This window comes from Leopardus geoffroyi, chromosome B4, assembly GCF_018350155.1.
Source record: "Leopardus geoffroyi isolate Oge1 chromosome B4, O.geoffroyi_Oge1_pat1.0, whole genome shotgun sequence".
Lineage (NCBI taxonomy): Eukaryota > Metazoa > Chordata > Mammalia > Carnivora > Felidae > Leopardus > Leopardus geoffroyi.
Window position 1 is genome coordinate 68,368,280 of NC_059341.1, and position 288,358 is coordinate 68,656,637.

A 288,358-nucleotide genomic window follows, 5' to 3' on the forward strand; every position below is an offset into this window, starting at 1 on the left:
GAGAGAGAGAATCCCAAACAGGCTCCACGCTGGCAGTGCAGGGTTCAAACCCACAGACTGTGAGATCATGACCTGGGCCGAAGTTGGACCCTTCGCTGACTGAGCCACCAGGCACTCTGATGAGTAATATGTTTAAGATCTTTATACATTACAATTTTTGCCAGACTTAGAAATAACTACTTGATACAGTGGCTTAAGCCTTCTTACGTCTTTCATAATACATCTTTAATACCGCTAAATTGCAAACAGCATTTATTTTCAATAATCTTTTTCAGTTATATTCTACATGTTTTTTGAGCACTTACTATAGGAAGAACATCATGCTAAATGCTGATGCCGAATTTCATGCTTCATATTTAAAACTGATTCAAAGTGCCTTCAGTTTTGGACTCCTTGTTTAGTTACGGAGGTATAGAGAGAAATATACAGACATTATTTGAAAATATTTCCTTGACAACAAAGCAGTGAATCTTAAACTGTTGTCAAACAGCAATCAGGAGTCAGAATGATAAATATAGCTTTTTCCCCCTTAGATGCTGATGAGTTTGTAACAGCCTATTTAAAAAGTGCTGCGATGCTCATATTTTACATTTCTTTTCTTCCAAAGATCTTAAAATAAGTCATAAACACTAAAGAGATTTTACTTCTGGAAGAGCCTCCTGATGGTGAGATGTGGATGCCCTGGAAAGAATAAGTCATCTGTTGTGGCATTGGCAGCCTCTGGTGGAAGTTCCAGCTAACAAAACTCAAGGGGTCCCTCAGCTCTGCCAGCTGCCAATATGACTGTCAGCAAATGCTGACTGCAGTTAGTTTTACATTCTCAAAGTAATTTCAAGCACAATACATAGTAGGTTCAAAAGCAACATGGTTGGAAATGAAATTTTAAAATAATTAATAATAATTAATATTAATTAATTATTATATAGCTGGCTCAGTCAGAAGAGTATGTGACTCTAGATCTCGAAGTTGAGAGTTCAAGCCCCACCTTGGATGTAGAGATTTCTTAAATAAATAAAACTTTAACATAATTACTATATGTCATTAAAATAAGATAAATGTCATTTATTAAGTCAATCTTATATATATTACTTAATCAATTCCAGCACTTACTACCTAAAGTTTAGTGTAAAAGAATTTTTAAAAACTTGAATAAGCTGCCAGATATTGATAAATAAATAAATAAACAAAGTGTAGCAAACAGTAAAGCTGGGGTCACAAAGCAGATGTTTGACTCCAGAGCTTCTGATGTTAATCATTATGGTAATAAAGCTTAATATTGATGAGTGCCTACTACATGTTCTAATGCTTCCTGTACGTATTATCATTACATCCTCAGGACAACCCTGAAAGGTGGATACTGTTTCATTGGCACCTAGGGGTTTAGCATGACTGCCCCCAGAGCCACCGAACTAGAAACCAGCTCATTATTATACCTCACTCTTTGGTTGAATAACAAAGTTAGCTTAAAGGACTTTTATCTAGTCCTGCCCCACAGCTGATGCCTGAAGTCTTCCTCTAACTGCCTTTCTGAGAATGTCTAGCTGATATTTCCAGGGGTGAGTAAATTACAGCTTCCCAAGGCAACCTATTCCATCTCTGGAATATTTGTCTTCCGTGAGTTTATCTCCACTGGTCAGAGTTTTACCTCTTAGGACAATATAAAGTATCTTCCCTCTTCTAATTTACAACTGAATATGAAGTTGGACTTCTGTTTTTTCACATGACTTACTGATGTTTGGAATCACAAGATGAATTTAAGTGTCTTTAGCATATTTATATTAACTAAGATTTGTAAGCTTCCTCTGCCTTGTGTGATTTATTGATCCCTTACTTTAGGTTATATTTATACTCTTTTTAAGAAATTTAAAATGTCCCTTTATCTCAAAAATGTATGCTAACTAGCTTGGATGTAAACTAAAAAAATAAATTAAAAAAAAGTAAAAAAAAATTTCATTATTAAAACTCTCAAAATGTACAGTAAGACTAAATGTATCAGTAACTTAAAATTAATAATTATCAAAGTTTTGCCACATATGCTTTGTCCATCCATTTTTCCTTCTTTTACTATTAAGTCTTTTAAAGCAAATAATACATATTTTGTCATTCCAGCCCTACATATAAAATTATAGATATTACTGTACATAATCACAATATGTTCTTTCCATTTTGAAAATGTGAAGCTGATTTTGGAAAAGATTGCTTCTAAGCTGCTTAAACTCCGCACTTTGGGAGAAAGTTCAGCTTAAATACTTCTAAAAGTTGTATCATGGTTTGAAGAATTTTTTAAAAGATTTTAATATTTTTTTCATTTCTAACTGAATCAACAGCTTAGTAATCTTACTATTAAGTATTCATTGAATTACTTCCCCCCCCCCTTTTTTTACGTTGAAATTGCAAGAAAAACATAGGATTTTCAGAGCTGTATACCGTTTGTGAACAGCTTCCTTTTTCCTCTGAATGACTAATATGAGAGAAAAAAGCTTTAACTAGCTTGTGGCTCCCCACCGGAAGTGTGGGGAATAAAGTTAATTGTGTAAAATATTACACGCATTTTCAAAAAAGAGAACAAATAGAAAAGAAACACAATAAGCTTCTAGCTTTTAATGGTCTAACTTCCAAGTCCTATATTTTCTTCCAGAGTTTTGTTTGGGGCATTCTGTTAAATTTTACAAATCTGTTTCAACCTTTTTTTCCTAATGTGTCACACCCTTTAATTGTAGAAATAATGAGATGTCTATGCTACAGACAAGTTTTAATAAATGACAACAACAATAAACAGAAGAGATTAAATAATTCACAAATGCCAATATCCAAAAATAACCAGATGTCAATGCTATATAATAGATAATAGGTAGATTTAATAATACTGTTTCTACACCTCAACATCATATTATGCACTGTGTCACTTATACTATTTCAACTTATACTTGCAATATGATATTTGTCTAACCTTTTAAAATTTTTTTGGATATTGGTTTTTTCCCTCTTATTTGCTATCAGACATACTGTTTTTAAAATCTTTATTGAGATATAACTCAATACTATACTATACAGTATAACCATTTAAAGTGTGCAATACAGGGCGCCTGGGTGGCTCAGTCGGTCAAGCCTCAGCCTCTTCTTTTTGGGTTAGGTAATGATCGCGTGGTTTTGTGAGTTCGAGCCCTCAACAGACTGGGCTGACGGTGCTGCAGAGCCTGATTGGGATTCTCAATCTCTCTTCTCTCTCTCTCTCTCTCTCTCTCTCTCTGCCCCTCCGCCAACTCACCTTGTCTCTATCTCTCTCAAAATACATAAATAAATTAAAAAAAAAATTGTGCAATTCAGTGGTTTTTAGAATATTTATGAGTGTGGGCAGCCATCACCACAGTCAATTTGAGAACATTTTCATCATAAAAGAAATTTCACCATCTCATTCCCCAACCCTAAACAACCACCAATGCTCCACTTGGTCTTCTGTGACTGGCTTCTTTCAATTGGTATAATGCTTTCAAGGATCATCTAAGGTGTAGCATGTATTAGAACTTTATTCCACTGGATGTACTACTTTGCGTTTATCCACTTGTCAGTTGGTGGTATACATAATGTTTGAAAATAAATCATCTTACACTCAGATCTTGGCATTACTATTATTATTGTTATTTTTAATATTGGAATTTTAAAAACAAAATTACTTGAATCAAGGGTATGTGTTCTTTCAGGGCTTTTAACACAAACTGTCAAGTATGTCAAGTTTTTAGAACAAAATTGATACCTCAACTGCTGGTTCAATTTGCATTTCTTTGATTATTTGGGAGGCTGAGCAATTGTTATGTTCTCTGATTCATATTCTGTGAATTTTAGTGTATTTTGCCTAATTTTATTTTGTGACCGCCAATTTTTTGTTGTTGTTGATTTTCAGAGTTCTTTATAAAGTGAATATCTTGCCTTTGCACATGTGTATTTATATGTAAATCTGCTCATTCTTCATTTCTCAATTTAATGGCCACTTCTCCCAGCTAGCCTCCCTACACTCTTCCGTTCAGGTTAAGTACTCCCTACTCCTTTCTGCCTTTCATCCTTATATTGGAATTGTTCAGTTGAGCTTTTTGCCTGTTTAGCTGTGAATGGGCGAGTGGAGGGTCCCCAGATTGGGCTGTACATGTATTTTGCCCTGGGGGCACCAACAAGGAAAGCCAGTGAAGCCTGAAATCCAGCCCTTCTTAATTCCACAATTTGCCAACAGTGCACCTCTTAATCCAGTTTCCACTGAGGTACCCTGAGGTAGCAGCAGTCGCAGGGACAAAATCTATGTTGTTTGCCATTGCATTTTCAATTTCTACTCATTGTTGGCCAAAGCTGAATACATGCTTATTGTAGGAGAGCAAGGAGGAAAGAAAAGAAGAAAGGAAATCAACCTTTTACCCACCACGTATTTTACAAATGTATTCCCTCTGTCCCTTGCTAAATAAAATTCTAGTGTATTTTTGTGTACAGGATTTTAAAAAATTTTAAATTCAATTAAATGTAATATTCCTTTTTATGGTAGAATTAAAAAACATGTACAATTAGAAAGCAGTTCTGCATTTTTAGTTTTTACATTTAGTCCGATAATCCATCTGGAATTTATTGTGATGTACGTTGCGAGAAATAAACTTGATACCCTCCTTCAGTAATTTGAATTTCTTTAGAGCTATTTAATAATTCGTTTCTTCCCTATTGATTCATGGTTTCCCTGATCACTGCTAAACTCTCATCTACACTAAGCTCTCTTTTAGATCAATTGTTTCATTGTCTAACAATATTTGCAATGCTTGTCTACTCTTCTATTATTTTTGCCTTATAATATACTTTCAGGTCTAATAGGGCAAATCTCCCAAAATTTCCACTTTTCAAAATTTTCTTAGTTTTTCTCACAAAGTTGCCTGCTTACTGAACTTTTAGAAACATCATGTTTAGTTCCACTAAAGGAATAAAACCAATGACATTTTGACTGAGATTATGTTAAATTTGTAAGTTAGTTTGGGATGAATTAATATCTTCACAGATCTTTATTATTTAATTTTTTTTATCCAGAAACATAACATATTCATTTACTTCCATCTCATCATATATTTTAGTAATTTTAAGGGTCTTTTCTGTGTGTGTGTATGTGTGTGTATATACGTATTTAGGTATTTAATAGGCCCTGTACACATTTGTTAGAGAAATCCCTAGGGTTTTTTGTTTTTTTTAAATTTTTTTCTATTTATTGTTTTGTTGTTATTTATGTAAACTCTTTTTTTCTATTATGTATACAAACTCTTCACTGCTGTTATATTGCAAACTATTTTTTAACATAAAGCTTTAATTCTATCACTTTAATAAATTCTTACCAACTCTAAAAGATTTGTAATTATTCACTTAGGTTTCCCAGACTTGTGAATGTATTACTTGCGAATAATGAAACTCTTGTAAATAGTTAATTTTTTTGTAATTTCTGTTTATCCTAGCTGTATCCAAAATTTCCAAAAGAATGCTAAATGATGTTAGCTGTTTTCCTCATTAGACATTGAAGTATGTCTCTGATAATAAATAATAAGGGATTCTGAATTCCTTGAGAGAAGAACTCATGCTTTTTTTTTTTTTTAAGCTTCAGCACCCATCACAACACCTAGAATAAGAGAGGTGCACTATAAAAAATTTTCATCAACAAGTTTGTTTAAATAAATAGGTATGTCTCTTTGGGTAAATACCTAGCAATGCGATTGCTTGATTACAAGGTAGTTTTATTTTTAACTTTCTGAGGAAACTCCACATTGTTTTTCAGAATGGTTGCACCAGTTTGCATTCCCACCAACAGTGCCAAAGGACTCCCCTTTCTCCCCATCTTTGCCAACACCTGTTGTTTCTTGCATCATTGATTTGAGCCGTTCTGACAAATGTGAGATGATATCTCACTGCAGTTTTGATTTGCATTTCCCTGATGATGTTTGATGTTGAGCATCTTTTCATGGGTCTGTTGGCTATCTGTATGTTTCTTTGGAAAAATGTCTATTTATGTCTTCTGCCTATTTTTTATTTGGATTATTCATTTTTTTTGCATGTTGAGTTGTATCGGTTCTTTATATATTTTGGATAACTAACCCTTTATCAGATATGTCATTTGCAAATATCTTCTCCTATTCCATAGGTCGCCTTTTAGTTTTGTTTAGTTTTGTTGTTTCCTTCACTGTACAGAAGCATTTTGTTTTGATGTAACAGCCCAAGTTTCCATCACTGATGAATGGATAAAGAAGAAGTGGTATATTTATATATAATGGAATATTACTTAGCCATAAAAATCAATGAAATCTTGCTATTTGTAATGGCATGATGGAGGTAGAGAATATTATGCTAAATGAAATAAATCAGAGAAAGACAAATACCATATGATTTCACTCATATGTGGAATTTAAGAAACAAAACAAGTGAGCAGAGGGAAAAAAGAGAGAGAGGGGCAAATCAAGAAACATACTCTTAACTATCGAGAACAAACTGATGGTTACCAGAGGGAAGGCGGGTGGGGGGATGGGTTAAATAGGTGATGGGGATTAAGGAGCATACTTGTTGTGAAGAGCCCCAGGTGATGTATAGAAGTGTTGAACCTCTACATTGTATGCCTGAAACTAAGATGACACTGGATGTTAACTAACTGGAATTTAAATAAAAACTTTAAGAAAGTTAAAAAAAAATAGGAATGTCTATAAGGTTTCCCCATTGATTATGATCCACATTAAGGGTATATCTTTCTATTCCCAAATTTACGAGTTTGTTTTTTAAGTGATATTTTTGAAAAAGCTTCCTAATTACAAGAGTAGGAATTGCCAGAACTGATTAGAGAATTATTCACTAAAATATAGATAATCTGCATGTTCTTTTTTAGGATAAACTTTACAGTAGGAGTTTATGCCAATAAAAAGAAATCTACTAAGTACCTATTAATACAAGTATGCTTTGTTCATGATGCATTCAGTCCTCAGTAATGTAATCTATACTAATATAGATTGAAGGATTATATGTCTTTGCCCAATGACATAGGAATATAATTAGTTTTTCAGGTTTAAATAAATAAATAATGACCACAACAATTTTAAGCATATTTTGAAATGTTTTAATTTATTTTTGAGAGAGAGAGAGTGCTCATGGGAGAGGAGCAGAGAGAGAGGGAGACAGAGGGTCCAAAGCAGGATCTGCGCTGACAGCAGAAGTCATGATGTGGGGCTCAAACTCATGAACCATGAGATCATGATCTGAGCGGAAGTCAGATGCTTAACCGACTGAGCCACTCAGGCACCCCATCATTCTAAGCATAGTTTAGATACTTTTCTGGGTGTTTTACCAATGTTATTTTTTTGTTATTGTTATTAATTTCATCAAAGGACTGTGATGAACACATTTTGAGATTTTAAACTACTTTTTAAATGTCACCTGTAGATCCATTTTTGTAAAGCTGTCTTCAAAAGACTCATACTCTTCCAGGTAAATGATAATCTGTAAACCCATGTATTTCAGACAGATGCAGTAGAGATGGGCATTGTGACTAATAATTGTTTTGTGATCTTTTTGTGCATCCCTAGTGTCAATAAATTTCTTGGGTTGGATTTACTCAAGAGCTCTATATTTTAACTCAGCTTTAGAGAAAGCTCCTTTTTAATAAAACTCTAATGATACTCCAACATAATTATTTCTTTCTGTATAGCATTCAACTCTAACGTAAGTCTAACTTAGCAGTTTCTTTGCTTACATTTCTATAAACCCCTGGCTTCCAGTTGTTTCGCCCAGAGGTTTCTAAACCTATACTTTGTTGGAATGAGAGATCCCCCCCCCTTTTCTCCCCATTGTTTATTAATGTAAGAGATCACAATGACCACTTTCCTCAAACTCTGGCTTTAGAAGGAGCTCCCATTAGGAGAGCCACAGCGAAGTCATGAACAACTGTGGTTGGAAGCTGTGCTTCTCTATCACCCAGCAGTGAGCATCAAGTGTTCCGTCTCGTCTCTTATCCTGGAAGATGGCCAGTGTGTGATGGCTCCCACCTCACCGACACAATTGAAATCAGAATTGCTAGGCTATGTCAGTGACCCCAACAAAACCGTAAACTCACTGCTTTCAAGGATTGAAACACATGAAGCGTCCACGGCCACGCAGGCCCCTCACACAGGCTACCTAGTCCCCTCACAGAAGACCAGACCGTGTGTTAGTGGATATTAGGCACAGTTACACAGTATAGGCCTTTGTCATGAGTACCTAATGGATGACACGGCTGGATACTACAGAGCAGGGAACATAAGGTATTTATATGAACTCTAGCAGTCCACATCAAGAATCCCATACGGAATTCACCCATGCTGGCAGAGTTCAAATATAACAAAGTATTAGATAAGTTTTCAAGCTAAATGGGCACAAAAGCCTATCACCTTACACATTAATTTCACTCTCTCGCTGGCTAGGATACTATTGTGTAGGTTGACTTCTTTTTTCAATTTGCCTCTTGACACTCAGAAGTACAAAAAAAAGTTTGAGATACCTTTTTGCATCCATTGTCTGCTCTCAAATGTTTGTAACTTTCTTTAAACTTTGAGTGGCAACTCTGTGACGCACGGTGAATATAAACTCAGCTGAATAATGACAGCTTGTTCATCCAACTGCCTTGAACAGGTCGAGCATTCATTGGAATCTTTCCAGCCCTTGGAAAATGGAAATTTTTAGTGATGGGTAAGGTGACACTCTTAAGCATTTTACCCAGTGACTTGAAAGTTAATGTTTAAGCTATCTTCAACTTTTCAAGTGCTGGTGGCATAGTTGAAAGAAGATTTACACAAATATGACCATGTAACATTTTTACCATAGGAGGGTGTATGTTAGTTATCCTGCCCTTGAGCAAACTGCTCACCAGTGCTAAGACCATGGGGCCTGAGCCTCTGTAGTTCTGGGTGGGTCGTCAGGCTTCTGCCTAATTGCGTAAATCAGTTAATCCGGTTAGTTTTTAAATTCAAGCTGTTTTTCAGAACTGAAATATTAAAAGGTGAGGGCACAAAACTAAATTGAAAGTAGAAGCAGTTTTTCCCTTCCTTATTTCATACAGAAGCGGACCCGAGCTGCTGCAATCTTGGGGATGTTCGCTGTTGCAACAAAGGAAGCAAAACAGAGATAAAAGAATCCTGTGCAAGGAGGGGCTGTTTTCAGGTCATAGCCAGATTGCAAACTGCTCTTTTCTCGTTAAAAACATTTGTGACTCATAAAACTTCCTTCACTGTTTATTTACTGCATAGCACAGCTCTGAGTGAAACGAAGACACAAACCAGGAAATTTGCAAATCAGAAAGGCGCTTCTGGTTGCTTCCATAGCTGTGGCCACTTATGTGTGCAAAATGCAGTGGAAGAAAGAAAACCTCTTTCAGAAACCTGAAGAAAATTTGTCCTAGATATGACAAGTTTGAGCAATCACTTGAAAGCCCAAGTCCCTTCACATTGCTTTCAAAGCCATTGGTAATTTGGACTAATCACTTGGTGGCTTCTCTGGGCTCCAGATTATCTCCCCTTCTCCAGTACTCAGCGCACTCTCTCCTGCGCACGCCCCATTCCAAAAGGAACATTCTCTTGTCTGCTCCCTGACTCAAGTAGCCTCCTATATCTCCCCTAATTAGCTTACCTTACCCTATCATTATTCTTAGCGCCCTGTGTTGAATTCCATTTACTGGTTTACCTGCTGCTGGGCTGCAAGCTCTGGCCTCTCTGTCCCGTTCGCCATTGTATCCCAAATGCCTGGCACTTAGAAGTGCTTCAATCAGTGTTTGTTCAATGAGTGAATTCATTGCAGATGTATTAAAGAATTTTTACATTTAAAATTTTACAAATAATAGCAGGGTCAGATTTCAGGTTGGGCAAACATTATGACTGTCTTTATTATCTTTAAATCAACTGAATTCTAACTCCAAACTGTAGTTCTACCAGATGGCAGAAAAGTCAGTCTGTGTCACTTAGGGCCTGGATCCAGCCCTGTGGATCAGGAGGTTTGCACAGGATCAGGAGGTTTATATGTGATCAAGGAAATGGCAGAAAGGGCTCTGGGAGTCCTTCTGGGGCTGCCCAGTCCTAGCCTACAGGTGTCCTGCCGGTCCCTGCTCTTGGGTTCCACAGGGATTCAGGAGTCTGAGCTGCTTTTAGGAGTCCCCACACCAGAGCCCAGCTTTCCTAGTCACTCCCAAAAGGAATCTGCTTTGAAGCCTGATCATGCCTCCTCTGTCCCCACTCTCCCACCCCTCAATTTTGACATTTCTTTTAAATCTTAGGAAAATTGCACTTACCCCACTCTCTTTCCCCTTTCCCCTTTCCCCTCAGATAATACCTCACTTTCCTTGGCACTTAGCTTAATCTCTTAAAAGAGGACAGCCTTAGAATAATGAAAGCTGGGAAGGAGTCTTCTCTCTGAGCTCATAAATCTTGTGCAAGAAACACAAAGAGCATAAACAACCAGTTAGAAATGGGAAGTGGAAGGAAAAATACTGAGAGCAAAATTCCAACATAATTTCCAACAATGATGACGATTACAAAATCCTGCTACCTCTTGACCCACCTAGGTGATGATTTGGGCCAGGGGACCCAGGATGTAAATAACAATAGGTACAGGATTACTCAATAATGCAGATGGGCAAACACGATAGGAACTATTTCCCTCAGGTACAAGCTAAGGTGGGCACCAATTTCGAGAAAGGAATATCTGGAAATTAAAACCCCAAGCACACTGTATTGTATTTAAACTTGTTTTCTCTCTTTTCTCTTATATATATAAGAATTATAAATATATAAAATATAAATATGGTATATTAATATAAATATGTTAATATAAATATATTAATAGATATATATTATAATATATGTTAATAATATATAATATAGTATATTATAATATAATAATATATTATATACATGATAATATAATAATATTATATATTATATATAATATAATAATGTTATTATAATAATATTATATATATTATATATTATAATATAATACATAACATACTATAATATGTCAATAAATATATATAATAAATATATATAAATAAATTAATATAAATATATAAGTATATAAATATGGTATATTATGAATAATATATAAATATATAACATAAAATAATAAATTATATATTATATATAATAAAATAAATGCAAAAGGTACTACATATGTTATTATATTGTAGACACATATGAATATATACATACATATGCATGTGTTTAAAAGCTTATATATAATAAACAAGTACATTTATAATAGACTTAAGAATGGTTATTCTAAGAGGAAAAAGGTATGTCCCACTATTCAAAGTTAGTGGCACAAAATTTAGAGGGTGAGGTTTTTCTGAGAATAGCACAGTATCTGTGGCCTGGCCTTTAGACTGAAGCAGAAAACAAGAGGATGGCAGAAATCAGGTAAATAAAAACTAAAATCACAGTATCATGAATATCATTTGTGGGGTATTCACTGCATAAGAGTGTCTGTAGCTTTAGTATCAGGAGAATTTGGCCACAGTAAGAGGACATGCCTGCTGTTTCGGAGGGACTAGAGATGGCCTCCTGGGCTCAGGCAGCAGCGGCCACGGTGCCCTCAGTCATGTAGTGAGAATTAATCATCTACCTTTTGCCATGTCAGAAACAGGGGTTCCCATTCACTTAATATTTATGGATTGTCTTCATGAATTAAGAAATTTGACTAAGCTCTGAGGATGCAAGAGTGAGAAAAAACTCACTGAGTATCATGGACTTTATAGTTGAATCAATGAAGAACAGAAAAAAATACAGTTTAGTCCTACTTGGTAGCCAAAAAAAAAATACATTGGGGGGTACATGAGATAAATATCTTAGGGACACAAGGCATATATGGGAGAATATGGGTGACCGCTCCAGAAAACTGCTGTTTGCCTGCTATGAGTCTCTGTGGATCCCTAGTCTGGTGTGGCCAACAAAATGTGAGTTACATTTTATGATACGTAAATTAACTGTGTAGGAATCCAAATTTCAATCTCATTTTTTACAATAAATCTCATTTTGTTGTCTCTAAGTCATGAGTTAAAGTCAAAGAGACTCTTATCTAAGGTTTTGATATGCTCTCAGCCAAAACAAATCTTGATTGCAATTATGATCTAGACCCCAGACCTGCCACATCACTGGGTACTTCTTTTCTGTCTCTATACAGTGATGGCCTTACACGGCCTGGTCCTTCATGGTGAGAACTGTTTCCAAGTTACACAGTTATGTGTTGGAGTACCAGCTTCCGGTATCGTACTTAGACAATGTATAACTTCTCAAACACTACTTCTTTAAAAATAGGAATAACAGCTGCCTCCTAGGGTTGTTGAGCTTAAACACGTCATACATATAAAATGTCTTGAGTAAAGTAGTATTCATAGGTGCTCAATAAATTTTGTTTCCCTTTATTTCCAACTGCCCATCCCTCTTTATTTTCTATGTAGCCATCTAAACTGTAGCAAGAAATCCTTCCTGCCCTACATAATCATTGCTGAACATTGGAGAAAATGGCTTTAAGCTTTACCAAAGATGTTTCCATAATGTCCTTGAGCCAGAAGTATGAAGAAATATCATACTAGGAAAGCACTGTCACTGTCTCACATAGTTCTACATTTTCAAGGTGTGGTTTCTCTTTCTCTTTCCACTTCGGCCGTAGCAAGTGCTTTGGACATTAAGATGTTAGCCTTTTAAAAAATTTTTACCCCTCTTTAGGGTCATTGTAGACTGTGTGTGTGTGTGTGTGTGTGTGTGTGTGTGTGTGTGTAGAATGCATAGCAATAAGAAAAAAACCTGACTTGGTTTTGATAGCTAGTAGAAATACTGTTTCTCTTTCTTCTTCTCTATTTCTTACTGGCACCAGAGCTCTACTATAGAATATGGTGGTATGTGTGTTTTAGTATTATATCCCTTGTTACTTGCTTTTTTAGTAGTCCTTTTTTAGCCTTGTGGCTAGAGATCTTGTTATAGTATCCCTAAAGAATGTAATACATTTTGATGATAAAATCCCACTCTGGAAGCTTATATTAATTTATTATTATTATTGTTACTATTTTTATTGAGATTTATCTTTCAGTTGCAACATTGTATTTAAATGTCTTCTATCATTCTCTTCTATTCTTCACATCAGAAAAATAAGGCCCGTAATTCATCGATGCCTTATCCAACTTTTTTTTATGTTTATTTATTTTTGAGAGACAAAGACAGAGCATGAGCGGGGGAGGGGCAGAGAGAGAGAGGGAGACACAGAATCCAAAGCAGGCTCCAGGCTCTGAGCTGTCAGCACAGACCCTGTTGCAGTGTTTGAACCCACCAATCGAAAGATCATGACATGAGCCGAAGTCAGATGCTTAACTGACTGAGCCACCCAGGTGCCCCTATCCAACTTACTTTTTAAGCAACATAATTTCCTTTTTACAAGATTCTTTAGTACCTTCATGTTATTTTCTATGGTAAATATGGCACAAGACTTTTCCATTAATCTCTGTCAATTGTTCAGCAATTGGATTGAGTCACAGAACTTTGTCAGTAAGAGAGATGCAGTTGGATATCCTTTCTAGTCTGTCCTATTATTCCTTCTGCAAACTTTTGATCTTGGCAATATTTGGAGCAGATGCTGCAAGGAATGGAGCTAATCTTACTTGCTCCTACCATCTTCCCAGTAGGTAGTGGGTGATCAATGATACTTACTGAATGAGAAAATAAAGTGATGAACTGATGTGGCTTAAAAAAAATTTTTTTAACGTTTATTTTTGAGAAAGAGACAGTAGGGGAGAGGCAGCGAGAGAGCGAGACACAGAATCTGAAACAGGGTCAAGTCTCTGAGCTGTTAGTACAGGGCCCGACTTGGGGCTCGAACCCACAAACTGTGAGACCATGGCCTGAGGTCAGACGTTTAACCAACTGAGCCACCCAGGTGCCCCTATAATGTGCCTTTTAGAGAAGATGGCTGCCTTGACTGTGATTACATCAGCCATTTTATTCTGTTTTCTACCAAATTTTTCCCTTTGCGATTCTTTGCTTTTGGAATGGACCTAAACTGTTTTCTGTATCTTGTTGTGATACTTCCAGTTCTATTTACCCTAGTTTGGCTCTGGTTTTGGGTTTTCCCATCATTGAGCAGTATATGAAATTCAAGACAGAGGAAAGTCAAGATAGGAATAGTCTGGTTGGCCGTCCTCCCAGACACCTTCCTCAGAGTGCACGGCAAACCTGATATTGTCCCATGTGATCCTGGACCTGATGGCACTGATACTTGCCCTCTCTAGTCAACACGTTCTCATTGAACTTGTTCAAGGACATTCACATCAGTCAAACTCATCATTCCTTCCAAGGAGTATAAAACAAAAACTGATTTAGAGTAAGAAATACAACGGCTATGTGTGCCAGAATACACATATCATCCTGCATGGGGCATTTTCTTCCCTGCAATAATAACAATCACCATAACAATAACAAATTTTATTTAATTGACTAATTAATTAATTAATTAATAGAGTGAGCAGAGGAGAGAGGCCTGGGGAGAGAGAGAATCTTAAGCGGGCTCGCTACTGCTTGAGGGATCATGATCCAGGGATCTTAACCTGAGCTGAAATCAAGGGTGTAATTAATGCTCAAGTGATTGAGCCACCCAGGCACCTGAATAGCAAAATTTTTTCAGAGAACTCTAGGAAGTCAGTGTAACCCTAGCTGCTTGATGAACATGAAATCAGAAAAATGAGTAGGTGATTTAAATGTTTAGAAGCAATAGGCTACCTCCATAAGGTGTTTTCCCATTCAACACAAATTCAAACTTTCTTTCTTCTAATCACCAGCTCTAATCCCTCCCTGATCCTTCATACTCACAAGTGATCTCATTCATCTCCTACTTTTGCAGTGGGAACTCTTATTTCCTATTACTCCACCTACAAACTTACCTGTCTCCACAGGTACCCCTTCCTCCTTCCTTTAGATTACTCTAAAATCTTCCTAAGGTCACTTCTAACCCTGTTATTTATACTCCAAGTTGCATGCCCATAGGGCCTCCACTTGGAGTTCGTTCAATAGATTATTCCCTCAGCCCTTTGCTCTAACTTTCTATATCATAAGAAAATACAAAGTACCTTACTCTTTAAAAAAATGTTTTTTAAATTTTTATTTATTTTGAGAGAAGGAGAGAGAACAAGCAGGGGAGGGGCAGAGACAGAGGGGGACAGAGGATCTGAAGCAGGCTCTATGCTGACAGCAGAGAGCCCAATGAGGGGCTTGAACTCATGAGCCATGAGATCATGGCTTGAGCCGAATTCGGATGCTTAACCGACTGAGCCACCCAGGTGCCCCTGAAGTACCCTCCTCTTGAGGCCATCCCAACACCACCTCCAGGATATATGCTTTATTGGCCAGAGTTGAATTTTGAGTTGAACTCACTGACTCTTGACCCCTGTGGTCTGGCTTCAGCCCACACCACTCTTCTGGCATCGCTCTCAGAAGGGAACCACTGATCTCCCTGCCACGAATGCAGACACATGGTGGCACACATGTCCCTTGAGCTCATTGTCTCCCTGGTCTCTCACTGCTCATTTTTCAGGCATGTTCCTCCTAACTCTTTGGCTACTCCTTATCATCTTTTTTGGATTCCTCCTTTCTTGTCTTAAGTGCTCCTTTGCTACTATATTTTTATTTTTATTTTTTCCTGGAAGATTTCATTTTTTTCTCTGAGTCATTTATTATTTTTAAGTTGGAAAAAAACCTATCTATAGCCCACTTTTTCCTCTTAGCTTCTGACCCATAGGTATAACCACTTACCATTTGTATGTTGCTACAGACACACAACTATGATTCTAAAACTGAACTTGTTCCCTGCCTCCTTTCCCCTCCGTGCTAAGCCTTGCTCCATTTCTGGTGGTTGTTGGCTTGATAAATAGCACTGCCCTCACTTAAAAAAAATAATGTTTATTTTTGAGAGAGAGAAAGAGCACGAGCAGGGGAGGGACAGAAAGCGGGAGACACAGGATCCCAAGCAGCCTCCAGGCTCTGAGCTGTCTGCACAGAGCCCAACCTGGGGCTTGAACTCAGGAACCGTGAGATCATGACCTGAGCTGAAGTCGTATGCTACTGGCTGAGTCGCCCAGGTGCCCCAACACTGTTCTCACTGAATTGGTAAAGTTTCATATTTCCTCCTTCGTACCTTTACGTCAAATTAATAACCAAATTCAATCTATTCTGTGATGAAAGCTTCTTTCAAATCCATTGAATCCATCCATCCATCCTTCATCAAATCCATCCTTACTGCCAAGGCCTTATTCAGGCTACCATAATCTCTCTCCTGGATTCCTTCACAAGTCTCCAAACACAATCTTCTTTCTTCCAGTTTGATCCTTCAATCTCTTTTCCACCCTAAAACATTACCCTGCCATAGGGATCACTCGAAAACGCAAACCTTTGTACATCACTAGTTTAAGCAAAACTCTGCAGTACCCACTCTGTTGTTCTTAGGTTAAGTCCGAAGTCGCTGGCTTACAAGGCCCTCCATGATGTGGTTTTGGCTCACCTTCCCAGATTTATCTCCCATCTCTCTTGTGATCATGCTGTGATTAAACTACTAGATCTGCCTTGAGGACTGGAAAGCTTTCTTCTGCCAGCTACAGGGACTATTGTTAGCAGACAGCCCTCAGCTGTAGTCCCTTCTCAGAATTATCTTAGCTGAAGAGAATTCTCTTACACAAGGTCGGCCCTCTCCACTACAAAAATTGCCTCTATCCAATGGCTGGTCTGCATAGAGTAATAAAGACTTGGTCTCATTATCACAACTCACAAAAACCCTGAGGGCCAGCTCAGTTCCAGAGCTTTTGGGGGGTTTGTTTGGCCTTCTGTCATCTTACTTTTCTATCCAAAAAGTTCCTCTTTTTAATATATTCTTTTTTTTTTTAAATTTTTTTTTCAACGTTTATTTATTTTTGGGACAGAGAGAGACAGAGCATGAACGGGGGAGGGGCAGAGAGAGAGGGAGACACAGAATCGGAAACAGGCTCCAGGATCTGAGCCATCAGCCCAGAGCCTGACGCGGGGCTCGAACTCACGGACCGCGAGATCGTGACCTGGCTGAAGTTGGACGCTTAACCGACTGCGCCACCCAGGCGCCCCAATTCTTACAGTAACTTATACATCCCTCATTACAGTACTTGCTACTCAGCACTGTAAAGTCCCTAGATTGTAAACTCTATGTTTAGTTTTAACTAAACAGTTATGTTATATGCCTAGCACTTAACAGATACTCACTAAACAACTGTTGAAGTAATTTATTTATTCATAGGTTCCTTCCTTTTTTCCTTTCTGCCTTCCTGCCTTCATCTTGGTAATAGCATAACTTCATCAGAGGGTCCAAAACTAATGGTCAAGACATGCTATCCAACAGGGCAGTCTGCTTTTGCTTCACCGTTCTGTCAGAGTTTATCCGAACAATGACTTCTTTTGGATGAGCACTAAAGTTTACCTATTTTGTTCTTCACCTATATTTCCCTAGTTGACCTCCAATACCAATCGGATAAATACATTTGTTCTTTAGATATGTTAATATATTTCATTAGGTAAATATAGTGTTGCTAATCTGGGTGAAGGTGTTTCTCTGAAATGATTTCCGTGTATTATTTTGGTCTTTTCTGCTTTTGTTGATTTTGTGCCTCATTTTTCCCCAAGTTCTTACGGGGGTTGGGAGCTCCCCTCTCTGGTTCCCATGTTCTGACTGCCAGTAACAACATACCCCTGGGGTGTAAGGGACTGTGTCAATATTTTTCTCTCTTGGTTCTTTTTCTAGCTCACAATAAAACAAATAAATTTTCCAACTGTTGGTGGCAACTTAGGTTTTGTGTTTTTTTGTTTTTTGTTTTTTTTTTTAAGCAGGAGTTTTACTTGTAAATGGAAAGAAATGCTAATTTAGGGGGAAAGGTTAACATTCCAATATGGAGATAATCAGAGGCAAGAATTAGAGTCGTCTTACAGACATATGCAATGTGAAAAACAACACCTCAGTAATATCCAAATAATACCTGAAGACTAACACCACTTGTAAAACACTCATGCATTCCCATCTCTGTAATTGAGCTTTAGATTTCACCACTGTGCAGAACTGTTCTCCGGTGTTACCCAATTCAAAGGGTACTTTTAAGTCTTTCCTGCTCTTGACCTTACTGGTAAACACTTCCCCTTCCACATACTTTCCTCCGTTCTCCCCTATTTTTCCTTTCACTCCCTCACTGTGTACCTCTTGGGCCATTTGTTTCTCTTTCACTCCTCACATTCCAGGGTCCCCTCTCTTCCTCTGTTTACATGCATGGTGATTTCGTCAAGCCTCAAACATTTGCTAGGCAGTCTTGGTCCTTTCCTTTCTTCCATTAGAATAATTACTGTGTTGTATTGCTTCACAATTGTCTGAAAATTGGTCTCACTAGACTATGAGCTACTATAGAGTACAGATTGTGTCTTTTGGGTCGCTAAGACACAATGCAGAGCTCAAACTGGGTAGGTATACAATATAGCAGTCCTCTCTTATCTGCGGGGGATATGTTCCAAGACTCACTGAATGGCTAAAACTGCAAATACTACTGAGCCCTCTATTCAGGCATACCTTGTTTTATTGTGCTTCACAGATTCTACATTTTTTTCCCCTTAATTAAGGTTTTTGGCTACCCTGCAAAGACAAGTCTATCAGCACCATTTCCCCAACAGCATTTGTTCATTTCGTGTCTCTATGTCACATTTGCGTAATTCTCCAACATTTCAAACTTTTTCATTATTATTATATTTGTTATGGTGATCTGTGATTATGACTTGATGAAAGCTCAGATGATGGTAAACCTACTTTAGCAATAGAGTATTTTTTAATTAAGTATGTGCATTTTTTTAAGACATTATGCTATTGCACACTTAATAGGCTGTGGTATATGATAAACGTAAGTTTTATATGCACTGGGAAACAAAAATATTAATTTGACTCACTTTATTGAAATATTCACTTTATTGTGATGGTCTGGAGCTGAACCTGCAATACCTCTGAGGTAACATACCTATATAAAGTTTAATTCATAAATTAAGTACAGTAAGAAATTAGCATACTAACTATAAAAGTACAATTATAACAGCATACTATAATAAAAGTTATGTGAATGTGGTCTCTCTCAAAATATCTTATTGTACTGTATTCAACTGTCTTCTTGTGCTAATGTGGAAGATAAAATGCCCCTGAGCTAGATGAAGTATAGTGAAAGACTCAGGCAGGCATTGTGATGTACCCTTAGGCTGCTTTTGACCTACCCACGGAGGATCCTCTACTTCCTGTCTGCAGTTGACCATAGGTAACTGAAATTGCGGAAAGTGAAACTGCAGATTAAAGGGGCCTACTGTAGTTGTTGACTTACTGACTGAATATCCGGGAATATTCTTCTGTTTATGGTCCAAATTTGTCTTCTTACTAATCTCAAAAACTACTGCAAACTAATTCGACAATAAAAATTTTTAAATAGTGTAGAAAGATGTATGCTCCTTACAACAGATTTAAATAAAATCATCCACTTAGGGAGCACCTGAGTGGCCCAGTTGGTTAAGTGTCTGATTCTTGATCTCAGCTCAGGTCTTGATCTCAGGGTTGTGAGTTCTAAGCCCCACGGTGGGCTCAATGCTGATCATGCAGTCTACTTAAAAAAAAAAAAAAAAAAAAAAATCATCCACTTAGGATAGTCATCTAAATTTTCCAGAAACTAGTATTAGTGGTGGAAGATAGGATTAATATATATCTCTTCATTTGGAACCCAAGTATGTATGTGCCTTTATATTATAACTATCTTTGTTAGGGATATGAAACTATGTTCTTTTTTTGTTTGTTTGTTTTAATGTTTGTTTTTGAGAGAGAGAGAGAGAGAGAGAGTGGGGGAAGGGTGGAGAGAGAAGGAGACACAGAATTCCAAGCAGGCTTCAGGCTCTGAGCTGTCAGCACAGAGCCCAATGCATGGCTTGAACCTATGAACCGTGAAATCATTACCTGAGCTGAAGTCTGACACTCAACCGACTGAGCCACCCAGGTGCCCCATGAAACTATTTTCTAAAGATACCATTTATTTATCAGGTGGTAAAAACAATGTTTCTCCTAAAATGAAATTTTTAGTAGCTTTTTTTTTCTTATAAAAGAATGTAATAATAAATATTAATCATTTCATTATTTTTATTCTTAACATTATTTTACCAGCAGAGGTTAAGTACCGTGATCAAGAATTTATTTTATTTAATCCCCCAAATATTTTTAATTACTTATAAGGTGCCCAGCGTCATATGGACAATGATCTATTGTGGGTGAAATAGATATTGGGTTAATTTTTTATGCTTTTGTTTCTGTTTTTCTATGGCACTCTTAATATATATATGCACTTCTAAAAGTTTTAAACAAGGATATGATAACAGCATATAAATTTGGAAGGCTGCTTTCCTGAGCAAACCAAGCATGAAGACTACAGATATTCTGCTGTTATAATCTCAGAGTATCAGATTTGACTTTAATGAGAGATTATTTCAACTGATAGGAAAATATCATATTATGAGCACAGCTGTAATTTTTATCTGTAGTTCAGAAACCAGAAAAGAAAGTTGCTTTCTGAATAAATAAGGCACAGATGATAAAGGGTAAGTGTGGGTTCAGTGATTAGATAGCCTGTCTCTGGCTTAATGAAACTCACCAAAAAAAAAAAAAAACAAGAAAAAAACAAAGTGATGGAAAAAGTCTGGACGCAGAGTCTAAGAACTCAATGTGATGCAGTTCAGCTCTGCCTTCTAGTGATGACTCTGGGAAGATCATTTTACTCCTCTGGTCTGCCACTGCCATTCATTCACTTATTCCACCAAGTACCGGAAACTCATGGAAGGGTTGTTCTGTTCCAGAGACTCTTTTGTCAGGGTGTGGGTATAGAACGAAATCCAAGATGTTCTGTGGAATATACGACATCCATGAACTATTTCTGAGAATTAGACTACATTACTTGGGTTATCATCTGTGGGCTATGTAGACTTTTGAATTATAGCACATATCCAATGAGTCCACTGGACTTCAGTAAGTCATATTCTCCAAATAAGTTTTCTACTTTTAAGGTAAAAAAATTGTATTTTGTAAATTTCTTTGCCTTATTTCTTGTTGTAATACACATTTACTGTGGAGAACTTGAAAAACACAGAAAAAGTATAAATACCATAAAAATCACTTGTAATTCTATCATCTAACAAGAACCGCTGTTACACATGAGTTTATCTTATCTACTTTCAGCAGTTTCATTAGGCAGGTACATTTTTATTATTTGTTAGCAAAATTTGGATCAAAATTCTATAAATTTATGTCATACTTTTATGTTATGAATAACTTATTATGTCCTCATGTACAAGCTCACAAATTTCAAAGACTTATTAGTTAATTTGGTGAGTAAAAAGAATTAATCTGTTGCTTTATTGATTATTTTGAGCACCAGGGAAGTTGCATATACATCTGATTGTTTTTATTATGAAATAAGTTAGAAATATAGAGTATAGATAATAATATAATGAACATTCATGTATCCAATAATAAGCTTAAGAGAAAAAGGTTACAGACATAATTGTAGCTTCCAATTCTTCTTGGATGTGTTTCTACTTTCCTTTCCCCAGAGATAACCACTAGCTAGAATTTATTATTCCCATGTATAATTTTTGTACTGTTACTACATATGTATATATCCCTAAAGTCGATGCAACTTTGCATGTTTTATAACATTAGAGTATTGATATCATAGTAGAATATGTATCCTACTGTAACTTTTATAAAAGCCTAGTATTATACTTTCTGCTATTTAGTCATGTTGATACATGGAGCTCTACTTCAATAATTTTCACAGGTTTATATAAGTCCGTTATATAAATATATGCAATATAAGTGTTGATGGGGCATTTAAGTGGTTTTCATTTTCATTATAAGCAAAAATGTTGCACTGAACATTTTTTTAGTCTTTTTAAAAAAAATTTTTAATGTTTATTTATTTCTGAGAGAGAAAGAAAAAGAGACAGAGAGAGAGAGAGAGTAAGAAGGGGAGGGGCAGAGAGAGAGTGAGACACAGAATCTGAAGCTGGCTCCAGGTTCAGAGCTGTCAACACAGAGCCTAATGTGGGGCTTGAACTCATGGACAGCAAGATCATGCCCTTAGCTGAAGTCAGATGCTCAGCTGACTGAGCCACCCAGGCACCGTTGCACTGAACATTTTTATACAACTTCCCTTGTGCATATGTGAGTGTCCCCATGGGATATCTGTGGAGAGAAAGTGCTGGGTCATAGGATGCACACATCTTCAGCTTTACTAGATACTGTCATATTGGTTTCCAAAGTGATTGTCCTGATTTACACCCCTACCAGTTCTGTGTAAGTATTCTGGTTGCTCCATATCCCACCCAATCATTGGTACTTTTTTTCCTCTGGAAAATTAACAAAAGGCAATGGAGGTCCTGACTCAATGTTTAATTGAGCAATTCTCTCACTTTGTCCTTCTTCAAAAGTGTCTTGGATATTCTAGGTCCTTCATTCTTGTTTAAATCTATAACTTTTTTTTTTTTTTTTTTTTTTTGCTGAGATTTTCATTAGACTTGCATTGTTTTTATTACCTTGTGGAGAACTACCATCCTTTTGATATTTAATCTTCTCATTAATTGACATGGTCCATCTATTTATTTATCCCTTATTAATGCCTTTTAACATAGTTTAATAATTTCTTCATAAGGATTTATTTATTATTATTTTTTATGTTTATTTATTCTTTTTTTTTTTAAATTTTTTTTTCAACGTTTATTTATTTTTGGGACAGAGAGAGACAGAGCATGAACGGGGGAGGGGCAGAGAGAGAGGGAGACACAGAATCGGAAACAGGCTCCAGGCTCTGAGCCATCAGCCCAGAGCCTGACGTGGGGCTCGAACTCACGGACCGCGAGATCGTGACCTGGCTGAAGTCGGACGCTTAACCGACTGCGCCACCCAGGCGCCCCTATGTTTATTTATTCTTGAGAGAGGAGAACACACCCGATAGTGGGGGAGGGGCAGAGAGTGAGAGAAAGGGAGACACAGAATCCGAAGCAGGCTCCAGGCTCTGAGCTGTTAGCACAGAGCCTGACGCGGGGCTCGAACCCAGGAGCTGTGAGATCAATCAAGACCCAAGCTGAAGTCAGAAGCTCAACGGACTGAGCCAGCCAGGCCCCCCTCTTCATAAGTGATTTAAAAAATGTTACATCTATTCTCAAGTTCTCTTACTTTCTCACTATTGTTATTGTACACACATACACACAGAATTACATTGTATCATTGTATGTTACTAATGTTGAGGAATACAATTTTTTGTATAGTTATGAACATAGTTTTTTTTTTTTTGTCCATTCATAGTGAATGTCCTGTTCAGATCTTTAACCCATTTTTTTCCTGGGATATCTGTGGAGTGCCTTTCCTCCTCCCACTGCCACCCCCTCCCCCAGTGATTTGTAAGAACTTTTAAAAGATTAAGTCTAATTGTTTTTTTTTTTTTATATGTATTGTCCCCTTTTTTAAGTTTATCCTTTGCTTTTTACTCCTATTTTTTTTCCTTGACAGTAGAAAATTTAAGTTCTTAAGGAGTCACATATACTAATCTTCTGTGCTTTTTTTCTTAGCTTTTATGTTTCCCCATAAAATTTTGATTAAATAACTATTATCTATAGTTTCTCTTTAAAATAATTTTCATTTAACATTTTTATCCACGTGGAATTTGTTTTAGTGTTTGCTGTAATTAGCCATGTGTTTTATTTTTTTCTTCCCAGGAAGTTAGCCAAATACTCCAGCACCATTTTATTCTCCACTGAACACCACCCCTATCAAGAATTTTTGCCTGTAGCCTTCCTTTTCAGTCCTATTAACTATCTGCAGAGTTAATGTGTCTTGGGATTTTAGTTAATCAATTTAACATTTTTGAAAGCTAAGCAGATACTTTACCTGACCACTGCAGTAGTTTGACAGAATGCTTGCAGCAGAGAATTTATGTTTCTGTATTACCTCTCCGACAATCCGGGTAACACACAGTATTCAATAGTCAAGAGGTGGATGAAAGAATTGCGGACAAGAGGAGACACTTTTTTATTTAGATTTATTTTTCTTTGGAAGGGAGGTAGTTTTTGATTTTTTGCAAGAAAATATCCAGCAGACTGGGGAGGAGAAACAGAATCAGAGGAAAGGGGAGGAAGGCATGGAAGGGAGAATTTTTAGGAATGTTTGGAGATATTGATTGGTTAGTCAGAAGTTGAAACAAGTTCAGAAACCAATTAGAAAAGGATGTAATGCAGGTAAGATAAAGATAACAATGTTGAGAGTTTTTTGTTTTGTTTTCATTGTGGAAAATTTATACAGAGTAAATAGTGCCATAGACCACATGAACCCATCACCTATGTTCAACAACTATCAATTCAAAAGTTAGTATTATTTCATCTCTACCTCAATCTATATCACCCCTTTCTTCACTCCTGGATTACTCTGAAGCAAATCCTAGCAGTTCTCTCATTTGAACTGAAATTTTAGCATGTGTCTGTGAAAGATAAAAAAAGTTTTTATGACAACATAGCATATTCACAATATTGAGATTGAATTAGAATTTGCAAATTTACTAACATATTAGGAAACCTAGCTCATTTTGATTAAAGGGGTAGAGTGTAAAGAACCTTCAGCTTGGCATTAAGAGAACTACCTGGGTCAAGGCTCTCAGCTTCCGATCCGTGAGTGCGACTCTTACAATAGTCTTATCTTATCAACTCTAAATCTCAATGTCCTCATTAGTACAAGAAGGATAAGTAGTCCTCTTATCCGTTTCAGAATTGTCATCAGGACAAAGCAACTAAAGCAAAAGAAACCATCTAAAGCTGCAGAGCTAACTTCTGTGTATGACCCCCAGGACAGATCATCTGAAGGCAGTAGTTCATCTTTGTCTAGCCTTGTCGACACCGGCTCTTGCTTTCTTGCTTAGGTTTCTCCTCCTAAAAAACACTTTACTTTGGTACTTTTTATTTTTTCTTTTTCTACTTTAGGGTTACAGACACTACTAAGTTTTTTTCAGTACCAACGTAACAATGTATCGGATTGTATGTTTCACCCTTTCTGGTTTTCTGTTTTTATTTTCATTTCCCCAGTGTTTCTCTTTAGTTTTAATAGTGCTGAGGACTGATTATTTTGGAGTGCCCTGATTACGAAGACCCTACAGAGTGCGAACTGAAATTTTCCTGAAAAGTTTAGTGGACTTACTTAAGCCAACGAGAGCTTACTTACTAAGCCAACAGAGCTTAGACAAGTGTGTGTGTGTGATTATTTCCTTCCCTACAAAAAGCCACAACAACCATAGAAAAAAGTCTTCAGTTGGGCTCATTTTGATTGCAAAAATCTCTCTCCATCCCTGGGAGGGGGGGAGGTAGAGAATTACTCATCTCCCTATAGGGGGAACATGTTTTCCTAAAAGGGGCCAACTGGGCGGTGTCCTCCTTTCCCAACACCCAGATTTCTATTCTTAGATCTGAGATAGGCGGAGGCTTTCATTTTCCTTTTTTCTAGTTTCCAGACCCTCCGAGGGGCAGAAGGAGCTCAGGCGGTCGGGGTGGGGCGGGTCGCCCGCCGGGCTGCAGACCGCGCGCCTCCTCCCGCCGCGGCTGCGGGGCTCCGGGCCTGGGAGCCCGCCGAGCGCGCTGAGTCAGTTTCTTCCTCCGCGACTCCTGGCTGCGCCGCCACGGCGAGCGGGATCCGGTCCCGGGAGGCGGCGCCCTCCGGGGGTCGGGGGTCGGGTCTCGGGTCTCGGCCCGCGCGGGGGCCAGGGCCGCGGTCCCCCGGCGGGGCCCCGCTCAGGCGGCGACCCGCACGCCCGCCGCGGTACTGCCGGGCGCCGTACCCCGGCCGAGCCTCGCGCAGGCCCCTGAGCTCGTGTTTGGGGCCTGGGTGGGGGAGGAGGAAGCCGAGGAGGAGGGCTGCAGAGAGGGAGGGCAGAGCTGGGCGGGGAGCCGCCGCCTTCCTCATAAACAGGCGGGCGCGGGTGCGGATGGGGCCGGCGGGGAGCGCTGGCTGCGGGTCGTGAACTGCGCTCGTCCCCGAGAGCCGCCGCGGCGCCCCTGCGCCTTGCCCGGGCCGCCGGCCTTCGTGCGGGAGGGAAGGTCGGCTTGGAGCAGGGTGCATCATGGCCAGTGGTAGCTGTCAGGGGTGCGAGGAGGAGGACGAGGAAACTCTGAAGAAGTTGATAGTCAGGCTGAACAATGTCCAGGAAGGAAAACAGATAGAGACCCTGGTCCAAATTCTGGAGGATTTGCTGGTGTTCACGTACGCGGACCACGGTAATCATCTGCAAGCAAACTGTTTGCTTCCCCCCATCCCCCACCCCCGCGCTGCCTCTTCTGCAAACTTTCTCTCTCGCACTTTGGAGCTGCACAGACCTGGACTCTCGAGAAGCCACAAACGCTCTGTACTCCTTAGGGCAAGAAAGGAGCTGAGAACACCAGGAAGGTCTTGCGCCCACTTTTGTGTCCGACCCAGAAGGGGGTGCGTGAATCCTCACTTTGCTTCTTTTCCCTTACCCCCTTCTTTTCCAGCCTCCAAGTTATTTCAAGGCAGAAATGTCCACGTGCCTGTGTTGATCGTCTTGGACTTGTATATGAGAGTCGCTAGTGTGCAGCAGGTAAAGGAACTGTTTTCATGTTGCCCATTCCCCCTTCTCTTTGGAAATAGATGTTTTTCTGTCAATATTATGTACCCAGAAGTGCTGGGTTATTTCTGACATTTGGCTTGACAGACCACTGACTGTGACTTTAAGAAGGAAGGGTTGTCAAATCATTATCAAATGTTAGTGGTTCGAAAGGGCCCACTGAATGCCCCCTAATGGTTTTGTAGAGATGAATTTATACCACAGACTTACAGAACATGGTTGGTGGTGGGCAGGAAATACTAATGGGTTGAGATTTAGTTCTGTTATTGGCTGGATGAGTTCATCAGCATTTAATCAAATTATTCTAAGAATCTGTACCAATGTACAGCATGTCTTAGAGATGACACAAGAGTGAATAGTTTGGGAAAGGAAAATAAGTAACAGTAAGAAAGTTTAGTAATAGTTAAATTAATAAAAAGACGTAACTGGCAAATTTGCTAAATACCTCAAATATGTTAGAAAAAAGGGGGTCCTGAGGTGATAGTTAAGGATGATTTACAGTCAAAACAAATTATTGCCTAATGTATTAACTTCCTTTGTAGATTTTGAGATTTAGAGAACTGAAAGCAGCTTTGTCATTTGCATGCTGCTAGGTGCTAGAGGGAAAGAGATTTGAACTTTGAATTCTGTGAAGGTGTAGTCAGAAAGCCAGTGTTTTTTAATACTGAAGAGGTTAAACAGAAGTAAGAAATTATCTGGAGATCTCCAAATCTGTGTCTATCTGCCTTCATCTTTTATGTTCATCTCTGTATCCAGCTATGTCTGGTCTGGATGAACCATACACCTACCTTCCTTTATCTTTATTTATTTTTAAAAATATTTTTTAATGTTTATTATTTTGAAAGAGAGAAAGCGAGAAAGCATGAGAGGTAAAAAGAGAGGGAGACACAGAATTCGAGGCGGGTCCAGGCTCTGAGCTGTCACTGAGCCTGATGCGACGCCTGAACCCACAGACCCCAGGATCGTGACCTGAGCTCAAGTCGACTGCTTAACCCAGACGCCCCATTCTGTGAGGATATTTCTACCTGGGATAAATGGTTATTTTAATTTTTCTTCAACTGAAATATTTCCCATCTGACTATTGATTTTCAGTTGTTAGCAGACAAAATCATGAATAGATGGAGGCATGATAAAGACAGTGTTCCATTTAGCACCCAGTGTCTGAATTTTGCCCATGAAATATGAGTCACATTGCTCTCCACCCACATCATCCCTTCTTACTTGCCTCTGCTTTGGTGTTCAAAAGTGCCTTGTCTGGCAGCCTGTCTTCCTTGGATTCCATGCTCGATAGAGAGAGTCCCCTTGTTGGGTGAAACTCAGAATCCTCAGGGCCCTGGGAGGGCTTGGTCTGCAGGGTGCAGAGGAGACAGTGCTAAACTTGAGAATCCAGGGGAAGCTGGAACATACGCACCATTTCATTCTTTGTTTTAGAAGCTGCCCAAGCCTGGACATGTTTGTCTGGAGTAGTTATGAATGTCACTTGATATCCTTGCCCAGTGGGTACCAGAGACAAAGGATGCAAGGAAATAAGGAATTGTCTTTTGATTTGGTATTTAATGGAATGAAATTATTAGTTTTAGCGCCATACGTGTATCAGTGTGCAAAATGCGTTATGTATTTGACATCATTTGATTCTCACTGGAATCTCCGTGTCCTTTCAGAAATCTCACTGGCCACTTTTACCTCAGAGTTAAGTAGCTCAGTTAGGATCACAAAGCTAATGACAGAGCCAGGACTCAAGTCTTCATATATCTTCAGATTCACTTTCCACCTTGTAGTCCACTAGCTGCTGAATTCACAAGCTTTTTGTGCAAGTAAGAAACAGAGTGGTTTGCTGCAAATACCGTGGCCAACCCAGGCACTATTACATTATCAATTTTAATTATCATGGGTCTTATGAAAGAGATGTAGAAACAGGTCTTTCTACTGATATTTAAACATTTTTTTATGTTTATTTATTTTTGAGAGAGAGAGAGAGAGAGAGAGAGCGAGCAGGGGAGGGGCAGAGAGAGGGACACACACACACAGAATCTGAAGCAGGCTGAATTGTCAGCACAGAGCCCGACGCAAGGCTTGAACTCACAGACCCTGAGATCATGACTTCTCACCTGCGTGAGATTGGACCCTTAACTAAGCCACCCAGGCGCCCCTCTCTACTGATATTTTAATACCCCATTTAAAAGGAAGTGAGTTTTTTTTTGTTTCAAATTTCTTCATATTTGTGGCATAATTAATACAGATATTCTTTTTTTTTTTAAATTTTTTTTCAACGTTTATTTATTTTTGGGACAGAGAGAGACAGAGCATGAACGGGGGAGGGGCAGAGAGAGAGGGAGACACAGAATTGGAAACAGGCTCCAGGCTCTGAGCCATCAGCCCAGAGCCTGACGCGGGGCTCGAACTCACGGGCCGCGAGATCGTGACCTGGCTGAAGTCGGGCGCTTAACCGACTGCGCCACCCAGGCGCCCCAGTACAGATATTCTTTAGTGCTTTCTACGTTGAATTAGTTGGAAGTGCGGAATTGAAACTTATTGAATGATGAATTTAAGAAGGTAAGGTGAATTCAAAAGTAAATATTAAAGTTTGTTTCCAGGGACACCTGGGTGACTCAGTTGATTAAGTGTCTGACTTTGGTTCAGGTCATGATCTCATAGCTCGAGAGTTCAAGCCCGGCATCGGGCTCTGTGCTGACAGCTTGGAGCCTGGAGCCTGCTTCAGATTCTGTGTCTCCCCCTCTCTCTCTGCCCCTCCTCCACATAGGCTCTGTCTGTCTCTCAAACATAATTAAATATTAAAAAAATAAAAAAAAAAAGTTTGTTTTCAGAGTTCATTTAACATGATATTCCAGATTCCAAATTTGCATTTTCAAGGTCTTTTTTATATTTTATTAATGCCCCTTAATAAATGACAGTCTTTAGGGAATTAGCAGTTAGGCTAGCTGTCTTGTATTTTCCTTTTTCTGACAGGCATCTCATTATATCTCTGTGCTCCTTAATTTTACGTTACTTGTATTTATCCACAGTTTCAACGTTTGAAGTAAGGGAGCAAAATAAATGAGAGTGACTAAAATTGCCTTTAACCCCTAGACTCTTTGCCATTGTGCATTAATTAGATGCTGGAATTTACGGAATAATTACAATAAGTGAAACTACCAATTTAATTGTATTATAACTGCATGGGATAGGAGCCTTCTCTCTGGAAGATAAGCTTTTAATTGAGTAGGTTAATGGGTCACCTGTTACCTCTGCTCTGCTGCCAGTGATTCTCTTTAATCCTAGAGGTTCAGTTGCCTCAGTCTTTTTGCAAAGCAATTACTGATGCTCCTTATTCACCAGCCAAAACAAAACAGGTTTTCTCCTTGAGCCAGTCATGCAGGTACAGAAGTGAGTAGTGCATTCTATGTGATTTGTGATTTATTTTCCACTGGAAGCTGTTCCGAATGTTATTTTCTTAGATACTTGGGAAAAATTCTCAGTGTGTTTTACGCAAGCACAAAAATAGCCAGTTTCTATGACAGCTGGATTGTCAATGTCTCTTCAGCTTACATGGAGGAGGATGTCCTACTTAAATATAGGTAAAAATAGCTGTCAGAAATTGCTGCCTTTTCAAGCAATTTGACATTATGTAAAAGGATGTAATGACAGAGTAAAGCAATTCATGCTTAATTCAGAAAACATTAAGAAATAATGTTGTAAAGAGATCTTGTGGAATCATTTTTATTTTAGGAAATATACCTTGTTTATTCCTGTAAACAACAAACTTGTGCCATTATCCCTCATTGGATGCACAGAAATTCTCATGCTGTTATTGAGCTCTGATTCACTTGGGTTCGTTTATGCATCCGGTTTTGTCTAGCAAGAGCCCTCCCGCAGCCCTATCTTTACCATTCAGCACCTTACTCTCCCTACAGCTTATCAGTTTCACAGGCTTCCATTTCCCTTTTTGAATGCCCAGGCTTCTAATTCCTTTGAAATCTGGCTCAAGTCCTACCTTTCCTATTTTGTATTGTTCTCTGGGTAATTCTGACCAACAGTGAATCCCACTGTCAGGATTCATATAATATCGGCATTTATCACACATCATACTTAGACACTTTTTCATAAATCTCTAGAGGCTACAGATTTATGCATTTTCTATTTGGGTTTTCTTTTTTCTGACTATATCAAATCTGGTTCTGTAGTATAGGAGAAAGAATGGAGGATTCCTTAAATTTAGAAAGGACTACATAGCGGAATGAGTTAAATTTAATCTCGTTTGAAATTCAAATACCACATTTTAAAAAAAAGTTGTATTTAAAAAAATTGTATTTTTCCAGAAGTAATGAGCAGCTTATTCAAGTTGGTATCATGTGAACGTACTGAAAGAAGATATATTTAAAATACATCAGTAAGATCATATTTCACTTGGAAATGTGAAAAAGTCTAGGGGCATTTCTGATGCCGACATCTCATCAACTCATATTTAGATGTTCTAAAGAAACCTAGAGGGATCCATTGATAAATTCTACCTGCTGTCTTTCTTACAGCACCTTTCTCTTCTTCCTGTAACAGACATTAGCTTGCCATCAGACAGTTCTACTTCTCTGCTAATTATTCTAGCTACCCTACCTGCGCGGGCAGTCTTTCCTAATAACTTACTTTGCTATCAAATCTCCAACTTCCTCTAATCCTCCATTTCAACCACTTCATTTTTTTCCTACCACCAACTGTCAGGTAGATGTGACTTGAAAATCTTGTACTTCCGTAATCTTGGTATGTCCTCTGAAACTACTTTTTGTGTTTCATTTCATTTCTTTTTATTTAGATAATAGACCGTCTATTTCCTTCATCATTCAGAAACGCTTTACTATTTTTTTGTATGCACTTTTGGTATGATATTTGGAGAAAAATGTATTTTAATTATATGGCTTGCTTTCCTCAGTAAGCATTTTAGGATATCATTTTGTTTTAAAATAATTATTTAAAAATATTGTAGTCACCTATTCCACTTAGAATGAATCTGTTCCATTAGCATGTTTAAAAGATGTGAATATTTGATTTTCTTGTTTTCAGGTGGGTTGGTCACTTCTATGCAAATTGATAGAAATCTGTCCAAATACAATGCAAAGCTTAATGGGACCACAGGATATTGGACGTGATTGGGAAGTACTTGGGATCCACCAGTAAGTATGACAGATGTGTAAAAACAAACTTTGTTATTTACCTGTACATATGACAACCCCACCTTTTATATATCATATATTTGTAATCCAAGCCAATCTGGTAAAATCCTTTAAAATGTGGGTATTTTTTCTGAACCAATGGCTTACATTTATAGAGAGCTTTCGACTCAGGAGTATGTTCTCTATTTGAATTAGAAAGCCAGTATTTGAGGTAGAATTTAGGTGCTATTACTATTTTAATAATGTAATGATGCAGTTATGCAGTTGATTAAGTTTTAGATTTTTGATGACTACTTATGAACTCAAACCGAGAAGTATTTTAATTTTTAATTGTAGAACTGATATAAGCCACTAGTTGTTAAAAAAATGAAGGGTACTGAAAAGTTCTGTAAATAGTAATTTTAAAGTTTATGCTTTACTGTCTTTAAAAAGTACCTTCCTCTATATTCATACATCTATATCTATGAGCTTAAACCACAGCTTTCAAAATGAAGAAAAAAGAGGAAATTACCTTTTAGCACATTTGCAGCTGAATCTTGATAGCTGTTTTACCAGCTATGTTGGTTACGGCAATTTGCAACACAGTGACTTCATGGATGAGACCACTTCTTTAGCCATAATTAGTTAAGAAAAAATTTTCTGAAGAAAAAAGTGTTTCCAGGAAAATCCCTTTTGGATAGCTTTTTTCCTTGACATTTAAAAATTGTCTTCTGGCATTAACCTTAGGTGTTCCGGGTAACTAATGTGACTTTTGTTTACCACAGAGAAGTGAATACCGATTGCTTTCAATGACATAATATCTTGTAAAAAACGTTTTTTTTTTTTTATGCAAAACAAATGTAACATCTTTGTATTGTTTGTTAGTATCAACCATTGCTGCAAATCTAAACAGATCAGAGCTGTTTGTTCATAGGTGACCCTATCTGTGCTTGTTTTTCCATCTTTGAAGTTTTATGTGTTGTTGTTCTTCAGTTTCCAGGATCTAAAGAGTGTTTTGAAAAGGACATATTCACATTTACTGTATGCTAATCATCTCCAAACCAATTTCTGAGATTCTATGAGTCAGTTCTAAAGTATATGGCATTTAATGTGGAATTATATAAAATTTAACTGTAATTAGTAACTGAAATGTTACATGTCCCTTGGGTTGGTTGAGAATTTCCAAAATCCCCAAAGATTAGCAATCTATAACTTAGGGAGTTTTAGAAAACTTATCTAGTCATATTCCAGTACAAACCGACTGTTCAAATTAAATTACATGAACATTCCTATAGGGAGTCTCATTGACTCATTCATTCATTTATTCAGTTACCCTCCATTCATCATTTATTCACTCCTACTTTAGGCCTGAAGTAGTGTGAACAAGGTAGACACACTGCTTTCTGTAGTGGAGCATATTAGATCATTCCCAGCAAACTTTATTGTAAAACATAATCTCCCCATATTCAAGGACTTTTCTCCACCAAAGGCTTATAGTACCAAAGAAGAAATCTGGTGTAGAGATGAAGTCAGGCGTGGGGGTGTGGTGCAGGGGCTTGCAGGGCAATGCGGGTTGGAAGAGAATTGACAGGGAATAGAGGGACAGAGTGTCTCAATTTCTCACCTTGCCAACTGGTGAATGTCACCAGGCTCTGTCTTCTTCTAATGATGTAAAGCTAAATACTAGTAGGTAGAGATAGACTAAAAATTGTATATTTTAGAAATGATTAGCTCAGGGAGAAATTTAATGAATTTGAACTAATTGAATATTGTTGAGTAATACTGAGTTCACTATGATAAAATATTATTAATTCCTCTTTCAAAATTAGTAAAGATGAATGATTTAATTATTCATGTGGATTGTTAATTATCTGTACAAACTAACATCTTTATTACACCTCTGTATATTTTAATATATCAACATGCATGACATGTAATTCGCAAGTTTATATCACATAAAAATGAGCTTCATCTCTTGATGTATATAATTCTTTGTGATACTTTGGATATGGAGTTGAGTAAAAGTAATTAATAATTGAATTTGAATATTCATAGGAAAAAGGCATCACTTCTTTATTGAGACTCATAATATTGCCCTCTTAATTGTTATAAGTCTGGCTCAGTTTTAATGGAAGTAAAACTACACAAGATTCAATGTAGGGAATGAAATACAATGAGATGAATGAAAATATAGGTGACTGAAACACAATATCTGAAAAAGCAAACATCTAGATATGATAATTCGCTCTTATCTTCTTTTCTGTTTTTAATTACAGACTGATTCTTAAAATGCTAACAGTTCATAATGCCAGTGTAAACCTGTTAACAGTTGGACTAAAGGCCTTAGATCTCCTCCTAACTTCAGGTAATATATACACATGTATATTTTTAATGCTGACTCAAAGAAGTATTTTAAACGATTTGCCAAATGTCGTTTTAAAGAATAAGAATATAACCTAAATATCTGACTTCCAAAATTCTTTCTGTTTTCTCATCTTATCTCTTTTGCATATACTTTTTCCCTCAAAAATCCCACCCAATATATTTGGCTTTAAGCATCACCTTATGTGTTTTTCCCAAACCTAATTTCTGTCCCCAGCTTTGCTCCCCAACCTGGCCCTACACGTCACATTCCCATTAGCTTGTTGGCTAAACATGACCTTGTCATTATTACCTTTCTTCGTTATATTTCTAATATGTTTTCTGTATATTCTAGGGTATGACATAATAGTAATGTTTTAAAACTACATAACATTACTTCTTGAGTGCATGTTAGATGCCGGGCTTCACATGTAAAATACTTCACATGCTTTTACAAACGTAATCCTCAGAATGTCTCTTGAGATAGGTATTGATCTCAGTTTTCTAGTGAGGGACATTTAAACACAAAGAGGTTGCCTCAGCCAATAACTAGTAGAAACAGGGTCTGAGTCCACATATCAGGTTCTTTCCTTGAGGACACTTCTGCTTGGAGGATTATGTACCTGAAAACAAAGAATCTTGGTTCAGTGCAATAGTTGTGATCATTGCTGTGATGGACACTTGCTATTATATAAGGTTCTGACAAGAAAGGTTGCTCACAGGGGAGCTAATCATGGTGATAGGGAGGGGTTTTCCCCCTCAAAGTGGTGGAGGGTGCTTTAGGTCGAGAGAGTAGCATGCAAATACCCAGGAAGATACCTATCATGCTAAGCATGATAAGGGTTGAACCTGTTGGGTGGAAAGATTTTAAATGCCCTCACTGGCCCTGTTAAGTAATGAGGACAAGATGGGAGAAAGAGGAAGAAGGAGGGTGAAGTTCAGAGTATGAGAGGAGAGGGGTCGGAGAGGCCAGAAGGTCCTCAACACAGCCTTTTATTACAATATACAGTGGGATGTGCCAGCTAGTCTTAACCATGATTTATTTTAAACCCATCCTTGGGAGCCTTTTTTTCTTTTTTGTTTGTTTTCCTTTCGCAATGGACAGGAAACTGAGAGTTTATGAATTTGAAAAATCTCCCAACGCTGGAATATATTGAAGTCAGCAATGTGCAGACAATTAGAAAATTTTACATGGGTCTTGAAAAGACTGGTTACATTAGTATTTTCCATATGACATGTAGAATTTTGCACTGTAAGACCATTTTTAATGTGTTTTAAAGTTCATTTCAGATACTTATCCGAGGTTAACTTATGGATTGTTTTTATTGTTTGGCTTATTAGTTAATTGATTTAGTAGCTGTTGGGCACTTACAGTTGTGCTTGCTATCAGAGAATTCTAAGGCAGATGAGGCAACCTTCTTACAGTGTAGAAGTTCACAGTCCAGCACCAGAGTCTAATATAACTTTTTGCAATGAAGGAAATGTTGCACCTTTCAGTATCATGGCAAGTAGCCATACGTGCTATCGAACACTTGAAACGTAGGAAACTGAATTTTAATTTAATCTATTTTTAATTAATTTAAATTTTAGTTTAAAAAGCCACATGTGCTTAGTGGCTACTGAATTGGACAGGACAGGCAAAGACATAAAAAGTAGTATAAGAAATCATTTCAATTTAATGAGTAAAGTCTTACAACAGGGAAAGGACAGAAACCACTGCAGGAACATTAGAGAAGAAGAGAGTAGCCAAACCCATTCAAAGGACTTACGAGTATGGACATAAATTGCCTAAGGAATCCAACTCTGCTTCTTATTAGTTGTTGGACCTTGAACAGAGTCACTTTGGGTCACTTAACCTTTCTGTGCTTTAGTCTTCTTGTCTCTAACATGGGGATCGCACCTACCTTATGGAGTCGTGGTGGGTTTACATGTGTCGTTAGAGTGATCTGCTTTAACCCGTGGATGACATGTGATGTGCCAGATGTGTGTTTACTACTACTAACACTCCTATTCTGGTACTTGTGTTTATTAACAGGATGGGTGCTGTGTGTGGTTATCTCTTGAATTATGGCAGGCATATGTTTGGTGTGGGAAGGGGCAAGGGCATTCAATGCAGCAGGTGCAAATGCAAAGAGATATCCAAGAAAGTGTTTAGTGGTAAGCAGAAGACTTTAGCATGTGTGGGGTTGAGGCAATGCATAGAATGAGTGGGGCTGATGAGGTTCATGAAGTGAGTTTGTAAAGGGTCTTGTTTGTCAGGCTGAACAGTATGAAAAGACCTTAGAAGATTTTAGCATGGGATTTATAGGGTCACATTTGTGTTTTAGAAATACAGTGCAGGGCATAAGCCAGTTAGGGAGGGATTTCAGCCTAGCAAAGCATTAAACAATTGGGTTTGCATTTCAAATGAGAGATGATGAGGTCCTGGATACAATAGGAATGGGGGGGGGGGGCTACTTCAAAGGGGATTTTTAAGATAGTTAGAAGATAGACTTGAAGGACTTGGTAATGAGTTGATTGGTAGGTAGACCAGTTTTGGTAGACCAATTACCTACTTTGCTTAGGTAGACTGTAAGAAGAGAGAGGGAGGATGGAAGAAGGAAGATGAGTTGGTAGTTTCTCTCTTGGGTAACTTGGGTGATCGTATCACCAAAGATGATATGGAGCAGGATCAGGCTAGATATGGGGGTGCCCATGGAATAGTCAAATGATGTTGTCTAAAAGGCAGATAGAAATGTGTTTCAGGAGTTGAGGGAAAGAAGTCTTGCCTACAGGTATTGACTAGGAATCATAGAATTATAGTAAAGTGTACTGAGAATTTATTTTACTTAGAAAGATCATAGAGCTTGATAGGTCTAACATCTGGGGAATTAAGTGGTTTATCAAAAAGAAGAGTCCACAGACTATAGTCATCGTGTAAAAACCAACACATTAAATGTTAAAGCAGCTATTTATCTGGGACATGTTTTTTTTTTTTTTTTTTTTTTTTTCCCAAATAGGTAAAATCACTTTGCTGATATTGGATGAAGAGACTGATATTTTCTTGTTAATTTTTGATTCCATGCGCACATTTTCAGCCAATGACGAAGTCCAAAAACTTGGATGCAAAGCTTTACGTGTGCTGTTTGAAAGAGGTATTTAAAAATGTCAAAATCTCTGTTTTTATTTTTATAGAAGAAGCAAGGGTTTATTATGGGAAAAGTAAAATGTAATTACGATAATAAGAAGGTATGTAAAATTTTATTCTTTTTTTTTTTTTTTTTTAAATTTTTTTTTTTCAACGTTTATTTATTTTTGGGACAGAGAGAGACAGAGCATGAACGGGGGAGGGGCAGAGAGAGAGGGAGACACAGAATCGGAAACAGGCTCCAGGCTCTGAGCCATCAGCCCAGAGCCTGATGTGGGGCTCGAACTCACGGACCGTGAGATCGTGACCTGGCTGAAGTCGGACGCTTAACCGACTGCGCCACCCAGGCGCCCCTAAAATTTCATTCTTTATTAAGAAGTGGGAACTGTCAGTCTAGGATACATAGTGGGGTTAATTAAGAAATATTGCTTGTTTTGTGGAATGAATTTTATTCATAGGTTATAAATTATGCCATTGTAGTAGACTGTCTTCCATTGCTTAACAAGGCATAAGATTCTCTTTGCAAACCGGATGCGTAGGAGTTAAAAGAAAAAATAAAACTGTGAAGCCAAAGCATAGATTAAATTCGGATTTATGGTGTTGAGTCATCACCAGGGGTTTTAGAAATTGCTAGAGGCTCAGTATAAAGAACCAAGAGGTTTACAAAGTACCTCTTAGGAAAAAGACAAATAGGTATTTTATGGCATGGCACTAAGATTGATAACAGAGATTATTGTGTAATTTTGGACTTGGTTGGGACCAGTAGTCCTTCCATCGGCTTGGTGACGAAATGGATTGGAGAGGTGACATGAACAACGTGCCCACGGGCACACAGCTAGCCAGCACCACTGCAGTTCAATTTACCACCAATTTTCCGAGCATGTTCTGCATCATTAGGAGAACCAACAGTGCTGGAGGTTTAGGATAAGAATAACTTATGTGGGTTCTGTGTCTCTGTCAGTTTGCCATTTTAGTTTCTGGCAGCTCCAGAAATGGAGCTATTTAATTCCCTGTCTCGTTCCAGAAGGACTTTAAACAGCTTATAGTTATTTATAATAAAGGAGAGAAAAATGGATGAGGAAATGTATGAAGGGGAAACAATATAAAGCCTGGTTAAATTTACTAGTTACTTCAGGTCCTGTATACTTGCAGAAATCTGGCTCTCTGCTTCCTATGAGGCAAAGAGTTAAACATCGTCTGTTACAAAGTTACTTGAGATAAAAATAAACCCATTTATCAGGAGAAGTGATCAGTGTCACCGGAGACCTGAGGAAATACTCCCTTGGCTTTCCCTGGATGAGATGATAAAGTACACACATTTTATAAGGAGTACAAAGTGTATTTCAGTGAAAGAGATTCTATTAATAGTCAGAACAGCATGGTCCTGGAACCCAGCTCTCTGAAGATCAGGCTTGATGGAGAAGACAGTTTACTGTGAGTGGGGAATCGGGGAACATCTTTTGGGATATCTTCTATAAATGTTGTATCTTGGAACTAAGCTTTTGAAGAGAACCAGGCAGAATGAGTCTTGCAAGGCCTGTAATCTTCTGTGTTGCAGTTTAAGGGCATGGTCTCATTCATGGAAGAAGGGCTAACATCATTCTCTCCCCAGCATTGTGGGACCCATCCAGAACATATGGAGAAGGACCAGGGAATGTTAAAAGGAAGCCCTTATTCAATAGAAATATCATCAGTGCTGACAGTGTTATGATTATAAATATGGAGTAGAAAAATTTCTGAATTTCCCAGGAAATCAAGTTCTCTGGATGTATTGGCACCTGTGAAGTGAATTTTCAAAATTTGAGAGTAGACTGTGGAAACTGTACCATAAAATGAGAAAGTTCCATGATACTCATTTATTAGAACCTAACCAATATCATATCATTTTACATGTACCGTTGGTATCAAGTTGAAAAATAAGAAAAGTAAGGTTGATCCTGAAGAGTGCTGAGTTTTCCAACATTTTTGTCAGCACAATTCTCAGGCTAGATAAACCAGACTTTTATACATGTTTTTGAGTTACCCACCCAATAAAATGACTCCAAATGGAACTCATTGGCTTGATCAAACTATTTTCATTATGAAAATTAATGATAATTCTGATGAAATCAAGGCCATTTAGATAGAGTATTTTGAAGTCTACGTAGTTGTCATTTGCCAAAGTTCACCCCTCTTGGACTGATGGATTTAGCTGAGCTGCCTTTCAACAGTGTACCATTAACCACTCCTTTGAAGTATTGTGATATGTTCGCTTCCAGTAGGCCATTTAAAATTATTTTTTTATTGTTTAAGTTTATTTATTTATTTTGGGAAAGAGAGAGAGCAGGGGAAGGGCAGAGAGAGAGGAAGAGAGAGAATCCCAAGCAGTCTCCGTGTTGTCAGCATAGAGCCTGATTCGAGACTCAAACTCACGAAACCTGAGCTGAAACCAAGAGTTGGATGCTTAACCAACTGAGTCACCCAGGTGCCCCTCCAGTAGGCCATCTTTATTAGTCCTTGGTCAGTTTTCTCTATAATCTCCCAAATGCAATTATAAATAATTTTGTTTTTTTATAGAATTGTTTGGTCACTAATACTTCTGCATTTTAAAATATGGAGTAACTTATATAGGTCAAAAAGAAATTATTTTAATCTCAGTAGCTTTTTTTTCCCATTATGAAATTCTTAGGAAGGATTTTGCTGAAATATGTATTTTAAAATTATGTCTGTTGTATTTACTGTATCTCATGATTGACATGAATATTATGTTTTTGAGTAAGTAAACTTTAAGCTTTTCAGTATTTTGTCTTTATTTTTCTAGTTTCAGAGGAGCAGCTGACTGAATTTGTTGAGAATAAAGATTATATGATCTTGCTAAATGCATTAAAAAATTTTAAAGATGAAGAGGAAATTGTGCTTCATGTAGTGCACTGTTTACATTCCCTAGCAATTCCTTGTAAGTACCCCATGTGCATGATTTCTTTTTTCTATATGAAAAATTACAGTTTACCTCCTTTCTGAGTCCATTTTTTTATGTTTATTTTTTGACAGAGACAGAGAGAGAGAGAGAGCAAGCTAGGGAGGGGGAGAGAGAGAAGGAGAGAGAGAGAGAATCCCAAGCAGGCTCTGCACTGTCAGCACAGAGCCTGATGTGGGGCTTGATCTCAAGAACTGTGAGATCCTGAGCTGAGCCGAAATCAGGAGTTGGATGTTTCGTTGACTGAGCCACCCAGGCACCCCCTTTCTAAGTCCATTAAATTTTTTTTTTTTGATTTTGTAGAAACTTGTAGATACAAAACCCATTTCTTTATTCATTTGGTTAATTTTTATTTATTGATACTCTCCTGTAGCTGGTTCCTGTGCTGGGAAACAGTAGCAGAAAATACAGACATATTTCTTGCCTTCTCAGAACCCATGGTGTACCATGCCAGATATGGATAAGTATGTAGGTGATTACAATGTATTGTAAGGCAAGTGTTGGCACAAGTGGCTGGCGTTATGAGAGAAAAAGAAGGGAGGCAGGATCTCTTGGTAGAGACTTTGAGGAGGTCTTTGAGGAGAGCTTTGTGTGTAGGGATGTCTGAGGTGAAGTGGAAGGTGTAGGCAGAGTGTCCCAAGCAGTGAGCATCCTGTGTCAAGATCCTGGAGGAAGAGAGAGCAAGAGGGTAGAAGTGGCTTAGGAAACTTGTGCACTTAAGAGTGTGTGTGTGTGCATATGTGTGTGCATGTGCATGCCCAGCGCTGAGCAGAGGGTGTCTGCTTGTGTGTCATTTAATGGAAGCAGGGGAAGGGCTTGATAAGAGTCAGTGGATGAGGCTGGAGACACAAGCAGATCTTGAAGAGCTTGAAAAGCCACAGGAAGGAGTTTGAACTTTATAGGGATGCTTGTTGAGCGTTTCCTTGATGCTTTGAAATCTAGGCACTTTTATCACAAAATAAGTACAAATAAGAAGAAATTAATTTGCTGTGTATGCTACTAGTGATTGTCAATGGGCTGGAATAATGCTTCAGATTCTGTTACTTTTGTTTTGTAAGTGCATGTGAGCATTTTGTCACCATTCATGTATCGCCTGTGCCGGTTCATGCAGGAGGTACACGTGCATTTATCTAGTGATGCTTTCATCTTCACACATGTGAAGTTGTGAGGATTAAATGGTGAAATGAGTTCGAAAATACGGAATAGTACCTGGTGTGTAATAAGTGTAAAAACGTTTGATAGTATTTATTACATAATTTGTACTTCATTCATGTGCACTCTAATGTGTTACGTATAATACACATACATGGTTTCAGACATGCATATCTGCTGATATCTGCTGAGTCTTCAGTAAAAACCCAGTCCCTTTATGAAGTAATGCTCTTTCTTCATGATTGTTATAAAATCCATCATTTTCTTTTCCGTGGGAAATTAAACATTTGAAAGTAGATGGAGTTGCATTACAGTTGAGGATGGACATACTTTAAAATTTCTGAGCCATCCACTGTCAACAAACTGAATATGTTTCTCATTTTACTTTTCGTCAGCTATATTTATATACTTATTTATTTGTTTTGGGCTGGCTGCTTTGAAATTCATTGTTTTCCACCCACATCTGACGTAACTGCAGTGAAAAATGTGTCGATTCATCATACAAAGGTCAAAGGAGGCGTCTAAAAATAAGAAAAATGAAATGTTTTAAACACTGAATCTTCTTTTTGTATTTTTTTCTATTTAAATCCAAGTTAGTTAATATGCAGTGTAGTAATGGTTTCAGAATTTAGTGAATCATCACTTACATATCATACCCAGTGCTCATCACAGCAAGTGCCCTCCTTAATGCCCATCACCCAGTTAGCCCATCCGCTCACAAACGTCCCCTCTAGCAGCCCTCAGTTTGTTCTCTGTATTTGAGTCTCTTATGGTTTTCCTCCCTCTCTGTTTTTATTTTATTTTTCCTTCCCTTTCCCTGTGTTCATCTATTTTGTTTCTTAAATTCCACCTATAAGTGAAATCATATGATATTTGTCTTTCTTTGACTTATTTCGCTTGGCATAATACACTGTAGCTCCATCCATGTTGTTGCAAATGGCAAGATTTCATTCTTTTTGATGCTGAGTAATATTCCATTATATGTATACATACCACATCTTCTTTATCCATTCATCAGTCTGTAAACACTGATTCTAACTGAAAGATGTTTGCCTTTGGGTCTTAGAGCAAATCATGTCTCATATTCTGAGTAAAGCAAATAATTATTTTCAGAAGCCATTTCTTTTCATTACAACATGTTTTCAATGCTCTTTAAAATACAGTTACACATTAAAAACATATTTTTTGAAAAACAATTGGTTGGTTTGGTTATGCCAAAAAAGGCAGAAAAATGTTCTGTAAACACCTTTTCTGTTTGTTTTAATAATAGTCAACATTATTAAATATAGTTCACACACTCACTCTTTCTGTTGGCTACCTACCTTTCCCAGTAGATTCTTTCCTTCCTTTCTGGTTCACCCGTGTTTGTCTCTTACTTACACATCCCCTGAGTCCCCCATTCTTTTCTCCATCTATCTCAGAGCCTTCAGGAAGCTTGATTTCGTTTCCTGGTACACTGGCTGCTCTGCTGCCTTTCTGAAATAGACAGGAAATAAGTCATAGCTGACTTTGGCTGTTCTGTTATGTGACATGATTTTGATTTTCTTTCTGTTGGTTTGAGGGAGAGGAACAATGTAAAAGCCATTATCCAAAGGAGTAGTGCCTCATTAGGGAAAGGCCCCACATTCATTTATTTGAAAACTTTTGGCCAAGACATTACGTTTTTAGACTTACATAAAAACACTCTCAATTATCCCTGTATTTTAAGGTTTTAAGCCTAGAAACAGGAGTAAATCAATTTTCCCTTAATGCTAGAGAAGAGTCCTAAATCCTATTATATTAGCAATGAACATGGTATTTTTTACAGCTATTGAGAGAACACTGACAGAACAGTATTGACAGAACATGGTACTTAAATTTGGAAATAGAGCCATTATCCTGCCATAGATTTGCAAAATGTATAGGGTGTTTTTGTATGTATTTTTCAAGTGGGAAATTACTACCTTGTGGGTAATTATTATTTCTTTAAATTTAGGCAGTAATGTTGAAGTCCTCATGAGTGGCAACGTGAGGTGTTACAATATTGTGGTAGAAGCCATGAAAGCATTCCCTGACAATGAAAAAATTCAAGAAGTGAGTTGCTGCTTGCTCCATAGGCTTACCTTAGGTGAGTTCTAATTCTTGGTTAATTTGCTGTCACGGTTTATATGATGTAAGTGTATATACCATACATATGGAGGTTGTATGTTGGATAAGTAGCATATTGACATACACTGGATGGAAGTATTATAAAGTAGCAAACTATCCTGCCATGCTTAGAATTTTTCTTTATTTTTTGAGAGAGCGAGAGAGAGCACGTGCGTGTGTGCTATATTTAAAGTATAACTATGTATATAGCTGATCCATACAAAAGAATAAGCATAACATGTAGAAAACGTGAAGCACAATGCAGAGGAATGCCCCACCCACCTGAAGTATTAGTACATTACCAATGCTGGTGAAGGTCCCCTGGGCTGCTTCTTCTCCCTGCTTTCCCTATAGAGTTAACACTATCCAGTATTACAAAGCCATCAACTTGATCTTCAGATAAGGATACCTTTCTTTCTTATTCATCTGTTAATGGATTATTTTTTCCATTTAATGACTAGAGAATTTATTGCCCCTGTTACTGTTTCAAAAGAAGCTTAACTTTCTCTTCATAATTAAAAAACCCAAAGTCAACGAATAAATATTTAGCATTTTGTCAAATTATGTAACCTTATTATGGGTTTAATGCACATAAAGGCGTTATATAATTTGCTATGTATTTTCATGTAAACTGTCTGAAAGTAAGATAAGGCCAGTTTCCCTGGTATTTGCCCAGAGTCTCATAGAGTTGGTGGATGGTAGAGCAGTTGTTGGCAGTGGTGTGGCAGGGAAGACAAGGTGAAGGGACAATGCAGGTTTAGAGAAGTTGGTAAAAGTAGAGGAGAATCTTTTGAAATGACTTTCCAAGACTAGATATCACTAAGGGCGGGGGGTATGTCTGCTTAGTGGGTGGATGTGAAAGAGGTAAGAACGTAAGAAGGTGTTGAAAGAAGAGTTATACCTGATTAAGCTGCCTTTTGATATGGAAGCTGTTGATTGATATTTAGTGTGGGCTTTAGGCTTTTCAGATATATGATCTTTTCCAATTCTGGCTTTGTGTCCTAAGGATTATTTAGTTAGACTTACAGCTAAATAGGAGTTTCTTTCTTATTTCTGGAAGGAAACTGGTGACTGTTGTAGAGTTAGAAATAAGCTTAAATGGAAGGAGGCACGTATTTCTGGAATATTTAAAAATTCCTTCCTCATAATGACTTAGATTTTTGGATTGTGTGTTGATTTCAGAAGAATGAGTGTAAAAAGGTGTGAGATTTCTTTCTGGTTTGGTTTAGAAGTGGTGAAGTGTTCTCTTACTCTTTTTTTCTAAAATCATCGCAGACAAAATCAAGTAACAACGTGTGCCAGTGGCTTTTCTGAGCAGTATTCCTTTAAGCGAAAGAAGAGTTCAGCAAAAGCGTTTAATGATGAGGGAGGGAGTTTTTCTCCATCTTTACAAAATTAAGCCATTTTGTACAATGAATATTGTAGTGCCATGCATAACAGATACCATTGTTTTATGGGATGACAGGAGAAGGCATCAAAGAACAAAAAAATTAACGTAATCCAAACATATCATTATTTTTACCTGGTCAGTTCCGTTGTCTAAGATAAATGAATGACTACATGAAATAAATTTTCAAAACTTTATGCAGTTATACTAAGCTACTTAAATTACGTATATTTTAATGTCATTAAAAATATTTACTACTCGAATTTGTTGATTTAAATACTGTTATACAATTCAAAGTAATTTAGGTTTCACGGATGAGAATTCAGCTAAAATCTCACTTACCTTTTAGGTAATTTTTTTAATATTCTTGTATTAAACGATGTACATGAGTTTGTGGTGAAAGCTGTGCGGCGGTATTCAGAGAACGCCACGTTACAAATTGCAGCGCTCAGCTGTTTAGCACTCCTCAGTAAGTAACATTACTAAACAAGAAATTGTTATGGGGCATTTGATCTTGAATGGGAACCTTATAACAAGACAACATTATCGAGACAGTCATATGTAGGGAAGGAAGCATTAAATGCCTTTTCTGTCCTTATGTAATTTCTTTTCTTTTAAAAAATTATGTTGAGTTTGTTTATTGTGAGGGAGAGAGAGGAGGGGGAGGGACAGAGAGAGGGAGAGAATCCCAGGCAGGCTCCCTGCTACCAACGCAGAGGCAGGTGCGGGGTTTGATCTCATGCACCTTGAGATCATGACCTGAGCCAAAATCAAGAGTCAGATGCTTAACTGACTGAGCCACCCAGGCGCCCCTGTAGTTTGTTTTCTCATAGAAGATACTTTCAAGGGAACTAACAGTTGTGATTAGTACACCTTTCCTCTTCATACATGAGTAATTACATCCTTGATTTAGCTTTGTTAGCAGGCAGTTAATCTCAGTTCATCTTCCTCTAGTCTGTTAGTTTTGTTTGGTGTCCTCTTCCTCATTTGATCATTTGACTAACTGGAATAGCATTATTATGAGGTGTGTAATGTATTTTTTAAGGTCTTTGTAATGAATCAAGACCACTACTAAGGAATACCTCACTTCGTTCATAATGTTTCAAAATAGGGACTTCAAGTTGGTCATTCAGACTGTAAGTAAGTCATATACTTAAATTTTTTCAAGCTGAGACCATTTTCCTAAATCAAGATTTGGAGGAAAAGAATGAAAATCAGGAGAATGATGATGAGGAAGAAGAAAAGTTGTTTTGGTTGGAAGCCTGTTACAAAGCGTTGACGTGGCACAGAAAGAACAAGCACGTGCAGGTCGGACACTGTTGTAAATATTATAGTTACTCACAATTGTGCTTGTTCAGTAATTTATATTTTGACAGGTTCCTTTTTTCTCCCCTGATCCAGGAAGCTGCATGCTGGGCCCTAAACAATCTCCTCATGTACCAAAACAGTCTCCATGAGAAGATCGGAGACGAAGACGGCCAGTCAGTAGTTTTGATTTTACATGATAGAGAATTTCAGTTACATTTTTAATCAATCCATATAAAATACCGTAATTGTAACTTTTATTTTTAGAAATATTTTTGATGTAGGCACATATGTTTTAAGTGTTGCCACAGAATAGTGGTGCATCCATAATATTTTGATCCCTAGTGTGATTGAGAATTATTACCCAGCGATTTGGAATCAAGCATCATTCAGAAATTATGGGTCATCGAGAAAGAACCTTTCAGTTTTCTAGCTGATCATTAAAAATGCTGTATTAATTAATCTCAGGTGACAGAGATTGCAGAGCCATCTGTGACCTTCTCTGTTGCAGTGACTAGCCAGCAGGTTGTCGATATCAGGAGTTCAGTGTGGTCAGAAGCCTCCAAATTGATTCCCTACTTGATGTTGCAGTGTTGATGTGTCTTCTCTTTAGAGGCTTATTTGTAGCTGTCAGCTCTGGAGGAGGCTTTCTATGGGAGTGCCATTCAAGCCTCCTAAGAGCAGCCCTCTCTCTCAAAGATACAAACTGTAAACAGGAGTTTGGTGTGTTTCAGAGTTGTTTCATGGCCGCAAGGCTCTGTGCTTTATGGCAATGCTTATACGTGTGATGTTTGCCCTGGGTATGCTCCTGCTTTAAGAACTTTTGAATGACTTTTCTTGGAAACTTAAATAGTGAGAGCGTACATCTCAAATCCTGAAAACCTGGATGCATATGGGTCCGTTGCCCGTCGGGAGAGAATTAATGACACAAATGCTATTTAATTATATATCTCCATTTAAAATTTTTTTTTTTTTAACGTTTATTTATTTTTGAGACAGAGAGAGACAGAGCATGAATGGGGGAGGGTCAGAGAGAGGGAGACACAGAATCTGAAACAGGCTCCAGGCTCTGAGCTGTCAGCACAGAGCCCGACGCGGGGCTCGAACTCACAGACCGTGAGATCATGACCTGAGCTGAAGCCGGCCGCCCAACCGACTGAGCCACCCAGGCGCCCCTATATCTCCATTTTAAAAGTCAACAGTAATACTTTAGAAAACTGTATGTTAAACCAGCATCCTAATCCACTTTGAGCAATCTTTTTAAGATTAAGTTCTTGTTGCAGTTTATAAATTTCAGCTCATAGCACACTGATTTCCTTAATATCCATAGGAGACCTTTAAAATATATTATTAAAAGAATATATATTATGCTCTACACTTTTAAAACTCATGCTGTTTCTTTATGATTTTTATTTTTTTCTTGTTTCCATTCTTTTTCTCACTTTATCTTTTTACTCTTAACACCTCTTTGTATATTTGCTGAATCTTTTTCCCCCTTTACTGCTTATCAACTTTGAAGGAACAGAGAAATACTAATTTATTAGTATTTAGTGGATTTGAACTACCTTTTAAATGTAAAAACTGTTTACCTGTAATTCACAAAGTGACTTGTTAAAGTGGAGGTGACATGAAATCCTGTTTAAAGGCCTTGTTTGTTGTTAGAGTAGATAATGATAAGGGAATATTTGAACTAATTATTCAAAAGGTTCCCGTTAATATTGTGATTGAATTTGTGAAAGGTTCCCAGCTCATAGGGAAGTGATGCTCTCCATGCTGATGCATTCTTCATCGAAAGAAGTCTTCCAGGCCTCTGCAAATGCGTTGTCCACTCTGTTAGAACAAAATGGTAAGGAGTACATCATTTTTGAATAAAAGGAAATGCATTTTGTATTGTTTTAAACTTGTAAAGGTAATACATTACAAAAAATTCGCATAAGTAGATATTTACCTGATATGTAGATGTATTGATATATAGGTAAAAAGATAAAGAAGAAAAAAAACATTTTGATTTTTTTCCTGAATTTCTATGTGTGTAGTCACACATAACATGTATTGTATATATGTACAACATACATATATACAATATGTACAATATATTGTATATTTTCTATGTTTACAGAAATGGGATAATATTAATAATTTTATAAGCAGGTTGTATATGTTTTCTTTTTTGTGTTGATAAATGTAAAATTTTGTATTATCATTTTTAATAGCAGTGTAGCTTCCCACATACACCTATACTCTATTTTATGAACCATTTTCCCATTGATAGACTTTTACTTTGTGTTGAGTGGGATTTTTTTTTTTTTTGGTACCTATAATAAACACCAAATGGTCACTTTTTTCCATTTTCTTTCATGTACTGTTCCTGTTATTTTTTTTTTTAAAGAAAACTTTCTAGATAATGCAATGTGTAGAGAGATAGTCACCATGGTAAAATCTGTTAAAATTGTCCTTTACATGTAAGCGTTCTGTTATTAGGGAGAGAAAAATGGCTGTTATACCTTTGGAAAGACTCTGAGGTTTAAAATTGAGGCTCTGGATGTTCAGATTCCAGGCTCCCATGAACAGGAAATCCTGCCAGAAAATCTTGGGAGAAAACTCATCATAAAGGCATTTGGACTTGGCAGCTCTTTCAGAATATTTTTAGAGGGAGCAAAATAGAGAAAAACACTGAAAGCCCGAACCAGAGACCAGTGTTTGCACCACCTGTTAGCAGAGAACCTCCATAGAAGTGAAGGGAATCAACAAACCAGTCCATGCATGTTTCTCAATGCTGTTATTTAAGTCGAATCAAGAGGAAAATAATTTATTCTTCCTTTTCCTTCTTTCTCACTTTACCTCTCAGGTGGCATTTTATTTATTTATTTATTTGTTTGTTTATTTATTTATTTATTTATTTTTAAATGTTTGTTTTTATTTTTGAGAGAGAGAGAGAGAGCGGGAGAGGGTCAGAGAGAGAGGGAGACCCAGAATCCAAAATAGGCTCCAGGCTCTGCGCTTGTCAGCACAGAGACTGATGCAGGGCTTGAACCCACAAACTGTGAGAGCATGACCTGAGCCTAAGTCAGACGCTTAACAGACTGAGTCACCCAGGTGCCCCTCAGGTGGCACTTTAATAAAAAAACTTGAGCTGGGAAGAGCCCTCACAGACAGATAGGGGTTGCCCTCTAGGATAGTAAGTCAGAGCAGGAGTGTTAGGAAAGGGAATTGCTGCCCTTAAATCTCCCATCTTCTACTGTGCAGAGACCTGGATTGGGATCTCCCTCCTGAAAATGAGGACCAGAGCCTCACTTGGTTGCTTTTGTGTGGCACATCGAGGAGAGGAGAGTAACCTTGGCCATATACAAATGTTGTGCTGGTGCTGTTGTTCTTTGCCCTGTGGAAATCTTTGATATGCCAACAAAACGACCAGTGTCTGAGGATTAGTTACATGGGGAGTCAGCCTTGATTTTGATCAGAATCAGTGCCCTGCTCTTCCTTGTTCCTTACTTCTTTGTTCTTGGCCACCTGCTAGGTAAACTGTACTCAGATCCCTTGTATTATTCTTGGAGTTCTGCCTTAGGAGAGTATTAAGACCTTGAGCAGCTTGGTCACCAACCTCTGTGGGCAACTTCTCATTGAAAGACACTTGGAAACATGGAGTATGCAGGGTTGGAATGGGTTTTCTTGAAAAACAACAGGACTGGCAGGCAGAACTGGTTTCTGCCATGACGTTACCCAGGCCAAAGCTTGAACATCTTGTGTGACATTTCCCTCAATTAATTAATTATCTACTTAATGAATTAAGTTAATATTTATTGAGCTCCTGCTAGACAGTGACCTAGGCATTTGGATTATCATATAAATAGGATACTCCCAGGTTCAGGGAGCTTCAACTCTAGTGGGGAAGACAGATAATAAGATTAAATAACATATGTGTGAGGTAACTACGAAAGAAGAAAATGAATCAGAGAAGAAGGATGTGTGTGAGGGGTCAGAGGAGATAAAATGGTGACGAGGCAGCCAGGGAAGAAGGTGAATATTGGATAAAGAGCTGCAGGAAGTTACATATTATTATTGACCTTTTAAAGCAGATAATTTATTACTAAAATGGAGCAGAAGAGGTCAGGACTTTATGCAGATACAAGGTAAAGGAGATAAGGTGTCTAAAATGTTCTGTGAACTTTGAAGTCACTGCATGATGTAATTTCTGTTAGGTCCAGTGTTTGATGAAATTTCTGTTCTCAATTTTTAAGTCAAAGGTTAGGTGAATGTCTAGGACAGTATGGTGCCTGGACCAGTAACATCTCCAGGAAACTTGTTAAAAATGTAAATTCTAGGGCCCTGTTCAGACCTGCTGAATCACAACCTCTGGGGTTAGACCCAGCAATCTGTTTTTCAGCAAGCCTTCTGAGTGGTTCCAAGTTTCTCTGCAGTTCGAGCACTGCTGGTGTAGAGGGACTTCCATCTTTTAAAAGTATCCTCTTGGTTAGAAGTTAGCCACTTTAGGAGGGGTTATTGAACCTTCTGACGTGACCAAGCAAAATAACCCAACTTATCATATTTTAGTGTGTGTTATTCTGGGTGTCTTTAAAAGGTATGAATTTTTCAGATTTTGGCAGTATTTTAGAATGTGTATATCAATTCCACTTATTTCTGACTTTTCCCGATTTTCTATCATTTCTTCCTGTCCCAATTTGAGGTTGATAACTCATTTTCAAAATACAGATCTTTCTTGACTTATGATGATGGGGTTTTGTCCAATAAACCTGTCATAAGTAGAAAATGTTGAAAGTTGAAAATGCATCTAATACACCTAACCTACTGATCGTTATAGTTTAGCTTTGCTGAACTGAAATGTGCTCAGAAGACTTATGTTGGCCTGTAGTTGGGCAAAATCATCTAACGTGAAGCCTGTTTTATAACAAAGTGTTGAATGTTTCACGTAACTTACTGAATGCTGTACTGAAAGTGAAAAACAGGATGAGAGGTAGAGTGTAAGTGCATCGGTTGTTTACTCTTGTTATTTTGTGGCTTGCGGCCACTCCCCAGCATTAAGAAAGAGTATTGTACTCTGCCTGAGAAAAGATCAAAATTCAAAATTTGAAGTATGGATTCTACTAAACGTGTATCACTTTCACACCATCACAAAGGTCGAAAAATCGTTGGTCGAGCCATCTGAAGTCGGGACCCTCTGTGGTACTTAATCTAAGTTTCATTTCCTGCCACTTTCAGAGTGTTGACTTGCAATGTGTAATGTTGGAATGATATTTATACAGAGTCTTCAAGACAGTTTATACTTAAATAGACAGTATAAGATAATGTGCATTTAGTGAAGGAAGTTTATAACAAAGAAAAATTATTCGGTAATCATTATTGCTGGGATATAGTTATCTTCCCACATAGAGTAGAAAATCAGTTGTAAAGCATATTTATTAAGCTTTGGCATTGCTTTGTGAAATTATGTAATAATTTTGTCAGTGCTTTCCGTCCCTTTGCACATGATGGTGTACCTATAAATAATGTTTGTACAGTTCGCTGGGATGAATGGAGAAGGTAGCTCAAGGCTGAAGGCAGCCTGACATGGTTCCAGCCCCTGTCCCACCCTACTCCCCCTGCCCCCGCAAGGTTTGAGTGGATGGTCAGTACCTGCATGCACCTATAACTTATTCCCAGCTCACTAGTGTCTAACGTGCCTAGTAAGTCTGTGTAAGTGCGGTTATTTTGTGACACTGTTATAAATATTAGAATGAAATGTAACTTTCATTCTTATTTTGGAGGGCATTATTTTAAAATATTTTCCTGCAAAAACACTCCTGTCACATGGATAGGATTATATTGGAACCAGTCTTGTCTATGAATAAAACTTTAAAAATCAAAACCTCAACTGAAATTGTGAATAAGTGTGAAAAATTGAAAATGGTGCACATTTGAAAGATAAACATTAATGATCTTTAAGTTGCAGTGAAATATAAATTCTACATGTACTTTTCTATGAATTTGGACTATCTTAGCATTTTGTGTCTACTGCAGAATTATGAAAGTGTGCTTTTATTTCTATGAGTAACGTTAAAAACATTTTATAGTTAATTTCAGAAAAATCCTCTTGTCAAAAGGAATATACCTGAATGTATTGGAGTTAATGCAGAAGCATATACATTCTCCTGAGGTTGCAGAAAGCGGATGTAAAATGCTAAATCATCTTTTTGAAGGAAGGTAATACAGATTCATGAACTTATGCAGAATATATAAGGTTGGGCCAGGAATATATCAATGTTTCAAGCATATTTCTAAGAGTTAAAAGAAAAGCATAAGACATTTGCAGATTGAAACATTGTGGAATATAATCTTATATCACCAATACTGTAGATTTATTTTATCTGACTGTGGAAAGGGATGGCAGAGATTGTAGAAACATGTTGAATTGGCTTTTGTACTTTGTGGTTGGTGCTGACCACATTTTGGAAAATGGCAGTTGTACAATTAATTTTTCAAATTATTGTGTATGAAAGGCATGAGATAAAATCAGAATATGGCTTCTGTTTTTTTTCACAACAAATATTTATTGCGATTCTTTCATTTGAATTAACCTGGTCTTCTCTTCCTGCTCTCATTCCTTAGCTGGGAAGTCCAAAGATGTTAAGATTCCATGGCTGGTTAGAGGCACAACAGGACCAGATCTGGGGGTGGACGATAGGGCAGGGTTGGGGGGGTAGAGTGGTGAGTGGGGGGGCTTAAGAAAAACCTGTTTAAAAGGCTAAAACTGAATTATGTACAGAAGGTGCCTACTGCAGGATACGCTCAGTGCCTTTTTGCATTTTATTAGGCCAAAGAATGGGAAGTAACTTTGGCCTAATCTGTGTGAATCTCAAGCAAAAAAATAAGCTCTCTAGGAAACTGTAATGTGTAAAAGAAAAAATAATTAGCACAAATGTTGCAGTAGAAAATGATTTTGTGTCCTGGCTTTCCCACTAATTTGAGCCAGCCATTTGATGTCTAAACATCAGGTTCCTCTTTGGTAAAGAGGGATAAATAGTAATAACCTCATCAGTTGTAAGTTTATAATGTAAATATTAAATCACTTACTTCTTACAAAGTTAAGATAATGCCTATACATTGTAAGCACTCAATAAATCACAGCTATTATTATTAATACTGTTCTTAAATATGAATAAATGAAATGCAAATAGCATGGTAAAATGTATGTAGCACATTGGTAGGCTTTTAAGGAATAAGGTTATGTTGTTTTTAACATCCATCCAGCTAATTTATTTATGTTTATATATATCATATCTTTGAGTCATATTTCTTTTATTTAAATGTTGCTATTGAATATTTGAATGCAAAGTTGATCTCCAATGATGATTTTTATGGTCCCGGAAGTGTGCAAACCTTTATAAATGAGACAAAAACACCATAGAATAATCTACCCTTTAAGATTCTGTAGTTTATGTGCAATTAATGCTTCTGGCATTTCCTCATAGGTAAAATATACAGTTTTAGTCCTGGGGATTCAAAGATAACTATGACAGTGGGCGTGCCACTAAAAAACCCACTGTCTAGTTGGGGAGACTGATGTGTAAAGAGACAGTTACAGTAAATACTGTGTGATAATGCAGTGGCAGGGATGAGTAAGGGCACAGTGGTTAGAGGAGAGTGAATGAAGTGGGATGACCAAACAAGAGAAGCTTACCGTGACCACAGAACCACGTGAAGTGAGGGCTTGGTTGGAATAATGCACAGGTTTCGGTTAACATGGCACTGTGCAAAGCAAGGACTGCCTGTTTTACAGTTTGTGGTACCTACTGAAATCTAATCCAGTGGCATTTCTTCATATGGAAGAGAAAGAATAGCCAAAATACCTTAGAGAAACTTAAGACTTCAACGCAAATGAAACTAATTAAGAATACCATACAGGGAGTCCAGTGGTGTTAATTTGGAAGAGGCAGGTTGGTATGCTCTAAAGATCCCTGACCTTGGAGCTCTGACAGTTTTTGTGTTCCAGTCCTGGCTCTGTCACATTCTAGTTACAGGACATTGATACGTCACCTCTGTCAGCCTAAACTCTTCATCTGGAAAATGCAGATAATAACACCTACCTTCTCAGGGTTGTTGCCAGTGACCCATGTGCAGATCAGAAGGGAGATGTGTCTTGTGAAACTAAATAAAAGAATTCCCAGGTTATTAGGAATTCCACTTCTTGAGGTCAGGGTTTAATTAAATAATAATTAAAATAGGTGTGCTCATACTACTGAATGTAAATGCATTTCCATATCGCCTTTTCTGGTAAAATAGAATGGTTCTGTTTTCCTGTACTTGTTTCAACTGGGTGTTTGTACAATGGAATAAGGTTGTACTTTTAATAAGTGTTTCAATCTTATATTTCCAGTAATGCTTCCATGGATACAATGGTAGTAGTGGCCCCCAAAATAATAACAGTTATGAAATATCATGAGGCATCATTATCAGTGCAGCTGGAGGCACTTCGAGCTATTTTACATTTTATAGTTCCAGGTAAGTCACATAATGGATATGGGAAGAGATGGCACTTTCAATGGATTTTTTTGACTTTTTCTGAAATACCAACTTTCTAGGCAAAAATGAAAGGACCAGCTTTTCTCAACCAAAAGCAAATCTTCCTGCTAATCCAAAAGTAAAAAGAGAGGAAAAATGATGACGTGGAAGGGTCAGATTGATTTATAAGGAAATTGGATAATTTATTTATACAAGCAATCACTATAATATAAAGTATGAAGCTTTGCTTCCAAGGAGAGTGTCAACCTCTGATAATTTTTTCTATTTCTGTTGCCATCCAAGTTTTGTTTTGTTTCTTGTCTGAACTATAAACATAGCTAACTAATTTTCACACTTTCTCTTTTGCCTCTTTCCGGTCCTTCTTTTACTCTGTGGTTGAATGAATCGTTCTCAAATATAACCCTGTGGCTTTTATTTATTAACCTCAGTAGCTTCTGTTCTCTCCCCTTTACCCCCTGCTTACATCTGTTGTGACCTCACTTGTCCTTCCAAGCCTGTTTATTTTGTATTTATTTATTTTAATTTATTTTATGTTTTATATTTGAGAGAGAGAGAGAGAGACAGAATGTGAGCAGGGGAGGGGCAGAGAGATGGAGACAGAATCTGTAGCAGACTCCAGGCTCCAAGCTGTCAGCACAGAACCCGACGCAGGGCTTGAACTCGCGAATGGTGAGATCATGACCTGAGCCGAAGTCAGACACTTAACTGTCTGAGCCACCCAGGCACCCCCAAAGCCCATTTAAAACAACTGCTCCTCCATTCATTCCGTATATATTTATTAAGAACCTCCTTCGTTCTAAATATTGTGATGGCTGCCCAATGATGAAAAATGAATGAAGAAGGCATTATGGTACTATTATTGGAGCTTAGAGGTAGATGGATATGTAAATAGATAATTACCAGACAGTATGAGCAGAGCTGTTACTGCCATAGTATAAAAGGCTGTGAGAATATTGGTGGAGGCACAAGTAATTTAATCAAAGGAGTAGGTCGAGATTGAGATATTTGAAGTTGAAGGGTGTGTGAAGCTGACCAGGTAGGAAGGTTGGGCAGGACCCTTCAGGCAGAAGGACAGAGTGCACATGGTCTTGGGTGAGTAAGGTGTGAGGAGATCAGTGCCTGTGGATGAATGTGGAAGGACTGGCGGAGGCCTGAGGTTAAGGGCCTGACCACAGCACTGAGCAAGTGTGTGGCTTTTTTGAACAGAAGTCATTTCAGATTTATGGAAAGTGTTCAAAAACTTCAGTGTCATGAACAAGTCTGCAGTTTATAGTGAAAGCGCTGTGCTGTGGAGGATGATTGGCAGGGAGAAAGCCTCCTCCAGGGAGATTGCGTTGGAGGCCATGATGGTCAGGTGAGACATGGTGGGGGCCCAGCGATGGAAGCAGGGGAGACGGTGGATCTGAGAGACAGTGAGGACATACGTTTGATAGGACTTTCCGACTGCTGAATATCAGGGACGTAATCACTTTTTGTTGCTCTGTAAAATTCCTATTCTTTTACAGCCCAGGTTTTTTTTTTTTTTTTTTTTGTACACACTGTTTTTAAATGAAATCCTCATAAATCTACCACTATCTTTAATCATAATCGTATTTTATGTTTCTAAGAATAAAAGTATACTCGGTACAAGAATATACATTTTTTCAAGGAGGGGGCTTTCTTCAGTCGTCGTCGTTGTCATTGTTGTTTTTAATCCCCTGGCATATTGAACTAAAATAGCTGTTCAATTAGTAGATTTTGAATTGAATCATGATGTGCTATTCATAGTTGTCATGCAACATTTAAGGTATAATTTAACAGACATAATTTTGCTTGAAAATATTATTACAATTTTTTTTTGAACTTTGTAGATTGTAAAAAACAAAACAGAACCATTTTGATCATCCTTAAAGGTGCCAGCCTTAATCTTTTAAATTTTAAAGGTAAGCAGAAGACTTTCAGAACCAAATCTGTTAGTTAATAAAATAATATTCTTTTGGTTAAGAAACAAGTTTTGGGGGTGCCTTCAAGGCTGTCAGTTAAGTGTCCAACTTTGGCCTATGTCATGATCTTGCAGTCTGTGAGTTCAAGCCCCACGTCAGGCTCTGTGCTGACAGCTCAGAGCCTGGAGCCTCCTTCAGATTCTGTGTCTCCCTCGCTCTCTGCCCCTCCCCCACTCTCTCTCTCTCTCTCTCTCTCTCTCTCTCAAAAATAAATAAATATTTAAAAAAATCATACTGGGGTCGCCTGGGTGGCTCAGTTGGTTAAGCGTCCGACTTCGGCTCAGGTCATGATCTCACAGTTCGTGAGTTTGAGCCCCGCCTCAGGCTCTGTGCTGACAGCTCAGAGCCTGGGCCCTGCTTCCATTCTGTGTCTCCCTCTCTCTCTGCCCTGCCCCACTCACACTCCATCTTTCTCTCTCTCAAAAATAAATAAACATTAAAACATTTTTTGAAGATAATTTTTTTATTGTTTTTAGAATTGACTCTGAAGCCACATTGATAGCAATAATCATTAGATGTGTGAACTTATGTATTTAAAAGGTCAATTAAATGATTTTCTTATAATGATGTTTAGATGTATTAATGGGTACCCTTGGAAATAATTTTATAATTTTAGGGTTGTATTTCATGTGTAGAAATACATATTTGTTGACACATTTATAAACATATCATTATATAAATACATTTCTTTATTGTTATCTATTTTATTCTATGCTCCCATACCGTATTACTATACCATACTACACCGTAATTTGCTATACTGTATCTTAACCATTCTATGTATCAATGAGTTAACTATAGTATCAGTACCCCAGTAGTTTTGAGGTTGAGTATGATTCTGGTTTGAGCATGTTAAGTTGAGGTAGGTGCCTATAATATCTCAGTTCATTTATTTACTAGCCCATATTCAGGTTCTCTTAATTGTAACAAAGGTGTGTGTTATAGCAAATTTATATAATTCAGTGTCCAGTTCAGGCCCACATATGCATATGGGCTGTTAGGTTTCTTAAACTTCTTTCAATGTAGTAGTTTTCAATTTTTCCTCTTTTTTGGAACAATAAGTTACTGAAGTGATTGACCCGGTAGCTTTGTAAGATTTGTTTTTTTAATGTTTACTTATTTTTGAGAGAAAGAGAGGCAGAGCACGAGCAGGGGAGGGCAGAGAAAGAGAGGGAGACACAGAATCCGAAGCAGGCTCCAGGCTCTGAGCTGTCAGCACAGAGCCTGGGGTGGGGCTCGAACTCACACACCACAAGATCATGGATGCTTAACTGACTGAGCCACCCAGGGGTCCCTCCAGTTTCTTCATTTTTTAAGATGAAGTAAACTTCACTTTACTCTACCCAAACTCCTTATAGTTTCTACAAATCTTGGGCACCTGACTTCATTTCTTTTGGTCATTACTTCTTCTTTCCCTTTTATTATTTGCATACACCTCTATTTTGTTAACCACTATAATAGTTTATTTACATATGTGTTCTAAAGCTAAGCATTGGGCTCGAGAAAGGCAGAAACTAGGTCTTCCTGTTCTATTTCAGCTACTAACACAAACCAGGATGAGAGTAGACCCTCAACTGTCTCTTTGAATGAAATGGTAGAAAGCATATGTGCAAAAACAGAACTTTTAGCAACTTTACCTATTACCCTTCAGAGGTACAAGATCAGAGTTGATATAATTTCTCTCTTCATTTTATTTTTTTATCAATGTGGACTGAGCTTAAAAAATGGAAGTCTAAATTTTTTTTTTTACATTTTTTTAATGTTTATTTATTTCTGAGACACAGAATGTGAGCGGGGGAGGGACAGAGAAAGAGGGAGACACAGAATCCGAAGCAGGCTCCAGGCTCTGAGCTGTCAGCACAGAGCCCAGCACAGGGCTTGAACCCACAAACCACGAGATCATGACCTGAGCCGAAGTCAGATGCTCAATGGACTGCGCCACCCAGGTGCCTGACTCTGTGGCTTTAATAAAATGATAAGACAGCTATTTTAAGAAAATATTGCATTGGTTATTTTTCTTGACTTGGTGTCAGATCTAGAAGGAATAATGTAAAATTCTTTAAGAAAGGACTTATGCAAATTGGGAATTATATAGAGGAAGGTGATTATGAGTATAAAACCACATCTGAAAGAACATTAAGAGAAACTGAATTTGTTTAATCAGGAGATGGCTTAGGATGCTATGAAAACTGTAAAACACCCCATTCATTTGTAGTTAGTAACAGTATGCTGAAAAACATGAAGAATTAAAATGTGTCAGGCATTGTTCGAAGTGCTTGATGTGTATGAATTTTTAAAATTCTCATAGCAACCCATGAGGCAGATACCTGTTTTTGTGTGTGTGCCATTTTACACATGATGAAACAAGCATGAGAAGTAGAGGTTTGAAGGTCACAACTTGTATAATGGAGTCAGGTATTCAACCTATGCAGCCTGACTCCTGAGTAGGCACTTCTATATATGTATTTGTGCAACAAGCATACATTGAATAACAGATCTAAAACACTATGATTGGAACTCTTGGTGATCTGGAGATGATTAGGTTATGGATCCTGCCCTCAAAATTTTGCAGTATGTACAATTTAAAGGACTGTTACATGGAGAGGAAATTATATCCTTTATGGATAGTAGAAACTCAAGTGATATAACAAAGACCAGAGATGAAATTTATGGTAATGTTCATTTGGCCTTAATGTAAGAAGGATGTTTATTAAGACTTATTACATGTGATAAAGTTTTTATTACTCAACAGGCCTCCTCTTAGTGGTTACATCTGCTTGCGATGTAATCGGCCGTTTCAGAAATTAACGTGGGCTTGGTTACTGAAAATAAGGCAGAGAGAGTTTAAGCGACTTGCCTAAGGTCATACAGCTGTAGTGAATGTCTGAACCTGTCTGAATATATTCTAAAATGAGGACTGAAAGCTCCAGGAGGGTGGAGATCCACCCAGCCTTTGTTATTCATTGTGTTATTCCCAACATGTAGCAACAACTCTGGCATGTAGTTAGCATTTAAGTTTTTTTTGTTGTTGTTAGGTAAATGAAAAGCTATATATGCAGCCAGTTAATAGTTTGGGTTAATAAAAATAATTTAAAAAAATATTTTTTAATGTTTACTTTTAAGAGAGAACGAGCACAGGGGAGGGGTAGAGAGAGAGGGAGACACAGAATCGAAAGCAGGCTCCAGGCTCCAGGCTATCAGCACAAAGCCTGATGTGGAGCTGGAACTCAAGAAACACGAGATCATGACCTGGGCCAAAGTCTGACGCTTAACTGACTGAGCCACCCAGGTGCCCCTATTAAAGTGAAAGATTATAGAAAGAACTGCTTATTAATAATTATTTCTATAGGCATAGGTTTTGGAGACATCATCCATTCATAATAATTGTAGTATGTAGTATCAATTAACCACTATTTTTTGACTTCTTATTTTTTAACAGTTTTCGGATAGTTTAATTACCATGTAGCTTAATAAGGAATATGTTTCCTGTGAGTAACTTAATACTATTATACAGCCTTAGAGGACTTTTAACAAAAGTACATGCTCTTTACCACCATAACACTGAAACTGAAATCTTTTTTCTTTTCACTGTTGTTCCAGCTGTTCTTTTATGTCTGCATTTCATATCTGACCTTTTTATGTTGTAGCCCAAATAACTGAGCTTTGCTCAAGCTGTCCATTGTTGCATAAAAATCTTGTATGAATACAGAGTATTCATACAAAAAAAGTATTGTTTGCTCTAGAAAACCTCTCCAGGTAGTAGCTCTTGCTATTTTAAATTCAGTAAACACCCACACACGTTGCATCTATTTTACATTCAATGATAAACTTTTTATAATTTCTGTAAAGATAAGGGTTGTTTCTTTGATAAGGAACTATGCATTAGAAAATAGTACAACATGTGTATGTATTGTTAAGTTAATTATGATCATTTCTAGGAAGTGACAATCTGCTCAGCCTAAATCTTTATGAGAAACTTATTATTTATTTGTTTACTTATTTAGGCATGCCAGAAGAGTCCAAGGAAGATACAGAATATCAACATAAGCTGCATATGGTTAAAAAACAGTGTTTCAGGAATGATATTCACAAACTGGTCCTAGTAGCGTTGAACAGGGTATGTACAATATAAGTTTTCTGCCTTTATACCATTAACTGGACTATGGGATTTGGAGAAATAGAAGGGCTGTTTCAGTTTCAGTTTTCCATCTTCTGTTTACTATGATAGTAGGAAGTTATGTGGGTGGAGATGTAAGATGCCAACAGGGATGCAAGGTGTGAAGAGATGTACCATTCCAGCTGAGGGGAGTGTACTATTGACCACGCATGTGGACAGGTTCTTTAGATTGCTGGTAACATAAATCCACTCCAGTCTACTCAATCAGAGAGAGAACTAAAAGCTAGATGTTAAGCTAAGCCTCATGAGTGATGTCAGGAACTGTGGCTGCTGTTGTCTTTCTTTTGGGTCTTTTCTGGTCTGAAAGGTTCAGTCCATGAAGACACAGGGCACAACATTAAAAGCTTCTTGGATTGCCTGGGCTCACTTTCATTGCTCTCCTCAGAGATAACCTCTGAAATGGTTCGGTGTGCATTGTTTCTGCCCATTTTTAGATATTTACATATCTATATGCATTTACATGTATTACATATATTTACATATCTATCTACATTTGCAATAATATAATTACTATAATCAACAATCATACTAAGTATGAAAAAAGCAGGGAATTAAATTTACATTGTGAAATGCAAAAGGAATTGATGGAATTAAGATGGTTTGGAGGCTTAATGTAAGATGAATTGGTCTTTATAAAAGATACAAGAGTAAAGATGTAAAGAATGATTAGAGTTAATGTTTTCATGAGAGGAAGAGAGCAGTCAAGATGATTAATGGAAATGATTCCTTGTGATTTAGTATACTTTGAAAAATGTCATAAATCAGAATAGCCTGTAGAGAGATCTCCTTTAACAATTCAATTTAAACTGAACTTTATAATGTAATTGTCTATGATACATTTGAGTCATTTGTACTGAAACCTTAGTATGATTTTTGAGTATAGCAATATAATGGCTTGAATTCAATTCCAGAAATATTTGATGAAAACAAGTATGTGGAAGGAACTGTGTTAGGCACTGGGAAGACAAAAATGAACATGATTTGTGCCCTTCTGTCTTGGATCTCACAGTTGGGTGAGGGGAATAACAACAACAGCCATGCGTAAACCACATGTTCTGCATTGGGACTTACGAACTATACTGGCTTTATGGAAAATAGGCATGTAGAGGAGGGGGTGGTTAATTTTATTCATGGTATATGTTGGTGAGAAGCAAGAGGTACCAGAACAACTTTACAGGTAACTGTAGCCCATCTTTTCTAAAGTTATTGACTATAAGTGTGATATAGTAGAAGGAGTCAGCGATCAGGAGACCCCACCCTGTCAGTAAATACCGTGACGCCAAGAAAAGCACTCAGCTCCCAGGTCTTCCTTTCTTTTGCTTGCTACTTCCAGAAGCAGTGGTTGAGAAGCCTACCACTGCCTCCCCTATGTGTTCCGCCATTTCAACAGCTGAGCAATGACAAGGCATCTCACTAAACAGCGACTGTCATTTGGAGTTAAGGTCAGGGGGAAATAGAAGTGACAGTGTTTAAGTTTTAAAAACCTCCCCTGTTTTGAATTCCTAAAAGTTATTCCCCTAATTCCTCACCACTTTTGAGGGAAAAAAAATACTCTAAAAGAGGAATATAAGTATTTCTTTAGGTCTAAAATTCTGTGATTGCCTGTCTCACTCTGAATAAATGTTACAAAGCATCAGAGATTTTGGGCCCAAATACTGCAGACACCTGAAATGAATCACCTTCAAAAGTAAGTCTATTCTTGGAAAGCAGAATTCCCAATTAGATAGAATTTGAGATTCAACTAAGGTTACAATGCAAAGACTCTTAAGAGTATTTATTTACTTATTGGTTTTTATTTTTTTAATGTTTTAATGTTTTTATTTTTTTACTTTTGAGAAAGAGAGAGAGCAAGAGCGGGGGGGGGGGGGGGGGCGGGCGGAGGGAGGGAGAGGGGGGCAGAGGATCCGAAGCAGGCTTTGCACTGACAGCAGAGAGCCCAGTGTGGGGCTGAAACCCATGAACCAGGAGATCATGACCTGAGCTGAAGTTGGACACTTAACCGACTAAGCCACCCAGGCGCCCTGGAAAGTATTTATTAAAGTGAATTTATGTTTGGATATATATAAAACTCCAGTAACATTCAGACTGAAGTTCGAATCTGTTGTTCAAATGCTTTATATTTGAACTCTTGAAAAAATAGTTTGGTTGGGTGTAAAATATTGGGGTTTTTTTTCTTTAAAAACTTGTAGGCATTTCACTGTCTTTTAGTGCTGAATGTTTTAGGGGAAAAGTCTAAAACCAGCTTGATTTTTTTTTTCTCACTTTAAAATGAGTGATATTTTCACCTGGATACCAAAGGATTCTTTTTCTTGAAATCCAGATATTTTATTACGTTGTATCTTAATTTTAGTCCTGGACTATGGTGTCTTCTTTTTAGCTATACATTCCATATTTTTATTTTTTCTGGGAAGTTTTCTTGAATTGCAGTTGACGTAGCTGGCAGCTAGGAAAGAGACTATTTTTGAACCAGGTGACTTGAGCTGGCTAGCTAGCTCATTGAGGAAACCATTTTAATTATTTATGTATTTTCTGAAAAACTTGGAAAATTGTGGGGCATAGGCAATAAGATGTTTCTGTTTAACATCTGTATGTGTCCTTCCACTGGCATTTCCCAAAATCTCATTCGGATAACATTGCTAAGTATAAACTAGTAAACTGATTTTAATTTCCATTTGAACAGCAATACATTATATCACTATTTTCAAGACAGAATATTTGATAACTGAAAGAAAAGACTACTGTAAGCTTGTAAATATAAATATATACATGTAACATACTTTTATAAGTTTATTTGGTGGCGGGGGGAGAGGCTGAGAGAGAGAGGGAGAGAAAGAGAGAATCCCAAGCAGGCTCTGGGCTGACAGCGTGGGGCTTGGTCTCACGAACTGTGAGATCATGACCTGAGCTGAAATCAAGAGTTGGGAGCTTAACTGACTGAGCCACCCAGGTGCCCCTGTATAAATATTTTCAGACTTATGAATCGGTCAGAAGTCAAATACCACTATTTTAAATTATCCAACAGTTTATCTGCGCTGCATCGTATGTAGTAATGTGAAGCTGTCATTCTCTTTGCATGGACCAATCACAGGTTTCCTGATGTAGGGGAGTCGTTAGTCATCATCCAACTGTACCTGAAATAAATAGTTCAAGATTAGAGGAGTTTAAGGTAGCAGAACCAATAGTTGAGTAGAAACTTGTTAGAGGGATGGTATTAAGAACAAATATGTATGCTTTATAAATATCTTTTTGATTTAATTTTTAGCATAAAAAAATAAGCCTATGATGCATTTTGAGGTTAGGACTGGCTACCTGATTTGTGGGGCCCAGAACAAAATGAAAATGCAGGACTCCTTGCTTAAAAACTAAGAATTTCAAGATGGTGGTAGCAGAGCATTATACCGAGTGTGGGGCCCTTGGAAGCACAGAGAACTATGGCTGCGCAGGTGCGTACGCAGGAGGCTGGCCCTGCCTAGGAAGTAGGAAGGGTGGTACTATTCACCACACAGAAAGTTCAGACAGTCTACAATCTAACATTTTCCTTTTTCTGCTTTCCTGATAAGTTAATAAACTTTTAGCTTTGAACATCCGAGTTTAAGATACTAGCGTCAAGCGTAAAGTAATGCGGGCTTAGAGCTTAAGAGACTTTAAACTTGTGCTCTGAGTTATCTGCTTAAAGGATTCCGAGTCTCAATTTTTTTCATCAATGACATAGGGCTAATCATGGTGTTTCTACATTATAGGGTTATTGTGAGGATTACATGGGTTAATATATAAGAAGCGCTTAAAAGGATCTCTGGCACATAGCGAGTGCTGCATAGATTTTGGCATTATTGTTGTGGTTGTTGCTATTGTTACGGTGACATGAACCATGTTAGTGTACGAAGTCCCATCCATAAATAGAAGGGTTTTAAGAAAAGAACTTTGGACAAAGTTTGACATTGAAAGAAGAGATTGTAAAGGAGATGGGCAAATGAATGGTTTTAAAGTTTGAGAATAATTAGGGGTGTACCATGTCATGGAAATTAAGGGAGGAAAAAGCAGCAGTTTGGTTGTTAAAGGACTTTTTTCTTTGAATGGTTTTAATTCAGAGTGGTAAGGACAGAAGTCTGATTATATGAAATTAAGGGGTAGGGAGAATGTGGAGACAGTGGGTGTAGATGTTTCTATTAATAAGTTTAGAAATGGAGGAGAAATGGTAGCTTGATGGAATGGAAGACCAATTAAGGGACATTCTGTCTCCCGTTAGAAGTTTTTCATCTATGAGGAGGGTGGTTAGCCCAAGGCCTGAACCGTGGCCATCACTCAGGGTTTGTTGCACAGACAGTGAGTCATCTCATTTCATCCTCATAACAACCCCCGATTTTTAGGATCAGTTTAAGGTGAGGAGGCAGAGACACATGAGCCATCCCTCCAGCTTCACTTTGAACTACTTTGAATTTCTTTTCATTTCTTGAATAATACCTTCTGAGTAAATACCACTTCTGAGTAAATGTTATTTCATTAATTTTTAATGGAACTATTAAGTGAAAAGAGGCAGAATTTAAACCTAAATTTAACTGGCTCCAAATTGCTACCCAGAGAGTTGGTAAGATGGAAACAATGACAGGAAAGAGTATGAAGCGGGGCAAGGATATGAGTGTGTTGTTGAAATGATAGATGAACTGATGTCCAAGCTGAGCAATTAGGGTGGAAGAGAAAGGCACAGGATGACAAAGTGATGCTTCTCCTCATACCCTATAAAGAAAAAAAGATGCTGAATAAGGACAATTGAGAGGCATTGGAGGACTAGATTGGAAAGGAATGAAAGTCTGTTCGTTGACAGTATGGAAGTGAGAAAGGTTGGAGGGTAGATGGCTTTGGTTGAAAAAGCTGTAAGAGAGCTTGAGATCTGACTTGAAGCTCTCAGCTCCGTGGTGTATACCCACAGTAGTGCCAATCACACATTTGGAGTAGAGATACCATGAAACCAGTGTCTGTGTAAACAAAAGTGCTGTGAAGGATAGCATTGTAATTTTTGAAAGGAAAGCTATTAGGTGGGCATTCATATCATGGAAAACATTATGGAAAAGCAGAGATGGCCCATCCCATATAAGAGTTAGCTATATGTCACGGGCTTTTAAGAGAGAAGGTGTAACTGTGATTGTCTGTGGTTGGAAAGTGTATTGACTGTTTCTTCTTAGTTAATAAGTAGGATAGTTTGGAAAAAGAAGTGGCCTGTATTAGGATACCAGTAAATGATGTCGAATCATCTGGAAGAGTTGAGGTTAAAAAGTTGGAAGAGGTAGCGATTAACCTCCTGTGCTTTCTTTTCTTTTTCTTCTTCCTCTTCTTCTTTTTTTGTTTTTTGTTTTTGTTTTTGTTTTTGGCTCCTGAGTTTTTAAGGGAGACACATTTATATTAAAGTCCTAGACCTGACACATACTAGCTTTGTGATTTGAGCTCTTCATGTTCCCATATCTTTGAAATTTGGTGAATCTATCACATGAGGCTGTTGAGGGGTAATAAATGAGACATGACATATAAAACACTTAAAGAGTAGATTCTCGATTAGTATTTTCTGTAGGTGAGTGTCAGCATTGCATTTTACTGGCTAAATACACAGTATACAGGTGAAGGGCTCCAACATCCCTGATTTGGTCTCATCTCAGCAATGGACAATCTGTGTGACTTTAGGAATATGCAACCCCTCTAACCCGCAGTAAACTCATCTGCTATTGGGAGTGATATTAGTATGGACTTTAGATTCGTGTGAAAAGAAAATGCGTGTAAAGTACTTAGCATGCTGTGTGGCACAGAAGAGGTACTCGGTATTAAAATGGTAGCTCTTGTCCTTAATCATAATTAAAAAGTAATTAGTAATGTAAGGCAAAATCAAAGGTAATAATCTTTATTTGGACTAGTTTGTATTTTGTCAGTCTGTAGCTGGCTTTAACTGAAGTAAGTATTAATAATTCATTTTAAATAGAAAATATCTATTGTCCTTTTGATTTCAGTTCATTGGAAATCCTGGGATTCAGAAATGTGGATTGAAAGTAATTTCTTCTCTAGCACATTTTCCTGATGCATTACAAGTATTATCCCTGGAAGGTGCTATTGATTCGGTACTTCACACACTTCAGATGTATCCAGATGACCAAGGTTGGTACCATTTGAAGTCAGGATTTAGGATAGATTTTTTTAATGGTTTTATTTATTTATTTTTGAGAGAGAGAGACAGAGAGACAGACAGAGAGAGAGGGAGACACAGAATCCAAAGCAGGCTCCAGGCTTCAAGCTGTCAGCACAGAGCCCGATGCAGGGCTCGAACCCATGGACCACAAGGTCATGACCTGAGCCGAAGTTGGATGCTTAACCGACTGAGCCACCCAGGCACTCTTAGGATAGGTTTTTTTTAATGTTTATTTATTTATTTTGGAACGGCAGGGAGGGGCGAGCGGGTGAGGGGCAGAGAGCATCCCAAGCAGGCTCCCTGCTGTCAGTGCAGAGTCAGTGCAGAGCCTTATGCAGGGTTCGATCTTGTGGGTGAGATCATGACCTGAGCCAAAATCAAGAGTTGAATGCTTAACTGACTGAGCCAGGCACCCCAGGATTTAGGATAGATTTTGTATAAGCCTTTAGCTATTGGCTGGGTATCTTCAAATTTTTTCTTTAGTTTTGAGATTTAAAACCACTAATTTTATTACTTTTTTCTTTTATTTTTCTAGAAATTCAATGTCTGGGTTTAGGTCTTATAGGATGCTTGATTACAAAGAAGAATTTATGCATAGGAACTGGGCATCTGCTGGCAAAAATTCTGGTTTCCAGTTTACAACGATTTAAGGATATGGCTGAAGTACAGATTAAAGTATGTGCATTATCTTGAAAGGAATTTGGGATCTTGTGAAGATTTCTCTTTCAGAGCAGCTGGTACAATTCCCACTTTGCATTAATGGAGATAGTCTAGTTAATTGAAACCTATTTATCATTTTGTAGTATTTTAATTATAGGTGAAGAGAATTGGATTGAATTGCAGAGATCCTGTGATTTATTATTAAATCTCTAAAATCAGCATATTTATTTGCCATTTGTCTTTTTCATGAAAGGGCAGAGAATGTGCTAGAGAAAGTCCAGCCAGCTGAGCTTTACTTGTTTAGATTTTAGGTAAATAGAAGTTATAATTTTTCAAGGTTTGTCATTCTCAATGTTTTATTATGGGATGCTTACCTCTAGTAGTTTTTCTCCTTGATATTTTTTTTTTCTTGCAGTAAAATATTTTAAGTATTTTTCATCAAACAACATTTCACATGTGATATATAATAAGTGTTCCTTATTAAGAATGAAAGATGTTGACTTAGGGGAGATTAAGAAAGAAATTGGCTCAGATTTTTTTCCTATCACATATTTATTTTTATTGAAATATAATTGACATACAATATCCTATTTTTTTGTTAATGTTTATTTATTTTTGAGAGGGAGAGATCATGACCTGAGCCAAAGTCAGGTGCTCAACTGACTGAGCCACCCAGGCGCCCTGACATACATTATCCTATTAATTTTGCATAGTGATTTGATATTTTTATATATTACAAAATGATCTCCAATTTAAATCTAGTTACCATTTATCATCATATAAAGTTACTACAAAATTATTGACTATATTCACCATGCTATATGTTATATCCCCATGACTTATTTATTTTATTACTGGAAGTGTGTACCTCTTAATCCCCTTGACCTATTTCACCTGCCCCCAACCCCTCCCCACTGTGATACCGACAGTTTTTCCCTTTTATCTATGAGTCTGTTTCTGTTTTGCATTTTTTGTTCATTCGTTTTGGTTTTTAGATTCCACGTATAAGTGAAATCATATGGTATTTGTCTTTCTCTGTTTGACTTGTTCCACTTAGCATAATACCCTCTAGGTCCATCTATGTTGTTGTAAACGGCAAGATTTCATTCCTTTTATGTTTGAGTAGTGTTCAATTTTGTGTATACGTGTGTACCCCATCTTCTTTATCGATACATTTGTCCATCAATGGACACTTAGGTTCTCATATTGGCTATTATAAATAATGCAGAAATGAACATAGGGATGCATATATCTCTTTGAATTGATGTTTTTATTTTCTTCGGGTAAATACCCAAGAGTGGAATTGCTGGGTCATATGATATGGGTATCTTTAATATTTTGAGGAACCTCCCTACTGTTCTCTATAGTGGCCACCCTAATTTACATTCTCGTCAACAGTGTACAAGGGTTCACATTTCTCTGCATATTTAAGAACATTTATTTTTTGTCTTTTTGATAATAGCCAATCTGATAGGTGTGAGGTGATATCTCATTATAGTTTTGATTTGTGTTTCCCTGATAATTAGTGATGTTGAGCAGATCAGCATCAACAGACATTGACCACATGTCTGTCTTCTTTGGAAAGATGTCTATTCAAGTCCTCTGCTCATGTTTTAATTGGGTTGTTTGTCTTTTTGGTTTTAAGTTGTATAAGTTCTTTATATATTTTGGACATTAACCCCATATTGGATGTATGATTTACGCATATCTTCTCCTATTCATTAGATTATATTTTCATTTTGTTGATGGCTTCCCTAGCTGTGCAGAAGCTGTTTGGTTTGATGCAGTCTCATTTGTTTATTATAGCTTTTGTTGCCCTTTCCTGAAGAGTATGGTCCAAAAAAATATTGCTAAAGCTGATGTCAAAGAGTTTACTGCTTGTGTTTTATGGTTTCAGGTCTTGCATTCAAGTCTTTAATCTATTTTGAATTCATTTTGTATGTGGTGTAAGATAGTGATCCAGTTTCATTCTTTTGCATGTAAGCTGGTCCAGTTTTCCCAACACCATTTATTGAAGAGACTGTCTTTTCCCCATTGTGTGTTATTGGTTAATTAATTGATCATATATACATGGGTTTATTTCTGGGCTCTCTGTTGTATATTATTGACCTATGTGTCTGCTTTCATCCCAGTACCATACTGTTTTGATTACTATAGCTTTGTAGTATAGTTTGAAGTCAGGGAGTGTGATACCTTCAACTTAATTTTTCTATCTCAAGACTGCTTTGGCTATTCAAGGTCTTCTGTGGTTCTATACAAATTTTAGAGTTCTTTGTTCTAGTTCTGTGAAAAATGCCATTGGTATTTTCATGGGGAATGCATTTAAGCTGTAGATTGCTTAGGCCAGTATGGATATTTTGACCACATCGATTATTCCATTCTATGAGTATGGGGTATCTTTCCATTTATTTGTATTTACTTCAATTTCTTTCATCAGCGTTTTATAGTTTTCAGTGCAAAGGTCTTTCATCTTTTTGGTTAAATTTATTTTTAAGTGTCTTATTCTTTTTCATATAAATATAAATAGGATTCATTTCTTAATTACTCTTTCTGATAACTCATAATTAGTGTCTAGACATATAATCAATTTGTGTATTTTAATTTGTGTCCTACAACTTTACTGAATTCATTTATTCTAATGGTTTTCTGGTGGTGTCTTTAGGGTTTTCTATGTATAATATCAAATGATCTGCAAGTAATGACAGCTTAAATTCTTCCTTTCTAACTTGGATGCCTTTTATTTCTTTTTCTTGTCTAATTGTGGTGACTAGGATTTTTAATACTATGTTGAACAAAAGTGGTGAAAGTGGGCATCCTTGTCCTGATCTTAGAGGAAAAGCTTTCCGCTTTTCACCATTGAGTATGATGTTAGCTATGGGTTTGTCATATATAGCTTTTATTATGTTGAGGTAGGTTCCTTCCATATCCACTTTGCTTTGAGTTAAAAAAATTTTTTTTAATGTTAGCAAAACAAGTAGTCTCTTTAAGAGTTTCTGCTTTGGTTGTGTTTTTTTGTTTGTTCGTTTGTTTTGTTTTGTTTTGGTAATGGAATTTGCAGCTTTCATAAACCACACTCAACAAATGTTTTCATAAATGGCAGAATTGACCAGGAATAAAAAAAAAATCCAGGCTATAACCTTGTCGCAGACATTACTAGTAAATGAGATACTGTATGTAAAGTTTTTAATTATAAAGTGCTGAACATGCAGCATTCTTAGATTAAAAACAATAATGTGCTATATAAATCTGATTTTTATAATGTGCCTCAGGCAAGGATGACTAAAGCCAAGCCAGAACTGATTAAAAGTAATCCTAGAAAAAGGAGATAAATCTGTACAGCTATAGAGCTCTCAGTTTACTCCGGTATTAATACATAAAGGTGTAAATGTTAGGATCTCTGTAGTAGAGGTTTTCAACTATTGACCAGTCTGCTAAATTTGGCCTGTCAACATATTTTATTTGGTCAGTTCAGTGTTTATAAGTTTTTATTTTGAATTATGTGCCTTGTGCACATTTGTATTACTTGCTTTTCTGGTGCATTCATTTGAATTTGCAGGGACCTCTAGTCTAGTGGTGGGTGGACCACATGTCCCTCAGACCTGCAAAAATTAAGACTACTTCTCTTATCAAATGTTAGTATTTGTCGAGATTCAGCATCTTAAAACCACAAAATAGTAACTATTAGACAATTTCATTAACATATTATATTGAAAGATAATAAAAATTTTTTAGGTTAAATTGATCTTTGATGAGTTTACCCAAGCTAAATAATAGTAAATTCCAAAGCTCATTCTTTCCTGAAACTCTCTCACGTGTGGAGAGCCCAGAAAACTCTTAGGAATATGCTTGAGGTGGTTCTGAAAAGTAATGATGTGACTGACTAGTTCTTTATAAATAATTTGCTGCAGAGGTGTAAACCTCAGACTGCCTTTAGAGCTTTTCTCAACTATATTCAACATGAATGAAATCTAGGAGCTCATATTCATCTTTTGCAGCTGAAATTTCACAAGAAGGCACCAAAATGTTAGCGAAATGCTAGGCTATCTAGAGAACCTAATCTGTAGTCTTGTAATAAGAAATACACTTTGCTGGCTGATTTGGGTATGTCGCTCTGCTGATTCAGCTCTTCTAATATTAATTAATATCTTGCTTTCATCCTGTGAGTATGGCTTATTTTTAATTCATTAGGGATTTTTTCTGCCTTGCTAGACAATGGCTTGTTAGCTTGCCTTTTATTCTCTGTGTGCCTGCTCTATTTGTTAGTAATGAGAGAGCAAGGTTTGCTTATGGGAATGTTCCAAGATTTATAGCTTTTAAGTACAAACCCAATAAATATTATCTAGTTAGTTATCACATACAAATTATCTGTTTTATACTATTTATTTTTTATTCTTTTGGCCCAGAATTGCTTATGTTATTATTTTGGTCCCACTTTCAGGGATTTCAGACAATCTTAACAATACTGGAATTGTCAGTGTCTTTTTCCAACCTGCTGGTGCATCATTCCTTTGATTCGGTGATATTCCATCAGATGTCTTCCAGTATCATGGAACAAAAGGATAAACAGGTACAGTGTTTCTCACCTGTATGCTAACTGTTAATGGATTTAGCTCACTCTAATCCTCGTTTCCATTCTTTTTAGTTTCTAAACCTTTGTTGCAAGTGCTTTGCAAAATTAGCTATGGACGATGAGTTAAAAAGCGTGATGTTAGAGAAAGCGTGTGATCAGAATAACAGTATCATGGTTGAATGCTTGCTTCTATTGGGAGCAGACGCCAATCGAACAAAGGAGGCAACTTCTTTAATTTGTCAGGTAAATATTCAAGGCCTAACTTTGGTCTTTCTCTGTTATTTGACTCTACCATTGTACAGCTCTTGCTTACATCCTGTTATTCTTTACTACAGAATTCACCAGTTTATTTCACAATTGCTTGTGATTTGTAGTAGGAATTTAGATTCACAGAATTTCAGAGGTAATAGGGTCCTTTAGGCATATCCGGTATAATCCTTCATTTTTTTTTTTAATTTTTAATTTTTTTTTTAACGTTTATTTATTTTTGAGACAGAGAGAGAAAGAGCATGAACGGGGGAGGGTCAGAGAGAGAGAGAGGGAGACATAGAATCTGAAACAGGATCCAGGCTCTGAGCCATCAGCCCAGAGCCCGATGCGGGGCTCGAACTCACGGACCGCGAGATCATGACCTGAGCCGAAGTCGGCCGCTTAACCAACTGAGCCACCCAGGCGCCCCAATATAATCCTTCATTTTACTTGTTTACCTACCTTGTTATATTGTTAATAACTTTCCAAATGTGTCTCCTACAATGCATCTCTGTCCAAATTCTTTTCCAGGCACACTCCACACAACATACGGTTCGGTTTGGTAATCTTTCAACCGTTTTCTCTCTGTTTCCAGTTTCTCTGATAGCAAATTCTCTCCTCAGTTGTACTGCATGTGGCCATGCAGGCGGTTACTACACCCCCTTGGGGACACTGTTCACGTTGGCATCCCCTGCCATTGACCACCCCCTTGGTTGTGTAGCACTGTGGTCCTGCCTTCCTTCCCTCCCTTCACTCATGCACTGGGCAAGCACCTCTATCTAAATGTTCTACTTTACCTTCAAAATCCAACCCAAATGCCCTTTCCTCAATAAAGCCCTCCCGGCACCCCTGACCTCCATACAAAATAAAAGATTTACTTCTGTTGAGTCCATGACAATATATGTGATATACACAATATATCTTTTATATTTTGTTAGTTGTATGAAAGTGGAAATGTACAGTGTTCATCTTTATGTCATTTAGAATAACTAACTCATTGCTTTACATACAGTGTGAATTTAGTAAGTATTTATTAAAGTGCATTACATGTTATTTCAGGGTTATCATTGCATAAATTTCAGTTTATAATAGCATTTGGGTAGCACCATGTATATTTTCTAGAAATTAATAATATTTCTAACAAAGCAATTATGCAGTGATTTAATGTACATTATTAAATAACCAACAGAGTACTGTACTTTCCAGTAATTTACTTTAAAAGCCTTACTTTATTTAATTTCCCACTTGCCTATGGATTCAATTCAATTTGTCAACTGTAAATTAAGTTAGTACTAATTAGTACTCTACATAAAAAGAAACTGAACCTGTAACTTATTTTCATGCACAATTAATGTGTACATTAAGACCAAATAAATAATCAAATTACTTACATTTAGTCAAATTTCATTTAAGAAATCCACCTTAAATATAATTGCTTCTCTATTATTAAAAGTAATTAAATTATTTCCCTCAATAATATAATACATTTTTATTGTGTATCTTTTGTGTGATCTGCACATCTTTGCACTAATATTACTGGAATATGCCAAGGAACTAAAAAGAAATTTCCCCTTCAAATTTTTTTTAGGGAAATAGCGTACCCAAAGCACCCGAGTGTAATAATTTTAAATCTCTGACAGGAAATGCTTCCTGCTCTTCTCTCAATTTACCTAAATCTTTGTATAGGAGCTTTTTATTTTATTCTTCTTCTTGCATTCTTTTGGATTTAAGCACCTATTTATATATTTTTAAGCAAAATCAGATCTTTGCCTCCATGGGTATGTTAAATTTAAAGAATTTATCATACTTGTCAGAGATTATTTGCCTCAAAAAAATATTGATTAAATTTTGTGGATAGATTGAACATACATTATTTTAGATACCAGTGTAAAATGAGGTAATCACTATTTATGTACCAATGCTGTTTAATTAAGGACTATTCGGAGCAAAGATGGAGTTAATCTTGTTAGGCTTTCTGAGGAGAATTTAATGATGTAATATACATGATTCATATAGAAGAATATGGAAGACTGATACTGGGCATGAAAATACATGGATAGAGATCCAAAGATGAAAACCATCAGATCATGGTAGGAAGAACAACTGTGATGAAGTCTGAATAAAAGTAATAACAAACTGTTGTGGTATTCATTACCACCTGGGCACTGCTCTGAGTCCTTTACACAATTTAACCCTTGCAACAACCTTAGAAGTGGGTTCTAGTATTATTCCCATTTTACAGGGAAGGAATTGAGGCACAGAGAGGTTAAGTAACTTGCCTAAGGACACTCTCCTGGTAAGTAGTGGAAAGTCGGCTTCCCAAATGCATGCTTTAATCTCGTCTATACCATAGATTCTTGGTAGTGGTGGTGATAGGGAGGGGAGTAGGGAGAGTTGCTCACTGATTCTCAAAGGCTAGTCTAAAATATTTGGTTTTGGTCATGGGCTGCATTATTGATAAATTTGAAGATGAGAGAGAAGATTGCAAAAGATAGTAAATTATACAGTTTTTAAAAGTTTATTTATCTTGGGAGAGAGACAGAGCATAAGCAGGGAGACAGAGGATCCCACGCAGGCTCCAAGCTGTCAGCACAGAGCCTGACATGGGGCTTAAACTCATGAACCATGAGATCATGACCTGAGCTGAAACCAAGAGTTGGACACTCAACCAACTTGTCTTTTGTCTGATACACTTTCTTATACATCTCTGGCTTCATCCCCATGTACCTAAAGTCAGCTGGGATCTTTTGGGCCCTCAAGGAAAATACTCTTTAAAAGTGTATTGAGCAATTTCTAGGTGGAGGGCACAGTGCTAGATAAGTAGTAAAGAATATACAAGGGTTTTTCTGTTTCTGGATGGTTTCTTTCTAAGTGTGTATTGGGAAAGGAGAGAGGATAAAGTGTAAATCATTTTAATATGAGGTAGGCAGTAAGTGCCAATTTAGACCTAAAAAATTTGCTAGAACACAGAGAGGGCATTTGTGATTGAGTTTTTTGGCCCCTCTGTCCCTCCATCTTCCTTCCTCCCACTCCTTTTAAATTTCCTGTGGGCTTTTAAATAGGATATTAGTGATTTGTTAGTTAAATGAAATATATTTCCTAGGCATTGTACTAGGCTATGGAGGTACAAATTGAATTGCAATAGCATCCAAGCCTTTCATTCTACTTTTAAAACTGATAGGCGTTTTTGGTTTAGTGTGCTACGTGCTATGTGTAAGCAAATGGGACAGGAGTCTGGAGGAGGAAGAGTGTGTGTGGCTTGGGAGCTTAGTAGCAAGGACTTACCGTACAAGAGATTATGAAGCTGTTCCTTCAAGAATGAACATCTTTTGGGGTGCCTGAGTGGCTCAGTGAGTTGAGCATCCACATCTTGGTTTTCGCTCAGGTAATGATCCCTGGGTCATGGGACTGAGCCCTGCATTGGGCTCTGCACTGAGCCTGGAGCCTGCTTGAGATACTTTCTCTCCCACTCACGCTGTCTCTCTCCCTCTCTCTCTCTCTCTCTCTTTCTCAAAAAAACAAACAAAAAAACAACAACAACAAAAAAAGGAATGAACATCTTTTTGCTGGATGCAGAGTAGAATTAGATATTTAGGGCAGTAGAAATAGTATAAATGAAGGTAATGAAGTTTTAGAAAAACCTCATGTTGTGTTTGGGGGAATGTCTTAGAGCAGAGGGGTTTAGAAGATTTCCGGGCAGTGACCTCCTCATATCTAAAGTAGAAAGGTATGATAGTGGCTCTGGGGAGAATGGGTTGAAGGTAGGTAACCTGGAGACTGGTGGGCATTGAGTTGGTGCCATGGAACCACAGAATGATCCCCTCAAATCTCTTGAACATACATTAATTCTAGAGAATTCAGGAATTTCCCCCAGTCTCCTTCCCCTCACCTGGTACCTTAAATCTTAGGGCCTTGTCTTGAAAAGAAAGAAAAGAAAGGAGAAAAGAAAAAAAAAAAAAGAAAAGAAAAAAGAAAAGAAAAAAAATTAATCCTTAATTGTGGGCAGTGAAAGGAGCACAGGCTTGGCTTGAAATCCAAGTCTGTTGTTGATTACCTCTAATAGGTTTGGAAAAATCACATACTTTTTCTAAATATTCATCTGTAAAATGGGGATAATAATTTTTATGACATAGAATTTTTTTTAATGTTTATTTTGAGAGAGAGACAGAGCAGAGAGAGAGGGAGACACAGAATCTGAAGCAGGATCCAGGCTGAGCTGTGAGCACAGAGTCCAAAATGGGGCTCAAACCCATGAACCGTGAGATCATGACCTGAGCCGAAGTCAGATGCTAAACTGACTGAGCCACCCGGCGCCCCTGACAAAGGGTTTTTAATAAGGATTAGAAATCAAGTGTATACAGAATTTAGCACAGTTCCTGACATACAATATTTCTATTATTTATTACTTTGATCTTCTTGTTAGCAGACCATCATTCCTTCACCTTTTAGAAGCTGCTTCTGTGTAGGCCAGTATGCTGTAGGTTGCTAAGCCTTCCCTCTGCTTACTGTGGTCACTGTAGTTTTTGTAGCACCCAGCACGCGAACCTACCTTGAGCACATGCTCTGAAAACAGCATTCAGGGGAAGGTAGAAAACAGATAGGAAATTTCTTTGTGGAAATTCAGGGTCTTGTGCTGGAAAGCCAGAAGCCTTTGTATGTGGCATTTACAAGTTTTATGATGTTCATATTCTCATTTAGATATTCTATATCATGAATGAAGGCAGGGCAGTGGCCTTTACTGTGTATGGTACTAGTTTCCCAGATGTCTTACAAGGAGCAGACGGAATCCCAGAAGGTGTAAGCAATGTGTATCATTGGTGAAGCCTCAGCTTTCTTAAGTCAGGTGTTAAGAGCTTTTTCTCCATATGATGGTGTCTTTTTCATAGTACCTGACTCATGTGGCAGATTATTTGGCTTCTGCTACTCTGATATTTGTGGTGCTAACCTTACTGTATTTTCCTAATCTATTTCAAGGATGAATTTTGCCTTATTTTATTTTATTTCTATCTAAATGAGGGTGTAGAGAAAAATCACACCAAATTCAATTTACATGTCTACCAAAAGGAAGAAATACAGGCTTTTAATATGGTCACCTTCTTTTTTCCTTTAATAGGTATGTGAGAAAGCAAGCAGTCCCAAATTGGTGGAACTGTTACTGAATGGTGGTTCCCGTGAACAGGATGTCCGGAAAGCTCTGACAATAAGCATTGGAAAAGGTGACAGCCAGATCATCAGCTTACTCTTACGGAGACTCGCCCTGGATCTGGCCAATAATAGCATTTGCCTTGGAGGATTTTGTATAGGAAAAATCGAACCTTCATGGCTTGGTCCTTTGTTTCCAGATAGGACATCTAATTTAAGAAAAGAAACAAGTGAGTATTACCAGGACGATTTTGTCCAAGTCTGGTTTTTATTAGTATTTAAAAAAATTTTTTTTTAACGTTTATTTATTTTTAGACAGAAAGAGAGAGCATGAACGGGGGAGGGTCAGAGAGAGAGGGAGACACAGAATCAGAAACAGGCTCCAGTCTCTGAGCTGTCAGCACAGAGCTCGATGAGGGACTTGAACTCACGGACAGTGAGATGACCTGAGCCGAAGTTGGATGCTCAACCGACTGAGCCACCCAGGCGCCCCTATTAGTATTTTTTTTTAAGTCACTAATATTTTCATTAGGTTTATTTCAATTTGGTACAACTTAAGCCAAAAATATTGTGAAGGTTTGGGTATCTTTTTGTTGTTGTTGTTGTTGTTGTTGTTGTTGATATCTTTTTTTTTTTTTTTTTGGTTATGAAATGCTTGAAAGTGATATTGTATTTAATTCTTTGTTTCCTAGCAAATGTTTTATAAAGATAGAGTGGGACAGTGGGATGTTTCTGAGCAGTTGCTTTTTAAAGAAACATATATTTTTTTATTATAAAACTAATCCATGCTCATTTTAAGAATAGGAAAACACATAAAAACTATAAGAAAGAAAATGACTATTTTGTCCCTTATCAATGTAGATTTTCTTGCCAGATTTTTTATATGCTTACATATACATATGCATTAAAATGTATATGCAGAAACTTATACACATATATACTTTGAAAAAAAATTTTTTTACATTTATTTATTTTTGAGAGACAGAAAGGGACAGAGTATAAGTGGGGGAGGGGCAGAGAGAGGAGGAGACACAGAATCTGAAGCAGGCTGCAGGCTCTGAGCTGTCAGCACAGAGCTTGACGCGGGGCTCGAACTCGTCAACCATGAGATCATGACCTGGGCTGAAGTCGGACATTTAACTGACTGAGCCACCCAGGTGCCCCACTCATATATACTTTGCATCTTCATATTAACATATTTAGTTTTCAGTTTTTCAATATTTCAGCTAAAAAGGTACTTTCTTGAAATTTTTGAGTTAATATATGTTTTGTACATATTAAATATATTAATGACAAGTTAGCATCATCCTCTGTTAAGATTTCTGTCATTTCAGATGTCAGTCACTCACACTAAATGTGTTCTTAAAGTTTGAGCTCCCTATTTCCCTCTGTTAAGTTAACTTCCATGCCTGCTTCCTTCCCTACAGTGATCTTCACCTTAAGTACTCTCTTGTTAACAACATGTTAGCTTTCCTGTCATTTTTCTGGTGCATTTACCTGGCAATATCCTATTCCTGTTCAGTCCAGTGGTCTGCTTTTTCCCTTCCCTTCACCAAGGTTGCTGAAAATGCTGCTGGAAGAAAGTATCCATCCATGCTTATTAGTGCCTCTACAAATTCCAGGTTTGCAACATTCTGGTGGGCCCTAGAAGATCCAGTCAGGCTAATTTCCCTAAGTTTCTCTCTTTTTTTTTTTTTTTTAAAGTAGGCTTCATGTCCAGTGTAGAGCCCAACACGAGGCTTGAACTCATGACCTTGAGATCAAGACCTGAGCTGATATCAAGGGTCAGATGCTTAACTGACTGAGCCACCCAGGCTCTCCTTCCCTCGGTTTCTAAAATGTGTCAAAAAATGTGTCTAAATGTGTCATGTGTCTTCCAGTGTTAATCTAGCTACCTGCCTGCCTTACCTTCTGTCCACTTGTCTGTCTCTTCATTTCTATTTTTTTTTTTTTTTTTTGCTTCAGCCCCAAATCACTTTTTAGAAGAAAACATTCCTGCCCATATGAAGTCTGTGTGGAAGACCATCCCCCATATTCCTGTCGCACCTTGTTTCTTACCTGTAGTAGCATTTATTACATTATATAATTGTATTTTTTCTTTTTATGATCTACCTTTTGGTAGATTATATGCATCATGAAGTCAATGTCATTTTTTTCCAGTGTTGTAACTTTAGCATCTAACTAGTACTGTGCATATAGTAGGGCTAATTAAATATTCATAATATTGGCAAAAATAAAAAATTGGTAATTGGGTAAACATAAGTGGAAATAGGCATTTCACACATTATTGATATGAATTCAAATTATCCTCTTTTGAGGACAATCTGGCAACATCCATTAATATTTTAAATGCACATCCATGCTTTTTTGACCAGCTACATACTGATAGGAATCCGTAATGCAGGGGTGCAAGGGTGCACAATAAAATATTGTTTATAATAGCCAGAGATTAGGGGAAAAATTCTAAGTATCCTTCAAAAGGAAGTATTTGAATCAATCATGGGACATTCATGCAGTGGAATGCTTTGCAGTCATTGGAGAAAAAACCATCTAACAAATCCAAATGGTCAGATAGAGAGTGCATTATTAAGTAAAAAAAAAATAAAAATAAAAAAGGACAGAGCAGTGTTTTTAGTATACTGATGTTGGTGAGATATGGTAGTCATAAATGTTTGAATATGAAAAGACTCTGTCACAAGAAAACCCCAGAAATGTATTACTTGGTTTCCCTCTGGGGACTTTGGAAACTAATGAAATATGATTAGATCCCATGTTCTATCACTTCAGTCTCCTGCCAGCAACCTGTTTACTTAAATCTCTGATTTCTGATGGACACTGGAGAGGGAAGAAGGGAGATTTCCTATCCACTGTATTCTCTTTGTTCTACATGAAGTTTTTTACCTTTGATAAGTCTCACCTAATTAAAAAAATACAGTCATGTCATTGGTTGATTGGAGGGTATGACCGTAATTATATTAGCGGTTCGTCTGAGTAAAGAACATTTTGAATTCATAGCTTCAAAACATCTTTCAGGTACTACTTGACTGAGTCTCATACACGTCAGTCATGTGAGCTATGGAAGTAATATTTGAAGAGATTTTCCAGGCTGTACATAACACAATGAGAGTTCTGCCAACTAATTTCTTCATAACCAAGCATAATATAAGATGTAATAAAATAGGATGTTAACTTTTGAATTTCGCCAAATTTCCCAGTAGAATGAATCACTTAGCAAATAGTTTATAAAAAAGTAACTATATCATTTATTGAGCGTCTTCTGTGTTCTAAGCATTGTGCTAAGTAAACATTTTATTTGCACCATTTCCTTTAATCTTTTCCATAATCCTACGTTGTCATCTCCATTTCCCAAGTGAGGAAACTAACACTCAGAGAGCTTATGTAACTTGCAAGTGCTGTTACTGTTATTTGAGCACAGGTCTGTGTGGCTTCAAAGCCCAGGCTCTTTCCCGGGTCAAGTTCGTGTCATAAATATTCAGTTTTGTCACTTCCACCAAAGCTTTGAGTAAATTTTTATGATTTCTAAAAAATTTAAATTCACTGCCTGCTTTTTATGCAATATCATGGTTACAAAGTGACTTTGGAAAGAGGAATAAAAATTTCTCTGGAAAGAACTTTGGTATGATTTGTGTTTATGTTTGTTGATTTGTAACTTGCTGGTGTATCTTTTTATTGTAGATATAGGATCCACCCTAGCAAGAATGGTGCTCAGATATCAGATGAAAAGTGTTGTGGAAGAAGGAGCAGCCTCAGGCAGCGATGGGAATTTTCCTGAAGAAGTTCTTGATAAATTTGATGAATGGACCTTCATTCCAGACTCTTGTGTAGACAGTGTGTTTGGTCAAAGTGACGACCTGGATAGTGAAGGTATGTATTCCAAAGAAATATTCCCTTAATGTTTTAAAACATTTACGCACTGGTGTTGAACGACAGAAACTGAGACAAAAATCTGATTTAATTCATTTGTAAAACTTGAGGAAACATGTGTTCATCATTGGAAATAGTTAATGCTCACTAATTCCAGTTAAGGCAATGACTCAAGAAAATGTATCTGCACTTCCAAAGTATTAGAATATTAACCATGATCAGTTAATTGTGACTAATGTAGTGAAAACACTGAATCAGACTAGAATTGGATTCCATGTTCCATCATTGACAAGGTCCCTTTGTGGGTTTATATGCTCCTCACTCTTATTGAAGATAGTGTTGCAAATCTTCCAGCACTAGAAAAAATGTAGGTAAAATGTCTGGGAGAGTGCTTGCCAAATAGGAAATGCTTCATTAAAACATTTTTACCTTTAGAGGAAATAAAGTAATTTTAATATTTTAATAATTCCTCTGAAATAACTTAAAATAATTGACATGGCAATATATTTAATGACAGTAACTAGGGTGGACATATTTAACATTATGCAATTTGGTAAAAATGGGGTGTAGTGCTTTTTTATTAACAGTATGATTGAAAACTTTGGGTGACCCATAAAGGTATTTGAGAGGGCAAACAGTAAGAGTTCTCCCCAAATCTCAAAATCTCTGGGCCACGTATTTTCTTTTTTGGCCCAAGTATTTTTTAAAACCAATTTTATTTATATATAATTAATATGAAATAAAATGCACCCATTTTAAGTGTGTGTTTTCATGGGTTTTGAAAAATTTGTACATCCATGCAATCATCACCACTATTAAGTTATGCAACATTTCTATCATCTATAAAAGTTCCTTTTATGCCTTTTCACAAATCCCCCAATCCTTGGTCCCTGTAACTACTGATCTTTTTGTCACTATAGATTAAATTAGTATTTTCTTAAGTTTTATATGAATAGGATGATACAGTATGTTCTCTTTTATGTCTGGTTGTTTTCCAAAGTAGTTACACCATGTACATTTCCTTCAGCAATATGAACTCTCTAGTTGCTGTACATCTTTGTCACACTATACTGCTTGATATCATCAGGCACTTTAATTTTAGCCGTTCTAGTGAATGTGTAGTCCTAACTCATTTGGGCTTAATTTTCATTCCCTGATGACTATAGATATTGAGAATATTTTCATGTTTTTATTGACAATTCACATTTGTTTTTGCAAAGTATCTTTTCAGAACTTTTGCTGACTTTTAGTTGGGTTGTTGTCTTACTATTGTATTATAAGAGTTCTTTATGTCATAAAGAGTTCTTCATATTTAGGTAGAATTCCTTTGACAATATATAAATTGCAAATATTTTCTCCCTGTCATAGTTTGTCTTTCATTTTGTTAATGTTATTTTTTAAAGAGCATAGATTTTAAATTTAGATAAAGTACAGGTTTTGAGTTTTTTCTTTTATGGTTTGTGTTTTTTATTACTTTTAAGAAATATTTCCTATCCCAAATTTGTGACTATTTTTCCCGTGTTTCCTCATAGAAGTGTTAAAACCTTAGCTTTTACATTTAGTCTATAATCCATTTTAAGTAATTTTCATGTATGTCACTGAAGGATTGACAGTACTTTTTTTTACATATGGATATCCAGTTTTTAAACATCATTTTGTGAAAACACTATATTTCTTCATTGAATTAATGGCATTTTTGTCCAACTTAATTGACCATGTAAGCGTAGTTCTATTTCTGCATTCTTTATTCTGTGGGATTAATTTATGTCTTCATCCTTATGCTGATGCCATACTGCCTTGATTACTTTAGCTTAATGGTAGGCCTTGAAATCAGATAGTGTAAATCCTCTGGTGTTTTTTGTTTGTTTGTTTTTTCCAAAATTGCTCTCACTATTCTAGGTTTGTTGCATATCCATATACATTTTGAGTCAACAAATTAATTTTGTGCTGGAGTTTTTATTAGAATTAAATACATACATTTAATGTAGAATTACCCTATTAATTATATACTATTAATATTACATAATATAGAATTAACACATGAATAATTTCTTCAGATAAATCTATAATAAATCTAGGAGAATTGATATCTTAATATGAGTCTTTTGACATATAAATGTATATATTTTCATTTATTATTTTAAGTTTCTCTAACCAATTTGTTTTATTGTATATTTTCTGATGGTATTGTAAATAGTATTGTATTTGAATTCCAATTTCCAATAGTTCACTGATGGCATAGAGAAATACAGTTGATTTCTTTGTATATTAATACTGTATTTTGTGGACTTACTTGTTTAACGTGTGTCTCTAACAGCTTGTTGTTGACTCCACAGTTTTCTATGTTCACAATAAGGCCAATTGCTAATAAAGACAGATCTCTTCCTTTCTAATCTATATGTCTTTTTTGTTTTTCTTGTCTTATTGCATTGACTAGGACTTCTAGTACTATGTTGAATAGAAGTGTTCAGAGTAGGCATTGTTTCTGGTTTCCAAATTTAGGGGGAAAGCATTCAGTCTCTCATCATTAAGTATGATATTATCTGTAGTTTTTTTCATAGATAGCCTTCATCAAGTAGAGGAAGTTCCTTTCAACTAATTGTTTGCTGAGCCTTTTTATTACTAATGGGTTTTGGAAAATGCTTTTTTGCATCTGTTGAAATGGGCATATTTCCCCCCTTTATTCTATTAATATGGCTAGTTATGTTGATTGACTTTCTAATGTTAAACTAAACTTGCATTTGTGGGATAAATCTCACCTGGTATGATACATTATCCTTTTTTATATATTATTGGATTTGATCGTCTAAAATGTTGTTAAAGCATTTTGCATCTGTGAGGAGTATTGGTCTGTAGTTTTATGTTTTCTTATAATTATGAGAGTAATGCTAGCCTCTTTTAAATGAGTTGGGAAGTGTTTCCAACTCCACCATTGTCTTTAAAATTTTGTATAAGAGAGGTATTATTTCCTTCTTAAATGTTTGATAGGCTTCACCAGTAAAGCTATGTAGGTTTGGAAATTTATTTGAGGGGGGGGGCTATTTTTATCATAAATTTAATAAGTTTAATAGCTTTATGGTTATTTTGATTTTCTATTACTTCTTGCTTCAGTTTTTGTAATTTTCAACTTTCAAGTAATTTGTCCATTTTACATAAGTTGCCAAACTTGTATTTAATGTCATTCATAATAATTCTCCTACTGTCCTGTTAACCTTTGTAAGAGATACCTGATCTTTAATTCTTTTTTTCAAGAACATTTATACATCTTTTTTATTAGATTAGCTTTAAAAGGAATTTGAGAGCTCTTTCATAATGAAACACTGCTTTTCAAATTGCATGACTTTATTGTCTATCTGTATATGAGTCCTGAAATTCTTTACCTGGTGTTGATAAAGGTCTGGGTTTTACAACTGGTTACTGTGTTGAGTTAGAAGCTTCCTCTTCAATCAGGATTAAACATATATAGGCCACAAGTAGTTTTAAATTTGTTTTAAAAGAGTTCTGCTTGGTGACAAGCTAATGGTCCCACTTAAATGAGCAGATTTTAAATGGATATTTAAAAAAAATGGCTATTCTGGATTTCTTGATCCATTCACAGTGATCTCCAAGAAATTAAATAAAAATTTCCAAAAAATACACAATATAGATCTGCCTAGAAAGCACAATGTACGGATAGTATAATGTGACACTTTGTACAACTCAGAGTTAGATATTTGAATGACACAGGGGCTCCCAGATAAAAAGGCTGTTGGAGTACACCTTTGCAATCACACAGACCAGCCCCCGCCCCCAATCAACAGAACACAATTTCTACTAGACCTCAAAATGCTTTAAATCTTGACATTGGTAATTTGTGTCTTTCCCTTTGTATGTTCTTTGTCTCAAGTTTATTAATTTGATTGATGTTTTCAAAGAATCCGCGTTTTGTTTCATTGATTCTTCTCTGTCATTTGTCCATTTTCTTTTTTACTGATTTTTGCTTTAATCTTTGTTTCCTTTGTTTTACTTATTTTCATTTGATTTGGCTTTATCTTTTTAAAGATTCTTTTAAAGAATCTTTTTAAAGATTCTTAATGTGGATGCTTAGAACACTGATTTTTAGACCTTTTTGTTATTTTCTAGTATAAACATTTAAGACCAATACAAATTCTTTTGGGGACCATGTTAGCTGCATCCCACAATTTTTGTATGTTCTGTTTATATTCAGGGTTGAAAATTTTCTGATTTCCTTTGTGATATTTTTGGAGTCATGGATTATTTAGGAGAGTGTTGTTTGTTTTCCATATATTTGGAAACTTTTCCAATATCCCCTTGTTATTGATATCATATATAACTTTGTTGTGGTCAGAGAATCTAATGATTTATAGTCTTTTTAATTTATTGAGACTTGATTTTTGGACTAGTGTCTGATCTGTGTTGGTGAATGTTCTATGTGTCACTTAAAAGAATGTGTATTCCGCTATTGTGGGGTCAATTAGGTCAAATTGGTAGTATTTTTTAGGTCTTCTATATCTTTACTAATTTTTCTCTCTATTGTATTTGATGAATATATGTTGAAATTGTAACCATGGATTTGTTAATTCTTCTTTTAATTCCATCTGTTTATGCTTTCTGTGTTATGGAGCTTTGTTATTGAATGCACAAAAATTAAGGATTGTAATTTTTTGGTGACTTAAACCCTCCATGTGATCCATCTAGTATCTTTTTTTTCCTCTTGAAGAACTCCTGTTTACATTTCTTATAGTGCAAATCTGCTGGAAACCCCTGTGCCAATTACTGAAGCTCTTTTTTCAAGACTCTGCCCAGAGCTCTCAGCTTAGTTAGTCTCCATGAGCATTGATCTCCACCTCTTCATCTCAGGAAAACCATTGGGCTTTGTTTAAATTCCTTTCCCTGTGCCTGTGGCCCTTAATGGTCTTCAGGCAGAAAGCCAGGGTGAGCATAAGGCTTATATAATTTGTTTCCCTTCTTTCAGGCACTACACCATCCTGAACCTTTTGTTGGTTGCCTAGTGTTTGAAATCAGTTGTTCAAAATATTTCTTCCAAGTTTCTAGTTGTCTGTGGGGAGAGTTGTCAGGTTAGCTGTCTGTTACTCCATCATGCCTGAAAGAAGAATTCTCATTATGTATTTTTAAATAAAGAAAAATGTTAGAATTGCTGACATAAAAATAATTATAAAATACCTTTGTTGCTTCTATAAACAATATGCTCATAGAACTTTCACAAACATAAAGTGGGATAATTATGAAAATGTAATAATTATAAGATACAAAAATATAATTAACTTTGAAGTCTATTTTATTAAGTTCCTTAAGCATGAAATAATTAAAATTATAGGGTAAATTAAATTTTAATAGTGAACCAAGTAGGAGTATCTGTTTCAATTTTAAGATTTATATAAATATTACAAAATTGATTTTTGGATATGTAGATTTTATAATTTGTTTTGAAACTTAAAATTCATTCTTTATGCTTATAAGATAGAGTGCTAGGATTTATGATCTCATAATTTTTCAGTAATATATTTTGTCCTTAAAAATATATTTATTGATTCTTATTTTGTTGAAAATGAGTAATTTTTTTTTTTTGAGAGAGTGCTAGCAAGGGAGGGGAAGAGGAAAGAGAGAGAGAGAGAGAGAGAGAGAGAGAGAGAGAGAGTGAATCTCAAGCAGTCTCCATGTTCAGTGTGGAGACCGCTGCGGGCCTCAGTTTACAACCATGAGATCACGACCTGAGCAGAAATCAAAAGTCACTCAGCCAACTGAGCAATCCAGGAGTCCTGAAAATCCATAATTTTAAAAGTAGTTCTTCTCAGGGTGCCTGGGTGGCTCAGCTGGTTGGGCGCCTGACTCTTGATTTCGGCTCAGGTCATGATCTCACAGTTTCATGAGTTTGAGCCTCATGTTAGACTTTGTGCTGACAGCGCAGAGCCTGTTTGGGATTCTTCCTCTCTTTCTGCCCTTCTCCCGCTTGCGATCTTTCTGTCTCTCTCAAAATAAATAAATACACATTACATTAAAAACATCTTTTTAATGTGTATTTATTTTTGAAAGAGAGAGAGAGAGCGTGAGTGGGGGAGGGACAGAGAGAGAGGGAGACACAGACTCTGAGGCAGGCTCCAGGCTCTGAGCTATCAGCACAGAGCCAGATGTGGGGCTCAAACCCACAGTGAGATCATGACCTGATCTGAAGTCAGACACTTAACCGACTGAGTCACCCAGGTGTCCTTAAATAAAATTTTTTAAAAGAGAAGTAGTGCTCCTCTCCTCTATCTCAGCAGAATATTGACAACTAAACTCATTATTTTACTTTAACGTCATTCGATAAATGAAACCATATAATATGAAATTTAAATAGAGATGTTGTCAAGATTGCTGAATATTAAATAATTTAGTGTGATCCCAATATTTAAATAAAATTTGAAAATTTGCTAAAAGCATTTCAAAGAAACCAAGAAGAATAACATTGATCAGATTTTTCTGTAAACTTTCTTTGCTTCCTGTACATACATGTATTTATTATAGCATGTAACTATTTTTTTAGTTGGCTTTTCCTACTGTACTATGAACTCAGATGAGGCATGGATTGTTTTTCCTGCTTATCTTTATTCTGCACTTATTCAGTATCTGGTCTAAGATAGCCATTCAGTAAATATTTATGGATGACGAGAAATGTAGCTGAATTTTGAAAATGAAAAGCCAACATAGTTTATTATTTCTATTGTAAAACTGTTACAGTGGGAATTGGGAAATTTCCATCAATGAATATATGTGTTATCTTTTATGATTGTACTATGATACTAGCATCTTATGATTGAGTCAGCATTTCTTATTTGCCTTTATTTTATCATTTAAAAATAGGAAGTGAAGGCTCATTTCTTGTGAAAAGAAAATCCAATTCAATTAGTGTGGGAGAATTTTACCGAGATCGTGCCTTACAGCGTTGCTCACCAAATTTGCAGAGACATTCCAACTCATTGGTAAGTTATGATTAATTGTGATTATGTTGTGTGTTTTGTTATTGGTATTCTCTTGATAACTGAAATTATGTGTCAAGCTAGGAGCTACTGGTACAGCAATTCCCTAATATTTGAAAACTTTATATACAGAATATATATATATCTATATATCTATATATCTATATATATATATACACATATACATATACGTATAAACCATTTTAAATGTACATTTCTTGAGCTTTTGGGACCATATGTGTACTAAGTACACTTCAAAATGATTTATCTTTTTTTTTTTTTTTTTTTTTTTTTCAGAGCTCCGTATCTATGGAGCCCAGGCTAGGTCTCTCTGTCTTATGGTGTGGCTTGGTCCTCTGAGTACTTTTGCTGGAAGTCTTACAGTGATCCTTAAGGAAACCAGATAGGAAACTGTTCTCTTCGCTGCAAGAAATGATAGTGATTTTATTATAAATATCTATTTGTTTAATAGGGACCCATTTTCGATCATGAAGATTTACTGAGGCGAAAAAGAAAAATATTGTCTTCAGATGACTCACTCAGTAAGTATTTGACAATAATCGTAAATAAATAGATATTTTGAGGAGAATACAGTACTTTGTTAAATTTCCTCTGTTCAATTTTTTTGGGTGTTGATTTCATCGTACATAACCTTCAAATTCTGTGTACCTAATGATATCACACACTGTAGAAAAATGAAATACAGTTATAGATTTAAAACTTTACCTTTTACGATGCTATGTAGGACTGACTCTTTTATCCTTTCTACTACTTACTGAAATGTAAATAGTACTGTCACCAATGCAACTCTTCATCTCTTGTTTTTTTTTTTTTACACTACTTATACCATTTTATTAAATATGTATTATTTATTGTCCACCTCTGCCACTGGAATGTAAGCTCTGTAGTTTGTTTTCTACTGAATCTCCAGTGCCTGGAAGGGATCCTGACAGTAGTAGGTGATCAGTAAATATTTACCAAGTGAACTTAAATTACTTGCTTATGTTTCCATTGTTTGTTTGTTTTTGACAAAAGGATCATCAAAACTTCAATCCCATATGAGGCATTCAGACAGCATTTCTTCCCTCGCTTCTGAGAGAGAGTATATTACATCATTAGACCTTTCAGCAAATGAACTAAGAGACATTGATGCCCTAAGCCAGAAATGCTGTATAAGTGGTCATTTGGAGCATCTTGAAAAGCTGGAGCTTCACCAGAATGGACTCACGAACTTTCCACAACAACTGTGTGAAGTAAATTTAATTTATCCTTATAACTCTCAGGATATTTGAAGAGCTTTTGCAGTTTGATCTAATTTGCATGGTTAAATCTTTACAAAGAAGGATCTGCTTCTGCTTCATTGGATAGTAATTCCCCCTTTCTTGTAGTTGTCACATTAGTATCAGTCTGTGTGGTGTTCAAGAACATCTTTGAGGATGGGGACCTGATGAAAAGGATTGCTAGGTTCTGTCCTGATGATACATGTGTACATGGTAGGATGTATCAAGGCTATACATTCAGTTATTTACTTCTAGAAGACAACTTAAACTGTTTAAAGTAGGTAGACTGTTACACCTGGTTTAGTGGCACTGGCTCTGGCTTAGCTACCAGCTGTTTAAAAATAAGTGTTACTTTGGCTGCTCTAAGCTTTCATTTCCTTACCTGCAGAAATACAGAGTCTCAGCTAAACTATCCGTAAGGCATTTATCGAGTTTTAAAATTATATGAGACTTAAAAGTTGATTCTTTTTGCTCAAAGTTCCTATTTTCAAAAACTGAAGTATTAAATGATCTGCCAATAGAATAGTCCTCTGAATATTGACTTTGTTCATCATTTTTATGTACTATAGACAAGAGCCAAAGATACACTGATGAATTAAAATAATCTTTTTTTTTAAATTTTTTTTTTCAACGTTTATTTGTTTTTGGGACAGAGAGAGACAGAGCATGAACGGGGGAGGGGCAGAGAGAGAGGGAGACACAGAATCGGAAACAGGCTCCAGGCTCTGAGCCATCAGCCCAGAGCCTGACGTGGGGCTCGAACTCACGGACCACGAGATCGTGACCTGGCTGAAGTTGGACGCTTAACCGACTGCGCCACCCAGGCGCCCCTAAAATAATCTTAATAAAACATTTAAATTATTAAACTGAATTCTTAGACTGAACTGCAAAGTTTGATGAAAAAACTGTATTTTTCTTCCCTTTTCTTACCTATAAAGCTTACGATAATTTTGAGACTTTTTAAAGCAACATTAACGTTGCGTTTTTTAAGTATATTTAAGTGGTGTCTTTCCTTTAAAGTGTGTGTATTTGGAGAAAGGGAGGACAGTCTTCTTGCAATCCATGTCTGAAATGTATTCACTCTCTCCTTCTCCCCCTCTTCGCCAGTCTAAATCCACCAAGTCACAAGGGTCCTTACCCTTTTCTTTTCTTCTCCTCTTCATCCCTCCAGACCAGGTTGGCTACACACCCGGTTTACATTTCCATGGCATCCATGTTTTTCCCCCAGTGCTCATTCACTTATAAATTTTGATCTAAGGTATATTCTCTTCACTAAATTGTCAACTTCCTGAGAACAGGAACTGTTTCAGGCTTGTTCATGTCTGTTCTCAGTGCCTCATAATGTCTTCCATACAGTAGAGCCTTAATAGATGATTATTGAATTAATTCATGAAGGAATTAATGACTGACACTTGGTACACCTTCAATAAGTATTAGTTACAAAGTAAAATAGGACTAGAATATAGCTTAGCTAAAAAAAAAAAAAAGAGGATTTGAAAAGAGCATGACAGGTTGAAAAACATCAGGGTATTTAAAGACCAGACCAGCTCAGAATCTCTTAAGGAAATTTTAAATTGGCACCAATAGATGGGCAGTTTTTAAAATCACCGCTTGTAGGTGTCTATGCCAAAAAATTTCCTGGTTAAAATTTGGGAATGAATAATGTAAAAATACATTTTTTTTTTTGAATAATCTGGTAGGATCTGAAACAGTGACAGATATTTTGAAACAACTTCTGGGGCAAAGATCCATTAATATAAGCTTTATAATCATGTCAAACTCTAGATTTCTGTGAGGATAAATATATTGGTATATAACGAAGAGCAGAGAGAAGAGATTATTTTTTATATTGTAGCCCTTTGATGACAATCCATACCAAAGATTTAAAACATTGACATATAAATGGAAAGTTTCTTATTGTCATGGTAAAATTAGAAAGTGCTTAAAAATGGAAAATAGAGATTTGAAACAAAAAGTTTTATAAAAAAGAGGAAGTCCTAAAATGAAACCTGTATACAATGACTACTTTTTTGGTTAAGTCATATGTATATTAAAATGTATAGGGGCGCCTGGGTGGCGCAGTCGGTTAAGCGTCCGACTTCAGCCAGGTCACGATCTCGCGGTCCGGGAGTTCGAGCCCCGCGTCAGGCTCTGGGCTGATGGCTCAGAGCCTGGAGCCTGTTTCCGATTCTGTGTCTCCCTCTCTCTCTGCCCCTCCCCCGTTCATGCTCTGTCTCTCTCTGTCCCAAAAATAAATAAACGTTGAAAAAAAAAAAATTAAAAAAAATAAAATGTATAACAGTTTCTAAAAGCTAGTATTTAAAAATGTATTCCCAGGATTATGTCATACTGTTTATTCATTAATTAATTCAAATATTTGTTGAGGCTTATTCTGCTTCCATTTCACTCTTTGCGGGAATAATTTGCAAAAACAAAACAAAACTGAAATAAGCTCTTAACCCTGTTTTTCTGAATTGCTTTTGACAGTTACCTGTTATGTTTTCCTGGTTTTTACCCATTTAATAGCAGGGATGGTTGGATTAGTCATTATACTGAGGCTCTCTTATGGATTGTGTTTTCAGGTTTTTGGAAAATTCTTAATGGTTCTAGTTACCAGCGGTATGGAAGGCAGAAATATTAGCTAATTTGAAGTTTTTCAGATGGTTTTCAGATGGTTAGAGAATTTTAAAATATTGTCTTTCCAGACCCTGAAGTGTTTGACACATTTGGACTTGCACAGTAATAAATTTACATCATTTCCCTCTTACTTGTTGAAAATGAATTGTATTGCCAACCTTGATATCTCTCGAAACGACATCAACCCCTCAGTAGTTTTGGATCCTGCAGTGAAGTGCCCAACCTTGAAGCAGTTTAACTTGTCATATAATCAGCTGTCTTCTTTTCCTGAGAACCTTGGTGATGTGGTCGAGAAATTGGAACAGCTCATTTTAGAAGGGTAAGAAAGGGGCTCATTAAATACAAAAGGGTTGCCTTACATTGAAGTTTCATAAGAGTGACAAAATATGCTGACATTATTTCTATAGTAATGGGTTTTAAACCATAATATGAGAAGAGACTGAAGGAATTAATATTATAGTTTCTATCAGTTGACTTAAATTTTTACAACTAATTTAAAACTTAATCAGTCTGCTTTGATGCTATTCTTTGAAGGCAAATTGTTTTGATTTTTTTCTTCAAAGCATATGAATTTATGCAATTTAATCCTCATTTTGTTTCTTATAACTAGAAATAAAATATCAGGAATATGTTCCCACTTAAGCCTGAAGGAACTGAAAATTTTAAACCTTAGTAAAAACCACATTACATCCCTATCAGAAGATTTCCTTGAGGCGTGTCCTAAAGTGGAGAGTTTCAGTGCCAGAATGAATTATCTTGGTAAGTATCCTGTGGGAATTTCCTTTTAACCAGTATTAGAGGATGAGTCATACATGGGGATAAGGTGGGGATATAAAGGTGGCATTTCAATTTAAATGTAATGGGGGAATTTCAGATATAAAGTTAACAGGTCAGTGATTAAAAAAATGAGTTTTCAAGCCATGAAAACATGGAAGAAACTTAAACGCATATTGCTGCATGAAAGAAGCCAATCTGAAGAGGCTACATGCTATATGATTCCAACTATATGACATTTTGGATAAGACAGAACTGTGGGGACAGTAAAATAACCAGTGATGGTCAGGAGTTTGGAGGGAGGGAGAGAGGAATGAGGAGGTGAGTGGGATTTTTAGGACAGTGAAACTATTCTGTGTGACGCTGTAAAGTGGGTACGTGTCATCATACATTTGTCCTAGAGGACATACAACATGAAGAGTGAACTTTATTGTAAATGATGACTTTTAGTTAATAATAACGTATTAATATTGGCTTACCAATTATAACAAATACACCAAGCTATGCAAGTTATTAGTCATAAGAATAAAAATGTGTGTGTGTGGGGAGGGGGAGTGATGGTGAAGAGAGAAGGGCTTTAAGGGAACTCTTCGTACTTTCTGCTCAATTCTTCTGTACACCTGAAGCTACCCTAAAAACTAGTTTATTTTTAAATTCTAAAACATAAAAATTTTTAATACTGAAAAAATTTTCAATTTAAAAAATTACAGCAGATTGCTGTTGTCATAGACTAAAATGACATTTCTTTGGACTCCCAGAGAGTCCTTTATACTGTGGTTCATTTTAGTCTGGAAAACTAAAAATGCATATGGCTGCATGAACTGGTTGAAGCCAGAATACTGAGTGCCCAACTGAGGTTTACTCAATTTTTTGGATTATAAATATAGTTACTGTTATTATTTCTTTTAGAAATAAAATTAATCAGTTAACAGTTTTCAAATTAGTAAGGTTAATGTGTATTCATTGAGCACTTGCTCTGATACTACAAGATATTCTAGTAATACAGAATATGATCATCACTTTTATTAAAAGTTGGGGAATACTCCATTTTCTCTTAGCATGTGAGATAGCAGGGAATTATGTTTATTTGTAGTCTATCTGAACATTCTAGTATTAAGGGACAAAATACTTTTATGGAAATATATGGGGACTAGGCTCATATCCAGACTGTGGAGACAGGGAAAGGTTTCTGTGTCTCTGACACTTAAGTTGGATCTGGAAAGAAGAGCATCCCAAGAAACCTGAGGCTTGATTCATACGTCATCTCAGCTGAATCTCATAAAAATCCTATAGGGTAGGATAGGTATGATCTCTGATAGACTGAGATTTTTGTGTGACATAGAGGTGTAGAATGAATTAACTAGTTGTAGTGGAAACTTGAATATAACCAAGTTCAAAAATCTGTTTGCTTTGCACTACAACAACTGTGTAGTTTTAGGGTCTTTCATTTGGAAAGATGCCCTAGGAAGGTGATATCTGAGCAGAACCACTAACCATTACAAATAATCCCACATGAAATATAGTTTCAGTCCTTTGACTTTATGAGTATCTTTTCCATACAGCATCTGAACCTCTTAATTCTTAAGAGGAGAATCATTTATTTTGCCACAAATACTTTTCAGATATAGGTAAAAAATAATAGCATGTTCCTTTTCAGCCTCTCAGGAAAACAGCTTCGAGCAGTGTTTTGGAACACTTTGACTCTTGAAGATTTTACTAGAGAAAGTATAACCCATTGAAAATGCTAAGAAGTAATTTCTCAAGCCACTTTCATAGAACCACAGAGCTTTAGATATCTGAAGAATCTCAGAATTCATCTAGTGTAGCTGCACTATTTTACAGATAAAAAATAGGCTGAATGATTTGCTCAGTTTCCAAAATTGTGTCCACAGAGTTTTATTATACTTCATACTGTATTTCCTTTTTGGAAGTTCATAAAATATATGAGAATATTGAGGACGCTGAGATATTTCACCTTCTTTTACTTAAATGTTTCCCCAATCTCTTAAGATCATATGATCAAAGAATACTTTTATTAAGTAACATCCACTGTTGTTGCATAGAACACTCTTTATTAGGTGGTACTGTAAAGAATTTTTATCTTTACGTTGTATTGTGTATTAGTTTTCAAAGTGTTTTGTTATATTTACTTAAGAGTAATATGAATTAATTTATAATTTATGTACACATAATAATATCACATAATTTGGAATGAATATTCTAATAATTTTTACTCTGTACAGATGTTGGGCATAGATTTGTGTTCAGATAATTGTTTAGATTTCAGATGAAAATATTCTTATAAGGATGGTGTATTATTTTAATGTTCAGTGTTAGGAGTAAGGATATTACCTTATTTTAAAAGTCAGCATGAAAATGGAAATTGAATTAAGTGACAGGTCCTTGGTAGCTGTTCTTACTGTCAAATCTAATGGAAATCTAGTTAAAATGATTAAAATGTCCCTTATCTTACTTTTATTTTCTTTTAGCTGCTGTGCCTTTTTTGCCTTCTTCTCTGACAAGCCTAAAATTGTCCCAAAACAGATTTACATGTGTTCCTGAAGCAATTTTAAATCTTCCACAGTAAGTTTGCTATTTTAATTTTAAAACCACATGAGCTGGAACAAAGCCCTCAGAAACATGGTTTTGATTTAGGCATATCAATTGATTTATAATTCATAATTGATTTCTAAAGCTATTCAGTTTAATGTTCTTAAATCTATGAATGTTTGTTTTTTACTAGGCAAAACACCCAAGTTGCTATTTGTGTTTTCTTTAACTTTTATATCAGGATGCTATTGTTTTGAAACAATTTAATGTTAATTAATGTTTGCACCATTACAAACAATTGAGGTTACAGTGGCTATCACTTTAACTTTAAAATTTTGCTTGCTCTCAGAGGTTGATATGCTACTAAGATATTATTAACCTTGAAATTATACTTATGTTTGAGTAAAAACTGGAGAAAGAGTGGTTCCCTCACTAATGAGCAAAGCAAACCCAGTCTCTGTCCTCAGGGAATAAGTAATTAGGTTCAGAAGACAGGCATTCAATAACTAAGCTACATGCTGTGAGGAAAAGTTGAGGGTTATACAAGGGTACCTCGGGGAGGATCTCATCCAGACTGTGGAGGCAAGGAAATGTTTGGCGAAGACATTTTTGGTGAGGATTAGGACAATTTATATAGCTCTAGGTATTTGGGGATGTTTCTAGTTAGTTTCATTAAAAAAATGAAAGCTTCCTACGTTATCTTAAATACCATTATAACTGTGTTGTATATATTATAAACCAAATCCATAAGTGTATATATATATATATATATATATATATATATATATATATATGTATGTGTGTATGTATGTATAGGCAAATAATGCTTAGTTATAATCTAGCCATAGAAGATGTCAAACAGACATATAATAATTTCAATCTGGCTTTAGAATGTGTTAGACACTGTTTTAAGTGCTCAATGGTGGATGCTGCCTTTAATTGTCCTAATAAAACTGGAAATAGGTGCTGTTATTATCTCCACTTTGTAATGAGAATATGATTTTATTAAAGAGATGAAGTAACTTGCCTAAAGTCACAATTCATAAACTCTGGTGGCTCAACCTTCTAGTCTTAACTCATGTATACAGGCACCTCTAGAATACAGGTGGTCTTATATTTTAAACATAATATGTTCCTGGGGTGCCTGGGTGGCTCAGTCAGTTGAGCGTCTGACTTTGGCTCTGGTCATGATCTCATGGTTTGTGAGTTTGAGCCCCGCGTTAAGCTCTGTGCTGACAGCTCAGAACCTGGAGCCTGTTTCAGATCTGTGTCTCCCTCTCTCTCTGCCCCTCCGCCACTCATGCTCTGTCTCTCTCTCTCTCTCTCAAAAATAAATAAACATTAAAAAATAAAAATAAAAAAACCATAATATGTTCCTGACAATGTGTTTGAAAGTCAAATATTTATGAAAGTTAATTAGTAGATATATTACCATAAAGGTTTCTTCCCAAATAACTAAAAATATTATTCAGTCCTTAATTACTCTATACTTTTAGACAACATCTCCAGATATACATTTCTAGCATTTTGTATATATTTCTTTAAAACAATTTTCTGTGAAACAAAAGAATATGCAGTTGGCCAGCTTAAGTTCCCATTGAGGCTAAAAAGGATTGCTTTTGAACAGTCTGGTGATTCTTGGCTTTATCTAAGTTGTATGGTTTGTTAGATATTTACATCTTTTCTCCAAAGCAGTCCAATTAATTTTCTTATTTTCACACATCTTTATGAGATAGTTAGGGCAGAATCCAGGATAATTGTAAAATGAGAGCAAAAACGTGTAGACCTGAATCTTGGTGTAGAAGGTTGTACGACTACGTGAGCTTAGGTAGAACCAATTCATCATGGTTCAGATATGCTGCATGAAAGGGGTCAGTATATAACTGCAAAAGTCCAGGTAACCTTTACATGGTCAAATATATCACCATCACTGACTGTGTATTCTTCCTACACATGTACGCTTATATGTGACATGTGTTTTTCTGTCGTTTCCTGCAAACTTTGGGGAGTGTATTCCTGCATGAAAGCAACCAATTTGCATTGGGCCTACCACATGCAAGACATCATGTTCAGTGTTGAGATATTTATCATACTGAGACAAGCTGTTAAAAGGTTATGCTCCTGCATGTTATTAATTAGCTCCAGGACATAACCTCTGAAGAATCCTCCCAGTAACGAGGGAAATTGAAAAGAGAAGCGGGGAGCTACATATTTGTAACCCTTGTATAGAAGGCATATTTATAAATCTTGTATAGAAATGACCATTTTTGCCTTTGTTAATTATGATTTCTCATGCATCATAAACATTGGTAAACACTTGCTGTTTCATTCTAAGATTGACATTTTCATGGTTCTGAAGTAAGGAAGTTATGCTTCAGTTTTGTTTTTAATGGTCCTTATTCATTTAAATGTTGTTCCTAGTGAGACATACTTTTTTCTAGCCCATATATGTCTCTATGAACACACAAGAACACATGCATACTTAAATATAAATAATGTTAGTTTTAAAGTTGTTTCTCTGGTGAAAATTGCTTGTGATATTATCTCACGTGTTGTGGAAGCACTCATTTGGCTTTTATGTTGACATTGTATTGTTCTAGCTTACGGTCCTTAGATATGAGCAGCAATGATATTCAATATCTACCGAGTCCTGCACACTGGAAATCTTTGAACTTAAGGGAACTCTTGTTCAGTTTTAATCAGATCAGCGTCTTGGACTTGAGCGAAAAAGCACAAGTGTGGTCAAGAGTAGAGAAACTGCATCTTGCTCATAATAAACTGAAAGAGGTAAGAGGTCATCCTATTTGTTTAAAATGATTGCCGATTTAATAATGTGCTTTTGTGATTTGAAAACATCACGGATTGGCCATTTTGAAATATGTTTGATATTTCTTATCTTTGAATAACATCCAATTCTACCATGAAGTAAATGGGCATATTAGCGTAAGTTAACTTTCTTAAAAATCACTTTGTGTTCTAGTTTTGAAGAATTATATGGATATATATATTTAATTATGAATATGTGTAATGCTCTAAGTGTTTTATTTTTCGCTAAATCTCTGATCTCATCACAGACTCACAGATACTCTGTATTTCCCAAGTTGTTGCTGAGCCATACGCAGTATGTGTTTTTCAGCTGACTTTCCTATTTTCTTAAACTTGTGCATGCCTCCATCATGCTGCCCTTTACCCCAGTGGGTCAGCCTTCTTTGCTTCACTCCATTGCCTCTGTTGTAAATCTAAAACTGATTTTTCCATTCATCCGAGAAAAAAAATATGTTTTTGCCAACTTCCAAGTTTTTTTGTATATGAAAGCCAAAAAGAATTAAGTTCAGAAAAACTATGGGGGCATCTGGGTGGCTCAATCAAGTGTTTGACTTCAGTCCAGGTCATTATCTCACGGTTCATGAGTTCAAGCCCTGCATCAGGCTCTGTGCTGACAGCTCAGAGCCTGGAGCTTGCTTCAGATTCTGTGTCTCCCTCTCTCTCTGCCCCTCTCCTGCTCACACTCTGTCTCTCTCTCAAAAATAAACATTAAAAAAATTAAAAAAAAAGAAACTGTGAATATTTTTTGCTACTTTTTTTATTTTGTCAGCAAATCAATGTTTTCTGTTGTAAAAGTAATGCACACTGCTTAACAATTTGGAAGAGGAGAAAATAAAAAGACCTCCTACCAGGATACTACCTAAAGTGTAAACATTTAGTTATATTTTTAGAACATTATGTTGTATGTAAGTTTATAACTAGATCTTTATAGTTTTACTGAAGAACATAGTGTAAAGGAACAGACTGAAGTCACAGATGACTGGATTTAGATAAATATAAAAAATTTCTTTACTTTCAGTGTTGTGAGGAGGAGATGTTTACCAAGGGAGAATGGGTTTTTAAAAGATTATAAATAAGTGATATATATTGTTTTGGGTAAGTCATTTATACTTGCATATATTTGTATTGACAACTATGACAGATTCTGCTGAGAGATTATTCAAGTTGCAGATAGGCTCTCTGAGCCTTTCTCATTTCCTAGTAAGCACCTTGTTTCTTGGCAACACACATTTCTTCCTTCCTACCAACAGGATTTGCCCTTTTTTTTTTTTTATCTCATTAAGATTCCTCCTGAGATTGGCTGTCTTGAAAACCTGACCTCCTTTGATGTCAGTTACAATCTGGAACTGAGATCCTTTCCTAATGAAATGGGGAAATTAAGCAAAATATGGGATCTTCCTTTGGATGAACTACGTCTTAATTTTGATTTTAAACATGTAGGATGTAAAGCCAAAGACATCATAAGGTTAGATAATTTTATTTCCATTTTTAAAATTAAGTTTGCTTCAGATGTTTTCTGGTCTGTGACTTTGATGGGTATAATAGTTATGATTTAGGAAATAATGCATAGTACTGTTTCATGGTAATATGCTATGTGTCATTTGCCTTTTATTTAATAAATGGGTTCATTTGGTGCCACAGAAGAGCTTTTCATTTTCTCCTAGCCAAGCTGATGTGGAGAGAATGGCTTTCCCTTCTTATCCATGCTTTTCATTAGAAATGGACTCTAAAAGGAAATTATGGCTATTTGGTCTCTTGTTACAAATATATGTTCTAAAGAAATAGTGCAAAGTATAATGACTTCTCAAGCTGCATTTCATATAGTGAATAGTTACCATGTGTCTGTTATATCTTAAAGCATTATAGATACTTAAATGATATAAAATTACTAACTTCGATTTTGCCTGTGAGGGTGAATAGCCTACTAACCCTGGTCATTTTTGAAACCACCAAAGCTCTCCAGACATCACTGCTTGTGGTCTTCACACATTATGAACTTCAAATATCTTTGGTAATGGACTGTATCTTACTCTCTGTCACCACTTCAGTGTGTCAGTCTTACTATTACCTACTTGTAAAGTTATTTAATCCCATTTCCACCAAATTACTCCTGTCTATATTTATCTTGCAGGCTTCAGCTCATTTGTCACCTCTCTGTATCCATGACTTGACTATAATATCCAGCAGGGCAGGGACCATGGCTGCATTCACTCATAGTGTGATTCTTGTCACCTAACACAAAGCCTGGCATAAATTGATCATTGTTGAATTACCAGTGAACTACATACTTACTTAATTCTCTTATGCTTAAATTTTCTTAAATTACATTTTACTTTTTATCTTTTTATGAGGAAAGATTTGGTTTTCTGTTCCCCTAGACTTGATTTAATTTGCAAAGAAAGGCTTTGTCACTAGCTAAACTAAACATGACTACCTTTTATTCTACCTGATTGTTTCCCATGATTTTCTCTCCTGAAACTGGATAGATGTTCAAATTAAAATCGGTTCAATTCTTGGTAAACATTTAGCAGAACTACTTTTTAGTGTAATATGCTGTATGATGAAGCCACTATATCTACTTGTAAATGTGTTTAACATTTTGAGTAGGGGAGACTGGAGTACTTTAAAAATTGTAGGCATCATTTCCTTTTTTGAAGGATGACTTTTTCAAAGTGTGCTGACTTCTTACTAGACATTTGGGCCATCGATATTCTTGCTTATTGATAATAAAAACAGAGGGGTGCTTGGGTGGCTCAGTCGGTTGAACATCCGACTTCGGCTCAGGTCATGATCTCGCAGTCTGTGAGTTCAAGCCCCGCGTCGGGCTCTGTGCTGACAGCTCAGAGCCTGGAGCCTGTTTCAGATTCTGTCTCCCTCTCTCTCTGCCCCTCCCCCGCTCATGCTTTGTCTCTTTCTGTCAAAAATATATAAACACTAAAAAAATTTAAAAAAACAAAAACAAAACAGCGTAAGTTGTATGTGAGAAAATGATTTCAATAATAACAGGCACAATATCTGATCTGTCAGGTTGTATTTTCTCAAGCATCGAATTAAATCATGAAAAGTAATGATGCCTTTTGTTCAGATCCTTGAGAATGTTGGTCAGAATCCTATTAGATTCTGGATCTAATGGATCAGTCAATATTCCCTCAAATTGACATATTACTTAATTTGCTCCTTTAATTTTAGTTTTTAATGTTTATTCATTTTTGAGAGACAGAGAGAGAGCACGAGCAGGGGAGGGGCAGAGAGAGAGGGAGACACAGCATCCGAAGCAGGCTCCAGGCTTTGAGCTGTCAGCACAGAGCCCGACATGGGCCTCGAACTCATGGACCATGAGATCATGACCTGAGACTAGGTCGGACACTCAACCGACTGAGCCACCCAGGTGTCTCAGTTTTGCTCCTTTAAATTTAAACTGTGGCAACATTTCAACATAGTTAAAAATATGACTTTCTATATCCAACATATTTTTAAGAACATTTAAAATCTAGTATTAATTTAAAGGTGGTTTGCTTAGCTACCTACACCACTTCGAATTAGTTTCAATTATTTTTTTCATTAAGATTGTTAGAAAAAGGAACATATTATCTGCTGATAGTATAATAGTTTACATGTATTAATTTATAATATAACCAATATGTTCTCAGTTTCCATTTGTACTATATATATGTATGTATGATATATATGATGTATACATTATATATACAATATATAGTATATATACAGTATATATACATACACGCACACACACAGGCACATATAATATATCCAGTGAGACCTCACTATCAAAGTTTAGTATAACAGTATGCATATATACTCTATCTTCATTCTCTGTCATAGGGGCTTTGTAAAATTTTATACCTTGTAATTTTTAGGGTTTTATCTGTGTTATTTAAAGAAATTCATATATATATATATATATATATATATATATGTATACACATATATATGTACATATATATACACACAATGCTAATTACTTCATAATTATTAGCATTCTAATTAGTGTTGCAACATATTTTGATTATTTCTGGTGATAGTATAACAGGTCATTTTTTTTGATAATGCTACCAGTCATTATCAACTACAATAACATCGCTCACAAAATATATGCACTAACAGTGTGTTGAAAGACATGTGCCCTTATTAGGTCCATGAGCTAAGCAGTGTTTGGCACTATATTTTAGAACAGTCTGGTATTTTAAAAATTTCAACACCTAAGAATTCACCTATATGTTAAGTAACAGTGTTAAGCAGCTTATTATTTTACTTTTGTCTTTCAAATACCAGGTTTCTTCAGCAGCGGTTAAAAAAGGCTGTGCCCTATAACCGAATGAAACTTATGATTGTGGGAAATACTGGGAGTGGTAAAACCACCTTATTGCAGCAGCTAACGAAAAGCAAGAAATCAGATCCTGGGGTGCAAAGCGCCACAGTTGGTATAGATGTGAAGGACTGGCCTATCCAAATAAGAGGCAAAGGGAAGAAAGACCTCATTCTAAATGTGTGGGATTTTGCAGGTATTTCTTTCACTAGAATATTTTATTCACATTTATCTTTTACTTAGGAGAGGGATTTAAAAGCCGAGATTTTGTTCCAGTACTGTAGCGAGACCTGGTGGATCCTACAGAATTATTCCAAAGCCATTTACTTTAATTTTACCCTTGCCACCAGGGTGAATTCCATGGAGGGAAATGTTAGGAACCAATAGGAGCCAGCTAAAGCTTAAATACTTGGTTTGGTAGCTGACATATATGCTGAAACTTGTCAATCCCTAGTAAAAACCCAGTATAGTCTTCTAAACATGGTCTGTTGGCTGTTTTCCTCTCTCTCTCTTTGTATGAAAGTGATATTATCACCTAAAACAATGGCTCCAATCTTTATTTAGGTCGTGAGGAATTCTACAGCACTCATCCTCACTTCATGACACAGCGGGCCCTCTACCTGGCTGTCTATGACCTCAGCAAAGGGCAGGCTGAAGTCGATGCCATGAAGCCTTGGCTCTTCAATATAAAGGTCGTCTATTCTAATTGTTTGAAAATAGAAAGTAACATTTATTTTAATCGTTTGAAAATAGAAAATAACATTTATTTTTGTATGTGTAAGGTAATTTATTTTGGACAAACAGTTGCTTCAAACAGTCTCCTCACTTTTTAAAAATGAAGTTGGAAGCACTGAAATTTGGGGGCACCTGGCTGTCTCTCTGTTGGTTAAGCATCTGACTCTTGATTTCAGCTCAATGCTTGGGATTCTCTCTCTGCCCCTCCTCTGCTCATACTCTCTTTCTCTGTCTCTTCTCTCTCAAAATAAGTAAATAAACATTAAAAAAATTTAAAACTAGGAAGCACTAAAATTTTGAGTTGGGGACTTTTTAGTGTAATTAGGCTGTGACAAGAAAATAGTGTGTTCCATATTGATGAATGTTAAAGATACTTAAAACCCTTTTAAGCTACAAAAATTGAAAATATATACATTATATATATATGTGTGTATATATATAATGGATATATATATAATCTTTTTAATCATTTTATTTCCTTTTTAAAAAATTTTTTAATGTTTATATATTTTTGAGAGAGAGAGAGAGAGAGACAGAGAGAGAGAAAGTGAGGGGGGGGCAGAGAGAGAGGGAGACGCAGCATCCAAAGCAGGCTCCAGGCTCTGAGTGGTCAGCACAGAGCCCAATGCACGGCTCAAACTCACAAGCCGTGAGATCATGACGTGACCCAAAGCTGGATGCTTAACCAACTGAGCCACCCAGGCACCCCAATCACTTTATTTCTTAAACGAAGGACAAACCTCCCTAATTTAAAATAAACTACACTAAACAAAAGCAATCCATGAATCATTAGCTGTGCCCTCATTGGCGATTTAGTAGGAAGTCCTTCAGATCTTACACTTTTAAATGGCACCCTATTAATATGCTCTTATATTTGGAATCTCTTTTTGTAATTTTTCCATTTTGTCCCTTGCTGTCATGCTGTTAGCTATTCCTTGATGTAGTACTTACTGGTTGTTAGAATTGAAATAAAGTAGGAGTGATGCTCTTTGAATGAAGCTTCAGTGGACTCTTCTGTGAGTCAAGTCCTTAAAAAGGTTTGTGTTAGGACGTTTTAGCAGATATTTTCGCCGCATACAAGCTCATTTTGTAATTTTGGTAATTTTTTTTAACTTCCTTGTATTGGTCAGAATTAGCCCAAGTGAATAGTGGCAGTGATACTTTAGTGCCTTTTTTTCTTGTTCATGTAGACTAAAAATTGGATGAGTTTAAAATGAATTCAGGAGATTGACTTTACAGATAAGGAGGAGAAAATATAAACCATATTATGTCACTTTGATATGGTCTTGCATTTATTAAATGCTTATTTGGTTTAGAAGTCCAAAGTACACTTAGAGAATAACCCATTTTAAGGCATAAAAGAAAAGAAAAACAGACCACTAGTCTTATACAGGCCACCTGAAAAAATGATAAAAATTGGAATAAGAAGGGGCATAAAAATGACTTCAAAATTTTGTTAAAGTTACATTTTTTCCCCCTAGGTTTAAGGAAGGAAAGACAGTTGACGTTTTCTTCTTCTTGACGTGTTTGAGTTTTTCATTTCCTTTCAGCTGAATTTCATAAAAACTGAATGTGAATAGAACTGTAAGCAGTCTTGATTTTAAAACAAACACAAGAGTATTTTGTATCATTTCCTGTAGGCCCGTGCTTCTTCTTCCCCTGTGATTCTTGTTGGCACACATTTGGATGTTTCCGATGAAAAGCAGCGCAAAGCCTGCATAAGTAAAATCACCAAGGAACTGCTGAACAAGCGAGGGTTTCCTGCAATAAGAGATTACCACTTTGTGAATGCCACAGAGGAATCTGATGCTTTGGCAAAGCTTCGGAAAACCATCATAAATGAGAGTCTTAATTTCAAGGTAACGTGGTTAATGCCTATTGTGGGCTGGTGGGTAAACATAATTTATTAACTCTCATGCTACACAACTGCTTAGAAATGTCAGAAGTCTTGAGAAAAGAACAACTGTCTTAAAATTGTGGTTTTTTCATAGTTGTTAGCATTATTAAAGCGCTTTCAGTTTTAAAATTACTTATGCCATATCTCATTTAAAATGCATAGAAATGAGAATAAACATCATTAGAGGATCCTGAAGGACAAACACTAAGAATGTCTGGGAGACTGAGAGAATGTTTCTGAGAGAATCTGAGAACGTTTCTGATGCCCTTTTTCTGACTTTTTGTCGTGGTGATTCAAAGAATACACATGAATATTGGGATCTTGGGATCATCATCCCTCTGTTGTTCTTTGTTGTTTCACTTGCTCTTTTCTTTCAGAGTTCCTGTTCTAGGTGCTTTTTGATCTATGTGCTGTTCCTTTTGTCTCTTGTCACTGTGACGATACCCATTCCACCTTTTTTCCTCCCCCTCAGTATTGTGAGATGGTTCTTTGATGTGGTTGCCGAGGTCATGAATTTGATTTTCAACAATGCCTAAACAATTTTTAGTACGTATAAACTGGGTTTTCCATTTTAGAAATTATGGTTTGATTTCCAAAGTTCGGGTAAGCCAAATGTAATTCATAGGGTTCATAAAGCACAAATAAGTTGGTTATCCAGGAGAAATGTTATTTTTAATACTTGCAGGAAAAAGAAATCTTTCCTGAGTTCTGCAGATACTGTGGTATAAAATGCACTGAAAATTCCTCAAATAGTTCAATGTGACAAACACAATGGTGAATTTCATTGTTAGTCCCTGGTGGTTTCGTTCATTAGCACTAATGATCAAGGCCATGGCTTATAACTAGGGTCCTGTGTAGCCTGGGCATTCCCAGCATAATTAATAGTGTCCTACTACACTCTCAAAAGCATTCCAATTTGGATGATAAATTACACAGTCACCCTGGTTATAATGTGTTGGCCAGGTAGCTTAGTTCTCTTCCATTTGCACAGATTATGCTCCTATCTAAAACCTAATGAGCCATTTATAAATGTGTTGGTCTTTGTGATGCCCAGGGGGAGAATTTGCATGTTTGTGTCTTTCAACACATTTGTCACCATCACTAAAAGGTTTTTACCAATGGTGGGTCAGTAGTGGCATCTTATGTAAGAAGAATGATACATTATTTATTTGCAAATTTTCCTACTCTCTAATTGGACATAGGATTAGAAAGTACTGTGACTTGTAAGAAACGAATACACAAAATTCAGACATCCAATTAAATATTCTCTTTATGCAGGCGGTTTCCTTCTGAGACTGTACCTATACATACAGAACTTTGTTTTTACTTATTATGTTTTTTTTTTTTTTTTAATTTTTTTTTTTCAACGTTTATTTATTTTTGGGACAGAGAGAGACAGAGCATGAACGGGGGAGGGGCAGAGAGAGAGGGAGACACAGAATCGGAAACAGGCTCCAGGCTCTGAGCCATCAGCCCAGAGCCCGACGCGGGGCTCGAACTCAGGGACCGTGAGATCGTACCCTGGCTGAAGTCGGACGCTTAACCGACTGTGCCACCCAGGCACCCCTTTACTTATTATGTTTTAATAGCTCCTATTTTCATCATTTATGTTGGACCATATATCATATTTTTAAAAAGACTTTTTCAAGAATGAGTTTGTTTTGAAAAAGCCTGAATTTGGTGGCAACAAATAGATAAAGTACGGATAGTTTAGTTGAAGTATGGATAAACTGGTTGGTTCAGCTAGCTGGACTAGTACTGCTTTAGTGTAAAGCAATTTATCACTGTCCATCAACAAGACCTGTTTTCCTCCTGAGCTTATGACTGATCACTGAGGCTGATACAAGGAGGTAAAAGAAATGCTTTGAGAAATGGCCATATATTGCTATGGGTGTATATTGTTAATGGCTGCACCATTCTGGCATTTTGGTTTGAAAATCCATTTGATTGCTTTGTAGAATTCTGGCTTTTTCAGGATCACCCAGAATCAATTAGCCTGCCGGAACTAGAATATTCTTTCCTCCTTGAGATGCTTCAACTTGTATTCAAATAGCAGCTTTGAATTTACTGGAGATCACTTTTTGCCCTCTCATTTGATTTTCATTTTCTCCTTCTCTCTTGGCTCTTCTCTAATCTTTCCCTGTGTTGCCCTTATTAACACGTGCCTTTGCAGACTCTAAAATAGATTTTTTTTTTATTGGCTGTTGGGGACCTCATAATCAAGCTAAAAGGAGAAGTAGGACAAAACAGAGTTCATTGCCAACATTGCCTCTTTCAAACTTGTCCAGCCCATTAGCAGTGGGATCTTTTGCTGGCCCTGTAACTCAGCCATAAAAAGTTCATCCCTTTGCTGTGTAATTTGCTTTCTGTGAGAACCCCTGTGTACTTCCATATGTAGGTTTTCTTTCTTGAGTTAGAACACAAACTTCAATATGAATTTCTATTTTATCTTAATTTACGAATGATGAGGAAGGTGAATATGAAAAGTGAAGATTAGTGAAATTGTATTTAATTTACTAGGAGGGCATTGGATACAGGAAAACAGTGTTCTGAATGACTGTTTGGAGGTGAATATGTAAGTAATAGTATGACTGTTTAAATAAAGCCCCTTAAAGTTCTAGTTAGGAGTAGAAAAAGAGCAAGTTAAATTTGCATGTGTGTGTGATAAAACCCCATTTCTGTTTATAATAAGTTTAAGAAATTAAGTAGAAATTCTCAGGTAAAAAGAATATAGAAGAATATATACATGGGTTGAGAAATGGGGAGAGTTTGCCACCTGGTGGTTTTCAGAGGCATTTTAGTTACTGTTGTTTCAGTGGCATTTCTATTTAAAATTAGATTTTCCTGGAAAAAAGAAAAAATTGGAAAAGATGTTTTATCATAGAAACTATCATCTTAAAGCTATTCTTTAAAAGTTGTTATTTTGTATATGTAAGTAAGTAGACAATGATTATATTGTAAATGTAACAGACCAAAAATCATCCTCTCATGTCAAAATTGTTGGCGTGTAGATAGTTTATTATTTTCCCAAATTTAAAATTCCATGAAAAAGGATTTCTTGGGTGAGGAGATTTTGTGTCTCCTCCTGGGGAGACATGGAATATACACATATCAGGTACATTTTGTAAATAACAAGCACAAAATTTAATGTTTTACTTTGGGGCATGGATATTTTCATCTAATAAATAAGGCCCCAAAGCTCTTGTAATACTTCCTGACTTATTATGGTAGCATATCTATTGCATATATGTTTAATGTCTTAGAAAATAAAAAATCCTTTCTTTATGATTAGTGATTTATCCTGGAGTATATCATGGATTTTTTTGGGTAGTTAGATAAATATTTCCATATTATTTTGTTTGATAGTTATTTATAAATTGGCTTCTGTGTTTATATTTTTTTCTTATTTTAGTATCATTTTATTTATCCTTCACAGCTTAAATAGTTTTACATCACACTTGAATAATATATCACTTTCTGAACAACTATTAGTACTGAATTTACCAACCACCTTCAGGCAGATGAATAAAATGGATTTTTACAGCTTGTCATTTGTAATTACACAGATCCGAGATCAGCCTGTAGTTGGGCAGCTGATTCCAGACTGCTATGTAGAACTTGAGAAAATCATTTTATCGGAACGTAAAAATGTGCCAATTGAATTTCCTGTAATCGACCGGAAACGATTATTACAACTCGTAAAAGAAAATCAGCTACAGTTGGATGAAAATGAGCTTCCTCATGCGGTTCACTTCCTAAATGAATCAGGTTAGTATGTTTGTTACATATTTTTTCAAAACTCCACTGTAGTCATTGTAAAAATGTATCTGAACCTTGTATAGAATTTGCATTCAAAATTTAACAGAATATGGGGCGCCTGGGTGGCACAGTCGGTTAAGCGTCCGACTTCAGCCAGGTCACGATCTCACGGTCCCTGAGTTCGAGCCCTGCGTCGGGCTCTGGGCTGATGGCTCAGAGCCTGGAGCCTGTTTCCGATTCTGTGTCTCCCTCTCTCTCTGCCCCTCCCCCGTTCATGCTCTGTCTCTCTCTGTCCCAAAAATAAATAAACGTTAAAAAAAAATTAAAAAAAAAATTCAAAATTTAACAGAATATCTACAAAATTCTTTGACCACTGACTTTTTCCTTTTGAAAGGTCATCATGTACAATGACATTGAATCATATGTCATGCCATAGGAAAAAAAACATTTAGGAAACCATCTAAGGGCAGTGGTGGGAAAAGTATCTGAGTAGGAGTTAAAACATGTGGGTTCTAGAAATTGACTTAACTACTGAGGCGCTTTGGGACCCCAAGCACAAGCCATATCCTTTCATGGTATCAATTGAATTTACTGTGTGTGGAAGTTATTTATATACTCTAAAGGGTAAGTATTATTGGGATGGTCTAACTGGGCACTTAGAGAATCAGTGGTTACCTGAGACACTAAACCTATTGAATGGCAGATCTTGCCTGTTGCATCACTCATTGTCAGCATGGTCTCACAGATAAAGATGCTTATAGTGGCTTCTGCGCTATTTGTGTACTTGATCAGTATAACCCTGCTAAAAACGTGTGAGTTAATTTGTAGTACTAGGGTAAGTGACTACAGCTGCTTTTAATCCCTAGATTCTGTTGTATGAAAAATTACCTTCACATGGATTATAATCTGTTCCTTTCCCTCCATTATTCTTAAACTAGTAGCTTTCTGCAATATCCTATGTTTCTTACCTATATTTGAAAATAAGATGGCTTGTAGAATATGTTTAGAAAGCCAAAACGTTTTGTGAATTTTTGATTATTGGTAAATATATGAAAGACAGTGCATGCAATTATCTCAAATATGCTTATATATGGTCATTTTATGTAGTTCCAAAAATACTTTCTAATACTTGGACTTTAGGGATTGGAAACTGGGATGCTCAGGTTCTAGCCTCAGCTCTTCTGCCAACAGTGCTGAGGTTTCCTCATCTGTAAAATGAGGAGGTTGGACTAGATTCTCTCCAAAGTCCCTTGATATTTGTATCTTCTAGATTCCATGTTTCACGGTTTGATTTTTACTACAGGGGTCCTTCTTCATTTTCAAGACCCAGCGCTGCAGTTAAGTGACTTATATTTTGTGGAACCCAAGTGGCTTTGTAAAGTCATGGCACAGGTTGGTATTTTGTATTTTTGTGGCATAAGGGCAATGACTGAAGAGAGGAACAAGTGACACCCAGAGAACTGAGCATTATAGAGTTTGTATTCAGTTAAAGTAGAAAATCCTATAAATGTAGACTACTGTAGAGCAGTTCATGTAGAAGACTGCATAAAGAAGAGCTTCATGGAAGAAGGGAAAATGTCTGAGAGTTCACTTTAATGTCTTTGTTTCCAACTTGCGAACAGATGTTGTACCACTCTGTTCCACAGTGCTTTTTCTAGATCCTTATGACCCTTTAGTTTGGTTATTGATATAGTCAGTTGAATGGAAGCTTTGTGAAAATCCTTGGGGCAAATATACATAAGAAAATTGAGTCTATGGATGTAAAACCTTTAACTGGACAACATGGAGAGGAGTTTTGACTCTTGAGTGGATTATAAGCTGTAAACATTTATTGTTTTGAAAACTTTGGGTGGTGGTGGTTATGGCTGTTTTTTCTCCATTTATATTTCATATGGAAAGATTTTTTCTTCTGCCAGTGATAATTACCAATGAGATTATCTTAATTAGTTAGCATAACCCATCTCTACAGGTTTGCCACAGAAAGCCATTCAATCAGAACGCACTAGCTCAGAGTTTCTCAGTGTCGGCAATATTGACATTTTGGGCCAGATAATTATTTGTTGTGCATTATAGGATGATAGCAGCATCTTTAGTCTCTACCCTCTAGGTGCCAGTAGTACTGACCCAATATGACAAGCATAAATGTGTCCAAAGATCGCCAAACATCAGCGGGGGTGCACAATCACCCTGGTTGAGAACAGCTGCATCTAGCTTAATCATGAACTGAAGAGAGCTTGGGGAGGCCGTCTCCAGCACATGTATTCACTGGCAACTATTTTGAGTGTGGGCATAATTTAGAGTTTTGCATGTGACTCCCTGAGACCCTAAAATGATTCTATCTGTTTACATTAGAATCATCTCTTCTAATTAAACCGTAATAGTCATTAAATTCCCTCAGATAATTTTGAATGATAGTTCCTAAATTTTATCTAAAGAAAAAAAAGGCAGGTAGTTTGAAGAGGGAACTCATTTTGGCCTAAATCCTATATCATGGACCTTGAGAGCATATTGAAATGTATTGCAATTGGCAATTGTAATGTGACAGTAATACCTATTTTGGTAGATATTTTTTAAGTAAATTTTCATCCCTCTGAACATATGCCCTGGAAAGTGTGTTTCCACTCATCTGCTAAATGAGAATGGAGCTGGTAACGTTGACTGGTCTGGAGCACAAGCTCTGTAGTCCGCATGACCCGTGTTCAAATCTCTTCTATATCCATCCCAACACTGTGACATTTCTTAATATTTTAAGCCTTTGTTTCTTCACTTGTAAAATAAGGATAATAACAATATTATCTTCTACATTGCTTCTCTAATTCAGTGTAAGTGAGAAGTAACTTAGCTAATCTTATGTTTGACCTATTTAGTAATTTAAGGATATTATTTTAGGTAATAAAAAAATTTTTCAAAATTGTAAAGATGTATCCATGTAGTTTTAGAATGTGTGTCAGGTATGGGGCTAAATAAAACATATGTGTAGGTGGGTGCCAAGGGAGTTTTTAAAATTTTTTTTATTTTTTAAATATTTATTCTTGAGAGAGAGAGAGACAGAGCATGAGCAGGGGAGGGGCAGAGAAAGAGGGAGATACAGAATCTGAAGCAGGCTTCAGGCTTTGAGCTGTCAGCACAGAGCCTGACATGGGACTGGAACTCATGAGCCATGAGATCATGACCTGAGCCGAAGTTGGATGCTTAACCTACTGGGCCACCCAGGAGCCCCAGATATAGCAAAGGGAGTTTTAAATATACCCTGAAGATTTTATTGTCCTGTGTGCCACACTATATCAGAAAATGACTAAACTCTATATAGTCAAGGAAAGGCTAAAGTTGCCCCCCAAAATGATGTGTTTCCCTGTGAATTGGGAATATTTAAAGTTGTACAGATGTGGGTAGTATTAGGGTGTGCGTATCTTCTTCAGTAGAATAAAGAAGTGATTTGTTTCAGAATCACCATCTTCTAACAAAAGCAGCCTTCCACTATTACCACAATACAATTCCTGAAGATTCATGGAGTGATTAAGTTGAAACTCTTATCAGCATAGTTTTACTATAAACATGATAATTTAAGTGAAAATTAAGTCAATAATTTGAACAGTCCAAAGTTATATTGAGAGATAGATCTAAAGAGTCAGTATGATATTAACTTGAATTTTTTAATAATTTTATAAGTACTATATTTTTATTTATGCTGATATATTAAAATATAATGTCATTTTCACGAACACTTGAGGAGAACGAAAGCTATAAATAATCAAATGAAAACAAGAATGACTTATCTGATACCCATCAACAAAAATAAATAGGGGTATTCACCTCCGTGAATCATCAAAGGAAGGGCAGAAATAATTTCATGGTGCAAAAGCTCTAATGAGCCTCCTACCTTCTCTGTGACCCAGACTATTAGGTCACTAAACTTATTAAAGACATTTCCATCACTGCACAGAGAAGTTTACAAAACTCATTTAAATGTATGATAAAAGAAATATGAAATACACTTATTGAGTTAATCAGGTGGAACATTAAAAAGCTTGCATGGCAATTTAATCTTGATAAAAACTTGGGTGAGGAATCTGGAAAATTCTCTTTTTTGCATAAGCGCATAAGTTAGCATTATAAGTTACTAGGCTGAAGGAATATTAGGTCTTTGAAAGGTGATAAAATTAAGGCAGTGTTTTAGTTTTTTATTGCTATGAAACAAGATACCCCAAAACTTGAGTAAACAAGTAAACTTCAGGTAAAACATCAACACTTTATTGTTTCTCACTTTTCTGTGGATTGACTGTGCTCAGCTGGGTGGTTCTGCTCCACATGGCATTGGCAAGGGTCATTCACTTGGCTTCCTTGATTGAGCGAGGCTGGAAAGTCTAAAAATGCCACTCTCACATTTTTGGTATGTTGGTCTTCCTCTGTGTGGCCCCTCATATGACCAGTACTCGCAAAGTTTAGGCCCAGAACTGGTAAAATATCAGTTCTGCTACTAGTGACCAGAGTAACCACAAAGCCCGTCCAGATCCAAGAGGAGGAGAATGGATGGATTTAATTTCTCAAAGGATTGAACACCATGCATGTAGAAGATGAGAAGATACTGATGTGTCTATATTTGTAAACTATCTACTACAAACAGTGGCAGCACACCATAGATCTACTAAAAAATCAAGCACAAACCACCTATTTTAAAATCAATGTGTCTAAATAAAATAAATTAGAATAGTATACAATAATGGCTAACATACAAGGGGTTAGTTATGTGCTAATTTAAACATTTTCTCTTGTAATTCTCAGAACAGCTATTTTAATGGTACTATACTAGTCCCCATTTTGAAGATGAAGAAATTGATGGACAGAGAGGTTAAATAATTTATCCAAAGTTAAACATTCAGGAAGAAGTATTAGGATTTCAAACCAAGTAGTTTGACTCCAGTGTCTAAAAAACTAACCCCAGGATAAAATGCTCCAAACTTCATTTTACCCGAATTTACTCATCCAACAATATTGACTTGACAACTACAATGTTCCTGATATTGTTCTGCAGGGAACAAGTTTCCTGCATTCATGAAGCTGACATTCAAGTTGAAGGAAACAACCAACAACTAAACTCTTACAGTGTCAGATGGTAGAGTGCTATAAAGCAAATATAAAATATGGTTAGGGATAGAGAGTGAGTTGTGAGACAAGGAAACTTTAAGAATGCCAGAACAGGGGCACGTGGGTGGCTCAGTCGGTTAAGCGCCAGCTGCAGTGTATTCTTTAATGACCCATTATATATTGTCATTAGACACCATTATGTTCAGTCAGTCATGCATTCATTGATTCAATAAACATTATATGTACCAAATAGAGAAATAGAGATGAGTGAGACAAGTCCCTGGGCCTAAGGATTTTGCAATCTAGTGTTTCACCCAACTGCATGATAATGTTCATCATGTTTGCTCCTATTTAGCCCTTGAACGTTACAGATCTACCAAAGAAATTACGCACAACCTCTTTTAAAAATTAGTTTGGGTAAATGAAATGTGATTTCATTTCATTCATCAAGGAATATGTGGATGGTAATGGCTGACATATGAGGGCATACTATATGCTAAAAATTGTCATATGCACTTTGCACGCCTTACGTATGTTACCTTATTTCAGTGTTATGGCAGTCTAAGAAGCAGTCACTGTTATTATCTCATTTAAATTGTGGCTTAAGGAAGTTATATACCTTTCTCAAGGTAACAGAGATGGTAGTAGAGCCTGGATATGACCTGGGTTCTTCTGAATTTCTACTTTTAACTCATGATGATAATCAAAGCTCAAAGTATGATCTCTACACTAGAGTCATATGAGTTTCCTGTTAAACAGATTCTCAAGCTTTATCCCAGACCTATTTCCAACTGAGTGGAGTCCAGCAAAATTCTGTAGTTGCTTTGTTTGAGGACCACAAAACTGTACTATACTGCCTCTCTTCCCATTGATAGAAACCATTTCCTATTATATAAACGTAAAGTAACATTTCTGTGGCAAACCTGTAGTGAGAACAGTCTGGAAGATAATTTCCCTATGAATGTATCATTGATGAGACTATAATAAGGATGAGGGGTGTTGGATTGATCTGTTAATTGGATCTAGGAAAGCTTAAGATTCATTGATTTCAGAGGATATCTATAACTTCTGATCTGAATTCACTCCCTTAATTTCATAAATTTTCTGTGGAAGAGTGGTTGTCCCGCTGGGCTTCTAGTAAAGAAATGAGGTCCCATGTTGTACTTGACAATGTTAAAATTGTTCTGATCATTTTCACTGAGCAAAGAGATACAAAATGCTTTAAATTCAGAACTTTTCAGAAAATAAATTGGAGTGATTATTTACAACTTTAAATCTTTCAGATTTTGACAGTGAAAGTGGAAGGCTATCCAAAACATCCTAAGGGAATCATTTCACGCAGAGATGTGGAAAAATTTCTTTCAAAGAAAAAGAGGTTTCCAAAGAACTACATGTCACAGTACTTTAAACTCCTAGAAAAATTCCAGATTGCCCTGCCAATAGGAGAAGAATATTTGCTGGTTCCAAGCAGGTAAACCTAAACTTAAAATTTCAATTACCTTGTGGAAACTCACCATCTGTTATATATTTTAACTGTCAAAATAACTTTTGTTTATGATAAATGTACTAATTTTATTTTGCTTCTGGTGTACACATTCTACTGAAGTATAACATTTACTTTTAATGAAAACACTGCATTTGACATTTTAAAGATACAGTGAAACTTATTTTATGTATATAATTAGTTTGGTTTACTACTGCTTAAATTACTTAAAGGTAAATAGTGATTATTCTGTGTGTGTTCATGTGTGTTCTTACATGGCATTGAGAGATTTATATTAGACAGGTTCTGGGAAGATACTGAGTTTTCATCAGAAGAATTTATGGCAATGAATTTTCAGTGGGAGCGGCAACACAGTGGAGGCCTTGGTTCTAACCTTTTATTATAGAAGGTTGCTTTATATGTTATTAGTAGGAAATGTTATAAGGTATGTGATATTGAAAAGTGTAAATTGCATTGATTGCTACATGATATACAATTCCAAAAATACATATATACTTTTTTTTCTAGGACTTGGATTTTTTAAGTTTTATATAACCGCTTCAAACTTGTCTCTGCCTGACTAATTGTAATAATTTATTTATTAGTTTAAAGAGGATTACTGAAAAAATTTCATGCATCTGAGCATGCATTTGAATTGATTAAATAGCCATTGAATTTTTTGAAGAAGAAAGGACATGTAGCAAAAGAACATTATAAAAAAGTGCAATAAGCTAGAATATTTATTCTTCAACTCATTGATTCTCAAGTTGTAAAGCACTTTGGTTAACATGGTTGGGTGTATTATGAAGCTGTATAATGCTGATGTCCTTTTCTCTTTAGTTTGTCTGACCACAGGCCTGTGATAGAGCTCCCTCATTGTGAGAACTCTGAAATTATCATTCGGCTATATGAAATGCCTTATTTTCCAATGGGATTTTGGTCAAGGTTAATCAATCGATTACTTGAAATTTCACCTTACATGCTTTCAGGAAGAGGTATGTATTTAATGGAGACTTAATATTTGAGAAATTAGGGGGAAAGCATATTAAAATTAATATGTCATTTTCAGAGTTTATTTATTTGTAAGGCCACTGAAAATCAGAAAAGAAGCTCAAAAGACTTCAGAGTAGCCAAGATAAAGACAGATAGGCTCATATAAGTTCATGTTGTTTGTCAAAAAGGAAATTTTTCAGGTCCTCACTCAAAGCCTATTTGTTTTTGTTTTAGACACATTTATAACAAGTATGAATGTCTTGCTTTCCAAGCCCAAGTAGACCATAAGCAACAATTTTAGAAAGTGAGATTACTAGGAGTCATGGCATATAAACACACACACACACACACACACACACACACACACACACACAAATGAACAAAATAAAACTAGAAATGACTGTCACTGCAAAGCCAGGGAGTTTTATTTAACAAGGTAACAGGTTGTGGCCATTCAGACTATTCGGTGTAGAAACAATAATAGTTCTCTTCTGCTGCACCATCCCTGAGGGATTTACAAAAAAAAAAAGGGGGGGGGGATAAAAATGAGTGTTTATAATGCTAGTGCTTCCTTCTAGAAGAAAGAGAGATCTTAGTGCTCCACAGGGAAAAATGCCATTTCGGGGGGTTAAAAATCAGCTTTATGGAGGTACTACTATATTCTGAAATAAGCCTTATCTTGCTTGCAACTGATCAGTATATAAGTAGTTACACTGCATTAAAATGAAACATTCAGGAAGTTTTTATTGTAGCCTGGCCAACAACCTCCTTTTAAAAGTTGTAAGAATTTACTTATGATTCTTTATCTTCTATTAATATACATATTACACTACTTAACATTATGAACCTGAAATCCCTCTTAGGTTACCTACTGGGCATTTTGTTTATTTCATTGCAAAATTAAGGATAAAATGCTTAATTTCATGTATAATAGATACAGATGAGGACTTGTGTCATTAATGATTCCAATACTTTGTTTCAAACAAATATAACTCTATTAGTCAAATGTGGTATGTGCAGTGATTTTTCTGCCCCTTTAATTTATGGAATAGTTAATGATTAATAGATTCATTTGGGTCCATTTAAACTTCTTTCAGAACGAGCACTTCGCCCAAACAGAATGTATTGGCGACAAGGCATCTACTTGAATTGGTCTCCTGAAGCTTATTGTCTGGTAGGATCTGAAGTCTTAGACCATCACCCAGAGAGTTTCTTAAAAATTACAGTTCCTTCGTGTAGAAAAGGTAAGGAAATTAATTCAACTTTGAATTGTACCACTAAAGAAATCTAAACTTTTCTTTTCATACTTACAGATCCTCTTTTCTAGCTTTGCAACATGACAAGGTTCGCGTAGGGTGTTAATGAGATCTTTTTTGGATTATGTAGGCTGTATTCTTTTGGGCCAAGTTGTGGACCACATCGATTCTCTCATGGAAGAATGGTTTCCTGGGTTACTGGAAATTGATATCTGTGGTGAAGGAGAAACTCTGTTAAAGAAATGGGCATTATATAGTTTTAATGATGGTGAAGAACATCAAAAAATCTTGCTTGATGACTTGATGAAGAAAGCAGAAGAAGGTAGTGTTGATACAATTTCACATGTTTTTAAATGATCCTTTTAGTATTTGTGGAATTTTGTAATGAATGTAAAAATAATTCTTACCTCTAAGGTATGAGTTAGAGGATACTGCATTCAATTACAGAGATAGTGGAGAAAGGTGGATTGTATTTGCTACCAAAAAGACCTTTGTGTTCTAGATTCAGAAGCTTTTTGGTTTGAGAGTTTGAATACTGGCTCATTGAGCAAAATAATCTCATCTGTGAAATGGGAATACTAAAACCTACCTTATAGAATTGTTAATGAGGATTAAAATAGATGATGCATGCTTCCATAATTTGGCTATTGTAAATAATGCTGCAGTAAACATGGGGGTGCATATATCTTTTCAAAACAGTGTTTTTATTTTCTTTGGGTAAATATCAATAGAATCACATGGTAATTCTATTTTTAACTTTTTGAGGAACCTCCATACTATTGTCCTCAGTGGCTGCACCAATTGGTATTCCTACCAACATCACTTGAAGGTTCCTTTAATTTCACATCCCTGCCAACACTTGGTATTTCTTGTTTTTGATTGTAGTCATTCTGACAGGTGTAAGGTGATAACTCATTGTGGTTTTGATTTGCATTTCCCTGATGATTAGTGATGTTGAGCAACCCAAGTGTCCATCTATAGATGTTTTTGTAAAGAAGATGTGGTGTGTATACACACACACACACACACACACACACACACACACAGGAATATTACTCAGCCATAAAAAGAATGAAATCTTGCCATTTGCAACAACATGGATGAACCTAGAGAGTATAATGCTAAGTGGAATAAGTCAGACAGAGAGAGACAAATACCATATGATTTCACTCATATGTGGAACTTAAAAAATAGAACAAATGAACAAACAAAGAAAAAAAAGGAGACACAAAAACCCCAGATGCTTGCATACAGAGAACAAACCGGTGGTTCCCAGAAGGCAGGTGGGTTGCGGGATGGGTGAAATAGGTAAAGGGAATTAAGAGTACACTTATCATGATGAGCACTGAGAAATGTCAAGAATTTTTGAATCATTATATTATATGCCTGAGACTAATATAACACTTTATATTAATTATACTTGCATAAAAAATAAAATAGATGATACATAGAAATAACTTACAACTTGTTAACCATATAATAAGTGCCCCCATGAAGGTGGTTAAGAGAATAGATTATTTCCTAATCTATGTCAGATAGTCTAAGGCAGTTCTGAACTCTAGTTTCTAATGAGTGAACCTAGGAATGAGTTTTTAACATTCCAGGTAGGTAGGTATTAATTAAATCTTTAAAACTTTCTCAAATTTTCTAGAGAAAAATAGGATTGGTAAGATAACCTAAGAGAGTGATTAGAAATCGTAGGAAATGTAATTATTTTTGTAAGTCAAAAGCACACATTTACGTTCATCCTTCAAAGTCTGCTTGTAATAAATGTTTTATGTACTTCTCAGGAGACCTTCTAGTCAATCCGGAGCAACCAAGGCTCACCATTCCTATATCTCAAATTGCTCCTGACTTAATTTTGGCTGACCTGCCTAGAAATATTATGTTGAATAATGATGAATTGGAATTTGAACAAGCTCCAGAATTCCTCTTAGGTAACTGTTTTTGTTGGTTTGAGAATAAAAACTAGGATATAATTTTTCCTTATAATCTAGAATATATTCAAATATAATTATATTATCATAGTTTTTAGTGTCTTCATATATTTGTTATAATGGAATGATATAATGTTATCGTTATAATGATATAATGTTATTATAGTGATATAATGATTAATGTTATAATTGGAATGATATATTTTAAAGTAACGTGTCACATAAAGAATTTGATTTGCATACATTCTAATAGACTAGGTTCAAGATAAGAATGGGGCTACAATAAAAGCACACATTTGTGAAATATATCCTTGCATTTGCATTAAGTGCCAGAAATGGGGGAGGGAGATAAGGAGATTTTCAGTTGTGTAATGCAGTCATTTTTCAGTCTCAGACAGAATAAGTAAAGGAAGAACACCTCTAGGTACTCATAGTAGCAGTTTTGTACCTTAGGATAACAGGCATGAATTCTCATAAAAATATTCATAGAACAATTTGGGATTAAAATTCAGAAGCATTAATTTGGTGACATACTCAAGTTCTAAGCCTTCTTGAGAGTCATTGGGAACTGTGAAGAGCACTGATTTAATGTAAACTATTTGAGGACAATTCTGGCTTTACTTTGTAGAACACTGGTTGTTGTCTGTGTATACACTTCATTTTAATAAAATTTCCACAGAGAATGCCTGAAATATGTCAATACATTAAAACTGTTAACAGAGAATGTCTAAAATTTGGGACATAACATGTAAAGGTAAATAAACTGCTTGGTACCTTTATTCTTTACATAGAGAATTTTAGAATGAATGTTTTGGAACTCTGGAAATGAATATATTAGTAGTAGTGGGTTAACACCAAATGCTGAATAGTCAATGCCAAATCCTAGATCTTAACCAACACTAGACTTGACCTGTGATTCAAAGGGTGCAGGTAAATACCACACATACATATTCTTTCTCTGAAGGAGTCTCAAGCCACCAGACAAAGCTCCCCAAAATATCTTTTATTATTGCATTAAGATGAGTTTCATATATAGGACCCTTTGCACAGCATATGTAGAAATGCTCACAAAGTTTGTTTTGAAGCACCTGTGGGATTTTTTTTTCAGTTTTATTGATATAATTGACATACAGCACTGTAGAAGTTTAAGGTATACAGCAAATGATTTGACTTTACATATATCATGAAATGACTACCACAATGAATTTAGTTAGAATTGGTCATCCCATTTAGATGCAAAATAAAAGAAAAAGAAACAAATATATATATTTTTATTTGTGTTGAGGTCTCATAGATTAACTCTCTTAACAACTTTCAACATGTTGTCATGCTGGACATTCCATCCCCAGTATTTTTTTATCTTATAACTGGAAGTTTGTACCTTTTGACCACCTTCAAAAGCACCTGTGTTCTGTATATCATTAATTACACAGGAAGTAAAGTGCTTACATAAGTACTCCTCATTCTCTAGTCTCATGCCCCATAGACCCATAAATTTCATGTTCATTCACAATTTAGATCAGGGTTTCTCAAACTCTGCACTGTTGCCATTTTAGACTGAATAATTCTTTGTTATGGGGACAGTCCTGTGCATTGTAGAATGTTTAGTAGCATCTTTGGCCTCTACCTACTAGATGTTAATGGTATCTCCTCACCTCCCCCTCCCCAGATGTGACAATCAAAAATATCTCTAGACATTGAAAAAGATAGAGGGTAGGGGTAGGGGAGCAACATCACCCTAGTTGAGAATCACTGATGTAAATAAATGAGATATATCCTTCCAAAAACATTTTATGGGGCACCTGAGTGACTCAGTTAAGCGTCCCACTTTGGCTCAGGTCATGATCTCACAGTTCGTGAGGTTGAGCCCCGCTTTGGGCTCTGTGCTGACAGCATGGAGCCTCTGCCTCGATCCTCTGTGTCCCTCTCTCGCTGACCTTCCCTCGCTTGCTCTTGTGCTCTCTCTCAAAAATAAACATTAAAAATATTAAAAAAAAAAACATTTTATAATCAGAGACTCCCCATTCATTATTTGTAGTATGCTAGGGTAATATGATAGAGGTCATTCATTTCCATTTTCCTTGTAGGATGGGAGTGAATTTCAAGCCTTCAGTTGACATTTTCCTTCTGACATAGCAGTTCCTATATGACACTTCTTAATAGATTTGTGTATATTAATAGGCTTGTTTTATGAATATATTTTTAATGTGCATTGTTTCTGAACATAAAATAATATATGCTTACATATACTTATCATAGAAATTAAAATACACAATTAATACAAATACAAAAATATTTTAAAAATGTAAAATATCTAAGCTTCCCATAGATGCATAATTTCACCACTTAGACATAAGAGGTCTCAACATGGTTCTATTTCTTTGTAGATTTTTCTGAGTTCATTCACTTATGTCGATCAAGTGCTTATATTTCAAAGCACTGTATGAGAACCACAAATATTGTACAAAGGCTATACTGTATGTCAGTGAAGAGTAATAGCCCATGGAGCTGATCATGGTTGATTTCTCAGGCCTTGCTATCTCAGTATGTATTGTACTTTATAGACTTGATAAACACTACAGAGTTGAGATGATGGAGCAATGGAGCTCTTTAAGTAACTGCATAACAAGGGCATGGAAGCATGAAGATACCAAGCATGATGAGGAGATTTTGGCTCTTTCAGTTTTCCAGGACAGTTGTCCTCAACCCTGGCTGGTTGGTCATTACTATCACCTAGGGAATTAAAAGAAAATCCTAATGACCAGTAACTCCTGTGATTAATTAGGTCAGAATCTTTGAGGGTGGACTCAGACATTGGTATTTTTAGAAGCTCCTCAGGTATCTCCTGCAGCCCAGACCCAGACAACTACTGGGCTGGAGCCTAGGGAATGAGCAGTAGGGCAGGAAGAGAGCCTCAGGGGAAATTCGGAGCTACAGGTTGGATATGTGCCTGATTTGGAATGTTATTAGGCAGACAGCATAGAATAATTTGTTTTTGAACAAAAAAGTGTCACAAAGTGTAATTATAGGGAGATTGATTTTGCAGGTGAGATAGACTGAGTTGGAGGTAATGAACCCAGAATGCCTCCATGGTCTAGGCAGGAAGAACCAAGGGAGTGGAAATGGAAAGGAGGCACGGGGCAAAGAGCTAAGATGATTTTTCGGTTTTGAGTCCCTAATGACCACAAAAAAAAATTTTTTTTTTTTAAATAAGATATGTGAAATGGAATAAAAACTAGTTTGGAGACAAGATAATGAATGTGGCTTGTGATGGAGCATGGTTGAGATTTGGAAGGGCATGCCAGTGGTCTCCAATGCAAAGTTGTAAATATAGGATAGAGCTCAGAAGTGGCTTGTGGCTGTAAATTAAGATGTGGAAACACTCAACGTATCGGAATTGATGGAGATAGGGAGTCGGTGACATAATTGCGTGGGGAGTGTGTAGATGGAAGACGAGAAGGTTGAAACACAATCTTCAGGTGCATTGTAGTTCACACAGTAGCAGCAGGAAGAGGAAGCATCAAAGGAGACTTGATTCAATGAAACACATGGGTCAGATTTCTCTTCATGTATAAAACATATATAATCACAACCAAAATAATTTATCTAGCTTTTCTGCTTGGACAGATTAACAGAAGTGCTTTGTACTTTTCTTTTCAAAAGGTGATGGCAGTTTTGGATCTGTTTATCGAGCAGCCTATGAAGGAGAAGAAGTGGCTGTGAAGATTTTCAATAAACATACATCACTTAGATTGTTAAGACAAGTAAGAAATCCAATATTATTACATTAAATCGGACATGTTAACCTCCTGGAACTCTGGTTTTGCATGTGTTTATGAAAATGCAAAATGATCACATTTCCCCCCAAAGTCTACCTGAGTTTAGTTATGAAATCCCACTTTTGTCCCCTCTTTATGGAGTAAAAAAAAAAAAAAAAAAGAGATTGTTTTGTTTCTCCTGTTGAAAAACAAAGAAAAGACAGTATTCTGAGAATTTTTGTCCCAGGCTTCACAGTTACCTCCCCCAAGTACAGAAGAAAAGAAGGTACCTCTTTTGAGGTCCTGTGTTTCAAAGGAACCAAATCCGATACGCATTTAAAAATCTCTCTTGGCTTCACTTATATCACATGTTCTTTTCTCCATAAGCACTTATGTCCAGGATAGTGCTTTGCACCGATGGACTTAGGCCTGTGTTACTCAATCAGTCTCTATGGTAACGTGAATGCTATTACTTAGAATATTCCCACCTTATCCCCCGAGGCTGGGGTTAGAGTCAGTTCTTCCCAAGTTCATGGGCTACTGGGGTGAGGATTGAATGCCTCAGCAAAAATCAAAGTACCCTTAGGAGGAAAGAAAAGTGAGTGGATATTGGATGCAAAGCAAACAGTGGTCATTCCAGTACCCTTCTGGTTTTGAGTACCAATGAGGATTTACTCTGTTTTCTGAGTCTTTCCTGACAGTAGGAATGAGAGAGAGAGAGAGGGTAAGAAGAGTGGTAAAATCCAATTCAAATTCTGTAATCTTACGCCAGAACTCAACTATGTTTTTGAATCTATTCATTCTTACTTAAAGAAAATAATTTGTGCCTAAATCTAAAACTAAATGACATGTGCAAACTAAACAAAACAAAACAAAACAAAACAAAACCAGTTACAATACATTAATTATGGATTATGAAAATAATTCCATGTCTGTGTAAAATATCCTGGAGTAATTTTATTAGTAATACCAAAAGCTACACTGTGGCTTTACAAATAAGTTAATAAACATTTTATATATAGAAGCAAGTCTATGAACCAAATCTGGGCACAGTCTCTTTCAATCTGTAGGCAATTGGTTGTATAAATTGATTTTTCAGCCTTGGTCATTAGTCTTCAGTGTATGTTCCAAATTTTATTCAGTGTGCTCAGGGAACCCTGTTGGAAATCAAAACATTAAGAATGTATACAGGACTGAGTAGTGTGTAGGCAGCTAGGGGAACCAAGGAAATGATAGAAGAAATAGTAAGAGCAGAGCGTACATAATGTGCTTCTTTAAAAAAAAAAAAAGAAAGAAAAGGAAAGCACTGCAGTGTTCAGGGCCACATTCTGAGGGTCATTCTACCAGTGGTCATGAACTGGGGCTGATCTATTACAGTCTCCTGCTCCTTTCTCTTTGAAATCAGTGAGCTGCTTTTCTAGGATGGAAAATTTGGATTCAGCTTCTGTCCGTGCCTATGAAAGAAAACGGACCTAACTTGACTGGTTCTCATCAGTTTTAACCAATTGGGATAATCAGACAGAGGCAAAAAAAAAAAAAAAGGTTTTTATCCACTGAGGAAATAAGATTGCAGTCTGAAGCTTTTGTTCTTGGAAAATCCCCGCTCAGGGTATTCAGCCTTTCTTCTTCAGCTTGCAGAATTCTCCACACTCCACTTTCCTGACAAATGCAGTTGGCACTGATACTCCCCATCTTTGAAGCTGGTTTTTAAGAAGCAGAGGTTCTGCAGACAGAAATCACAGTTTATAACATGAATCAATTTAATATCACATGAACTATAAATTTCAACTAAATTAGGGCTTCAGAGTAAAGTGAAATATGCAGAATAAAGTATACATGGAATTCACAAACCACATAGAAAGGAGATTGTAAAGTCTCACAGGATGTGGTCTAGGGAGAGGATTACATCAGAATGGAGACCTCTCTGTTCAAGCTAAAATGGTATCTTTGACTTTTTGGAGAGAGAGTCTTGCAGCTGGGGATTGCTTTAGCGAGGGTGTTTCAAGGCAGGTTACTCTGAGAAAGTAAGAGTATTTGAGCTAAGATCAGAATGATGAGAAGCCTTCAGAAGGGTGAAGGGGTTTCAGAGCATAGAGACCAGCAGGGGCAAAGGCCCAGTGGCTGGAATGAAGGAGCTGGGCATGTGCGGTGAATTGAATGAACACTAGTGTGGCAGAAGGGTGCCGCATGAAGAGGAGAAGACACAGAAGAAGATGGGTTTTGAGAGATGGGCCGGGACCAGATCAGGTCAGGCCATGGAGGCTGTGTGAGTACACGGGGTTTTAATTCAAAAGTAACTGAAAGTTATTAGAGAAGTTTCAAGAGGAGTGATACCATGTATTCCCATGGGCTTAGACACCCTCAGTAAGCCTTTCTAGTCATTAAACCAGAAATGATAGGCAGGTGGTACCTCACATGCCAGTTGCAGTTGATTAGTAGCAGCTGCTCAGAATCCTGGCCTGAGAAGGACGCTGTGGCTAACTAGGATTCATTAGATAAGATTGACGTGACCTGATCGTGTGACCACAGCAGGGGTACTGACCCTGCATTAAATGTTCTGAAAAACGCAAAGCAATAAGGAAAGATAGAACTTAACATTTTCATTCAGAATACGTTTTTAAAACCAGTCGTTTATTCCTGAATATGTGGAAGATACAAAAAAGATTAGAGAAGAAATGGAACATTTGCTATAATCCAGTTACCCAGAGAAAACCACACTCAAAGTGTTGAGACACTTAAGGAAGGAGGTACTGGGGCTATAGTACTCTTAAATGGTTTTTTCCCTTTGTAGGAGCTGGTGGTCCTTTGCCACCTGCACCACCCCAGCTTAATATCTTTGCTGGCAGCTGGGATTCGTCCTCGCATGTTGGTGATGGAGTTAGCCTCCAAGGGTTCACTGGACCGCTTGCTTCAGCAGGACAAAGCCAGTCTCACCAGAACCCTACAGCACAGGATTGCACTCCATGTGGCTGATGGCTTGAGGTAATTAATTAGGTCATGGGTTTTCTACTCTGTGTGTGACAAGAGTGAGCCTCAACTTCCTCCCAGGGCTTGGAGAATAGCACTTTCCAGTAATATCATGTCCCAGTAACATTTCACAAACAACTTGAGGGAAAAACTACCATTTCCGTGAACAGATTTTGTAATTCCATAAAATAAGAGTAGGAAGACCATGCAGAACGTCATAGTTAGTTGAGTAGAATTTGGGGGGCACCTGGGTGGCTCAGTCAGTGAAGCATCCAATTCTTGATTTTGGCTCAGGTCATATCTCATGGTTCGTGGGTTTGGGCCCCACGTCGGACTCTGCGCTGACAGTGCAGAGCCTGCTTGGAATTCTTTCTCTGCCCCTCCTCCACTTGCACTTTCTTTTTCTCTCAAAATAAATAAAATTAAACTAAAAAAAAAAAAAGAATTTGGGCCCAGGAAACCTGTTCCAGAGCTCATATTCTTAAAACTGTAGTGATCTCCTTGCCCTATAAAAATACAGGTTAAATTTCAAAGTGCCAAGGAAAGTGTCAGATATCATGGACAGTTCTAATAAGGAAAGATTGGTCCATATTTCTGAAGGGGACTGGAGTGATTTTCTGTGTCCAAGGCATACCCAATCCTGCAGCCAGCTGGTACCACGACAGAGTGCCGGGGAGGCAGCACCAAAGAGCGGAAGGGCCACGGTCTTGGGAGACAGAGGGACTAGGAGAAGTCATGGCTCCACACATATACCTGTGATTTTATACCTCCGAAACTCATCTGTCAGAGTCTGTAAACTGACTAATACAGTGCGTGACATTTCAAGGACTTTGTGATAATTGGAGACATCCCAGATTAAAGTCTGGATTTCCTTCTCTGCCACTGTCCCCATGTCCAGTCACACACTTATTTCACCTTGGAGTCGTCCTTCCTTCCTTCCTCTCTCTCACATCCCACACCTAATCCTTCAGCAAATACTTTCAGCAGTGCCATCAAAACCTATCTTCATGAAGCTACTCCTCACAGCCTCTCTGCTGACCCGCAGTGTCTGAGCCGCCGTCATGGCTCCTTGTCTAACCAGCCCACTTGCTCTCACCTTTGCCCCGTATTCCTCTTCACATGGCAGTGGCCAGGGGGCTTTTCTACGTGGAAGTTGGCTCAAGTTTTTGTCCTGTTATCAACCCTCTCCTATCTCACTCTTCAGTCACTGTGCTCAGCCTCTTGCTTCTCTGAAGTTTCTCGGATGTGCCCGGGGCTTTATACCAGCTCTTCTCTGGACGAGGAGAGCCCGCCCCCCAGATATCCTCTTGGCTCACTTCTCATTTCTTTCAGGTCTCCTCTCAGAGGGGATGTCCCTGTCCACCTTACGTCTCTCTGGCACCTGTAGCACTGATCACTGCCTGCTGTTCTTTATATTTTCATTTAAAGAGTTTGTTCATTATCTGTCTCTGCTGCTGGGAATCTAAAGGCCGTGATAGGACTTGCCAACTTGTTCACCTTCATATCCCTGGCACCTGGAATGGTGAACCCCCAGTAAATATGGTGGGCAGTAGAGAGAGATGGAGATAGGAGAGAGGGAAGAATACAGTACCTGGCACATATAACCACACAGTGAATGCAAATTTCTTTCCCTTCCTTCCCTTCTGAAATACGGTGACTATTCCTCTCAGGCAGTGTCCAGAAATGTAAATGGAATAGATGGCAAGGAACACAAAGAAACACTGCTCACAAACAAATAAGACTAGACCAGGAAGATACAACTTAATAGTGTATAGAAACTATAAAAGACACATAAAATAAATAGGTTTTCCTTTTTGGAAAGACTCCGGAAACTGCCGAAAATCATACAGATTATTAAACAGTATTGCGGAGGTTTGGATTTGGGTTGGTATATCTGCTTTTGAACACCAGGGGGAACCATGTGTTAAATTAATCCAGATAACAGGCAACAACATCTGGTGTATTTCAGAGCGGGATCAGTCACTTTCCTAAGTCCAGATCTTAGTTTTCCCCTAATTCTTCCACATAATTCCCAGAATGCTTATTTGTAAAATGATGAATTTCTATCTTTCATTCACCACCATGTGAAAGACCTCACCTCTAAGGTAGCTTATTCTAGTTCTCTGAGACCTAATTTAACAACTCCTGCAGTTTCTGATGAAGTAAATGAAATCTCAGCATATTTTGCTTTAATTCACCTGATTTCTTCTCAGCCTAATGCCAAGACAGCTTTCTGGGTCTTGTGCCACAAGAAGCTAGTAGATTTCGGTAGCTTTTAGTCTTCTACCAGCACTAAGTATATTTTTAAAAACTGAGCATTAATGTTTGTTTCCTCAAATTTCAGCATAGAACTCTAACTACAGAGGTAGAAAGAGACAATAAAGTTACACTCCTCTGGAGTCCCTTAAATGATGGAGCTGTTTAGAAAGATATACAAAACTTTTTTCACATTACATATTCTATCTCTTACAGTATTGCCTACGCTCTTAGCTTTCATTCCTAATTCAGTCTTCTCCCTAGAGCTATTTATCGTAATTCTCAGTTACCTGTGAAGATATGGTCACTTGTATTTTCCATAAGTTTCTTTGTTTCATTATTTACAAGATTGAGTTTATTCTGCTACTTCCTCCCGCCATGAATCTGTTCTTTCCCTTGTGTCTTCCACTTGCTGACGGTAATCCCTGTAGCCACATCTGGGCTACCCCTCTCGTCCCAAAAGTAAGTATCCATTTGGCCACCAGGTCTTTGACTATTTCATATTATCTTTTTCATTTATTTCACATTATCATTTCATTTATCTTTATGCCACTACTGCTGCCTCGGTCCAGTACCTCCAGGGAATTATCAGAATATTTATGCTAAAATAAAAATCTAATTATGCTTGAAATTCCCTGGGAGTTCCAAGTTCTTTGTGAAATACATGCAAACTACTTGGCAGAGCATCAGAACTCTGTGTGTATGCTTCTTGCCTTTCCACTGCCCTCACTGTACATTCTGATCATTCTGAGGGTCTTGACTTTTCCTGGACATCCATGTCTTTCTTTCATTTGTCATTCCTCTTTTCACACACTTGTCTGCCTAGAGAATTCATTTTCCTGTAGAATTTGCTCACATACAGTCTCCACGATGAAGCTCTGAATAGATGGTCTCTCTGGCACAAGTTTCTTGGGTTGGCTGTATGCAGGGCTTTGTGTTAGGTGCTGGAGAGGAAAAGGCAGACCTTATGTGTATTATCTTATCAAGGTTGAAAACTTGCAGTTTAGTGGGAGAGTCTGCTTTGCTATATTTAGCTCTCTTTTTCTTGCTCTGGCTTTCCTAGCATTTGGTACCCACTGCAGTTCTGCAATCTTGTTTGATAACCTGTCTCTCCTTCTAGATTGTGACTGCTCAGGAGTGGAGATATAAGGATATAAGAGATATATAAGATATAAGTATATTATTATATCCCCTAGTGACTGGCCCTCATAGACACCCAATACAGATTTGTTATGTGAATGAATGCATCTCATTTTTTAGACTAATTCTATTTAGGATGAGATAAAGTTTACTTTCAATTATAAAGAAAGGAGTTTCTTAGCAACCCGGATGATAATCACAATTAAAGAATGACTAACTGAGTTTGGACCAGTTTATTTTAATAAAATATTTGACAGTGTTCATTGTCACATAATGCATAAATTACAGCTGAATTATTTTCAGTAAGGCAAGATCTGCACTTGTTAATATATCAAAAGCTATTTTGCTAGTGTATTAGAAGCTATTAAAACTGTACTTTTTAAGATTAAATTCTATAATTGAACATTTTAACTAACCCAGTTAATCTTTCCCTCCCACAGACATTATTTCAAATTAAGTTTAAGTATTTTTTTAACCTGTGAGAAGTATTCTGAGAGAGTCTATGTTCTATAAATATTCTGAAAGAGGCATGCATTAGGGAGGATTTGGATGCTATTCAATTATGCATGACTTGGCTTTAACTTTTTTCTTCTTAATCTCCCAGCTTTTCTCTTCAACAGGGCAAGGGTAGATAATGGCCTTTCAGTAAGCCCTTAGTAAATTTTCTCTCGAGTCCATTACTTATTGTTAAGGTCAACTTCATTAGTACGTTTATCTTATTTTTCAGCCAAAAATATGTAGAGCGAAATGAGTAGGCCTAACGTCAAATGTCCTGACTACATCCTGGAAGAGAAAGAAACTTGTGCAGTAGCTTATGCAATTAAATGATACATACACTTCAGGCCATCATGCAATGGAAAGTTTAGAGTATCGCTGCCACTCTGCTCATAATCCCTCTAGCAGTGATTCGTATTAGGTAATGGAGTAAATATTTATTGATACAGTGTGAACCCAAACCAAAAGCTGCCAACAAAGAAAGGATTTAAATTTACCTCTGTTAAGTTCTGTAAAAAATTGTCCTTTCAAGGTAGGTCATAATTTGCCTGGGAGATCACGTGGAGAGCTATAGCAAATTTGACATCATGGAGCAGGGAAGACTGAGCTGGGGGTGCGGGGGAATCTGAACTTTGTGAATATGTAAGGAAAGGTGGTGATGGAATTACTTTACTTGTTGGAGCACAGGAGTAGCTCTCTTGCTGTGTTGCCAGAATAGACATGACCTGGTTCAGATTAAAACTTCATTGTGTATTTTAATCTTTACCTGCAGTGTCCATCTCTAGCACTTATATTTGATTGGATCAGTCTCTGAAGGAGATGACTTTATCATCCGATATCACCAAGACATTGTTTTACTCGTTCCAACTCTGGGTCCAAAATGTTCTTTGTTAGCCTTAATTCATAATAGAATTGGGTTTAAAGTAAATTACATCTTTGAACAGAATATGATATGGATAGCTGGAAAAGTTTCTTATGTTGATTTGTTATTATTGAAAAAGGTGAAAATATTTTCCCCCAAATTAGGAAACATTTTAGTCAGAGAAAAATAAATATCAAAAGAGAAATGGAATAGAGAGAATTTTAGAAGCTAAGATAAACTTCTATATGGTTTTAACAAAATCAGAACTAGTAAGTAAATGGGAGTTACAGCAAAATACTATCAACTCATATTTAACATATTTACATTTTAAACTAATTAAAATAGTCATATGACCTTTGAGAGAATTCAGAATTCCTTTTCAGTAATTATTAAGCGTATGAAAGAAAACTCACTAAAAACTGGTACTTAGCTTGAACTGTTGTGCCTTAAAGTGTAAATCACTCACGTATCAGGATTGACCTGTTTTTCTGTTGGTTTGTTGTTTGGTTTTAAAAGCACAAGCTCATTTTGTAATATTTGGCTTGCATGTTTTCATTCCCTTCTATGATATCTCTTCGCTTTGAGGGGTCAAACTTAGCACAGAATTTTTGATGCTTTGGATAATAGAGGTATGTACATATTTAATGAAATTATGACAAAAATTGTAATAATATAATCACATTTTAATGACTCTGCCTGTGTGTTTTCTGGCAGATACCTCCACTCAGCCATGATCATATACCGTGACTTGAAGCCCCACAATGTGCTGCTCTTCACCCTGTACCCCAATGCTGCCATCATCGCAAAGATTGCTGACTATGGGATTGCTCAGTACTGCTGTAGAATGGGGATAAAGACATCAGAGGGCACACCAGGTACGTGACAAGGTTTGCTTGGTAATTCCTTCCTCAGGATGGATAACCAGGGACTTCAGTTGTAAGTTCAGGAGAATCAAGAGAACGCCATGTCTTATCATGTAGTGAACAGATATTTCTTGTGTGAATAACTGTGGCCAGTACATAGTGATTTTAATCCTTGTATTCTGTAGGGGAGAAATGATCTACTGATATAATTTGCCATGGGGGAAAGTAGATAATGTTTGATGTCAAATTATATTTTTAAAAGTTGGATTTTTAAAACATTTTGATACTCCAGAGGTGGTGAAAAGGAACAGCAAAATTTCAATCTAGGTACTGTTCACATTTACCTTTAGGAGACAAACTAAATTCAGATTTCCAAACCATTTCTTGTAACTCTGAAATCCAAAGAACTTGGAAAACCCAAAGAATTCTTTTATAACTGATTTAGTGGCAAAATCTGACCCGACTACTTTGATGCTTAATACAGTCTTTATTTCTCACACGTATTCTCAGTGTGAATATGCGTATGTTTCATGGCAGAAAAGAGCACATTTGAGTACAGGGTGCTGGCCCCAATCTTAATGAGTTTATGGAATTATATGCATTATTATTAACTTTCTTAAATATGAAAAAGTATGAGTTTCTGAATATTTCTGGCTCTAAGAGTTTCAGATAGGGACTTAGGGCCTAGAGTTTTCAGTTGTACTGTTTTTGATACAGGCATACTTTCTTCTTTCTTTCTTTCTTTATTGGTAGATTGGTACAGGAGTTTAAACCTTTAAATCCTGCACTTCAGTTTTCTTTCTTCAAAATTTGTTAGTTGTTAATACTTCAATACCTAAAAACAGCTTCTGTCTTTGGCCCTCTATAGCAAGATGAATCATGGTTACTATGTAAAGTGAAACGTACCCATTCTGGATGCCATTATATCTATTATCTCCAGAAATCAAAGACATCATTTTCTTGCCTTAGATTTGAATGTTGCTTTTTAGGATCATCCACAGCCCCTATTTTTCATGCCTGTTCTAATAATCCTATTACTTCTTCTGTTACCTGACTTTCTACCAGTGAAAATCCACTTTCTGTGTTCTTGTGTTTGCATGGGCTTAATGTTTAGACGTGTTCTTTCACATTACTTTCTACTCCATGGAATCCTGTTCCTTTCTCAACTCCCATTCTCTTTCTTCTAGTCTCGGATTCATCAAAGTCTCAGGTTCTGTTTAGTAAGAAATAGTCATAGGACAGGTGCTCTGTATAGACATCTTGTGTTTTGGCTTTTAGTTTGAGTGGGAATAAAAGATTGAGGGGTTGACTTATGTTTGGGGGAACAGCTCCATTTTCAGAGAATTTTGTATTGTTTATTATTTGTAAATAAAGTTACAGGTGACTTTACATCATCTTGATGATTGTAGCTCAGTTAAAACAGATGCCTAAAATGGAAGATCATAGGGGATGTCTGAAAGTAGGTAAAAATACTAGTTTGTTCTTTAACCATCCCCCTTCCCTCCTACCCCCCCACTTACGTACTTAGATGAGCAGATGGCCCCAGCTTCCGATGCCTGGTTTTATTTTTGCTTCAAATATCTATCCTCCCTTTTGTTTTTCATACCTATGTATTGAAAGTAGAGTGTGCCCTCCTATAAACCTTTCAAAGTACATATGGCTGCATGTGTCACTGGGTTTAATAATAATAAAATAATATTATCTCTTGAGCACCTGCTGTGTACCAGGCTCAGTGCCAAGTACGTTAGACACATGATATCTTAGCCTCATGCCAAGGCTGAAAGTTAGCTTTTATCTTCTCATCTGTAAAATGAGGAAGCTGAGGCTCAGAGCAAGATTCTGTACTTGTAGGAAGTCACGCAGTAAGTGGTCAAGATAAGAACTCAGTCTAAGTGAGAAATGAATCCAGAGCTATTTGGCTTTAAATCCTAAATCTCTCTCCTCGATTACATGCATCTCTAACACGTACTTAAAGAGGCTTAAATACTTCATCTTAGTTACTAAAAAATCAAAATAAAGCAAAATGATGGGGCCATCAGGAACAGCAGACATTGTCAAGTACGGTTTTGGAAGAAGAATCGTGGGGGATGGAATTCCATAGGCCTTACATATTCCCGCCTAGAAAATGTGGGCACAGGATGAGGGGTCTTCTCTTAGGAGATCTGTTCATTACTCTTGTGTGACATGAAAGTGGGCCAAGCCATTCACCTGGGGCCTGCAGTTTGTTCCCCCTCCAACTCCTAATCCGGTAATGGTGTTCATGGAGTAGAAATCCTATTGTTGAAACCTTGTTCATCTTCTTGGACAGTTGTTCTATATGGTCCCTGGTGACTATGACCTGGAACTCAAACCTGCCACCTCCCTCAGTGGGCTGGGCTCAGTTCAACTCTGTTCAGACTCATGGCTTCCTGGTTTTGGTCAAAATTTGCCTGAAGTTCAATATCCAACTACTTTTTCACAACAAGCCAGATACTTGTTACTGATCCTTTTAATCTGATATATCAATGTGTCACAACATACACATGGAGAAAGATCATGACAGAAAAACCTAAAGCCTGATCCCTTCTATTCTGTCCTCTTTTCCCCCGGGCTGCTTAATACGTTGTAAGCATTTTTTTCTTGCTATATCCCAGACCTTCTCTTTAACATTACTGAATTCGTTATTGTTAGAGAACTTCCGATGATCTCAGCCCAAAACTTGACCTCAAATTTTAAATAACAGTAACCGTCACCACTGCTAACCACCATCACCAGACTTTTCCTTCCCCAAAGCAATTATGTTTGAGCAGAAAATCATCCCCTTTCATATGATTTCAGTTATCTCCTGTCTTTTCTTTTTAATGTTTTTTTCCTCTTAATGTTGTAACTTTTAACTTGGAAGCTTCTAGAGAAACAAAAGACCATGTATTTGTTAAACTTGTGTGTGTGTGTGTGTGTGTATGTGTTTATACTACCCTTACAGTGGTGCATTCACTCTGTTGTACGCATGTGAGTGTGGGTTCATTACTGTTGTTTCAGAGAAGATGGGAATGGGAACAGACCTTTTGTGGTATGAACAGTGTGCTGCCTTGTGCTTAGACTTTTGTGTGGGTTGATTATCTCATTTAATCCTTTTGACTGTCTGACATAGGTCCTATTACTATTCCTGGTTTACAGATAAGGAAACTGAAGCCTAGGGACCATTAGAAATGTCTACAGGGTCATACAAGAAGCAAATGCATGCCACCCAGGCACACAGCCCATGCCAGGTAGTGCCAGAGTTGGAATGCAAGTTAGAAACAATTCAGTTATTGGCAAGTACTGACACAGTGTCTGTTTACATTGTGAAAGGTAAATATGGGGTGAATACTTTCAACTGTAAATAACTTGGAGAGCATCAACTTTAACTCAGTTAAATAGATATATTTATATCATATCCTGTCTTGAGTGCCAGTCAATTCTGGGTCCTGTGACAGTTGCATTGTTGACTGAGGTGGATGGCTGAATGATGGCTTCAACCGTGCCAGCATCCATGGAAATACAGTAGTCTTTGGGCAAATAACAATGTTATTCTCTGGCTATACACTATTATCTGAGAGAGATTATGAAACATGCTCTACTCATACTTCTCTGAAAGTAAAAAAGGAAAGAAAACATGTTTCTCTGCATGATGTGATATATAGTCAGACCTAACTTATAAATTTCTTAGATGTTTGATCTATGGATCTTTACCTTATTTCCTCATTGCATTTGTTAAAATGCAGGCTTATCTGAAAAAATGTCTAAAAATTGTCTAAAAATGGTGTTTAGACAATGAATTACATTTTCCCAATTATTTTGATACTGTAATTGTTATGATAATTCCCCAGGGAAAATTTTCTTTATTCTTTACTCATTTATTCAGGCGTCTGGCAATAATTTATTGAACGTTTACCAAATACCAAACTGGTGCAACTGCTTCATAGCTGTGTGGTGCTGATCAAGGTTTACTTTTGGGGGCTCAGTTTTCACTTAAGAAAATTGTGATTAGAAAAAATAATGCCTACCTTATAGGGTTGTATTAAGGGTGAAATGAAATAATCCACACAAATAGCATACAACAGGGCTTGGCATATTGTAGTTGCTCTATGTCAGCAATTGCTCTAGTAGTGAATTTGGGGGAATGTGCGTGAATAAATGTGAATTTTACCCTCCAGGAGGCACACATTTTGCCATGACAAATAGGATTACACAAACCAGTAATCATATTTTGTCAGTTTCAGTAGGCAATCAATGTATAGTGATAAGAGCACAAAGGAACAAGTAATTAACTGAGCTGTAAGTTGTCAGGATTTCCTTCATAGAGGAGGGGATTCTGGAATTATATCTTAAGGATAAGCAGGAAGTTTGAGAAAATAAAACAAAAAAATAATAAGCAGGAGTAGGCATTCCAGGCAAAAGGTACTAAGGTATAATATGACTTGTTTTATTCAGATAACTGCACAAGAAATTCTTATGATCTAAGTAATAGATGGAGTATGGGGGGTTATTTAGTTAAGTGTTTTTCAATTGTGGCTGTGTACTGATGACATGTAGGGCTTAAAGAACGTATCTCCTGGGGTTGTATCATTTACAATTCTATTTTAGTAAGCATGGAGTGGAACTCTCAATCTGGCCACAGCCTAGAAGCTCCTAGAGAATTTTCAAATATATGGATCTCAGGACCTCATTGCCAGGGATTCTGATTTAAGTTCTGTGAAGTCTGGGATGGAGCCCAGATATTGATATTATTAAATATCTCTAGGTAATTCCAATGTGCATTCAAGTTCAAGAGCCACTGGTCTAGAATGAGGGTCAAGAACATCTTCAGTGTTTCGAGCACGCAAAATATTTCTGATACACAGCCCAGTATGACACTTTTCTAGCTCATGAAGGGCCTTTTAAATCATGCCAAATAATAGCATCTTTCAGTTTGGGGAAGTCATTGAAAAATATTCTTATTTGTTAGCGAAAGGTTTGCATCTCGGCATCATGCCAGCATGAATCGATGATAAAATGGGCAACTGAAATTTTGGTACTGTCTCACAGTGGGGGGAAATGTTATTTATAGAAAAACTTTTAACAGGATGATAAGTATTTGCTCTAGATTTTGAAAGTATGCGCCTATGATAGAAACAAAAATTTAAGAGAGTAAATAAATATGAATGGAGTTTGGACTTATATCCAAATTTTTAAAAAGTAATGTCAGCTACCTTCAATTAATCTTTCTCTATGGTGCACATTCTAGGCACCGTAGTGGATTCTGGAGATGGACAGATAGATATGACTTTGTGAACTATTTGGCTGTCTGGAATCTGTTAAACACTGGCTGTGAAGTCAGACTGAGTTGGAATTCTTGCTCTACCCCTTACTAGCTGAGACCAGAGAAATTACCTTTTTTCCTTGGTTAAACAATAGTAGGTAATAACAATATCTATTTAAGGGGATTGCTGTGAAAATTAAATTCATATAAAGAAATTCATAAAAAGCGTTTGGTACAATGTCTGGCACATTCTACCTGCCTTTGCTTTCCCCGACTTTCTGCTCTTTCTTCTCAACTTAGAGGGCACCAGGCTCTGATTTTGTTTCCCTTCCCTGTGCTGTGGGCTGGAAACTCTCTGCAGGGCCATCAGAGGACTCATCTTGTTTGTTCGCTGTCTCTCAGGGATCACTCTCCTGTGCTCCTAGTGTCCAGTGTTTCATGTATTTTGTCTGGTTATTTCATTGTTTTATGCACAATGGTAAATCTAGCCCCTCTTGTTCCATCTTAGCTAGAGGTAAAAGTGACACATGCTTAAATAAAAGACTTATTTGGACAGCCTGACTTAACAAATGCACATTTAGGATGTCAGTTAGTACTTGACATTTCTAGTCGTTGAGGGCCATTGATGCTAAACAGGGTATTCACTTCAGTGTGGTGATATGGTCCATGAGCATCAGAGGTCATTCATAATATTAGACCATAGATCATGTGGCAGTATGGTCCCTTTGTGAAGATGCAGGAGATGTTCCTATTTCTAACTTTTCTCAATGGCAGTTGATAGTAGAAGTGTTCATTTTCTTCCCAAATTAAATTCAGTGGTGAATAAATTGCATAGCTTGAAAGTTCATTCTTCCTGTTACTACTATAGTGACAAGCATAGTTAAATGTAAAGTGAAAACTTTGGAAGTACTTGCAGCTGCTGTTACAGGGGACGCCTCGGTGATAAGGTACATGTAGAATACATGGCTTAAACTGATAATCAAACATCATGTTGGCAGCTTAGGTCCTAACGCTCTCAGTCCCCCTCCTCCCAGTCATTTTGGTTTTGAGGTGAAGGACTCCATGATGAGGCATCTCAGGCCAAGTCATTTTATTTTTTTTTAAACTTTATTTATTTACTCTGACAGAGAGCATGGGAGGGGCAGAGGGAGAGAGGGAGAGAGAGAGAGAAAATCCTAAACAGGCTCCACATTGTCAGTCTAGAGCCCTTTGCGGGGCTCAAACTCACAAACCGCAAGATCATGACCTGAGCAGAAACCAAGAGTCTGACACTTAACTGACTGAGACATCTAGGCGCCCCAGGCCAAATCACTTTAAAGTAATATTTGATTTACAAAACACAAGGGCACAAGGTGAAAGCAGAAAATGCTATTAAGGAGGTCAAAATACGTGTTTCTAATAAATTAGCAGACATAATTCTTACCACTGTCATAAGATAGAGATATATCTGTATCTAGATGCGATTATGCTTAAGTTTTTAATAGCTGTATTGTAAATTCTGCTTTAGTTTTCTTTTTCTAATTAATATTTCATGGACATCTTTCTGTGTCAAACATCAGTTTTAGCAGTCGCGTCGCATTTCATTGCTAGTATGCACAGTATTTACTTAACCACATCTTGATGCATATTTAAATTTTTTTCTGACTTTTTGATATATTGATAGTACTTTAATTGGCATAATTATAAATTTAAATTGTCTATTTATAAGAAATAATTTTTTAAAGTTTATTTATTTTGAGAGAGAGAGATTACATGCAAGCTGGGGAGGGTCAGAGAGAGAGAGAGAGGAAGAGAGAATCCCAAGCAGGCTCTGTACCATCAGCATGGAGCCCAACATGGGGCTCTATCCCACAACCTGAGAGATCATGACCCGAGCCAAATTCAAGGGTTGGCCGTTTAACCAACTGAGCCACCCAGGTGCCCCTGTCCATTTATGAAACTAATTTTTTAAAATTAATTTCCTAGGCATGGTATTGCTGGTGTGCATATTTTGAATTTTGAAACATTAATTGCCTCATAGAAAAGTTAGTAAATTAAAATTCCCTTCATGCTCAAATTAGAGCTCTCATTTCCCATTCAGGGTTTGTTACTCCTTTTAATCTTCATAAAATTCATAATCAAAAATGAAAATGTTTTATGTTTTTGTTATGTTTAATGTTTTTATTTTTAAAGCATTTATTTGCTTATTTTTCATTTGAGGCTAAGCAATCTTTATTATATAGGACCTATTTTTCCTTTCATGTTCTATATGATTTTGTGTCTTTATTCATTCGTTGATTGTCCTTACCATTCATCAATCTGCGTTTAGTCATATGTACTCTTTGCCTCTCTTATATTGCAGGTATTTTCAAGTGTAGGGTTTTTCCCTCAACCTTGATTATGGCATATGCCAATGTAGGGTTTGAATCTTTGAGGTACAGAACTTTTGTTTCTTTTACCTTTTGGATTCTGATTTTCCTGACATGTTTCATCGGTGCTACACCAAGAACAGGGATGATGGGGGTGGTCTGTCCCACTGTAGGCAGTTGTTTATTACTTTTAAATTCTCTAAAGATACTGTGAATTCACCAGGTGAATTTCAAGCAGCATTTAGAAGTGCCTTATATTGTAATTGAGGTATCTCCTGAATATATAAATAAGGATTATGTTCTCCCAGTGGGAATTGTGTCAATGAAGATATTTATTTTGAAAGGAAGAAGATAAGAAGGTTAAAATCATTTCCGTGTTGAAGTCAATATTTCTTTCCATATCCTCGCAATTATCTTTCTTAGCATCCCCTGACTCACTAAGAAAAAAAAATTCTAACCCTCTGTGCAGCTCTAACATCTGTGGATTGATGCCTAGAGGGCTAAAAACTGTTTCAACAGGATGTGCCTTGGATGAGAATTTAGATTAAGTGACCCCTTGAGTTTTTCTGCTCTAAGGTCCCATGATTCCAAATCCTAATGCTTCTAACAGCAAATTTACCAAGAGACAAAATATAGTGAATGTTTTAATAGTCTTTGAATGGTACCTTGCTATAATAGATACCCCAAAAATGTGTTGAATGTATAATAAATAATTGGATGAGATTTATTTTAACCTCTAAAATCCCTTTCACATTCTAGAAAGGTAAGCATAAATATTCTTAATGAACTAGCTAATGTGTGAACAGCTCATTTAAGTACTCTTGAATTTACCATTCATTATCTTTGTGGCCTTAGGAAAACACATAACATTTTTATGTTATTTGTAAAATGGAAAGTCCTCATCTGCCCACCACAGGTGATTTTTGTGCATAGCTAATGAAATACTTAGGAAATTATCTGTAAGGTGCTATAGGAATATGAGTTGGGTATTCATATTTTACATTATGCTTACATGATGTCACAGGTACAGTTTATTAGGGATCTTTTTAAGAACTGTGTTAATTACTTACACAATTCTTGAGTTTAGGGTATGAGTATGAAATTATGGCTATGTAGGAAAATGTCCTTATTCTAAGAAAATACATATTATATCTATCAATTGGTCGATTGATAGATTGATCGATATATATATATATTATATATATGGGAAAATGGTGAGTGTATGTGTGTAGAAAGAGAGAGCATGAACAAGTGTGGCAACATGTTAGCTGGAGAATGTTAACGATTAGTGCAATAGGGATTATCAAACTCAAAGATGACATCCCATCTTTCTGATTCTTCATGTCCTTCCTGCCTGGTGAGGGACTGCTGGGCCTCTCATCTTTTGATGGTGAACTCTCTGTCCAACAGAACTCTTTCCAAATTCAGTCATTTAGTTCTTGAAGGCTGTGAATTCATTATTTCCCTGGCTACATATTTAAACTACAGTAACAATCCTGTATGTTCATTATAGAAAATTTAGAAGTATAAAAAATTAAAAAAAGGTAAATAAAAGCTACCCATAATTTTAACACATGGATAATAATCATTATTACATTCATATATATTTGCAAACTGTTTATTTTGAAAATGTTTAAGTCTACAGAAAAGCTGAAAGTATAGTAAAATATACACCTATATGCCCTTGACATGGATTATTAAACTGTATGCCACACTGTTCTTTCTCTCACTTTATTTGTATATGAATTTGAGACATGAAATTAAATTGCAGACATCATGCTGCCATGCCTAAAAATACTGACATATATTTCCTTAGAATAAGGATGTTTGTTTCCATAATCACAATACCATTATCATATCTAAGAAAATGAACTCAGCTGATTTTTTTTTCACATATTTGATAAATTTCTGTCCTTTAGGATTTATGTCCTACGTGTCATCTTAAAAATGATTTTTAAGTTAATGCATAGTGCACATTTAACCAATTTCCTTAAATAGTTGGATTTCATTAATTGTTGATATTTTTACTATTATGAATCATGTTAAAATTACTCTTTTTTTTTTTTGAAGAATTTAAAAGCAATTTATTTCTATTGTGAAATGAGAAGTTTTATTTACCTTTAAAAGAGTTTCAGTAATGAACCAGCACCTGAGAGAGAGGGCTTTTATTTGTTTTTTAGTCATGGTTTAATTTTTATTTTTCCATTGGGTAGGAAGAGCTGAATCACAAGCCCTGGAAATAATGAGGGCATTGGACTTTAGTCAGGTTAAAGTGACTTGGAGTGAAGTCTAGAAATCTTGTCCCTCCTGACCCCTCCTTTGTCCCTCCTGACCCCTCCTTTGTTTGCAACACTTTCCTGGGAATAGTTATTTTTAGGAATGAGAAAAATGATATAGGTTTTTTCCCCTTATGAAACTTACTTTAATTATGAAACATGATTTAATAATCATTATTGGATGTTTATCCTTATTATTTTTCAAGATCAACCTTGAGGTGAAATGTAGCACAGGGCTGTTAACTGGCTACATGTTTCCTTATAAGAGGACATAGCCTGGTATAGAGCTCATCTCCTTGACTCTTCATCAGCATATATGCCTAAGAATATTCCTTCTTGGGTGTATGGGCTCTGGTGTTGGGCATATATATATATATATATATATTTTAATATGAAGTTTATTGTCAGATTGATTTCCATACAACACCCAGTGCTCATCCCAACAGGATGGGCATATTTATTAATATATCTGCTTCCTTTCAGGGTTTCGTGCACCTGAAGTTGCAAGAGGAAATGTTATTTATAACCAGCAGGCTGATGTTTATTCATTTGGCTTACTACTCTATGACATCTTGACAACTGGAGGTAGAATAGCAGAGGGTTTGAAGTTTCCAAATGAGTTTGATGAACTGGCAATACAAGGGAAATTACCTGGTAAGTGTTATTTTATGTGCAATAAAGATTATTATTTTTGATATCAGCAGCTTTCTTTCCAAGTTATTTTAATTGTGGTTGTAGACTTAATTCATTTCACAACTGATGATTTTTTTGTTTAGTGCATGAATATTCTTAATTCCTGTGACACAATAAAAATCACATGAGAAAGATAGCAGTTTCAGGCTTTTTAAAAATACCCCAAATTCATATTAATGTATTTGGTATTAAATTTAGAAGAATATTCAGAAAAGGAAGTTGCTGTTGGAGCTCCATGCTGAGTGATTTCTGTTCTTATAAAGAGTTACTATGTGCTCATTAGCCTGGAGTGTTTTCATGTTCTTGGAGGGAGATAATTTATATGCAGCAATGGAAGGTTGAATTGTTTATAATAATAATTTTTAGTAGTAAATATTAATAAGAATTAGTAAATGATTGTTTAATGAGATCAGATCTCATTTTGAATGGTTGTCTCATGTTTTTAAGAAATTCTAGGATGTTGTCATTCATTCCTTAACTATTACTTCAGTTCCCCTTACAAAATACTCTTTTAAACGTATGTAGCTGTTTTTCATATTTTCTGCTTTTTCTTTCACTTAAGAAATATTTTTGAGTGTATGCTATGTTCCAGGTACAGAGAATATAGCTTTAACTACCTCCTTTTGGGGGACCTTTAAAGATGCCCACTAAAAGAAAATTTATTAGTATTCGGATAAACTTTCAACACAATCTAGATCATCACCCTTATTTTACCAGTTATCTTTCCAGTGACAATTCCCAGGTCTGTGGTTTATACCAACCAGAAGAACGGCATACCTCTTATAAAAGAGAAATGTGCACAAACTGACTGTAGGTATATGAGGATTAAATGCTTGCCAAATTTAAGTATTAAAATTAAAAGTAATTCCACAGAAGTCTAATTATTATATGCACAAAATTTTTTTCACAGTATTTGTGAAATGCAGGTGTGGAATGAAAATCTGTTACTCAATTGGTATTTGTGTCTTTTTTTTATATAATAAAAAATCAGGAAGTCTTTTTTGATGTCTCTAGTAGAGATAAGGCTAGAAAAATTATCTTTAAGTTTGTGATATAAGTAGATCCATAATAAATATAGAATTACGGAGATCAGAGTATTTCTTTGCATGGTCTGGGCCTCTCATACACAATGAAAGGAAATGAAATAGTTATTTTGATTTGTTTAATGTTCTAGCATGATATGTTTTTGAATGTTTTAGATCCAGTTAAAGAATATGGTTGTGCCCCATGGCCTATGGTGGAGAAATTAATTAAAAAGTGTTTGAAAGAAAATCCTCAAGAAAGGCCTACTTCCGCCCAGGTATGATTATAGTCAAAATTTATCAATATTTTATACAGAACATCAATATATGTATACACATATATAATCTTCACATATATATTCAGATACATAAGTAAACATACACATACAGTTTAAAACAGTCATAATGCAAAACTCCTATATTCCCCACCACCCATGGCACAAAATAAAGAGCATTGCCAACACCCTGGAAGCCCCCATATGCTTCTTCCTGATTGCATCACTCTCCTTTCCCTAGAGATGTAGTCGCTTTCTAACTTTGGAGATAATCCCTGCTTTTCTTTTCCTTATGTTTGCTATCCAGTTTAGTTTCCTGTATTCATCTTCTAGTTAAAATGGAATTGTAATCATGTCATGTACCAAGATATTTTCAGTTGTTCTTCTAACCTTATTTTGTAAGCTTTATGGAGGTTGTTAAACATACCCATTGATTATTTACACTGCTGTTCCATTCCACTGTTTGAATGATCAACAGTATATGTACCCATGGTCATATCTATGGGTATTGGTATTGTTTCCAGGTTTTTGTTATTATGAACAGTACTGCTATGACTATGGTTGTACTTTTCTAGTGCAGAATGTATGAGAGTTGCTTTGTGGTATATACCTGAGTTGAATTGCAGAATCATAGAATATATGAATATCCGTATTATTTTCTGAAGAAGCCGTACCAGCTTAACACTTCTATTACCTGGATGTGACTGTAGCCATTTCCCTATATATTCTCCCTAAATTTTAGTGCTATCTGGGTTCTTAATTTTTTCAAATATACTGTCTTATGTATTGATTTACATTTTCCTAAATACTACTAAGGATGACCATGTCTTTGTATGTTCATTGGTTATATATGTATTTACCCTTCTGGGAAATACCTGTTCATTATTTTGCTGATTTTTCTATGGGATTATTTGCATAGAAATAAAATAAGTAAAAGAAAAAAAAAAAGAAATACTAATCCCTTGTTGGTTATATATACTGCAAATTTCTTTTCTGAGTTTGTAGTTTGTCTTTTTATTTCCTGTAGGGTGCCTCTTGATGAATAGAATTTCTTAATTTTTTTTTTCAACGTTTATTTATTTTTGGGACAGAGAGAGACAGAGCATGAACGGGGGAGGGGCAGAGAGAGAGGGAGACACAGAATCGGAAACAGGCTCCAGGCTCTGAGCCATCAGCCCAGAGCCTGAGGCGGGGCTCGGACTCACGGACCGCGAGATCGTGACCTGGCTGAAGTCGGACGCTTAACCGACTGCGCCACCCAGGCGCCCCTAGAATTTCTTAATTTTAATACAGATAAATTTAACAACCCTTTTAATGGTTATTACCATTATGAGGTCCTGTTTTAAGACGTCCTCATCTCTCCTAGAGTCACACAAATATTTATCTATGGCTTCTTCGAAGTGGTTAAAAGTTTTGCTTTTGGGGCGCCTGGGTGATTCAGTCAGTTAAGCATCCCAACTCTTGATTTTGGCTCAGGTCATGATCCTACTGTTGTGGGACTGGGCCCTATGTCAGGCTCTGTGCTGAATGTGGTGCCTGCTTAGGATTCTCTGTCTCTCCCTCTGCTCCTCTCCCCTGCTCATGTGCTCTTTTGCTGAAAAGAAAAAAAAAACTGTTTTGCTTTTGGCATTTAAGTTCTTAACCCATTAGGAATTGAAATTTTTATCTGGATCCAGTTTTTTTCCATATGGATAACTAAATTTTCCAGCTTTATTTATTAAATAGTTTCTTCTTTTTTTTTCTGTTGATCGTTTCCCCCTAGTTTTACTCTTTAACATGTCAGATACTCACACATCCACACAGATGTTCTCTTCCATTGGTCAACTTATGTGTTCTTCCTCTAATACTGTCCTCTGTTAATTCCTGTCACTTTATAAATCTCATTTCTCTACTTATTTTTCTTCTCTAGGAATGGTTTAGCTTTCTTGGGATTTAGTTTTTCTATATAAATTTTAAAATCACTTTGTCAACTTTTATGAAAAAACCTATTGTGACTTGGATTGACCTTGTTGAATCTGCAGACAATTTGGGGAGGATTTTATCTTCATTACATTAAGTTTTTCTATTCTTGAATGTGGGTTATCTTTCTATTTATGTTTTCTTGTCTTTCAATAAAGTTTTATGATTTTGCATACAGGTCTTTCACATTTTTTTCTTAATTTTCTTGCTGCAAATTGCTTTAAACTCAGTTCCTGGTTTGAGATTTTTTTTTTTTTTTTTGAACTACCTAGGCGATGGGAATCTGGTCTACAAATGTTCATGAGAACAAGCTTTTGAATAACAATTTCTCAGGGTTCTTTTCCTTCCTCCCCCTTTGTCAAAGACAACTTTCCTCATACCAGTGAAAGTGGAAGCATGGGGTGGCTTTATTTCTGGTTCTCATTTACTCTGAATATGTAGTCCTTTGGGGTTCCAGATTTATGGGAACAGGCTTTTATTGGACTCCACTTTGGGAATGCTCTAGATTTAAACTTCTTTCTTGCGGACTGATAAGATATCAGAAACCACACATCAGTTTTGCCTTCAATAGACAAATGCCTTTAAGGAAATATCTGGCTTTAAGTTTCAGTTGACCTCTCTGTCTTTCATTGGATTCTTTCACTAATATTTTGTCCTGATAAGTCCTATGATGTTGTCAGATCTTTAATATTTTTAAGAGATTAAAAAATAATTTCCTTAGCATTTTAAGTTACTTTTAGATGGGTGGTTTGTCCAAATAACCTTTCCCACCATATTATCAGAAGTAAATTTTTTTACTCTGTCTTAATGTTTATTTATTTTTGAGAGAGAGAGAGATAGAGCATGAGTGGGGAGGGACAGGGAGAGAGGGAGACACAGAATGCGAAGCAGGCTCCAGGCTCTGAGCTGTCAGCACAGAGACCAATGCGGGGCTCAAACTCACAGACCGCAAGATCATGACCTGAGCTGAAGTCGGATGCTTAACCAACTGAGCCATCCAGGCATCCCCTTATTGTGTTTTAAACTGAAAAAGATTTTATTGGATCAAAATAAGAGCTCTCTTTATGTTGTGGACTCTTGATTTTGTATCATAATTTATTGAAAATTTTTTGTTCAACTTTAATTTTTTTAACGTTTATTTATTTTTGAGACAGAGAGAGACAGAGCATGAACCGGGGGAGGGCCAGAGAGAGAGGGAGACACAGAATCCAAAGCAGGCTCCAGGCTCTGAGCTGTCAGCACAGAGCCCAATGCAGGGCTCGAACTCACAGAGCGCGAGATCGTGACCTGAGCCGAAGTCGGATGCTTAACCGACTGAGCCACCCAGGCGCCCCGAAAATTTTTTGTTCAGCTTTAAAATGTCTACTCAAAAATTGCTGAATACATATGCTGATTTTATCAAGAATTATGTAATTATCTTGGCTACTTTCCCTACCTTCCCCTTCCTAATTTTATTGAGACATAATCGACATAAACACTGTGTTAGTTTTAGATTTACAACATGATGATTTGATACACGTATGTATTCTGAAATTATTACCGCAGTCAGTTTAGTTAACATTCATTACCTCAAAGTTATAATTTTTTTCTTATGTTAATAACTCTTAAGATCTACTCTCTTAGCAACTTTCAAATATTCTGTGTGATATTGTTAACATTAGTCACCATGCTATACATTACATCCCTGTCTTATAACCGGAAATTTGTACCTTTTGACCTGCTTCGCCCATTTTACCCACTCCCATGCCCTGCCTTTCACAACCACCAGTCCATTTTCTGTATCTGGAAGCTTTGTTTTGTTTATTTTATTTTATTCTTTTTTAGGTCCCACTTATATAAGTGATACAGTACAGTATCTGTCTTTTCTGTCTGATGTATTTTGCTTAACATTATACCCTCAAGGTCCATCCATGCTATTGCAAATGGCAAAATTTCCTTCTTATTTAATGGCTGAATAATATTCCATTGTGTGTATAGGTACACACATACATATATACATATACGTATATATCTTATTTTCTTTATCCGTTCATCCATTGATGGACACTTAGGTTGTTTCCATGTTTTGGCTATTGTTTTTTTTTTTTAATTTTTTTTTTCAACGTTTATTCATTTTTGGGACAGAGAGAGACAGAGCATGAACGGGGGAGGGGCAGAGAGAGAGGGAGACACAGAATCGGAAACAGGCTCCAGGCTCTGAGCCATCAGCCCAGAGCCTGATGCGGGGCTCGAACTCATGGACCGCGAGATCGTGACCTGGCTGAAGTCGGACGCCTAACTGACTGCGCCACCCAGGCGCCCCTGTTTTGGCTATTGTGAATCATGCTGCAGTGAACATGGGGGTGCAGATATCCTTTAAACATAAATGCTTTCATTTGCTTTAAATTTATACCCAGAAATAAAAGTTGAATGGTTTTTCTATTTATAATTTTTTGAGAAATTGCATACTGTTTTCCATAGCGGTTGCAGCAATTTACATTCCCACCAACAGTGTACAGGGAATCCTTTTTCTCCACATCCTTGCTAGCCCTTCTTTTTTCTTGTCTTTTTGATAGTAGCCATTCTGATAGGTGTGAGGTGATATCTCGTGGTGGTTTTGTTTTGCATTTCTGATGATTAGTGATGTTGAGCACTTTTTTCATGTACGAGCTGGCCATTTGTATGTCTACTTGTCTTTAAATTTTGGTTATAACTGGTATTCATCACATAGACTTCTTGTATTTTTAATTTGTTTTTCACAGTAAAATTTCCATAGCTTAATTATTATTTTATTCTTTACTCCTTTTTAAGTTCATTCATTTATTTTGAGAGAGAGAGTGTGACTGGCTGACAAGCAGAGAGAGAGAGGGAGAGAAAGAATCCCATGCAGTTTCCACACTATCAGCACAGAGCCTGAGGTGGACCTTGACCCCCAAACTGTGAGATCAGACCTGAGCCAAAACCAAGAGTCAGACACTTAACCAGTTGAGCAATCTAGGCGCCCCTACTCTATTCTCCTTTTATTTTCAACAATATTTCACCTTGTTTTTTTTTTTTTTTTGTAGTATATGATAGTATTTGACTTTGACCTACCCACTTAATCTTTAAATACAGTATATATTAGACAAGATGGGTAAACTCATTACCTTTGTCAGATGAGACACTGAGAGAATAAGGAGCTTTCTCTGCATCTCATGAGTGGAAGGCAAGTGGCTGTATCGTGGCTCTAATGCCACTCTCCTGAGTCCTGGTTCTGTTTTCTTACAGTTCTCTTCCCCACCCCCACCCTGTCTCTCTTGTTCTTTAGTGCTTCAAGGAAAAGCATGAAAACAGAATCTAGAATTGATTTGTGAATTGCATTACCAAAGATCAAAATTTCTTTTCCCTGCAACTGGCAGAAAGTCTATTCCGTTTGGTGGCCTGTGTTTATCTGTAACATGATGTGGCTCTGCAGTATAGACTTGAGTGTTGAATAGCTGCAGTCTATACTAATTTCTGTTCAGTTGGCACTTTTGGGATTTTCTGTTTTTTCAAGTTACAAAACATACATACAAAAGAGTATATTTTATGCTTAGTCTAAAACTAAGTATTATTTTAATGTAATTTTATCTGTAGTTTGGATTATTAATCTCGTTGCTTGGATTAGATCACAGTTTAACAGTTATAACATGCAGCTCTACGTTGTGCACAATAATATGATCTTTCTTTTTTTTTTTTTTCAACGTTTATTTATTTTTGGGACAGAGAGAGACAGAGCATGAACGGGGGAGGGGCAGAGAGAGAGGGAGACACAGAATCGGAAACAGGCTCCAGGCTCCGAGCCATCAGCCCAGAGCCCGACGCGGGGCTCGAACTCACGGACCGCGAGATCGTGACCTGGCTGAAGTCGGACGCTTAACCGACTGCGCCACCCAGGCGCCCCAATAATATGATCTTTCAAGAGGACATGTGTTAACTTGATGCATATTGTTTTGTTGTTTATAAACTTTCTCAGGTCTTTGACATTTTGAATTCAGCTGAGTTAATCTGTCTGATGAGACATATATCAATACCTAAAAACTTTATAGTTGAATGCATGGTTGCTACAAATCATAACAGCAAGAGTGCAAGCATCTGGCTGGGCTGTGGGCACACTGACAAAGGACAGCTCTCGTTTCTTGACTTAAATATGGAAAAACACACTTCTGAGGTAAATCAAAATACTCTTTAAATTACAAATACTTTAGAAAATTTATTTTGCAGGTTATGCTAAAGAATGTATCAGTTAAAAAGTTACTTAGAAAGAAGTGAATGAAAGCAATGTAGGAGTGTTGTTAGGTTAGTTTTCTGATGGAACAAGAGTATTTACATAACATTAAATAGTCTTTGTTTTGTTTTAAAATCATAGTATATGTTTGTGTCAGGTCAGGATCCCTAGAAACAGAGTTTAAGACAAAAGAGTCTTGTACAAGTGATGTAAGGAGAGAGTAACTTTTAAGGAAGTGAAGGAAGCCAATAGAACAGGGGAAGAAATTCCACAACAATGTAGTTTTTGAAGAAGTCTGCTGTCAGTCTTCAGCCATGAGAGACTGGGGTGTGGAGAGCAACACAGATTGGTCTCTCAAGGCCACCAGTCTTTCGTTCCCACATGGCAGTCAGGCATTGGCTGCGGTCTGCCCAAGGGTGGGTGTGGCCACGCCTGCCTGCCATTTCTGACCAAGCCAGCTCCCAGCAGTGGAGGGCAGTTATGTGGTGGAGGGTGCAACTCTGAGCTGTTAGTAATCAGCACTCACAGCAGCTGGGGGTCGGTGCTCATGACTGAAAGAGAAAATCTGGGTACTGCTCTACAACATGGGTCAACAAATTGTATTAGCAGAGATAAGATAAATTTCTAGACTTAAAAAATAAGCTAATATTGTGGCTGTTGGTGTGAAATACATGTTATGCCTAATCATTATTGCTAAGGTTGAACAATCCTCTCACATTATTTTGGTGGAGTGAGAAATATGGATACTGAAAAATAATTTTCAATTTTAATTTTAGTTTTAGATGCATTTTAGATAGGCAAAGTTGTTTGCCAGTTAACTCATTTATTATTGACAGTTAAATAAAATCGGCATTGTTTTTAAAATTAAGAGCAAGAGAGTAAAAAGAGTTCAGTGTATGGATAACGATGTTTTTATTCTATTCAAATTCTAGTCACTTAAGCCAGAATCAAGTTCATTAGAGTGTTGTTTTTTTGTTTTTTTTTTTTCCTTTTTTTTAACAGGAAGTTACTGACAGCAGAATACTGTGCCTAGCTTTGGTGCATCTTCCTGTTGAAAAGGAAAGCTGGATTGTGTGTGGGACACAGGCTGGCATGCTCCTGGTCATCAGTACCGAAGATGGGAAAAAGAGACATACCCTTAAAAAGATGACTGATTCTGTAACTTGCTTGTATTGCAATTCCGTTCCCAAGCAAAGGTATGGTAGTGAATTTGACCATTGGAGAAAGTTCCATACCTTTTAGATGACTGATTGTGTGGAAAACTTTGATTGCTTCAGCAAAGACTGCTCATTTTTAACATATTTCTATCAATATGCATATATTAAAGGGCATTGTGGGAGGCCACAAAGATATTCTTATAGATCAAGCTGAGGCAGTATGAGACAGGTCAGTCCTTTTCTTCAGGCCAACCAGCCCTACTGCTGGTATTACCGCAGCTCTGATCGATTTCATTACCACCCTTCACATCAGGTTACTTTTCTTTGTAAGTCCTCTTCAGAGATAATTTTCCATTTATTCTTTTTTTTGAATATCAGTAGCCTATTCCATATTGGTTTAAAACATGTCAGTTAACTATCAAATTGGGAAAATACCTAATAAATGAATTCGTAAGTTATTAATAGGTGAAAACGACTCAACCATTCTTGGTTACAGGGGTCTCATTTGAAATGAATTTATCTAACTGGCAGAATTTCAGATGTGAGTAACAGGCTGATTGTTATAATACTTGGGGCAGGATGATTTCCAGGAGCCATTAAGATTATACCCCATATATTTCTCCTGTTTACGTCAATAATGGAAAATAAATAAGTACATTAGAAAACCGTGAAACTCAAGTTTTTGGCAGCTGAAATATAAACTCCACTGGCAGTTTTGGAGTTGAAATTGTTTGGGTATTGTCAGAGAAAAAATTCACTCATCAGATGGTGTTAAATAAGCAAGGAAGACTTTATTTAAGATTATTCCAATAGGGGGCAGAGATTGAACTCTACTGATACAAAAGGTGGGAGAGTTTTTAATATTGATGGAGCTAGTGGAAACGTACTGCAGGTCATTGTGGGAGGCTCCATGTGATTAACTGATCTGTCTTTGCTAATTGTTGCTCATTGAAGTTAGGCTTCTACCCTCCCATGGAGACTGTAAGGTGGGGCCCTGCTTTTCTTTTTTTGTTTTAATTTTTTTAATGTTTATTTATTTTTGAGAGAGGGTCAGAGAGAGAGCGCACGTGCGTCCCTGTGTGCATGGGGGAGGGGCAGAGAGAGAGGGAGACACAGAATCCGAAGCAGGCTCCAGGCTCTGAGCTGTCAGCATAGAGCCCAATGTGGGGCTCGAACTCATGAACTCAGATCATGACTTGAGCTGAAGTCAGACACTTAACCGACTGAGCCACCTAGGTGCCCTGGGGTCCAGCCTTTCTTGATGATTATATTTCAAAAGGAAGGCTCCCAGTTCCTTGAGAAAGACATATCTAGGTTGTAAAACTGACAGGCTGGGAGAGGAGTTACATCTCAAATGTGCAGAGAAAGAATTAAAAGTTGTAAATTTTCTAAAGTAAATGCTGTAAAAAAATAAGCAAATTATAAAAAAGGGAGGTCAGGCGCCCATAGAGTCATGAAGAAAACTGTCTAAAGTTTAGTCAACCTAGGGGGAACGTTATGGCCATCTTGGTCAATATAAGCATTCTTTTTATAACAATTTTGACATTTTTTTCTTTTAGCAAGCAAAAAAACTTTCTTCTGGTGGGAACTGCTGATGGCAATTTAGCAATTTTTGAAGATAAAACTGTTAAGGTAAATGTTGAATCCATTCTACATCAAAAAATGTTAAGTTCTTTGTTTTATGTATGCTTATCCCCACTCCCCTTCTAAGTGATTATAAACTCCAGAAGAGCAAAGATCACAAATACTCTTTTCACCTTTTTTTCCCATCAAATCTTGCATACAATAGAACCTCTATAAATGTATGTGGACTGGCTGTACATTTTATATAAATGAACTAAGGATAAAAATGGTAAATGAGATCTGATTTATAATGTTAGGAATGAAAATAATTCTATTTTTATATAAATGAAGTGATAATTCCTTATAAATATATTGTGGAAAAAAACAAAACTTAAGTTTTAAATCTGGTTTGCCAAGTTTTTCTTTAGCCTGGAGGAAATCAATTAACTTTCTGTTCTTCAGATTCTCATTTATCAATAAAGCATTTATTCCTCCTTCCATCCATTCATCTTGTGGTTCCATCTATTTATCCAACATCCTACCCTTTATACTCCTTGTTATCAAAAAACATTACTAATGAGAGACAGACAAGTAGAGTATAACCCCTGGGTTATTTGCTGTACATTTTTTGCATGGAAAAGTAAAGAGATTGGTTATAAGGATCATGTTTTTGCATACCACTTGAATTTGAATACTGTTTTCATAAATCCTTTGAAAAATGTATCCTGAATTTTTATCTTAAGATCTCTAGCCATTTAAAATGGAATAGTAGCTTTTAGAAAGCACAGCAAATTTTACAGTGTTTCATTCTGCAGCTACTCAGTTTATTGAATGTGTTTCTCTTCTTGGCAAAGTGTAAAGGAGCCGCTCCTTTGAAGATACTAAATATAGGAAATGTCAGTACTCCACTGATGTGTTTGAGTGAATCCATGAATTCAACTGAAAAAAACATTATGTGGGGAGGATGTGGCACAAAACTTTTCTCATTTTCTGATGATTTCACCATTCAGAAGCTCATTGAGACAAAGACAAATCAGCTGTAAGTTATTTCTATCTATACAATTAATTTGCTACTTTATTCATATTTATTCTTTTTTGAGAGAGAGAGAGAGAGAGAAAGAGAGAGAGAGAGAGAGAGTGGGGAGGGGCAGGGAGAGAGAGAGAATCTTAAGCAGGCTTCACACCCAGCGTGGAGCCCTACTTTGGGCTCAATCTCATGACCCTGCGATCATGACCTGTGCTGAAATCAAGAGTCAGACGCTTAACCAACTGAGCCACCCAGGCGCCCCCATGTTTATTATTTATAATCATATTAATAATGTTGTTGCAACCCAAGCAAAAATCTTTTAAAATGCATAATTAATTTTTCTATTAAAAATGTCACCCAGCCTGTCACGTTTGGGATAAAATATGAAAAGCCATGATGATCTTAGTAGTATTTGTCAATCTCAATTTTTAACAATGTCATTATCCCTATATCAAATTAAACATAACTTTGAAAGGTAATAAAGTCAGTATTTTACTTCATCTGTGGGTTTTACATATGTGCTTTAGATAACTTGCATTAAGTATTGATTGTAGGAAACATGCACCTCAGGAATAAAGTCATCTCTAGATTCGGTAATTATACACATACCCTTTCTACAGCAAAGTTAGTGATACCACTTTCAAGCAAAAATAAAACAGAAACCTTGTCCTCATTTGTTCTTTCAATTTTTAGAATTGTGTTTTAACCAAATCATTGCAGTTGGCTCTCATAAGAGCCACATTCCTCAGTGAGAAGCAGGGTAGGTTGGTGGATAACAGCATAAATTGTAGTTCAGATATTGGCTTTGCTGTGTGTTGGTTATGTGAACTTGGGCAAGAACTACTCAAACATCCAGTCTTCTCTAATCCAAGGATTGTAATATATCGTACCTCAAAGGGATGTTTGGAAGACTAAACAAGAAAATTAATATAAGGAGCTAACATAATGCCCAGCACTTGGTAAGCTCTCAATAAATATTACTTGTGATTAGTATTAGCTTTGAGTCACAAATCCTCATCTCAGGGAATATCCTGGTTTCTCAATATCCATCTAATCACCTAAAACCTAAATTTGAGAGTAAACCTGGACTCCTTTATCTTTTACTCCCTTTGTCCATTTAACTCTTCTAATTGACACTCAAATTCTTTCATTTCTCACTTTCCTTCTACTGCTTCCACAGGCCAGGCTACCATCCATCATCAATAACCATACTAACAACAGCATCTTTTAACCAGTTCTCAACCTCTGATTGTGTTCCTTCAGTCTGTTCTCAACATTGCAGACAGAGGAGCTCTTCTAAAACACAACTCAGGGGGCGCCTGGGTGGCGCAGTCGGTTAAGCGTCCGACTTCAGCCAGGTCACGATCTTGCGGTCCGTGAGTTCGAGCCCCGCGTTGGGCTCTGGGCTGATGGCTCAGAGCCTGGAGCCTGTTTCCGATTCTGTGTCTCCCTCTCTCTCTCTGCCCCTCCCCCGTTCATGCTCTGTCTCTCTCTGTCCCAAAAATAAATAAACGTTGAAAAAAAAAAATTTAAAACACAACTCAGTCTGGTGTCAGTCTCTTGCTTAAAACCCTCAGTCACATCCCATTGTCCTTTGTTTGAAGTTCAGATTTCTTAAGGTAGGCTACCAGGCCCTGTAGGATTTAGTCCTTACTTCCCTCTCTGGATTAGTATTTTGCAGCCTCCTTGCTGCCTGTGCTTTAGACAAGCTGAAATCATCTCAGTTCTCAAAGACAGCCTGCTCCCTTTCGCCCCCAACCTGTGACTGTGATTTTCTTTTTTCCTGGCCGACTAATATGTTCCCTGCCCGTTTTAATGCCAATGTCGCTTCTTCTGAGTGGGTTGTCTTTGATTCCTCCTGTGCCGATTAGATGCCTTGGATTTGTTCTTCCAGTTCAGCTATTATTTCCCTTCGCAACATCTACCATACATTTTTATAAAAGAATTTTCAAAAATGCTCTCTTAATACTGAACTTAACTGGTCCTCAGCATTGGCCCCACTTAGAAACCATGAGATAGCTGAAAATACTATTATGCCTGGGACTCACCTCCAGACCAATTAAATCAGATGAATTAATCATGGGTGGGGCCCAGATTTCAGTATTTTTCTTTTCAGGCTCTCATGTGATTCTAAGGTCTTTGGGGTTCAGATACACTGCTATGTATTGTAAATTCTCATGGATGAGGACTTTTGTTTTTCTCTCTCATTCACAGATTTGTTTCCTAATGTGTGGTAAATGGATAAATCCATTTTCATTCTGTAATTTCCACTTTTTTTAAAAAACACGTTTTTATTCATTTATTTTTTTAATTAATTTTATTTTTTTGAGAGACAGAGAGAGAGAGAGAGAGAGAGGGAGGGAGAATGCACACAAGCTGTGGAGGGGCAGAGGGAGAGAATCTTAAGCAGGTTACATGCTCAGTCCAATCCCACAATGGTGAGATCATGACCTGAGCTAAAACCAAGCATTGGATGCCCAACCAACTGAGCCACCCAGGCATCCCTGTAATTTCCACTTTTAAGCAACCTAAAAAAAAAAAAAACCTGAAAATATTTAAAAAGAAAGGCCCCCAATTTTTTTTTTTTTATTTCATAGAGCATGTTATGAGATCATGGGAATCAACTCCCTAAAATTCAGCATAAGATTTGGAGTATAAATGCTGTACTAGAGAGAACACCCATAAACATGGCACTTGCAAAGCTGTTCATCACCTGAAAGAGATGAGGATCTGGTTTCATAGACACTTGGAAGTATTTGCTCTCTTCTCAAAAAGTGTCTCCTGTTACCTTCGTCTCTCCCTGGCTAAGCAGATACTGCATTGCTAATTAGATGCTGCTTCATCCTCATTACCCTCCTCATTGTCATCAGTTCGCGCTGATAGAGGCATGGTGGGTAGTGAGAGATGATGTGGTCTCTGGAGTCACAGGCCTCCAGAGACTTGTCGAGTCCTGCTTCTGTGACATGCTGGTTATGTGGCCTCGAGCAAGTTATTTAGCCTTTGTTAACTTTCTCTCATTGCAGACATGGAGGTTTGTAGTATTTTAGAAGATTGTTATTGAGGATCAAATGAGAGAATGCACAGAAGTATTTTATAAATTCTAAAATGTTATGTAATATTTGTACTAGTTTGAACTGTCTTCTGTTACATACAGCAAAAAAACTCAGAAAGAAATTGTCTAGGATGTAGTGGCTCTCTGGCAGCACATATTTTTGCCTCCCTTGCCAGAACAAGAAAGAGGAAGAAAAAAAAATGTTCCTGCCCTACAATAAACTAAAGGCTTTTAAACGGTGTGACATTTTCATGTCATTTATCAGGTCGAATTGCAACTTTAACCATTTTTACTTTTTCTTGGTTGTTCATTCCTTCTATTAGTTCATTCTGCTTCCATCCATCCTCTGTCCGTCTACTTAACAAACTGCCTACTTTGTTAGCTAGGCATTTTTTTCTAGATAGGTTCTTATCTATCTACACTTGTATCTGCTGGATAGATAGGTACTTATCCATGGTGACTCTTTACTGGATTGTGGGTATATTGAAAAGACATGGTCCTTGTCCTTAAGAAACCACATTTGCAGTCTAGTGTCAGGGACACACTAATTAATGAATACGATTTGATACTTAATGAGGTCTGTAGTGTTACAGGTATACCAGTGCGGGAAAGGGAATGACTGGTATATTTTGATAGGTCAGGGAAGTATTCCAGAGGAGCTGACATTTAAGTTAAATAAACATCAAAGGCTAAGTAGAAGTTTGCCATGAAGGTAGGGCCTATGCTAGCCAATCTGTTTGCAAGAAATGAAGAATAGTGACATTCTTTTGTCCCTCTAGGTTTTCTTATGCAGCTTTCAGTGATTCCAACATCATAGCAGTGGTGGTGGACACGGCTCTCTACGTTGCTAAGAAAAATAGCCCATTTGTGGAAGTATGGGATAAGAAGACTGAAAAACTCTGTGAACTTATAGACTGTGTGCACTTTTTAAAGTAAATTGTTTTCTTTAAATTGTATTTTACTGTGGAAAGAACTCAGTGTGAAATTGACCCTCTTAACAAATTTTTGGGTGTACAACATATTATTGTTCACTATAGGTACAATGTCATTGGTTCTTATTTTGTGCTTATTAGAGCTGTTTTTATACTTCAGACTTAGAGAGGCAGTATGGCTAATTTTACTTTGTTTCTACCTCTCACTAGAACACTAAACAACTCAGAAACAAAATTGCTAATTCTTGTCAGCACCATCTCTTGGTATCTAGCAAGTAGTTTCATTTTGGAAAAATAAAAAAAAATAGGAACATGATATATATGGTTTCTTCAAGATATTACAAAGAATATTCACCAATGAAAAAATAGTATGTTATTGAAAGTGATCATACTGGATTCCTTGCTGACTGTACATTTAGTAGTGTTACAATATCAAAGTTTACTACTTGTAATTAGACTATAGGTCCAAGGATACTTTGTTCTAAAGACAAAGTCACGAAACAGTTTAAAAAATGGGGGAAACCTACTGGACTGACCAATGCACGAACTGCTTAAGGATGAAGGATCAAGACACCAGACTGACAACCAATTCTTAGTCTAATCCAGCACATCTCAGACTTTAAATCACGCACATCTTTTGTGTGCTGCTGGTGGGAAAGGGGACCACTCAACCTTATTTGGGGAGGGGTAGAGAGAGAGGGAGACACAGAATCTGAAGCAGTCTCCAGGCTCTGAGCTGTCAGCACGGAGCCTGAACTCACCAACCACAAGATCATGACCTGAGCTGAAGTCGGACGCTTACTGACTGAGCCACCCAGGTGCCCCTGTTTTATCTTGTTTTTATGTATAGATTTTTTATTCTCTGGAGAACATTTAGATTACACACTGTATCTATAAAATGAAACTTCAAGGTTGACTTTCCCAGAATGTTTTCATTTTTCTCTGGATGGTAAGGAGATTGACATTCTGAAGTGTTGACAGTTCTGCCTGGTAAAGGTTCCCTTACTTCCTGAAGTCCTAAAAGTATTAGAACTGTTTTATTTCCGGACACCTCATTTTTGTCATGAATTATTCATTGGCTCAGAGAAACATTTAGTGGTTTGTATTGGTATCTTTTACATGTAAATGATTAAAATTTAATTTTCCTTTGTAACCTTTAGACTTCATGGAAAGAAACTTTTTCTATTTATATTGGGCAAATTTATTCTTTTCTTTTACACTGGGTTATATAGGCTTATTATTTATAAAAATTATATCCATTTTTAAAGTTTATATATTTATTTTGAGGGAGAGAGAGAGAGAGAGAGGCAGAGAGAGAGAGAGAGAGGCAGAGAGAGAATCCCAAACAGGCTCCACTCTGTCAGCGTGGAGCCTGATGCAAACCTGAGCCAAAAACAAGAGACAGACGTTTAGCCAACTGAGCCACTTTATTTTATCCATTTTATTTACTTTAGAATTTCTTGAAGGGGCTGTGTTATCTTTGATAATTTACGTTTCAAGGAGAGAAGCCACTTTGATGTTCTGTATTTAGCAACACTCGTTTTGTAGAATTTTAATGATATATAATGTATACAATTATGTATTCATAATTTAAAATGCTATATATAGTGTGCATGTGTAGACATCTGCTTTATCTCTTAATTGTTGATAAAATTATTAATGCATACTTTATGGTTTTAGGGAGGAAATGGTAAAAGTAAACGCGGAATCAAAACACAAAATATCTTATTCTGGGAGAGTGAAAACTCTCTGCCTCCAGAAGAACACTGCCCTCTGGATAGGAACTGGAGGAGGCCATGTTTTACTCCTTGATCTTTCAACTCGTCGAATTATACGTATAGTTCACAATTTTTGTGATTCTGTCAGAGTCATGATGACAGCACAGTTAGGTAAGTTTCTTTCCTTTCAATCTTTTGTGATATTGTCTAAGACTTTAAAAATATGCTTTTATTTTTAACTTTAGTCTCACTCTCTAATGCCATTGGGCATGTCTCAGAAGGTCACATCATGAAACATAGAACTGGGATACATTTTAATAGGGTCATTAAAAAATGGAGGGAATGGATGCTTTCAGTCCCATTAGAGAAGATTATTGCAGCCGAGCACCAATTCTCGGTTCTACTTTCTCTGTATCTAAGGCAAAAGAGGAAGTAGATAATTTTGAGTATTTTTAACTTAAAAATATTTTTGTAATGTTTCTTTATTTATTTTGAGAGAGAGAGAGAAAGAGAGTGAGTGGGGGAGGGGCAGAGAGAGAGCAAGAGAGAGAGAGAGAGAGAGAGAGAGAAATTCCCAGTGGGATGCTCACACTCACAAACTGTGAGATCATGCATGACCTGGGCCACATCAAGAGTCATAGGCTTAACTGTCTGAGCCACCCAGGCACCCTGAGTATTTTTAACTTTTTAACCAAAGGTATTAAAGCAAATGCTTATTTTAACCAATTTAAACTTCCTACCCTTCTTAAATTTGGTTTTTCATTCTATCAACAAATTTCTATGCTTGTAACAATATATGCTGAACTCTACAATCTGCAGGTATTGACAATCATGATGTTTTTTGCAGACTTTTATGTCTTTTCTTGCTCCTACTTTTCTATTTAAGTATGAAGAAATCATAACAGCACATGAAATATATTTTCTACATAAATACGTTCCATTTTTTCTTTTAACTAATTATTAGGCTTAGAGAATAGTATTAACATATATACAAAGTTGATCACCAAAATAACATGGGATTAGGTTCTGCAAAACGAGAGTTTATATAACTTCAGTAAGTAAGTCCTAGTGTGTTTGACAGGTGAAGCAAATGGTCAATTCCTTTTACAGGAATATATTAAGGAGTGACAAGTGTTACTCCTTACTCTCACCCATTTTTTATGACTGGATGTTGAAATTGCACAGGAGTTACACTAGATGCTGTGAGTGATTGGTGACTCTCAGCATACTAGCGTTGTATCTCACAACAATAGTGGGTTGTCTCTCTACTTTTATTCTACCAAGGTTGTTAAGTCCTTTAATTTGTCTGTACTTTTGTACCCAAATCGTTGTTCATTACTGAAATTATGTGGAATTTCAGTGGTTTAATTGATTTTTAAAGTAAAGATAAATTTAAACATAATCCACAGGTGCGGCAGGTACAATGTGGCTTCACCTCACCTTTGTAGCCTCTGCCATTTATCACATTGCTCCCAGTGCTTTCTGATCTGGAGAATGTTCAGTCCCTCTGGGATACCATGCTTCACACTGCCTCAATGTTTTTCATGTGCTGCTCATTCTTTGCTTATTTAATTTCTGTAGTTAATTAAGCCAAGAAGGTACACTAACTCTTTTTTCAAAATGGTAGCTCATATGTCAAAACCTTTCACAACTGAACACTGATTAGGTCAAACTTCCCTCTTTGGAGTTCTCATAACATCTCCCTTGCATAGCATCCATCCTGGTCACGATTTTTTTTTTTTTTTTTTCATTAGCGTCAATCTCCTCACTAGAATATAAACTCCATGTAGGTTGAGTCTGCGTGTGTTTGTTTACTTCTTTACTCCCCAGGGCCTTGCCTCCTGTATAGAAGACGTATGACAAATATTTGTGGAGTAAATTAGTGAGTGACTTGAGAAGAAAGTATGGTTCTGTGACAGAGCATCAGTATATCATCCATCCAACTCTGTATCCAAATGATTCACATTTGACTAATGACAAAGCAGTTTCACACACATCTCATTTAATATTATAACTCTGGGTGTATAAATATTAAACCCATTTTTCAAAAGTTAAATTATTTTCTCAGATTAACACAATTAATAAAAATTATAGCAAGGAATGGGCCACAAATTTTCTAACATTAAATAATTGCTGATCTTGGAGCATTTTATTCAGTATAATTGAGGTGTCTCCTAAAAAGCAGAATTATACGGTAATTTCTAATGACTTTTTAAAGTTCATCTTATTACATTGTTTTAACAGAAGACTCATATATTTTTTTTTTAAAGGAAGCCTTAAAAATGTCATGCTGGTTTTGGGGTATATCCGGAAAAGTACTGAAGGCACACAACACCAAAAAGGTAGTGTTTAATAAGATACTGTATTCCAAACACAGTACAATGACACTGATGATTATAACATGTTATATGTTTTATACATTTATAATAAATATAACATATACTATAATACTTCAAGCATTTTAAATTGGTAGCTTCTTTATAGTGTAAATAATTTAAACATAAATCCTCAAAATTAAGTTTTAGTAGTTGAGTAGTAGTTTTTCAGATGAAGTAGAAATATCAACCACTGTAAAATGAGAAGTAGCCCAAATTTAAACTAAACGTGGTTATTTTTCCTTACAGTTTACCTATATCCATATGAGCTCTGATTTTGAACAGTGTTTGAAAAAACTATTTCTTTCAGAAAGTGAAACATCAGGTTATTAAAAGTTCACACTCTTTTTGAAATGTAGTTGTTTCTGTAATACACTTTAAACATTTTCCAAATGTAGTTTCTTATGAATGGCAGTGATTTAGTAAATTTTTATAGCTGTATTTATATATATGTTTGTATAAGACAACTAAATATAAATGAACAAAATTGAAATAAAATAAAATAAAATAAAAAGGCCTTATGGCAGATCTTTGAACCATTATTTCATTTTTTTCCTTTGTAGAGATACAGTCTTGTCTGTCTGTTTGGGATATCAACCTTCCACATGAAGTGCAAAATTTAGAAAAACATATTGAAGTAAGAAACGAATTAGCTGAAAAAATGAGAAGAATATCTGTTGAATAAGAGGGATGCTGGAGATCTTTGCCTTTGGATGCGAAAATTATTCTCCTGTAAATATTTCTTTAAAAATGTTTACATATGAAAAGGACACTTCCACTTTTTGAAAAAGCTCATGTGTATATGAAGGAATGTTTATATATTTTATTTTATTTTAAATATAAATATGTGTAAAAATAATTTCACTGGAAATGTTTTAAAGAATTATTTAAAATATGACATTATATTTCCCACATCCTAATTAATTTTTGTGGGTTAAGTAATGAAAGGAAAGCTAAAAAGTACATAATTGCAGGACTCATACCAAAATTTACAAAGTGATTAATTTTTTTGTTTTTATCCATAACGAAAGTAAACTTTATTTAAAATTCTGCATTTAAACAGGACTGCTGTTTGATTACTTTCTAGGTATTTTGCAAAGTAGAATAGTAATATTAGGACTGGTTCACATGTAATACATTCCTTCTTAAATTCCTTTTAAATGCACGTCTCATACATGCTTGTAAACTGAATTTTCACCAATAAATCCCTTCATTGGAATGTGCATCCTCTTTGTTGCTGATGCAAACAATGCATTTCATGCATCTTCCCTCCATTTAAAAGAAAATGTCACGGAAAGTGCTGATGAGGAAATATAACATATTGTTCTCATTCCCAGTAAAGACACGGCCACTTTCTCTTTTCCTGTTGTGCAGTTCAATCTTTGAATGTGGATACCCTGAAATTTGTATACTTGGTGTGAATACAGTGTTCAGTCTTCAAGTGATATTTTTTATGTTTTAATTCGGATTTTCAATGGTAAGCCAGACCGCTGGTTACTTGTTTCTAACCTGCGCCCTAACATTTCTACCCACCTTCTTCCTAAATTTGTGATTCTGCAAATCCTGCATCACTCAGGAAGAAACCCTATTTCCAGAATTATAGAATTCCACAACTCCCATTGTGACTGTGGGGGCAAGTTTATAACACTCTTTATTTTGATGAAGAAGAAAGGAGTTTCAGGTTATGACAGGTAAAAATACCTGCTAACCTTGTCTTCTAAATTATACCTAAATTGTTTGAATATTTTCCCACAGTAGGAGTGTCAGGGCCAAGTGTCTAGGTAACAATTTGAGTGACATTTATGTCTTAAGGAAAAACTTTTTTGGTAAATCCATTGGCCCTCGCCAATAGTCATAAATTCAAACAATTCTCTATGACAGGATAACTTGTCCATTTAATATTCTCAGAACTCACCAGTGTTGTATTATAGGATGATTTTAAAAATAATGGACAAGTTTGTTCCTGTGATATTTCTCATTGTTACTTTGTATTTATTGTAATTTTTTTTACCAAGAAAATTATGAAGAAATACGTAAATGAACATTATATTTAAATGGAATAATAAACATTCTTAAAGCATGTTTAAGAATTTTAAAACTTTGTGATAATGTTTTATTTTTCACATATAGCTCTGTATCTGTCTAATGTGAAATTTTTTATTAACCTGTATATGGGACATCTAAAAAATGCTACCTAAGTTTTCTCTTGGGGATTTATTCAGTTGCCTGTAGTACACATAGTTTTTAGGATCCCAGAATAAAAACTGATAGGCCTGATATATTCCATTTTCAAATTCTCATAAAAATTTTCTTAAAATAGAATTGTTCCCTCTTGAGTACTGAAACAAAAAATGACTTTAGAACAATTTATTAAAAAAATTGGCAGACTCATTTTAAGTTTTCCCTGATTAGAACCCCCAAATGAGCTACTTATCATTATAAAAACATAAGCGTTTATCTTATTTTAATTGGATCATCTTTTTTAGGACATTCTGTCAATCTCTACATTTTATGTATGTATGTATGTATGTATGTATGTATGTATTTATTTATTTGTTTTTAATTTACATCCAAGTTAGCTAGCATATACTGCAATAATGATTTCAGGAGTAGATTCCAGTGATTCATCCCCTGCTTTTAACACCCAGTGCTCATCCCAACAGGTGCCCTCCTCCATGCCCATCACCCACTTTACCCTCTCCCCCACCCCCCATCAACCCTCAGTTTATTCTCAGTTTTTAAGAGTCTCTTATGGTTTGCCTCCTTCCCTCTCTGTAACTTTTTTTTCCCCCTTCCCCTCCCTGATGGTCTTCTGTTAGGTTTCTCAGGATCCACATATGAGTGAAAACATATGGTGTCTTCCTTTCTCTGCCTGACTTATTTCACTTAGCATAGTACCTTCCAGTTCCATCAACGTTGCTGCAAATGGCCAGATTTCATTCTTTCTCATTGCCAAGTAGTATTCCATTGTATATATAAACCACATCTTCTTTATCCATTCACCAGTTGATGGAACTTAGGCTCTTTCCATAATTTGGCTATTGTAGAAAGTGCTGCTATAAACATTGGGGTACACGTGCCCCTATGCATCAGCACTCTTGTACCCCTTGGGTAAATTCCTAGCAGTGGTATTTCTGGGTCATAGGGTAGTTCTATTTTTAATTTTTTAAGGAACCTCCAGACTTTTCCAGAGCAGCTGCACCAGTTTGCATTCCCACCAACAGTGCAAGAGGGTTCCCGTTTCTCCACATCCTTGCCAGCACCTGTAGTCTCATGACTTGTTCATTTTAGCCACTCTGAACAAGTGAGGTGGTATCTCAGTATGGTTTTGATTTGTATTTCCCTGATGAGGAGTGACGTTGAGCATCTTTTCATGTGTTGGTTGGCCATCTGGATGTCTTCTTTAGAAAACTCTCTATTCATGTCTTCTGCTCATTTCCTCACTGGATTATTTGTTTTGTGGGTGTGAAGTTTTGTGAGTTCTTTATACATTTGGATACTAGCCCTTTATCTGATAATGTCATTTGCAAATATCTTTTCACATTCTGTCGGTTGCCTTTTAGTTTTGTTGATTCCTTTGCAGTGCAGATTTGCTTCACTTCCCTTATATTCATCTGTTTTGTATCTTAATGTCCTCATATGAGTGAAGTCATATGATATTTGTCTTTCTCTGACTAATTTCACCTACCATAAAACCCTCTAGTTCCATCCACGTTGTTGCAGATGGCAAGATTTCATTCTTTTTGAATGACAAATAATACTCCATTGTGTGTGTGTGTGTGTGTATATATATATATATATATATATGTATGTATGTATGTATATATATATATATATATATATATATATATATATATATATATATACACACCCTATCTTCTTTATCCATTCATCTGTCGATGGACATTTGGGCTCTTTCCATACTTTGGCTATTGTTGATAGTGTTGATATAAACATTGGGGTGCATGTGCCCCTTCGAAACAGCACACCTGTATCCTTTGGATAAATACCTTGTAGTGCAATTGATGGGTCGTAGGGTAGTTCTATTTTTAATTTTTGGGGAACCTCCATACTGTTTTCCAGAGTGGCTGCACCAGCTTGCATTCCCACCAGCAATGCAAAAGAGATCCTCTTTTCTCCGCATCCTCGCCAACATCTGTTGTTGCCTGAGTTATTAATGTTAGCCATTCTGAACAAGTGTGAGGTGGTATCTCATTGTGGTTTTGATTTATATTTCCCTGGTGATGAGTTATGTTGAGCATTTTTTAATGTGTCATTTGGCCATCTGGATGTCTTCTTTGGAGAAGTGTCTATTCATGTCTTTTGCCCATTTCTTCACTGGACTATTTGTTTTTGGGGTGTTGAGTTGGATAAGTTCTTTATAGATTTTGGATACTAACCCTTTATCTGATAATGTCATTTGCAAATATCTTCTCCCATTCTGTCAGGTGCCTTTTAGTTTTGCTGATTGTTTCCTTCGCTGGGCAAAAGCTTTTTATTTTGATGAGGTCCCAATTGTTCATTTTTGCTTTTGCTTCCCTTGCCTCCAGAGACGTGTTGAGTAAGAAGTAGCTGTGGCCAAGGTCAAAGAGGTTTTAACCTGCTTTCTCCTCGAGGATTTTGATGGCTTCCTGTCTTACGTTTAGTAGGTCTTTCATCCATTTTGAGTTTATTTTTGTGTATGGTGAAGAAAGTGGTCCAGGTTCATTCTTCTGCATGTCGCTGTCCAGTTTTCCCAGCACCACGTGCTGAAGAGACTGTCTTTATTCCATTGGATATTCTTTCCTGCTTTGTCAAAGATTAGTTGGCCATATGTTTGTGGGTCCATTTCTGGGTTCTCTATTCTGTTCCATTGATCTGAATGTAGGTTTTTGTGCCAGTACCATACTGTCTTGATGACTGCAGCTTTGTAGTATAGCTTGAAGTCCAGGATTGTGATGCCTCCTGCTTTGGTTTTCTTTTTCAAGATTGCTTTGGATCTTGGGGGTCTTTTCTGTTTCCATACAAATTTTAGGATTATTTGTTCTAGCTCTGTGAAGAATGCTGGTGTTATTTTGATAGGGATTGCATTGAATACGTAGATTGCTTTGGGTCATATCGACATTTTAACAATATTTGTTCTTCCTATCCAGGAGCGTGGGGTATATTTCCATTTTTTTGTGTCTTCTTCAGTTTCTTTCATAAGCTTTCTATAGTTTTCAGTGTATAGATTTTTCACCCCTTTGGTTAGATTTGTTCCTAGGTATTTTATTGTTTTTGGTGCAATTGTAAATGGGATTGATTCCTTGATTTCTCTTTCTGTTGCTTCATTGTTGGTGTATAGGGATGCAGCCGATTTCTGTGCATTGATTTTATATCCTGCCACTTTGCTGAGTTCATGAATCAGTTCTAGCAGTTTTTTGGTGGAATCTTTTGGGTTTTCCATGTAGAGTATCATGTCATCTACAAAGAGTGAAAGTTTGGCCTCCTCCTGGCTGATTTGGATGCCTTTTATTTCTTTGTGTTGTCTGATTACAGAGGCTGAGGCCTCCAATACTATGTTGAATAACACTGGCGAGAGTGGACATCCCTGTCTTGTTCCTGGCCTTAGGGGGAAACCTCTCAGTTTTTCCCCATTGAGGATGATATTAGGATTGAGTCTTTCATATATGGCTTTTATGATCTCAAGGTATGATCCTTCTATCCCTACTTTCTTGAGGGTTTTTAGCAAGAAAGGATGCTGTATTTTGTGAAATTCTTTCTCTGTATCTATTGAAAGGATCATATGGTCCTTGCCCTTTCTTTTATTGATGTGATGAATCATGTTAATTGTTTTGTGGATATTGAACCAGCCTTGCAACCCAGGTATAAATCCCACGTGGTTGTGGTGAATAATTTTTTTAATGTATTGTTGGATCCGGTTGGCTAGTATCTTATTGAGGATTTTTGCATCCAAGTTCATCAGGGAAATGGGTCTATAGTACTCCTTTTTAGTGGGGTCTCTGTCCGGTTTTGGAATCAAGGTAATGCTGGCTTCATAGAAAGAGTTTGGAAGTTTTCCTTCCGTTTCTATTTTTTGGAACAACTTCGAGAATAGTTGTTAACTCTTCCTTAAATGTTTGGTAGAATTCCCCTGGAAAGCCATCTGGCCCTGGACTCTTGTTTTTTGGGAGATTTTTGATAACTAGTTCAATTTCTTTACTGGTTGTGGGTCTGTTCAAATTTTCTATTTCTTCCTGTTTCAGTTTTGGTAGTTTATATGTTTCTAGGAATTTGTCCATTTCTTCCAGATTACTATTAGTGTATAATTGCTCATAACATTCTCTTATTGTTATTATTTCTCTGTGTTGGTTGTGATCTCTCCTCTTTCATTCTTGATTTTATTTATTTGGGTCCTTTCCTTTTTCTTTTTGATCACACTGGTTAGTGGTTTATCGATTTTGTTAATTCTTTCAAAGAACCAGCTTTTGGTTTCATTGATTTGTTCTACTGTTTGTTTGTTTGTTTGTTTCAATAACATGGATTTCTGCTCTAATCTTTATTATTTCCTGTCTTCTGTTGGCCCTGGGTTTTATTTGCTGTTCTCTTTCCAGCTCTTTAAGGCGTAGTGTTAGGTTGTGTATCTGAGACCTTTCTTCCTTCTTTAGGAAGGCCTGGATTGCTATATACTTTCCTCTTATTACCACCTTGCCTGCGTCCCAGAGGTTTTGAGCTGTGGTGTTATCATTTTCATTGGCTTCCATGAACTTTTTAATTTCCTCTATAACTTCTTGGTTAGCCCATTCATTCCTTAGTAGGATGGTCTTTAGTCTCCAAGTATTTGTTACCTTTCCAAATTTTTTCTTGTGGTTGATTTTGAGTTTCATAGTGTTGTGGTCTGAAAATATGCACAGTATGATCTCTATCTTTTTGTACTTGTTGAGGGCTGATTTGTGTCCCAGTATGTGATCTATTCTGGAGAATGTTCCATGTGCACTCGAGAAGAATATACATTCTGGTGCTTTAGGATGAAATGTTCTGAATATATCTGTTAAGTCCATCTGGTCCAGTGTGTCATTCAAAGCCATTGTTTCCTTGTTTATTTTCTGTTTAGATGATCTGTATATTGTTGTAAGTGGGGTGTTAAAGTCCCCTAGTATTATGGTATTAGCATCAATGAGTTTATGTTTGTGATTAATTGATTTATATATTTGAGCATCCCACATTTGGCACATAAATGTTTACAATTGTTAGGTCTTCTTGGTGGATAGACCTCTTAATTATCATATAATACCCTTATTCATCTCTTGATACAGTGTTTATTTTAAAGTCTAGATTGTCTGATATAAGTATGGCTACTCCAGCTTTCTTTTGTCGACCATTAGCATGTTGGATGGTTCTCTATCCCCTTGGTTTCAATCTGAAGGTGTCTTTAGGTCTAAAGTGGGTCTCTTGTAAACAGCATGGATCTTGTTTTCTTATCCATTCTGTTACCCTATGTCTTTTGATTGGAGCATTGAGTCCATTGATGTTTAGAGTGAGTCCTGAAAGATAAGAATTTATTGCCATTATGTTGCTTGTAGAGTTGGAGTTTCTGGTGGTGTTCTCTGGTCCTTTCTAGTCTTTGTTGCTTTTGGTATTTTTTCTTCCTTTTTTTTTCTCCCCTCAGAGAGTGCCCATTAAAATTTCTTGCAGGGCTGGTTTAGTGGTCATGAACTTTATTTTTTGTTTGGGAAATTTTTTATCTCCGCTTCTATTATGAATGACAGGCTTGCTGGATAAAGGATTCTTGGTTGCATATTTTTCTCATTCAGCACATTGCATATATCCTGCCATTCCTTTCTGGCCTGTCAAGTTTCTATGGATAGGTCTACTGCAAACCTGATCTGTCTTCCCCTGTAGGTTAAGGACATTTTTTCCCTTTCTGCCTTCATGATTCTTTCCTTGCCTGAGTATTTTGTGAATTTGACTATGATATGCCTTGTTGATGGTCAGTTTTGCTGAATCTAATGGGAGTCCTCTGTGCTTCCTGAATTTTGATGTCTGTGTCTTTCCCCAGGTTAGGAAAGTTTTCCACTATGATTTGCTCACATAACCCTTCTACCCCTTTTTCTCTCTTCATCCTCTGGGACCCCTATGATTCTGATGTTCCTTTTTAATTTCCTCTATAACTTCTTGTTAGCCCATTCATTCCTTAGTAGGATGGTCTTTAGTCTCCAAGTATTTGTTACTGATTTCTCTAATTCTTAAATCAGGCTCTTTTGTCTTAGTCTCCCTCTTTTTTTCTGCTTCATTATTCTCCAGAAATTTGTCCTCCATAGGTGATTCACTGCCCTATCTCATCCATCCTTGCTGCCGTGGCATCTATCTAGAGTGAAGCTCAGTTATAACATTTTTTATTTCATCCTGAGTAGCTTTTACTTATTTCATCTCCACAGTAAGAGATTCTAATCTATTTTTGACCCCAGCTAGTATTCTTATTATTGTGATTTTAAATTCCAGTTCAGACATCTTGCTTGTATCTGTGTTGATTAAGTCCGTAGGTGTTGTTTCTTCCTGCTCTTTCTTTTGGGGTGAATTCCTTCAATTCGTCATTTTGAAGGCAGAAAAGGAATTAATAAGGTAAAAAAAAATTAAAATTAAAAAGTTAAAAACAACACACCCACAAAAAAAAAATCAAATAAATAATGCTAGGTCCTAGGTGTGTTTTGGTCTGGATGTTGAAAGGGGCTTGATAGATTAGAGGAAAAAAGGGAAAAGAAAAAAAAAAGGAAAACGTTTAAAATTTTGAAAAAAAAATTAATACAATGAAATAGAATGAAATGATGGAATTAAAATAGAATTTGAAAAGTTTACAAAAAAGTAAAAAATATAGTATAAAAAAGAAAAAAAATAGTTTTAATAAAAATTGAAATAAAAATTTTTTCTCTTTCTATATTCAAGAAAAAGAAATTAAGAAGAAAAAAAATGAATAGATGGGCTAGCGAACAGACTGAAATACGATTGAAATTACATTGTTTTCTCCTAGAAGTCAAACAATGAAACACTTGATAGTCTGCAAACTAAGCAGGGGGGGAGACCTGTGTTCTTGAAGATAGAGGTTGGCCCAGTTGGGCGGGCTTAGTGTAACAGCTCCGTTACCCACTAGATGGCGCTGCTTAGCTTACTGTGGTGGATTGTGGCGCTCGTAGGTGTGTATGCGCATGCGCCGGAGAGGTGAAAATGGCGTCAGTCTCTAGTACGGGAGCTCTGTTCTTTCCGATCAGCAATCGCCTACCCATCCTTTGTCTCCAGCTTCAGTCCACTACCTGCTTTTACACTGTTTGTGACCAAGCCATCAGATTGCCAGGCGGCACCTCCCTCCTTTTATATCAGATGCGGCTGTGTTTCCCCCCACCCGAAGTGAGGGGACTGTGATTTTGACCCTTTCTGACCCTCTGCGGGGAGGGTCCCATGGAGCAATGGCCAGGTGCCAGCCACACTCAGGAACATTTGCGAGACCATGCTGCTGCCGATGTCCAGAGACTGCGGCTAAGTGCCAGCCCGCCTCAGAAAACGTTCACGCAATTGTGTAGCAGAAGCGTTTCAGGGATTATGGAAAATCACAACACACATCGGGCACCAGGCTTCACCCTGAACAACCTTGTTCCAGCACCAGCGAATGTGGTTGTTTTATGGGGTCTGCTGGGACCCCTAGGGCTACACAGACTCTACCAGATGTCCTCCCAGCAGGGGAACCGCCTCTCCACGCGTGGCCTGAAGACCTTGCTCTCTGCTCCTGGGGATTCACCCTTCCCACCAGAGCACCGCCAGGTATTAAGCTGCGGAGTTTCAGACTCTGCACTCCCCCTGTTTATAGAGTCTTAATGGAATTTAAACTCTCTCCTTTCTCCCCTCTCCCTTTTTAGTTCAGTCCCTGTGGCTATTTCCACTTTTCTACTTTCTCTCCAGCTGCTTTTGGTGGGGGGAGAGGTGGGAGTGCTTTTCCCGTATTCTCCCCCTGTCTGTCCTCTCTCAGCATGCAAAAACGGCTCCCTGCACTCCGTGGCTTCTCTCTCCTCCAGTTCACTTCTCTGTGCCATGTACCTGCTGAGTTCTGTGATTCAGGTGGTGCAGATTGTTGTGTTAATCCTCAAATCAGTTTTCTAGGTGTGCAGGATGGTTTAGTGATGATCTGGCTGTATTTCATGGATGTGAGATGCAAAAAAAACCTTCCATGCTGTTCCGTCATCTTGGCTCCTCCCCATAAGTATTTAGAAAATATTTTTTTGGGGAAAGTTTAAGTTTAAAAAGGGAACCCCTGGAATCTAATTCTGGCAAGAACTATTGATTATATGTGAACTACTTTAAAATGAAAAGTAGCAAAAGTAGGAAAAAATCTTGATAATTTTCCTAAATTAAAGGTGAAATGTACAGATGTTCAGATGAGGGTAAAGTCTAAAATGGACTTTGCATCTTTATGTAATTCATCACTGTAGATAGCTTAACACCTAGGTTGGGGAACCCAATGCTTCTCATCAGCAATATAGTAAATTCTTAAACTGTGCCATCTCAGGAGAAATTGAAATCCTCATTCTGCATCTTCCCAGTGTCCCAGCCTTGGCGCCATTGTTTCCAGTAGCAATTCAGAATATGACTGTTTAAAAGTACACAGGTACTTGGTTCTTCCAATTCTTGAAGGTATTTGGAGTACAGCTTAGTTTTCAAGTGGGAGCCAGGCCTATAGTCTGAATGCACTGATTGGTGATCAGCAATAGGTCTTCCCTCTGTGCTGTCCTCTCTCTTCCCCTGGTTTCCAGGGTAACTGGGGAGTCTCTGCTTGGGGGAGTCTCGGCCTAAGACAAAGAGTGGGGAGAGGGAAGCAAGTATCAGCATCTGGGTCGTGGGGGCTACTGCTTGGCCTCCAGAGAATCCACTGTCCCATGGCAGTAGGGCTCAGAAAACCACATTTCATGGACTATCTTATTTGTGTCACTGTGATCGAGGCTTCGTTACATGTATCCATCCCCACTGAGAGGAGGTTGTTATTATCCACATTTATTTATGAAAATACAAACCAACATGTTAATGCCGTGTTAGAAGGATTATGAGACAAAACAAATGATCATTGGAGAGAAAAAAAGGAGAGAGAAACCAAGAAACAGACTCTTAACTATAGAGAACAAATTGATGGTTACAGAGGGGACGTGGGTGGGGGGAGGGATTAAAAAGGTAATGGGGGTTAAGGCATGCACTTGTGGTGATCACCCGGTGTTAAGTGTTGAATCACTAAATTCCACTCCTGAAACTAATATTAGTTTCTTTACATTTGCTAACTGGAATTTAAATAAAAACTAAAACAAACAAACAAAAGGAAGTATTATGGGAAAATAGAGAATGTGTCTACCCAGCCAGAGTGGAGGATCTGGGAGGATCACACACACAGAAAAGCTAATTTTGAAGCAGACCCATTGAAGAGTTTTCTGTTAGCTGTTCTGAGTTACATGTTAGCTTGTAACAGCAAGGAGATTTCCTCTTATCAAAACAAAAGTAGAGTTGCAAAGGGCTGTATGAGGGTTTTTATTCTTTGTCTGCAATCAACACAATAAGTGCAACACTATCCATGATTTTAACTGCAAACATACTTAATTTGCTACTGTGTTGATCAGTGCAATTGATAAGATTTGTGATGTTCTCTCCTCCCATGAATTGCCTGTAGCTGCTTGGATAATGTTTTGTGCATCCGAAGAGAGTAAGATTGATCCTGTTGTTGTTTTGAGGGGTGTAGGGTTGGGAGAAGAGAACATTGAGGTTGAGGTTCATCTGATAAAAATTCTGCCTTAGCACAGAATTGCTTTTTCCGTGTAACTTTTATGCATTACAATAACCTCTCTCTGATTTCTCATACAATATGGGGTTTTGCTATTCATCTGTTTCGTATCTACTACGTCTGAGCTACATGACTGACTGGCACAATGTCTGTGGCACATAATTACATACAGGAAATTAAATTGGCATTCAAAACCTTCTAAGGATTGCTGATAATTTCTAGACAGTTCTTTCTTCTTGCAGTAGGGAATTATAAAATAAATGAGATCATTTCAGTTTTATGTCAAGCATGCTTGAATAAGGCTGGGAGTATCTTCATTTAGCAAGAGGAATTTTATTTCAAAGATAAATACAAGTTTTAGCTACATAAAATAGAATGTCTTCATTGACACATATTTATTTCAAAAGTAAACATAAGTGGTAGCAATATGTAGTAATATCCTAAGTGAACTATTATGTTAAGCTTTTAAGTCAACTCAGTCACATTTTCATTAAATGCTCTCAATTATTTTATACAGTTTGGTGTTTCCATGAAGATGTTTAGTATGTGTCAGTTACCGTGAAATAAGTAGTCCTTCATCCACTGAATAATGACATTTTACTTTTTACAACCTCCTTTTGGGTTATTCACTGTATATTAAAGTGGTTTTCCAGGTATTGACTTATTTTTTAAATATCAAAATATAAATTATTCAATTGTTTCTTCAAATAATTTTTACACTTTCAAGGTAATGTGAATAGGAGGAAAGAAAATTGACAATTTGAAATACTGACAAGATTTTTATAACGTGATTGCACATTATGGAAAAAGTGAAGAAATATTCAACTTAAATCTTTAATCATTGGTTGAAGGCCTGTGTGTCAAAAACTTATGGGAAAATCTCCCTTATAAGTCTATATAGAGAGAAGAATTAATTTTTTTTCCTTTTGTGCATCAGAATTAATGAAACTGGGGAAGTGAGGAGCATGGGCTCTGGGGCTCATTGTTATCCTGGCTGTCCTGTTCAATCTCTTTTGTGTCAATGTCCTCATTGTAAAAGAGTAAAAAATACTATCACATATAGCTGTGAAAAACGTATTCTCGGATCCTCCTTATCCTCAAACCTAAAATAACTTTTAGCTGCTTTATATTTGTTGATGGAAAGAAGGTGAGTTTTGAAGTTTGCAGCTGGTATATGGAGACAATATTCTGATTATTCATTCTGTTCAGTTGCTTATGTGACAGACTGTGGCCTGTGGATCATGTATCGCAGGTATCAGCAGCTGAGAAAGTAGAAACTTGTTATCCCATCCAACTAACACACTGAGTATTTGTTCTGCCTTTATTCAATGACAGCTAGGAGAAACTGATTTTGTGTGAATCAAAACTATATGAAAACAAATTGACCTTGGCTTCATTTCCAGTAATATGGCAATGATTTGGAGAAGTCCACCTGTTGAAAACTAAAAAGTTTAGATGAAAAGGAAGATCTGACAAGATGGTATGGAATTATTAGTGAGGGTAGGAACACAGCAATGTAAGCAGAGCACCAAAGCTGTCCCCCTCCCTGGGGGGAGCATTTGATGGTCCTAGGGAACTTGAGCTTCAGATGCCTCAGCTTTGAGTGGATTGGAGGGCAGAGACTATATCCCAACACACCCACACTTAGGACTCAAACAGACGGCTGTTTCCATTAGGCAGGGACGCTGAAGGGCTACATCTCCTTGTAAGTGGGAAGCAGGCATAGAACCGCCCCATCATCTCCCACTGTGGGGGACAGCCCAAGAGTTCTCCTTCCTGGGGCTGCAATCCAAATTCTCATCATCCATAGTTTAAGAACAAAATCACTCGAACTATTGATTAAATTAAAATGTCTTAAAGTCCTTGAACTGACAAGGAAGATGGCAAAGGCATTTCGATTTATATTTTGATAAATAGATATGTGTTGTCCTTTCTAGAGTAACCACTAAAAGAATAAGGACAGAATGTGTAATTTACAAATTAGTTGAGGAGAAAAAAAGAAATTATAAAATATTTTTCAATCCAAATGAAGGCAAGAAATGAGTGAACTAGAATCTTAAAAAAAAATCAGACAAAAAAAATATAACCTAGGTGTACAATCCAATATATCAGTTTTTACATTAAATGTAAATATACTTGGTGATCCAATTAAGAAAAGATTTTTCAGACTTGATAAGAAATAAAAATCCATCTGTTCACTATGAGATACAACTAAATTTTAAAAATACATAAATGTTGGGCACCTGGATGGCTCATTCCGTTAAACGTCTGACTTTGGCTCAGGTCATGACCTCCCGGCTCATGAGTTTAAACCCGGGTCGGGCTCTGTGCTGACAGCTTGGAGCCTGGAGCCTGCTTCAGATTCTGTGTCTCCCTCTCTCTCTGCCCCTCCCTCACTCATTTTCTCTCTCTCTCTCTCACTCTCTCCCACTCTCAAAATAAATAAACATTAAAAATAAAAAAATACATAAATGTTGAAAATAAAATAATAGAAATACACACAGACACACAAATGGTAACCAAAATGAAACCAATGAAGCTATATTAATAGACAAACTAAACACTAAGGCAAATATCATTACTAGAAGTAGAGAGGATCACTTCATGATACAAAGTGTTTAATTCATTTTGAAGATGTAACTTTTAAATATATATGCAAAATATGCATTTGAATTTATATAATCACACATTTTCAAATACATAAAGTAAAATTAGCAAAACTGCACAAAATAACTAGACACATAAGAGTGAGAAATTTTAACAAACTTCTCTCAGTAATTGATAGAGCAACTTAGAAGAAAAAATCAGGACAGAGGTTTGAATAGCACGATGAGCGATTTTGACATGATGGAAATAAAAAGAATATTGCAAACTATATCTTTACCATATGTGTTTTTTTTCAACCACACAAAGAACATTTATAAAAACTTACCATAAACTGGCTCACAAGCCATTAATTTAATCATTTAATTTTAAAGGGCTGAGATCATACAAGTTTATTCTCTCACCAGAACGTAATTAAGATAAAAGTCAATTGCGAAAATGTGTCACAGGTTGGCAAGCCAACTCTGATATAGGAATTTGTGCAGGAGGTTTTTCAGGGTGTACTTTACGGGTCCACATATGGATGGGGAGTGGGTAGAAAGGAAGCAGGATGGGGCAGAGGAAGAAGTTGGGTGTGCCACACACATGACAGGACCTCCGTTAACTTCATGAAGAAATTTGTACCCACGTAGACCAGGCATTATGTGGGATGCCTGGAGAGGGCAGAATGAACTTGAGCATGACAACACTCTGAGCAGAGACATCTGTAGGAAAGGGATTAAGACAAGTTGACCAGCTCCCAGCCAACGAGGAAAGGTGTCTTTCAGTTCTGGGTGGCATTGAGCAACATCTATGGGAGATAACCAAAGTCACTATACATCTCTAAAGTAATAAAACACATATATCCATCACCAATTGCTTTGAATGCATTTGTTCATTCCAGTATGATTGGGATGAGGTTTTGTAGGACTTATGGAGCATATGGGACAGAAGACATAAATGAGGACCTACCAAACGTGGGAGTCGAATTAAAGATTCATTCCTCAAAGCTGCAACCCCAAAGAAGTAAACTCTCAGGTAAACCAGATCCTACTCACCCCACACGTTTACAGCCCTTCCCTCCAAGTAAAATTGTGTTGATGTTGAGCATAGCAAGGTGGTGATAAAAGAATCAGAGCCATTGTAACTCTGAAGTCATAATAGATTTATAGACCAGATTTACATCACATGTGTTTCCAAAAAACATCAGAAGATTTGCTGCCGAAAGTAGTTCCACCAGTGGTGTTAGGCACCTGGAAGAGGAAAACTGGCATTTTCTCTGAAGGAATATATACTTATTCTATCAGCCAATTAATATAATTAAGTTTTTAAAGACAATAAGCAGTATTATACAGTCCAAATAAACAAAGGCTACAAGAAATAAGACATGAGAGAGAAGATTCAGGATCATCTCAGAGCAGGAGACCAGCTAAAAGTTTAAATATGTGAATAGTGAAACATAAAATCTGAGATAATAACAAATGTGAAGATACATATAGGGTGCAGGAAACTATAAGTATGACAGGAGATTTGGCTTGCATTTTGTCATCTTCTCCTTGTATCTCTGACCATCTTTCCTGTGTATGTGTCTGTGTTCAAATTTCCTCTTCTTTTTTTTTCTTATTTTTTTTTAAGTGTTTATTTTTTTTTTGAGAGAAAGAGAGAGATACAGACAGGGGTGAGTGGGGGAGGGACTGAGAGAGATGGAGACACAGAATCTGAATCAGGTTCCAGGCTCTGAGCTGTCAGCACAGAGCCTGACATAGGGCTCGAACTCATGAACCATGAGATCTTGACCTGAGAAGTCGGACGCTTAACCGAATGAACCATGCAGGAGCGCCTCAAATTTCCTCTTCTTATAAGAACACAAGTGATAGTGGGTTAGTCTACTTCAATGACCTCATTTTATTTTAATTGCCTCTTTAAAGACCCTATCTCCAACTATAGCTACATTTTGAGGTGCTATAGAATTGAACTTCAACATCTGAATTTTTGAGGGGACACAATTCAGCTCATAACACCATCATTTCAAAATGGGGGAGAGGATGAGATGGCAGAGAACATATTGGGGAAAAAAGACTCTGGAAAACATCCATATTCAGAAACAACAGAAAGAGACAGAGACATAGATAGTTTAAAGAAGGAGATGATCAGTGGAATCGAAAGTGGGGGGATAGTCCCTGAGGATCCATCTGGGCTGAATAAAGCAAATGAGCGTGGTGATGAAGCCATTATGTGATGATCATTTAGAGACAGTTTATAGAATGAAAAGCTAACTGAAGTGGGTAGAGAAGAATGTGTAACTATGAAGGCACAATGAGGATGAAAATACAGCCATGAATGTTAAGAAGTAGAAGAAAGCTGGAAAGAAGGAATTGATATAATAACCATGGGGGTAATTGTGCAGGACAAATGATAGGGTGATGTTTAAAAATAGGGCTTTAGGTTGAGCACAGGAAGGCGTTTCAGTGATACTAATGCAGATGGAAAACACAGATAATAAAACTTTGTCTGGAATATGACTTACTATGGACCACCTTATCAAGAGAAGGCCAGTGTCCAAATTCTTCTTAAAATTTTACTCAGGAAAGCGGATGCTATAGCTGTATCAATGCCAATATCATATCCTACTGAGAACCCTGATAGAATTTTTTACTCTCTTATAAAATCAATATTTGAACATTTGTTCTGGGGCACCTGGGTGGCTCAGTTAAGCATCCAACTCTTTTTTTCAGCTCAGGTCATAATCTCAACAGTTGATGAGTTCAAGACCCATACTGGAAACCTCCAGTGCAGAGCCTGCTTAGGACTCTCTCTCTCCCTTTCCCTCTCTGCCCCTCTCCCACTCGTATGCGCTCTCTCTGTCCCTCCCTCAAAATAAAGAAATAAACATTAAAAATAAAAAGGAAAATCTGTTCTGATATTACCAGTTTCGTCTGCCTGCTAACTATTACTATACACAATTTTGAGGTGTTAAATTGAAGGCGGTAATTTACTATGAAAAATCGTTTATTATCAATACCTGATGATAAGCACAATGTACGTTAAATAATTATATTAATTTAAATAATATTTATTCAAGAATTTAATTGTATTTTTATTTTTCTTGCTGTGAAACTTCCCTTATAACAACAATTTTCAAATTTCCAGACACTCAACTTTCCAATATAATATCAGACCATAATATATATGAAAGTAAGGAACTTCTTGTCCCATAATCCAAATAAGTGCTGTTTAACATTTTCTGTATTTGCTTCTGGTACAACTGTTAGTTAAAAAAAATAAGCTGTCTTGCCCATACTGATGCTATTGTTCTTTCAACTGTTGACTTTTCCTTTGACAGCATATCATTAAGTGTACGGACACTTAAGCCACATCCTTTTAAATCAAGAAGGAAACATTTGACTATTGTTCTTTTTGGTGGATATGCTTTTACACTATGTACAGTTGTTATGCAATACATGTTTTAATATTATTAGATGGTTTTATCGGATGGGTATGTTGTTACAAAAGAGTTAAAGTGTTTAATTTCCTTATAAAATACAAGCTAATGAAAAATTCCAGAACTAAAATGAGTCAGCCTCCCAGAAAACTTAATTTCTTTTTAAGAACCCTCTTCAACATTTGCCAAGTTGGTAGTTCTAATTCATTTTAAAACTGTTCTCTTATAGTAATATCAATCACGGATACTTTAAAATTTTAGAAGGCAAAAAAGAAAACCTGCAGTGTAGTCTTGAAAGGAGTGGCTTGGGGAGGACAGAAGCACTAGAATCCAGAAAATGTCGTCTGTAGCTGTCACCGCAGAGCCTGAAGGATCCTCTGTCCCCCTCTCTCTGCCCCACCCCAGCTTGCGCTCTCCCAAAAATAAATAAAACTGGGGCGCCTGTGTGGTTCTGTCGGTTAAGCATTCGACCTTGGCTCAGGTCATGATCTCTTGGTCTGTGGGTTCAAGCCCCATGATGGGCTCTGTGCTGACAGCTCAGAGGCTGGAGCCTCTTTCGGATTCTGTCTCTCTCTCTCTCTCTCTCTCTCTCTCTCTCTCTGTCTGTCTTCCCCTACCCAGCTCATGCTCTGTCTCTCTCTCAAAAATCAATAAATATTAAAAAACGTTAAAAAAAAAACTCATGGAGAGGCAATCAATATGAATCTAGTATATTGGCATTTTATTGTCTTCTTGACTTTCAGGGACATGGTTTTGGGAGTGCAGACAACACTGACTCCATCTTGTTCACGCCCTCACAATGATCTCCCTGGGGCTACGTGTTCCAGGCCCCTTGGAGATTAACGTGTGCCCTGACCTGAGTGAAGGAAGGCTTGTTCTGATCTTCCCTAAAGTGGCGCACAGAAAACACCACTTTAGATAACTAACAGAGATGACCTGTGCACAGGAGTTCCCATTTTAGATAACTACCCGTTGGCTTCATCCCAATGCCCCTTGCTTTACAAAAACTGTGGATTACGGTCCAAACTGGGCTGAGAATAGCTGCACAACGCTGGGGTTGCCTGCTTCCACTTCAGTAAGTCACCCTGACTGACCCTGTCAATGTATCGAAGTGGCTTGCTTCACTTCTCGGTCTTAAAGTAGTTTCTTAGGGTGGAGGATACTTTACTGTCCTGCCTCCACCTTCTCACAACTATAAACCCAATTTCTTCGGTAGTTATTACCATGATAGTGAAAAATATCTAGAACTTTGGACTATTTATTTTACTACAGGCAACTGAGCTGGTGAAATGAAACAAAGCACTGCTGTTAGGGCATTTTCCCCTTATAATAATTGAGGGTGAATCTGGACTAGAAGTTTCAAATGGCGGTAGCTTTTTCCTAACCGTCAGTATTTCCCCAGTTTTACTATAGTGTGTCTAACTCAATATATTATATTGAATTAAATCTCTTTATAAAGGGCTTCAATACTAAAATGTGTTTATCATTATTATTGCCATTATTATTTAATGTAATCTTTATTTTTGACCACAATAAGTTATTCCTTAAATTACTTATTCAATATTTAGTGAGTACCTAGCATGTTCCAAGCTCTGTTCTAGGCACTGGGACTCTGCAGCGAACAAAACACATAAAAATCCCTGCCCTAATTGAATTTAAATTCTAGATCAAGCTGGGGTGGCTCAGTCAGTTAAGCATCTGACTTTAGCTCAGGTCATGATCTCGTGGTCCGTGTATTCAAGCCCCACATCGAACTCTGTGCCAACAGCTCAGAGTCTGGTTTCTGTCTCTCTCTCTCTCTCTCTCTCTCTCTGCCCTCCCCGCCCCCTCTCAAAAATAAATAAATAAACATTAAAAAATTCTAGTTCTAAAGACAGACAATAATTAAATGTATTAAACAGATTAATTAAAAATATACATTAGATGGTGGTAAAAGCTATGGAGAAAAATAGAACAGAGAGTAGAGGACAGGTCATGATCTCATGGTGGGGAGATTGAGCCCCTCATGGGGCTCCTTGCTGGGTGTGGAAGCTGCTTAAGATTCTCTCCCCCTCTTCCTCTGCTTCTCCCTTATGCTCTCTCCCCCTCTCTCTCAGAGAAAGAAAGAAAAGAAAGAAAGAAACAGAAAAAAGAAAGGAAAAGAAGGAAAGAAAGAGAAGGAAAAAAGGCAGGAAAGAAAGAAAACAAGAAAGAAAAGAGATTAGAGGGAAGAATTGCTGTTCGGTGAGGTTTGTAAAGTATTCAGAGAAGGTGTCCGTGTGAAGCTGGTTTTTAAGGACTTAGATGAGGAAGTGATATCTATGGGAAGAATTAGCAATTATATAGGCATATAAATGACTTAGAAGACATTTAAAAGAGCATTAACTTGTTTTGAAATTAAAATATTTAGTTTTAATAGTATAAAACATTGATGGTGCCAAAGAATTATGTTATGTAACTATCTTTTTGGACATCTGTTTAAAACATATGCAAACTATCCGTATTTAAGAACTTTTATATATAGATAGGCTTTAACTCACTAAGGCTAAAGTTTAATCATAACCCTAAAAAAGGTTATTTTGGTGGAAAAATAATTACAGCATGTAGAAGTGGATACTAGCTATTTGCAAAGTATGTCATTAAAGTGCAAGTTTTAATGAGGTGAAAGAGCACATTCTGTGGATACCTGAGGGGACGTATTCCAGGGAGCAGAGACAGCAAATGCAGACACTCTGAGGTAGGACTGCCTAGTGAGCAACAGTGACAGCACAGAGGCCTCTGAGCAAAGTGTGGCAGCACAGTTTGGAACAGAGAGAGTGAGAGCAAGCAGGCAGGAGGTGAGATCGGCATTGGGGCTGATGGAGTAGGGTCGTGGAGACCATAGTGCTGGTTTTATTTGGTGAGGGGGGGGGTGGTCCCTGCAGGGTTGTGAGTAGAAGAATACATAGTATGAGTCAGTTTGCACAGGACCATGCTGGCTGATGTTCTGAGATTATAAAATGGAAACTAGCTGGAAGTCCACGGTAGTAATCTAGGTCAGAGGTGCTGGTGGCCTGAATGAGGGGAAGCAGAGGAGGTGGGTGAGATTTTAGTCTGGATGTATTTTAAAGTGAGAATCAACAGGATTTTCTGATGTAATAGGTGTGCGTGGGAGGGATGGTGAAAGAAAATGAAAATTCAAGAATGGCTATACATTTTGGGGGAGGTAACCCAATTAACTGAGATAAAGAGGACACTGGGAGAAGCGCATTTGTGGAAGGAGAGAGTTTGGAGTTTCATTCTGGGCACATTAAGTGTAGTTGCCTATTAGACACACAGGTGAAGATGTGGAAAATAAGCCTGCAGGCAGGGGAATAGTCCAGGGCTGGATTTATAAACTCGGAGGTCATGACTCTCTGAGTGGTATGTAAATCCATAGAACTTGGGTACAATCACCAAGAGAGTGAAGTGTCTAGAGAAAAAGAAGAGCTCCAAAATTGAGTCTCAAGCCTTCATGTTCAGAAGTGCTGGAAATGAGGAGGATTCAGCAGAGGAGAATGAGAGGGAGCAGCAAAGGAAGAAGGAAAACCATGGAAACTGCAGAAATCAAAGTGTTCTAAGAAGGAAGAATTGATCAACCATGCATCAAATGTTGAGAGGTCAATAAAATGAAGACTGACTACTCCCCACTGGATTCACAAAAGATCACCTGTGCTCTTTATTTTTGTGCCATAATGGAGTGAGAGCTTAATGGGTCATGGGAGAATGAGAAATCAGGAACTGGGGTCAGTGAACACCAGTAACTCTTGTGAAGTCAAACGATTAAGGGGAGAAGAGAAATGGGAAAAGAGCAGGGAGGGAAGTAAATTCAACAACTTTTTTTTTAAAAAATAGCTTCATCGAGATATAACTCAGATACCATAAAGTTAATTTTTTCTTAGTAAGAACAAATAACAGCAAGTATTTATACTGTTGGAATTAATCCAAAAGAGAAAAGAAGCCTTCGTGATGTGGACAGAGGTGAACAAATTACTGGCATTAATGTTCTTGGAGGGAATCCAGTGTGCAGTTGGGAGCATTGACCTTCCATGCTGGCACAGAGACTTCTTGTGTATTAACGAGAAGGCAGGCAGAACAGGGTCCAGACACCAGTAGATGGATATACTTGGGGATGGGAGTTTATAGAGTTTCTCCTTTGATGACTTATGTTTGCTCAGTAAAATTGGAAGTAGGGTCATTAACTGAGAGGGAGGATGGAAAGGAGGCATTGGATATTAGAGAAGAGAAGAGAAAATATGAAGAGTGTGAAAGCAAATAGACTAGAAAATATAAGTGCCTGACTATCTTAAGGGCCCATTTGGGGTAATAGATTTGAGAGAGACAATTAGCATGACTATATTTTTGTACTGTCATGTTCATCTGCATGGTTTAGGTAGGGAAAGGAAATGAGTTTAATTTAAACCATGGTTGGGGTTTTGCCAAGAAAGCAAGCACAGGGTGGGGTGGGGTGGGGGGACTCAACGGAATTAAGAGCACAGGCAAGGGAATGATGATAATAACTCCCTGTAGAATGTAAGCCAAGTATGAGGGTACTTGAACTGTTGAGAGGAGTGAGGATAAATGCAATGAAACGGGATCAATGGATTGTAGGCCCCAGGAGAACCAGCAGATTCTTGGAATCGCACTACTAGAATGAGTGACCTAGAAAGAGAAGTGGGTGACAAGACATTAGAATGCTTGAAATTGCATTTGACTTTTTCATAATGCCTGTTCCACTTGGAATCCTCCGTGATTCTGCATGTCCAGGTTTTATCTACTTTTCTCAGGTTCAGTCCTTAGACTACCCTCTCCATGGAATTTTCCCTGATTCTCACAAGCTAAAAGAATGCCACCTTCCTTCAAGCTTCCATAGCATTTCAGCTGAACTCTGTTTATGGAAAAGTTCCCATCTTGCATGTATTCTTAGTTACCCCAAAGTCTCAAAGTAAGTTTATTCCCTTCTGGTCTATGTAGGCCACTGTTGACACATAGCAGAATAATAATGTTATAATGATAATCTGAGAAATGGGCTCTCTAAGACCAAATCTCCTTCACAATGCAGTCATGTATGATTAAACAACAAATACATAAATGTCAAAAGGGAAACGTTGCCCCTTAACTATACCTTTTTTTTTCTGTGTTGGAGAAAAGTCTTCAATACACAGTCTTTATCTGCAAAGTATTTAAACAGTCAGAGCTGGGGTTTGGACAAAGTCAGCGAAGTCGGTCTTTAGCCCCTCCAACCTGTTACCTCCTCTTCTGTTCTTGGAGTGCGTCCTCTCCACAGCACTCCTATGTCTATTGTTTGCCCACCCTCAAATCCCTGCCCCATGAAGAAAACTCTGATACTGCACTGATGTCAGATTAAAAAATTAATGGCCTTCAGTAAATGCATTACCTTAAACAGGAGAACGCATTTAAAATATTTAAACCTGTTGAATTCTGTCCTGTTTCAAAATGACTTAAGGACTCACTTAGTAGACTAAGATTTGATGAGGACAGGAAACACATGAATAAAAGCATTCACTCTATATTGGTAAAGCCCCCTGATAATGCAGGGCTCATTTGTTTCCTTCAGGTTAGTTGAGAATGAGTGGATAAAGGGGAAGGAAAGGGATGCTTATCCATAGTTTTCCCCTTTTCCTGGGATTTTTGTGCTTTTCTGGAGAGATTAACTGAGAATTGTTTTCCCTTTGGCTACTGAAATCCTTTTCTTTTTTTATTTTATTTGAGGATAGTGGACACACAATGTTACATTAGTTTCATGTTTACAACCTAGTAATTTGACAAGTTTATACATTATGCTATGTTCCCCACAAATGTACTGAAACCGTTCCTTGACGGTGATTGGGAGCAGATGAGAAACAGAGACATCATCAAAGCTATGGAGTTGGCCCTTCTATGTTTCAGGTCCACCTTTGATGGTCAGTCATCTCTACCCTGCTCAGCATGGACTAGACCTCAAGACCATGACTTGAACTTCCTCCTCCTACCCTAGAATATCTACATGTATAATTCATGGGTGGTATTTTCTATTTAATTTTATTTTTGTTCTATAACATTCTTTTTCTTTCGTTCTCATTTTCATGTCTTCTAGTTATTTATATACTTTATGATAAAGGTCATGGTAAACATGTAGATCATTGGAATATCATGTGTCCTTGTGAGTAATAAAGCATTACAGTAATAGTAGTGCATTGTATGTCTTAGTATATCTACTTCTATACTTATACCTATGTGATAATTATCTATTTCTGCAAGGAAATACCTAATAATATATTGGTAGGCAAAGAGTTCTTTGTTTCAAGGTAGGTTAATGTTTAAAATACATTTTGTTGTTAAGGGAGAGATAATATTACAATATTGAATCACACTATTTGAGTTTCTTGAGGTATTAAGACTTTTACAATTATTAATAGGGTACAGACAAACGTATACCATTGGCATATTTGGTTTTTAATCCTAGAGCTTTTTGTTCCTGCCTTTGCTGTTTGCACAAGGGTTGCAAGAAGGCATGGTCTGGGTTTGTCATGAGCTGGACCTGATCCAATATAGAAGATGTCACAGAAATAAGACACTAAACTGACTTGAAACGGATTTCATCTTTGGCATGCTATTATATTTATCTTTGCTCTATCATCACTAACTTTACCACACCTAGCCCATGACGAGAGACAGAGGTAATAGTGGGTATAAAACCTACGGTTACAGGGTCCCTCACAGATTTGGTTCTTCACGATGACTGGTCCCCATTTCTAGGTCCCAAATCACCACCATGAAGTTGATTTTTTTGTATTTGGTTGTGGCCCTTTGCGTCTTCTGCAAAGGTAAGGGACTAATTTAAATAATCATTTCAAATTTGATAGACCCATTTATACATTTGCTTAAATGTTTAGTGTCAAACTTTTTCTCTATCATAAAATTTTCCATTACCTCAGTAGGATAATGGTAAGGATAGTAGGATAATAAGAAAACTAGATTTTCATTCTACTCAGGCTTAATGAGTTTATTTTAAGGAAATATTAATTAATAGGTTACTCTAGATGCACATGGTATTACTTTTGTTATTTATCTTATCACAGTTTATCTTTTGATGACTCTATCTTGAACTTAAAATCCGCATTTAGACTAAAGACCCACACAGGTAATTGCAATTTTTACAAATCACCAATTAAAAGGCTGGTTTGTCACAAATTTTTTTTTTTGTAGGGAAAATATTTCTTTTTTTTTTTTTTTTTTAATTTTTTTTTTCAACGTTTATTTATTTTTGGGACAGAGAGAGACAGAGCATGAACGGGGGAGGGGCAGAGAGAGAGGGAGACACAGAATCGGAAACAGGCTCCAGGCTCTGAGCCATCAGCCCAGAGCCCGACGCGGGGCTCGAACTCAGGGACCGCGAGATCGTGACCTGGCTGAAGTCGGATGCCTAACCGACTGCGCCACCCAGGCGCCGCAAAATATTTCTTAAACTAACAACTTTTCTGGATATTTCACAAAGTCAGTTAATTAATTTCTAAAATTAATTGAAAAGTAAGACATCATTAATTTTGTTAATTAAAAATTGAGCAAAATGGAAAAAAATCTTTAGAAACAAATGTATTTCTTGCTCTTTAGTTCTATTTATAAACAGAGAAGAAAAGCAACAACATCTGAACATAAGGAAAAAGTTCGGTAAAAGGGAGAAAATTAATTCTGTATCTAAATTTAAAATCTATTTTTTAAATTTGCGAGTAGAGTACTGTTTACTTTTCTATGAGAAGCTAGAATGTGGAGGACTATGATTATTTGTTGTGATTAAGAGAAAATATTTTTATCCTTAATCCAACTACCTGGGAAATCATCTGATGGACCATTAGAAAATGACTATTCAAGTAATGGTGACTTTCATAATCTTATATAGCAGTTTGTTATATTCTTTGCTTCTACTTTGCATAAATGTGTTTATTTCTTAAATAACAATGCACAAAACACATCATTTTCAAAGCATTTATTAAATGATATTGTATCACAAAAAAGTGTTTTAAAAGTATTTAGTGAAGTATATTAAGTTCACTGGAGAATTGGAAAGAATTTCTAAAGTAAATTCTTAAATATCTATGGTGGCTTTAAGAATGATTACGAATATTTAAATAGGATTTCCATAGATTGGTGATTTTTTTTAATGTTTATTTATTTATTTTGAAAGAGAGAGCGAGCATGTGCCTGAGTGGGGAAGGTTGTAGAAAGGAAGGGAAAGAGAATCCCAAGCAGGCTCTGCACTGTCACTGCAAAGCCTGTCCTGGGGCTCAATCTCATGAACCGTGAGATCATGACCTGAGCCGAAATCAAGAGTTGGACATCTGAGCCACCCAGGCACTCTGGTTGTTGTTGTTGTTGTTGTTGTTGTTGTTGTTGTTTTTTGACAAAAACAAGAGATTATATGTATTAATAAAGCCATGTTGAGATATAAGAAATATACCTGGAAAACGTTCTGCAGAAATTCCAGGTGCCTTAGTTGAAATGAATTTTTGTTCCTTAGTCAATCAGCTCCATAGTCCAAACAGACTCCCTTTATTTTCTTTACATTATAGAATGGTAAAGACTTCAGGAGTGGAAGTTGGTAAAGGCAGATATTTGGGAGGCATTATGTGTTCAATCAAAAGAAAAAATTATATTGTTTAACCATAACTGTACTAAGAAAAGGAAAAAACAAAACAAAACAAAACAGTACCCTGGCTAAGTGGAAAAAAACTTTAGTGATATGAAATATAGAACTGACATGAAATAGATATGTATAATCAAGTATTATTTTTTAATGTTTATTTGTTTTTATATTTTTTAAACTTACTTATTTTGAGAGAGAGCAAGAGACAGTGAGAGTGTGGGGAGGAGCAGAAGGAGACGGACAGAGAGATTGAGAGAGAGAGAGAGAGAGAGAGAGAGAGAGAATCCCAAGCAGTCTCCCATTGCCAGCACAGAGCCCAATGCAGGACTCGACATGGGGCTTGAACTCAGGAACCATGAGATCATGACCTGAATGGAAATCAAAAGTCGGAGACTCAACCAACTGAACCACCCAGGAGCCCCTATTTATTTATTTTTGAGAAAGAGAGTGAGAGAGTGCAAGCAGGGGAGAGGCAGAGAAAGACGGAAACAGAGAACCCCAAGCAGGCTCTGTGCTGTCAGTACAGAGCCAAATGTTGGGCTTGAACCCATGAACTGTGAGATCATGACCAAAGCTGAAATCAAGGGTTGGATGTTTAACCCACTGAGCCACACAGGCGCCCTGACCAAGTATTATTTTTCCTGCATTATCCTGTTTTCTCAGTAGAGTAAAATCTATATAATTACTTTTTCTTTCTTGTTCTTTTCTCCTTTACTTTCTTTTTTTTTTTGTCTTTTGTCTAATTTACTGCTTGTGAAGACACTAACCAGAAATATTTATGGCAAAATCAAATCAGGTGAAATTTCAATCAGAAAATATACTTCAGATTAACAGCAGTAAAAGGCTTTGATAATGTGAAAAAGATATAAAATACTGACTAATATAAATTTGTGGTTTTAATTTATTTGGCCATATGTTTTTCCAGTGAGTTGACATTGAAAATTTAGATTTTTAAATATGTTGATAGGTAAATAAATTACCTACACTTACATAAGAAAGCTCCAAAATAATAAATTAATGCTGAAAAATAATAATTTTCAGATATAAAAAGTAGATTGCTTGGATTGAACTTAAAAGAATGAAAACAAGAAGAATATTATTTTCTTATAAAAAATATGGTATGGAGAAGTATAAAATGACCTAATTGTTAATACTTTTTCTTCTTTTTTTAATAGATGGAGAAGCCCTATTTTACAGACAAAAATCAGGTCTGTATCTTCCAGAAATTTATCTTTACTTTGAGACATCAAGGTGTATTCTGAGCCTGCTCCTTTTGGAACATAGGGATTTTTTTTTTACAGGTTTATTGAGATACAATTGACATATAACACTTCATAAGTTTAAGATATACAACATGATTTGATACATGTGTATGTTGTAAAATGATTACCACAATACGGTTATTCAACACCCTTACCATCTCACATAATCACCTTTTTGTGTGTATGTGTGGTGAGAATTTTTAAGATCTATTCTCTTAGCAACTTTCAAGTATACAATACAGTATTACTAACTACAGTTAAAGAGCTATTAACTAGATCCCCAGAACCTATTCATCTTAGAACTAGAAGTTTGCACCCTTTGATAAACATCACCCCATTTGTCCCAACCCCCAATCCCTGGAAGACACCATTTTACTTTGTTTCTGTGAGTTCAATGTTTTTAGATTCCACATACAAATGAGATTATACAGTATTTGTCTTTCTTTGTCTGACTTTTTCCCTTAGCATAATGTCTTAAGGTCCATCCATGTTGTCCCAAATGGCAGAATTTTCTTTTATTATGGTTGAATAGTATTCCATGTGTATATATGCGACACTTTCTTTAGCCATTTGTCTGTCGATGGACACTTAGGTTGTCGGCTATTATCAATGATGTTGGAATGAACATGGCAGTGTCGATACTTCCTTGAGATAGTGATTTCATTTCCTTTTGGATATTTACCCAGAAGTGGAATTTCTGGGTCGTATGGTCATTCTATTTTTATTTTTTGAAAACCTCCATACCATTTACTCTAATAGATGAACCAGTTTACATTCTTGCCATCATAGAAATCAGAAATCAATGTGTTTTGTATAAACTTGATTTGGGAATGAAATACTATGACTCCTTACTCATTTATCTCACATGATTGTAAACTCCTCACGGATAGGATTTTGGTCTATGATTTTTGTTGGGTATTCACAATACTGAGAACAGTAGCTGTAATGAAACAGGTAATTAGATCATACTTGTTTTGAATTAGAAATATAATTTGGGATTGTTTATAGTGTTCGTTCTGCATACAAGAATTTTCCATATGAAAATAACCAACTTTTTGCAAAGTAAAATTTCTGAAATGAACTGCAGATACTCTATCTTTTTACCCAAGAATACAAGGAACTTCTGAACACAGCCTAATCTTTTTGGGGAGACATAAAAGTGAATGCCAATTATCACATTATATATCATGCAATGATACCCTTGGGATCTAATGCTGTGTGGAAGATAGTTGGGCCCTACCCTAAAGATGGTTTCTAAGTATATGCTTTTGATTTGCCTTTCTGTCTTCTCATTTCTATTGAACATTTAACTCTGTATCTTTTTTTAAAATGTTTATTTATCTTAGAGAGAGAGAGAGAGAGAGAGAGAGAGAGCAAAGGAGGGGCAGAAAAAGAGGGAGACACAGAATCTGAAGCAGGCTCCAGGATCTGAGCTGTCAGCACAGAGCCCCACATGAGGCTCGAACCCACAAGCCATTAGATCATACCCTGAACTGAAGTCTGATGCTTAACCGATTGCGACACCCAGGCACCCCATTAATTCTGTGTCTCGATAGGGTTATTATGTCTGTTTTTTATGCCCAGTTCCAATTTTTATTCCTTGCTTTCAGTCTGTTGGGATGATAATACCGTTGATTCAAGCTCATTAGTCTTTTTTTTATATGTTTATTTATTTATTTTGAGAGAGAGAGAGAGAGAACATGAGCAGGAGAGGGGCAAAGAGGGGGAGAAAGAATCTCAAGCAGGTGCTGCACTGTCAGTGTGGACCTGATGTGGGGCTGTTCCCAAGAATGGTGAGATCATGACCTGCATCAAAATCAAGAGTCCTGAGCCGCTCAGGCACCCCAAGCTCATTAGTCTTGCATCTGTTTTAAGAGAAAGTGTGCTGAGTGGGGCCCATGGGATTTCTTTCTGATGGGTAAAGTTCATGCATGGGTTTTGTAACACCTCTATTTATTGCAAGAGGATTTGGGAATGACTTTTGGACTACAAACTACATTTTAAATAATTAGAATTTTCCAGGTATTTAACCTATATGGAGAATGCTATTGTACAATTTTCTTTCAAAGGATTTATATTAAGTATCTCCAGACCATTTCTTCATAGCCTTTGGCTAAATATGTGTATATGTAGTTGTATGTGTAATTACATACAACTTGGTTTTGGCAACAATTTATCAGAACACGTGGGAATCTCTTTATCTTATAACTGGCTCTGTTTCCGGTTTGACTTAATTTATGCCTTTGTTTCTGGCATAGGTTTGCTGACCATAAGTCCTGGATTTTCTAGGACAGTCCAATTTCTGCAAGTTTATCTTATTTGAATGATGTAGGCAGTTTGGTTTTAGGAAATTTTTGAAGATTATAGAGCATGGAGAAACATAAAAAAAATCTACAATCCATTAAGTACCAAAATTAAAATGTTACACAAAAAATGTGTGTTTTTTTTTTTGAGGTTTCTTGAATGTGAATTTATGCAAAATTCTATTGCCATTGTTAAATGTTTTTTTTTTTTATATTTGAGAGAGACAGAGACAGAGAGAGAGAATGAGCAGGGGAGGGGCAGAGAAAGAGGGAGACAGAGGATCTGAAGCAAGCTCCGTGCTGACAGCAGATGCCCATTGCAGGGCTTGAACCCATGAACCGTGAGATCATGACCCGAGCTGAGGTCCAATGCTTAACCAACTGAGCCACCCAGGCACTCCACCATTGTTAAATGTTTTATTTCACATAATTTTTGAAAAAAATCTCTGGGAAACCAGTGCTTTTATGTATATGATAAAAATAGGTTTATCTTTAAATATAACATAATATGTATACTTCTATGTAAATTGTCACTCATTATACTCTTATTGTGAGTTTTTGACTCAGTTATACTATAACTTGACAAGCTTGCAAATTTGCACGCCATTTACTTAAATATGAAAAAAATTCACCTTGATAAGAAATCATTTGTAAGTAGCATGTACATGACTTTTATATTCAGTGGTGCAATAGAAATTGTAGAATTTTATTCAAATTAACTGGTTAGTTATATCCAGTATTTTTGAAAAAATCTTTTGACTAAAACTTCTGAATTTCACAACAGAATAGTAATTAATGCTTTACACCTTTTCGGCCATCCCAGAATTATTGTTTGTTTGTTTGTTTGTTTTTGCTATGCTCTAATTCTTCCATCTAGGCTGTATTTTAAACCGGCTGGGGGACCAGTGGAGACTTTACCCTTTATGGGGGTGTTCTGGAGGGGTATAAATACACCAGGGTCAATGGATAATTACTATATTCATGCCTGAGTATTGAATTCAGTGAGAATATCTGTGGGAACACTTCCCAAGGACAAGAAATGGCTGTAATCAAAATTCACTTTCTGTTGGCAAATCTGTCAGAGAAACTACTAATGGCAGCGATTCTCCTTTTTTTTCTTCAGATGGAGAAATAGCTGAAAGCACATCAGGTAAATTGCTTTTTTTTTCTTATGCTGTTTATACTAAACAACAATAAAGTGACTGCTTTTATTTCGAGGGAAGATAGATCTCCTCTGAAAAAAACACTAAAACATTTAAAATGAAATATTCCTTGTTACAAACAAACATATTCTAGTGTGTTTTTATAGAATCTGGGCCAGATATTTTAATAATTAATCTCATAAAGGTGGTGACATTTAAAATAGAAAATTTTTGGGGCGCCTGGGTGGCGCAGTCAGTTAAGCGTCCGACTTCAGCCAGGCCACGATCTCGCGGCCCGTGAGTTCGAGCCCTGCGTCAGGCTCTGGGCTGATGGCTCAGAGCCTGGAGCCTGTTTCCGATTCTGTGTCTCCCTCTCTCTCTGCCCCTCCCCCGTTCATGTTCTGTCTCTCTCTGTCCCAAAAATAAATAAACGTTGGAAAAAAAAAATAAATAAAATAGAAAATTTTTAAACCTGTAAGTGAAATGTGGATCTATATTTAAGGATTTACTTTCCTTAAATAAGTACTTTGTATTACAGGATTAATTTCTTAGTGAATTGTTTTAATTGAAATTGATCCTAGTCCTATTAGTGGTACTACAGATTCCCTGAGAACATTGAATAACATTGAATATTACCCATTATTTTGTTTCCCTATCCACCAATATGAAAAATTGGCCACAACAAATCAAGACTGCATTTATGTTTTTTTTCTTAAATCTAACAAAAGGATTTTTGCTAATGTCAATATAGATTGAATTTGATTCTGGTCTAACATATATACCAATCGAAATAGCCCAAGATTACTTATATATGTTTTTATTATGTGATATTTTAGATCTCTGTGTCTTTCTACAACCTAAATACAATAAAATGCAATTGGAAAATGTGTTCTTTGAGGTAAAGGCAAACTGAGAATAAGTAGCAGGTCAGTTGTCTCAAAGACCTCAAAATCACCTCATCGTAACTATGGACAGGTTCATTAGGTTTCACTATAATGATAGAACAAGAGTTTATCTACTTTCAAGTGTACAAAATCTGAATGTTAATTAGAATAGTCTTGAGCATTCTTCTGAAAGTCCTTATTCAAGAAGTTTGAATGAAGAGAGGGAAAACTTGGAATTCTGTACTTCTCTGAGAATCTTCTGAAATTATTAGCAATTGAGTTTTTTCCTGTGTCTTTCAGGGAACATTGCAAGTCTGGGTATTATTTGGGAGGGACTTGAGGATCTTTGAGGCTAGAGCTGCATTGGATGAATAAAAATGCCAAGCAAAGATGCTTCAACCAGCCACTCTACCAGCCGACATAAAACTGGTCAAACTCCAGAGCAATGTTATCCCCCACAGTCTTTATTCCTTAATGAGACAAAGATTCACATATTTGAGAAAAGTATCCATAAGGAAGTATAGGACTTTGTTTTTTGATATTTTTAGATTTTACTGGTTTCAGACAATGTAACTTGTTTGTTGCCATTCCTTTTAAAAATCTCCCCTTCTCTGTAGTTCACCATATTCACCTCTGTCACCCAGCAGTTTTTCTCCATAGAATGAAGGTAGAGGAACAGAATTATATCTATTTCTTTTTTCTATTTCATGTTGTCGTCTGAAGTGTAAGTTAACTCTTCCAAAAATTTGTGCAAAATGTATGCAATATAAATGAATAAATTGTACCTATCTTTGAGCTATGAGGTAAACATTTTATTTATCTTTAAGCATTGTATAAGCAATCTATCTTTAAACGGGGTGATGGCATTATACAGTTTGCATAAGAAAAAAGGATTTCTTGGCAGATTTTACCTTGTGATCTTAGACAAGTCATGAAACCTCTTAAATATCAGTTTTCTCATCTACAAGTGAGGAAATGATAATAGTATCACCCTTATAGGAGGCTGTGAGGATTAAAGAGATAAGATATGGAAGGTACTGTTACATGTCTAAGATGTGGTACATACAAAACACACACTAACCGTTACTGCTAGTCACCCCGATGACAATGTATTTCTGAGTAAGTTTTGTATATAAAAAAGGGACAAATAAGTTAGTGGAAACAAACATGGCCCACTGGCTAAGATACCAAGCCATTCATTTCAACAATAGAATGAATAAGTTCAGTGGAAACATTGGTTTAATAAAATGAAAGACCTAATATACCTATGGGGTTGAACTCAGGAGAGGTATAAGTATAGTGAATATTTATCATGATTTAATAAATTAAATAAAAATTCCACATGAGTTTGATGTGATGTTTGTTGAGTAGAATAAGATACATTAAAAGATACGGTCTCTATCGAGTACTTATTTTTTTTTTTTACAAGTTTATCTATTTTTGAGAGAGAGAGAGACAGAGCTTGAGTGGTGGAGGCCAGAGAGAGAGAGGGGAGACACAGAATCTGAAGCAGGTTCCAAGCTCTGAGCTGTCAGCAGAGAGCCCCACGTGGGGCTCGAACCCACAAACCGTGAGATCATGACCAGAGCCAACTGAGCCCAAGTTGGGTGCTTAACTGGGACCCAGGCACCCTAGCTCCATATTGAGTACTTATTATCATTTATTATGTAGTCTCCATTTAATAGACAAAGAAACTTTGTTTCATAAGTATTAAATGTATCCAGGGGCATAGCCAGGAGCAAGAATAGCACATGCATAAATAAAGGAACAAAATTTAAAATAAAATGTTTTTTTTTTCTTCCAACTTGACAAAAATCTATTTGTCACCACTTAGAAGGCCTGATTATAATTGCACAGTTTTCAGATCACTGGATTCCATGCAGGAGCCAAGTGGGTAGTGGCCTTGCCAATGTGTCCATCTCCCTGCTCTTTCCATTTCTGGCTTTGTCCTACACAGAGAGATACCCTTGCCTGCATGTCTCAGCACAATCTATTTCGTCTGCAAACAGGCACTCCCTGATCATTCCCCCCAGGCCTAGAGGTTCTCGTCACTGCAGTGTGGTCTCACCTTAGGGGAATGGTCTTGGGAAGGATGCTTATGAAGGTCCTGAGAACAGGCTTGGGACTATAGGGCTCTGGGGACTTAGTAGGGTCTACAGTGAGGGACAGAGGAGGGCACAGGCTCTGGGTTGGTGTATCTTGACCCCTCTGACCTTTTGTCCCCCTTTTGTTTTTTTAAATTTATTTTTGAGAGAGAAAGCATGAGCTGTGGAGAGGCAGGGAGAGAGGGAGTCAGGAACTGAAGCAGGCTCTGCACTGACAGCAGAGAGCCCAATGCGGGGTTCGAACTCATGAGGCATGAGATCATGACCTGAGCCAGAGTTGGTCGCTTAGCTGACTAAGCCACCAGGTGTCCCTGACCCCTCTGCCTTTATTCTTTGCCCTCCAAGGAGAACCATGGCATGAAGAAGGTCAGAGTGAGACTTGAGTGGTTCCAAGTAGGAACCCCTCTTGCTTGAGTCTAAGAGAGACATTGTCAAAGGCCATTCTGATGGCAGGTCTGGGAGTCCAGATGGGTTTGATTCAAAAGCCTATAGGTTTCCCACGACTGACTGCTGCCTTATTTCTCTCTGCTTTGGCATCAAACAAAGATATTTAGATATTAAGATTCAGAATCTAGACACATGGGATACCTTAGTGACAAAAACAGGCAAAAAACCTTGAGTTCATAGAGCTTAAAACCTAGATGAAGGAGACAGTCAATAAGCAATAAACGTAAGTAGTAAACACGGTATATTACAAGGTGATAAAATCTCTGGAATAAATTAAAGTAATACAATGATAATTGGGAGCGTTAGAATGGGGGTGGCAATTTTAAATTGTCAGAGTATACCTCATTGAGATGGCATTTAAGCTGATACCTGAAGGAAGTGAATGCTATAATTTATAAATAAATACTTTCACCTTTTTGTCTTTGCAGAAAAACAGAAAAGAGAATTAGGTATGTTATCTTAACTTTACCAGCTCTTACTAAGCCAAGGACAGCGTGGTTTCAACACAACAGACAATTTTGATGGGGGAAGGTGGGACACTGGAACTCGGGGCCTAGCAATGGCGAGGAAAACAGCTGGAGAGGTGTCTGCCCTGTCTGTGAGAAGAATGTCTAGCACACAACAGTGAAATCTTCACAGCTCTATTTATCTCTCTTTGTTGAAGTCTTAGAACCATGACAAAAAGATATGGTTATGGCAATGAAGTCAATAAGCAGTGTATGTAACTCCAAGGACTGCCAGAAAAATGAGGAAAAAACATATGGCTTTCAAAGCGTCACAATCAAATCACCTTCTTGTGCTAGCAATACAGTTTTCAAACATGATCTTCTGTTATTCACATTAGGTGGCTTTTTGTTCAGTAATTTGAACTTTGCTGACCCAAACAGAAGAAAGAAATCTCTTGTTGGTTCACTCCTTGACCTTGGATTTAATGCTCGCGAAAGGGCTGAAGATCGGTGGAGAAAACATCGAGATACTGATAGTTTAGTGTTAAAAGACACTCCAGCAGGTACTGTTAGAGAAAAATGCTTACCTAGGAAACAAGTGCTTTTTTTCATTTAGGACAACCTGATAATTTTTGTATTATTTGCAGCACATGGCCTTAGTATTAATAGTGGAGAATATAAAAAAACTAATTTCAGGGCCAATGAGACTGATGAATTCTGTCTTTAGAGAATTTTGGCCAAGATGTTTATATTAAGTTACATTTTTTTTTTCCTGATAGGTTTAATTTTCTTATGCTACTTTTCTACTTGGTGCTATTATTATAATTATAAATCATTTTTATATTGTTTAAATTAATTAAGATACTTCTGGGACCCAAATTTAGTGTAAGGTTTCTCTACACATGTTTTTGTCTCCAACCACAGTTTATTTTCAATACCATGATTCTCTCTTTAAATTACGTACTCAGTTGTCTGAGTAATACTATAAAACAGAGTTTCTAAACATTTTATAGACTGCAATTTTGTTTTGTTTGAGAAAAAATTAACTTTCTATAGATGAGACATGTTCTCTCTGCTTCTACATACTTCTCCCAATTGGCCAACTTTTACTTTACTTTCCTAGCCCCTGAAATCTCTATAGTTCGTACCTGTAAACAAACAAACAAACAAACAAACAAACAACCAGAAAAGAAAGAGATCCAATGAGGAAAATAACTTCAATATTTATATTGAAATTTGAGTCCGAGTGATGATAACTGAAAAGGGAGAAACAGCTTTGGGTGCAAGGGTGCAGTTGAAATATTTCAGGAAGGGTAGAAGTTTCCTGTCTGTCCAGTCACCTGTCTTGGGACTGACAAATTCAGTATGACCTATAAGTTAATGCAGATATATTTGCTCTTGTTTACAATACCGAGGTGTTAATTGTTTGCTCATGTTCTACAGAACACAGTGAGATTTTCTTAAATGGCCTCAATGCTTCAGTTTTCTTATGGAATTCTCAAACCTCATGGTAAATTGGTTGTCACGCATACCCCTGATTACACTTTGTGGAATTATATATGGAAAGTTGTATAGAGGGGAGGGATATTTTTGAACCTATAATGAAGGCCTAGTTCAAGTAATGTATATAGATTAATTTGTTGTACATTATGAATGAATGCAACTTTTCTCTGATAATGATTGTATTTTTGTGTGGTAGAGAAAACCCGTTCAGCAAGTGGTTTTGCCAATGGTATCTCTGGTGGTAGTGAATTTGGTGGCACTGCTTCAAATCAAAATGACATTGGTAGGGGTCCATCTGGCCAAAGTGGATTTGATGTGAATGCAGTAAGTGGATTAGCTGACTCTAATTCTGCTCCCAGTGAAACAGGTATTCTAAGTTGTTTCTTAGTTTCTGTTTTTGACAGAAAAAGTCAATCAATTAGCAAAGCAGGGCGTTTCTTTTGACCAATACAGATTTTAATATTAGAGGAACTCATGGAAATGATTTTTAAATTCTGTTTGATTCTTAAAGGATCTGTATTATCTTTAACAGAAATCAGCAACTTAAACATTTTATCTAGCTATTTTTGTGTCAGAGAAATTTATCTTAAAAGATGTGGTAATTGGTGGAAAACGGAAGAATAGAAAGGAGTTTGTTGGTAAATCCATGGGTTTTGCCTCTTATATCAGTACTCAGGAATTCTGATCCAGACCTTTAAGAAAAAAATACAAATAATTTACATCCTTTGGTTTTGCTCTTGACAACTGTTGAGTTTTACACTTGCCTTTTGATTTTGGTCTTGGTGGTGGAAAGAAGGGCGAATTTGTATGTGGTCTTGGTAATTCTGGCTCATGTGGAGTGGGTGTCAGTGGTTTTGAACAAAAAGACTTTGCTAAAAAATGAAATAGGGAACATTCATAAAAATGAATAGGGAACTGGAAAATCAAGTTCCAGTGATCTAAGTATTACTATTTAGGTTTTGTGCATAAAAAGTAGAGTCATAAGTTGTATTTAATTATTACCTGGTAACAATCTTTTTTTTTTTTTTTTTCATTTCAGCAGATAACACCAACACAAGACATAGGGATGGATTTAGTAGCAGTGTCTCTGGGAATTTGGGATTTGGTTTGGGGACATCTGATCAAAAGGGATTGGACATTGGTAGAGCTGACTGGAGTGAAATGAGCAACAGACGATCTGCTGGGGGTGAATCAATAGGTTTTGGATTTGATGCCCATAGCCCAGGTATTCCAACTAAGACTCATTCCAGAAAATTTAAAATTAATTAACTACTTGTTTAAAAATACACTTTTAAAATATTTAACAATCAACTAATTATGTAAAATTAACTTTTAATAACATTTTAATTTTTCTGTCAGTTGGAACTGGGTCTTTTGGTTGGGAACTTGGAAAAAGGAAGGGCAATAATGCATTTGGTTTTGGAGCTTCTGGTTCGAGTTCATTTGGTGGCAGTGGCATTGATAGCAAAATAAAAATTGAAGGAAATCAAGTGGGTAGTTCTGGAGGACCCATTTCCAATGATCTAGGTATTGATATCTCATTTTTATGCATAAAAATTTCTGAATCATGAAATGTTTTCAATGTACTCTGTGACGTCATTTTATATTCTGGAGGTGATACTGGTTTAAGAAATGCTGATAGCTCAAGTATTCCACTCAGTCTCTGTTCCTGAGAAATCCAATTGGATTTCAAACAGCCATTCTTTTATTTTGATATTATTTTGAATTTTCTATTAGTGGGAAGGCCTGGGTGTTTTGATTTTGGACTTGAGGGAAAGATATTTGGAACTGATTTTGGTTTTGGAGATTCTGGTTCAAATTGCTGTGGTGACATTGGCCTCAGTGAAAATGGGGTAAAATATAATGATGAATATAGTTCCATGTTTTAGGTGTTGATGTTTAATTTCTGTGCATAAACAATATTTGAATCATAAAATTTATTGGAAAATGTTCTGACAACAATCATTTTACATTCTGCAGGTGGCATCAGTGCAAGAATTAGAGATAGTCTTTTTGATGGCATATCAGAAAATTTGAGATATGGTTTTGAGAAGTTTGGTCAAAAGGGATTTGGAAGCAGAGGATCTGGCTGGAGTAAGAGCAGCAGGGAATCTGATGTCAGTGGCTCAGGTAGTCTAATCTTGGACTCTGCTCAGGTGAAATCTAAATTGATTTCAGCCTTTCATCTATTATTTTATAACATTTTTATTTCTCTGTTAGTGGAAAAGTCCTCATCCTCTGATTTGAAACATGGAGAAAGGAAACGTGAAGCTAAATTTGATTTTGGAGATTCTGGTTCAAATCGATTTGATGACATTGGCCTTAGTGAAAATGTAATAAAAGGTACTAGAGAATCTAATTTTAGTGGTATGAATGTTGACAGTTAATTTTTTGCTTAAAAATTTCTCAATTATAAAATTTATAATTAATGAATTTAATAATTTAAGATTATTAAATATAACCTGTTGACAAACTTTTAATATTCTGGTAGAAGTACCAGTGCAAGAAGTGGTGGTGAGCATGCTGGTGAAAAGTTTGAATATTCAGGATTTGGTATGTGGGTATTTGGTAAGAAGGAATTTGGAGGCAGGGGATTGACAGAATGAGCAGCACCATGTGTGTTTTGTCTGGATCCTTGAATCTCAGGTCCAATGCCCACAACTTGGGCATTCTCCTAACCTGGACTCTTGGGGAAACTGAAATGGGTTTCAATTTTTTGATCATTTTTAATTTTTTTTTAATGTTTATTTATTTTTGAGAGAGAGAGAGAGACAGAGCATGAACGGGGGAGGGTCAGAGAGAGAGGGAGACACAGAATCTGAAACAGGCTCCAGGCTCTGAGCTGTCAGCCCAGAGCCTGACGCGGGGCTTGAACTCACGGACCGTGAGATCATGACCTGAGCCGAAGTCGGACGCTTAACCGACTGAGCCACCCAGGCGCTAAGTAACACTAAGAATTTTCCAATAGAGGGAAGGACTTGGTTGTCTAATTTTGAAAATGGAGAAAAGAAAGGTGAAACTCAATTTCGTTTTGGAGATTCTGGTTCAAATCCAATGGCCATGGTGGTACAGACTTGGATGGAAATAGACTAGGAGGTACTGGAGACTATAGTTCCAGGGCTCTAGGTATTTATGGTTAATTTCTGTGCAGAGAAAAATTCTGAATCATGGTATGCATAAAAAATAATTCTCATGACCATCGTTTTGTATTCAGCAGGTGACTCAAATGCAAGAAATGGGGATGAATATTCTAGTGGTATCTCTGAAGACTCAGGATTCAATTTGGGGTCATCTGATCAGCAGGGATTTGGAATCAGTGGAATTGGTAGGAATGGAGAGAGTGGCAGTGGAATCGTGGGGGCTGGATACTTGAGTCCTGGATCTGATGTCAGTGGCACAGGTATCTTCACCTGGACTCTGTTCCCAAGAAATACAAATGAGTTTCGTCCTTCTTCATTTCTTTTAATCACACTTTTAATCAATTAATTGATTTTCCATTAGGAGAAAATACTTGGTCTTCTGGTTCTGGAAGTGGTGGAGGAAGGAAGGGTGCAGCTGGACTTGGTGTTGGTACTTCTGGACCAAATGAATTTGGTGAAACTGGCGTTAGTGGCACAGGTACCTGTGATACTGGAAAGGATGTTATTGGGTCTGGTTCCCATGGCTGAGAATTGGGATTTATGTCTGGCGTTTAGAGAGTCAGGATTCTAACATATGTTATAAAATAACAATGAAAATCATAAACATCAATAATGATATAAAAAGCAAGACAAAATCCTGAAATGATAAACTGTATTTAGACGTGATCAGGAAAAAAATCATTTAATATTTTTTGTAGAATGTGGAATGAATTTTGTGGCTGTGATTATATTTATGTGGAGTTGTTTTTGTTGCCTTTATGCAAAATTGATTTGGAGTCACATATCTGAAGAGGTGATTTGTTGGGTTTGATCTTTGTGCTCTGGATCTGGACTTTAAATTATTTTGCAAGTTTATTTCTGATAAGAGTAAACAAATTCCATCCTTTTTGAACATCTCAAAATTTAATATTTCTTCTTAATGGAAGCATTAGAGTGAACAGTCTAAGAATTTGTGGTAGTATTTATTGTGATATGGGGACTATTTTGATTCTTCTATTGGAAAGTCTTGGGTGCCCCTAGATTAAGTGATCTCAGAACTGTGGGCAGTAGATTCACTTCTAATGACTTAAGTGATCTGAAAGATATTCAGGATTCATACTTAGAAATCAACTTTGGGATTGATATGTTTTTAAAAGGTAAAGTCTAGTTAGCAAGAGATATACTTAGTGTAGTAATGGCTGACCTCAGTCAGGATTGACTCTCAATGAATCTGTTCAGAAAAGGCTTGGTAATAAAGAAATAATAATTCACTTTTGGATTGTTCTTAATCTTTGGACATCAGTTTTGAGGTCAACACTTCAGTGGAATTGAGAAATTTGAGATCACTGATTATTTATTGCCATTGACCTTGTTTAAAACCAGTTAGTAAAATGGTTTAAGAGACACTGAATTTTTAACCCCTACATCTGCTGCCATTAGCTTAGGTATTCCAGTTTAGGATGTGTTCCTGAAAAATGTATTAAGAAGTAGTTGTCTCTCCTCTTTCTATTGTGGAGTGGTTACCAGTCTGAGACTTCTCTGCTGTTTGGATACCAACTTTTGACTGCTTTCATGTTTTTCAAATGAGACAGACTTGTTTTAATTAGTGTTCTTTCCGGTAGTGTATCTAATAGCAGTAAATCTAGTGGCTTTGAAGTGGCAAGTTCTGGATCTGTTGGCATTATTGTCTTAACATTAGACATGTTGAGATGAACTCTCAGTTCAACTAGATCAGTTGTTTTCAGACTTCCAGTTTCTGTGAGTGCAGAATCCTTTGTTCAGTTGACATCTTAAAATGGTAGCTAGATTTTCCAAATGTAAAGCAATTCAAAGTGGGAGTGTGACTGAAACTGGGATAGGAGACCCTGGACCCTGTTTATGCAAACCTTTCTCTTTTCCTAAACACATTTTAAGGCAATTGATCTGGAGTAAGTTAATTTGATCATTTCATTTGGTGGCAAGACATTTAATTTTGTTACTCCCACAGGTTGTTAAGTTGATTATATATATATATATATATATATATATATATATATATACACATATATATATATACACACACACATATATATATATGTGTGTATATATATATATATATATATACATACAGCTTCACATTGTTCTAAATCTGCTAGCATTAGTATTGCTGAACTTGGATCCATGGTTTATCCATCAGATTTTAAAAACATTTTTTTTTTCATATTTTACCAAGTAGTATGTATATACAGACTAACTATTTCATATTAAAATAGGTGTCACAAGCCCAGCCGACCACAGTACCTCTGCACCACTCACTACACCAGGTAGTTTGACTTATGACTTCCAGTGCTTAACAATGCATGTATATGATATATGTGTATGTATCTGTGTGTTTATACATATATACATAATTCTGAAATTTAAGTGTTCTGTGGATTATTGATTTACTAGGACATGATATTATTATGTGTTTTCCATGTTGAATTGAGCTTCTAAATGCTTCTCTTTGAATACTAAAGTTTAGATCACCAACTGCATATTTTAAATAATTTAATTAATAAGGTAGATTAAATTATACTTTAAGGGAACCTAAACAAAGCATAATACAACTTCTCCTTTGTCATTTTAGATACACTATTTTTAAATGGCTTTAAAAATAATTTATAAAGATATTATGTTATATTATATTATATTACCTAAGAAAAGACAACTGTAGTAAAGGCAAGTGGCCTCAAGATACACAATAAATAACACGTGAAAAATATTTTATAGTTCTATCAAAATATTCACTTGTGTTGTTGTTGCTTTTCTATTCTGCTTGCTTAACTGCTCTAAGATTTCATATAAATTTACTTGGTTACATACAAGGGTCAATGCATTAAAAATAATCAGGGGAAGGTTTCAAGGTATATGAATTTTCCCCTTTGATCAGTAGAATGAAGTTCTCTTCATATACAGATAATTGAATTATTAGTATTACACAGTAGACTGATTTAGTAAAATCTACCTTGGGCATGTTTAGCTAGTGACTCCCAATGAAAGTATGCTAGCAAAGTTCTGCTTATGAAGTTGAAAATATAGTTCTGTAAGGGATGCAGCATATGTTAGTAATTGTACATGACTCAAAATGAATAAGCTCATAATGATTTCTGAAAATACTATGGCTAATTGTACCAAAAATATGGTACAATTCAGAGATCATCATGTACATGACTGTGGCAAATCACAGTTCTCACAAAATCAAATTATATGATCAGGATAAAGAAACCCACTGATGGCCTTCAATATCAGCTTCTAAATTCCTACGTAGAAACCCAAATATTCTGTATATTTAGAATCAATGTATGTTTTTAAGTTTAAATAATCTATGCATTATGTTAAATAGAAAAAGGATCCCATATTCCAGAAGCAACTCCGAAATACTCAGAAACAAATACAATTATTGGTAAGTAAAAAGGACTTTGATTTCTACCCATATTTTTATGTCCAAGCCAGCCAGTACCTAAACAATATTTTGAAACTAGTTGTAAACATTTGCCCGTCACCTATCCATTTTATCATTTTATGTTTGAATGACATCACATTCATACTATTTTCCTCAAAGATACATATACACACATATGTACATAACACATATACATGAACGTGTATAACATACATACGTATGTACATATACATGTACATAGAGAAACAATATTCTTTATACTTAATTGATATATGGTAACCAACTTGTATAACATTAGAAAGACTATTTCTACAAAAAGCAAAATAAACAGGCAAACAGACCACAACTCCGATCATATATACCTCCCCACAAGTAGAGACAATTTCCCTTTCCCATAGGAAACAAGATGTTTTTATTCATGTTTTGTTCGAGGCAGAACAGCAACCTTTGTGTATTCCCAAGGATTCAGGCACTACGTTTAGTGTGTTTTTGCTCTGTGTGAGAAAGAAAAGTACTTATTTAAGGTGGTGGCTGGGAAGAACAGAAACTTTCAGTAATGTTTTATCTTGGTACACAAACACTTAAAAAAAACATAGAACCATGAATATTCTACTCTAAATATTTTGTAGGCGAAGCTTCTACTTGGGGCAAAGGAGCATATAAAGCTTTCAATGGCCGCATCTTTTCCTTTGACTCGTCATGCGCATACACCTTCTGCCGTCATTGCGTGGAATCCGGAGAAGATTTCAATATTGAGATCAAAAGAAACAATAATAGTGATATTGAAAAAATAATAGTTAAAATCGACACTAATGACGTCTCTATTTTTGGTGATATCATCCTAGTTAATGAAGAAAGGTAAATGCCACAGTGTTATGGAAAAATACTATAGAATGACTTAAACTATCCTGAGCAAAAAGAGGGGTGCCTGGGTGGCTCAGGTGGCTAGGCATCCGACTTCAGCTCAGGTCATGATCTCCTGGTTCCTGGGTTCAAGCCCCACATCAGGCTCTGTGCTGACAGCTCAGAGCCTGGAGCCTGCTTCCAATTCTATGTCTCACTCTCTCTCTGCACTACCCCTGCTCATGCTCGGTCTCTCTATCTCTCTCAAAAGTAAATGAACATTAAAAAGATTTACAGTAACCTGAGCAAAAAAGAGAAAAGGTTGACTAGGAAAAGACGATACTCTTTTCCTATTTTGGTGCTCATATTCATTACATTAAATTCTTGGACAGGAGTCTATATTTATTCCTATATTTATTCCTATAACAATTTATTTATTCCTATATTTATTCCTATAATAATTTATTCCTATAACTATATTTATTCCTATAACATGTTGGGGACAAACAACTAGTTTTGTTGTTTGACTATTTTGAGTACTTAGATTTGGGACAACATGCATATTCAACACATCTGTTAATAGAGAATTTCAATTTTCATTTGTATGTTTGTTGTTAAAATATGAGATTTTTCAATAGATTAAGTTTAGGTCATTGTTTTTAGAAGTAGCAATTCATATTTGGAAGGGTGTAATATTTGAATAGTTTTCAGGATAAGAAGTTGAGACATGATATTCTACTTGTGAACATTTCAAATTATTTGATCATTTATTCCTTACACGTGTGCACCAGTTTCTTCTTTTTAATTTCTCCGAAGGCCCCAAAGATTTATTCATTGTTCTTTAAAAGTCTTTCAAAAATTGGAAAAACAAAGCCATTGTGTCTCTTCTGAAATGGTAGGAAAAACAAAGCTGCAATATTTACTAGCCAGTATTATATTTGTGATACTAAATATAGAACATGAATTATTAGAAAAACATATACTATTCTTACCCTTATGTGTACTTGTGCTTTAAATTTTTCAGTGTACAGATACCATATAACAATAAATTGATACACATTAAAAAATATGGAGAATATAATGTCCTGAATAGCCGCAGAGGAATCATGTCTTTAATGTGGGACAAAAATAACAAACTCTCAGTAAGTCTGTCTCTGATTTTCTTACATTCTTGGGCCTCTTGTTCTTTGCTTTCAGTTATGAAAAGAATACATTATAAGGAAAATAAGAGCTAACGTTTACTGAGAAATCTCTATATATTATTCACGTGCTAAGCATTATCTTATTTAATATTTAAAATACATTGAAGTACATACTGTTATTAATCTTATTTTATAGGTGATAGAACTCAGGAAATTCAGGCTAATAAAAGTTAAATTATCTACCCAAAGACACATAGTCAGTAAGAGATGGAGTCAGGAAATTTCCAACTTCTAGATCCTGGTCATTTAAAAAAACGTCCTGTAGTACTTCCTAAGTAACCAGCTTAGATAGAATTAAAAATGAATAGACACTGTCCTTTGGTTTGGGTAAATTACATTTTGAGGTGTTTTCAATATTTTATAAACATGTACATGTAATTTTTTTTAAAAGCTTACTCTTCACAAGAAATATCCAACTTGTGGTCTCTGTGGTAACTTCAACAGCACTCCAGGTAAGATTTCAATGCATTAGGTCTAAGAAAATTTCTTCCTGAAAGAAAATTAGAAAATAATTACTCACATTTGGATAAATCCAACAGAAATTTGCATTTGTCTAAAGAATAAGAAATCATTAAAATAAAACAAAATTTCTGTTGTCAACTTAGCTATATTTAGCTTGAAAATAATGTACATGTACATAATGAATCTCTTGAACTAAGCATTGTTTTCATTTTCAGGAGATGATATCAATGAGCACATTGCCAATAGTAAAATTCCTGGTGATTGTCCCAAAGCTGTTAGTAAAAGCTATGATGTTTGTGAAGATGGCGTGCAGGTAAGAGATTTATATTTCACCTAGCAGCAAATTTCAGCACTATTTCCCTTTGTTTCAATTTAGATACCCAACATCCTCTTCTAAGCATTCGTGCCTTATTCTTGGAATTGTGCAACTACTTTTTCTCTAATGTCCTTATAGTCTATTTCTCAGCTTTAGTTTAGCTGTAGATGCTAAAATAAGTTTTTTCCTAAAACATGATGATATTTACTATATATTAGTGTAACAATTCTGATTTTCTTTGCACAGAGTTTTAGTTTGTCTGTAAACTGACATGCTTCACCTCTCCATTAAGTCCGCTGATGGATATTGATGGGCTCTTATGCTGTGGAAATCCATGTCCTATGTCCCTAAAAACTACTTTCTGTTCTCCCTTACTTTTGCCCCAGATAACCAATCTGAATTGTCATACTTTGTATACTTAGCTTTCTTTTGAAAGAGTTATATGTAATTATTTTGACTACAATACTTGAAAATAGCCCTCTCTGAATTTTCTGCACTTTTGTAGTTCTGTCACATTGAATTTGATAGGTTGCATCTGTCTGTCTGTCTGTCTATCTATCTATCTATAATCTATTTATTGAGAGAGCACATGTGCACACATGTGTGCACGTATGTGAGGGGGCGGGCAGAAGGAGAGGGAGAGAGAATCTTAAGCAGGCTCCACACCCAGTGTGAAGCTAGAGGACATAGGACTCGATCTCACAAATGCGAGATCATGACCTGAGCTGAAATCAAGAGTCAGACATTTAAATGGAGAGCAACCCGGGTGCCCCCTGTTGTTGTTGTGTTATTGTTGTTTAGGATAGGTTGCATTTTTTTTTAATATTTTCTTCTTTGTAGTATTTATTACCTTTCATTTATTTTTTTTTAATTTTTAATGTTTATTTATTTGTTTTTTGTTTTTTTTTCAACATATGAAGTTTATTGTCAAATTGGTTTCCATACAACACCCAGTGCTCATCCCAAAAGATGCCCTCCTCAATACTCATCACCCACCCTCCCCTCCCTCCCACCCCCCATCAACCCTCAGTTTGTTCTCAGTTTTTAACAGTCTCTTATGCTTTGGTCTCTCCCACTCTAACCTCTTTTTTTTTTCCTTCCCCTCCCCCATGGGTTTCTGTTAAGTTTCTCAGGATCCATATAAGAGTGAAACCATATGGTATCTGTCTTTCTCTGTATGGCTTATTTCACTTAGCATAACACTCTCCAGTTCCATCCATGTTGCTACAAAGGGCCATATTTCATTCTTTCTCATTGCCACGTAGTACTCCATTGTGTATATAAACCATAATTTCTTTATCCATTCATCAGTTGATGGACATTTAGGCTCTTTCCATAATTTGGCTATTGTTGAGAGTGCTGCTATAAACATTGGGGTACAAGTGCCCCTATGCATCAGTACTCCTGTATCCCTTGGGTAAATTCCTAGCAGTGCTATTGCTGGGTCATACAGTAGGTCTATTTTTAATTTTTTGAGGAACCTCCACACTGTTTTCCAGAGGGGCTGCACCAATTTGCATCCCCACCAACAGTGCAAGAGGGTTCCCGTTTCTCCACATCCTCTCCAGCATCTAGAGTCTCCTGATTTGTTCATTTTGGCCACTCTGACTGGCGTGAGGTGATATCTGAGTGTGGTTTTGATTTGTATTTCCCTGATGAGGAGCGACGTTGAGCATCTTTTCATGTGCCTGTTGGCCATCCGGATCGGATGTCTTCTTTAGAGAAGTGTCTATTCATGTTTTCTGCCCATTTCTTCACTGGGTTATTTGTTTTTCGGGTGTGGAGTTTGGTGAGCTCTTTATAGATTTTGGATACTAGCCCTTTGTCCAATATGTCATTTGCAAATATCTTTTCCCATTCTGTTAGTTGCCTTTTAGTTTTGTTGGTTGTTTCCTTTGCTGTGCAGAAGCTTTATATCTTCATAAGGTCCCAGTAGTTCATTTTTGCTTTTAATTCCCTTGCCTTTGGGGATGTGTCAAGTAAGAGATTGCTACGGCTGAGGTCAGAGAGGTCTTTTCCTGCTTTCTCCTCTAGGGTTTTGATGGTTTCCTGTCTCACATTCAGGTCCTTTAGGATAGGTTGCATTTATTTTATGACTGAATAAATGTTCACATATTCCTGTTTCAATCTAGAACAAAATTTTCCAGATCAAGATGTATGGATAGAATGGATAGAAGAGACTTTTTGTTTTCTTGACAATGGATGTTGCATTTCTAACCATCTTGTTACCTTCTAGCAAAGCAAATTAAGCCATGATATTCTGTATCATCTGCTGTCTTTCTTGTGAAACCCTCTTTGGTTTTCAGTTAGAATCACCTTCTCTTTTTCCTCTGTTACCCTATGCTACTCCTTACTACTTGTGATAAGATACCATCCACAAAAATTTCCCATGTTTTTATGTTCCCTGTAAGATTATGCATTCTATGATGATAAGACTTATGTTTTATCTGTTGTGGTAGTTGCACAATGTATTAGAACTTACTCCTTGTTGCTCAAAAATGTCAGTTCAGTGATTATATAAATTTATATTAAAGCTAATGCAGGGACTCCTGGGTGGCTCATTCGGTTAAGCCTCTAATGCTTGGTTTTAGCTCAGGTCATGATCTCATGGTTCATGAGATTGAGCTGTGCATTGGGCCCTGTGCTGACAGTGCAGAGCCTGCTTGGGATTCTCACTTTCCTTCTCTCTGCCCCTTCCCCACTCATGCTGTCTCTATGTCTCTCAAAATAAATACACATTACAAAGCTAATGCATATTTATTAAAGACCTGCTACATGCAAGATATTGTGGTAAGTCAAGAGGATACAAAGTTCTATTTTTTACTCTAAAGGAACCTGTAATTGAATGATAAAACTATACAAAAATAATAAATGAAAATCAATCCTTGAAGATTTTATTTCACTTAATCTTATACCTAACCTGGAGAATGTTATCAGTTGTCTTAGGCTTAATTGGTACAAATTATACATTTGCTTAACAGTGGTTTTTATATTTCTCTGTTACAAACATGTTAAGAGAAAACAGCTATGTGGTAGTTAAAAAATGTAGACATTTAAATATTTTTGGGTTCAATAATATATGTGTTTACTTTCTTAACCAACATGAGAACAAATATGTTGTCTCTGGAGACAACTCACATGGCCCCCACTAAGAAAGCACACATTCACTCTATTTTACTGCCATGGTTGCTCATCAAATATAAGAAGCTTAATAGACAAAGGGCCAATGTCCCTTCTGTCTATTGTGGTGTCAGTCATTTACCATCCCACTCTCTGGCATCAACAATCTTTATTTTTCTCACCCTTCCATTTTCTCAAGTTGTAAACTTCATGTCACCTTTAGAGAAGTTTTGGTTGAGTGTAGGTACAACAATTTTTGAAGCTGTTGTACAACAATCCAAAATGCCAGAAGTGGAGTGTTCTTTTAGGAGTCACTGTACCGAGTATAATACTTTAAAACTCTCCATTTCAACCAGCAGTCAACAACTCTTCCTGCCAAAGCTACAGGTTATCATGCAGAATCAAACATATCTGAATTTACCTTTTCCTAAATGTTTATTTGATTGTCCATTTTTTTATGTTTCAATGGAACTTCATGCTTTATTTTGTAGCACTGTGACAAAATTATTGGAACTTACTTTGAGAAATGTAGAAAGGTCACCACTTTATCCAATGACTACAGAATGATCTGCATTGATGAGTACTGCCAAAATAGAGACAAAAATTCTACGTGTGACACTTACACAGAATTGTCCCGCCTCTGTGCCTCAGATGGTCCCGGCCCCTACGTATCCTGGCGAGATGATTCTGATGTGGTTTGCGGTAGGTTTTAAATTGTATTGCAGATTCCAAGCCAGAAAGTGTCTATAGCACTTTAAAATTGAGCTGTATTTCAAAGTAGTCTTTTCAAATGACTGTAAGCCCTGAAAGGGATCTTAGAGATGTTAGAGTCCTATCTCTCACAGGTACTTGTGAGGAAACTGAGACCTGTATTGGTGAAGTGACTTTGCCGTAAGTTGCGCTGCTTTGTGTTAAGATCTCAGTTAGGAAATTTATAGTCTTTACAATTAGTAAAAGTTACTGGGAAAAATGAGAAATTCTGTAAAAATTGAAAATAGTAAGTGGAAAAGTTATCAAAAGTATATTGATTAGTAGTATGATTTCCTTTCAAAAAATTAATAAAACATAGAGATGAGTTTCACACAAATATAAATATACTTTCAACCTATGTTTAGCTAAATCCTTAGAAGTTAAAATATGAGTAGAATATCAATTCCAAAGTAAGATGCAATGATATATATATAAGTACATTTCCTCCTAATTTTTGTCTTTGTTTTTTTATTTTTTCTCCAGATTAAATACTGAATCATAAAATAATGCATGAAAAATTGGCACAATTTAGTTGTGCTGAATATTTTTAAAGACTGACTCATATCTTGAACATTAGACTCAAAGAAGCTCATTTGAAAAGATCCCCATTAAAGTATTATCTATTTATCACATTCATTTCCCTCTAATTTCTATGTATACCTATATCTATATTTCTCTAGAAAAACCTAGATGCCCAGAAAAACATATCTACAAAGAATGTGGTCCCTCAAACCCTGCAACTTGTTCCAATGTGGCTCCTTTTCAAGACAGTGAATGTGTGAGTGGCTGCACCTGCCCAGAAGGTAATACACCCTATGAGAGTATTTACACTGAAACAACTGAAAACAGTGCTTCTAGTATGGTGGGTCTTATTTCTAACTAGATATTTAATGAAATCATCTATTCATAATCCATCCTTCTAGCAAATTGCAGAACAGGGCAAGAGAGAGACTTACAAAGTTAATGTGTATGTCTATGTCTATGGTACCTAAGGGCCATGGTGCTCCACAGATCATCCTCTAGTCTTATATTGGGCTCAGTAGAAATACTCTATGGCTCAGAAAATTATACTCTTGTCAGTTCTCAAACTGGAGTAATTGCTTAAATGGAACTTACCATTTCAAGTGCATGCTTACACTTGAAGGAACTAGTTCAGGAGCACCTGGGTGGTTCAGTCAGTTAAGCGTCAGACTTAGGTTCAGGTCATAATCCCACAGTTGTGGGTTTGAGCCCTGAGTCTTGCACTGAGCTCTGTGCTGACGGCTCAGAGCTCGGAGCCTGCCTCGGATTCTGTGTTTCCCTCTCTCCGCCCCTCCTCCACTCATGCTCTGTCTCTCCCTGTCTTAAAAACAAATATACACTTAAAAAATTTATTAAAAAAAAAAAGAACTAGCTCAAGAGTGATTTCACAATTCACTGCTTGAGAATTTACTGATGTTTATATAATTCTGAGATTAATATAATATATTTATTCCAGGTTACCTATTGGACGATATTGGAGAAAAAGGGAGATGTGTATTAAAGGCTAAATGTCCCTGTGAATCAAATGGAAAGATCTATCAGTCAGGAGAAGTCCGAGATGGTCCTTGTGGTTCTCAGTGGTAGGTGCATGCTTTTTGCCCACATTTTATTAATAGCAAAATAATACTAATAGTTTAATCAATTTTAAATAATTCCTAAGTACTTAAAATAAACTTTCCAGAAATAAAATGCAACCTCACTGTATTTTCTGTGTTCATATTTGCCTTTTATCTTTTAAGGAAAGTTTAGTGTGTTTTTAAAATAAAATGTATACGCTTTCTATGTATCTTTAAAAGGTAATGCTTTTCACTAACTGAAGTAGTGTTTCAAATAGTAAGCCAATTAGTGGTTGCAAATATAGAGCAAAGAATAATATAAGAGTATGGTTACAACAAGGAAACAATAATTGTGCAAAATGCCAAGAATATTTAATAAAATGTATAATCAGAAACAATCTAATACTTTTCAAATAATTTTTATAAGGCTACATTGGTGAAGGCATATTTAATCTTTATTTATATATTTTTATTTATGTATTATATATATTTATAATATTTATGGATATATTTAATGAGTGAATTTTAATGTGCCAAAAATTAGTGTGGACTATTTGAGTTCAGCAGCAATATGTTGATCAGAGAGAGTTCCCCATTCCTCATTACAACTTTTCTCTGAAACTCCAAATTTGTGCAGAAGTCCAGAGGACTTTTCTAGAAATGTATTATGCCCTTGTAGGGAAATAATCTGACCCAATGAAAGCTAATCTATTATTGATATTATAATATGTTCTTTATAAATGAGAAATGTTCTTGTTAGTGTGGTCATAATGCATTAGTAATAATTGTATATAACAATAGCTATGATTTATTGAATATCTATGACAGTGCTATCCAGGAGAAATATCACGTGAGTCACAAATATGACCCACATATATAATTTAACACTTTTTAGTTGATGCATTTTTAAAAAGCAAAAAGAAAGAGGTAGAATGAATTTTAATTCTGTATTTTATATACCCAAAATACAGTATTATCATTTAAAAATGAAATTAGTATGCAAAGTTAATGAGAGATTTTATGATCTGTTTTTCAGATTAAGTCTTAGAAGTCTGTGTGTATTTTACATTTACAGCAGATGTCAATCTGGATGAGTCACTTTCAAGTAATCAATAGCTATATGTCTCTATGCTATATTGAACACTGCAGGTCTACAGTGTGGCATTTAGCAGGTGTCTTAGTACTAATAGTGAAATGGGTTCCATTTAAACAAACCTGAAATCCAGTTTAAAAGTTTTTATATGTTTAATTCAGGCCAAAGCTATTATTTTAGTCCATGGCATTCAAGTCTTTTAAAAAAACAGGATGCCACCATCAATGAGACGTTTGATCAGAGTTGAGATGTTGAGTGGGAAACAAAGGTGGTCTAATAGGGGCTCCTGGCTGGCTCTATTTGAAGACATGTGACTCTTGATCTTGGGGTCATGAGTTCGAACCCCATGTTGGGTTGTAGAGATTACTTAAAAGCTTAAAACAAAAAAGATGGTCTAATAAAACTTAAGTAAATGTCTTAGTTTAAGTTTTGATTTTTAATGTTGGGATATTTATTTTGGCCATAGAGAAAACACAGCTGATGACCTTTAATGTAACCATTGCATTTTACCAGCACATGCCAAGAAGCAAAGTGGTCTTGCACTGAAGCATTATGTCCTGGAAGATGTAAGGTGGAAGGAAGTTCAATCACCACCTTTGATGGTGTTAAATATAACCATCCTGGAAACTGTCATTTCTTGGCCATCCACGTATGTAATAGCCTGGAACAGTTGAGAAAACTGATGCACGTGCCAAGCTGTTTTTCATCCAATTTAAAACACAATCTTCACTTCAAATTACTATTTAAAAAATAAATAACAAGCAGCCCTTCAATTATTTGTTACATATTTTGGTATCTGTTTTCTGTCACATGTTGACATTGACCATAAGTATTACCTGCACTTCTTAGAAATTCCTTGCTACACAAACCAACAAACCCCAAAATTCCCTTCATCACTAATAATTTTCTAAGTACACTGGAAAAATATTTTCTTCTACTTTTCTTTGCATGTTTTCACTAGTGCCTCAATTGAAACTATCTTTTATGTTCCATGAAACATCTTCCTTTTTCATAGTTACCCCTTTACATTTATTTTTAGTTTTTATAATATAATATCACTAGTATGATAGAAGCTATCCTGACTTTTAAATCCTGTTCAGTACTAAAATTTTAAGTAATCTGGATTTCAGTAAAAGGGGAATTCCATCTTGTATCTTGTGCCTATAGCCAGCCTGAAAATATAATTTTGTTTAATCTTTTGGTAAGGAACCAAGATGAGCAGAATTTGTGACTCCTAAAGTGAGAGGGATGGCTCAAGTCCAGTAGTCTGAAAAATTCTGTCCTGGCTACTAAAAGACCATTTTCCAAATCTTTCTTCCTTTTATGCTCCTCACATAATCTGTGAGGGTGGGGGACGGGCAAACTGAAAGGGAAATAACACCAAAATATGTGGAATATTTGCTTCTCCTATATTAGATTCCTAGATCGTGCAGAGAGAACTTGAAGTCAATGTTTGACATGACTTATATTTTGGTTTTACAAATTAAATACCTTTCACATTGGGTTTAAACAGACATTGTGGATTGTCCAGAGAATAAACAAGCTATGTCATCTCTAATTCCTATTCGTCTCTGCAATGCAGCACATTCCCTTGGAGGAGATGACAAAAAGTAAAGATAAAAGAAAAAAATGAGGACTATGAAAACCCACCAATAAGACTATACTAACCCACCAATCAGATATAGTTTATGGAAGATACTTGGACCTTCCGTAAAGTGGCCATTTCTACACTTACCATGGACTGAACGAGGTTTTACTTTCAGAGCAGACAGATTATATGTAGGAATTGTACATGTTTTAAATGCAAACATGCATTGTGAATGAATCATGCAGTAATAGCATATAATCAATGGCATTTAATAAATATATCAATGAAATGCGTTTTTTAACAGGATAAAGATTGGTCTGTTAGTGTTGAACTTCGTCCCTGTCCAAATGGTCAGTCAGGAACGTGCTTAAATAGTGTTACACTCCTCTTGAATTCGGTGAGTAGTCCACTCCCTAAAGTTTATCCAGAGCAAAATAAAATCAATTACTTCACAAATTCAGAATTTTTGTGGTAGAAGAGAGGCTTTACTCTGTAAATTGAAATAACAAGTGATATTGTACAGAAAATTGATAATGTCCCTGGAAGAGGTAGATACTTCTAAGGATCCTTAAGTACATAAAAGTTATCATACGTATACAACTAAAGCACTAATTACAGATCAACTTATGTGCTTATTAAATTATTAAACTCTGTGGGCCATTTAAAAGGCAATTATATTTGTTTAGAATTTCATGTATTTGGAAGTGACATTGTAAAAGGAAATAGACCTAAATGGTGAGGGAGGACATTGAGACTTGCCTTTGGTACTTAGAAGGCTTCTGACATTTAGAAATGTAAGTTATCTTCTTGAGTTTCAGTTTCCTCATCTACAAATTAGGGATGGAAATTCCTTTACAATACTTCTCAAAGAATTGGTATAAGAAGCAATGAAAAAACATATGAGGAGTGCTTAAAAATGTTCTATATTTTAGATATTAAAAATTAATTTAAGGAGTGCCTGGGTGGCTCAGTCGGTTCAGCATCCAACTTCGGCTCAGGTCATGATCTCCCCGTTCGTGGGTTCAAGACCTGCATCAGGCTCTGTGCTAATAGCTCAGAGCCTGGAGCCTTCTTCAGATTCTGTGTCCCCCTATCTCTCTGTCCCTCCCCCGTAAGCACTCTGTATCTGTTTTTATTATTAGTAAATGATAATTATTATTTATTTATCATCATCATAGTAATTATATATAATAAAATATATTATTATTTTATTTGTATTTTATTATTAAAATAATAATAAAATAAAATTAATCTAGTAAAATTAAACACTTTATGGCATAAAAATGAAGGTGCATATATTGCATTAAAATGAATTAGTATTACAAATTAACATGAACTAACAATTGTTTTAAATATCAGTCTGTTTCAGTTGACAAATATATATTCAATAGAGACGGAACAGTCACAAATGATAAGATTAGAAATCAAGGTTATTATTATTCAGGTAAGTTTAATAAATCCACTTAAATGTAAGATGCATTCACTTATTCAATTTTTAAGGATATCAAATGTGTGTTTTTTAACACATGAAAATATAAAACCATTTTAATGAATTAAAAATTGTTCACTATTTAAATTATTACTCTTAATGTTAATAATTATTTTAACAGACCAAATGCAGATCTTCAAAGCATCTTCCTCATACCTTCAAGTAGAAACAAACTTTCATGTAAAGATGCAGATACAGATTGTTCCTGTGATGCAATTATATGTTTCCATGCCACCCAACCAATTCACAGACACTGTAGGTAAGTCCCCTGGATATGTTTTTATTTCCAAGGTTCTAATGTTACTATCACTTATTTTAATTTTCAATTGTTTCTCAATTAATGACATTATGCCATAAAGCATTTTTACTTAATCTTCCTTTCAATATTGCAGTAAAACAGTTTCAACTTACAGTAAAGATGGTTTTATTTATTACAAAATCTATTCCTAAATGGTTTTCCACAAATTTAAGGTTTTTAAATTAAGGCGTTTTAAAGTCAGGTTTGATAATATAGGATATATATCACTTTGCTAGTGTAGATTACCAGAGCTTTTGCCTGTAGAAGATGAAAATATTATACTTAGACATCTTTTGAATATCAAGTTTCAAACACAAACTACATTACAGTTTGTCTTCCTGGTGATAGATCACATGTTCTTATCTTTCACTGCTGTTTTCTGTCATAGAAATCAGCTCCCACATAGTGTCATGGATGTCAGATAAAACAAAACAATGGCAAATCCCACAGCTACTAATTTCAAAAGTCTAAGCTTTTGCACCATGTCTTTACTTGAAAAGGTGACTAATTTATACATAGGGAAAAAAATGTAATCCCTGGATCCAGATCAAATACATATGGCCCTTAACATGCTTCAACTCTCCACACTACTACTGAAAATGTGCAGTCCCAAACATCCTATTTGTAAGCATGTTTCCCCCCACCTTGTCAGAGGAGGTTAAGTAAGCTATAGTGACAAACAGGAAACACACAATATTTTTGGAAAATAGTGTCTCAGTGCTCCTGGTATTTGAATAAAATGGGATATTAATCTGAAGTGTCATGAATTTTGCTTGTATGTGTGAAGACTAACCAAGACATACACGCTCAGGTAGCTTCTATGTGTTTTGATTTGAGTGAAGAACTGAATATGAGGTGAGACTATGAATCCAAAAAGGTGAGTAGGTGAGGAAATGTTAAAATTTGTTCTGTGCTCTATACAGGACTCTGTGGTTCCTACAACAACAGAGCAGAGGATGATTTCATGTCAAGTCAGAATATATTGGAGAAAACGTCTCAGGCATTTGCTGATTCTTGGGAAATGATGCCCTGTCCTAAAGGAAACCCCACTTCGTGCATCAGTATAGAAAAAGGTATTGGTAATTGAACATTAAACTCTGTGATTAAATATTTGGTACTAGGAATTGTATACTTATTCTGTTAATGATATGAGACTCTCAGATAATCCTGCTTTTAGCTAGTGCTTGTTTCACTGTACCTGTTTTACAGGGAACAGTGGAGAAACAGTCTGGCTGGCTGTGAGCGCAACTAGAAAACACATCTTTCATTGGGGAGGGGGATCAACATATTTGTCTTTTTCTATACCCATTCTTTTCCTCCCTTGACAGTTTTCTTCATAGCTATAGAATAGTAGGGTTAGAGGAAATTTTACAGGTCATTTCATTTATTATTCTTACCCTTTATTTTAGGCATGGAAATGATCATTGGTTGAAATAATGAGACTCCCCCAAGTTGCTCAGCTACTTAACAATAGAGCTGTAGCTAGCTCCACATCTCCTAACTACTGCTATCATGTCTGTTAATTATACCAACCCCCAAATACAGATCTTACGAGGAAAACTTTACACTTGTAGGATTCAGCTCATGTTTTAGCTTACCGAAGATTTCCATAAATATTGGTTCCATTTATTCCCACAAACACTCATGAAGAGCACGGACGTAGTTATTATCTCCATTAAGGTTGATGTTGATAATGGACTCCAGATAGAGTGTACTTAATAAGGGTTAAAGATGAATCTGTCACCCAAGTATTTTATTTGTATTTATTTAATTAAAATATTTTTATTGAAGTACAGGTGACACCCAATGTTACGTTGATTTCAGGTGCACAGCATTGTGATTCTACGAGTCTACACAATATGTCATGCTTACCACAAGTGTAGCTACTGTCTGTCACCATACACATTACAACACAACTGATTACATCCCCTATACTGTACCTTTTATCCCTGGGACTTATGCATTCCATAACTACAAGTCTGTATCTCCCATTCCCCTTAACCCATTTTGCCCATCCCCCAATCTCCTTCCCCTCTGGCAAACATCAGTTTGTCCTCTGTATTTATCGGTCCGTTTCTGATAATTCAAGTATTTTGAATCAAAGACTTGCTCTGATTGTTCCCATACATAGTGTTGTTGATTTTAACAAATACTTTATGTTACTTCTTTTGTAAATAATGGAATTCAATGGAAAGTAAGTTAAAATATGTTGTTTATATGTTAATCAGTTGTCTCTAAATTAATCTCCATATTTGAAGCAAATGTCTGATCAGCTTTTGACAATATTTAAAAATTACAAAGCAATTTCTTCTGAAAGTTTCATCTACTTGTTTTGACTAATGAAAGGAGTTGATAGAAGCATTAATATCCACATGGCAATATGCATTTGAAGGTTCAATTTTCATGTAATTTTGTTTTGCAGGTGTTGCAATGAAAATAATTAAAATGAGAATAAATGAAAACAAATGTATATCTCATAAGAATCCAAGCCAAGTTTTGTTAAGGAGACTATATTAACACTTTTGAGAGTTATATAAATTAACTATTTCTATTTTCAATCTTTTTATTTAACTTAAAATAAAATACAGAAAATGAAACTATGCTGTAATAAGCTGTTAGTAATATTAACATAAAAAATGGTAATACCTGGTTACAAGTTTGTCAAAATTTTAGGAATAATTGGCCTCAATGTCCTTTTATTTTTATTTATTTTTTAAATGTTTATTTATTTATTTTTGAGAGAGAGCGAGAGCACAAGCAGGGGAGGAGCAGAGAGAGAGAGAGGGACACAGAATCCAAAGCAGGCTCCAGACTCAAACTCACAAATCATGAGATCAAAGTCAGATGCTTAACTGACTGAGCCACTCAGGCACATCTAGGAACAATTGGCCTCAATGTCCTCTTAATAGATTCAGTCAGCTTCTTTATTGCATCCTGGTGACAGTAACTTTTAAAAGCCAATTGAAAGATGGTTAAAAACATTAGCAATCCTTCTTCTAGTCACTGACATCATCTTTAAGTATTTGCAAATCATTGAGCAAAGCATTTGTTACTCAGATGTTATTTTTGTGGACTTCATTTTCTGTTAATTTAATACAAGAAGTGATTTATGAAGCAACCAAATATCAATTCAGCCCTTAAAAAACAAAATGTGTGTTTGAATTGTTGATACTGCTTGTTCTAAAACTGACATGATTATTGTGGCAACAGGGCGAGGTGGTGCTGGTGTTGTGATGATTTCGTTTACCCACTTGCTATGTACCTGAATAAATAATCTGGTTCCCTTAGTCCCATTTTTTTTGGTAGAAATTGCATTTTGCAAACAGGTTAACTGATTTAGTACAAATATATGAAGCTAATAAAGATTTTTCCACTTATTCCAGTTATGGAATAAGTAAGTCATTGGGTTGAAAGGAACAGCATAGGGAATATAGTCAGTGGTATTGGTATTGGAATAGCATCGTATGGTGACAGATGGTAACCACACTTGTGAATGCAGCATAATGTATAGAGTTGTCTAATCCCTATGTGTACACCTAAAACTAGTGTAATATTGTGTGTTTGTCCTTCAATTTAAAAAAAGAAAGATTTTGCCTCTTAGTTTAAGGTGTTTCTGGTTATATCATGCTATTTTTGTATATATTGATAATAAGTTAGATATGTTCTAGCAAAAACATTTTACTGTTTAACTTTTTAAAGTTTATTTATTTTGTGGTGGCCGGGGGCTGGGGGTGCAGCGAGGGGCAGAGAGCAAGGGAAAGAGAGAATCCCAAGCAGGCTCCATGCTCTGTTCAGAGCCTGATATGGGGCTCTATCTCATGATCCTGAGATCATGACCTGAACCAGAATCAAGAGTTAAGCCCTTAACCAACTGAGCCACCAGGTGCCCCGCAAAAACACTTTAAAAACACAATCACACATTTTCAATTAAAAATTATGACATTACTGATACTAATTTTGAGTGCATTAAATTTCTTCCAGAAAGATATGCTGAAAAGCACTGTGGAATTCTTCTTGATTCAAGTGGACCTTTTGCTTCCTGCCATCCAATTGTGAATCCTAAACTATATCATGAGGTATGTGAGGGTCTAAGATTAACAGCTCTTTTTGCAAACTATTCTGATAATATCAATAGAAGCCTGTAGACATTAAAATTTTTCAAATAACAGGCACTGTCAGTACATTAAGACATAGCTTTAAACTTAACATTATTCAGTTGTTAGATATACTAATTAAAAAAAACAGTACTGGCAAATAAGTTGGAATGAGAAAAATCTTTTTTTTAATGTTTATTTATTTTTTTTTTCAACGTTTATTTTTTATTTATTTTTTTATTTTTTTATTTTTTTGGGGACAGAGAGAGACAGAGCATGAACGGGGGAGGGGCAGAAAGAGAGGGAGACACAGAATCAGAAGCAGGCTCCAGGCTCTGAGCCATCAGCCCAGAGCCCGACGCGGGGCTCGAACCCACAGACCGCGAGATCGTGCCCTGGCTGAAGTCGGACGCTTAACCGACTGCGCCACCCAGGCGCCCCTATTTATTTTTTTGAGAGAGAGAGAGAGAGAGAGACAGAGCGTGAGCTGGGGAATGCAGAGAGATAGGGAAACAGGCCCTGAGTTGTCAGCACAGAGAACGACGTGGGGCTCGAACCCACGAACAATGAGCTCATGAACTGAGCTGAAGTTGGACACTTAACCTACTGAGCCACCCAGGCACCCCTGGAATGAGAAAAATCTTGAATAAGTTCCTCTTTCTGAGTTTTCTAAGTTTGTGGAAAACTTAGTTAATAATTGATTTACTACTTTGCATATTTCAAAAGGAAGTGTTTCCCAAAGTTCAAGACAGATTATTTTCAAGGAAGAGGAGTGGTTATAAACTGAATTAAGATACCCAGTTTACCTGTTCTTGTGAACATTTTCATAAAGTAATATGCATTTATTTCTTATCTTAAAGGAATGCAAAAAATACACTTGCACTTGTGACAACAGTGAAGATTGTTTGTGCACGATTTTAGGCAACTATGTAAAAGCGTGTGCTGAGAAAGAAACATACATAGTGGAATGGAGAACTGGACTATGTGGTAAGCAGGACAGGGGCTTTAGATGACTCCCTTCTCACTTTTACTATAGTGTGTGTGTGTGAGTGTGTGTGTGTGTGTCTGTGTGTGTATGTAGTTTAGAAACATGTATTTACAAACTTGTACTTGGTTCTTTCAAAGATGATTTCCTGTTTTTTTTTAAATATGTTTTAGTTATCCATGCAGTTTTACTTCTTGATTCTTTGATCTTGATTTAAATAAGAACAGAATATATACATATTTATATATTAACATGGGTTTCTGTTCAGTTATTATATGCTGAAATTTAATATTCCAACTCCTACTACATTTTGAAGTGTTAAATATTAGTGACATTTTTAAGGAAATAAAAATAACTAAATTAGGAGTTCAACTATAATATTGTTGAATCTTGCATTTTTTAACATATTTATTGTAGTATTTGAATATGACTTCAGAAAAATACATGGCTTACCCAAAAAAAGAAAACTTTATAGAAATACATGTCTTGTAGATCACAATACCTCATAGCTCATTTCCCATCAAAGGTCTGTCAAGTTCACCTCCAAAATTTCTCTCAAATACATCTCTCCATCTCTATGGCCACCAACCTACTTAAAAAAAAAAAAAAACCTTTTTTTTTCTTGTGGGTTATTTCAATTGCTTCCTTTAATATCCACTTTTTCTACAAAGAAGTCAGGATAATCTTTAAAGTAAAACCAACTAAAACTAACCTGATCGGGGCACCTGGGTGGCTCAGTCAGTTAAGCGACCAACTTCGGCTCAGGTCATGATCTCACGGTTCATGAGTTTGAGCCTGCGTTGGGCTGTGTGCTGACAGCTCAGAGCCGGGAGCCTACTTCAGATTCTGTGTCTGCCTCTCTCTGAACCTCCCCTGCTCATGCTCTGTCTCTCTCTGTCTCTTAAAAAATAAATAAATGTTAAAAAAAAAACAACTAACCTGATCATTTGATATTTCAGTCTAAAATGAGTCAATGGCTTCTCATTGCTCTAAGGCTAAAGAGCAAACTAAGAGGGCCCTGCAAGTTCTAATCACTGATTTTGTGTCTGGGCTTATACCTTCTATTCTTCTTGCTCTTTGAAAGAATCTCCCTGTCTTCTGATGTAGGCTGTTCCCCAGGCATAGAATTACCTTTCTCTAGGAAGCTTTCATGCTCTACATGGACTGCAAGTTCCCAGTTGTACATACTTAGAGCTTCCCATCTTGCTTCTTTATAGCACGTGCCACAATTGTCCTTTCCCCAGAAATATAAGTCACATGATAGCAGTGTATTTCCTATCTTGTTTATGGGTTTTATCCCCCGCAGAATATTTAAACATATAGTAGGGACTCAATATTGACTGCAAATAAAAAAAGAATGAAAAATACCAGTGAACAGCAAGTAACTTTTTCTTGACTATTCATAACCTCAATTGTGAATAATTCACTATAATATCTATAAACATCAAGATGAAACAGAATTGCTACTTTTCCTGGATGCATACATATTTAATATTTTTTATTCCTATACCAACAGATCACTCTTGCCCAAGTGGCCTGGTTTTCAAGTACAATGTAAAAGCCTGCAATAGTTCTTGTCGATCATTGTCAGAGAGAGATAGGAGCTGTGATGTAGAAGATGTTCCAGTTGATGGATGCACTTGCCCTGATGGAATGTACCATAATAATGAAGAGATTTGTGTTCCAAAATCTCAGTGTGACTGCTACCTAAATGACGAGGTCATACAACCAGGCAAACTCATCCATATTGATGACAATAAATGGTATGGAAATTGCATATATACTTGTTATGACTTTGAAATCAGGGGACTGTCCTTTCCAGAGAAATAGACGTCTCCTAAAGTCTTCTTTAGACCTACCATATTTTAAAATTTGTATTTATTAAAATTAGTTATTTCACCCTTTAACCTGAAGTGCTCACGGCATCATAATGGCTCTAACTGATTTATTCTACTTTTGTTTGATTTCAAATACCAATATAAAAACATTCTAGCATGCCCTACATACAGAGGATGCAAAAATGATTTTATATTCAAACGATGCTTTCTAGTTGTCTCTCAGCATTCACCATTCAACAAACACTTACTAAATAGATATTTGCCATGTTCCAGGCCTTGTGCTGAGGGCTAGAATTACAAAGATGAAGGAACATTGCCTTTGTTTCACAGAATGAGCAGAGTGCTTGCTTTTGCAAGGTTTGTATACTATAATATGGTAGCAGAAAGAGCCAGTTAGTGCCTGAGCAGATAAGAAGAACTTTTCAGAGGAGACTAGCACTTGAGTTTTACTAGGATTTGAAACTTTTTCCAGACAAAACTGGGGTAGGAAGAGAGATTCCCAATAGCGTAAACAGAACACACTAACATAGGAAATGTTTGAAAGTATTGCGCATGTAGGTTCTCGTTGGGCTGGAAAGGATTGGGCTGGAAAAGTAGACTGTGGCCAGGCTGTACTCAAGAATTTGAACTAAGTTCCTGGGCAGTAGGAGAAGTTGAAGAATTGTGACTTTTTGTAATGGCTAAGGAGATTGTGATTCTGCAGTTTTGGGCAAAGTAATTTATCTTTATCTTTAATTCCATAGGCAGAGGTAGCAATTCTTAACAATGTAACTGTAAAAATGAAGTAGCCATTCCAAGAAATTTTGGATACACCTTCTCTCTTTTCTTTGGTTCCATGAAACTATCATTTAGAAATGGATGATTTTTCTTGGCCATTTAAAAGGAAAGCATAGGTAAAAACCTCTTTCTACTACAGCACACAAGACATTTGGTTGGGGTTTGATCATGATACTTTCTCTGTAGATGTTGAGGAATCAGTAGGTAGATTACCTTTTTAGTGAAACCTGGGCTACCGCCTCCAAATTATGGTTCCCTTTATCATTTCCCTATTTCAGATCCCCATCACTACCATGATGGTTAAGTTGGCTGCTCTTTGCCCTGTCTCTGTGTCTCATATTTCTTGCACTACCTCTATAATGACTAACGTGAAGCATTATTCTGATTGTGCCACTTACCTGCTCAGGAGCTTTAATGGTGACAGTTGCCTGAAGAATAGACGTAAGCTTGCACGTCATTTAAGACCATCCAAAATCTGGCCCTGCCTTGCTTTTACCACTTCTCCCTATCCTACTTACTGCTTTCTATCCAAACAAGTCATTGGAACATACCTTGTTGTTTCCTGCATCACAGCTTTGTATCTTATGAGCAGTTATCTGTTGAATCTAATTCATCCATCAAGATACAGCCATCATTTTCATGTGTTCTCTGATATCCATAGAACCTTGCTTGTATATTCCTATAATATGCACAAGGCTGCATGTTATAACTGGGTGCATGTTATTTCTGGGCAGTGTGTCTCATCCATCTACTTGGATAAAACTTGTGAATAAGGGGTAAAAGTTTCTCTAACAGTGTATTAAGAAGTTGTCATTGAAGTTTGATGTTTAAATGTATAAGTTTCTTCTGTTTTCAGTGTCTGTCGGGATGGAATTCTTCTTTGCCAGACTCCCATTGATTTAACCCTACGTAAGTGTTGAAATCATAATTTAAGCTTAAAATATCTACTTGGGTTAAACCAAGCACATCAAGAGGCCCTTGATTAACAACTTCCTTTATCCTGCAGAGAATTGTTCCGGAGGGACTGAATTTGTTGACTGCAGGGACCCGAAGGCACAGAGAAGAGTTGACAGTACCTGTAGCACTCGGAACATACCTAGTTTTGATGTAAGGAACATGGCTTTGCAGTTAAACTTTTTGAAACTTTTCATTGTGTCAGGATAGAAGCCAACCAAAACATCAGTGAAAAAGAATTCGAAGGTCATATTCATTGTGTGTTATTTTGACTTGTCAAATGTTGGCTCTAAATGGATACTTGATATATATTTATGCATGGTAAATGGATACTGATAATGTGACATGTTACAGCAGCACCTGATGATGTATATTTTATATTTGTTCCTATAGGAGAACTTGCCTTGCAAACGTGGGTGCTACTGTCCAATTGGCATGGTTCGAAATTCTAAAGGAAACTGTGTCTTTCCTGAAGACTGCCCATGTTCTTTTGGTGGACAGGAGTATGACCAGGGAAGTGTTACCTCGGTTGGCTGCAACAAATGGTGCATAATAAAGAATTACTATAGGGGTACCTGGGTGGCTCAGTTGGTTAAGCGACAACTCTTGGTTTTGGCTCAGGTCATGATCTTGCGTTTTCTGGGTTCAAGTTCTGCTTGGGTTCTGTGCTGACAGTGTAGAGTCTGCTTCGAATTCTCTCTTTGTCCCTCTCTCTTTGCCTCTTTCTCTGTCTCTCTTGAAATAAATCAACTTTAAATTAAAACCTTAAAAAATAAAAGACTATTTCATATGTTTTGGATATTAGAAAGTATAGTCTGCTCTTATTTTATAGGAAAGAAGTCATACTTTGAGATATTTGAAGAATAATGGTCAAATATAGTTAAAATGCTATTTTTTAAATAGAAACTATAATTTTATTTTTTATTGAACTTTGTTGACATACAATATTTTATTAGTTTTAGGTGTACAGCCTTGTGATTCAACAATTGTATACATTATGCAGCGCTCACCACAATAAGTGTTGTTACCATCTGTTGCCATACAATGTTATTACAATATTATTGACTGTATTCCCTAGGCTATATTTTATGAAATAGAACCTTTATTTGGCATTTTCTATGGTTAACATGATATAATGAAGACAACTGCCAAATTTAAGTCAATATAAAACAAGGTTTTGTGCTTCTTTACAAAAACAGTGTGAGAATGTGAATCTTGGCATAATATAATTACCTCACTCTATCATTTTTTTTCTTTTAGTACTTGCATAAAAGGGTCTTGGAGCTGTACACACAATGAATGTCAAACCACCTGCCATATCTATGGGGAAGGTCATGTTAGAACTTTTGATGGAAAAAGTTACAGCTTTGATGGTCTCTGCCAGTATTCATTTCTTGAGGTAATTACTAGTGTGTTTTATCACTATTCTTCTATACTTAATAATTATTATTTATCTGCAGATGCTCTCTGGAGAATTTTATTCTCAAAATGTGAAATTTAAACAAATGGCCCCTTAAGTCTCTCTCAAAGACAGTACAAATAACAGTATCATGCTGACTTGGGAGGCGGTAGGTCTAGATTTCAACCTTGGCTCTACCCTTTCTCTGATGTGTGACTTTGGGCACATTCCTTAATCCCTCTGTGTCTCCGTTTCCTTATCTATAAAATGGGGATGGAAACAGCTCCCTTGAAACCAAATTTGGGCAAATATTGGAGCACATACTAAGTGCTCAATGAATGCTAGATATTTAACAACAGCGCTATCAGCAACGACAGTTACCACTTTATGAGTGCTTCTTTGCCAAAGCAAATTGATTACATTTAATCACTGCAATACTCAAAGGCTGATATTATTATTCCTATGATGGAGATGAAGAAATTGAGGCTTAGAGAGGTTAAGCAACATGAACTAAGTAGAAAATGTCGTATTCAAAACCAGATCTGTGTGATTCCAGAGTTCACACTTGTTACATGCTGCTAAGCTGCTTCCTAAGTAATATCTAATTTCCTGAAATTTGGATTGTTTTATGCTTTAAATTTATATTGTTTTATATTTATGCAAATTTCATAAAAATCGGTGAGGGGAAATAAACAACTTTATCTAGTTATGTACAGAGCCTAGAAATAAATCAATGATTATAAGCCATGTTATATAATTTAAATACTTATGTAATATGTTATAATTCTAAACTTTTATAAAATATTACAAAAGGACCGAGTGAAAGCAAATTAACTAGGTTGGATTCAGCCAGGGAGGGCTACCTCTCCATATATGCAGTTAAATTATTGTCTTCTGGACATTCCATAACACAGCATATGGTAATTTATTGAGTTTAAGGTATCACTGTCTAAGAATTCTTTGTCTGATGCAAATATTGTAATTGAGTTCCACATCCCTGATATTTATAAAGTATTATGATAATTTACTTTTAAAGGATTATTGTGGTCGTGAAAATGGCACATTCCGTCTCTTAACTGAAAGCGTCCCATGCTGTGAAAATGGGCTTACATGCTCAAGAAAAATCATAGTTGCTTTTCAGGTATGGTACTGTTTCTCTTTATATATTTTTTCTCTCAGATTATGGGTGGCCAAATAAAACTGATGTTATCATAAGTCTGTCTTTTAATTTATAGGATCAGAATGTTGTTCTGCATGATGGGAAAGTAACAGCAGCCAAAACTACAGAAAGTAAGGAATGTGAAATCAATGGAAATACATATTCTGTACATACTGTTGGCCTGTACTTGATTCTGAAATTTTTAAATGGAATAACCATAATTTGGGACAAGAATACAAGAGTTTCTGTTATACTGGATCCACACTGGAATGTATGTATATCACTAATAAGTGATTAATGGGGAAACAAAGTAATTTCTGTTTCTGAGAAGTAGAGACAATTCATCAGTGGAAAGTGAGAGAGTGGTAGTTTCTTTCATAGAATAAGCCTTCCACAACTGTTCAACCTTATGATGAAATAAGAAATGTAATCAAAGATGATAGGACCTGGTGAAAACTAAATGCAATAAACCTGAAGCGTTCTAGTTTAACCATATTTGGTTACTTGAGATTATTGCATAATACAATTTTAAGGTAGCTGGTGAATATATAGAATTAAATATATTTCTTAGAACAAAAATTCTAAGAGCCTAAGAGTCTACTCACGTATGATTTGAAGCTAGTGAATATAATTATTTTTTAATAATTCTTAATGCATTTATCTTATTTGATACTAGATCATTTTGTGATATAGGATATCTTGGGTTAAACAGTACCAGGATCTTATCCACAGATTTTAATTTCCTTCTAAAATTTGGAATTTAAAATGGATTTATGGTGGGGGCACCTCGCTGACTCGGTCAGCAGAGCATGTCAACTCTTGATTTCAGGGTTGTTGAGTTTAAACAACATGTTGGGTATGGAGCCTACTTAAAAAAAAGAGGGGGCACCTGGGCGAATCAGTGGCTTGAGTGTCTGACTCTTGATTTTGGCTCAGGTCATGATCTCATGGTCATGAGATCGAGCCCCGCATGGACTCTATGCTGAGTTGGAGCCTGCTTAAGAGTGTCTCTCCCTCTCCCTGTGCCCCTCCCCCTGTCATATGCTCTCTCTTCAAAAATAAAATAAAATACAAAATAAGAATAAAATAAAATAAATAAAGTAGATCTATGATACTATAAATGATCATAACATCTTTACATATCTGTCTCTGTATACCACTATAGTGCAACTCACTTGTTAATTTTCCCTTCTGATCTCATCTCTTCATATATCTATATCCCTACTACAACCTACTTGTTAACTTCCCTTTCGGATCTCTACAGGGCAAAGTATGTGGTCTTTGTGGAAATAACAATGGTGATCTCAAGGATGATTTCACAACACGATATTCATCAGTAGCTGCTGGAGCACTGGAATTTGGAAATAGCTGGAAAACCAGTCAAGAATGTTCAGACACAGTAGCTCAAGCTTTCCCGTGTGACTCAAACCCGTACTGTAAGGCCTGGGCTGTGCGGAAATGTGAGATCATCCGGGACAGCACCTTCAGAGACTGCCACAGCAAGGTAGTATGGCTCTGAGAGCAGGGACCTGCACAGGCTTTGCTCCCAGAGACTCATGGGCCGTGTTCTCTAGGTGGACCCCAATGCCTACTATGATGCATGCATTGAAGAAGCCTGTGCATGTGACATGGAGGGGAAGTACCTGGGATTCTGCACAGCTGTGGCTATGTACGCAGAGGCGTGCAGTGCGGTTGGAGTCTGTGTCAGGTGGAGAAAACCAGAGCTCTGCCGTAAGTGAGGTCCATGTGTTGTTCTTATAAAAGGTAATTAGATAGCATTCTTTTGTTAGGTGATCAATCTTCTTTCCATATTTTCTATAAAATACATACTCTTGTGCCTAGAAAGTTTTCAAAACATGTTAATATGTTTATGATGGGAAAAATCCCTATTTTTAAAAGTATAGCACCTGGCACAGTACCTCAAATTCAGTTGGAGTTTCTGAAGTTCTTATAACAGGGGAGAAATTAAATACTGATGGAAAGTATCTCTTATTCATACTTAGATGAACAATGAACTGTTTACCTAACTTGGTGTAGCCATATATCCTTGAACATTTACCTCATCTACTTTGGGTTCAAGTCCTTACACATTATCTTAAAAACGTTTATAGAGCCCTAGTCTTGATACATATATTGATATATATGGAATGTGATAATTTTAGTAGAAATCAGCTCTTTCCCTTCTAATGGAAAATATTACGAGAGAAAATATGACAGATGAGAAATATTGACATTGAATCCACATTTTATTCTTTATCATGCAAAGTGTTATATTGAAATCTTTAGTTACCTCATTCAGGAACTGTTATTTACACATTAAAGGAGCCTCCTTTTCCCAGAGATTTATTTTTGCAATTTAGTCTTGAACAGTAAAACTATGAATCTAGACTATGACCTAAAATACCTTAAAATGGGAAAATTAATGTTTACTTTTCTACCCCAAACCAACTTTGTGAAGTATCAAAGGAATGTGCTGTTTTGATCCTATATGCTCCCCCTCCGTTTTTTGTGAGCTATTTTGGCTTATCTGGAAATTTGGATAAAGCCAAAGGAACCTGATAAGATAGAATGATATACGCTAGGTCTGTTTATTTGTTAATATCATTCAAAAATGCTTTGGAAAGGGAAAGGTGAAAATTGTTACATAATAGATGGAAGTAATTTGATACAATTAAATTACAGCTGTCTACTGTGATTATTACAATGCCCCTGGGGAATGCAGTTGGCACTATGAACCTTGTGGTACAGTGACTGCAAAAACTTGCAAAGATCAAGTTATTGGCCAGAAATTTTCTGCACTTTTAGAAGGTAAGGTAAATTTTAGTAATATCCATGAAGTAGTGCAAATTATATTGATATTTGAATACTGAAGATGTTATTTCTGCCAATTCAGAATCTTACATTTTACTATTTATTTATACATTCATTCATTTACTTGATGTTTATTTATTTATTTTTGATGGTGAGGGGAGAGAGAGGGAGACAAAGAATCCCAGCCTGGCTTGGTACTGTTCCTGTAGAGCCTTACACAGGGCTCCATCTCGCAAACCACGAAATCATGACCAGAGCTGAAATCAAGAGTCAGATGCTTAACCGACTGAGCCACCACGGTCCTCACATTCTGTACTTTAACGAATAGGCATTTATACTTGTTATGATATTAATATTTCTACATAAGAAACATTTTCTCTAGGGGCCCTTGGGTGGCTCAGTCGGTTGAGTGGCCAACTTCGGCTCAGGTCATGATCTCACGGTTTGTGGGTTGGAGCCCTGCATTGGGCTCTCAGATGACAGCTCAGAGCCCGGAGCCTGCTTCAGATAATGAGTCTCTCTCTCTCTCTCTCTCTCTCTCTGTCCTTCCCTCACTCATGCTCTCTCTCTGTCTCTCTATCCTTAAAAATAAACATAAAAAATGAAACATTTCCTCTAGACATATATTATCTGTTTAATAAGACAGACAAGCAGTGGGGAGAATGCAGTGCTTCGGTCCCATTGTCAATTTTTATACCTTTCATTAGACAATATAGTTTGTTGAGAATGTAGTTTCAGAATGCAATGTATTATATAGTCCAGTTAACTATATCCCACACGTCAACAGCACTTTCTTCTTAGCATTTCATGTCTTGGAAAGGAAGAAGTGGCAAGAAAATAAGAAGATGCAGTAACTTCCCAGAGTCACCTCTGTGTTAGATCCCAGTCTCTGGGATCTTTTCAGCTCATTTTATTATGACACCTGGATCTTCATCTATCCTTACAAAAAATAGATATTTAGAATTGGCATTCACTTTTCAAGATATGTATTTATCAAAGTGTTGTATTACATTCAACATCATACCATCATTAAAGTTGCAAATTATTTTGAAATACCTCAGGAAACATTTTAGAAAAATAAATCAGTGAAAATGTATAAGTTCTCAGTTCTTAGGTTGATATTCCATTGCAAGAAGATCTAAATCCTGTACAATTTATATGTTTTTATTAAGAGTATGATGTCATTTTGCTATTATCTACTTCAGTTCATGTAGGCATTTAAGTAACTTTACAAATATATAATGCAATGTGACAAATTTCTGTAAACAGAAATGAACCATGGGTCATCTTTCATACAGGATGTTATGCTAAGTGCCCAGATAGCGCTCCTTATCTGGATGAGAACACCATGAAATGCGTCAGTTTATCTGAGTGCAGCTGCTTCTATAATGATATCATACCAGCAGGTGGAGTGATTCAGGATAACTGTGGAAGAACATGGTACATTCTCTATTAACTTTCTAAGAAGCAATTCTGTTCCTTGCATTTTCATTTATAAAAAAAATTAAGTATACATGTATAATTTTTAGCTTTCCTGTTTCTAAATGATAAGGCTAGCATTAGGTTCAATTTTCTGTCCGTAATGCTAGTTATTTCATATTTTCAGTAAATCCATATGTCAACAAATGGCTTGTTAAATCTTATAATGAGGAAAACAGGAACAGAAAATGTCACTGGTAATTTTAGGTAAAAAGAAAGTTTTAATTCTGTAAATGCAAGATCATGTTTACAGGCTTCAGACAGTGACATGGAAGCAAACAGGAGAAGTCTCTACAAGAGCAGCATGGCCAAGATGTCAGGTTTAAAGCTGAAAATGTAAGAACTAACTGTACAGGTTGACTGCAAAGCATTTTTTTAGGTGTCAAGAACACTGCAGTGAAATGATTAGGAATAATGGTACAGTACACCAAAAAATAAATGTCCTTTGGGGAAATGATTATTTATTGTTCCCTTATTTAGTATTGTTTCGATTCTCATGGTTAGACTATTTTTTGTTTCAAATTCGGGAGGTGTATGCCAGTAGGAGTCAAAATTTCAACCTCATTTTTTTTTTTTAATTTAACTTTCAGCTATTGCATCGCAGGAGAGTTGGAGTGCAGTGGTGAGTCTTTGCATTTTATTCTAATTGAATTAGGGAAGACAAGGTACAGGGTTTGGGATCCTTTCAGATCATCAACAGCAAAAGGAGTAGGTACTTAAGGCTTAAACTGCTCCCCCCTCAGTGGTTTGGACAATTCCATTGCTGTGTGTTTGTTCATGTTGTGTCATTTCAAAACCAGTGCTGCCAAGGCATTTCCAACAACTAGCAAGTAGGTAGTCCTCCTGCTGCACGGAAGCCCTTGCCTATCTGTAGGCTCTGGGAATTAAGGCAGTAAGACATAACTCAAAATAGATTCATGAAGGGATGGAGCTGAAAGGTCAGGATTAGATAAGATAGAATTAAATAATTGAGGGATCACTCATGAGCAACAAATCTTAAAGATGAATCTCAATAAGCTTTAAAAAAATATATGAGCTACTCCCTGGTTTGTATTAGAAATTGCAGGGAGTAAAATAAACAAGATACAAATAATTCATTGGCAATTTGAGATTTTAGACTTTTTCACCCTTTTTCATTCTTCTCAATAATAGTAACTTATGTTTATTTCAGAAACTGCTCCTACAAATTCGACATTCACAGGTAAAATCATCATGGTTTTCTTTTTTAAAAAAGTTTTAAATTGTTTATTATTTTTGAGAGAGCGAGAGCGAGAGAGGGAGACACATAATGCTAAGCAGGCTCCAGGCTCTGAGCTGTCAGCACAGAGCCTGACACAGGGCTCGGACTCGTGAACCATGAATCGTGACCTGAGCTGAAATCTGACGCTTAACCACCTGAACCATCCAGGTGCCCCAAATCATCATGGTTTTCAATGTGTAGCTCTGATTTCTTTTTGTGGATAATCCTTTACAGTTTCACATCAGTCTATGCCAGGAAAAAATATGCTGGTAAATCTGATACAAAAATTTCAAATTAGAATGAACAGTTACTAGAAAATCTGTCAAAATGTTATTTCATTCTACTCTAGTGTATTCAGCTAGGAATATGATTAGAACATATATTAGGTAATGTATGCTTATTAGTTAAATATCATCATCCAAAGCTTGACATTTTTAGATAATAATTGGAACACGTGGAATGAAAATGAGTTAAATGTGGTCTCCCATGGAGTAAAATTTTAAAATCATGATTACACCGGGAGATAATTTAAAAATATAGAAATAAAAAGTTACTTTCTTTTTCTTAACTCTTATATCGGCTGTAAGCTCCAAGGACATTTCAGTCACGTCCACTCAGGAAGAGCGCTGACAGAATGCAGTCTAATTTTAGCTTTGGGACTTGCAACTTACTGGCAATATAAGCATAGTTAGAGTTGCTGCAGTGCACTTAACCGTATTCCTGCTCTGTGTGATGCAAGGGGAATTTTATTTCTGTAGACCGATATTCAGAGATATCAGTGAAGAGATGGTGAAGTAAATTGGAAGCCTTATATTTTGATACTATATTTAAAGTTGTGTTAATGTCTGTAAAATGTTATTTAAATTTTTAGTTATTATTGATCACTTACTTACAGCTAAGGTATCCCACGTGAGGGTTCTGAACTTTATTTCTTGGTCCTTAAATAGGCCTTATAAAATTCCTGTGAGATTTTGGTTAAATGATAAAAACAGAAAAAATTACTTTTGGGGGGGGCATACAATAAATATATAGAATTATTTGTGTTGATTTATTTTTTTTTATTTAAATGAGAGATTATTTTGTCACTTAACCTCTGAACACAGGTTTAGAAATTTTCACTTAGTTTATGGTAAGTGATTTTTAAACTAAATTTCCTGGTAAAATTGTCCAAGTAATTTACTTTTCTTCAATAATTTCTTCCCTACACAGTTTCAGCTACAACAGCTACCTCCATATTAAGCACCGAAACAGGTAAAAAAAAAAAAAAAAAAAAAAAAGTTTGCCTTTTAGCTTCTAAATCAGCAGCAAAGTGAATTTGCAATGCGGCAATTTGGCCCTTTTTTCAAATTTGTCATTCTCTATTTATTTCCTAAATGCCAGATAGCAGGGTCTACATCCAGTTGTAATATTAGTGAAGAGCATCTTCCCTATTCAGAGGTTATGCATCCTAAAAAGAACATTCTCCGTACTAGTTTGGAGAAAGTGAAGAAAATTCTACTACTGAAGAGCATTCTATGTTAAAGTCTTTAAAAATGATTTACAACTTATCCTTTACTAATATCAAAGAATCTCAATGTTAATTGAATGATTTGTAGTAAAGCAATAGCCTAAGGACTACAAAAAGTGTTTTGAAATGTGTGGACATCTGATTAATACATTTAACTGTTACATTTAATAATTTATTTGCATTAGACATATATGTAAACACATCTCTAAATAAATACTTTTAATTTTGTCTTTTAACACAATTTTAACATACATTTCCAAATATTTGCCTCCTTCTTTGTATAGCAATAACATTGGTAACCAGGAGCTCAGGTGCAGGTAAGCCATAATCTTCACCCACAATTTAATCAAGAGGGCATTTATAAAAAACAAAAAACAAAAAAAAAAAAAAACAAAAACCCAAAAAACAAAACTTCTTTTTGCACTATTATATCTTTGTAATGACATTTTATGGGGACTTTTGTTTTGTTTTGTTTGTTTTTAAGAATGCTTTAGAGGAAGACCTTGGAAAAAATGTTATGCAAAATGATGTTTTCTTGACCTTTTACTTGTGGTCTATGGATTTGAAAGCTTTAATTTTATACTTTAACATCTATCCACCTATATGATTAAATTTCTTTGAAACATTAATTTCAAGTTGACCCATTTTATACATGACCATAGATGTTCTCAGAAGCATAATGTTCCCTCTGTGCAAAACTAATTATTTTCCATGGTTTTCTCTAATTCAGCAGCTTCCATTCCAGTGATTACAACATCAAGCAGCAAAGCAATAGGTGGGTGAATCAGAAAACTTGTAAAATGACAATGCAGGGTTTTTTTTACATACATTAAACATTTTTTTTAACTTAAAGCCTATTTTAATCAATATACCCACTTGTTTATATTTAGGACTTTTTCTTCCCCACCTGAATACTTTCACTGTCTCCTATTATTTATTACTTTCTCTATTAAAAAATGGATATATATTTACATGCATGATATGTTTTGAGGTAAAATTGACACATACCATTATATTAATTGCCAGTGTACCTCATAGCAACTTGGTATTTATATATATTGCAAAATGATCACCATGATAAGTCTAGTTTACATCCTTAAAGTCTCAGACCATGTTTTGCCCTACCTGTATTCCCAAATGCACCTAGTTCCAAGCTATGTAATAGTTATCATTCATTAAATATTTGTAGAATAAATGACTGACTCTTCTTTTTCCCCGTCCCAAATTTATAATTCAGGTATTTTTTTAGGGCGGGGGGGGGGGGGACAGAATTTCTGGTGAAGGTTAGACTATTGGTTAGCTATTATTGTATTGAAACTCTTACAGTTTATACATTCATTCATTGCAGCTAATCTTCTTTCTATAAAATGCAAATGTACACTGCAAAATCAAGACTACTTTTGGATTATAATTTTATATCATGATATAGAATTACAACTATAATTTTGGGTATTTTGTAATTATCAGCAGTGTCTGATTTATTTGGTAATTAATATATTTCTTATATTCAAAGGGCAAATATACTTCTTAAGTATCAGCCCATCATAGTATGGAATATCATTAAAAATGCCTAAACTAACATGTTTAATTTTTGTCAAACTCTCTCTCATGTTGCATGTTATTAGCAACACTAAGCACTACTGACTTGCTCAGTGTAAATCTTGGAAAGACTAACAGGTTTTAGAAGTATTTTTCTCTATTCTACAAGTGTAAGTGTATTTCCCAAGACATAGTAAAAATTTCATCCCAAAGTCCTTCTATGTTGTTTCTTATACTGCAGAAAATTTTTCTGGCCATGTATTATTTCAGTCATTTGCAATGACTAAACTTCTAATTCTCATCCCACTTCTGTTTCCATGAAGATTAATTTCATTTTATATAGCTCTCTTTTAGTTAAAATCATTTGTTCAGCTATTAAAACTTTTGAATATTGTGACCATTTAAAGAAATAGAACTACTCTTGACTATGGATTTGATGCATTGTACAGTTGTACATGAGTCATAAGCAATTTTGATAACTATTTCAATGTAAAGATGTTATCTGCATCTTATATCACAGTAGGTACTCAGAAATATGAAAACTGGCTTGATTTTTGTTTAGTTTATACATGTATTTCCTTTCATTGTTTTTATATCCCCAAGAATTCAGTTTTGAACATAATATTATGGAAATTTCATTTTGTCGACACTTTGTATTATAGCAAGCAAATTTTTATATAAAACAGCAGGTCATGAATAGATTACTGAAGTAGTTTTTGTGAGCAACGGATGAAATTGTAGATGTAAAATGTTTAACCTTAAAACACTACAAAATTTCATTAATTATGTTCACCATAGTATTTAAAAAATCATAAATCTAATGTATAGTTGAATTATAGGAGAGATTACCTGGCTGATTTTTCCCCCCAGAATTCATGAGGTATTAAATATAATTTATGCTTAGCCTTCCCAAATCCTAGTGTTTTATTTCATTTCATTGAATTTCTAGCAGGTATTTCATGTTCCAGAAGTATAATATTAATAATTTACTAAAATGCCACTTTAGTACTATTTTGTAAGATATAGCTAATAACAACTTTTTAAAAACAATTTATTTATTTTTTAATTTACATCCATGATAGCATATAGTGCAGCAATGATTTCAGGAGTAGATTCCATAGTGCCCCTTATTCATTTAGCCCATCCCCCCTCCCACAACCCCTCTAGCAACCCTCTGTTTGTTCTCCATATTTAAGGGTCTCTTATGTTTTGTCCCCCTCTCTGTTTTTATATCATTTTTGCTTCCCTTCCCTTATGTTCATATGTTTTGTATCTTATAGTCCTCATATGAGTGAAGTCATATGATATTTGTCTTTCTTTGACAAATTTTGCTTAGCAAAATACCCTCTAGTTCCATCCATGTAGCTGCAAATGGCAAGATTTCATTATTTTGATTGCTGAGTAATACTCCATTGTATGTATATTCCACATCTTCTTTATTCATTCATCCATCGATGGATATTTGGGCTCTTTCCATACTTTGGCTATTGTTGATAGTGCTGCTATAAACGTTGGGGTGCATGTGCCCATTCGAAAGAGCACACCTGTATTCCTTGGGTAAATACCTAGGAGTGCAATTGCTGGGTCGTAGAGTAGATCTATTTTTAATATTTGAGGAACCTGCATACTGTTTTCCAGAGTGGCTGCACCAGTTTGCATTCCCACCAGCAGTGCAAAAGAGATCCTCTTTCTCCAATATCTTTTGCCAATATCTGTTGTTGCTTAGCCATTCTGACAGGTGTGAGGTGATATCTCCTTGTGGTTTTGATTTGTATTTCCCTGATGATGAGTGATGTTGAGCATTTTTTCATGTGTCGGTTGGCCATCTGGATGTCTTCTTTGGAGAAGTGTCTATTCATGTCTTTTGTCCATTTCTACACTGGATTATTTGTTTTTTGGGTGTTGAGTTGGATAAGTTCTTTATAGATTTTGGATACTAACCCTTTATCTGATATGTCATTTTCAAATATCTTCTCCCACTCTATTGGTTGCCTTTTAGTTTTGATGATTATTTCCTTTGGTAATAACAACTTTAAAGGAGGGTTTACTGTATTCTAGTATTAGATACACTTTTCCATTCATTATCTCATTAAATCTCAACAATTGCCTGATTAAGTAATATTCTGTGGACCCCTCTGTCTTCATCATTTTGCAGGGAATGAGATACAAAGAGCTTAAATAATTTTTCCAGAGTTATAAAGATCAGAAGAAAAGGAATTTTCTGGTGTGATACAGAGAGAAACTAGCATTGTTTTTCTTTTCCTTATTATCCATGAAATACAGAAATTATTATCAGAAATTATCATTTCAAAGACATAAATCATTAAGGTCGCCCCAACATTATTCTAAAATCAGGAGACAAAAACAATCTTTTATGTTAAAATTGTCCAATTGTGCCACAAATTGTATGTGTTTTAAATAAATTTAGTCAAATAATCCCAATACACAGAAAACATTGCTTATCAAGTTATCAAATTATTGAGACATTTTCAGCATTCGTTAATAATGTATGTATAACTTATCTTGTTGCTGGAATAAATCTGTAAATGCTTTTTTCCCAGATGAACTGAGGCAGACAAAATTTTGGTTATTAATTAAATCTCAATCTTAAATGAATGGTAGTGGTAAAACTTGATTTAAATTTTAGCTTCTCATTCACTGTCCCATATCTTTTCTGAGACTATGCCTATATCATTTATATCAAGAGGAATTTAGAAGTTACTCAAGTAATAACTTACTCAGTTTCCCCAAAAAAGCTGTGACTGGTAGGCTTGGCTCATACCTCTCATTCATCTTGGTGGATTCGATTAACTGGACAATCATAAATTGTCTACCTCAGCATGTGCTATAGACTCCTGGACTGGGTACAAAATATTCAGAATAAAATGGAAGTTTCTGAATTTTAACAACCATAAGAGACAACATGTCCATTTACCCCCAACTCAGGAATCATAACAATCTATATGAAGTGAGGATGTCAATCAGAACAATCTTAGAAAATACCAATCATATGTTTACTGGGAATTTTATTTTGAAGTTCTAAAAGGAAAATAAAAAAAGCCAAGCCTGGTGATGTTGTTTTTCATTTTCCATGTAAGAATAAGACATTTCATTTTAAGACATACTAACATATGTTTCCTTTTTAAACTTGTTTTTTCTAAATTCATCCAATAAGCATCATAATATAGTAAAAATAAAACCGCTTATAGTGTTTGCCTTTTGAACACTTTTAAAAGAAATACATTCTTTTTGTGGAGTAGTTGCCTTACAAATTGTAGGCTTGAAAGCTACATTCCACTTCTTTTACTGAGGTCCATGGTATAAAAGTTGAACAGCGTTTGACAAACCGGGATGAATCCATAGCTACATAATGATTTGTTTTTCAGCTTTCTAGGGGTGAACTGCTTGATCAGTGATGAGAAAACGGGTGCTGAAATAAGGGTTTCATCATCATCACTGGCAAAGTTTCTTGTTACTTTCTAAATATAGTATACATCAACTAAAATATTTAAATAGCTACTTAAAAGTATAAGTTTAACATTTTCCAGATATTAGAGCTAGGAAGACACATCATTTGAATATGTACTGTCTCTTCATGAACTCTTGGAAGTAGGTAGAGGGATTTCATTCTTAGATATGGGAACCCATTTCATCCAGAATTTTGGTTTATAGTCTCAGTGTTCTAAGTGTAGTTTCATTTTGGATAATATGTTAGTATGTTTGAATTGAACCAATGTGATTCATGGGTTGATTTAATTTAGTCAAAGCTTTTCTACTTTTATTTTCTACTTTGTCTTAAGATTTCAATTTACAGTTATAAAATTTATAGGTATAAAAACCTATATTTCTTGAACACATAGGTAAGGCTTATTTTTATCTTTTTTAATGTTTATTTATTTTTGAGAGACAGCACGTGTGCTTGCACACAAGTGGAGGAGGGGCAGAGAGAGAGGGAAATAGAGGTTCCAAAGCAGGTGCCACACTGACAGCTGAGAGTCCAATGTGGGTCTCGAACTCATGACCTGAGATCATGACCTGAGCCAAAGTCGGTTGCTTAACCAACTGAGCCACCCAGGTGCCCCACGATTGATTGATTGATTTTTTAAGTGTTCATTTATTTTTGAGAGAGGGAGACAGAGGAACTGAAGCAGGCTCCTCACTGACAGCAAAGCACCCGATGCAGGGCTCGAGCTCACAAACTGCAAGATCGTGACCTGAGTAAGCCAAAGTCAGACACTTAACTGACTGAGCCACCCAGGCGCCCCAAGATTTATTTTATTTTTTTGAATATAATTTATTGTCAAATTGGCTTACATACAACACCCAGTGCTCATCCCAACAAGTGCCCTCCTAAATGTCCATCACCCATTTTCCCTCTCCCCACCCTCCCCATCCACCCTCAATTTGTTCTCTGTAATTAAGAGTCTCTTGTGGTTTGCCTCCCTCCCTCTCTGTAACTTTTTTTCCCCCTTCCCTTCCCCCATGGCCTTCTGTTAAGTTTCTCAAGATCCACATATGAGCAAAAACATATGATATCTGTCCCAAGATTTATTTTTTAAAAGAGACTGGGCAGAAGGGCAGCTGTTGGCCATTGTCTTGTTCAGTGGGTGAAGTAATTTTGATCAAGTACTAGATGAAATACTTCCCTGAATCAAGTACTTTTTACTGACCATTATTATTTTTTAATCTATAACTTGAAAAGATTAAACAAATTATTTTAAAGTTTCTTTCCATAAATTTAAATGACATTTCTCAAGTGGATGGAAGGCCAGATAAGAGAAGTGACTAGGTCCTCAGGAGAGGGATTGATGATTTATTTGATTTTATATTCAAGCATCTTGTATAGAGGTTATGGTATGATTATACTATTGCACATTTCTTTGAGTTAAATAGCATAGGAGTGAAGTGTACTTTTAATTAATTTAGAAAAACATTGAAGAAACTTTAAAATCACAAGGGAAGCAATTTGCAAAGCTTAAGCTTTTCTCCATGCATTATATATCTATTTTTTTTCTATACAGTAAATGCTTTCAAAGGGTTAAAATATCCTGAGAGATGCCTAGCCAACCATTCCAATAAGTATGTTAGTTTTAGAAGAAATATTATGCAATTATGGTTTTTTTTTCCTGTTGAAATTGACAGATCTTGACACAGAGCTAACATTTACTGAGCAGTTTTCTAAGTATTTGACACATATTATCTCATTTGATACAGAAAACTTTGTGAAGTAAGTGCCATTATTTCCCCCAATTTACAAATGAGGAAATGGAAGCACAAGAAGTTTAAGTTATGTGTCCAAGGTTGTCTGCTAATAACAAGCACAGAGAGGATTAAAATTCAGGACATCTTTTTCTAGATTCCAGTCCTAATGCTGCTGTGTATTTAAGAAAGAGAATAAAATTGAATTTAATATAAATTAGTTATTGAAATAGTTGCATATAATTTCAGATTCCAATTTCAATTTGGTAGTTGTGTTAAAATTTATGATTTATGTAGTAATTTTCTATTAAACTATAAAAAAGCTCATTGACCATATGGGATATTGGTTCATATAATTAAAAAGCGGGTTTTGTGACATAATGATTTGATATCTTAAAATGCATTTTTTTTTACTTTCTCAAAAAGTTAAAATCTTAGAGTGTTACTAATTTGCATAAGGAGCTTATTCTAAAATAGTATCCATCATAGAAAGAAAATAATTACATTGGGATATTATAGAGAGTCACCTCAGTGTAGTGGGAAATAGAAGCAGAAAAATAAGAATTTGAATCTCTTCTGTTCTACTTACTAGCTGTATGACCCTAGTTTAAATCTTCAAACACTCTGAACATTAGTTTTCTCATTTATTAAGTGGGAAGGATATAATATCTTTATTATAGGACTTGAGTAAAGAGTAAATGTAATGGTGCAGCTTAGAATAATACACAGTAAGACTCAGTAAAATCAACTCTATTATTACCAAGTTTTTTTTTAAAGTTTATTTATTTTGAGAGAGAAACAGAGAAAGCAAGTAGGGGATAGGCAAAGAGAGGGAGAGAGAGAATTCCAAGCAGGCTCTGCACTGTTAGCGCAGAGCCTGATGTGGGGCTCTCACTCACAAACCGTGAGCTCCTGACCTGAGCCAAAACCAAGAGTCAGACACTCGACTGACTGAGCCACCCAGGTGACCAGTTACTATTAATATTTTTATAAAGAATAATTTATTGTGTAAATGAACTTAGATTTTAGCGAAGGAGTTTAGTATTTTTTATAATCAGAAACCCAACTACTTTCTGGATCAAAACCTGGGTTATTTTTTTCAGAAATATCATATTTTAGAAAATCTGCAAGCTTTGAAGTACCAAAATTGTTGTTTATTAGGGAAAATATTATGGATACTCCTTAAGCTTATCTTTCAGAAGTTAATATTAAGTAAAATGGAATCCACTCAGGGAAAATGGCAAAATAATACTTTTATAAAAATTAAAATGATTCTTTAATCAGAAAATCTTAGTAGTAGCTGGAAAATTAATTGCAAGATTTTATTTTAATTATTCAGTCTATTATGTGGTGGAAAATAAACAAGGTAAATTAAATTATTTTTTAATTAAGCTTATGAGGTAAAAATAAATCAACACAATCACTCTGAAAATTTTTGGAGTGGATTATTAGTTCATAATGCACAGAGCTGTCAATATTTTGGCAGCTCTTATTATGAGCAGTTACCTCTTGGCAACAAAGCAGCTGATACATAGTAATTCACAATATCAAGTCCTTTAAGCATATGTGTTCATTTGTAAGTAAAGGAAAATATTAACTGTAATTGCTGTGGTTATGGATGCCAAAATTAATGAGAACAGTAATGCTTTATCAGTTTTGGTCATTAACCCATGAAGAAAAGTAGATTCTTCTCTATTCGTGCTAGTAAAAACTTATCCATATTTTTATCACTATATCAACAATTTTAGACATATCTTCTGAAGTTTATTTGTGGGGGGGAAATAACTGCTATATTATATATAGTAGCCCAACTGGTATGTACTCCAATCTGTGACTAGTTTAGATAAATCTTCTGGCCCTGATTTAAGATGGGTCCTGGAGATCCACTTTGGAGCCTGTTGCCATGTTAGCCATACCAATCGCGAGGAAAGGCCTATAAATGTGTTTTCCCCTTCGTACGCTAAAAATATTTGCAGTCTGTGCTCTACCATCTATGGTGAGCCACTATGTTCCCCTTGACTCCATTTGATCAGAGAATATTCAAATGTGGAAACCATGGAGAAGATTTTGATTCTGTTCCATGTGAAAATGCTGCTTTTAATTAAATGTTATTGTGCTCAATTTGAAAGAGCTCAAACTGGAATCACTGCAGTTCCCTAAAGGTTATATCTATACTGGGAAATGAAATCTGCAACATATTCTTTTGAAGTATCACGATGTATCCTGCTGCATCATTATAATCTTGATAGTCTCTATGGGCCATGGAACAATAGTCTTTCTATGTGATCCTTGCATCCAGATCAGCAATGCATTTTAATTCAATGTCCAATTAATGTGTTCATCCATGAGAAAAGATAAGATCTGAATTGGTCTGTTGGTGGTCTTCTTGACACTGATTTAAAAATTCTTCTCGGGGCGCCTGGGTGGTGCAGTCGGTTAGGCGTCCGACTTCAGCCAGGTCACGATCTCGCGGTCCGTGAGTTCGAGCCCCGCATCAGGCTCTGGGCTGATGATGGCTCAGAGCCTGGAGCCTGTTTCCGATTCTGTGTCTCCCTCTCTCTCTGCCCCTCCCCCATTCATGCTCTGTCTCTCTCTGTCCCAAAAATGAATAAACGTTGAAAAAAAAAATTTAAAAAAAAAATAAATAAATAAAAAATAAAAATTCTTCTCAACTAAAGCTTGACACTAATTTTGAGAACTCTCACATAAACCTTCTCTCACACTAGTTAACATATTTATAATATCCATTTTTGAAGTAATCAAGAAAGGATATTTTATTATTTATTTGATGTGATATTATATATTTCTAGTCTAACTTATAACATTTCCATTGATATAATGAATGGATAATTAAAAAAACTACAAGTGGTAGTTCATTATACATAGATATTTTATACGTAATATTTTTATATTATATAAAAAGCCATTTGGGTTATAGTCCTAGGTACTGGATGACATGGATTTAGTCTCAGCGTTGTCACTGACTAGCATCTATCTTGTACAAATCACATAGCTTTTCTGAGCCCAATTTTTTATATGCAGAATAAGCATAATATTTTTCCTTCTTTCCTTCTATTATCAAATACTTATCAATCACCTATTAGGTGCTAGGCACTCTGCTATCATTAGAGATATAAAGATGAGTTAAAATCGATACAATCCCTGTGTTCATAAAACCTATAGTCTAGTGAGAAAGATGGATATCAATCAAGCAATTACAAATACAAATGGAAATTTCCATCAATGACAAGAGCTATGAAGTGCTTAAAATGGGGGTGAGTTAGGTGGAGAAAGGCTGAGGAAAAGACGAGTTGAGAACCGACCAGTGAAGGTTTAACTCGGAGAAGAATAAGGAACTGTGTTCCAAGGCCAGGGAACTGCGAATAACAGGTATGAGATGCTGAAAAGCAGCCATGGTGGCTGAACAAAAAATGAGGATCAAATAGAGAGGTTGTGTGAGACACTTTTTCTTCTTCTTTTGTAAGTTGCAAAATACTATAATATTGTAAAGTGTGAATTTCCATATAAATAATAGATTTGCAGGGCTTTTCAATAGAGACTAAGATGAAAATACAGAAAATAGCTGATTTTGCTATTTATGAAAACCAGAAATTAACAAAGGCTTAATTTTGAGTACACCGCACCCCTGGCAATAAACAGTTAATAAGCTGCTAATGTATTCCTGGCAGGAATGGTTGGAGGGGCAGGCACTGGGAAGGCAAAGTAAAAATATGGCCTCTTCCTTCAGGAGTTTACTGGTAACTACAAACTTATCTCCATAAACCTACTATATAAAATTATAAAAAACAAATCCTAAAAAATATTTCTTCTTCCCACTACTCCAAATATAGACTAAATGCCACTCAGTAGACAACTATGGAAGGCACTGACCACCAGAAATAGAGTAAAAGAAGTCATTAACTTCAACATTAGCTTCTGCTAACACAGAATTAACTTTGTCATTATTGATATACATTTATTGCATTTACCTTGCATTTGGAATTCAGCATATGTGTGTATAGTATACACATGCATATCCATGCCCCTTCACACATACACATATGCATCGTAAAGTACATTATGATATCATTCTTTAATTTTGATGTTTTTTTTTTTATTTTTGAGACAGAGAGAGACAGAGCATGAACAGGGGAGGGTCAGAGAGAGGGAGACACAGAATCTGAAGCAGGCTCCAGCCTCTGAGCTGTCAGCACAGAGCCTGACACGGGGTTCGAACTCACAGACCGTGAGATCATGACCTGAGCCGAAGTCGGACGCTTAACCAACTGAGCCACCCAGGCGCCCCATGATATCATTATTTTAAAACTGAAATCAAATTTTATTATTAACTCTCAGTGCTAAATATATTACAAACTACTACATATTGAAAACTAACAATCCAGCATTTTCCCTTGAGGTCAGACAAATTTACATCATTTCTCTTTTTCTTATCAGGGACAACTCTAACTCTTCTGAATGAACCTTTTACTACAGGTTAGTATATTAATTCCCGGTTTTATATGTGAAAAAAATCTAACAGGGAAAATTATTAGTAACTTTGGGTTTTTAACAAAGAATTTATATGAGAGTTTTGCTTTTGACAAAACGTTGCGAACAAGTAATTTATTAAGCTTTTCCCACTGATTTAAAATTCTTTAAAAAGCCTGAATTTATCTTGTTTTTGACCAGTTTATATTGGCTGGCTATAATATGGTTTCCAGTTTTATTTTTTTCCTTATCAGTAACTATTAGTAGAGTATAACAGAAATAAATAACATCAAGCTCAAAATTTAAAAAAGTAATATATAGGATAAGAGAAAACATGTATATCTAATGATGTATTTTGCTCTTTTAGGCATTCGAAGTGTAAAAGTAGCAATTAGCTCTTTCATGATATTTCATCATTGTTATTATCCCTGAGCGACAGTGTGATTAGAGCTTAAGATTCCATTTATTTGAAAGCAACCTCATTGAGACAAATACATGAAGACTTAGCATGACCCAATTTAAGATGCCTAGAACATAACTGTAAAAAAAAAAAAAAGCAATAACAACAACAAAATAGTAAAAACTAAACCAAAATCTTTGAGGAAATTATAGTAGAACAAAATCTTAGGGAACTCTGGACGAAAAGTTACTGGATTCACACTTTCATTTTCTGGAGTGGGAACTGACTGAATAGTTAAATCACCCACCCTTTGGAAACAAAATCCAAGTATACTTGACATGAGAAGCTCATTTTATGTTTTTCGCAGGTGTTATTGGATCTCCCGTTCCCGTGACCGTCAGTGCTGGCAGTGCAGGCACGACTGTAGTGTACCTCGCCCCCACCAGTCCTGGGCACATGGCAGGTAAACTGAATTCAGAACAAGGTATACCATCCACAGCTAAGCAACTGGTTTCAGGCAATGCTTCTCAGGACAATATTGTATAAAATAAAGATAACTGAGTTAGGTATAATATCAACCTTAGGTATTTTTTATGCATAATTAAAATGTAGAACTTTAGGGGGTGCCTGGGTGGCTCAGCCAGTTAAGCATCCAACTCTTGATTTTTGCCTCAGGTCCTAATCTCACCGTTTATACCATGGAGCCCCACACTGGGCTCTGAGCTGACAGGGCAGATCCTTATTTGTGATTGTCTGTCTGTCTGTCTGTCTGTCTGTCTCTCTCTCTTTGCCTATCCCCCACTTGCACTTTATATTGCATTTATATATTCAATAATATTTATATGGCACACTAAAACTTCTGAGTTATTCTCAAATGGAAAATATGTAATTTAATTCACATTAACACATTTTCTTCTTAACAAAGAAGAAAATAATAAAAGGTCTCAAAACTGGCAGAGGCAGGATTAGAACCCAGAACTCTTATCCTCCTCTGTAATGGCCCCACAGTTTTGTGATCTGTGCATAAGAGCATGCATCCAAGAAAAGCCAGTGAGAATATGCTTATCATTGTGCATCATTGACTAAATTTTAACTATTGTTGGTTTCAAGAATAAAATATTATTGACATTTTTTAAGCATAGATGATTTTAATTAAAAACAAACAAGCCTGCCCCTTAATCAGTCAGTAATTTCAAACACCTCTTAAAATTCCTCTGAGTCACATTTGCCTCTGCCTCTTGCTCAGGTGTTAAACAGTTTCCATTTAATACCTGCAGTTGTCCACATGGCTCATCTTCCTCTAACACAGGTGTTCAAAGTGTGGTTCCAAGACCAACAGCCTCAGTGTCTCCTGGGAATTTTTTAGAAATGCAGATTTTCAGGCCCATCTGCTTTGATTCAGAAGCTTTTGAAGTGAAGCCCAGCAAACCATATTAACAAGCCCTTTAAGCAACTGATGCATATCAAAGTTGAGAACATTTTCACTCTTTGCCCACTTCTGTCCCAATTTACTCTTTAGTCAATACCACACCAGAATGAACTTCCAAAAATTTAACTGTCTTCAGGTCATTCAACAATTGTTCTGATTGCTTTTAGGATAAATCAAAACTCCTTTACATACCATTAAAAATCATTTCTTTAGTATATGCAATAGGACTTCGCTTTACATGTTTATTAATGAATCCATGGCCTGGTTTTATTTTCCTACATTTGTTTTCCTCTAGCAGATTTCTTGATTTAAAATTTTTGTTTTAAATACTATAATAAATTACAGTTTACATAAAAATAACATATTAAAAGATATAACGTACAGTAGCACAAGAAACTGGTCGATTCCAGTTAGATCAGTGAATTTACTGAACTCTTAGGGTAATGACCATCTAGTTTATATTTCCAAAAATTTGAATCAGAATTACTGGGTCATGATGATGAGTCAATCAGCTATCTTTTTTTGGGATCAGACAATCTGTACAATGGTTTTGAGCAGGGCTGCTCCAAGTTTGGTCCACAAAGGTATGCCATCCAGAACTGTTTGTTTTACTGGTCCATGATGTGGTAAGAATTGAGCAGCAGTTTGACACAGTGATTTCGTATCTGTTGAATAAAATTTTATGTTTTCTTTGGTTTCACTTTTTAAATTTTCATTTCTTCACTTTTATGGCATTCTCCCCCTTCCTCCTCCCAAAATAAGGCAGATTGGAAGTTTTACGAAATTGCTCTCTTACCACAGTTGATTTGAGAAGCACATTTGGAGTATCAACTCCAGGGTGAGACTGCCTGGGTTTGGCTCCTGGATCTGTTGCCAAATAACTGGGTGGCCTGGAGCACTTCACTTCACCACGTCGTCAGTGGGAATGATAATACTGCCAGCTCTGGAGGATTTCTATAAGATTAAATGAGTTGATTTAGGTCTAGTGTATTTCTGAAACTGCTGTATTTTATCAGGAGGAACAACAGGCAGCCCTACTGCACCAGCAAGAGGAGGTGAAGACAGCACACCCGGGGAACCAAGCACAGGGGCGACAAGCCCAGGGAAACCAGGCAAGTCAGATACACATTTTAGCGCCTATTAAATACATTAAATATACCACAGGTTGAACTAAAGATTAAGCTCTACGTGGGGCACCTGGGTGGCTCAGTCGGTTAAGCATCTGACTTCAGATCATATCATCACAGTCTCACAGTTTTTGAGTTCAAGACTCGTATCGGGCTCCAAGATGCCCTCGCGGAGCCTGCTTGGGATTCTCTCTCTCTTCCTCTCTCTCTGCTCCTCCCCCACTCTCTCTTTCTCTCAAAATAAATAACCTTAAAAAAAGATTAAGCTCTATATGATATTAGGCTGATATTAGATATCTAGCTGCAGAAATCCTAGGAGTCTTTTAAGATTCTTTTGTCTTGGAAACCTCAATGCTGTCCTATCAGAAAAGAGTGATATATAGAATCCTGCAACTCGAGAAGTAAACCCCTTTCCCCACTGTTGTGTCAGGGACCCCAGAGGTTTCAGAGGGCTTCACAACAGCACCTGGGCATGAGAACACAAATGGAGACACAACTGCCCCAGACTCAACCGTGGGAGGCAGACCAGGTATGGAAGTGCAAGGTCTAAAGCATCTTCTTACTGACCTTAGGGAAGCTGCCAGTGGCTTCTGAGTGATTAGTTTTAATTATTACTGCACGTATTCAGTATCCCTGTTTTTATGAGCTTAATGGCAGTGTTTCTCCAACATCAGCTCAGATGTGATATAGAGCAAAACATGATATATTTTAAACTGCTAGATTCCTGCTTGAGGACTTCTGAAACTGTGAGTCTGGAGTGGGGTTAGGGTCATGGTTTCCAATCTTGGCTACAAATTAGAACTGAGTAGAGAAATGAACAAATATATGAAACAATATGTGAACAAATATATGAAAAGTATTTTGAAAGCAGAGAACAGCACAATCTGTTCTGCTTCACCAAAGATCATGATTCATATTTATTTTTTATTTTGAAAGGGACTGCCGGATCAGCAGCTAGTGATGCAACTAGACCCCCAAGTAGTGAAGTGACACAATCTGAAGGCAAGTTAGGTGAGTAGAGAATGTCATTCAGAGACCATGGTTTTTGTAAAAACAAAACAAAATCCCCCAAACAAAACAGAAGAGTCTTTTGTCAGAACCCTGCTGATTTAACTTGTTTTGGTTAATCGAATGCCCAAGAAGGGTGTTGAATGGTATAAAAAGAATTAAGTTTTCAGTATGATATATTTTTTTCTGGTTTCTCCAAATCTTCCCTTCAAAAATGCCAAAGTACTAGATTAAAGCTACAGTAATGTACATGCTGTCCCAGTACTGTGTTTATCAAGTGTAACAGGAGAACCTGTTGGAACTACCACTGGAACTGGTGATGGCATCACAACTAGATGGCCTTTCACTGACTGCAGCCCAGCTGGGAATTCAGCAGACAAGGCACAGGCTCACCTGGGCATTTTGGTGGTGCTCCATCATGAGCTTAGCTGAGACCTCAAGTTTTTATGAGACATTTAAATGAATTAAACAATGGCTATTGCTTTAATGGCTGTTATTTTAGGACAAATGAATATGAGTAGCTTGGGCATTTTCATTACAACCATCGATGCAGACTAGAATTTCCAGATGAAAACACAGGATGTCATTTAAATTTGAATTTCACATAAATAAAGAATACTTTGCTATAAGTATGTCCCATTGGGATAATTGTTGTTTATCTGGAATTCCAATTTAACTGGATGTCTTGTGTTATCATTTGCTAAATCTGGCAACTCCACTGTGGACTGAGCACCATTGTTCTCTCAATTAGGAACAACTGAAGGGGAAAATGCAGCCACCACTGGAACTGTTGGTGAAAACACTTCCCGAGCCTCAGGTACTGAATGAACATAATCAGAATGAATCCAGACAAGAGAAATGTGATTTCTTTACTTACGATTTTTACAGAGACAAAGCTTCCGGAAGAATTTAATTATCATTATTTGTGTAATGTCAAAACTGAAGAAGATCAGAAATAAATCAAGAGCTATTTGTTGTGTGTGTAACATCAGACTGATGTTACACAGAGCATCAGACTGATGCTCCAGAGAACACAGGAGAATAGTAATGTACTTGTTTTCTTAGAACTTGTTTTTTGAGCAGGAGAAATGAATATTTATATACATGCAAAGGCAAATACCATGTAAGACAGAAAATAGTCAATATCAAGGAAATGTTCAGTGACAAACATTGGAGTGGGAACTCAAGAGGAAATTCTAGTAAGAGAACTGATTAGATAGGGTTAAAAACAACAGGATTATTCTAGCTTGAACATTATATGATATTATGATCAGTGTACTATATCTATACACTTTAACAAGCAAAAACTCAAAACATAAGTGAGTTGGGTGGAATTTTAGGGATATATTCAATTTCATGGGAATAACAACAGTCATATTTCAGTTGTTGCGGTAATATGTTTGAAAACAAAATCTTCTCTCAGCCCAGAGACCCAGTCCATAAAGGTAGTAGAGAAAGAAAACAGTTTTATAATTGAATGAGCCTTAACCTAGAAAGTGATGCAAATTACAATTTACTAAGAGATTGTAAAAACAGAAAGGAATCTCACCAAGCAGACAGCCCTTTACATACATATTCTTAAGAAAAATTATTACTAGTTCTCAAGTAAGAGGACCTTAAAACCCCATTTATTATACATAGTTCATCTTAAATTCACTTAGTAGTTGGGATGACAATTTGGTTAGTTGATTTCATACAGGAGAAAATAAACTCCAGTCTTGAAGGAGGAAGTTTTTTTTTTTTTAATGTTTATTTATTTTTGAGTTTATTTGAGAGAGAGAAAGAGAGCACCGGCAAGGGAGGGGCAAAGAGAGAGGGAGACACAGAATCTGAAGCAGGCTTCAAGCTGTCAGCACAGAGCCCCAGACTGGCTTCAAACCCAAGAACTGAGATCATGACCTGAGCCAAAGTCCCAAAGTCTGACACTTACCCACTGAGCCACTTGACAAGAGGAAGTTTTATAACTAGAGGGAGATAAGGGTACTATCTCCCTTGATGTTTACATTTCAAAGAGCCCCCAGGTCCTTGAGAAAGACCTAGAATGACCTAGGTCATTAGGCCTATTTAGATGTTTTGAAGATTTACACACATTTCAAAGAGAAAAAAACCTAAAATTACAAATTTGTTCTAAGCAAAGGAAAGGGAAAGTCTCTTTCCTTACTTTCACCAGAAAGAATTAAGCCTTTTGTTTTAAATTTTCGTTTGTCCTTATATAAGCCATTCTCAAAAGATGATCAATTTCATATTTTAATTACCTATTTCTTCTTTCTATTGTAAAATTAAGCCATGCCTAGGGTATTGCCTAAAGCCACTTCCAGAACCGGAGGTGACAAAACCCCTGGGGAAGCAGGGACTAGAACTCCAAGTCCTGGGAAAGCAGACAACGCTGGTCCTGACTTTCCAGCTGTGTCCAACCATACCTTCCTCAGCAGGGTGTGATCGGGACTAACCTGGTTTTTAATTTGCTTTTATGATCTTAGAATTGAGTAGCATTTAAACTCAAAGACCCAATGGGGAAAAAGGAGTCAGGAAAATATTGGCTGCATACATTAGATCTACACACACTTCCTTCTACAAACCATAAATATCACAGAGCCCACACCTAGAGTGGTTAGAAGGAGAGAGGAGACTAAGACTTCAATGACTGGGAAAGATGACTCTGGGGCTCATAGTGGAGCTGAGATTCAGGTCAGGGCATCCAAGAAGAAAGGGGAATATAAAGAAGTGCTTAATAGTGGAAGAACATAGATAGCATCAACTAGGATTTATCCCTGGAGGGAAAGGGCCCTACCCTGAATGGAGACTACTGAGAGAAGATCTGAGACCTCACAAGTCAGAGCTCTTGTGGATGTGGAGTTGAAAGAAATAAGATTGGAGAGTTCATGGAATGAGGACTGGTAGTCATAGAACCATGAGAAGGCACTGGACTGTGTGAAGGCAAGGGAAGGGCACTGGAAGGTAGAAGAATCCTTGCGGCCTGGGTGTCAAAGAAAAAAGAGAGAAATATTTAAAGCCGAGAACCTCAAGAAAACAGGATAGTAATTAAGAATTAGAAGACAGACAAAGGAAAGAAGCCACTTAAAAAGAAGTTTCTCGGGGTGCCTGGGTTGAACATCCAGCTCTTCATTTTGGCTCAGGTCATGATCTCATGGTTCATTAGTTGAAGCCCCACATCAGGCTCTGCACTGACAGCATGGAGCCTGCTTGGGATTCTCTCTCTCTTTCTCTCTCTCTCTCTCTCTCTCTTTCTCTCAAAATAAATAAATAAACTTTAAAAAATAAATAAAAAAGAAGCTTCCCTTCACCATAAACAACCTAAGACGAAGCTCCTGATCTGCAAAATCTGGTGAGCCATTGCAAAAGCCTCTCTGTCCCTACTGCATAGGATCTCCTGCCATCATTGTTTCAAGAAAATCCAATACAAAAAAACATGAAAAAGAAAAAGAAAATGCTAATATCTATATAAAGCTATTCACTCATATATATTTTGAACAATTTTCAGCAACAGCAAGCAAATTCTAAAAATCTAGTCATGAAACAGAGGAAACAGAATTTAAATTAAGAAATAAACTGCAGATATAGGCCTCAGAACTATAAATTATGAAACTTGAGGGTAAAAATAGATAAACAGTAGGAAGAAGTTAAATTGGAACTAATGAAAACCTAGGAGTAATATTGGAAAAAAATTATCTTAAAAATAAGGACCAAGTTACAAGCTACCCAAAAGAGAATATACATGATATTGAAATCATAGCAGGAGAGGCAGAAGACAGAATTGAAAAGATCCCCCAAAATATTTCAGACTTAAAAAAAAATAATAAAGTGGATCAGAGAAAGACAGAGTTGCAGGAACTAGACAAAAATCCAACATATATATATATATATATATATATATATATATATATATATATATTTCAGTTTCTGGAGAAGAAAAAACAATGAAACGATGTGTAAAACTAAGTCAGGACAAGTGTCCCATAATTAAAAGGGAAATCCTAAATTTACATGTTGAAAGGATCTTCCATATATCAGGAAGAATTAATCCTGAATGGTCAATTTGGTGAGTTAGTTTAGAAAAGTGTCAGATTTGAAAGATACAGTCTCTGGACCTTGAGGCAAAAAGAAAAAGTCTTTTAAAATGAAAGAAATTCAGGTTGGTATCAGGCTTAGTGAGATAAAGTAGGATCATTAAGAAACTCAAGGAAGAGAAATGTAGGCTAAGTGTTTTTAAATCGAGCTAATGTAATTCAAGTATCAAGCTATCGGGAAATACTTGAAAACATGAAGGAATTCAGAGAAATATACACCCATGGAGCCCTTCATAATAAAATCACTGTAGAGTGAGTGCATTAAGCAACAAAGAGATGCTTTGAAAATGACCAAAAGTTATAGCACTATTTCCTTTTAAAGTTTATTTATTGGGGCACCTGGGTGGCTCAGTTGGTTAAGCATTCGACTTCGGCTCAGGTCATGATCTCGCTGTTTGTGAGTTCAGGCCCCTTGTTGGGTTCTGTGCTGACAGCTCAGAGCCTGGAACCTGCTTCGGATTCTGTGTCTCCCTCTCTGGCCCTCCACTGCTTGTGCTCTGTCTCTCAAAAGTAAACAAAAGTTAAAAAAAAAGAATTGTGAAGTTTACTTATTTTGTGAGAGAGAGAGAGAGAGAACACTAATGGGGGAACGGGAGAGAGAGAGAGAGAGAGGGAGAGAGAGAATTCCAAGCAAGCTCCTCACTGTCAGCACAGAGCCAGGAACCTGACACAGGGCTCAAACTCACAAACCATGAGATCATGAGCTGAAACCAAGAGCCAGTTGCTTAACCAACTGAGCCACCCAGCTGCCCCTATATAGGGCACTATTTTTAACTATAGCTCTAAAATTAGAACAAAAGTTGAAAGAAAGGCTGAAGAAAAATACATAAATGTTACATATTTAACCAACTAAAAATATCATATTAATAAATAGATAGGAATAAGAAGGAAGATGCGATAATCTTATTGATTAGATAGTAGTCAAATTATTTAAAGCCCATGAGCCAGATAAGAGAAATTCACATTTATTAAAGAAGTAAAAACAATGAATATTAAGAAAGAAAATGGTATTTAAAGTGGAAAGCACAGAAGAAGAAGAGAAGAAGAAATAATAATACTTATATTAATAATAATTATTATATAATGATAAGTATATAATAATTATTATTATTTGTTGAGAAACAATAGATACTACCTGAAAGAAAATTGGGAGTGTGCTAATGGGATTATATAAAAGTGTTACTGTGAAAATAGAACCTATCAAAATAGAAATAAAGAAGCAAAAAGCAAAAAAAAAAAAAAAAAAGGGAGCAATTTAAGAGTGCATAGCAAATGACAAATGGCTGAAATTGGAATCCAAAAGCACACTAAAATAATGTTTAAAAATAGTTTCTATTAAGTTTTGGTGAAAATTTTTTCAAAATTAGGAAGTCCACTGATATAGTTCATAATAGGGCCACCTGGGTGGCTCACTTGGTTAAAAATCCAATTCTTGATTTTGGCTCAGGCCATGATCTCCCTGTTCATGTGTTTGAGCCCCTGAGTTCAAGCCCCATGTTAGGCTCTGTGCTGACAGTGCGGAGCCTGCTTGGGATTCTCTCTCTCTCTCTCTCTCTCTCTCTGTCCCTCCCCTGCTCTCTCTCTCTCAAAAAAAATTATATATATTTATGGTTCATACTAATAGAGCTAAGAGAAATAAACAAAACTAGTTATCTACATTCAGGCTAAAAATACATTTGATAAATTTTCAATAACCATTTCAGATGGGAAGAAAAAAAATCCCGAATAAACAACCTGCCTGAGCAGTGTTCAAATGTCAATACTTTTCCTAGAACCAGTATCATGCAATTCATGCAATTAAGTGAATGAATCACTTAACATCTGTAACTTCAGTTTTCTTATCAGTAAAAAATGGGAATGTAATCTATTGAGTGGGATTGTGATGAGAATCCAGTGAAAAAATAAATAAATGTATGTCAAAGCACATCTTTGGAAATGTATAAAGAGTAATATCATTGATGTAGAAAAACAGATATTTTGGTAATCTTTTTTTGGAAGTTCATTTAAGTCAGATTTGGTTATCTCATAGCTTAAGATATTCTGGGAATGAACCCAATCCATTTTTCCTTTATAGCAGGTACAACTGGAACATCTGGTGGTACTAGAAAGATTGCCATTAAATTTTTTGTTGTTCAGTATTTGTGCACTGTTGGGTTTTCAGAACAGCCCATGACAGTGTGACAGTGATCTGACAGTTCAGGTGTTCCCCGTTACTAAACAAGACTAATGCAGCATTTTGAGTCTGATGTGGCCAATGCAGAAATCACTGGAATGCATGGCCAATGCAGAAATCACTGGAATGTTACCTGATACAACTATAACTCAGTTAATTAAAAATGTAATAGTAACCATCTAACATTTCATCTTATATTTGGTCCTTAAATGTTGTTTTTGAGTTAGGGATGTTTCCTCATCCAGTTAGTTACATTTCTTCATCTAAGGTTTGAGTGGCTCTACAAAAAATCACTTACACAACAAACAAATATAAATATAAAAGTACTAAATAATAGTATTTCTGCATTTCATTGATTGGTAATATGATTTTCCCATAACAGAAATATTTGAGAGTTCAATAAATTCTTTTCTTTGTTGAATAATAGGCTTCTGGATATTAAATGATTCTCAGCCATCAACAGGGATGTTCAAGTTCAAGTTAGAATTTTTCTTTTTGCAATCTATTTTCAAAAACCCGTTATCTTTAGTATTAGAAAAATGTCATGGTTCTTTAGTATTAAAAAAGTCATGATTTAAAATATTAATATATTTCTTTATAAGTTCATTATTGAATAGAAAAATGATCTAGAACCTCGATGAACAGCTTTCCCTTTTCTAAGAATATTCAGTAACATTGCCTTCTGAATTGTCTAAACATTCAGCAAATAGTTTGCTCCTTAAAGTCTCTACACTTTGGTTTAAAAAATTCTTCTTTTCTAGAATTTGCAAATAGAACATGACTCTACATACTTCATTTGCTCAAAACTCACCTTACAGGAAAATATACAATGAGGGTATGCAATATGCAATGGGTATAGCCACACCTTACTAAACAATGTTTGTGTTTCATAATATTTAAATTGCTTCAAAGGATCAAAGATACGGACCAAAGAGAAAAAAAGAGAGAAGGAAAGGGGACTGGTAAATATTTCTCATGAAATAGGGAAAAAAAGTGCTTAAAAATTTAATTAGTAAAATAAAACTGTTTTTATACTTTGTTTTTTACTGGATATATTGAGTACAACTTATTCAATGAAATAAAGATATGAGGTAGTCATTTACCATCGTATAATATCATTTGTAAGTCATCTTAACCTGTTTTAGCAAAAAATAAAAATGATAATCACATAAAATTATACTAAGTATAAGATGGACAAAGTGTTTTCACATATATTCACTTACTCGAATCATATAACCACCTAGTGCAATTGACAATATATTAGTGATTATTCAAATTTTATAAATAAAAAAATCAATGTGTTTACTTTAGTCATAGGTGAATATGTTTGGAGGCTAAAACAGGGCCTAGATGATTAAATCTTCATCCAGTCATTTTCCGTTACTACACAGCCACTGTCTATTACAATGGTGAATTACTATCAAAACTAGAGAAAGGTCTTGTTACCTTGCCTATGCTAGTTTACATTTGCATTCCCAGTGCCTAGCTTAGTGCCTGACTTAATAAATATCTGGTGGATATCTGGTGAATATGTGAAATGATGAATAAGAGTTCCCAATCTGGTAAAGGATTCAGAGGCTTTACTTTTATTAACAAAATAAAACAACAGGTTCTATGAAAGAGAACCTTCCAGAAGGATTGAAGATATGGTAGGCAGTAGGTTATTTGCTGCTATGCCCAAGTAATGAAGCTTTGATGTAAATAGGCACCATACACACACACTACTGTGTAGATCCATGTCTCAACAAATCCAAGGTTTCCAACCTCATCTGTTCCCTTCGTGGAATTCTTGATATAAGGGTCTCATATCAGAGTATTCTGGGTGATGCCAAGTTGTTGGCATGTCCTCCCTGTAACCTCCAATTTTCCAAATACATTCACCTTCTACTTCTGCTTTTCTAGCACAAATAGTTCATTTCAGCCTTATGGCTTTTGCCCTAGCTGTTCCCACTTCCTGAGTTCTATTTCCCTAGAGTTTCACATAGTTTTCTGCTTTTTTGTCATATCTCAAAATAAAAGACATTTTTTCAGAGAGGTCTGTTATCCAAGCAGTCTAAAATAGAATCCCAGTTGCTCAATATTACCTCACTTTATGTTAGTGCTTTGACACTTTTCTTGTGTGTGGATTTGTTTGTTTGGATATAATTTAATTTATATGTCTGTATGTCTCTCCCATTCAACTAGGAATGCTTCATGAAACTGAGAACTCTCTAATTACTAGCTACATCATTTTTGAAAAGCTATTTCAACTATATTTGCTTTATTTTCTACTCTATCAAAAGGGAAAGTAGTACTATATATGCCATAGGGTAGTTCCAATGGTAAAATGAGTAATATTTATATGTTTCTGAGAACTTATACAATACCACACAAGATACCCAGTAAAGTACTGCTGGATGAATAAACAGGAAGAAGTTACACTGTAGAATAAAAGGTATGAAATCTGGTGGTGCCCATGAAGATGCTTGAAAGCTATAGTGGAGAAAGCTCCTAGTTTAACAACAACAACAAAAATCCCACGATATATCTTAAAAACAAAATTGTATATTTACTATTTATTTTTACAGGAACAACTGGACACTATGTTGAAGGAGGAGGAACAACTGGGCCATCTGAGGGAAGATCAGGGACAACTAGAATATCAGCTGAAGAATCAGGGACAACTGTATTGTCATCTGTAGTGACAGGGAAAACAGGACCATTACTGAGAGGATCAGCAACAACAAGATCATCAGTTAAAGGATCAGAGACAACTGAACCATCTGTTGTAGTTTCAAGAACATCTGTACCATCAGAAGGATTGACAGGAGCAACTGAACCATCACTTGGGTTAACAACACCTGGACCATCAGCTGAAGGATCAGGGACAGCTACATTATTTGCTGGAGTATCACAAACAACTGAAAGCTCTGTTCTAAAGTCAGGAAATACTGGACCATCCATAGGAGGATCACAGACAACTGGACGATCAGGTGAAGAAGCACAGACAAGTGGACTAGCAGCTGGAGGATCAGGGACTACAGGACCATCCACTGAAGAATCAGAAAAAACAGAAACACCTGTTCTGGGTTTAGGGACAACTCAAACATCTGAAGGATTAGGAACAACTACATCTGTTTTAGGTTCAGGGACAACTGGAACATCATCTGGAGTGACAAGAACAACTAAGTCATCATCTCGAGATTCAGATACTACAGGACCAACAGCTGAAGTATTAGGAACAACTAAATCAGCATCTGGTATATCAAGCACAACTGGACTATTGTCTGGTGGGTCAGGGACAACTGGACCATCTGTTGTAGGATCAGGAACATCTGTCCCATCAGCAGGATTGACAGGGACCTCTGGTCTATCACCTTGGTTTGCAACAACTGGACAATCATCTGTAGGATCGAGGTCAACTGAGTCATTGGCTGGAAGATCAGAAACCACTGCAACCTTCATTGTAAGTTCAGGCACTACCAGTCCATCCACAGGAGGATCACAGACAACTGGACTGTCAGCCAAAGAAGCAGGGACAACAGAACAAGCAGCTGGAATATCAGGGACCACAGGACCATTCCATGGACGATCAGGGACAACAAGACAATCTGTTTTAAGTTCAGGGACAACCTTACCAACTTCTAAAGAAATAAGGACAACTAGACCTTCATTGGTAAAGTCAGGTACAACTGCAGTATTGACTCCAGGATCAGCCACAAGTGGACTGTCTTCTGGAGTATCTAAGTCCACTGAACCATCATCTGAAGCATTAGGAACAACAAGATCACCAGCTGGTATATCAGAGACAACTGGACCATCAACAGTTGGATCTGGGATGGCAACAGGACCATTTTTTGTAGAATCAGGGACAGCTGTATCAACGGTAGGATTGACTGGGACATCTGGCCTATCACATGGGTTAGGAATAACTGGGCCATCAGCTAAAGGAACAGGGACAACTGGATCATTTGCTGGAAATTCAGGAACAACAGTAACCCCTGTTGTAATTTCAGGGACTGCTGGTCCCTACACAGTAAAATCACAGACAACTGGACAATCTGCTGAAGAAGCTGGGACAATAGGACAAACAGCTGGAGGTTCAGGGACCACAGGACCATTCCATGGAGGATCAGGAAAAACAGGACAATCTGTTTTAGGTTCAGGGACAACCAGACCATCTGTTGTAGGTCCAGGAACAACTATACCTTCAAGTAGACTATTTTTTGTAGGTTCAGGGACAACCAGAGCATCATCTGGAGTGAAAAGGACAATTGGACCATCATCTGGAGAATTAGGAACAACTAGATCATCATCTGGTATGTCAAGGACAATTGGACCATCAACTGGAAGGTCAGGGATAACTGGACGTTCAGGAACAGAATCAGGAACATCAGTAACATCAGTAGGATTAACAGGGACATCTGGATCATCATTTGGGTTAGGAACAACTGTACCATCAAAGAAAGTATCACAAACAACTACAGCACCTATTGCAGGATTAGTAAAATCTACATCATCTACAAGATTGACAGGGTCAACTGGATCATCAGTTGGAGGACCAGAGATAACTGGAACAGCAGCTAGAGGATCAGGGACCACAACACTGTCAGCTGGAGCATCAGGAGAAACTGGAACATTAGCTGAAGGATCAGAAACAACAAAAACCTTTGTTATAACATTAGGGATTACTGAAACACCTGTAAGAGGATCACAGACAATGGGATGGTCAACTAAAGATTCAGGAACAACTGGGCAAGAAGCTAGAGGATCAGGGACAACAGGACAATTCATTGGAGGATCAGGAAGAGCAGTGTCATCTGTTTTTGTTTCAAGGACCATTCACCCATTATCTGAAGAATCAGGGACCACTAGACCATCTGTTTTAGGTTCAGAGACAACCAGACCATTACCTGGACACACAGAGACCATGGGATCATCATCTGGAGATTCAGACACCACTGGACCATCAGCTGAGGTATTGGGGACAACTAGATCACCAGCTGGTATATCAGAAACAACTAGACTATCAACGGGTAGATCTGGGATGACAGAAGGACCATCTGTTGTAGGGTCAGAAACATCTGTACCATCAGTAGGTTGGACAAAGATATCTGGCCCATCACCTGGGTTAGTAACAACTGGGCCATCAGCTGAAGGAGCAGAAACAACTGGATCATTTGCTGGAAATTCAGGAAGAACGGCAACTGCTATTGTAAGTTCAGGAACTAGTGGTCCCTACATAGGAGGAATCCATACAACTGTACTATCACCTGAAGAGGCAAGGACTATAGGACCAACATCTGGGGGATCAGGGACCACAGAACCATTCCCTGGAGTATCAGGAACAATGGAACAATCTGTTTTAGGTTCAGAGACAACTAGACCATCAGTTGTAAGTTCAGGAACAAGTGGAATATCATCTGGAGTGGTGGGTATACCTGGACAATCTACTAGAGTGACAGGGAAAATTGGACCACCAGCTGGAGAATTAGGAACAACTGGATCATCAGCTGGTATATCAAGCACAACTGGACTATTGTCTGGTGGGTCAGGGACAACTGGACCATCTGTTGTAGGATCAGGAACATCTGTCCCATCAGCAGGATTGACAGGGACCTCTGGTCCATCATCTGGGTTTGCAACAAATGGACAGTCATCTGTAGGATCGAGGTCAACTGAGTCATTGGCTGGAAGATCAGAAACCACTGCCACCTCCATTGTAAGTTCAGGCATTACCAGTCCATCCACAGGAGGATCACAGACAACTAGACTGTCAGCCAAAGAAGCAGGGAAAACAGAACAAGCAGCTGGAATATCTGGGACCACAGGACCATTCCATGGACGATCAGGAACAACAGGACAATCTGTTTTAAGTTCATGGACGACTGGGCCATCGTCTGAAGAATTAAGGTCAACTAGACCTTCATTGATAAAGTCCAGCACCACTGGAATATCAGCTACAGGATCAGCCACAACTGGACAGTCATTTGAAGTATCTGAGTCCCCTGAGCCATCATCTGAAGTATTCAGAACAACTAGATCATCAACTCAAAAATCAGGCACACCTGCCCTATTTTCTGGTGGGTCAGGGACAACTGGACCATCTGTTGTAGGACCAGGAACATCTGTCCCATCAGCAGGATTGACAGGGACCTCTGGTCCATCACCTGGGTTTGCAACAACTGGACAGTCATTTGTAGGATCGAGGAAAACTGAGTCATTGTCTGGAAGATCAGAAACCACTGCAACCTCCATTGTAAGTTTAGGCACTACCAGTCCATCCACAGGAGGATCACAGACAACTGGACTGTCAGCCAAAGAAGCAGGGAAAACAGAACAAGCAGCTGGAGGATCAGGGACCACAGGACCATTCCATGGACGATCAGGAACAACAGGACAATCTGTTTTAAGTTCATGGACGACTGGGCCATCATCTGAAAAATTAAGGACAACTAGACCTTCATTGATAAAGTCCAGCACCACTGGAATATCAGCTACAGGATCAGCCACAACTGGACAGTCATCTAGAGTATCTGAATCCACAGAAGTATCCAGAACAACTAGATCATCAACTCATATGTCAGGGATAACTGGACCATCTGTTGTAGGATCAGGAACATCTGTCCCATCAGCAGGATTGATAGAGGCCTCTGGTCCATCACCTGGGTTTGCAACAACTGGACAGTCATCTGTAGGATCGAGGACAACTGAGTCATTGGCTGGAAGATCAGAAACCAGTGCGACCTCCATTGTAAGTTCAGGCACTACCAGTCCATCCACAGGAGGATCACAGACAACTGGACTGTCAGCCAAAGAGGCAGGGACAACAGAACAAGCAGCTGGGGGATCAGGGACCACAGGACCATTCCATGGACTTTCAGGAACAACAGGACCATCATCTGAAGAATTAAGGACAATTAGACCTTCATTGGTAAAGTCCAGCACCACTGGAATATCAGCTACAGGATCAGCCACAACTGGACAGTCATCTAGAGTATCTCATTCCCCTGAGCCATCATCTGAAGTATCCAGAACAACTAGATCATCAACTCGTACATCAAGCACCACTGGAACATTGCCTGGTGGATCAGGGAAAACTGGACCATCTGTTGTAGGATCAGGAACATCTGCCCCATCAGCAGGATTGACAGGCACCTCTGGTCCATCACCTGGGTTTGCAACAACTGGACAGTCATCTGTAGGATTGAGGACAACTGCCTCATTGGCTGGAAGATCAGAAACCACTGCAACCCCCATTGTACCTTCAGGCACTACAAGTACATCCACAGGAGGATCACAGACAACTGGATTGTCAGCCAAAGAAACAGGAACAACAGAACAAGCAGCTGGAAGATCAGGGACCACAGGACCATTCCATGGACGATCAGGAACAACAGGACAATCTGTTTTAAGTTCAGGGTCGACCTTATCAACTTCTAAAGAAATAAGGACAATGAGACCTTTGTTGGTAAAGTCAGGCACAACTGGAGTATTGGCCACAGGATCAGCCACAACTGGACAGTCATCTGGAGTATCTGAGTCCACTGAGCCATTATCTGACGTATTCAGAACAACTAGATCATCAACTCGAAAATCAAGCACAACTGGAACATTGCCTGGAGGTTCAGGGACAATTGGACCATCTGTTGTAGGATCAGGAACATCTGTCCCATCAGCAGGATTGACAGAGTCCTCTGGTCCATCACCTGGGTTCACAACAACTGGACAGTCATCTGTAGGATCGAGGACAACTGAGTCATTGGCTGGAAGACCAGAAACCAGTGCGACCTCCATTGTACCCTCAGGCACTACTAGGCCATCCACAGGAGGATCACAGATAACTGTACTGTCAGCCAAAGGAGCAGGGACAACAGAACAAGCAGCTGAGGTAGCAGAAACCACAGGACCACTCCATGGACGAACTGGAGCAACAAGACAACCTGTTTTAGTTTCAGAGATGACCTTACCAACTTCTAAAGATATAAGGACAACGAGACCTTCATTGGTAAAGTCAGGCATAACTGGAGTATTGGCTTCAAGGTCAGCCACAACTGCACTGTCATCTGGAGTATCTGAGTCTACTGAGCCATCATCTGAAGTATTCAGAACAACTAGATCATCAACTCGTATATCAAGTACAATTGGACTATTTTCTGGGGGTTCAGGGACAACTGGACCATCTGTTGTAGGACCAGGAACATCCGTACCATCAGCAGGATTGACAGAGTCCTCTGGTCCATCACCTGGGTTTGCAACAACTGGACAGTCATCTGTAGGATCGAGGACAACTGAGTCATTGGCTGAAGGACCAGAAACCACTGTGACCTCCATTGTAAGTTCAGGCACTACCAGTCCATCCACAGGAGGATCACAGACAACTGCACTGTCAGCCAAAGAAGCAGGGAAAACAGAACAAGCAGCTGGAGGATCAGGGACCACAGGACCATTCCATGGACATTCAGGAACAACAGGACAATCTGTTTTAAGTTCATGGACGACTGGGCCATCATCTGAAGAATTAAGGACAACTAGACCTTCATTGGTAAAGTCCAGCACCACTGGAATATCATCTACAGGATCAGCCACAACTGGACCGTTATTTGGAATATCTGAGTCCCCTGAGCCATCATCTGAAGTATTCAGAACAACTGGATCATCAACTCGAAAATCAAGCACAACTGGCCTATTTTCTGGAGGTTCAGGGACAATTGGACCATCTGTTTTAGCATCAGAAACATCTGTCCCATCAGCAGGATTGACAGGCACCTCTGGTCCATCACCTGGGTTCGCAATAACTGGACAACCGTCTGTAGGATCAAAGACAACTGAGTCATTGGCTGGAAGATCAGAAACCACTGCAACCCCCATTGTACCTTCAGGCACTACTAGTCCATCCACAGGAGGATCACAGACAACTGGACTTTCAGCCAAAGAAGCAGGGAAAACAGAACAAGCAGCTGGAAGATCAGGGACCACAAGACCATACCATGGACGATCAGGAACAACAGGACAATCTGTTTTAAGTTCATGGACGACTGGGCCATCATCTGAGGAAATAAGGACAACCAGACCTTCATTGGTAAAGTCCAGCACCACTGGAATATCAGCTACAGGATCAGCCACAACTGGACAGTCATTTGAAGTATCTGAGTCCACTGAGCCATCATCTGAAGTATTCAGAACAACTAGATCATCAACTCAAAAATCAGGCACACCTGCCCTATTTTCTGGTGGGTCAGGGACAACTGGACCATCTGTTGTAGGACCAGGAACATCTGTCCCATCAGCAGGATTGACAGAGTCCTCTGGTCCATCACCTGGGTTTGCAACAACTGGACAGTCATCTGTAGGATCGAGGACAACTGAGTCATTGTCTGGAAGACCAGAAACCAGTGCAACCTTCATTGGAAGTTCAGGCAGTACCAGTCCATCCACAGGAGGATCACAGACAACTGGACTGTCAGCCAAAGAAGCAGGGAAAACAGAACAAGCAGCTGGAGGATCAGGGACCACAGGACCATTCCATGGACGAACTGGAGCAACAAGACAACCTGTTTTAGTTTCAGGGACGACCTTACCAACTTCTCAAGACATAAGGACAACGAGACCTTCATTGGTAAAGTCAGGCATAACTGGAGTATTGGCTTCAAGATCAGCCACAACTGCACTGTCATCTGGAGTATCTGAGTCTACTGAGCCATCATCTGAAGTATTCAGAACAACTAGATCATCAACTGGTATATCAAATGCAACTGGCCGATTTTCTGCAGGTTCAGGAACCTCTGGACCATCTGTTGTAGGACCAGGAACATCCGTACCATCAGCAGGATTGACAGGGACCTCTGGTCCATCACCTGGTTTTGCAACAACTGGACAATCATCTGTAGGATTGAGGACAACTGAGTCATTGGCTGGAAGATCAGAAATCACTGCAACCTCCATTGTAAGTTTAGGCACTACCAGTCCATCCACAGGAGGATCACAGACAACTGGACTGTCAGCCAAAGAAGCAGGGACAACAGAACAAGCAGCTGGAGGATCAGAGACCACAGGACCATTTCATGGACATTCAGGAACAACAGGACAATCCGTTTTAAGTTCATGGACAACTGGGCCATCATCTGAAGAAATAAGGACAACCAGACCTTCATTGGTAAAGTCAGGCATAACTGGAATATCAGCTACAGGATCAGCCACAACTGGACAGTCATCTGGAGTATCTGAGTCCACTGAGCCATCATCTGAAGTATTCAGAACAACTAGATCATCAACTCATATATCAAGTAAAACTGGCCGATTTTCTGCAAGTTCAGGGACACAGGGACCATCTATTGTAGGACCAGGAACATCTGTCCCATCAGGAGGATTGACAGAGGCCTCTGGTCCATCACCTGGGTTTGCAACAACTGGACAATCATCTGTAGGATCAAGGACAACTGAGTCATTGGCTGGAAGACCAGAAACCACTGCTACCTCCATTGTAAGTTCAGGCACTACTAGTTCATCCACAGGAGGATCACAGACAACTAGACTGTCAGCCAAAGAAGCAGGGACAACAGAACAAGCAGCTGGAATATCAGGGACCACAGGACCATTCCATGGACGTTCAGGAACAACAGGACAATCTGTTTTAAGTTCATGGACGACTGGGCCATCATCTGAAGAAATAAGGACAACTAGACCTTCATTGGTAAAGTCCAGCACCACTGGAATATCAGCTACAGGATCAGCCACGATTGGACAGTCACCTGGTGTATCTGAGTCCCCTGAGCCATCACCTAAAGTATTCAGAACAACTAGATCATCAACTCATATATCAAGTTCAACTGGACTATTTTCTGGAGGTTCAGAGACAACTGGACCATCTTTTGTAGGATCAGGAACATCTGTCCCATCAGCAGGATTGACAGAGGCCTCTGGTCCATCACCTGGGTTTGCAACAATTGGACAATCATCTGTAGGATCAAGGACAACTGAGTCATTGGCTGGAAGATCAGAAACCACTGCCACCTCCATTGTAAGTTCAGGCACTACCAGTCCATCCACAGGAGGATTACAGACAACTAGACTGTCAGCCAAAGAAGCAGGGACAACAGAACAAGCAGCTGGAATATCAGGGACCACAGGACCATTCCATGGACGATCAGGAACAACAGGACAATCTGTTTTAAGTTCACGGACTACTGGGCCATCATCTGAAGAAATAAGGACAACCAGACGTTCATTGGTAAAGTCCAGCACCACTGGAATATCAGCTACAGGATCAGCCACGATTGGACAGTCATCTGGAGTATCTGAGTCTACTGAGCCATCATCTGAAGTATTCAGAACAACTAGATCATCAACTCCTATATCAAATACAAGTGGACTATTTTCTGGAGGTTCAGGGACAGCTGGACCATCTGTTGTAGGACCAGGAACATCTGTCCCATCAGGAGGATTGACAGAGTCCTCTGGTCCATCACCTGGGTTTGCAACAACTGGACAGTCATCTGTAGGATCGAGGACAACTGAGTCGTTAGCTGGAAGATCAGAAACCACTGCAACCCCCATTGTACCTTCAGGCACTACCAGTCCATCCACAGGAGGATCACAGACAACTGCACTGTCAGCCAAAGAAGCAGGGACAACAGAACAAGCAGCTGGAATATCAGGGACCACAGGACCATTCCATGGACGTTCAGGAACAACAGGACAATCCGTTTTAAGTTCATGGATGACTGTGCCATCATCTGAAGAAATAAGGACAACTAGACCTTCATTGGTAAAGTCCAGCACCACTGGAATATCAGCTACAGGATCAGCCACGATTGGACAGTCACCTGGTGTATCTGAGTCCCCTGAGCCATCACCTGAAGTATTCAGAACAACTAGATCATCAACTCGTATATCAAGTACAGCTGGCCTATTTTCTGGTGGGTCAGGGAAAACTGGACCATCTGTTGTAGGATCAGAAACATCTGTGCCATCAGCAGGATTGACAGGGACCTCTGGTCCATCACCTGGTTTAGCAACAACTGGACAATCATCTGTAGGGTTGAGGACAACTGCGTCATTGGCTGGAAGATCAGAAACCACTGTGACCTCCATTGTAAGTTCAGACACTACCAGTCCATCCACAGGAGCATCACAGACAACTAGACTGTCAGCCAAAGAAGCAGGGACAACAGAACAAGCAGCTGGAATATCAGGGACCACAGGACCATTCCATGGACGATCAGGAACAACAAGACAACCTGTTTTAGGTTCAGGGACAACCTTACCAACTTCTAAAGAAATAAGGACTATGAGACCTTCATTGGTAAAGTCCAGCACAACTGGAGTACTGGCTACAGGATCAGCCACAAATGCACTGTCATCTGGAGTATCTGAGTCCACTGAACCATCATCTGAAGTAATTGGTAAAACTAGATCATCAAGTCATATATCAAGTACAACTGGTCTATTTTCTGGAGGTTCAGGGACAACTGGAATGTCTGTTGTTGGATCAGGAACATCTGTACCATCAACAGGATTGACAGGGACCTATGGTCCATCACCTGCATTTGCAACAACTGGACAATCATCTGTAGTATCGAGGACAACTGAGTCATTGGCTGGAATATCAGAAACAACTGAAACCTTTGTTTTTAGTGCAGGGATTACTGGTCTGTCCACAAGAGGATCTCATACAACCGGACCACCTGCTGAGGAAACTGGGATAACAGTACGAGCTGGTGGAGCTTCAGGGACCACAGGACTGTTCCATGGATTATCAGGAACAACAGTACATTCTGTTTTAGGTTCAGAAACAACAAGAAAATCTGTTGTTTTGTCAGGAACAACTGTACCATCATCTGGAGTGACAGGAATAACTGGACCATCAACTATGGAATTGGGAACAAGTAGATCATTAGCCGGTATATCGGAGAACACTGGGGCATTAATGAGTGGATCTGGGGTGACAACAGGACCATCTTTTGTAGGATCAGGCATATCTGTACCATCAGTAGGATTGACAGGGACCTCTGGTCCATCACCTGGATTAGCAACAACTGGATCATCAGCTGAAGGATCAGGGATAACTGGAGTATATTCTGGAATATCAGAAACAACTTCCACCTCTGTTGTAAGTTCAGCGACTATTGGTCCATTTACAGGAGGATCACAGACAACTGGACTGTCAGCCAAAGAAGCAGGGACAACAGAACAAGCAGCTGGAGAATCAGGGACCACAGGACCATTCCATGGTCGATCAGGAACAACAAAACAATCTACTTTAGGTTCAGGGATGACCTTACCATCTTCTCAAGAAATAAGGACAACTAGCTCTTTGTTGGTAAAGACAGGCACAACTGGAGTATCAGCTACTGGATCAGCCACAACTGGACTGTCATCTGGAGTATCTGATTCCACTGGACCATCATCTGAAGTATTAGGAACAATCAGATCATCAGCTGGTATATCAGAGACAACTGGACCATCAACAAGTAGATCTAGAATGACAAGAGGACCATTTTTTGTAGAATCAGGAACATCTGTACCATCAATAGGATTGACAGGGATGTCTGGTCCAGAGCCAACTGGATCATTCACTGGAAGATCAGAAACAACAGCAACCTCTACTGTAAATTCAGGTACTAGTGGTCTCTACAATGGAGGAATCCAGACAAATGGGCTGTCAGCTAAAGAAGCAAGGACAACAGGACCATTTCGAGGAGGGTCAGGAACAACTGGAAGATTTTTTGTAGGTTCAGGGACAACTGTGCCATCATCTAGAGTGGAAAGCATAACTGGACCATTATCTGGAATGACAGGAATAACTGGACCATCAGCTGAGGAATTAGTAACAACTAGTTCATCAGCTGGTATATCAGAAACAACTGGATTATCAATGGGTGGATCTGGGATGACAGCAGGACCATCTGTTGTAGAGTCAGGAACATCTGTATCATCAGTAGGATTGATAGGGACATCAAGCCCGTCACATGGGTTAGGAATAACTGGGCCATCAGCTGAAGGAGCAGGGACAACTGGATCATTTTCTGGAAGATCAGAAACAACATCAATCTCTATTATAAGTTCAGGTACTAGTGGTCCCTACATAGGAGGAATCCAGACAACTGGAAAATCTGTTGGAGAAGCTGGGACAACAGGACCAACAGCTGGAGGTTCAGGGACCACAGGACAATTCCATGAAGGATCAGAAACAACAGGACAATCTGTTTTGGTTTCAGGGACAACTAGACTGCCTGTTGTAGGTTCAGGGACAACTGGGGCATCATCTGGAGTGACAGGCATAACTGGACCATCATCTGAAGTGAAAGGGACAATTGGACCATCAGCTGGACAATTAGGAACAACTAGATCATCACCTGGTATATCTAGGACAACTGGACTATCATCTGGTGGGTTAGAGACAACTGGACTATCTGCTGTAGGATTAGGAACATCTCTCCCGTCAAGATTGACAGGAACGCCTGGACCATCAGCTGGTTTAGCAACAACTGGACCATCAGCTAAAGGATCAGGGACAACTGAATCATTTTCTGGAAGATCAGAAACAACTGAAATCTTTGTTGTAAGTTCAGCAACTTTGAGTACATCCATAGGAGGAACACAGACAACTGGACAATCTGCTGAGGAAGCAGGGGCAACAGGTCTAGAATCTGGAGGGTCAGGGACTACAGGACTATTCCATGGAGGATCAGAAACTACAGGACAATCTATTTTAGGTTCAGGGACGACCTTACCATCTTCTGAAAAATTAAGGTCAACTAGACCTTTATTGGTAAAGTCGGGCTCTACTGGAGTATCTGCTATAGGATCAGTCACAAGTGGACTGTCATCCTGGGAATCTGGGTCCACTGGATCATCAACTGAAGTATTCAGAACAACTAGATCTTCTGTTGGAATATCAAGGACAAGTCAACCATCTACTGGAGGATCAGGGACAACTGCACCATCCGTTGTAGGATTAGGAATACCTTCATCAGCACCAGGATTGACAGAATCAACTGGACCACCACTTTTAGGATCAGGGACAACTGAAACAGCAGCTAGAGGATTAGGGACCACAGGACTATCAGCTAGCAGATCAAGGACAACTGGATCATTAGCTGGAGTATCAGAAACAACCAAAACCTCTGTTGCAATGTTACAGACTACTGCAACATCTATAGTAGGATCATGGACAACTGAACAATCAACTGAAGAATCAAAGACAACTGTACAATCAGCCCTAGGATCAGAGACCTCAAGACCATCTACTGGATTGTCAGGAATGACAGGATCATCAAGTTTTGGTTCAGGGACAACCCTGCCATCATCTGAAGAATCAAGGGTAACTAGACCATCCGTTATAGGTCCAGGCACAACTGAACCATCACATGGAGTGATTGGGACAAGTGGATCATCATCTGGAGATATATCCATCACTGGACCACCATCTGAACTATTAGGAACAAGTATATCATCAGTTGGTATATCAAAGACAACTGGACAATCAATGGGTGGATTTGGGACAACTGGACCATCTGTTGTAGAATCAGGAACATCTTTGCCATCAGCAGGATTTACAGGGATATCTGGAACATTACATGAGTTAGGAACAAGTGGACCTTCAGCTGAAGGATCAAGGACAACTGGAATATTTTCTGGATTATCAGAAACAACTGAAACCTCTGTTGTAAGGTCTGAGACTACTGGACCATCCATAGGAGAATCACAGACAACTGGACAATTAATTGAAGAAGCTGGAACAACTGTACAAGGATTTGGGGCAGCAGAGACCACTCAGCCATCTGTTGGAGGATCAGGAACAACAGGACCATCTATTTTAGGTTCAGGGACAACTCCACAATCATCTGAAGGATTAGGGACAACTGTACCACCAGCTATAGAACCAGGAACAACTGGGCCATCGACCAAAGGATCAGCCAAAACTGGATCATCAGGATTACAGACCACTGAATCAATTGAAATATTAGGATCAGCTATATCATCAGTCAGTGATTCAAGGACAATTAGACCATCAACTAAAGGATCAGGGACAACTGTAAGATTACCTGAAAGAGCAGAGACAATTGGACCACCTGTTGTAAATTCAAGGATAACTGGACCATCTGTAGCATCACAGAGGACTGGACCATCAGCTGAAGGTTCAGTGACCACAGGATCATCATCTGGAGGATCAGGTACAACTGCCCCATCTGTTATAGGTTCAGAGACAACTGGACCATCAGCTGGAGCACCAGGGACAACTGGAATATCATCTAGAGGAGCAGGAGCAACTGGACTACTTGTTTTAGTTTCAGATACAGCTATCCCAGCATCCGAAAGATCCAGGACAACTGCATCACCAGCTGGAGGATCAGTGACAGCTGGACCATCAAATGGAGAATCAAGGACAACTAGATCAGCTATTTTAGGTTTAGGGACAACTCAACCATCATCTGGAGCATCAGGAACAACTGGACCATCACATGAAGTTTCAGGGACAACTGGACCATCACCAGAAGGATCAGGGACAAGTGGATCATCAACTGGGATAACCACTGGGATGTTAAGGAATGAGGTTACCACATCTGAAGGCAAGTCAAGTTCACTGAAAATAGACCATTTATTGTAAGCAATTTTAATTTTGTCAGATTTCTACTTTTGAACTATATACATTTGTCAGAATTACAATATTTAGAACTCAACTTGTTTACTAAAGATGGGAGCTTTGTAGAACATTATTGTTTTGAAGTGAGTCCACAGACTTCTTAAGAAGTTTATGTTTTTATCCCTCCTACTTTTATTTTTGACCATGTGCAACCAGAGTGTCAGTGGGAGCTACAACAGGTTCAGACAGGGGAAACACAGCTGGAGCATCAGGCTCTATAACCACCGCTGCTGGGAAACAAGCAGTCAAGTCTTACTTGGGTATCTGTTGGTATTCCAATGCAAGTGTAGCTTACACTCATCATGATAATGAGTTTGTTATATTAATCAAGCACCAAATATTTGGAGAAAAGATTAAGAGATATTCTAGGTTTAGTATTAACATCTACATTTTAAATATACTTAAACAGTGGTAGGTTTGTTTTTCCTAAAATGAAACACATAAAGATAATTTTCAATTATCTCATTAATCAGGTACAACTGAAGAACCATATGGAGAAACCGAATCAGGTGAAAGCATAACCAGTTTAACCACACCTGGAAAATCAGGAGAGTGGGAAGGGAAGGTGTTGGCCCAGGTTGTAACACAAAATAAGGTTTCCTGATAAATCTAATGATGAATATTAGTGTATTTTGAGTAGAAATCAGAAAATCAGATCCAAGTCATCTGGCATTTAGGACCTTATATTTTGTTAGGTGTGTTTACACCAGGTACTGGAACTGTAACACCTGAACTCAAAGTAGTTACATTGTTAAATGTCCAGGTAGTGTCCCCATAAAATAAGAACACTGCTTATGACTTTCCGGGTTTTTTTAATTTTTAAAATGTTTATTTATTTTTGAGAGAGAGAGAAAGAGAGAGAGCACAGGTGATCATGAGCAGGGAAGGGGCAGGGAGAGGGAGAGAAAGAATCCCAAGCAGACTCTGTGCTGTCAGCTCAGATCCAGACTAGGAGCTTGAACTCACCAATCGTGAGATCATGACCTGAGCCAAAATCAAGAGTCAGCTGCTTAACTGACTGGGTTACACAGGCGACCCATTACTTTTCATTTTAATTTCAGGTTTCACAGAAGCTGCTCCTGGCTCAACAATTGCACCAGAAAGTTCCACTACTGGTAAGTAAGCAGGGGATGTCAGATTTTTTTTTTTTTACACTTTTCATGCTTATTGGCTAATTAAAAATGGCAAAATAGTTAGTAATAATTCCAGTTACATAATTATAGTGTCCTTAAATATATTCTCTCATTTAACTATTAAAATAAATTTTGTTATCTCGTTTTACTCATGGGGAACTTAGAAAAGGTACTACCTAGGGGCGCCTGGGTGGTTCAGTCGGTTAAGCGTGGGATTTCGGCTCAGGTCATGATCTCGAGGTCCGTGAGTTCGAGCCCCGCGTCGGGCTCTGTGCTGACTGCTCAGAGCCTGGAGCCTGCTTCAGATTCTGTGTCTCCCTCTCTCTCTGACCCTCCCCCGTTCATGCTCTGTCTCTCTCTGTCTCAAAAATAAATAAATGTTAAAAAAAAAGATACGACCTAAATTTGTTCATATTCTACAGCAAATCAAATATTGGAGCCAATATTTTTATCCATTCTATACTGACTCCAAAGACTGCGCTCCTACCCACAATGTCCATCCTCCTGTAAGGCAAATATAAAATGGTCTTTGATGATCCATCAATAAGACCTTGCTTTTAATATTTATAAAGCTTAAATTTTCTCCATTTCCAAGCTACAGCAGCAGGTACTAAAAACGGGTTTAAAATTTTATATATAATGACAAACTGTGGCATTTGTCAATTCTAAAACATTGGCAAAAACTATAATACTATTGCTTTATAAATAAAAACTTTATCACTTCATTTCTTTTTACAAGCATTCCAACTTATAGGGCAATTATTTTTCTTAACAATAAATGAATGAAAATGTATTAAAGACTATAGTACATTAGTATTTAAATTTTTGGACTAGTAATATATCATAGTACTTGAGAAAGGCATTATTTCTGTTTGTAGGTTATCTCACCGAACCTAGCTGTTCATGATGAAATTGTCCATTATTTAAGGAAAAGATTGTTTATGCTTTTTTTCTTGTAAAGTATTATGCTACACTTATTCTAATTACTTTTACAAAGATGGCTTATATAAATTTATTTTACAAACTAGTCACTAGAAAATAGTTCAATAATTTGATTCAGACTAAATTTATAATTCTTCTTTATTCAATCTATGGCTATGTAAATGTAAATAAATTGAAATGTTTCAAAATATATATTGAACACCATAATTATATTATAAATTAATATCATGGCTACTAGGATGTGACTATTAGACATAGTATGTACTTTATTGTTATTGACAATAGTACTTTTGCATTTTCCAAATTCAAGACCTTAATCTTTAATTAAATGGCAGCAAACAAGAATTATATTTGTGTAAATATTTTACTTGGGAAAAAGGCAATGGTTTTGCTTTCAGTTTGATAATTTGTAATTCATAGGTGATTCCTTACAGAGTACTTCGCAGCTTCTCTCCCAAGTGATCTTGCACTCTGACTTCCAATTTCTAAGATCAGCCTCTATGAAAATACCATACCTCTGTTTTTTAATAAAAAAATTATATATGATGGCAGTTGAAGCACCAAAGGGATTTTTAAAAATGGAATTCAAGTATATTCTTTAATGGAAACATGAATTTAATCTTTCCTTTTTTAGGCTCAGATAAGAGAATTCCACCAGTATTAATTGTAGGTAAGTCAACATTAAAATGACAAAAATATGCTCTGTAGGATGTGGCTTCAGCATTTTTATGTTTTCCATTTGGACACTGAAAAATATATAAGAGACTGTGATATTCTTCCCAAATTATAATCTAATATAAATTAATCTTTTCATGAAAAATTAAAAATGTGCATTTATAAATATAGTTTAAGTTTTAGTGACATCAAAATAGCTTGCAGTAACAGGTGAGAAAATATGAAATTATAAATGTGCATTTGGAAAAAATTGGTATTGCAGTAACTAGACTAGAGAATATAATAGAAATCTCAATTTTATCAGATTAATAAAACATGAACTTCAAATTAGATTCTGGTAGCATAGGGCTTTTGATTTTTCTATTCTTATGCCTTCTTAAATCATAACAAAGTCATACTGATTCCCTTACATAATAGTTAAATTCTACACCAGTTGTGTACAAATGTGCAAAATCAATCAAATAAATGAAAATAACTCTGAAATATGCCCCTTATTAAAAAAAGGCAGCTTTTTTTTCTCAGCTTATTAGCGTTATTTATCACCTATCCTTTCCATGAAAATTTTTAGCTTTTATTGCATCCTGGTATCTCTTTTTAGACTTAACAGTTTTAAAAGAAGTTTAATCTTTAGAACATCTCACTTTTTCTCAATTGCTCTCATTTACATTCTTTCAGTACATACGTTCAAATGTTAGCTCCTTGAAGACAGGCATTTTTGTCTTATTTCATTCACTGATATAAAATTCCTTTGTCGTCCTTATCTGATGAAGTGTTTGATTTCAATACTTATCCACTTGATCCATTAGATTCTCCCTTTGTTGATTAAGGACCATTCAACATGTATCACTCAGTGAGCCACTCAGTGCCTACTACCAGAGAAATCTGTTAAAACAGGCATTTCCGGGGCGCCTGGGTGGCTCAGTCGGTTGGGCATCCAACTTCGGCTCAGGTCATGATCTCACGGTCCGTGAGTTTGAGCCCCGCGTCGGGCTCTGGGCTGATGGCTCAGAGCCTGGAGCCTGCTTCCAATTCTGTGTCTCCCTCTCTCTCTGCCCCTCCCCTGTTCATGCTCTGTCTCTCTCTGTCTCAAAAATAAATAAACGTTAAAAAAAATTAAAAAAAACAAAAAACAAAAAAACAGGCATTTCCAAGACAGGTTAAAGTTGAAATAATAAGAAAGCCATCTGTTTGGACACTCTGGACATGAAGCTTTTTGTAGGATTGTGGTGATTAAATAATACAAAATATCTCTTTCCAACCACCCAAACACCCAGAACTTACTGTTCCATTTCCTCCCTCAAGAGGTCACAACTTCCACAGAAAGTGTTGGCACCAGTGGAGGTGGATTCAGAACAGGTGAGAGAGACCAGTTCCTGTCTTCTTGCTACCACTGATTATGGCATTTGTAGGAGAGCCTAGAGAGAGAGAGGGTTTCTGGGGAGCAGTCCATATTTACCTTATTAATATTGCACATTTGGCCAACTAATTCTTTTTCAGTTTTGAACTTTTTTTTTTCCTGAAAAGCTACTAATAACAGGGTCCACCATCTTAGCTGTAATCCCTGAAGATGGGATGATTGTACTAATTATTCTGAGAATTATTTCCTGTGGAATTATAAACCTTATAAGCATTTGAAGAGGGAAGGGTAAGAAAACTTTCTATTGTGGAGAAATGGAGAAGAGCTACATGGACCCTGGAGACATGTCTGCCCTATATAGATAAATGTTTGCTTTTCACAAGAGTGAAAGAGTGAAGAGTGAGATATTTTCCCAATGTCTGAGGTTCTGAGCACACTCATACCTTCTGTTGCCACTCCACAGCAGGTACCACTGTAGCATCAGCAAGTCAAGTCACTGAGAGTAAAACAGGTGAGCGTGACGAGACATAGAATTCTGGAAAAGTTATCTTAGGTTGACAACATTGTGACTCTGGCTTTGGTAATAAAATGGTGAAAAGAAAATACATAGGGCTCATCATCAGAGAAGGGCCAGAGAGTGAGCCAGTTAGATATAAAGAAGATATACTTGGGTTACTTTTAGAGGCATGTTTTTAGGAAAGAAACATGAGCACTGCTGTTCCTTTGTTTCAGGCACCACTAGGGTAGCCCCTGGCATAACTGTTGTCCCTGGAAATTCTAACACAGGTGAGTCAACAAGATGGTAGGGAACTTTCCACATGTCCTCCCATAAGTTAGATGTTTCCTCTGGTATTAGTCTTTGCAGGAGTACCATCTATCTTTTCCATGACCCTAAATATTCTCCAATTAACTCTTTCCTCCTCTCCATCAGAGGCCACAACTTTCCTAGGAGAAAATGAAACAACCAGAGTTGGAATAGCCACAGGTGAGTGCTGCTTATCTAATACCTGCACTTCATAATAACTTCTTAAAACAGTCTTCTGAGCACCAACTGATGAATGAATAAAGAAATTGTGGTTTATATACACAATGGAATACTACTTGGCAATGAGAAAGAATGAAATATGGCCATTTGTAGCAATGTGGATGGAACTGGGGAGTGTTATGCTAAGTGAAATAAGTCATACAGAGAAAGACAGATACCATATGTTTTCACTCTTATGTGGATCCTGAGAAACTTAACAGAAGACCATGGGGTAGGGAAAGGAAAAGAAAAGTTAGAGAGGGAGAGAGCCAAACCATAAGAGACTCTTAAAAACTGAGAATAATCTGAGGGTTGATGGGGGTGGGAGGGAGGACAGGGTGGGTGATGAGTATTGAGGAGGGCACCTGTTGGGATGAGCACCGGGTGTTGTATGGAAACCAATTTGACAATACATTTCATATTAAAAAAAATAAAGTGCTAAGAATTGATATAAAAAACAGTCTTCTGAAAAAAACCTACACTATTTATATATGTTATATTAAGCAAATTCAGAAAAAAGGACAGGACAGTCATTACATTGCCTCCTTATCTCCTGAGCTTACAAGAACCTTCAGTAGACCATCATGAAGTCAAACTAATGACAGATGGACAGGTAATGTGGAGGGAAACTTCCTATCTCTCCTCCCAAAGAAAGGGACATGATAGTCGAGAACTTTCTCAGTAAAATTATTGTAGAAAGAAATATTACACGGGGTATATATGAATTAGTTCTTGGAATTCAAAGTCTTGGGGTTATAGTTTACTGCTATATGGAAACTTTAGATTCCTATTTAAATCCCATAGTGGACAAGCAATTGAACTGAGTGACTGCTGCCCCTTTTTTGTTTTAGGTACTACTGGTATAGTCCCTGAGAAAACTGTGGAACCTGGAAATTACAGCACAGGTAAGTCTGAAAATACATGCAAAATTGGGCCATTGGATGATAGATTCTGACAACAGCACAGTGTGTACTTTCCCACACCCTAGTCTTTACTCCTTCCTTCCTTCCTTTTCCCTATCAGAGGCCACAAATTCCACAGGAGGAAGTGGGACCACCCAAACAGAACTTCTAGGAAGTGAGCTGTTTTAGTGTGAGGCTTTGGGGGTTTTATCAAATCTGTTTGTGTGGCTACAATGAACACCTGACCTGGGAAAGGGCCTTGCATTTCATCTGGGAAACATAACATGCCAAGAGTCACACACCTGGGCCTGCTTAGAAATTCCATAGCCTCAAGATATTTCCATATGGATTTCCAGATGCCCAGTGCTGCAGAGCTAGTCTTTGGATAGCAAAGATGAAGGCAACATGCTGGTCAGCCCCTGCCTTCCAAAGCCCCAGAGCTTTTACATAGTTTGCTGTTTTCCCATACCACTTCCTAGTATCTGTCACACTGTGTTATTTGTCCTGTTGATTGTTCACTGATGGTTTCCAGTTGCTAGAATATAAGCTGCATCAAGGGAGGGATCTTTGAATATCCTGCTCACTGATACATTCAAGGGCCAAAAACAATATTGCACATAAGAGATGTCTATAAATACTAGAGTAATGATAAAACGTATACTTACTTTAAAGCTTCACTCTATTTGCTTTAATAGGTACCACCATGATTTCACCTGGAGCTAGTAGAAGTTCACAGAGTTCCAAGCCAGGTATAATGGACTAAATAAACTCATCATATGAGAGTATTGGAGTTAAGGAGTGCTATTTTAAACATCTGACTACCCAAACACCTCAAATAATTGATCATCTGCCTTTTTATTCTTTTAGTCACCTCTCACTCCTGGGAGTCCAGGGGCTGGAAGAGAAACTGGGAGGGTGACATAAGGTCTCCTTCTGCTTTCAGTGGGATGTATGGAAAGGCAACTCCAGTAGAACAAGGATTAGTAGGTGGGTCAGGAAAAGAAATTGTGGGAAGTAATTGATGGTTCATTTCCTTCAGAAACAAAGATCCTCAGGAAAGGTCTTCCAGTGGTTCAACGCCATATTGATCAGGGAGATAATGCTGTGTTGATCCCTTTATTTTTCTTCTTTTAGGTCTTACAGAGGAATTCTCTGGGATAACTATTATATCTGGAAGTTCCCATACAGGTAGGTTAAGAAGAAATAAATCTCCATATTTAACCTCATAATATAGTTAGTAGACCTGCTCTGAAAAATATCAACATAATTCTTTCCCTAATATCCCAAATCCTCAGACCTCATCGTTCATCATTTTCTTCCCTCAGAGGCCACAACTTTAACAGAAGGCAGTGGTACTTCTGGAACTGGATCCAGATGCAGTGAGAATAATTAGCTTACAGTTTGGGGCTTAGTGTGAATTATGGCTCTCCCTGAAGTCACCTGTTGGGAGGTGTGCTCTCCTACAGAGGAGTTTGTATTTATTTTCAGCATTTTCTTAGATTTCACATATTTAATATATGGAAGAGCTCTTAACACCAGCATCTAGCCTCACAGTGGCTATTTTTTAAAGATGTGCTGGTGATGTAAACCATATGATAGGTTTCTCCTGTGATGGCTTATATATTATTAAGATGTCAGGGGGAGCTGAGGAGTATTATACACCTGGGAAGAAGTGAAAATGATGTGAACTCCTAAATAGGCCTGTCCTATATAAAGATTTTCTTATTCAAAGAAACAGTATTGATGCTCAGAATTTTCCTTGGCAAATTCATTTTTTTTTTTGGTTTTTTTTTTTGTTTGTTTGTTTCTTCTTATGGTAGGCACCACTGCAGTACCGGGAGGCCAAACAACTGGGAGTGTGACAGGTGAACACTTGGAAGAAAGCCACCTTATTCTCTGTTTTGAAATCATGGGATGTTTGAGGAGGTTGCCTCAACTTGGAAAAATTATTATTTTGATTGCTTTCTTAATGATATAGGTCACAGGAAAGGTATATGATTCTCACTTTCATCAGGAAGCAGTGAGAGGGCCCCTTGATATGAGATGCATCCAGATTTACTTCTAGAGACAGGTATTCAGGAGATAAACATGAATCACTGTGATGACTTCAGACCTTTGTGTTTCAGGCACCACTGGGGTAGCCCCTGGTACAACTGTTGTCCCTGGCAGTTCTATTACAGGTGAGGCAACAAGACAACAGGGAATCTTCCACATGTCCTCCCACAAATTGGATGTCTCCTCTACATGCTCCTTTCTGTGGTCCTTAAATAGTTTCCATTCAACTCCTGTTTTCTTCTCTCAGAAGCCACAACTTCTGTGGGAGAAAGTGGAACAAGAATGAGGATCATCACAGGTGAGTGCTGTTAAGGCACTAATGGTACTTTCTAATAACTTCAGTAAAAGGTCCTGACTGAAATACATCAGAGCTCTTGGGGTGCCTGGGTAGCTCAGTCGGTTAAGCATCTAACTTCGGCTCAGGTCACGATCTCACGGTTCGTGAGTTTGAGCCTTGCGTCAGACTCTGTGCTGAAAGCTCAGAGACTGGAGCTGGCTTCAGATTCTGTGTCTCCTTCTCTCTGCCACCACCACCGCCCCCCCCCCACTTATGCTCTGTCTCTCTCTAAAACATAAATAAACATTTAAAAAAATTAAAAAAAGAATAAGAAAATATATATCAAAACTCTTTGGATGTTCCATATTTAGCAGACTGGTGAAAAATTTAGCAGTTGTTCAATATTTGACATCAATAAATTCTGTTCAAACACTTTAATTTTTCCTCTTTGTACTCTAAGGAGCCTTCATCAGGGCATTATGGGGTCCATTACCTGACAGTTATACACAGGATGTATACCTAGGACGTATTATACCTGAATGTCCTGTGCACACTCCAAGTCTTTACTTTTTTTTAATGTTTATTTATTTATTTTTGTGTGTGTGTGTGTGAGACAGAGAGAGAGAGAGAGAGAGAGAGGGAAGGAGGTCATGTGTGGGAGGAGCAGAGAGAGGGAGATACAGAATCCAAAGCAGGCTCCAGGCTCTGAGCTGTCTGCACAGAGCCCGAGGTGGGGCTTGAACTCCCAACCATATCATGACCGGAGCCAAATCTGATGCTTAACTGACTGAGCCACCCATGTGTCCCTAGCCTTTACATTTTCTTTTTCCTTTTTCTTCTGTTAGAAGCCACAACTTTCACAGGAGGGAGCGAGATCACCCAAGGAGCACTGCCAGGCAGTGAGCTTTTCAGTGGAGGCCTAAGTCTCTCATTATTTCTCTGTTTGGGTTAAGCATGAAAATGGGAGGGAGTGTGAAAAAGGGTCCTACATTTTCCCTGTGGCCCTATTTGTTGGTTTGCAAAACTAGGGAGCTTCCCAGGTAAAGTCTGAGCCTGGCCCTGTACACAAACAGCGAAGAGAACGGAAGAAAGAAGCAGGCCAGTCTGGATTGGTAGGTGGCAGGTGTAATAAGGGAACTTACCTCCGAGCCTTGTCCTGGGCAGCCGCAAGATGAGTAGATCTCTGCACCCACCACCAGAATCTTAAAAGCTTATGTGGAAATCTTAAGTGGGTTCAGTCACTCTATACCATCCAGATGATCTCAATGACACATTTCTCTCTCAAGGCTGCTTCCTTGAAAATGGCTCCAGCTGTGGAAATGTAGGCAGAACATACATCCCATACTCCCATTTCCAGAGTCCAGCTCATAGGTCAATTGACATTCATGTCCTTTCAATGACCTCCTCTAACAATATTGTAGTATACCAATGAGAGTATATTCAAGTTATTCAGCTTGGGAATTACAAGCCTAGGCTGTCCTCTATGTTCTGACTCACAGAGGTGTTTGTTGTTGTTGTTGTTGTTGTTGTTGTTATTTGTTTTGTTTTTCTGAAGAAAGGTATGAGTGCATATTGAATATATCCTAACCCCCAATCCTCCTAATCCTCCTTACCCAGTTTACCTTCTCCCCAGGGCTTGCCACTTCCTATCATCTCTCTCGTATACATGATGCTTTTTATTTTCTATCCTTTTTCACTAGAAAGCTTCATAAAGACAACTGATTATCAAAATGCTCCAAGTTACATCAAAGGTTACTACTTATAAAAATTAAAACCATGCTTAATCCCATCCTTAGGCACCTCTGGCACAACAGGTGGATATGTTCCTGGAAGTGAGGCAGGTAAGGGTGATATAAAGACCTGCTTCTTTTTACCACATAGTGAAAGGGAAATCCATAGCAACACATCCATCCCAGTTTGACCTGAGAAATACAGTGCTGTGAAGTTGTTCATTTTCAATTTTATTCATAGTCTTCAGGAAGGAGCTTCAGTGCTTTAGGGCCACATTAATGATTCTAAGATGAACTGGGAGTGTGAAATGCTCTACTACTCTGTTTACCTTTTTGCAATTTAGGTACCACTGGAGAATTGTCTGGAACAACCATTACATCTGGAAGTTCTAACACAGGTAGGTTAACAAGGAAGAAATTTCGCTTATTTAATCTCAGATGTCATGATCTCGCTTTCAGGGCTGTTATAATAAAGAAATAGCACAATATATTTTCCCAATATTTCAAATTCCCAGATTTCATCATTCTCCTATTTCTTTCTTCAGAGGCCACAACTTCCACAGAAATGACTGGAACTGGAGCCCAAACAGGTGAGCATGAAGAGCCCATGATTTGGGGGTCAACAGATTTAGGACTGTCTCGGCTTTCCTTTGGAGAGTTTGCATTTAATTTAGGGGTATTGCAAGTGAGTCAAAATAGGTTTAATAGTAGGGATAAAAATCTTTTTGAAAATCTATAAATTCCAGCACTGAGTTTCATTGCTCTAAGTCTGAAGATATGATGGGATTTCTCCATTGGTATTGCAAATAGCACCAGAAAGTTTTCCCTTTTTTGTGAATTCCTTCTAGTAATTTAAATTGGCTGAAATAAACACAGAATGATTTCTGACCTATGGAAGTCTTTATCTAAACCTCCAAAATCCAGTGTGTTAATGGTTTACCCTAATCATCCCTAAGTTTATATAAGGCAGAATATCTCTCCCCACCCCCATCTCTTTTCTCCTCCTCAGGAGTCCAGACTACCATACCAGGTAGCCAGATCTCTGACATTCAAACATGTAAGCATGAGAAAATGTGAATATCTCCCTGATATTTACCAATATGCAGAATGAGAATTATAATGGAAACAGCTTTTTTTTTCTTTTGGAAAGAAATGTTCTTGTGAAAAGATATATGAGGAAACCTAGAATAAGCCTTCTAGGAATTAAAAGAAGCTTGTAACATTTTTCTTCTTAGCTTTTCTTTTAATGTAAAGGAAATAACATATCAATCCCTTCCCTTTTGTGATTCTAGGTACCAGTGGAGTAGTCTCTGGCACAACTATTAAATCTGGAAGATCCAGTGTTGGAAAGTGAATGCATTCAGAGGCAATCATTCCTTGTCTAACATCAAGCAGAAATATGTCACCCCAAACATACTTTCTACTTTCCTAATTTTTTGTTTCCAGAGACCAAAGCTTCCTTAGAAAGCATCAGAGACCCTGTGATGAAATCAATGAGAATTAGGAGTGCCAGATGTTAGCATTGCCATTGATTGTGATCATGAGTTTGCCTCTGGATCAGAAAGATTGTTATACAGGAAGGGCAGGTCCTCCATCGCACACTCAGGCCAATGGTGCTATTGATTCAGACTCCTCTGCTGGTTTCTGGACAACGCTTTTCCAGTGCCTGGCCATGTGGTGTGGATTTCTGAATAGGGTGGTGGTAGTAGTAATTTCCTGGAAGATTAACCCACTGGACATGATTGATGTTATTGCCAAATCGGCAGGAGTCAACACTGTCCCAAAAGCTTCTATCTCAGGCAAGTAGATGACTAAAATGAAAGAAATTTTTTGCCTCCCATTTGACTTTTTATCTTGAACTTTAAACTCTAAGTTGCTTAATGACTGGTTGCCTCAGAGGTTGATTAAAGTGATAACATACTCAAAATATTTTTCCTACTTTCAACCATTAAGAACTACCTCTAGAGTATCAATCAAGTCGCTAAAAGTAAAACAGGTAAACATGGTGAAAAACTCTTCTGTTCCCAGTTGAAAATAGTATAATATTTGCTAAGTAAGCCCACTAGAAGATAGACTTCTTAAGGGAAAAAAAAAGTCTTCATTTATTTTATTTATTGGTGAATTTCTAGTATTCAACAGGCTCAATAAATATTTTTGAATGAATGAAATAATTGATGCATGGGAAAAATTACACGATTCAATCCAGGAGCAGAAAGGCATGCTCACAGAGCTTCCATATGGACAAAATAGTCTCTATGAATGGTCCTTCCTGGAGTTGTCCATGTGTAATATAACTGAAGATATGGCCCTGGAAACATACACTTACTTTATACTCAGATTGCCTCAATGCAGAACATTCTCTGTGATGATCCCATGACATTCTTATTTCAGGTACCATTGGTGTGGCCTCGAGTACAACTGTTGCACCTGGACGTTCCCATACTGGTAGGTTAACAAGCTGGGAAGAAAGCATCCATGTCTTTCACATGGATCTTCTCATGTAAGAGCACCGCACCATATTTTCTTTTCTTCCTAAATACCCAGCCTTTATCTGTTTCTTCTTTTTTTCCTTCTAGAAACCATACTACTACTAGAGCCCATTAGGAAACAGATGGAAATTAGTGTGTGTGGGTGTAGGTGTGTTTGTGTGGCAGGGGGGACTTTGGTTGATTATAAATTACTTTTTTGTTTCTTAGTAGGATAATTTCTTGAGGAGGCGCTTTTAAGGAACTTACATCTAAGATCAACAGTGTTTTCCTTTTTTACTTGATTTTAATCAGTTGGGGCAGATTTTTGAAATATCTTCATTTTCATGGTCCAGCCTCCATATATACCTCCCTGAATATGAGAGTGAAAGTGATAATTGTCTAGGGAGTTTTCTTTTTCTATTTGTCATCTTAAGTATCACCATGATATTAGCTGATGGAAAGATGGTGACAGAGCGTTTTATTTCAGGTAAACAAAAGGCCACAACGAACACAGAAAATTTATCTCTATTCATTATGTTCTTCTTTGAGCATAGAAGTAACTGAAATGTGCAGTGGTTATCCCAGTAACTATCTATCTTCATGCTTAAGTTTTAAAAATTTTCATTCTCATAGGAGCTACTACAGAAGTATCCATAAATAAAGGAACTGGAAGCACATTAGGTGGCTCCGGTGGGAAGCGGATCAGAAGAACAAGAGGCAGAATATGAATAACCCTTGTTTTTCTGCCATTAAATCTCAGAAAAGGGGACTTCTCTGTTGAGAAATTTCTATATTTGATTTGGGAATAAAACTATGCATAAGAGAACAGAAATAATTTATCACCAGTTGAAAAGGCCCACAAGATAAGCAGAATTCCCACCCCCAACTCCATGAGGGGAAAAGCCACCCTTCTTGTTGTAGGTACCCCTAGGGTATCTTCTGGCACTACATGTGCACCAGAGAGTTCAAATACAGGTGAGCCAGCCAGCTGAAGAGAGTCTTCCACAGGAAAACTTCTAGTAGTAAAGTATCTCTCATGGTACAGTGGCCCAGAAAAGTACATAATTGCCTCAGAACACTAAATCCTCAAAATAAGTCAGTCAGAGAAAGACAGATAACATATGTTTTCACTCATATGTGGATCTTGGGAAACTTAACAGAAGACCATGGGGGAAGGGAAGGGCAAAAAAACAGTTACAAATAGAGAGGGAGGGAGGCAAACCATAAGAGACTCTTAAATACAGAGAACTGAGGGATGATGGAGGGTGGGGGA

General features: G+C 36.8%; 2 protein-coding genes across 2 annotated transcripts in view; both read left to right on the top strand.

The window, feature by feature from the left end:
- The first annotated feature begins 25,608 nt into the window (after positions 1-25,608).
- Positions 25,609-163,618, top strand: LRRK2 (leucine rich repeat kinase 2). Its single transcript, XM_045466554.1, has 51 exons — positions 25,609-26,381; positions 26,637-26,722; positions 31,802-31,911; positions 34,167-34,255; positions 37,251-37,385; positions 40,179-40,313; positions 43,462-43,593; positions 45,350-45,469; positions 46,169-46,308; positions 46,402-46,481; positions 48,045-48,151; positions 52,374-52,503; positions 54,677-54,801; positions 60,809-60,921; positions 66,975-67,119; positions 67,686-67,825; positions 72,249-72,377; positions 72,453-72,623; positions 77,743-78,001; positions 81,468-81,656; positions 88,518-88,636; positions 89,106-89,175; positions 89,669-89,886; positions 92,619-92,869; positions 93,161-93,309; positions 95,814-95,907; positions 98,475-98,661; positions 99,984-100,165; positions 102,994-103,223; positions 103,592-103,719; positions 105,403-105,621; positions 109,226-109,427; positions 110,722-110,810; positions 115,787-115,974; positions 116,827-116,981; positions 118,077-118,223; positions 118,366-118,557; positions 120,026-120,172; positions 123,836-123,936; positions 126,722-126,912; positions 132,365-132,525; positions 142,881-143,051; positions 144,290-144,390; positions 150,320-150,514; positions 151,574-151,767; positions 153,288-153,360; positions 154,146-154,330; positions 158,150-158,302; positions 159,983-160,191; positions 162,291-162,362; positions 162,959-163,618. Exons 1-51 carry the CDS (start codon positions 26,228-26,230, stop codon positions 163,078-163,080), a joined length of 7,584 nt encoding a protein of 2,527 aa, XP_045322510.1. The 5' UTR covers positions 25,609-26,227; the 3' UTR covers positions 163,081-163,618.
- A 43,779-nt stretch (positions 163,619-207,397) lies between these two features.
- The window catches only part of MUC19 (mucin 19, oligomeric), a 100,449-nt gene continuing 19,488 nt past the window's right edge, over positions 207,398-288,358 (top strand). Inside the window, exons 1-52 of the mRNA XM_045466469.1 lie at positions 207,398-207,448; positions 207,900-207,960; positions 208,186-208,283; positions 211,898-212,108; positions 212,837-212,959; positions 213,634-213,757; positions 215,340-215,475; positions 216,719-216,811; positions 217,774-217,858; positions 218,025-218,162; positions 219,125-219,274; positions 222,183-222,277; positions 223,156-223,282; positions 224,797-225,043; positions 226,752-226,804; positions 226,902-227,002; positions 227,243-227,394; positions 228,110-228,248; positions 229,285-229,389; positions 229,484-229,678; positions 230,672-230,911; positions 230,982-231,138; positions 232,090-232,215; positions 233,517-233,658; positions 234,288-234,319; positions 234,869-234,898; positions 236,147-236,188; positions 236,729-236,761; positions 237,175-237,219; positions 247,638-247,676; positions 248,438-248,533; positions 250,516-250,611; positions 251,057-251,155; positions 251,563-251,637; positions 252,386-252,451; positions 260,463-274,448; positions 275,554-275,637; positions 277,232-277,267; positions 279,362-279,415; positions 279,561-279,614; positions 280,505-280,558; positions 281,251-281,304; positions 281,690-281,743; positions 281,881-281,934; positions 282,376-282,420; positions 282,682-282,735; positions 282,858-282,908; positions 284,684-284,728; positions 285,163-285,207; positions 285,910-285,967; positions 286,163-286,416; positions 287,003-287,062. Of these exons, the coding sequence (XP_045322425.1) occupies positions 207,413-207,448; positions 207,900-207,960; positions 208,186-208,283; positions 211,898-212,108; positions 212,837-212,959; positions 213,634-213,757; positions 215,340-215,475; positions 216,719-216,811; positions 217,774-217,858; positions 218,025-218,162; positions 219,125-219,274; positions 222,183-222,277; positions 223,156-223,282; positions 224,797-225,043; positions 226,752-226,804; positions 226,902-227,002; positions 227,243-227,394; positions 228,110-228,248; positions 229,285-229,389; positions 229,484-229,678; positions 230,672-230,911; positions 230,982-231,138; positions 232,090-232,215; positions 233,517-233,658; positions 234,288-234,319; positions 234,869-234,898; positions 236,147-236,188; positions 236,729-236,761; positions 237,175-237,219; positions 247,638-247,676; positions 248,438-248,533; positions 250,516-250,611; positions 251,057-251,155; positions 251,563-251,637; positions 252,386-252,451; positions 260,463-274,448; positions 275,554-275,637; positions 277,232-277,267; positions 279,362-279,415; positions 279,561-279,614; positions 280,505-280,558; positions 281,251-281,304; positions 281,690-281,743; positions 281,881-281,934; positions 282,376-282,420; positions 282,682-282,735; positions 282,858-282,908; positions 284,684-284,728; positions 285,163-285,207; positions 285,910-285,967; positions 286,163-286,416; positions 287,003-287,062 (18,829 nt within the window). The 5' untranslated portion in view covers positions 207,398-207,412. The remainder of the gene's footprint in view (positions 207,449-207,899; positions 207,961-208,185; positions 208,284-211,897; positions 212,109-212,836; positions 212,960-213,633; positions 213,758-215,339; positions 215,476-216,718; positions 216,812-217,773; positions 217,859-218,024; positions 218,163-219,124; positions 219,275-222,182; positions 222,278-223,155; positions 223,283-224,796; positions 225,044-226,751; positions 226,805-226,901; positions 227,003-227,242; positions 227,395-228,109; positions 228,249-229,284; positions 229,390-229,483; positions 229,679-230,671; positions 230,912-230,981; positions 231,139-232,089; positions 232,216-233,516; positions 233,659-234,287; positions 234,320-234,868; positions 234,899-236,146; positions 236,189-236,728; positions 236,762-237,174; positions 237,220-247,637; positions 247,677-248,437; positions 248,534-250,515; positions 250,612-251,056; positions 251,156-251,562; positions 251,638-252,385; positions 252,452-260,462; positions 274,449-275,553; positions 275,638-277,231; positions 277,268-279,361; positions 279,416-279,560; positions 279,615-280,504; positions 280,559-281,250; positions 281,305-281,689; positions 281,744-281,880; positions 281,935-282,375; positions 282,421-282,681; positions 282,736-282,857; positions 282,909-284,683; positions 284,729-285,162; positions 285,208-285,909; positions 285,968-286,162; positions 286,417-287,002; positions 287,063-288,358) is intronic.

What these genes read in the sequence shown, in the direction of transcription:
- LRRK2 (XM_045466554.1), top strand. Translation starts at nt 26,228, where the DNA reads ATGGCCAGTGGTAGCTGTCAGGGGTGCGAGGAGGAGGACGAGGAAACT. An exon ending in CAACTTCTTTAATTTGTCAG is followed by an intron (nt 72,624 to 77,742) that starts GTAAATATTCAA and finishes TTCCTTTAATAG; the next exon opens with GTATGTGAGAAAGCAAGCAG. An exon ending in TTTGTAAAGTCATGGCACAG is followed by an intron (nt 110,811 to 115,786) that starts GTTGGTATTTTG and finishes TAAATCTTTCAG; the next exon opens with ATTTTGACAGTGAAAGTGGA.